This window comes from Cotesia typhae, unplaced genomic scaffold, assembly GCF_013202065.1.
Source record: "Cotesia typhae breed Kobodo isofemale line unplaced genomic scaffold, CoteBio_Ctyphae contig_26, whole genome shotgun sequence".
NCBI lineage: Eukaryota > Metazoa > Arthropoda > Insecta > Hymenoptera > Braconidae > Cotesia > Cotesia typhae.
Window position 1 is genome coordinate 3,244,297 of NW_027423732.1, and position 288,358 is coordinate 3,532,654.

Genomic DNA, 288,358 nt, shown 5'->3' on the forward strand with positions numbered 1-288,358 from the left:
AATATATGGATGAGATAAGGGACAGGTAACTAACTAAGGAGACTGACTTGTTGTTTAAGATAAAGAATTGTATCGATAAGAATAAAAATGAGTCAGAGCATTACAGATGCTGCTTGATTAATTTATATTCAAAGATTGACTTAATTCAGTCGTAATAATTATAATTCTTGATGATGTGTTGACGCTGGATCTCGGGTTACTCATGAAAACTCACCATCGCCGGCTCTCAGGGTTTTTCATGTACTTTGGTTAAACGCCGCTGACGGTGAATTCTCCGAGTCTCTTATCTACAGAGATTTCGGTGACTCCATTGGAGGTGAAATAATTCATCCCCAGCAAAGTGCGGCTTCATCTCCCATAATTCTCAGAATCTTAGTATTTAAATAATTAAAAGTTTTCGACCCAAAAATTTACAAGGACATTACAAAAGATTTTGTTAGTAATAAAATGTGTCTAATCTACTCTATTTATTACGAACAATCATTTAGAAGATACAAATTTTTAACGCAAGAAATAGAAATAAAGAATTTAGTCCTGTTAAATTTTCGTTCGCACTAAATAATTTGGAAAGATCGCTACAACATTGAAAAGTTGTAAATTTATCGAATACTTTATTCATTTTCAATGACTCAAGATTATACTTTTAACTTAAAAAAAAAAAAAAAAATATCAAAGGATAAAGTTCAAACGTGAACCTAGGCCAAAGATTCACATGAAGGTAGTCATCCTCTACCATTGACACGAAGCAAAAATTTCTTGATTGCTAGTGTTCCTTCAATCTGAGCGGTCTTACTGAAGTCAGCAATGTATGATGAGATTCATTGAGTCAGAGGTCAATCCTGGTATATCATTACTACTTACACCTGGAACCGCTCTTTCACTTATTTTCGTTCCCTTCTATATCAGATCTTTTTTATTAGATCAAAGCAAAACCCGGCCGCTCATTTCTTCGATGTAGTCCACTTAACTGATACAAACTGACCTCGGGTAATTTTTTCCGTTGCCTAATGTTAGACGCACACTACAGATAACTGTTTAAAAAATTAGGAAAGCAGTTGACCCTAAAGGCCATCCCTGCAACTTTCCACCAATTCCATATCTACGCTTGAAATTGCACTTATGACGCTTTCGAGCTCAAAAATACAATTTGTGTGTATTTTTGAGCTCTCCGAGCTCAAAGAAATAGCTTTTGCATGCACGCATAAAAACGATTTTGTTGAAATAACAAAATACGGGATACTGAAAAATGTGTTGTAACAAATGAGTATAGTTATAGCCACAAATCCATTAGTTGCATTAACAAAATGTTTCAATTTGTACTAATAAACCAGTTTGTTAACTCACAAAATCAATTTATTTCTCTAACAAAATTATTTTGTTGCTGTCACAAAATGACTTTGTTGCGGTTACAAAGTGATTTTGTGGCTGTAACAAAGTGATTTTGTTGTAATAATAAAACTAATTTATTACCAAAATATTCTCCAAATTTTCAAAAGCTTATCACAAAAATGATTATGTAAAACAAAATTTATGTAAAACTCAATGGGTTATTCCAACAAATTATCATTGTTATTCTTACAAATTCTTTTTATTACTTCAACAAATTGTCTTTGTTACTCCAACAAATTCTCTTTGTTATTTTAATAGAATAATTTTGCTGTTTCAACCAAAGAATTTGTCACACTCACCAAGGTATTTTATCGAATCAACCAAAAGATTTTGTTATAGTAACAAAACCTTTGGTGTTAACAAATGAATTAACAAATTCATTTATTACCACAACATATCTTAGATTATCTTAACAAATTTTTTTTTCTGCGTGTGCTTTTGAGCTCGAAGTGAACCGATTTCTATGCGGTTGGCAGCATTCGACGCAGTTTTTTAAGCCTTACAAAGAATCTTTAAGTTTAATTTTATCAGACTAGGAATTTCGGAGTAATTCAGAAAAAAAACCTTTTTCAGTTTTCTTTAGTCAATGATGACTCACGAAAGAATTAACTGATTTTGACCGGACCAGCGGCGATCGAAGTGGTTTTTTGATGTTAAGAGCTGATGACTTTTTGGAATCGATCAGTAAAGCGGTTCAAAAGTTATTTCAAAAAATGTTGTATGAAATAGCTAAATTATCAGTACAAGATCTATTCTTCCTAAAATCATTTTGTGAGTTAGGTAATACTCCATAGTATTCCAACCACCACATGATTGTTGATCATTTTCTCCATAACTTTGATGAGACATGGTGCAAGTGAAATAGGTCTAAATTTAGTTCCATCCCCTTTTGGTATGGCAAAAATAAAATATCTTCTCCAATCTTCCGGGAAAAACATCGAGTCATAGATTTGGTTATATGTCTCCAATAAAAGTTCTCTACCTTTTCTTGGCAAATGTATAATTATATTGGAATCATTACCATCACAACCAGAACTAAAGTCTACCCTCAAACTTGAAATAGCAAAATGTAATTCATCTATAGTAAAAAGAAGGTCAAGAAAAGGATCATATTTAAGAGAATTAAAGTTCAGTATGGGACCGTTAACCCAAGCAGGACATAAATCGTTAATCAAACTTCTTACAGCATTAATCTTAATGTCACTATACTCATTAGCAGTTTTTTTTTGAAATTCCATCTATTTTTAAAGCTTTTAATTTTATTTCACAAAAACTAAGGGTTATTATCTTTGGTTAGATTCTCACAGAAATTTTTAAAACTCTCTTTCTTCATCCTGTTCAAACCTTTCAGTCTTAGCTTGCTGTTCCTTAAAATTAAGAACATTTTCAAACGACCTCTACGATTGAAATTTTTTTAAACTAGCTTTTTTAAGTCTAACAAGCCGATCACATTCATGATTCCACCATACCCTAAGAGGATCCTTATGCCTAAAATAAAACATTTTATTATCAACATTATTGTTATTGTTAATTTTTCGGAAACGAGACGAAGCTGAACTGACTCGATCTTCCATTGTAATAGCAAAAGTAGAATATTTAACCTGAATACCACTAACTATTGCCTTACCATCCCTACAATTAATTGAAGAATAGTTTCATAAGGAATGATGAGCATTAAAGTCCCCACACATCAAAAATGTATCGGATAACGGATCAAAAATTAAATGTCATTCATCTCTATCAATCGATCTCGAATATGGTTCATAACAAGAAACAATTGTAATAAAATAAAATTATCATCAAAACCAAGTTTAGTTGCACACAGTTCAATCTTACCTACACAATCATATAAATCTCCAACTACAGTATATTTCAATGGGTTTCTTACGAAACTGGCAACACCACCTCCATTATTATGTACTCGATCCTTCCTCACAACATCAAAACCTCTTAGAAATAAATTGTTCTTGTTATAGTGTCTTGTCTCTAAAATTATAAAAATATTAAAATTATTAGATAAACGTTCTAAATCATGCAACTTAAATTTAATACTTCTAGAGTTCCATTAAAAAATTCTAATCGAACTCTTAGATTTTTTAGCCATATTATTTAATAACTAAGTCACAATGGAATTTTACAGTCTTCATAATATTCCAGATTAGTACAAAAACATCTGGAGTCGACAAGAAGGCTTTTAACAACAACTTTAAAGCATCCACGATAATATCCATCCACTTGGCTTTACAATCTTCACTGATTTCCAAAGAAGTTGTAGAGGAATGATCAAAAGCTTTAACTGTTTCCTGAATTTTTTTCCAGACCGTAGACAAAGAAGGATTTAACTTGACAGATTCATCGTGTACATCTCTTGAACTTGTTTTTGGCAAGGGTGGAAAATCTTTCAGAGATTTCACCATACTTCCAGCTAATGTTCTTTTGTCTGAACTGATATTATTAAAATTTTTTGATAGAATTTTTCTTGCTTCCATAAAAGAAATGTTATTATGAATCATCAATATTTTTGTTTGTAATTCTTTGTCATGGGCAGGACATCTAGAGTTTAACGTAGTGTGATCGCCTTTACAATTGAAACATCTCTTAGCAATAACACATTTAACACATTGGATCTGCTCATACTTCTGACCACAAATCAAGCAGACCTTGTCAAAAGAACGTTTGCTACCAATATGGTCCATCTTTCCACAATTATAACAAATTCTTATTGGAGGTATATATTCTTTAACTAGCATATTTACACCCCAAATTATTACTTAATTAGGCAGTTGCGTAGAATCAAAAGTTTTACACATAGATGAAGAATCCACCCATTTAGAAGACTCATCAGTTGGATGTCTAATTCTTCTTTTCATTCTGTAAACATCAACCACACGTAGTCCTGGATTTTCTGAAATTAACAGTCATTTAATATTTTCATTGTCAATATCAAAAGGTATATCACGTATTACGCCCTTTCGAAAACGAACAAAGTTTGGTACAAAAGTTTTCAGACCAACCGCACTAAGATTTTCATTATTCAAACAATCATCAGCTTTCTCTCTCGTTTTAAAAACAACTCGCCACATATTACGGGAACATTAAACAATGTCATCAAAATAGACAGGCACTGTAGAAAGTTTTTGTGCAACAACCAGAATATTGTGTTTCTTGCCATCATTAGTTAAAAAACGAATAAAAACAGAAAAGGGACTTTTATCTGAAGAACTGAATTTAAACGTATTAGGCACTTTAAATTTTCTTTTACTATTCTCCATCTGATTATCTTCAATGTTTCCATCTGAATATTCCATGTTCACGTCATCATACTTAATCTCATTTAAATTATCATCATTTAATTTAGGTTTTTCATCTACATGATTAGTCATGTTCTTCTCAGATTTTGAATCGTGGTTCACAGAAGCAATCTTCTTCATCTCTAAGAAATTTAAGAAATTTCCTTTAACTAATCCAGATCATTTCCCTTTAATAAAATCTCTTAATGCAAGGTCTACGTCGCTGGTGACCTTGAGGGACAAATTGTCTTTCCGACGAATACTATTGCGCACCAAAATTTAGGTTATAAATTAAACTTAAAGAAAAATTCAATTCAGACGTAAAAATTAAATGCACACTAATAGTTAATGTTTAAGACTTATACATCGATATAGTTATATCAAATATCAATTAATAAAATATTTAATTTAGACAAAAGAAAACTTAAACGTAAATCAAACGTCCGTTCGCGTCCAGTCAATCTTATATAAAAAAATCTTTCATAAATGACGGACTGTCACAATTGTGGTGACATCTCCCGACTTTTGAGTAGAACGCTAACTACACCGCATTCAAGTCACTCGAACAGGTCTAAATCAAGCAATTTTAATAATTCTTATTTTTTATTCACAGAATTTTTATTTAACTGTCTAATTCAATAGTTAAACTTCTAAGTTGCAAAAGTTTTTTTTTTTTTTTTCAAAAAACCATCACGAATCATTTAGCTAGATGTGATCCTAACAAACAGAAACGGATTGGGACTCAATGCGATTTAATTCGATTCAATATGTTTTTTAAAACGGATTGAATCGTATTGGAAAGTATTGAATCGGATAGCGAAAATTAAAAGTAGAAGTTAAATTTATCATCAGAACTGAATTAGCTACCATTTGTAATCAAAGTAGAAATATATTAAAAAATACATCAAAATTAAAACTAATAATATAAAATTATAATTTTTTAAATTAGAATTGACTTAAAAGAACAAAAAATTTTAGTGCTTAAATATTGTGAAAAAATTGAAAATCGTTAGGATAATTTTATCTCGCTGAAATGACTGGATTAAAAATAAATGAAAGTGATAGAGGCGTAAAATTTTTTAACCAATTAACTTTTCTGAATAGTATAAGTATATCAAATAAAAGTACAAAGATGTAAAAATTAAAAAAGTTTTACTAATTAGCGTAAATTTAAGTTGCAAAAATTTTCTTTCTGAATTTCATACTATGGAACACTTCATGCTAAAGACTATGGACCTCTTCTTCTATTTAAACTTAAATAAAGTAGTGAAAGATAAAACATTAAAGTTATTGCAATTCAAATTATTTTCTTATTAAAAATAAAATAGAACAAAATGAATAAAACGGATTTAAAAATGGTTTATACATATAAAATAGAAAAAAAATTTTTATTTTTAGATCATTGATTTTTTTATTCGCCTTCTTTAAATATTTCATAATCGATTATAATCGATTATGTTATTGTGTTGATTATGATAATAATCATAGTGTCTTCTAACACAATTTTAGTGTTATCATTAGTGGAATCTTCTGCAATCGTAGTTGCATCGATATGGCCCGGTTGTTGAATCAGATCATTATTAGTGTCATTGGATTCTTCAACCGTGTCACGAATCCTTTTTTTCGCCAAATCATTTAATTTCCTAGTTTGTGCTAAAAAACAAATGAAATAAAAATTTTAATTAAAAATTATTGTTATTTGTACTGTACTATTTTTAAGTTTAAAATCCTTACCATATTTTATCTCTCCTATTTTTTCGCTGATTACTGCTGACACATCGCCTGCCGCAATTTCAGCTTCCAATTTTTCGTAATTCATAGTAATCATTAAGTATCGTCGTACGAATACTGAAACAAAAAACAATGCTATCAATTATTTATTTATTTAAATTAGTCGATAATATATTTGAACAAGGAGGACATAAATGTTAATTTCTAATAATTTTAATAAGACCCTATTATCCCTTATTAAACGACATGATTAAAAATGATGTCACAATGTTGAATGTCCATAAGAGATATGATTTAAAACAAGTTACATGATTTGACATGACATATCATTAGAAAATTAATCATATCAAATCATTTTGTTTAATTAGGAAGATTAGGTTAAGAATTGAAATTACAATTTGGAATTTGTAATAAAATTTTTAACTTCCCGCTAAGAAAATCGAAGATTTTCAAAAATCGGGAAGTTATTGTTTTCACCCCGTTTTGCCAAAATCGAGTTTTCATCAGATCTCGACGTTTTAAGGTCTCAGGAAGCTTCCCTGACTACTCTCGCGATACTGCGTGCGTGCGTGCGCGCGCGCGCGCGCGCGCGCGTGTGTGTGTGTGTGTGTGTGTGTGTGTGTGTGTGAGCTCAGAGAGCTCAGAGAGCTCAAAACTACACGAAAATTAAATTTTTGTGCTCGAAGAGCTCAAAAACATAATAAGTGCAATTTTAAACGCTTAATTACGAAAGTAGCGGGAAGTTGCAGGGATGGCCTTCAGAGTCAACCGTTTTCCTAATTTTTTCAAATGTGGTTTATTTGGAATAACTTTCAAACGGCTGGATGGTTCAACTCCAAAAACTAATCAGCTTTTAACCTCAAGAAACCACGTCGATCACCACCAGTCCGGTCAAAATCGGTTAATTTGTTCGAGAGATGTCGTAAACGAAATAAAACAGAAAAAAATTTTTTTTCGGAATAACTCCGAAATTCCTCGCGCGATCAATTCTAAATTTAAGATTCTTTGTAAGGCTTGAAAAACTGCGTCGAATGCTGCTAACCGCATGAAAATCGGTTTATTCATTCAAAAGTTATCACGATTTGAAAATTAAAAAAATAGTGTCTTATCAAATCTCTATCAGACTTTTTAGCCCAAAGAGCTCAAAAGCATAGGGAAGCAATTCGGAGAGCTCAAAATAACTCTTGCATTGTATTTTTCAGCTCAAAGAAATCAAAAACATTGTAATATGTTGAATTGAGTGCTTAGGTACAGAATTGGCAGGAAGTTGCAGGGATGGTCTTTAGGGTCACCGTTTTCCACATTTTTTTTGTTATATTTTTTAAAAAATTGTAAATTTTTTGTTATATACTTTGAAAATTACGAGTAATTAAAAATTTTAATTGACTGTTTTAAAAATGATCAAATAAAATGACTGTTTTGTTTCTATTTTATATATTTACTAGCTGTTACTCGCCCGCTTCGCTGGGCGCTGTTGTAGAATTGCATTTTTAGATCTAGACTTGAAATTTAATCGGAGTATTGTTTCGATTTACACAGATTCCGAATAAGCATTGAAAGTTTTAGTTAAAGTCATCGTAAGTCTCATAAGTCAAGTTGAAATCTGTCTAGCTTCAAGTGCGAACAATTTTTCTGTTATTCAAAATTTTCTCAGTGACATTTTTTTCATTTTGACATTATGTCATTTTTCAAATTGACATAAAAAATCAATTTTTTATAGAAAATAAATTTACCATTTTTTTTACGAATTCTATTTAAATAAGTAGCCAAATTCATTTTTCACATATTTAGTGTTTGGAAAATCCATTCATTTTAATCTGTTACATTCCCGCGATCCCGCAAAAAGAACGATTTATAAGTTATGTAATCAGCAAAAATAACATGTATTTAAAATTGTAAGTCTATTGACTGAATTACTAGATGTAATGTTAAGTTTTGAAAACCTTAGAATGACTTTTTTCCCGCTGCTAATGAGACGTTTGTTGTAAGGAAATTTTTAGTAAATGTTATTGAAACTCAATAGACATGGCCTAAATTTCATCTTTCAAAAAGTCCTAGTTTATAAACAACAACATTTTTAGTAGATTTTATAGAAATCTAACTATTTTATTTCATGGAAGCAATTATCATAACCAAACACACGATCAGCATATAAATATAAATTTTCAACACTTAGTTTGCCAGAAATAATTAGCTTCTTTCTTAAACTTTTTTTAAATGACGTTAAATCTATCAAATATTAAGGTTATGTCATAAAAACAAAAGAAAATCGTAAAAAAATGAGAAAGGGTTGATAAATCCAAAAAATTAGTAGCCTATGACCATCTACGAAAAATTCTGCGTCGAATGGTAACAGTCCCATCCTTATACACTACTGGAAAAAATTAAGGGATCAAAAAAAAATTCCAAATTTTTCGGTAGTTTTCAACAAGCCGTAACTTTAAGAGAAATGGTCGTACAGGAAATAAAAAAAAAGGAAATTTTAGCTCCAAGTGTCTAGTTTTTCGATTAGAACTTCAAAATTTTGTAGCCTCCGCGGTTTCTGAGTAATCGTAGAAAAACCAGCAACAAAAAAATTCTCAAAATTTTTTTAGTTTTTTTTTTTGGTCTACGGGCGTGGAAAAAATTTTTTTAGCTTAACCACCATAAGGATCGGATACTTTGTTCATTTAGCTTTAATTTCTTTTTTTAAACACCCTGATACGTCCACTCCTCGCTGAGATATCGGTCTTCAAATGGAAAAGGATCTTTTTGTCTTTGATTATCGATATCTCAGCAACCAATGATCGCACAGAAAGTTAAAGGTGGGTTTCAAGAACTTGAATGAATTTCCCTTAACGACTGTCCATTGTTTTTTCGAAAAACAATTTTTTCTTTCCGTCACATGAGTTTGAAAATGCAACAAAAAAGGGCTTTTAGTGGTTTTTGGAAAATCAAGCGCTGGATCGAAAATATTGAGGAAACCACTAATGTTAAGTGTGCCTTTTACAGTTCAATATGTCCACAAAAACCCTACAAAGAATCAAATTAATCCAGCCAGCCGTTTTTTTGTTTCACTTGATCGAATTTTTGAAAAAATTAAAGGATCACGTTTTTGCTCTGAAAAGCTCATAATTTTTAAAAATGAGAAAAAAATGGTTTTTCGAGCTTTTTCCACATTTTTGTTCCAGAAAGTGCTTAAATTGAAAAAAAAAAATTAAAAAAATTTTTTTGAAATTTTTTCTCTTGAAAAGTTTAAGAAAACAATTACCGCCGGCATTAGCGTTATCCAAAGCGTACCACGTGGAGGTCGCGCGGTCGGATTTACGCGTGTGTGTGTGTGTAAGGTATTTCAGGAGAATTGAGACCCGGTGGCTCGTCAGTTCCACCGTATTTAATGACTCCAAACTCATTCTCTGAAGGTTTTTGTTGGTTCAATACCGGGTATTACCACCCCTGTTTTCAATAACGGCTCTCAAACGTTCAGCCATGTTTATGCAGACGGTAATTTGAGGCTGCGGAATGGTATTCCAAATGTGCTGAAGCGCGCGCTCCAAAGCAGCTAAGTTCTGCAAATTTGGATACTCTCTGCGCAACCGACGGCCCATTATGTCCCAAACGTGCGCTATGGGGTTGAGATCTGGATTCATTGCTGGGTGTCGCAACAATGTGATGTCATGCCGCTCAAAGAAGTGCCGGGTAATGTTGGCTGTGTGTGGACGTGCATTATCTTGCATCAATATGAACGACCTCAGATGTTGTCGTCTGCGCAGAACAATGGGCCTTAAAATTTGGTCGATGTCACGTCTAGCTGTCAAATTTTCGCGTACAATTACCAAAGGTGTTCTCCAATTTCGTGAAACGCCGCCCCACACCATAACTGATCCACCGCCGTAGGCAACGACTAGACGGACAAAGTTCTGGCGAAAACGTTCTCCACGAAGGCAACGATCGACGTCCTCTCGTTTGGCGCCGTCGTGGAGAACGTTTTCGCCAGAACTTTGTCCGTCTAGTCGTTGCCTACGGCGGTGGATCAGTTATGGTGTGGGGCGGCGTTTCACGAAATTGGAGAACACCTTTGGTAATTGTACGCGAAAATTTGACAGCTAGACGTGACATCGACCAAATTTTAAGGCCCATTGTTCTGCGCAGACGACAACATCTGAGGTCGTTCATATTGATGCAAGATAATGCACGTCCACACACAGCCAACATTACCCGGCACTTCTTTGAGCGGCATGACATCACATTGTTGCGACACCCAGCAATGAATCCAGATCTCAACCCCATAGCGCACGTTTGGGACATAATGGGCCGTCGGTTGCGCAGAGAGTATCCAAATTTGCAGAACTTAGCTGCTTTGGAGCGCGCGCTTCAGCACATTTGGAATACCATTCCGCAGCCTCAAATTACCGTCTGCATAAACATGGCTGAACGTTTGAGAGCCGTTATTGAAAACAGGGGTGGTAATACCCGGTATTGAACCAACAAAAACCTTCAGAGAATGAGTTTGGAGTCATTAAATACGGTGGAACTGACGAGCCACCGGGTCTCAATTCTCCTGAAATACCTTACACACACACACACGCGTAAATCCGACCGCGCGACCTCCACGTGGTACGCTTTGGATAACGCTAATGCCGGCGGTAATTGTTTTCTTAAACTTTTCAAGAGAAAAAATTTCAAAAAAAATTTTTTTTTTTTTTTTTTTTCAATTTAAGCACTTTCTGGAACAAAAATGTGGAAAAAGCTCGAAAAAACCATTTTTTTTCTCATTTTTAAAAATTATGAGCTTTTCAGAGCAAAAACGTGATCCTTTAATTTTTTCAAAAATTCGATCAAGTGAAACAAAAAAACGGCTGGCTGGATTAATTTGATTCTTTGTAGGGTTTTTGTGGACATATTGAACTGTAAAAGGCACACTTAACATTAGTGGTTTCCTCAATATTTTCGATCCAGCGCTTGATTTTCCAAAACCACTAAAAGCCTTTTTTTTTGTTGCATTTTCAAACTCATGTGACGGAAAGAAAAAATTGTTTTTCGAAAAACAATGGACAGTCGTTAAGGGAAATTCATTCAAGTTCTTGAAACCCACCTTTAACTTTCTGTGCGATCATTGTTGCTGAGATATCGATAATCAAAGACAAAAAGATCCTTTTCCATTTGAAGACCGATATCTCAGCGAGGAGTGGACGTATCAGGGTGTTTAAAAAAGAAATTAAAGCTAAATGAACAAAGTATCCGATCCTTATGGTGGTTAAGCTAAAAAAAATTTTTTCCACGCCCGTAGACCAAAAAAAAAAACTAAAAAAATTTTGAGAATTTTTTTGTTGCTGGTTTTTCTACGATTACTCAGAAACCGCGGAGGCTACAAAATTTTGAAGTTCTAATCGAAAAACTAGACACTTGGAGCTAAAATTTCCTTTTTTTTTATTTCCTGTACGACCATTTCTCTTAAAGTTACGGCTTGTTGAAAACTACCGAAAAATTTGGAATTTTTTTTTGATCCCTTAATTTTTTCCAGTAGTGTAGCTTCAGTAGTTTTGCTGTCAACTTTAGTCAAAAGAACCCTATTTTGCTTATATATATATATATATATATATATATATATATATATATATATATGTAAAAAAAAATTTTTTTCGTTTTTTGATTTTTATTTTTTAAAATTATATTAGTCGATGATCTAAGGGGATATGCTCCTACCCTGTTAATAGCGAATCCTTGAATACCGAACAAGTTGCTCAACCTGGCTTACCGATTGTTCTGCCGACTAATGCCAATCTCTGTGGTTGGCTTGTTGTGGTTTAATGTATATAGAATAAACGAAAGTAAAATTTAGTATAGACCGGATAGCTCAAATGGTAAAGTAGCCGACATGTCATCGGAAGGTTTTGGGTTCGAATCCCAGTCCGAGCTATTTGAATTTTTTCTCGCATATTCTATACACTCACATTAAGAAGTTCCTCTCCCTAATCCTTTCTCAAACCTTTCCCACCAAAATATCCGTGAATGTTGGAACGCTTCACGTAATAATTATCCGTAACTCCTATTCTTTCCCGCTTCACAGAATTATTTTCGAATTTGAAAAATGTATCTTCTGTGATTCATGCAGAAGGATATCAATTTTTTAATGGTATTTGCTGTGTGTTGGGCATAAAATAGTTAGCATGCAATCTAATTATGTTATTGATGACTACAGTTGGTTTATGTTGTTAATCTGTTTAACCTACTTTTTTACTGACTGTAGTTCATATCCCTGGGAACATGAGTAGGTAAGGAAGATTAAGAACATTGTATTAAAATTAATATGGTATTAAAATTAAGATAGAGCTGAAATTATCATGTAATTATAATGTACATCACGAATGATGTAATTATCATCAACGGTAGCTAAAAAATTATTCTGCATTGCCGGCATACAAAAACTACAGTCGGTACATGAGTAGATAAAGGAGATTGAGAATATGGTAATAAGATTAAGATAAGGCTAAAATTATTGTTTAATGATGTAGTTGTTATCAATGTTAGATAAAAAGTACCCTGCATTACCAACACCAATTATCATTGAATTGGGTACTTATTATCAACGGTAGAAAAAAATCCCACATTACTGACAGATATAGACTACAATCGGTTAATCAGTAGGTAAAACAGATTTACATAATAATCCGCATAAATTGACATCAGTCGGCACAGCAGTAGATAGGGTACATCGCGCAACTCGCTCGGTATTGCAGGATGCGAAATTTTCGGCCGTCATCTCCCCTTAGATTATCTACTAACATCATATATCAATTTTGAAACTAAACAATTAAGATTAAAAAATTTACATAAATTTTTCAAACATAAAAAAGGTAGTGTAAACATGAACAAATGACTATAGCTGTTTTTAGAATAGAGATTATGTTAAATCATGTTCCTCTTTTATGAGCTAGAAAACAAATGAACCAAGGATAAATGCCTGTCTTTTGTTTTATGGGAGCAGATAAATTAATAAACAAACAAATTGAGAGAACATGGCAAAGGGCTTATCGAATTTGAAAAATATATAGCCTATAACCATCTACGATTAATTCCGCGCCGAATGGTTGTGGTTTCATGCTGATCGGCCCAGTAGTTTTCGAGTTTACCTCGGACAAAGAAAACAAACGTTGCTTACATATGTGTGTATATATATATATAGATTATTACGTTTAAGATTATGATATCTATTTTTTAGGGAAAAAATTCAGAAAACGCTTGGATTTGTATAATAAATAGAAAGTTTTTGACCAAACTAAAATTTAATATAGCTGAAACAAGCTCCATAATTATGGTACTTTATATTTTTACTCGAAAAAGATTAAAATATCCAAAAAATTTTATTATTAATGTATGAAATACTTCAGCTTACTAAAATTTCTGTCTAAATCGCTTGATTCAGGGGAAAAAAGAAAAATGGAAAAATTACATTGTACAATGTCAACGTCCCATGCAGGAAACCCCCAGAATTGACAAAGAGGCCAGGCTTGGGCCAATACTGGGCAACCTAGCTTCGGCGTACCTGTATTGGTCTCGGCCATGCCAATGATTACCCAGCCTTGGACCAAGATTGGCTAACCTAGCCTTGGCCATTTATTGGTGACCGAAGTGTCGGCCAAGACTGGTTAACCCAGCCTCAGCGATGCCAATGATTATCCAAGCTTGCGTAAAGACTGGCTAACACCGAGCTTTGGCTATTCATTGGCGACTCAAGCTTGTGCCAAGACTCGGCAACCAAGCCTTAGCCGACTCAATGGTAACACGAGCCTGGGCTAAAATTGGATCCCCCAGCCACGGCTATTCAATAGCGGCCCAGACTTGGGCCAGGACTGGGTAACCTAGCTTTGGCCACTCAATGGAAAATCCAAAGTTAATTAATCATCAAGTAATTGAATTTGGAACAAAAAGTATTCATTGCTAAATGAATATTTGATAGCAAATGTTAAAATTGAAAGTTTATTTTTTAAATAAAACAATTATATATCGTCAAAATTGACATAGTCTTAAATAAAATTCCAATATAATAATTTACAGTTGAATTTTGAATATTGATAATTTTAAACATTAAAATTTATAATAAGATATTCAAAATATATAGAACGATTTATAAATTTTAAGTTAATATAAGAACTTGACTTTTTCTTTTTTCTTTAAATAATAAACATTTGTAAGAAATAGATCATTTCTATCAAGACACAATGTTAAACAACATAAATCATATAAATAATAAACTGTCACACTCCGTCACCATATAGATTCAACTTATAAGAATGATGAGATGTGCGTTAACCTATTGTAACAGTTTTTCTTGCTGCACAGTTGGCCTCTAATTAATTGATTAATAAAGTAAAAAAATGAACAGTAACCAAATTAAATAAAAGAGCGCCACCAGGTTTATTATCACGGTTCCTGGAACCGGTCCAGAGCAAAGAGCTTATCTTAGGGTTAATGAGAGTAGATAAAGGTGCTGTTAAAACAAATAAATAATCAATTAACAACGGATCCAAATTTATTAACAATAAAAATAATACTCTTAACTTCAGACTACATAAATTACTGAATACATCATTGTATTCATAATTGTTTTATATGGATATTGTTGACATGTGAATGATGGTTTGTTGTTGATTTACAGACGCCTGATGAAGTTGAGATTATCAACGAAACGTTGCAGAATTTGATATAATTTAGACATCAAATAAATTACGGATCTTAAATAACCTGAGCATTTATTTATTTATTGGCTGAGATCTGAATATTACCTTCATTATAGAAATTAACGAATACCGAAGAGGATTTTAGTTCAGCGAACCAAACAAAAATTTTAAAAAACCAAAAAACACTTTTTTTATAGATAACTGAAATAAAAAATAGAAAATAAATTTTAATAAATATAAATTAATAATAGTGTAAATAAGAAAAAATTGTATTTGATTTTAAAAAAAGCATGGGGTTAATAGTATAAATAGTTACTACAAAAAACAGTTTCGGTGTAAACCTTCGCACCAGGTACACGTCTAACTATTGTTACAAACTATGATAATTCGATTTTTGCAAAAACTATTAAATCGAAAAAAAAAAAAACCAAGTACAAAAAATTTTTTAGATTGAAAAAACGCTAAAGACAGTAAATATTAAAGAAAAAATTTAATGTACTTGGTGTGTATCATTCGAATACTTTCATTATCTACAGTTTTTCAAATTGATACTAGTAGTGTGAATTATAATGTTTTTAGTTCTTAAGTATTGAGAAGTTATCAAAACAAATTGATTCGGTTATATTTGGGATTTAAAAATGAAGAAAATTAGTTTTTTTTTTAATCTTTACGACCATTTATTGCTGAGTTACTAATTATTGAAGCACAAAAAACAAGATAAGGCAAAATTTCGGCCGCATGCGGACAAACAAAACGCTGTAACTTGAGAGAAAATATTTATGTTTTTAAAAAGTTTGCTAGATATCGGAAAATAACAATTTTGTAGAAAAGTTCTCTAGATATCTATTTAAAATTGTTTTTTTTTTCCGAATCTATAAAACCTTTTTTTAATAACTAAGTTATTGTAAGAAAAACTTTGATTTCTTCAGCTAAAAAATGAAATTGTTGAAAACTTCCAATAGATTAATTTCTTTTAACAAAAATGTTCATATTTTTCAAAAAAAATTTTTCTTTGCCCTCCGGGCGGAAAGTGGCAACTTTCGTCCCGCGGCGCTAAACAAAGTTGCCACTTTCCGCCTTCGTCGGACAAAAAAATAGTATACAGCCCTTAGGAAGTAAAAAAGAAAACCTCAGTTCACATGTTTGTTGATCTCGGCTTCGCCTCGGCCAATAATTACATGTGATCTGAGGCTTTTCTTATTTTCCTTCCCAAGGGGTGTAATATACTATTCTATCAGTGTATTCATGGTATCACATTTACAATGTATAGCATGTTTTTTAGTAACTGCTAACAAAATTGTGAAGATAAATGACTAAAGAATTATTACTACTGTGTTATTTGTATTTGAATTCAATAAAACGAATGGTTTGTGTCTTGTAGTTGGAACCTTTAAGGGTCATTTCATTTTAACCATTCCGTTAATCAATCTTGGATGCAGTCACTTGAAAAAAAGGGTTAAGATAAGTAGCTAAGAAATACTCGACATCTCTAAAAGAGTATTTTGATTAAATTTTTTATTGCTTCTATGTTAAGATGAGGGTTGATTTAACGACCAACCGTTTATTTTTCTTCTATTTCCCATCTTTTAGTTTTTTTTTTTTTTTTTTTTTTTAATTAAAAATAGTCATTTTTAATTTATTTAGTTCGAAGCTAAATAATATGGAATGATAAGTATTATTCCTTAGTGATAAATAAGACTAAGGATTTAATGAAAAATACCTTCCAATGAAAATCATGTTTATAAATTAGCACAAAAAGAACAAATGCTACTGACAAATTTCTAGAAAATTATGTGATGTAAATTGTATGTTCATAAAACTTAATGGTTCGAAATGCAAAAATAGTAATCAAATAATTTTTTATAGTGTATATTCACTTAACATATGTCATCTTCTGAAGTATACTCTAAACTCCAAGTTTATTTCCATCCCTCCTGGACCGAAAGAGAGGCCGTCCTCAGTAGGCGGTCATGACGCTGAGAGGTGATACTCATTTTTCTCGTTCTTCCATTCCAGCCACGTGAACACTTCGAAACTAGAAGCTCCGCCTTCTACTGGTTCTTGCCACGATGTTGACAGATAGAGTATCAACCTCTCAACCCTACTCTTGAATTTTCTTCCAATATTCTCTGGAGACCAGCCTTCCGTTATAGTCCCCACTTTTGTCTATTGCCCTTCCAGACTTCTACCCGAAAATCTAAAGATCATACGAGGCTTGTGTTTTGCCATCCATTTCAGTCATCTCGGACTGTTGTTGCATCCGTCGTGATGAAACCGTTTCGAATATCTAGGTGATGGTGAAAAAGTTATAAATAAGCAAAAAATTTTGTGGATATTGACCTAGACAGTGAGTTGAATCAGTAAAAAAAAGTGTTATTTGAAATAGCACATAGTGTTTCTACAATTTATAGAAAGTGAGGGAAGTGTAAAATTCGTTTTTAGGATTACGTTGAAAATTTATGAATACCTTGTGATAGTGAAGTGATTGATGCACAGAGGTAGTGGGATTGGTGGTGGCGGTGGTCCAGGGACCACCGCCGGACGTGGCCTTGAGCTTGAGCATCCACCGACTATTCCAACGGCTCCCACGAGTTTTCATTGGGGTGCTATGATCGCAGGACACCACGCGGTGGCAGCCGCTAGCATGATGCAACCGTCTTTAAGTGGTACAGTTGACTATAGTCTTGCTACAACCCATAGTACTGCTCATGCTACTATTCCTATGGATTTACATATGTCTCAGGGATTCCCTTGTTACAGGTTAGTCCGATTCAATTTTCGTAAAATTATCTTCAATCGAATTAGTGAAACATTATCAATAAAAAGCAAAAAAATATGATTCTAATTAAAACTGATGTTATAGATTTTACAAAAAACTGACTAATTTTGACTCATTTAACTAATTCAATTCAAGAGTAGACTCTCGAAAAATTTACATAGTTAAAAATTCTATCTATTAGAAAATAAATCCATGATTAAACTGAACAAGAACAAGAATGATTATGATTACTATACTGTACTGTCACTAAAAGATAGAGAAAAAAGTAGATATTTATTAATTAAAAAAAAAATGAAAATTGAAAGAATTCAAATAGAAGTGTGAGTTGACCAGTTCTATATTCAGCAATTTGAGATTATCTAGAAACTACCTAAAAAACTCTGTAAACATAAGATATAGAAAAAAACATATTATAATTCATAGCTCGAACAGGTTATTAGCATTCCGCTATCAATTATACACAAGTCGCGTGCTGTACGTCTTCTCTCTGAGGCACGCGAGTCCACAATCTTTTTTTTTTATTCAGTAGTCCCGTTCTCTTTCTGATCAATCTCTCATTCGCCGTCATCCATCTCTCTTTTCTGTATGGATGGATCATTGGTTTCATCAAAATCTCTGCAGGCAACTTTTTCATCAAAGTGAATGATAATTACATTTTAAACCTATTCTGATGTATTCGATGAAAACACGCTACCAAAACAAATTTTTTTGATTGGTCGTTTAGGATATTACTAATTATTTACATTTGTATAGTTACTATGCATCAGAAGTTTTCCTCATTTAACTATCAGTAATAATTTGGATCAAAATACATACGTCAATTGCCACACCCTAAGTGATGTGTTGCACGTAAACAACAACCTATTGAGGACCACTTGTTGCCGCCCTACAATTCTAAGGCTCCTCGTTATTTATTCTCTTAGTCGGAAAAAATTTCTCTAGCAAACCTGGAATCGTTGTTTTACCGAATTCTTTATTAACGACGAAAAAAAATACGAAAAAGGGAATTTAATGTAAGTAAATGCAACAAAATTGAATCAAGTAATTTACATCCAGAAGGTGTTTAATTATTAATTATTATATATTCAATTATGAATGTATTAGTAAGATAAGAATGATGAAAATATCGATTCGAGAAAAGCCATTATTGTTTATTTAATCATAATACTATAAAGATGATAATTGCACTCTTTTCAGACGAGCTATCGTAGATGCATCATTATCGACTTATAGTTTCTTATTGATCTATTCATATTCAATATATTAGTGATAGTTTAATTATTAAAAAGAAAATTAGTAAAACGATTGACCACCCTATAGGCCAACCCTGCAACTTCCCGCTAATTTTGAATGGAATTTCAAACTTCAAATTTCACCTGTTACGACGATTTTGAGCTCTTAGAGCTCAAAAACATGAGTTAACAGCTATTTTAAGATTTTCAAGCTTCAAAATAGGATTATTATACGTTTTGAGCTCTTCGAGCTTAAAAGTCTAGTTTGCATTTAATAAAACACTTTTTTTTTAAATATTTCATCTGCAATTACTTTTGGACAAATCATTTGATTTTAAAATACTTGGTGGCATTTAGCATGGTTAAGAGAGCGTGATCAAAATTCTTAGAAAGAATTTCGATCTGACAGAAAATTGAAATATTATATAAAAAAATCATATTTTGTTGATTTTTTAAAAATTAGATATATCTTAAAAAATCAACCAATTTTGATGCAGTTAGCGGCAGTCGACGCAATCTTTAAGCTTAATAAAAGCTTAATAAAAGCTAATAAAAACAAGCGTGTCGAAGTAATTCTAAAAAAAAGGCCATTCGGCAGCCGAAATGGAAGTAGATTTCATGAAAATGAATGTAAAAATCTAAAGTTTTGGATGACGTTTGGTAAAACGAGTGCAACAGCAAATTTCATATTTGGTATAGCGGAATAGGATCTACTTTTGAGATAAAACATATAGTATGGTACTCAAATTGAAGCTTATTTAAAGAACTTTTAGATGCATTTTACAGAATTTCAATAAGTTATCCCATTCAAAAGTTATTCGAGTAAGAAAGTAAAAAAATGTAAATTTTTATAATTTTGAAAATTTTATAATCCTAGCATTTCTGAATAATTTTAAGTCTACACATATGAAATGGTACTCAAATTAAAGCTTATTTGAAGAGCTTTCAGATGCAATTAACAGAATTTCGACAAGTTATTCCATTCAAGAGTTATTCGAGCAAGAAAGTGAAGAAATATAAATTTTTATGATTTTGAAAATTTCAAAATCTTGGCATTTCTAAATTACTTGACCGATTAAGCTCATCTACGAACTTGACTTCGGTATCTATCTGTAGAATAATTATGTTGAGTTTGGTAAAGATCCGACGTAAATTGGCGACGCTATCGTCGTGACAAGCCGCGTTATATCTGATATATATATATATATATATATATATATATATATATATATATATATATATATATATATATATATATATATATATATATAAACTTTTGAACCATATGCATTTTCCGACTCAGCTCGACAAGTATAGTCGAAATATAGCAAAATTTTTCAAAAGTTCCGTCATGAGGGCCAATGCAATAGTTAGATTTCTATGAAATCTACTAAAAAACCATTTCTTGAGAATTCCAAATGAGTAGTGAGTTTATGCCAGTAATATTCATAAATGAATAAAAAATGACCACCCGTGAAAAAAGACTGATCAGACCTGATATGGATCATTAATATCAGGCCTGATATGGAAATTGGCCATACCAGACCTGATATGGTCTGATCAGGGCTGATATGGCCATATCAAGATGTAGACAAACCTGCAGTATGTATAAAATTTATCACTTCTGATTGTATTTTGTTGTTTAGAAAATATTAATGGCACTAATTCATAGTTAATACGAAATTTCTTTTAGTTATTTGTACAACTTTATTCAAAAACAGATACACTCTGCAATAGAGTACAAAAATCCTACTCTTTTTGGAACTTAACACTTCAAAGTTAAGTATCTGGAAAAGGAACAATTCCGCGGCCATGCGCCATCTATCGAAAACTTTTAATACTAGTTTTGATAGTGCGGAACATGGGATCGCTCTATGGTGATGTCTTTGAAATTAACCAATATATTGTCAGATTTATAAATATTTCATTGATTATGGCATTTTTTCCAAAATTTTCGAATAATTTTAATGAAACATGAATAAATAGCTGAAAATTACATTTCATGATAAATATATAAATCATACACAAAAGATTTCTCCATTTGACATAATACTACATGAAAAATAATATTATTAATTTCATATTATAATTAAAAAAATAAAATTTTACTTTTTGTAGATTTTAAACCGGATAAAAAATGGTAACCGTTTTTTTAAGTTTCTTGAAAATATTAAGTAATTCGAGAAATATGTAAAATTTATTTATTTTTACCAAATAAATAAAAACATTTATATTATAAATAAAAAATTTTAAAAATCAATTTTTGAATTGAAAAAAATTTTTTTAAAAAATTGAACAGTACAAAATTAATTAAAGAGTTTTAAGATCAATTAAAAAAATTTTTTTTTAATTTATACATTTTACCATTTTATAATTTATACCGTAAATCTGCCGTAAAATATATATTATATTATATTATATTACGTAAAAGGAATTAAAAATGTAAATTTGCCGATTCTTAGATTCAAAAAATCTATTGACCGTATAACAATAATCCCTCAGATTTGGCTTTATTTGATACTATCAAGTAAGATCTGGCCTGATAAAATCATATCAGAACATATCAAAAAGTTTTAGACGGGCATATCAAATTATATCAGGCAATATCAAGCCATATCAGAATATATCAACACAATCCTGATCGAGCTATGTCAGGCCTGATATGGCCAATTTGCATATCAGGTCAAATCAGGACCTATCACAAATTATACATGGACATATCAGATCATATCAGGCCTGATATGATTATATCAAAAATTTTGGTATGGCCATATCAGGACATATCAAGTCTGATCAGAATATTTTTTCACGGGCATAGGCCAACGATGTTTTTCTTGGGCAACAGAATACTTAGCTTTTAATTGATCCACTACGTCAATACCCACTTTTGCCTGATTATAAAATGTTTATATTTCCCGTTTTAACTTGAATCTAGACCTGATATCAATTTTATCTGAAGAATAATGAGTTGACTGTAAAAAAAAAAACGTTCTTTTTTTCTTGGGGACGTAAGAAACAATCGTGCAGTTATCATTAAATAAGAACTTGCTACTACAAATCTTACGATTTTTACTCTCAATAAATTCTTGAGGCATTGCAACTAGTATCCAAAATTGGTGCACAAAGTCGATTCATGACATCAAAAACAGCATTAGATTTTTGCTAAGGTCCAACAGGCTGTGCACTACAATACACTTTTAAGTTAAGGGTGTAGAATGTCTTGGAGTCAGTCAATGCGTAAATTTTTATGCCATATTTTGCTGGTTTGTTGGCAATATGCTAGCGGAACCTACAACGGCCTCTAAATGATTCTAACATTTCGTCTACGGTTGTATACGCACCAACTGTATAGTTTTTGTTGCATTGTTAGATAAATTGATCAGAAAAATCTTTAATGGGGGCTAAATTAACTGTCTTCTTACGATCATCCCAACTAATCGTATCGTCGAATCTTAGAGCGATTAAAAGAAAGTAAAATCTTTTTAGTTGACCGAGAAAAATCTGGTGCAGAGCCGTTTATGGTCTAAAATTCTTTTAAGTTCACATGTGAAATATCACATAATCGGAGATAATAATGTAATCCGAAAAAAGTTTACATTTCTTTTATATCAGTTGAAAGAACTTCCAAGGGATTTTTATATGATACCCTCGACTTATTGAGTTCAACATTCATGTCACCATGATTTTTGTCACCATATCATGAGAAAAAAATAACTTCTAGCAGTCGACAGCAGTAGTTCCATGCTTAGCATATTTTTCGACACCAGAAATCCTCAAAACGATATTGTATTTAGTAGTCTTCTTGTGTTGTGAAGAAACATTGCTAGTTCACTTAGTACGTATGTCTCTTTCTAAAATGTTTATCTTAGGATTTAGTTCCGGATTATTATTAACTTCCCGCAAAGAAAATTGAAAATTTTCAAAAATCGGGAAGTTATTGGTTTTACCCGGTTTGCAAAAATCGAGTTTTCATCAGATCTCGATGTTTAAAGGTCACAGGAAGCTTTCCTGACTATCCCCACGGGGGTGTCACTTTTTTTTTTTTTTTTAATATAGAAAAGCGAAAAAAATCTTCTAAAGACAACACTATCATGGAAAGATGACGGCAGGTAGTGTGGGATTCTTACCCACTAAAAAAAACTTCTCACTCTTTCCCCGTAGATAGTACGGAGATGACTGAATCGGAACCGCGTTAGCATTACTTGAATCCAGTCACTATGTCTGTATTAATATACGTGTGTGTGTGTGTGTGTGTGTGTGTGTGTGTGTGTGTGTGTGTGTGTGTGTGTGTGTGTGTGTGTGTGTGTGTGTGTGTGTGTGTGTGTGTGTGTGTGTGTGTGTGTGTGTGTGTGTGTGTGTGTGTGTGTGTGTGTGTGTGTGTGTGTGTGTGTGTGTGTGTGTGTGTGTGTGTGTGTGTGTGTGTGTGTGTGCTTGACCGATCAAAATGCGGTTCAGTGTATTGAAGAGTTTTCTATTTTCATTAGATTTCATGTGAATAAAATAACATGTTTTTAAAAATGTTCGAGCTAAAATTTAGATAAAATTGAAATCATCTTAGAATTATTTTTAAATATGTTAGAGAATATTTTCCATAAAAGTGAAATAAGAGATATTAAAATTTTTCAAACATTCATAGTAGTTGAATAAAAATTGGTACTCAGTATTTTAATGCAAAAAATAAAGATAAACTCCTTAATGTATAACTCAGTTATCTGTTGAAAATAAACAATGTTTATTCAGTTAACGTACAAACGAATTGTCTTAATAATATTTCGAATGTTAAAAGGAATCATTCTTTTGTTGAGACAAATTAAACCTGTATCCATAAGAGTCAATGATGTGTTTTATATAGCGCCAACTATTTTTTAAATACACCAAACCATGTATATTTCCGATATAAAAGTAACTACTGCGCAAAATAGTGACCGTGTGTATCTGATTTTTTTTTGTAACGCATAGCATAATAGTTAATTATAAGATTAAATTCTTTAAGTTTCTACATTTAAGTACTTCGTGAAGCGATATCGCGGTATAAATGTTTTCTTCTTTACAAATTCAATTTCTTTAAAAGTTTTCAAAACATTAACACATGTTTTAAAGCTTGGCTTAGCCTCCAAAATCATAAAACCGACCACAAGTATATGACTTTCAAATTTTAATTTGGATAATTTATGCTTAGAATATCAGCATGCTGATTTATAATCGGTATCATACAGTTGTATTATCTTACAACAGATTTTTCAATACCATTGTCATGAGAAACTGAAACTGTGAGAAAGAAAGATTCATTAAGTACACCCGGTATAAGTACAGAAGAGAAAGAGCCTCGAATTCAGAACGGCTTATCGAGAGCATTATTGAATGATGGTCCAGCCGACTACTAATGGGGCCGAATGTGAGGACGTAAAGAACGCAAAAAGTAACTGAAAGAGAGAAAGATGAAACTGTATATATATATACCAATGACAGCGGCGGATCAAGGCCTTCAGAATGCATCAGTTGAACGCGCGACTAATACGAGTTAAGAGACACGAGATACATTCTTCCATGGTTCTGGCTAACTTTAATCAACAACTACTTTAATTTAGTTCTTATTATTTTGCTTTCAAACTGATCTTTATTATATTTGAGAACTAAATTATTTGTTGACTAAATATTTAATAACTATTTGTTGATAAAAATAGATAAGAAGATATTTTTTACAATATCTAACTTCAAAAACTACTGAACCAGTAAACATTAGAATATAAGGATAAAATTAGTATAGGTACATATAGTATGAATATATGAGCTGTTATTAATTCGTTTTCGTTATAATACTATGACTTGGAATATAAGCTCAAATGAAAGTCAATTCTACATCATATTTTTTTTATAAATCAATTCGAATTCATATTCACTGGAATTGAAAAAATCTGAAATCCGTTGAACCTACTGGCTATTCCTGAAACTTGCTGTTATTTTCAAGCTTCGAATGCTTGAAAAAATATCTATTCGAAAATAATTGTATTCTTTGAGCTCAACACTATGGTCCTTTCTGTTTGTCAAGGTTTTTGAGCTCGAAAGTATCACGCTTGTGCACTCTTACCCGTATAAAAAATTTGCAAGATTCTACCGGGATTGCTCCGGATTTTTTCAAAAAACCTCGAAAATTCTTTAACGAATTAATCAACATGTCATTATTTTGCGAATCCATATTACTACTTTACTAATTTTCTATCGATGGTCATGTTTTAAGATTCTATCCGGAGTACCTCTGGAATTCATAACTGAGCCCAAACATGAATCCCTCCGGTTTTTATTACGGAATCACCGGAAAAATTCCGCAACTTTTTACACTGGTAACATTAAAAATCTTAAAGTAACTTTGGAACACTTAGATAGGTATTCTTCTGATAAGTCAATGAATTTGGATATTAATTGTAGTAAATGAATCGATTTTTTAAAGAAAGAACACATTACTAGCTATTGCGAAGGGGTGATAACTGGTAATGTTGACTAGCTTGACTCAAAAAAAAATTGCATAGATCGCCCGAGTCGAAATATCAAGCGTGACTCCAACTTCTCGAGCGTTTCAAGCGTAACTCCAGCGTCTCGAGCGTTACAAACGTAACTCCAACGTCTCGGACGTTGCAAATGTAAATATATAAATATATTGTAACGACCGGGGTCTATTTAAAATGAACGTCACTAGCGCCAACGAATTTTTTGTAATTTTAAGCCGATATTTCAAGGCCAAATATCATAGAAAGTAATTTTTGAAGATTAAAGATCACTGTTTTGTGAGATAAGTGAGTGTTGATGCCGAGTAACGAAGTGCTATAGTTTTAGAGTGAATTGAGCGAATTAATGTTACAGTTGAAATTTTGGAATTTTTAAGAGAAGAGTCAGTTTTTAGAGTCAAGTTTTGAAAAATATTAAGGTCAAGTTATTTAAGGGTTTTATTGAGTTATTTTGAGTTTTAAGTTTTGGGTTTCGAATTTTGAGTTTTGAGTTCTGAATTTTAAGGTTTGGGTTTTTAGGTTGCAGAGGACGCGGGTAATAAGTCAGCGTTACCGTGGAGCGGGACTATAAGTCACCCGGTTTCGTTTGACGTTAGACGCCAGTCTAACCCTTTGAGACTTCCAGGTGGAATGCCTAAGTCTGGTTGATATGCCAGCGCTCCGACGTAGAGGAACATGACGAAAGCATATGGGATCAATTTAAGTTTTCGGTTAAGTTTACGTTTTGGCTAGTTTTGATAATTTCTAGCGAATAAAAAATTATCTACCTTTGTTTATAATGTTACGTTTACGTTTTGAGTTTTTGGTTACGATCCCAGCCGTAGTCAGTTCCTGGAAAGCATCCACCAAAGGAATATCCGTACTCAGAGCCTCAATTGTTTGATTAACGATTAAAATATTTTGGAATTAATTGATTATAGAGATTTTAGTTTGTGAGTGAGCCACGTTTAAGAGTTGAGTTTTAGATTTCATAGAGTTCAGTCGCAACAGTCGTGATTGAGAGTTGCCGCTGGTCAATTCAGGTGATCGGACGTGCGTATCATTTCAGTTCCAGGTTAAGATTTTTAGCCTTTTGCGTTTTATTTTGGGCTCCAGATAAAAATACAGAGTTATGACGTTGTTAAAATAAAATAAAAAGTTACTCAGCGTCGACATTGTTACTATCAGGTATGAGACTGCTTTATTTATTGTAATTTGAGCGTTAATAATTGAGTTCTTGGTCTTGAGACATTAGATAGCCATTCTATAGAATACTTTTGTGTTGTAAATATTTTAGAGTCCGTTGACAGATTTATTTGAGAATATTATTCAAGTTGTTTAGACCTATTTACTTATTTGAGATTATTATGTTAAGATTTATTTATTTATTTGTATTATTTTATAAGAGTAAGTGTCTGTAGCATGACTATAGCGTTACCCTTGCGACTTTCAAATCATTCTGAAATCAGTCTGAAAAAATTCTGGAAACGTTATGGAATCATGATGGTTCCAGAGTGGTTTTGTGCCTATTTTCCAGCATGAAACCAGAGTGAACCCAGACTAAAGCCAGAGTGGAATCAAAGTGAACTCAGAATTAAATTAAAGTGGAACCAGAGTGAACCCAGACTAAAGTCAGAGTGGAATCAAATAAAAAACAACCGTTACGCTCGGGAATCGAATCTGGGACCTGACGCTTGAAAGACTAATTCTTTACCAGTTTACCGATGAGAATTACTTGAATATCAAGGTTTTTAACAACTACAAGTAATGCAAATCGTATACATAATCAATGCGTAATGAACAAAATTTTTTATTTCGTTTGTAAATTATTAATTATCAATATACACTGATAGAAAGATTTATTAACTATTAATAAATTAATTTATTCGAAGACAATTATTTAATTGGTTAAATTTTAATAATTTAAAATTAAAATAATTTAAAATTTAGCTCGATCAAATATTAAAAACAAATACATGTAATGACATATAGTTATATATAAATTATATGTAATTATATGTAGTTATATAAAAATTATATATAATCTTAAAAACGAATGTATGTAGTGACGTACAGTAGTTATATATAAATTATTTGCAATTATATATAGCTTTATATAATTACATATAATCTTAAAAACAAACATATGTAAAGACATATAGTTATATATAAATTATATGAAATTATATATAGATTATATATGGTTCTATAGAATTATATATAATTTTTTTCCCGGGATCAAACGGATCCCTATGTGAATTTCTAGTATTTTCAAAATAAAATCTTTTTAAGTCTCATACAAAAATTCATAACATTTAAAAATTTTTAAATAGGGAACCAATTAATAATGTATAATACTAAATTCACCTGTTGACTTCATAATTTAATATAATAAAGATAAAAATAGACCTTTAACTAATTGAAAGTATTTTCAAATTACAAAATTTGTTATCTCTTATTTTGTAGAATGAAATGATTGTTAATTATGTAGTTGAAAAATGCTATATGATTATCAATTTATTAACCATTTGTCGTCTAACTGTTAATATAATTAGGTAAATTATGAAAACTCAATGCACTACACTCGTGTTAAAGTTATCATAAATATACTAAGGACAAAATTGAGAATTATTCGAATTTACTCTGAAAAGCGCTAAACCCACGTTGAAAACATTTTCAAGACATTCTGAAAACACTCTAGTTTCATTTTGAATTCACTCTGAGATTACTCTGAATTCACTCTGGGATCACTCTGGATTCACTGTGATTTGACTCTGGAAAAAAGGCACAAAACCACTCTGGATCCACACTGGTTTCAATATGATTTCACTCTGACTCTGAATACAGAGTGATTCCAGAGTGAGGTGAAGGTTGCAAGGGTACCTATTGTTAGCTGTACCGTTCCGATAATTTTGTCGTGAGTTATGATCTAGTTTGTTATTTAAGATAAAGTTTTGTTGAATAAATAAGGATTTTGTTGAGCATAAATTTTTGGTGTTGCGAATAAAATCATTGCAATCATAGATCCACTCTCTACTCGAATCACGCCCTCTCTCCACAAACCAGCACACTGAGCAACCCCGAAGTATCTCGTTGTCTTTCCGGTCTTTGGTTCTTTGGTCTATCTTTCGTTAAGTTTTTGTGTTTCCGATAAAGTTTATGTTTTGTTTAGTTTTGATAATTTCTAGCGAATAAAAATGATCTCATTTCGTTTAAGTTCAGGTTACGTTTACGTATTCGTTTAAGTTTTGATTTGAGTTTGGCTAGTTCGATAATTCCTAGCGAATAAAAATTATCTGATTACGTTTCACTGGTTTGGTAATTCCAGTGATTAAAAATTACCTGGCGCCTTATTTTATTGAGACCCGAGACTGAAAATCGGAAAGATACCGAAGTGTAATTCAGAATTTTATTTAGAATTAAGTTCCTGTGCACCTCCCGTGCAAATTTCGATTATAAATTGGCGTCTAACGTCAAGGTCTGACAGCGCGGAACACTGTAACGATCGAACACCTGCATCGACTTTGAAAAATCTGATTATAAATTGGCGCCCAACGTGGGACCGGTATTGAAAATTTCGGTTATGAGTTGAAAATTCGGATTATAAATCAGCGCCCAACGTGGGGCCGGTCAAAATTTCGGTTATAAGTTGAAAATTCGGATTATGATATATATGATTTATTATCCCTGGTTAAAAATATTGATTGAAAAGGATTGAAAATGATGAAATTAGAATACTTTTGAATAATTTCAATTCTTTTTCATGTATATATAGATATACAGTTCACATAGGGTGACTGATTCCCAATACTTTTCAATCAATATTTTTAATCAGGGATTTAGAATTCATGAAATAGAAATAATCATCGAAACAACATTAAGTATCCATAAAATAGATGGTGATTTAAAGATGGTGATTTAAATCACCATCTATCTCAATTCACGTCTGGGATAGCATTACAGGAAAAACTCTTGACTCTCGATCAGATGATCCGAATTCGATCCCCGGTCTAGGCGATGTGATTTTACACTGATTTATTTTTTGTTTTTATATTATCATATACGAGCTTAATACCGATTATTCTGGGTGAATGCGCCTACTTTGTTACATCAGATTCCTATAATGAGACAGTGAATCGACCGTAATGAGCTAGTTTTATGCTAGTTCTATGCGGGTGAATTGATGATCAAATGTCGGTCGTATCACCGTGAGTTCATTTACAGAAAAAGGTATTTCTCGGATCTTCAGTCGGTAAATTAACAGTCAAAATTTTTCAAAATGTCACCTGACATAGACCGTCAAATTACTTTGTATAGACTAATGTTTGACTGATGTTTGACCGTGAATTGACCATATTATAAACATGGTGGTAAAACCGCTAAGGAACCATTGTTAATTGTGGTTCTCTTCTGAAATATTTACTGGAATATAAAACAACTCATACATACTCTAATAATGCTGTTAATAGTGAAAGTAATTTATATACTGGTAGACTTTTGCTCAATAATTAATGCCATCTGCAATAGTATATTACACACCGAGGGAAGTAAAGTAAGAAATGTCTCAGATCACATGTAATTGTTGGCCGAGGCGAAGCCGAGGTCAACAAACATGTGATCTGAGGCTTTCTTATTTACTTCCCGAGGAGTGTATGTTATTTTTTTGCTCGACAAAGGCAGAAAGTGGCAACTTCGTTTAGCGTAGCGGGCCGAAAGGTGACGCTTTCTGCCCGTCGAGCAAAAAAGATATTTAGCTATTAGTCAAAATAATGTATAAACAATTGACGTTAAAAAATTTCATCCATCATTGTTACCTGTCTTTATTACAGCAATAAACATTGATAATATAATAAATACGATAAAAAATTGTGATGTTTTATAATGTATTTTTTATAAATTGTTTTACCAACCAACAACAAATTTATAATTTCTAATTTTTCATAACCTAAAAAAATCATAGTAAAGAAAATAACGAATTTGACAAAAATTGTTTTTCATAATCTTGACAAATAAATATATAAAAAGAGCTCGAAGAAAAAAAAAATTTATAGAGCAATTGTTTAAACATTTTTTGTGGTCTCGAAAGCTAACAGAGGTCCCAGAAAATTAAGTTAATTTACAATTGGCTAACTTTGTAAAAATTAAATTTTTTCCAAGGGGAGCTCATTAATTTAAGTATCAAGAATACATTATAATTTATTAAGATTTTTCGATTAATACATCACTTTTCACAAAAATTAAGGGGGTATTGTAGTCTAGAGGCCCCAATTTTAGGTAATATTTAAAGTGCCGTAAAAAGGAGGCAATCAATATTTTTAGTATACATTTTTTATGAGTTATTTATTAACATCACAAGAAAATAGAAAAAAATTGAAAAATCAAGAAAGTTGAAAATTCAAAAAATTAGCAGCTGATGAAGTGGGGGGCCTAAAAAAATTAGCTCTTGATCATGCCCATGATTCCAACCCTTCTAGCAATCAGAATCAAAAAAATAAAAAAAGATTATTAGTCTAAAGTAATTTCGCTATGTCCGTAACTAGGGAAAAGTTGAAAAAAATTTTTTGCATGAAATGGCCGCTGCTTGAATAAAAAAGCAACTTTTGTACCACTTTTTTCTACTTTTTCGAATTTTTTAAAAATAGTAAAAATTGAAATTTAGGGATGCAGCTAGTTCCGGACATAGACAAATCTATAAAAAAGACTCTCCAAAAATTTCAAGTAAATCGGCTTAGTAGAACTTGAAAAATCGTGGGCATCGTCTTGAAAACATGATATTCGAAAAATCAATAACTTCTCAATTTTTGAAAATTTTTAATTTTCTTAACGGAAAGTTAAAAAATTAATTATTTCACGAATTCATACTTTGCACGAGACTTAATTTTTATTAATTGTACTCACAATATAATCACTTGATTAATATTTTATCAATTATATTGTTCTGCCTAGCACTTTTTTCATTATCCGAACAAAAACAGTTTCACTGTAAAAAAAAATTGCGCCAAGTCCACGTTCATAAAACTCATCTCAATAACGTTTGCACTTTACAAAAAAAATAAGACTCGATATAATAATTGTCATTCTCTACAAAAAAAAGTGAAATACAAAAAAATACCAAGAAACTGTCATAATGTTAAAAAAATTGATAGAAAATTTGTTGAAAATTTAAAAATTAAAAAAAAAATTTTTTTATCGTACTTGGCGCGCGTCATTGAGTACCCCAAATTTTTTCGGAAGAATTTCAACCCGAGAAAAACTATTTTGCTCGAATTTATGTAATTATGTATAGTTATACATATTTGGGCTGATCAGTTCTAATTACACAATATATGATTTCATACATTCTTATACTTATAAATTTACATTAGTCAAGCATACTCAACTCATTAAAAACACTGCTTACTCGATTAATTATCAGTTTCAGTGAAAAAATCCGTTATTAAATTTTTTTTTTAATTTTTTATTGGAAATAACTGTCAATATGATGGTGTGGTGAAATCATCTGAAATTATATAAAATTTTTGGATTCAATTTTTTCAGCTCTATCATTAAGCTTCAATGAAGAAACTTGATATTGCTTAGTTTAATTGTAATTAACACATTTTGATTGGCAATCACACCGCATTTTCTCAATTTAGTCGGCCATATGTTTTCTTTTCTAGAGCACTCAATAGTATCCACTTTGAAGTAGTTTTCATAACCAAACACGAGAGGGCGTTTTAATAAAATCATAAATGATGTCTGGATGATTAAAAAATTTCAAATAACATACGTATGACATGTCGATTTTACCTAAATTTTGTAAAACTTATTATTAAATAATAATAGTTGATTAATTAAATTCATGCATTTTATAGGTTGACTAACTTATAAATTTTTAATCATTAAAAGGATGTTTATTTATCCTGAAAAAATTTGGGGTACTCAATGACGCGCGCCAAGTACGATAAAAAAATTTTTTTTTTAATTTTTAAATTTTCAACAAATTTTCTATCAATTTTTTTAACATTATGACAGTTTCTTGGTATTTTTTTGTATTTCACTTTTTTTTGTAGAGAATGACAATTATTATATCGAGTCTTATTTTTTTTGTAAAGTGCAAACGTTATTGAGATGAGTTTTATGAACGTGGACTTGGCGCAATTTTTTTTTACAGTGAAACTGTTTTTGTTCGGATTTCACATCTTTTTGTAAAGAATGAAAATTTTTGAAACGAGTCTTATTTTTTTTTGTAAAGTGCTAATGTTATTGAGATGAGTTTTATGAACGTGGACTTGGCGCAATTTTTTACAGTGAAGCTGTTTTTGTTCGGATTTATTAATAACAACAATCATTTTAGTAATAATAATGATAATGATAAACATTATTATTGCTTTCATTTTTAACATCAATTTATTATTACCGATATTAATACTTTTAGTATTATAATTACTATTATTGTTATTTTTATTATGGTTACCAATATTATTTATTGTTATTATGACATCGTTGTTAGTAAATGACGCAATATATCAAACGCATAGTTATGTTTCGTATTATCAAGAAATTAAGATTATTTGAAACCCGCTCAATTGGATGACAGTGTCATCTACAGGCAATAACCATAAGATCATAGAATGTACACACTTTTCAATGAGAATTCCCCAGACACTGAACATCTGGTTTATCCGAAGAAAGTATAACTCATACAATGTTTGTGTGTTTAAACTGGTTAACAAATAAAATTTAATTAAAAAAATATGTTTCAAACATAAACTTGGAAGGTTGTATGATAATTTGTTCTATAAAATTTTTTGTTTCATAAGATACTTTTACATTTTTAATTTCAAACGTAAACTTTTCCCGCGCAATATTAAAAATTCATAAATAAATGAATTTTTTCAGGCAAAGCTATAATCATATGAAAAGTCGTTCGTTCTTTGATTTTACAGCTCAAATTCTGATAAAAAAATTAAAGTTTTCTTTTCTCATATTAGCTAGTGGTATTAAAATATTTAAACTGACTAATCCGCGTAAACGCCTCCGGTTTAAATCGATATCCTAAATTATCGATGGAAATTATACATTTCTTATATATAGAAAGAGAATTTTGACATTTTCTTAATAAGAAAAAATTTTAATTTAGATTTAATACTGCAATACACATTTGTTAAATTACATGTTATCAAGAAATTAAGATTATTTGAAACCCGCTCAATTGGATGACAGTGTCATCTACAGGCAATAACCATAAGATCATAGAATGTACACACTTTTCAATGAGAATTCCCCAGACACTGAACATCTGGTTTATCCGAAGAAAGTATAACTCATACAATGTTTATGTGTTTAAACTGGTTAACAAATAAAATTTAATTAAAAAAATATTTTTCAAACATAAACTTGGAAGGTTGTATGATAATTTGTTCTATAAAATTTTTTGTTTCATAAGATACTTTTACATTTTTAATTTCAAACGTAAACTTTTCCCGCGCAATATTAAAAATTCATAAATAAATGAATTTTTTCAGGCAAAGCTATAATCATATGAAAAGTCGTTCGTTCTTTGATTTTACAGCTCAAATTCTGATAAAAAATTAAAGTTTTCTTTTCTCATATTAGCTAGTGGTATTAAAATATTTAAACTGACTAATCCGCGTAAACGCCTCCGGTTTAAATCGATATCCTAAATTATCGATGGAAATTATACATTTCTTATATATAGAAAGAGAATTTTGACATTTTCTTAATAAGAAAAAATTTTAATTTAGATTTAATACTGCAATACACATTAATTCAATGAAAATAACAAACAATTATTTTAGTAATAATAATCTGTAGAAAATTTGAAAACCTACACGTGCTATTTTTTAAAAATATTTTGTAGTACTAATTACATGATTAAAAAAAATCAAAAAATTAAAAATGTTGGATAACTCTTGTGTCATCGACATATGATGAATTTTTCGAACAAATGTTACTTACAGTGTTTTATTTTATTTTTAAATAAAAATACAGAAAGTCACATCATATTTTATTATTTATATAATTATTTACTGAAAATGGTGTGGATTTAATTGCTATAAGTTTCGTACTAAATTATTTTTATAAACTTATTTGGATATTTGCATAAAAATTAAATTATGCAACCACTATTTTTCTGGCTAAATATTATAACGGATCAATGAAAGATTAAATATAAAAATTAGAATTACAGTGAAAATAAAAACGAAATTATAATAATTCATGAACGCATAAAAATATAAAATGTACGGCCCTGGTTTAAACCAAGGCTCTCCAGTGAATGATTTGATAACGTAGGTAGTGACATCTGAAAGCGACTAAAAATATCACACTGATTCTTAAAACTCACTAAAGTTAGCGACCCAGAGTTTTTTTTTTTTTAATTTTTAAACTTTTTTTATTACATCATTAGTTCGTCGTTTATTCTTTATTGTTCACGATTCACATTTGTTTGTTCTCCATTTATTTATTTAAAAAAATTTATGAATAATATGCCTTTAAGTTAGCCCCCTTTCGCATTTTTTAATATTTTGGTAGTAATACGGGTCATTAAACCTGTGTTTTTAATTGCTCATGTGTATAGAACATTTTTTCCTACTTCACATTGTTTATTTGTTGTTTAAGTAACATTTTTAATTAGCTGAATATTTGTATTCAAAATATTTGCACTGCACATGCGTCAACTATAGGTTTAGACTTTTAGCGCGGTCTTTTGAAAATTATAATGACAGTGATTAGAGTAAGTGTATTATTGTTGTATTTCATTATAGAAATTACAGGACGAAAAGGCAACGTGTAGTTTTTAATAATTTTATAAAAAGTTTTATTTTAATAAAGTATTAAAAATTTTTGTTATTTGTTATTTCTTTTTTATTTTGATACTAGTTCGTATAATTCATGGAAATGGAACAGATGAGTATAAAAAAATATACATGCATTGATTCAAAGTTGATTCTATATTTTTAAGAAATTCAAAATGAAATAGATATTTATTAGTTATTTATTTATTTACTTAATAATATTGAAATTGGCTGACGTCTAACAATTTTTTTATAATTATTTAAATTAATTGAAAATTGATTCCTAAAAGATTACACTTGTAGATTTTTTAATTTTTTACACATAAGATGTGCTTGTCACTATAATTTTCAAAAGACCGCGCTAAAAGTCTATATACGTAAAGTTGACGCATGCGCAGTGCGAATATTTAGAATACATACATTCAGCTAATTACAAATGTTAATTAAACAACAAATAAACAATGTGAAGTAGAAACAAATGTTGAATATATATGAACAATCAAAAATAGAGGTTTAATGACCCAAATTGCGACCAAAATATTAAAAATGCGATAGGGGGCTAACTTAAAAGTACATTATTAATAAATTTTCTTTAAAATGAATAAATGGAGAACTAAAAATGTTGATATTAAACAATAAAGAACAAACGACGAGCTAACGACGTGATAAAAAAATCAAAAATTAATAAAAAAACTCTGGGGTGCTAACTTTAGTGAGCTATCCCGTTGAATCTACAGTTTATGTAGAAAGAATTCCAGTGCACCCTGGCGAGTGTAGATCCAAGCTGCGAAATATCTTTTTTTAACTGTAGTTTCCCATCTATCGGAGGATTACTATGCATTCTCGAATTATTTAGTCTGTGGCAGATCACTTTGCCCATCGAAAAAAAGTCAGGATCGAAATTTTTGCGTTGCTATAGTTTGTGCTGATTAAATTTAATAATATTAAGCAGATTAATTGTTATAATTGGATATAATCAATTAATATCAGGAAAATAAGGTATGAACTACCGTTATAATACAAATTTAAGGAAAAAAAGGACCGTAGAATTAAAAATAAATTTGCAACCTCTAAAAAACGTGATGCTTACAGTAAACACATTCGGTAGTCTGGCGCTCCGTTTACAACGGAATTTTTGAACGGAACTTGGCGCCAGATTCTACCGAATCTGTAGATGTAGTGAGATGGATGCGCTGGAGTCCTATGGGTACAGTGTACCCACAAGACGGCGGCACAGTCACTGAGCGACGGCTGCCATCTACTCGGCCTTGTAAAAGTATGCCCAATATATACAAATAAAATGAGAATTATTATTATTAATTATTTATTGAAATGAGATTCTTTAATAACTCGTAAATTTATAAATTTTTATCGATAGTAATGTTCATTTTTCCATTAATACTTTTGAAATTGAAATCAAATAAACACATTATTAGTTGTACGTATTTTTAAAAATAGGGAATTTTATTTATTCAGTTGGTCATGTGTACAAGTGTAAAATTGCGCAGGCAATCTAGTTTATATAGAATCATCTGTATTTGTATACTATCCTACGTAAATTTTTCTGCGCTTTTATTGATTTCGATTCATCAGCATTTTTACAAACTTTCATATTGATTTGGACAAATTTTCATAAATCCAAACTCTCATCGATACCAAAGCAGCACAAGCCGGGATAAATTATTGTCCTTCATTGTATAAGATTGACAGTAGATTGTTGTAATCCGTTTAACGAGCCGCACGTAAGTGACTAATACGATGTACTTTATATTTACCTATGTACTTTAGATTTACTTCATATGTATAACGTCTAAATCGAATTGATTAAGTCAGTGGCACCATTGTTTAATATCAATTTTTAATAACTAATTATTTAAAATTTGTAGGTATTAAAATAAATAAAGACTTACGAAAATTTTCCGATGAAATTCGTTGGAAAGTTCCTAATGCAGATGAAACTTCAATGTTATGTGTACGTTGTAGATTTCGTATCAGAGAATATATTTCACCAGCACAAGAGAAGAGGATATCGTTGCAAGTTAAGTGAGTGTCGAAAATCTGAGTATATCAGCTGAAATGAATAATCTAGAAAGCAGTCTTCCTAGAACTATCAGTAATTTTAGCAACAATCTTCACGATTATAATGATCATTTTTTAGAGCGGTTTTTGACAATTTCTTTTATTGAAAAAGACAGATGAAAATTTTGCCATTGATTCGATCTTTTCCTTACTGAATTAAAAGCTATTCAATTATCTTCCAATTTATTTAATTCTAAATTATATTCTGAACAAAATTGAATATAAAATGTGGACATCAACCCATCGGTGCATCATTGTAAACGTTATTTCAGATTCCGAAGACTTTATTGATACCTTAGTGACGCAACTTGATGAACTTTTAAAACATGATTTTATAGCGAAACTACTAAATTGGTTTTTTTCTAATGCGAAATCAAATTTGAAGAGTGGCGAATTTGCGGTAGTTTCTGACTTTGCAAAAAACTATGCATTAAGCATTTTAGCTTAGTTGGTATCTCAGATTGCCTTAAACATGATACAGTTTTGATTTATTTATTTCAAGAACAATTGATTTATTTTTTAAGAAAACAATTTGCTGTAATTGATAGAATTTTTTAATTCTCAGATGGAGCACCTTAGCAATTTAAAAATAACAAAGCATTTACTCATTTATGTTATCATTATACTGACTTTAAAATCATTCGCTGAGTGACATTTTTTTGCGACTGCACATGGCAAAAGGCAATGCGACGGGCTTGCAGGTTCAATAAAAATGGAAAATAAAAAACATATTCTGACACCACAAGATTTGCATTCCTGGGCAGTCAAGAATTCTACAAGCCTAGGATTTTACTTTCATACACTGTAACAAAAGCGATGTTAAACATGGACTTATTTTAACACCGCGCGGTGTTAAAATAAAATAACACCAGCGTCACGGTGTACTTTACCGGTGTCAAAACACCGGTATTAAACCGGTATAAAAACGGAGTAATACCAGTATAAAAGCGGAGTAAACAGTCTATTTAAAATATCAAGATTCTAAAATCCGAACAAAAACAGTTCCACTGTAAAAAATTACGCCAAGTACACGTTCACAACTTATGATTTACAAAAATGCCAAGGAGAAATTATCATTTTACAAAAAGATGTAAAATCAAAAAAAAAAAACAGACCAAGTTGCCGTTATGATCTTTCATAATTGAAAAAATTTTGTGATAAATTTAACGAATAAAAACAAGTTTTTAGACGTACTTGGCGTGCGTCATTGAGTACCCAAAATTTTTTTATTTCTGATAACTGAGCCAGAGAACTGATATGAAAAGCGATTTTACGGACAATTCTTTCAGCCCTTCCTCACCAAGTCATTAACCCTACTGATGATCATTTTGATGCAACCATATGAATCGATAACAATTGAAATTCATGCTTGTTTTCATTATTTCACGGATAAGATTGATATTTGTACAACTAAATAGCTTCCGAGCATTTCGTTCAGATCGAAAAAAAATGAATAAGTTTATTAATTGAATGAACTGTTAATTAAATTGACTTCATTAGAAAATATAGCATTAATAAATGTTCAAGAAACACCGGAGCCCTATTTTAAAGTATGATTTATTTCTACTATAAAATTAAAAAAAAACAGGATTTTATCACGAAATTTGATCATTAATTTACTAAGCAGTTTTTATAATTAATTCAGTAATCATTTTTCTTGCCACCAGTATATTTTTAACTTCTCGCTAAGAAAATTGAAAATTTTTTGAAGGTCACAAAAGCTTACATGAGTATCCCCACGAGGGTGTCACTGTGTGTATGTGTGTGTGTGTGTGTGTGTGTGTGTGTGTGTGTGTGTGTGTGTGTGTGTGTGTGTGTGTGTGTGTGTGTGTGTGTAAACCTCTCATAACTTATGAACGACTTTACCGATTTCACCGTGGTTGGCCCATTTGAAAAAACATCGAGTATACTCGATCACTCACCAATTGTTTATGGATGATCTAAAGATATACAGTGCCAACAAAGATCATCTACAAACGGCCCTCAACATCGTAGCAGAGTACACACGGGATGTCGAAATGTCTTTTGGGTTGGACAAGTGTGCGGTCGTACACTTGGCGAAGGGTAAGTGCTCTGATACGGGTGGAGATGTCGAATTAGTGGATGGGAGCATCTTAAGAGAATTAGACGCCGGAGAGTTGTACAGATATCTAGGGATTGAAGAGCGGCGAATGCATGCCGTCTCTGAAGTCCGAACAACTCTTCGCAGCGAGTATGTTAGGAGACTCCGGAAGATCTGGTCATCAGAACTTTCCGGCAAGAACAAAGTCTCAGCTACTAACATGCTCTCTGTCCCGGTCCTACTTTACTCTTTTGGGGTCCTGAAATGGCCTCGAAATGAGTTGAAAGATCTCGACATCAAAACCCGTAAAGTCATCAATATGAATCAGAGCATGCACCCTAACTCATCAGTCGCCAGGATGTACCTCTCCCGGAACATCGGAGGGAGAGGATTGCAGAGCTTGGAGCAGCTTCACGATCGTTTGGTTCTGGGTTTAACATACGAGGTTGCCAATTTCACAGCAGACGAGGACGACTACCTGATGCAATTTGTTCATAGTCATGAAAATGCGCGGAAGGGATCGTTCTTGTATAAGGCAGCAATCTACGCGGCAAATACCTTAGGTCTCGGAGAAATAAACGCTCTCATTGAACTCCCGAAAAAGGAGTTCAAGAGGGTCGTCAGGACAGCCGAGGAGAAAAAACTCCTCGGTGAACACATGGACAAGTCCATGCACAGCGTGTATTTCAAACACGTCCGTGACCATGGCTTGTCCACCCAGCTGACATTCTCCTTCTTGAAGTCAGCTGGCCTGATGTCCGAGACCGAAGGGTTTATATTTGCCTACCAAGATGGTGTTATCAACACTCTCGAATACCGTAGCAAGGTGCTCCAGGCGCAGCTTCCGGACACGTCCTGTCGGACGTGTAAACAACATCCAGAGACGCTGATGCACCTTTTGTCGGCATGTCCTGTACTGGCAAGAGGTGCCTACATACAGCGTCACAATGTTGCCCTGCGAGTACTCTATTATCATCTCAGATATATCTACGGTATCGATGAGACACCAGTGCTGCCTTATCTGCCAGGAGATATTCCGCAGGTTGTTGAGAATGACAGTTCCAAAATTTATTGGAACACACCATTCGCAACAACCCGGCGGATTGACCACAACAAACCTGATATTGTGCTCTTCGACAAGGCTACTCGTGACATTTATGTCATTGAGTTTTCGGCCCCAGCCGAATACAATATCTCGGCCAAAGAAGAGCACAAACACCAGATATATCAGGATCTCCTGTTTGAAATTGGCAAACTCTACCCAGGTTACCGTGTCAAGCTCGTCGTTTTGGTTGTCGGCGTCCTTGGAGGGATGAAACAGTCTTTTGTGTCTTCACTTGCGAAGATACCGGCTTGCAGTTCAGCAGCCGTGTCTCTAGCAGTGCGGATGCAAAAGGCTGTCATTTTGGGATCCCTGCGTCTACTTAGGCAAATGAATTTGGCCTGCTGCACTCACTAACCGCCTTGTTGTGCGGAGTGGTGCAGCAGTAATGGATGGCGCTCAGGCTGGGCCCTCGGAGAGTCGGACTCCGGGGAAAACCCCCCTGAGCAATTAATAACAAATAATAATAATAATAATAATAATAATAATAATAATAATAATAATAATAATAATAATAATTTGTCGGCATGTCCTGTGCTGACGAGAGTTGCATATATCCAGCGTCACAATGCTGCCCTGAGAGTACTGTACTACTATCTTCGTCATTGCTACGGTATTGACGTGACACCAGTGCTGCCTTATTTGCCAGGAGATATTCCCCAGGTTGTTGAGAATGACAGTTGCAAAATTTAATGGAACGTGCCATTTGCAACAACCCGGCGGATAGATCACAACAAACCTGATATTGCGCTCTTCGACAAGGCCACTCGTGACATGTATGTCATTGAGTTCTCGGCCCCAGCTGAATACAACATCTCAGCCAAAGAAGAGCACAAAAGACAAATATATCAGGATCTCCTGTTTGAAATTGGCAAACTTTACCCAGGTTACCGTGTCAAGCTTGTCGTCCTGATTGTTGGCGTCCTAGGAGGGATGAAACAGTCTTTTGTATCCTCACTTGCCAAAGTTCCAGTTTGCTCATCAAAAGCTGAATTCTTGGCAGTTAGGATGCAGAAGGCTGTTTTACTTGGTTCTCTCCGTCTCTTAAGGGAAATGACTTTGGCCTGCTGTGATCACTAACCGCCTTGTTGTGCGGAGTGGTCCAGCAGTAACGGATGGAGCTCAGGCTGGGCCCTCGGAGAATCGGACTCCGGGGATAACCCCCCTGAGCATTTAATAACAAAATAATAACAATAATAATATCTCTATAACAATAATTATGATAAAGACAGAAATATACAAGTATTAAAAAAATAAAATAATAAAAAGTTTTCTAAAATAAAGTTGTGTTAATTATTTTACAAATATATGTAAAGAAATAGTCAATGAATTTAAATTCAAAATAACAGCTTAATTTTTCAGACATGCCAGGTGCATCTAGAAGCAATACAGCTTACAGCTGGGCATATATTAGGATTATGTATGAGTACAATAAATGTGAATTAATTTTAATATAATATTTAAAATGAATTCAAATTCGCGCCTTTCTGGCACATAGTGACACCTGCTGGATACATTTCAAAGCTGAGAAAGTAATGAAAACAATTCACACTATACATTTACATCAAATATCTACAACAAATATTCATTATTATAACAACTTTAAATAATGATAACAATAATATTAATAATAACAATAAAAAGAGTCATGAAAATCAAACGTTAAATAGAATAAAATTACAATTTTAAATAGACTAGATTTGAATTAACCGCCTATTTTATCAAACTTTCAATGGGAATGGAACAACTCTGATACTATACAGTAGTATACTATTCTAATAAAATGGAATGTACCAACTTGAAAATAAAAAATCTGGAGCAGAGTAACTATCCAGAAAGGATTTCAGGCGTCAAATGAAAACGGACTAACTCTCATACTCGAAGTGGTATACTATTCGCAGAAAATTGAACAGTACCAACTTCGAAATAAAAAATTCGACCGAAATTAGTAAAATCTCTCGTAGTATCGAAAAACGGGGGAGCGAAAATTTTATAAATTAAGATAACGCTAAAAAATGAAAAAAACTATATAATTATTGCTGTTTTATAGAAAGAACTAATAATTAAACTATTCAAAGCGCGTGACAAGTGTTGACATGTATATAGTAATAAAATAAATCAAGTTGAAAATAGAGTGAGGTTATGTTGACATCTGACTCGAGAATAGAGGCACTGTAGCTTTACGCCTACACATTCACACACATTTTATGTGTGATGTTGAACGTGTACTTGGCTTGAGGCACGACAGTGCCTCCGGATATATAAAACATAAAACTTAATTTTTAAAACAAGAAAATAAATAGAAAATATTCCAAAGTAGTATTCATTATATCGGCCCACAAAGAAAACTTTAGATTCAAATTCAGTAGAACAAAGTACATAAAAATCATATTCAATCTGAATCCAAAAATTTTTATTCATCTCAATAATTTCGATTTTTAATGATTTCTTGTAATTTTTTTGGGTTTTTTGCAATTTTTTTTTATTTTAACGGCTCAGGGAGCCACCGAACGTTTAGATTCAGATTCAGTGAATCGACATACGTAAAAATCATACATGATCCGGGTCCACAAAATTTATTCATCGCTATGAATAGTTTTTCGCAATTTTTTCCATTTTATTTAAAATTTTGAGGGTGTACGGACAAAACTGACTTCAGATTCGAATTCAGCGCGTAAAAATACTTAAAGATAGGTAGGTTCGGTCAAAAGTACAGACCACTTTTTTTGTGGGATAGTGTAATTTTTATGGTTTTTAATGAAAATTGTGCCTATAAAAGTCAAGAAAAAAATGTATGACACAAAAAAATATAAAAAGTCTATGAGTATCATCCAAAACAAATTTTAATTTTGGTTTGTCGTTATTTAAATTGTAACCTATGTAATACGAACTTTATTTAAAAATTATACAATTTTATACCTACCATTTCAATAATCAATAGTTTTATGAATTAATGAATATACTGTCCAATAGTAGTAATTTAGTGAATAAAAATATTCACAAAGTAAAATATCTTCAAGATTAAAAAATGTTTCAACACCGAAAAATTTAACACCGGAAAAAGATATTTACACCGGCAGCAGTGTTATTTTAACACTGCTTTCGGTGTTGGAATTTAACATCGCAAATTGTAACACCTACACCGCTTGGACTTACCCTGGTTTTTTTTTACAGTGTAATGAATGATGATTATTTAGACAAAAAAAAAATGTGTTAGACGCACGACATTCTTCATCAAAAACGGTCAAGGCTACACAGACATTGCACACTTTTTTAACGATAAATGATGAAATTGGATATGCTTTTATTAAAACTGTATCAACATCTGGAAAAAGTTTAAAAATAGAAGTATTTTAATTATAAAGATTTTTCGTTTAATTTAATTGCGATTGAACAAAAAATATGCACATCGTGAAAGCCAGATAGTTTGTGAAAAAAAACTCTGATCTTTCTGAAAAAAAAAAAAAACTCAAATCAGAAGTACCTTGCGCCGCACATCGAAAAAAATCAATTTTTCCACTTTAATTGGATTTCAAAGGGTCTTCTGATGTGTTTATGATAAAAATGAATATTTTCATTCAAAAGCTGAGAATTTTCGCCACAAAATACGATTTTTGGTGGGTCTTAATAAAAAAGTTTTCATCAGAAAAATTACTAAAAAAGTCGTATTTCAAAATTTCAAAAAATCATAACTTCAGAACCGCTGTATATTGAGGGCTCAAACTTATAGGAAATTTCTCTCTTCCTATAGAAAACACCTCCACAAATTTTAAACAAGAGATATTTTGCAGAAGAATAATAATGAGTAAAGATATTTTCAAGTCGAGGCTCTTGCAGAGTGAAAAAAAAAAAGAAATAGAGTTGTCATAAACCTATGATCTCGACAAACTTAAAAAACAATCGTAGAACGTGAAAACTGAAACATGCTTTTTTTTTCTTTCGTAAAAAAAGCATGCACTCGAGTTATCACTGGAATTACATGTTTTAATTGTTTCATATTAAACTAAAGAGGAAAAAAGGATCTTACACAAGTATGTTGGCCTGGAGTTGGTTCAACCATCACAAATGTATCTTTTTCTATCATTCTTTGCTTTTTTATTTATCCTTCTCTTTTATATTCTTCATCGCTATTATTTTATCATCATCATCATCATCATCATCATCATCATTATTATTGGGTCTTAGGGGATCTTCTCTTCTCTTCTACTATTTCGTTCCTTACTTTTTGCTCTTCTCTTTATTTATCTTTTTGTTTTTTTGAGTAAAGTTTAGATGGCTCGCGATCGAATCTTCTTTTAAAACTCCTAACCGCACTCAGGGCCCGGTAGTTGGATAACTGACTTTTTTCTTGACTATCGGTGAGTGGATCGCACCACCATACGGGATTGCAATCAGAATTGATTATAGCCTGCCGAAAGTCAGCCAAAGCCACTCCAAATATAATATAACTTGCCTCAAGCTTGATGGTAGCAAATTTCTATGTGATTTTCAAACTTATATTCGATCAATATTTTTTTTTTTTTTTTAATTGATTTTATCGGGAAATAGTTGTGAATTTCATCAAATAAATTAAATTATAGTACCTTTCACTATTTATGAAATAAATACAATTGACGTTATTGGAATGTTTCATACCTTCTGGTTCATTTTTTTTTATAGAAAACAACATCTATAACTTTCTGAGAAATTAATTAAGAAAGTTTTCCTCTAACTTCATTTTCCAGATATTAAAATGACATCATAAGTTTTATAAATGTTTCAATTGATGTTGAAGAAAATAAAAATTTGAAAAGCGGTTCTCCTGCAGAAATTCCTGGAACATCAGCTACATTTAAACTTTAAATTCGTTCAATTGGTTGATTTTTTAGCTCTCTGAGCTCAAAAATTTAAAAGTCACATCAACAAAATGATTATTTAGAAATTTTTAAATGAGTATAACTTTTGAACGTCTAATTTGATTTCGATTTATTCAAGGACGCTATTTTCTAAGAGCAAGAAATTATTTCTGAGGTCTTGAGTCGATGGATCGAAAAATTTGAAAATTATTTAAAAAAAAAAAACGATTATTTAGAAATTGTTGTATGACTATTATTTTTGAACGGATCTATATTTAAAAGAATTTAGAAAAGCTTAAATAAATGTTGTTTTGGGTTTTATTTCTTAAATATCTTTGATACAGCTTGGCCGATTGAATTCAAAATCAGTTCAGATAAGAGTTTCGATAAAAAATTTTGAGTACCACGTTGCTTATCTTGATCGCGGTGGATTCGTTGTAAAGATATCACTCGAAGAAAAGTTTAAGTCCTATTAGTATACACTTTTTTAATGAATTGATATTGCGAATATAATATAAAAAAAATTTAAGTACTAGCGCATACGCTGCTTAAGTGAGTGACATATTTTCTTTTGATACTATTGCAAGTCCAAAGAGTACAGTAAAAAAAGTTGCCGCATAAGACCCAGCGCGTATTCTGCTTCTTCTTTTCCGAGTTTATATTGTATGATACCTTTAACCTATACATAATTCTTGAGAGTATTAAGAAAATTATTTACATTATTGGCATTAAAAACACTTCTATTATTTATTGATTTCTGGGTAAAAAATAAATTAAACGAAGTGGAATTTATAATCCTGTCATCAAGTCTTTGAAGGTATGTAATTTTATAATATTGTAACATTTGAACACATTACCCGCGTAAAAAGTGAGATACTTGTGGAATTTCAGAAATGAAAACTTAATTTTTGGAGTGAATAGCAATTTTCAACCGAGATGCAGCTCCAACTTTTTTTGGGCTAAAGATACAGTGAAATGATTTTAATACTTTTTTGTAGAGAATAATTTTTCCTATAATTCCTACCTATTCATTTAATAAAAGTGAGATACTTGTGGAATTTCATAAATGAAAACTTAATTTTTGGAGTGAATAGCAATTTTCAACCGAGACGCAGCTCCAACTTTTTTTTGGGCTAATGATACGGTAAAATGATGTTATCACTTTTTTGTAGAGAATAATTTTTCCCATAAATCCCACCGATTTACTAGATGAAATTAAGATACTTGTTGAACGTCAGAACACTTAGTAAGATTTTCTACATAACACTCCGTAGGACAATCATCAAGACAACTTGCATGACAATAGGCAGGAGAACCAGCAATACTAATTTTAAGACCATAATTGTATTACTCGAGTAAGCCCGAGGAAATGCGCGAAATAATTTTATTTTCTCTAATAAAAATATTAAAGTTTTTATTTATTCGAAACAAAAGAAATAACATCTTATATTATTTTTAAAATAAATAAGTCAATAATATCATTCGTTATGAAGTTCGCTTGGTAAATTTTATTGTACTTTTTTTCTTTCTTTAAATCTGTAACGAGCTCTCTGATTGGTCTATTTCAATCCTCAATAACTCCCAAAATATTGAGAATTTCGAAAACATTTATTCTTGCAATTGTGCTTAAAATCGCCTCTTCTATCCAAGTTTTCTTGGTCGGACACTAATTCTGAATCACCCTGTATATATATATATATATATATATATATATATATATATATATATATATATATATATATATATATATATATATATATATATAAGCGAAATACCACTGACTCATCACCAGATCTCCGAAACTATTGGACCGATTCATTTAAAATTTAGCGTAGGTACTCCTTTTTCACTGTAGGCGAAAGATAAGAAGGCATTTTGCGCAATTCCTAGCCAAAATGAATTTTTCGATAACCATCACGTATGCTACTCCCTCACCTCCTTCTCATTTTTCCCATCCCCTCCCGTGCCTTCTTTCCTATTCCCTATCTCTCTCTCTTTTTTTTTTTTTTTAGAAAAGGTCTTTTTGATTGGCCAATCTAAGGAACCTATCAAATGGCACCCATCAATTATAGAACTCACTCCCCACCCCGCAAACACCCACACTAATCAACCGTTCCAATGATAACTGTTGCCATGGTTACCGTTGATATGGATACCATTGCCATGGCTACCGTTACCATGGTTACCGTTACCATGGTTACCGTTGCCATGGTTACCGTTGCAATGGTTACTGTTGCTAAAACAACTGTTAAAATGAATAAATTGTAATAATAAATTCGGTTGTAAACTAAATTCAGAGGAATGATTAGAATACAAGTAGAAAGTTAATAAATATTATTATTCTATACAATCATTATTCAACAGTATTATTCTACACAATGTTAGACAAATACATGGATTTTCATCGATTGATTGTTGGAACAGTAGGAATTCATAATCATACTTTTTTTAAGAAAGAATAGCTAAATCATTAATAACTGAAATAGCTAATATGTATTGAAATGATCATAAAGGATGAACTCCATTATATCATAAAACAGATAAATATAACATAAATATTAATGTTGATATTGTTAAATAATTATACTGATTTAAATGATTAAAAATAAAATGGTAAATTGTGTGTGATATATATAGGAGCTGTTCTATAGATAGATTAACTTATCACGATATCTCGGAAACCATCGGACCTAGAAACTTTAAATTTAGTAGGAATATTACTTTTGCCATGTAGAGGTCAGCTAAGAACGGATTTTAAGAAATTACACCCCCAAAGGCGTTCGTGGAGGCATTAACAATGAAAAATTTCCATTTTAAAACTATAGCTACTATCGACTCCAAACGTAGTAGGAATCTTCTTTAATTGATGTAAAAATAATTTATGAACAAATTTTACGATAGCTCACGCCACAGGGAGTTGCGAAGGTGAGTGTTAACACAGAAAATTTTTAATTTCTAAAGTGTAGCTCTTATATGCTCCAAATTTGGTAAGAATCTGCTATCTATGAGGTAGAAATGATCTATGAACGGATTTTATGACAGCCTACTTCCAATCTGAATTCCGGGGGTGAGTGCTAACAAAAAAAATTTTTAATTTCTAAGCTATAGGTGCTACATACTCCCAATTTGGTAGCTATCTTTTATATGTGATTTGATGTAGAAATAATTCATAAACGAATTTTACGATATCTTACCCCAAAAAAGATTGCGGGGGCGTTAACAATGGAAAATTTACGATTTTAAACTGTAGCTCTATTGGCTCCAAATAGGGTAGGAATTTTTTATGAGAGATGTAGAAGTAATATACAAACGAATTTAACGATAGCTCACCTTACAGCGGGGTTCGCGTGGGTAGGTGTTAACTATTAAAATTTTTAATTTTCAAACTATAGTTCTTATTGTGACCAAATTTAGTGAAAGTTTTCTTCTTTCTGTATGTGACATAGAAATGATCTAAGAGCGGATTTTACGACGAACCACCACTAATAAGGATCGTGGGGGTGGGTTAACAATAAAAAATCATAATTTCTAATATTTTGTCGAAAGCTCGTCAAAGCGCCGAGATTTCGTGCTTCAGGTTTTTCAAAATTTAATTTGAATAATATTTTGGATGGATAGGAAATTTAAATAAATTACACTCAATGTTTGGGACAAAAGGAAGAAGTTTATTGGCCAGAGGAGGAAAAATCTGGTGAAGCCAGATAAAAAAACCTCCTCGATGATAAGTACAAGAAAAATCGTGTATGAATGTATAATTGTTATTTAGTCAGGGCGGGACCGTAACTATTGCTGTTTAGTTAGGGCAGGACCGAAACTATGATAATATTGAACTATTCTCGTTGGATAGTCAATGTGTATTGCCAATTAATTTGCCGTCGTTATAATCTTTCTGCATTAATATCATACCATACCCGAAACGAGATGCATCTGTGTGTAGCTCGGTCTCTGCACCATGACGATACAATTTTAAAACGGGCTCACACACTAATGCAGCTTTTAATTTCTCAAAAGCTTCTATCTCTCTCATATCAAATACAAATTTAATGTCTTTTTTCAGTAAATCAGTCAATGGTCGGGAAATGAGTGAATATCCAGGTATAAATTTACGAAAATACCCTGTCAGACCCAAGAAACTTTGAACCGATTTTACTATAGTAGGTCGGGGAAAATCTCGTACGGCTAATGTCTTTGCCTCTGACGGGCGAAGAGTACCCCGGCATATTACATACCCAAGATAATCAACAGTCGTCTTAAAAAATTGACATTTCTCCCACTTTATGACTAACCCATACTTAGCCGCGACTTCAATCACTAATTTTACTCTTTTCAAATGCTCTTCCGAAGTTTTAGCTTTAATAATGATATCATCCATATACACTACTACAATTCCTTCGCGTATTAAATCTTTAAAAATGTAATTTATATAACTTTGGAATACCGTTGGACCAATGCATAAAACAAACGGTAATCTAACAAACTCATACTGACCGTCAGGTGTTACGAAGGCTGTATACTTGATACTACCTTCGTCCATCCAGACATGGAAAAATCCGTTTTTTAAATCTATTAATGTAAACCAAACGTCTTCGGCTAAAGCATCTATTGAGTCTTCAATAAGTGGTAATGGAGAAAGAGGTCTTAACATGATAGCATTTATCTTCCGATAATCTACACAAATTCTAAGCGTACCGTCCTTCTTTTTAATCAAAACAATCGGACTTGCATATTCCGAAGTAGAGGGACGAATAATACCCTCTTCCAACCATGAATTCATCAAATAATTTACTTCTTTTCGCTCTGAAGGAGCCAATCGGCGCGGTCGTGATACTACTGGCTTATCTGACGTCAAGATTATTTTCGCCCGTATACCAATATCACGCGTAACTTCCGGCTTATAATTTAAAACGATCTTTTTAATTTCTTCCCGATAATGCTCCTCCTTAATGTGTGATAATTCAAGTTCTTTCGTCTCGTCTATAGCGTTTATTTTATAAATGTGCGGCTTTGTCTCATCGTCTGTCATTTCATCAGTGTCTAATTTAAAAAAGGTAACTGTGCCACGTCTAACTCTAAGTTCTACCTGGTCTAAAAAGTCAGTGCCCAGTATAACCGAACATCTAAGTATTGAGTCGGGTACAACATGGAAATTTACATTAAAATTATAATTTTCTGCGGTTCATGCTGATAGTAAACATACCTAAGGTCTCAGTCACCTCAGCTCCCAAACCTTCAAAACATACCTGTTTGTCACACAAAGGTGGTGATCCTAGATTTTTATACTCTCTCATACTCATTAACGTTAGATCGCTACCAGTGTCTACTAATGCTAAAATCTTACTGTCTTTAATCTTGATTTCCTTCTGGTATTTTTCCTTAGCAGGACGCGACACTAAATACACTTCCTTTGACTTCGATGGACACTCGGAGGCTATATGTCCGAATTCTCCGCACTTAAAACACTTTTTACCCTTTTCTTTAACAGGACACGCCGCATTCATATGATCTTCAGCGCCGCAATTATAGCAACGCTTCGTAGTTTTGGCCGCTGGTCCTCCGAACTTCTTCTTGTCGTACACTGGTTTGTCATCTCTCTTGTCTGAAGAACGTATCTTCGACTTCGGCATCGCGTCCTTCATCTTCTCGTAATACTCCAGCTTTTCTTTTAGTTGCCGCATACTTCTCGCACCGTACAACATCTGTTTGTTCGATGCGTCATTAGGAATACCCTCTATAATATACCGAATACTGGTTCGCACATCGAAACTTGCTTGATCGGCTATCTTCATCATTTTATATGCGTATTCCTGATATGTTTCGTCGGGTTTTTTTGTTCCTTCTAGTTAGTTCTCGGTGGACTTTTAAAGTATTCAACCTAGCTGAGCCATCCAACAGTCGTTTGACATATGCAATTTTTTGGATCTCGTTCCACTGGCACAATGAGGCCATCTCCTCAAAGTCTTCCAGCCATCGTCGAACGGTTTCCTATTTGTCTCCGTTGAATTTTCTTAATGAACCCTCCACGTCTTTAAAAGTTAAAAGCACACGTGATACGTTTTCTCATCTACGAATCACGGGTGTCGCGTCACGAATACTCTCATTATCAGCATCGTCGTCGTTAACGTCGTAATAATTTCTTCGGCGGCCAACGGCAGGATTTCGGTGACGTCCATCGTTGTGTCTGCCTCCTGCACGCTCATCTCTACGTCGAATAGCGTTGGCCTCTTCAGCGTCGTCCTCTTCATGACCTCCGTCAGCTTCAGCGTCGATCTCGTCTTCCTCATCTGCTTCATCCTCCTCTTCTGCATCGGCTATTTGTTCTCTTTCGACCAGCAACGCTGCTCTTAACTTAGCTATCAACTCAGCTTTGCGACCCGTCATCCGGAGACGCCACTGCCTGAGCTCCTCTTTGGGCTCAAACGACCGTCATTTGCGCCAGTTGATTCTCATCCAACTGTATTGCGCCTACATCTCTTACGACCTGATCAATCACTTCTTTCATTGCCTCACTAAGTTTATGCACTTCATTGAATCGAAATAAACTTCACTAACTGATTTGCACACACACACACACACACACACACACACACACACACACACACACACACACACACACACACACACACACACACACACACACACACACACACACACACACACACACACACACACACACACACACACACACACACACACACACACACACACACACACACACACACACACACACACACACACACACACACACACACACACACACACACACACACACACACACACACACACACACACACACACTGATAATGTTCCTGATCGCTGTGATCCCGGATGAGCCCCCAAATGTAGTATCAGAAATACTGGATAGGATATTGATGTTGTTAATATCTAAAAAGAATATCACAGGTCAGGTAATTTAAGTGTTGTGTTTATTAGGAAATAATACAGAGGTCTGTCTACAATGAATAGTTCTTCAGGACTGTCTTCTCAAGTCCTTTTTCTTAATTACTCTACCTACTACTTGGGCCTCTCATCCCACTCAGTCATACTTTTACAATGCGCAAAACTAACTTAAACTTATAGTTCCCACGCATTTCCAAAATACTTTTAAAATTCACTCTCACAATTTTACTTACAACAATCTTACCTATCTATCAAAACATCTGCAAACAGCATGTTCGACGTACTTACTTAAATCTTATAATTTACGATACCCTAAACCCTTGGTTACAAAAGTGAAAACTCTACACTGACCATAAAACTAAAAAAAATAAGTAACAGTCTAATTTTACAACTCCACATAGGCGAATATTAGCAACTCGTTGAGAGTCGTGTTAACTTGTATGTGTGTGTGAGGGAAACGATCAAAGCCAAGGCGGCGTCAACGATAACTCACGAACGAATCAACCGATTTTGACCAACTTGGTGGCAATTGACGTGGTCTTTTGATGTTACGAGCTGATTGGTTTTTGGAATTGATCGATCGAGCTGTTTAAAAGTCATTTGTAACAGTTTTACCTGCTCAGGTTGGCCCCTAATCAATTTTATAAATAAACTAACTGAATGAACAAACAATATAATTATTAGGGCGCTACCAGGATTTTTAATTACGGTTCCTGGAACCGGTCCAGAGCTGAGAAATCTTATCTTAGGGTAGAGAGAGTGGAGGAAGGTGCTGCTGAATAATAAATAATTAAATAACAAGATTGATCAATATTTATTAACAATAAAATAACAAATTTAACAATTTAAGCGCTCACTCACACACACTATAATTAACTTATTATCTAACGAAGCGGAGAATAACTGCGAAATAAACGATATTTACAAACCAACCTTCCCAACGACGATACGATGACTAGACGGGCTTTTTCTAACAAATGGTCTCCCACACCTGTCCTTAACCTAATGGGCTTTTTCTAACAAACAGTCTCCCACACCTGTCCTAAAACTAAGCTTAAAATTACAAGTCCACCGGACTACTAAAACGAACTAACTTTCCACACTTTTATACTTAAAACTAAGTCCACCGGACTACCAAACTTAACACTATTAACACTCTCTATCACACATTACCCGTACAATTCTTCACACACATAACCCACACTTTGCTTAATTGAATTTTATTTTAAAAATTTTATTTTGAAGAAAATGATTTTAATTTAATTACAATATTATTAACTTAAATTATTCAATCATTAGTATTTAATAATAGGATAACTTTCAATTAACAACCAATTTCAATTAACTTTGAACTAATATCCAACTTTCAATTTCCGATCGCTAATTTTACCTTGGTTTGAAATATTAACTTAAAATAAAATAGCTTAAAATTCCTAATAAGTAACCTATTGTCATGGTCTTAATAATATAACAATAATTATTTAAAACAAAAAGTCTTAATACCTTGAATTAACTTTTGGTAATTAAATTAATCGTGACATAAATTTTTCCAATCAAGTTCAAAATTATTAACATAAAATTATTGTTGTAAATTAATTAATTGTAACTAACTTTTCCTGTGAATTTTTCTACCCAAAATAACTAATTTCTTGGACTTAATATCCACGCCGATAATTATTAATTTTCAGTAAATTTTAATTTAACTAATTCACGGACTTAATCCTAAAAATTACTTAATTCACACGTGATAAAATAATTTTATAATGTAAAATATTTTCAATAATTAATTCTTAATAAATTATCCGATAATTTTCCAATAGTTTTATAAATTATAAAAAATAATCGATACAAATCGAAATATTCAAATTTTAGTTGCCAGAACATTCGCTAGCTTAGTTGTATTTGACCTTGGGTATTGGAATTTACTGAGACACCAAATGTACTGACGCTCGACCAAAATTCCACGAATAAAGTTTGTCGATTATTTTCAAGTAACACAAATTAATCAATTTTACTTAAGTTAATTGTTATAAAAATTATAACAATAAATTTAACGAATTTTCCGGATGTTAATTAATTAATTGATAAATCTTTAGTTGTTAAAATTTTCTCGCAAGGTCGATTGAGTGATTCTCGGGTATAAGCCCCCATGAAAATCACGCAATCCAAACTAGCAAATGTTCAACTATTATTTATTGAAATAATCGTCGATTAAACGATCCACTTGATAAATAATGAGGAGAAGTAACTGGGTATTAGGTAAACCGCGGTCCACTTCTTTCCCACAGAGTAATAATTAATACCTTGACGAATAAAATGATGATCTAACTCTATTATTGGGGATGACGTCCTGGTTGTAGTTGGCTTCCTTCGTCTCGTCACTACTCCGGGGATCAGTCCTTCTTGATTTCCGTGGCACTCAGTCTGGCAGTCACACTACTTCTCCCTTTTCCACTGCACGGCTCACCTATTTTAACTCAAAACTACCCCCTCCTATTCTCCCCTTAGGCCCGAAGATCGAGACGCGCCAGTACTATGTCGAATAATTATCGATATCCGGTGACTTATCGATTTAGGGTAATTTTACCCTGTTACACATAAAAAAAAAACTTGATTTGAAAAAATTTTTTTTCGTAGTTATTTTAAGACTTCTCACAATCTACCGGTCGGAATCAGTCTAAAATATATCCAAAATCTAAATTTGGTCAAGCCCTTTCAAATTACACCAATCGCGATCAAATCGGCTAAGTCGTTCAAAAGTTATGAGAGGCTCACACACACACACACACACACACACGCGCGCGCGCGCGCCATGGCGAGAATAGTCAGGAAAGCTTTCTAGGACCTTAAAACGTCCAGATCTGATAACAACTCGATTTTCGGAAAATGGAGTAAAAACGATAACTTCCCGATTTTTGGAAATTTTCAATTTTCTTAGCGGGGAGTAAAAAAAAGGCACGCGCGGGAACCGAATGTGGGACCTGACGCTTGTAAGACTAATTCTTCACCTGTTTACCTATGAGATTTACTTGAAAAGTAGAGTTTGTAACAACTACAAATAATGCAAATCGTATGCATGATCGATGCGTAATGAACAAAATTTTTTATTAAATTTGTAAATTATTAATTATCAATATAAATTGATAGAAAGATTGATTAACTATTAATAAATAAATTCATTTAAAAACAAATATTTAATTTGTTAAATTTTAATGAATATTTTTTAAGATCTAATAAATATTTATTTTCGACGAAAGTATATTTATTATTACCTTGTAAGTATTTATTAATAGTTAACAAATATTTATTAACAGTTAATAATTATTTCGGTGATTGAATTTGTTTTTCTTGCAATGTCATATGATATGAAGATTACTTACATACAAAAATCATCTTTAAAAATCATTTTAATTAATTATATTACATTATAATAACGTGTAACCGTGGGGTTTAGCCCAGGTCCAGTTAGCTACCCCTTTTCTCTTTAGAAAGGGCGTCACTGGGATTTTAGACACGGTGTCCCAGAAACCGGAGGAGCATGAGAGGGAAAAGACAGGGTCGTGAGAAGTCCGAGAAAGGCTGTAAATAAAACTGAGAAAATTTATTTATGAAAATTAAACTGATTTATTAACCAACTCCACAAACTTAACAATCTCCTTAAAACTAACTTAATTGTGAGAACCTCTCACCTACGCTAAATGGCCCTTGCCAATTTTTCCTATTACTAATTAACCAATTTATTCAACCTCGTCACTCCGACGGAATATCTCAATATCTTAATTTCCTCGTCAACCTGACGGAATACCATAAAATACCAACTAATTACCTCGTCAACCTGACGGAATACCAATTAACATAATTTACCTCGTCAACCTGACGGAATACCAGTTAAAACCTATTCCCGACTGCGCCCCCGACTCGGGCGTCTACGCAGCGGTTTCCTAACTTAATCCGTTGTACCCCCGACTCGGGCGTCTATACAATATTTCTAAATACTCACTAAATTCCATACAAAAATCGTCCACCGGACGCTAACTTAATACACACTTTCTCTAATTACTCAAATTTCTTCGAATTACTAATTATCTAAATTCCTTGAATTTTACGCTTAACATTTCTTTAATACCAATTACCAAATTCACTAATTTAATTCATTACCAAATTTTATCAATCAAAATTATTCAATTAAAGTCATTAACTATTTTGTCAATAAACTAATTTACTAGATTTACTAAATTAATTAAATTCAGCCCAACGGCCTAGAATTAATTTTACAAAATTTCAAATTTCAAATTCTACAAATTTAACAAGCCTCATTAAATATTCAAACTGCATATATTCCAAAGTGACCTTGACTATCTAAATTACACAAATGCTTCTACTATTTAAACTTAATCAAATAATTTTAACTAAATAATTTCCCATAACTAAAAGGCTTGTAACAACTAATTAATTGACATTTATGAATAATTTACTTATAAAAGAATCTACTAAATTAAAAGTGACATCTGAGACAATAGCGATCATTAATTGACAAATTTTATTACAGTTAATTCGGCCTCTCAATTTTCAAATTCAAGCTTGGCCTGAAATAATTGTAATAATAATACCTGACTTAACTTTTACAACTCTCCAAACGTTAAGTGAAGTCCCGGTGGAAACGGGCGAAATCAGCGGCTGGTTGGTCTCTCTCTCTCGTCTCCAATAAACTTTCCGGCTCCAAGTAATGGGTTCCCAATTCCGGATCGTAGATTGACTTCCTTCTTGATGGTCCTGAATCTCGATGACAGAATTTATTACACAGCACTATACTGACTCACTGTTGTGCCAAAAGCCTCACTGTCTCAAAGCGTCACTGGCTCAAAAGCCTGGCTCAAAAGGTGTTACTTGTTCCAAGGGCTGGCTCAACAAAAGCGTTACTTGTTCCAGGGCCTGGCTCAAAAAGCATTGATGTTTCTTTTGTCGGATCTTTTATAACCCTTGACTCCGAGTTCTCGAACTTTCCTATTGTCAACCCCGCTTCGTTTTTTGGGGACAGCAGTGGGGACTTTCGATTTGCACGCCCGGTGACAAGTCTGAACTACTTGTCAAAATCGAACGGTAAGGGAAAACCCTCATTTATCGTGGCGTCAATAAAGTGGTCGATAACGACCATGGGAAGTTCAGTTTTCCCTGTCACAAACGTTAATTGTAAAATACCGAATTCTATCACAGCTTACAATTATTTTTATATTTTTAAATATTGAAAACGTTATTTATTTAGTGAATTGAATTATTATCATGCATTTCCGCTATAGGGTTATAAAATGTATCAAAAGAAAACAGCTATTTTTGCTTTTTATGTTAAATAAATATTTGTAAGTAGTTAATAAATATTTGTTAAATCATGTGATGTTGAAAAATTATTTGTTAACAGTTAATAAAGCTTATTGAATGTAAACGAATTCTTTTATCAGTATATATATATATATATATATATATATATATATATATATATATATATATATATATATATATAATAATGATATCTATTATAACTAGATTTTTGAAGGCAATCCAGATGTTCGATCGTTACAGTATTCCCCGCTTACAGACCTTGACGTTAGACGCTAATTTATAACCCGAACTTCCAAAATATAGCCGAAATTTGCTTGGGGGTTATACGGGAACTTACTTCTTCCTAAAATCCTACATTATACTTCGGTATCTTTCCCACTTTCGGTTTCTGGTCTCAATAAAATCAGGGCGCCAGGTAATTTTTAATCACTAGAATTACCAAACCAGTGAAAACGTAATCAGATAATTTTTATTCGCTAGGAATTATCAAACTAGCCAAACTCAAACCAAAACTTAAACGAATACGTAAACGTAACCAGAACTTAAACGAAATGAGATAATTTTTGATCGCTAGAAATCATCAAACTAGCCAATAAACGTAAACGTAATCGGAAACACAAAAACTTAACAAAATATAGACCAGATAACCAAAGACCGGAAAGACAACGGGATACCTCGGGGTTGATCAGTGTGCTGGTTTATGGAGAGAGGGCGTGATTCGAGTAGAGAGTGGATCCATGATTGCAATGATCTTATTCGCAACACCAAAATTTATGCTCAACAAAAATCTTTATTTATTTAACCAAAAACTTCATCTCAAATAACAAACTAGAACATAACCACGACAAAATTATCGGAACGATACAGTTAACAAGAGGTAACGCTATAGTCATGTTACAGACTCTTACTCTTATAAAATTAAACAAATAAAATAAATAAATCTTAAAATAATAATAAATAAATGAATCTAAACAACTTGTCTAACAACAATATTCCCAAATAAATCTGTCAACGTATTCTGAATTATTTACAACATAAAAGTATTCTGTAGAATCGACTATCTAATATCCTATGACCAAGAACTCAATTATTAACTGTCAAATTACAGTAAATAAAGCGATATCATACCTTATAGAAACAATGTCGATGCTGAGTAACCTTGATTTTATTTTTAACAACTTTATAACTCTGTATTTTTATCTGGAGCCAAAAATAAAACGCAAAAGACTGAAACCTGAACCTGGAACTGAAACGGTACGCACGTCCGATCACCTGAAGTGACCAGCGGCAACTCTCAAACATGACTGTTCTCTACGGAATCCAAAACTTGACTGATTAACGTGACTCACTCACAACTAAAAATCTCTATAATCAAATAATTCCCAAATATTCTAATCTTTAATCAAACGGTTAAAGGTTTGAGGTTCTGAGTACGGATATTTCTTTGGCGGATGCTCTCCAGGAACTGACTACGGCTGAGGTCGTAACTCAATAAATCAAAACGTAAACGTAACATTAAACAAAAGTGGATAATTTTTTATTCACTAGAAATTATCAAAACTAGCTAAAACGTAACCGAAAACTTAAATTGATCTCAAATGTTTTTGTCATATTCCTTTACGTCGGAGCGCTGGCATCTCAACCAGACTTAGGCATTCCACTTGGAAGTCTCAAAGGGTTAGACTGGTGTCTAACGTCAAACGAAAGCGGGTGACTTATTGTCCCGCTCCACGGTAACGCTGACTTACCCACGTCCTCTGCAACCTCAAAACCCTAAACTAAAAATCCAGAACTTAAAACTCAAAACTCAAAATTAGAAACTCAAAACTCAAAACTTAAAATAACTCAATAAAACCCTTAAATGACTTGACCTTAATATTTTTCACAACTTGACTCAAGAAACTGACTTTACTCTTAAAAATTCTAAAATCTCAACTGTAACATTAATTTTCTAAATTCACTCTAAAACTATAAACTTCGTTACTCGGCATCAACACTCACTTAATTCACAAAACATTTTTCTTCAATCATTAAAATTATATTTTCTATGATATTTAGCCTTGAAATATCGGCTTAAGTTAACAAAAATACGTTGGCGCTAGTGACGTTCATTTTAAATAGACCCCGGTCGTTAAAATAACGTCACACTATATGTAGATTTATAAAAGTTTGGAAAATCCAAAAGTGCACGACTCATAATGCTCATTTAATTATGAAATATAAAATAAAAATAAAAAAAAAAATTTTTAAAATAACAGCTGTACTAGGAAAGTGATGTACAGGCGCCCCTGGTGGAATAAAATGTACATAATATCTATAGATATAGATATATCACCATCCATCTTAATTTTACATGGATATATATAGATATACAGTCTTGTAGTTTTCGTTTTTTATTAATTGTAATTAAACGACACTGAATTAATTAATCATTCGCATTCAGTGACCTACAATCGTCGATTAGAATTAAAAAAAAAAAATTAACTCAAATAATGGATTTTTTCACAAGTTACAGTGTTTCCGGGTTTCACACATGACAGACAGGAAAATTTTTTGACCTATTTTGGTGTTTTTTTCAAATTTTATTGCAGTAAATCAATTTTTAAAAAGTATGGAATGAATCTCCATTAAATTATCTCGACAATAGTATGCAAAATATCTTGATTCCGTGAACTAACAAGGCTATAATAATAAAAATAGCCGCCAAAATGAGGCGAAAAAAATTTTTCGATCGTAAAGCACTCTCTGATGCTTCGCATCATGAGTCGTGCAAAATTATCTATGTATACATATAATCGCAAAAATTATTATACGAAATTTTAAAGGTGCTCCGTTGCTTCAGAATTTATAATTATTTCAAAATTAAGAAAATGATAGCGGTAGAATCAGAATTCAGAGACAAAATTTTAATGGGATTATTTATTTAGTATATGGAACTAACTATATATCGCTGAAGGGCCTGAGTAACAATTTTTAAACTTAACAAAACTATTAATTATTTTTTTTTTCACAATCGAATTATATAAGTATAAATTAATGTTTTTACATCTATCGATCAAGTGACTAGTAAATCTAATTCAAACCAATGGATGGAAATTCGATCTTCCCTATTGGTCGAGAGACATTCTCTCTTCACATAAGTTCGATGGGGATCTATCGAACTTGAATACTAGTGAAGCTGAAAGCTTAAGGTATCTGTTCGAGTTGTAAAGATGTTCATTGAAATGAAAGAAACTAAATGAGAGCAAAGACAAACTTTGAAAAAATAAATGGGGTTGGTTACTAAGCCAGGAATCGAATCTGGATCTCCCTGATAACATGTCAGGAGCTCTGCCAGTTAAGCTACTGGGCCCCTTCCACCATCATTTCTCTCAGTCTATTCTTATACTCTCGATACTTACTTACTTTTCCTTCTTTTTCACCGCCCAAACTAAATTTGGGTCGAGCCTTGGATAACCAGTGGGCCAAGCCTTGATCCAAGCTTTGAATATTAACCATGTCCCAAGCCTTGGAAAACCAAAAAACAAGGCTCGGGCCAAGTTTAGGGGAATTAAAATGCAAAGTTTGGGTTGAGTCTTGAGAAACAAATGGTCCAGGGCTCAGACCAAGCCTTGGGAAACTAATTTGCCAAGATTAAAATAATTGCGAATGTAATCAAAAAATTTAAAGTCGTTCGTGATTTTACGGTTTATTATCAGCCTTACGTTATCGCAGCTCGCGATTACTCTAGATTACATTGAAAAAATTTTTGCCCACGATGGGAATCGAATCTGGTTCTCTGGTGTGAAAGTCTCATACTGTAGTGACTCTCTGCACGTGATAGTAACCACGATAGATTAATTTTAGTGACTTAACCATCAGTCAGTCATTTTGCTTTATTACATGATGTTCCATAATTAAAATTAGACTTATAAGCTGTTAAAAATTTTGTTTAGTTCAAATAATATAAATTATTGACAGAATAAAGTTATAAAATGTATTTTTTTTATTTCGCTCGATCTTAACGAAGTAATTAAATTTTCTATTACCAAAAATAAATACATGATCATAGTGAAATACATCTAATTTAAGAAATTGTAACTTTTCATTTATAGAAAAGTAACTACTTATTATAATTTAATTTAGTAATTTTTTTTTAGGAAATGTTCTTATTGTTATTTAAGATAATGTTACTATAAATAATGAATAATCGAAGAATTTTTTAGCGTAAGATTTTCTTCATGAAAAATAAATATTTTTATCATAAAAAAAATTTTTTTCTATGACTCAATTAAAGCACTAAGCTAGTTCTGAACTTATATTTGATCCAATAGTAACTTCCCAAAGCTCAATTTGGAAATATCGAACCATTGGACCAAATCTCGAGCTAGACCTGGGATAAGACTTGGGTGTCAGTAACTTCCCAAAATTATAGTTTCACTGATAGAAGTATTTCGGAGGAGTAATTTGTATTTGTATAGGAGAGTGATGAATAAACTTACTTGTTAACAATTTTTTTTTTCAAATTTTTGTTGGGAAGAAACAAACATTTTAAACTATTCTCAATATTTATCAGTATTAAATTTATCATTTTTTAGTCGCATGAAAAATATTTTTGAACATTTTTTTGAGCAGTTTTGAAGGTTTTAAATATTTTTCAGCCACAAATAAATGATATTTAAAAACAATTTCTTAACGGTTAATAAATATATCTATTAAAAATTTTTCGGTAACAAACCATTTATTAAATTCTTCTATCAGTGTTCGAAGCATTGGGTTAAGTATCGAACAGGGCTTAAGTCCGTAGTGATTTTTCAAGGCTTGGTTATATGGATCGAGACATTGGGCCAAGCATCAGACCAGGCCTCGGCGAGTCGTGATATTTCAAGGCTTGGTTCAAAAATATCGAACGGTTGGGACAAGCCTCGGGCCAGGCCTGGGCCTCTGGTAACTTACCAAGGCTTGGCGAAGTTACAAATGGTCCAAGGCTAGGCCATCTGTTAGCATTGGCAAACCCTACCTGGAGAGTTACGGTAATTATCACGTGACGCGTTTCACATTAACGTAATAGGATAATTAAGAGGAAAGGATTGAGAAAAGAATTGAAAAGGATCTTTTTAATGGAAGCTTATAGAATATGCGAGAAAAAATTCCGCGCTACTAGAAATTTTTTGTATTTGCATGTAATTTTGGAAAAAAATAAGTAGTATATTACGCACCTAGAGAGGAAAGTAGGACATTCCAACCAACATGGTATCGTCACCCGAATCGAAGGCGAGGGTGATAAAAGCGCAGGTTGAGATGTCCTACTATCCTCCCGTGATGCGAATACGATTTTTTATCAAACCAAGATCGAAAGTTCGATTAAAATCTAAATAATAAAGTTAGATTTTGAATCAGGTTAGTTATCATTAGTGCGCATGCTTCGATTTCTTAAATTTGATATTCAGTTTTCTTGACTACATAACTAAGCATTAAGTTGTTTATTTATTTATTTGTGAAAATTAGCAAACATATTAGCGTATCGCAATAATATAAACTTACGTTTGCAATTAAAATCAGAATCTAAATTCGTAAAATTTAATAAATCACTCAAATAAAATGAGTTCTGTTGAATCGGGAGCTGAATCGAGTGAAGAAGAAATAATAAAAAATTTGGATGAAGCGACAAAACAAATTAGCAATAATTTGTTGCCCGAAAAATCAAAAGCTCGGTATAACTTGTGTTATCAAGAATTTTTATTGTGGCAAAGAAAAAAGAAAACCGGTTCTTTCAATGGAAACGTGTTGTTAGTTTATTTTCACGAACTATCGAAGACTATGAATTCGCCAACGTTATGGAGCCGATGGTCCATGCTGAGAACTACTTTAAATCTAAGAAATGGGATTGATATCAATAACTATCATAATTTAAAAGTTTTCATTAAAAATTGTGCCAAAGACTACCACTCTAAAAAGGCTCATGTTCTGACATTAAGTCAAGTGAACAAATTTCTGAATGAGTCTGATGATTTGAATAATCTAGCGAATAAACTAAGTTTAATATGTTCAATTAACTATAATAAATGAAATATATACAATTTTTTAAATTGATATTTACAATTATTATTTATAGGTCATCTTGACATTTGGAGTCTTTGGCGCACTCAGAACCAGTGAAATATGTAATCTGAGTATTCAGGATGTTGAAGACACTGGAAATCAAATGATAGTCACAATCAACGACAGCAAAAATTAATACCCTTGTAATTTTGTTTTCGGAAAAGAGTACTACGATCATGTAAAGAAATATATTTCTTTGCGGCCAGATGATTTTGACAGTAGACATTTTTTCTTTGCTTATCATTCGGGAAACAGTGAGCGCCAAATTATCGGGAAAAATAAAATAAGCGAAGTGCCGAGGAAAGTTGCTGAGTACTTGGAGCTAGAACATTCGGAAGCTTAGACCGGTCATTGATTTCGGCGTACAGCGGCAACGTTACTGGTGAATTCTGGTGTAAATTTAACAGCAGTAAAACAGTTGGGTAGATGGCGATCCAGTACCGTAGCAGAAGGTTATATTGAAAATTCTTTAGCAAACCGACGACAAATCTACCAACAAATAATTTCTTAGTACCAAGAAATTTCATCTGATTCCGCTTCAAATTGTCTGCAAGTTCCATCAGCTAGTATCACCAACAAAGCTCCATCTACCTCCACTGCCAATCAAAAAAACCCAGAAACAAACTTGAATGATGATAGTATGCCCGAAGAACATTTCTTACAGCCTGAATTCGATGATGATCTTTTTTTTGAAGCTGAATTGGATAATGATTTTGATAGTAATAAAAATTTAAACCCATTTGCGATTACTGAAACTGATGATCCTGTTCCAAAATCTACAGAAACTTCTAATACATTAGAGAATAAATTAGTTCCAACGGTGGATTCAACTCAGAGAAGAAAGTTGAATGAAATTCGCGAAGCAGCTTGTGCTGAACGCTTAAAAAAACTTAAAAAATTTCAGGCTAACTCTAAACCACCTATGACAAAAAAATTAAAAAGGATGAAGTAGACTCCATGACAGTAAATTTTTCATTCGTGAAATTCGAAAATTGTACAATTATACACTTGACGATTCATAAGAATCAATGCAACTGCGACAATTAAATAATCTTTAATTTTTATATCTATCTAAGTTTGTTTATCGTTAACTATCCCTGATTAAGAAAAAGCATTGAGACGAAGAAAAAAAAAAGAGCGTGTGTACAGAGTACACATGTTAGAAGTGAAACTTCTTTGGCAAACTCAATTTATAATTCATTAATTAATAGTTAATAGATATCAAAGACAGATACATAAAGGATTTATGCATATATAGTATTGAAAGAATTTAACTGATATATAGTATTAAAAGGATAAAATGAGAAAAATTTTCACTATTTATGTCACATATTCTTTCAATTTATTTCTACAATATGTACATCATCTGATGGTATTTGTAATGATATGGTTGTCACTAAAGCTTTATGGTAACTAAAATATGAAACATAAGTTCTTGTTTCAATATTTTCTAAATATCGTGTAAAAATGGCATCTATTGTGGTTCCGTATTTAGTTGTCGACATGTTAGGATTATTATTTAACTGCAGACTACATTTTTTATATAAAAAGTTAATTAATGGTGTCGAATATTAAAATATCTGAATAAAAACGTTAATAAAACAGTATAAACAACACACGAGGTTATAAAATACATAATAATAATAACATTTAAGAGCAGTGTACCTACAATCTAAAATACAACGCAAGTGCACAAGAAAATAACATTTCTATAGTGTAAAGTATAGAATTCCTTTGTATCTTTATCTTTTTCTCTCCGACTACGTACATATATGTGTCTTTTAATGTGACGCTCATATTATTATTATTGTGACGCGACCTTGAAATTTTACCCTCAACGCGCGCAAAGAAGTTTCACTTCAAAAATATTAAAAATTATAAGTTTTTTTAGTCAATCCAATACTTTTCAATACTTTTTTCTTTGTCGAAATATTTTTTTAATTTCCCGCTAAGAAAATTAAAAATTTTCAAAAATCGGGAATTTATTGGTTTTACCCCGTTTTGCGAAAAATCGAGTTTTCAACAGATCTCGATGTTTTAAGGTCTCAGGAAGCTTCCTTGACTACTCCCGCGATCTTGTCTACATGTATGTATGTATGTATATATTAGGGTGTGCCAAAATTCAATTTTCATGAAGAACCTTTTAAAATTAAAATTTTGAGTTTCGCTTTTGGCAGGAATTGTGTTTGGGCATTTCCTAAGATATTTTGGGGTGAGACGATTTATTTGATTTTCATAGAATTTTTTAACAGAAGTTTAGTTTGGCTATTTCCGCTGAAATTTCAAATTTTGGCCGGAAGTGCCCAATTAAATCTCCTGTTAAAAATTCTATGAAAATCAGATAAATCGTCTCACCCCAAAATATCTTGGGAAATGCCTAAACACAGCTCCTGCTAAAAGCGGAACTCAAAATTCCAATTTTAAAAGGTTCTTCACGGAAATTGAATTTTGGTACACCCTATATATATATATATATATATATATATATATATATATATATATATATATATATATATATATATATATATATATATATATATGTGTGTGTGTGTGTGTGTATATGTGTGTGTGTAAACCTCTCATAACTTTTGAACGGCTTGACCGATTCTATCGCGGTTGACGCCAATCGAAAGGGCTTGACTGAACTTAGATTTTTAATATGGTTTGGACCGATTCGGACCGGTAGATTTTCTGAAATCTCAAAAAAGCTACGAAAAAAAATTTTTTTTAAATGTGGTTTTTTTTAATAATTTTTAAACGGCTTGACCGATCAATTCCAAGAACTAACCAGCTCCTAACATCAAAAAACCACGTCGATCGCCTCCAAGATTCGTTCATGAGTTATCGTTAACGAAAAAAATCGACAAAAAGTGTTTTTTCCGGATTATATCGAAAGTTCTGGTCTAATCAATTTGTGTTTGAAATTATATCATAGAATTTAAAAAACTACGTTGAATGCCGCTAACCGCGTGAAAATCGGTTCATTCATTCAAAAGTTATTGCGGTTTGAAAATTAAAAAAATAGTGATTTATTAAACTCCTATCAAACTTTTGAGCTCGGAGAGCTCAAAAACATAATTAGTGCAATTTCGAGCGCTTAATTACGTAAGTAGCGGGAAGTTGCAGGGATGGCCTTGAGGGTCAACCGTTTTCCTAATTTTTTTTATTAAAACTACCAGCTGAATTACCTAAATGCGTTATTAGAGATATCACATTAACGTCAATTAACGGTTATCATTTTAATACAAATAGTTTAAGTAATGAAATATGTTTTTTTGTATGAAAACCGAAAATAATATTTTATATCGTTATCAAAATTGATCGATGAATTCTATCATTACTAATGTAAGCGATATAAAATAATCAGTCTGATGACTGTCTAAATCTATATACACAAGTGAATCTTTTGAGGTGTAAATTTTAAGTTTGATAAATGATAACAACTTTTATCAGTCTTAGTGCAATGTAGTATGTTTTTCGATTATTTTTTCTCCACTATAAATAAACGATTATCTCGTTAGGTTCTTCAGTATAGTTTTTTCACGTTCTTATATAGTACCTTAAAGTAACTCTTAAAAATGAAGATTCTAACATTATTTACTATAATATATTCAATACCTTTTATACATTCATGGGGAGCCTGTCCACGGTATCATTACAAAAAACATCAATCCCGTGCCAATTTTTTATCAAAATTACCAGATTCACATCAATTGAACAATACAGCATTAGTCGGGACTGTTTCTTCTCTCGCAATCGTCCAAAATGGTCAGTGGAATTTGGGACAAACTCAAGAATTAAGTCTCGCAGATCAAATGAAATTCGGTATCCGACTTATTGAAATAAGTGTTCGTGCATCACCATCTAGTGACGATCTATTCCTCTATTCCCGTTCAGGGTATTTAAATACAATATTTAACTACGTATTAGAAAAAATTAATCGTTTTTTGACTACCAATCCGGGTGAATTCATTATATTGTATATACATGAAGAGATTGATTATTATGGTACAAGTAAAAACAATTGTCGATTAATTGATCAGTTTAACTCATCAAGCGCAGGACAACGTTTGACATCAAATTGGAAACTAAATGACACGATTGGACTACTTCGAGGTAAAATTTTACTAGCAACGAGCTCAACAACTTTTAATCAGTGTGCTGTCAATCTATATAAATATTGTGAGATTCAAGAAACAAAGGTATCAAACTACATTAGTTTCTCACCACAACAAGCCAAATGGTGCGCAGTCCAAAAATTACAAACAGAAAGTTTTTCACTAAAAAGAATGTGTTTTGTCAACTATGTCATTGATCACGATGATGTATTTGGTCCACTCTACGCAAAAGAATCATTTCCTAATAGAGAAGATAAGTGTGAAGAACCGTTGAATTATAGGATGGCAAAGTTTTTTCAAAATCCTCATCGGGCTTTGATGATTATTATGGCTGCTGACATTACTCAAGAGTTAATTGATCGTGTAATAATCACTAATTTTTTTAATTAATTTGCTAACAGCTGGATAATCCAACTGATAATCCAACCGTACACTGATAGAAAATTTATGTTGACTCAAGAGATATTTTCTTGATCTAAGAATTTATTTTAGAAGACAAATGATTATTTTGCTTTAAAAATTTCTTGTCTTCATTTAGATTTTCTTGGCTTAAGAGCTGTATTATCTTCAATCGATACATTTAGTTTTTCAACCAAAATAACATTATCGTTCAAAAAACTTAAAATAATTCATCAAAATATGTTTCAAAAACTAAGTAGTCTTTAATTGTTATACCCAAAAAAAATTATTTCTTGGAAATAAGTAAATTAATTACTCAAAAAAAAAAAAAAAAAGCCATTCTAAACACAAGTCGGTAACATCTTGAATCAATGTTATCGCCTATCTTGAACCAAGAGACAAAAATTCTTGAAAGAAATATATCTATATCTAGTTTCAAGAGTTCAAATTTTGAAGAAAAAAAGTTTCTTGAATCAAGATTGTTTTCCTATCAGTGTATGAATATTGATTGGTTATTAATGATATAAAGATACAGAAGACTCAAATAAATATCACTCATCATGTTGGTGTAACAGCTCCAAATATCATTGTAATTATTAAACAGCAGGCATTGTTACTTGAACGATTCAAATAATTGCACAAATAAATTTTGAAAATATGGAAATCTTTATTTTTTTAACTTTTCGCTAACAAAATTGAAAATTTTCAAAAATTCGAAAGTTATTGGTTTCACTCTGTTTTACAAAAATCGAATTCTCATAAGATATCGATGTTCTAAGGATCTAAGAAGCTTCGCTGACTACTCTCACAAGGCTGTTACTGTGTGTGTGTGTGTGTGTGTGTGTGTGTGTGTGTGTGTGTGTGTGTGTGTGTGTGTGTGTGTGTGTCATAGCTTTCAAACAGCTTGATTATTGCGGTTGATAACATTTGAAAGGGCTTGACCAAACTCAAATCTTAAACACAATTTAAACTGAATCTAACTAGTAGATTTTAAGAAATCTCAAAAAAAGTACAAAAAGATTTTTTTCAAATGTGGTTTTTTTTTTAATAACTTTCAAACGGCTTTACTGATCGATTCCAAAAACTAATCAGATTTTAATATCAAAAAACCACGTCAATCGTCACCAGCCTGGCTGAAATCAGTTGATTCGTTCGTGAGTTATCGTTGTCGAAAGAAAACTGAAAAAATCAAAAAATTGTGTTTTATTAAACTTGTATCAGACTTTTAAGCTAAGGGGAAAGAAATAAAATGCTACTCTGATAATTTCAGGAAACACTGATGTTTCTTGTGAATAAAGAAATCAAAAATGACAATCATTCCGAAATTTTCATTTTTTCCGAAAGTTTAAAAAAAAAACGTTGAATATGATTCCAAATTATGATTTTTATTTTTTTTTCTAAAAACTAATAGAAATATTATTACACAATGATTACCTAAGCTTGAACCAAGACTAGTTAACCTAGCTTTGACCAATCATTGGTGGCCCAAATGGGCCAAGACTGGCTAACTTAGCCTTGGACATTCACTAGCGAACCAAGCTTAGGCCAATACTGGGCAACTAAGCCTTTACTGGCCCAATGATTACTCGAGCCTGAGCCACAATTGGATCCTCCAGCCACGGCTATTCAATAGCGGCCCAGACTTGGGCCAGAACTAGATAACCTAGCCTTGGCCATTCAATGGAAAATCCCAAGTTTTTTAGTTATCAAGTTGTAGAATTTTAAGTAGTAAATATTTATTTTTTAACGAATATTTGTTAGCAAATGCTAAAATTAATAAAAGTAAGCTTTAATAAAAATACGTGTAAAAATAATTAATTTTCCTTTTTTTTTCACTTATATACTTTTAGTTCAAAATTTTTAAATTTTAAATAGATAAGAGTAATTTTAAAAATAAATTTGAAGTGTACTATATGTTCTTCGAGTTTGGTATGAAATTGAGGTATCCGTAATAAATACAGAAAAATTAATTGTTTATAGAGATTATAGATATAAAAATGTTTTGACATTTCAATATTAAATCTTTTTACGTCAAATGTTTTATATGAAATTGGCGATTATATCTTTGGTTCGATTCATAAGCCCGAATACAGTATATTCGAGCATCCGAATGAAGTGTACGTCAGTCTCCCTTACTAAAATTATAATTGATTTATGAATGTGTAGATTATTTTACAGCACGGCTGTAAAAAATTGAATATAATTATTGATTGAATTACTTACGCCAAGATACATAATGTTAAATGATGATTAATAATTGTAGAAATAAAGTTTAATTAAATTAACTTAATATAATTAAAATAAGCTACTTGTTAAATTTTAAGTTATATTAATTCATAAAATAAAAATTATGTTTTTTAATTGATAAAAAAAAAATCAATTTTTTTGAGTTAGCAATTAAAACCATAATGAGTAAAATCTCATGTCAGAAAGATTAAAAATAACCCTTGAATAAAACAAAATATCATCGTTATCAGAATTTTTTTCATGATTCTATAACTGTCAGCTATAATTTGAGAAAATAAAATTTCGTATTTTGCGGCTGACTTTGTCAAGCAATTATTCGCTTAATTTTACTCACTATTATTTTTAATTTACTATTTAAAAAAAAATTTTATTCACATTGTGTATTCATTATAAGCTATTACAAAATTAGAGAATAATAAATTATTAAATATTTATTAGTTAAAGTTTGAGTCGGAATAAATAGTTATTAATTAATTTTTATAAAAGAAGCTGGCAACTGTTTCCAAAAAAAGGAACTAACCTTCATTTTTTAAAAAAGCAACTAATGATCCAACATTTGATATCTTCTCAATAGTTTTCAAATTACTCGATTCACCAATACAAATGTCATTCTCAACCGGTATTGGTGATTCGAAAGTTAATTCTTCATTAGCTGATCTCAAACTTCTAGTCGTAGTAGAAATAGCGTTGGTAACCGCTAATGAATCCCAAGGTCGGAATAGAGCAACATTTTGTTTTCCTCTTTCAGTTTCTCGCGTAAAATCTGATGGAAATGGCATTATTGAAGTATCACATACTTCATTATGTAAACTTCCCAATTCTAATAAGTTTCATGACATAAACTCAGCTGTTTGACTACATGCTGAATTCTGAGAGTTTGAAATATCTACGGTTTCATTAATTTGGTTTGTCCAATTGATAAGATAATCATCATTCCAAAACGAGGATAAAAAATCACTCCTTTAAGAAGATTGATCATGATTCTGACCAATATTCAAATTGGTTAAATCATTTGAATGAGGATATTGAATTTGATCAAGATAATTTTGTTCAAAAATGTGTCCTTTATGCTGACCAGCAGCATGTCTGGCTTCATTAATATCAACGTACAAGTACTTTCTTCATGAGGCAATTTTGCTGGTATTTTCTCAAAAAATTTATGACTTTTAATCAGATTTTATATTTACACTTGTTACTTTAAATTTGTTAATTTTTTTTTATAATTCTCAGACAACGGCAGATTGTCAGTAGCAAAAATAGGTTTTTGATGACTGATCACTTTTTCTAGGTTATTATTGCTTTTTTTTCGAATTCCTCGGTTATTTTTTTAGATGTATCCAGTACCTTTTTTTGCTGAAGTATGCTTTCTAAAAACATTTTAACCGTATCATCGCATATATATCTGTTATTATCGAACCTTTTTCTTTCCAGTTCCTCAATCGTTGCTGCAAAGTAAAAAATAAATTAATAATTTATTCATTATTAGTAATAATTTATTACTAATGCAACTTTTAAATTATGATGATTAGATTTTTTAAAATTTTATCAATTAAACAAGTAGTACTTACCTCCAAATGCAATTATTTTTGCAAAGTATAATTTTTTACTTCCGTATTTTTCATCCAATTTTAACTTTACTGGTTCATTTATGACCCGTTTCGCTTTTGGTATTTTAGACAGCTCAGTAATTGTTCTCTGGCAATCAACAATCCACCAAATCAATGTTATTATCTATTTTCTTTGTATATATAAGCGGCATTGTAATTAAGAACGAAAATTCCGTCTATTGAACAATCTCAATGTTGACATAAATACTCAGCAATTAACAGATCAAGATGGCTACCACATAAAACCTCTCAGTAACTTCTCTAGGAGAAACAGTAGACATTATAGGTCATCAGCAGCTTGGTCGGTAATATAACAAATTGACTTACCGTACTCTTTAAAACGCTTGCGCACTAATTTTCTTTACATATGATACATTATATCACATTATATTATAATGTTTACATGTGTAATAAAATAATATTTGATGTAATACGTTTTATTGGAACAATAAAGAGAAATAATATAAAAATTATGAAGAGAAATTCAAGAAAAAGTCATCACGATTATTCCAAAAAACGGCAACTTCATAATTTAAGAAATCTTGCCGTTAATAATGGACTAAGTGACGATGACAGTGATGATGGGTTTAACCAACAATTAGATGACCACATTGCCAACGTAGGCAGATTAAATGAGCAGTTGGATGATCATCAGGTAAAATATACATATTTATCTCTGAATTTATAATAAAATAATAGAAGCATAGTCAGTTAAATTTCAATGCCAAATAAACTCACATGAAAATCAATCTATAAAATATTAATAAATTTAATGTAAGCTCTATTCATCTATTTCAGAACTTAATGATTTAAAAAAAAATAAAATAAATTTTTTTTTTTCTAGGTTCAAGGGGAAGAAAATATACAAGAAGTTAGGTGTATACATGAAAGGCCAGAGGAATTTAATAGAGATCAAATTGATGAAGCTAATGAGAATGAACTAGAAGATGGTCGTGAAAACGAACTAGAAGATGGTAGTGAGAGTGAACCAAAAGGTGGTCGTGAAAACGAACCAGAAGATGGTAGTGAGAGGGAATCAGAAGGTGGTCGTGAAAATGCAAATTAATTTGAATCGGCAGACGATAGTGAAACCGTATCAGATGACACTGTTGAGGAAGACGTTCAAAATGTGAGAAATTTTGATTATAAGCAACTTTTATATCCTGGTGCGCCATTGACCATTAGCCAAAGTATGACGTTAATATTGTCTTTACTTGTTCGACATAATGTCACTCAAGCTTGCTTGAGTGATATCATAAATGTTATTAGTTTACATTGCATTCAGAATAATGTCAATAGTTTCAGAAATAGCCTACACAAGCTTCGTAAATTTTTTTCTCTTTCAAAAAAGGCAAAGTAAAAAAAACCAAGCATTTTTATTGCGTAAATTGCCAAAAAAATTTAAATAATGAAAATGACATGTGTGAAAACTGTGACTACAATAATAGTACATTACGATACAAGGGACTTAATTACCCGATTATTGAACCGTGGGAAGTTAGCGCACGAGCGAAGCGAGTCTCTCTCTCTCTCTCTCTCTCTCTCTCTCTCTCTAGTAAGTACATAAACACGTCAAATTTTTCGCTCTGTCTTTAAAACATTTTTCTGCTGTAAATTGCCCCCGGGCATTTTTTGTTCCAGATTTATTGCAAGCAACAAATTGCAATCTGCAGATTAACATATAAATTTTACTTATTTGTTCGTTGTGGATTGCAAAATAATTAAATATATATTTCTCATCATTGAAGAGGTTAAGTCGACAGTGGTTATTGTGTGCAGTGGGCTGTTAGCCAAATTAGCGTCAGTTGATGTCAACTTACACTTGAAGTTTACCAGATTTGAAAGATATCATCAATTTGATATCTACTCCGTCGGTAAATTGTTATCAACTTGTTTCTGGGCATCAAATTGCTACTACTCGACAACTTATAAGATCTACAGTGTGTACCACAAGAAAGTTTAAGAGACAATACTTATCACTGGTTATTTACTTGGACATTTACCTTTTAATTTACCTTATGTATATCGAGAAGGTTTAAGTGACACTATAAATAACTGGTTATTTATCTTGTTTCTGATTGAAAACAATTCAACTATCTCCTGGGAAATTTAGATGCAAAAACGAGACTTGCTTCACTAAAATCTACCAGCTCCAACACCTCTTCAGTTTCAAGTTTTAAATCCGCGAGATCTACATCTGAGCGTGTGTCTACAGGTCGATTATCGGTCTCATCTCTGAAGTCTCCAACGACACCAATCTCACCACTATCACCTACTTCTGACTCAGCATTCGTATCACCTGTTGTATCTCCAGAAATGGCGCAGTTACCAGTAGGTTGGGCAGATAAGTCTCTCGATCAAAAATTAACAGCAATGATGGAGAGATTCTGTAGTCTGGAAGTCTCAACGAATGAAAGATTTGAAAAGCTACATGCTAAGTTACTTGAAGTTCAACAGTCCCAAGACTCTATTGCTGCAAATCAGGAAAGGCAAACTGCGAATATTAAGGCAAATGCTGCATCAATCATCAAGCTCAGTTCAGATCTTGAAAATTTTAGAGATCAAACAAAAAATGAAATGGCTGCGGTAACTGAGAAATTGTTGCTCGTTGGAAATTCAACTTCTGTTGCATCTTCTTCCTCTCAGGTACCAGAGAGCTCTGCCGAATTAGTCATTTCGGGTATTCCCGATTCGGTAGCGAATAACCTAACACCAGATGATATTTGTACAGCCGTCCTAACGAATTTGAGTTTGCCAAATCTAACTGGCTGCATCTTAAATGCTCGTAAATTTGAGAAGAAAAACAAGCAAGTGCGAGATCAAACTAGGCCTGCCTCTCACTCTTATATAATTTCAATGATGTCGATTCAAGCTCGTAACTTTGTTGTCAACAAGAAGCGTCAATCTGGCAATCTTCTGGTAAAGAAGGTTTTTCCTACTCAAGTCGATGCTGCATTCTAGGGATCTATTTATGTTAATGAATTTTTTCTACCAGAAACCCATCGACTTTTACTCAAAACTAAGGAGAAGGCTAAAACTGCTAAATTCAAGTTTGTTTGAGCGAGAAATGGGCAAATTTTTTGCAAAGAAAGATGAGAACTCTGAAAGACTTGTTATAAATTATGAATCTGATCTTATGAAACTTGATTAACGCTTAGACGATTCAACAAATAATTCTCCTAATAACTTAGCTCCAACATTAAATATACTCAGTTTAAACATAAATAGTATTATTGGTCACTTAGCTCAGTTTTTAACTTTAGTTAGTGATACAAAACCTGACATTATTGTACTTGTTGAGACCTGGCTCAAACCTTCACTTGATAACAGCATTTTTTACACTTGATGATTATTTCATTATCCGAAGGGATCGAGTCCTAAAACATGCTGATTCTGGTCGGTACATTCAGGGAGGTGGTGTTGCATGCCTAGTACATAAATCCTTAAAAACCAAAGTGCTTCACATCTCAACTTCTGACTACTTAAATCAACCGGAGTTTCTTATTGTTGACCTAACTTTGAATACAGGATCGCATCTTTTACTATCTTATATCTATCGAAGACCTAAAGGATTACTTCTCAACGAATTCTTTGAAATATTTTCAAGACTCTCTCCAAGTTTTAATATCATTATAGCTGGTGATTTGAATTGCAACCTGATAGAGAATAGTTATATTGCAAATCACTTGAAGGATTTCATTGTGGAGTCATCACTGTATTGTGTACCTTATGGTGCTACTTTCCATAAAAGTGACTGTGATTCATGGCTAGATGTGATTCTGTTAGACAATGAAAGTAAGTTAATTTCTCTCTACCTGAGAGAGAAGAACTACCTGATGAGTTAGTAAATTCAAGTAGCTTAGAAGTGTTTAAGAACAGAGTTTTTGATCATTTATTAACTTTAGATAACTAAATAAAAAACTAAACTAATTAACTAAACTAAATAAAAAAAAAAAAAAAAAAGATTAATTAAGGACTATGAAAGACTTTGAAGAACTTTGTAGTTAAAAGGTTATCTGAAGCTATTGTAACAGAGTTATTGGTGGAATCATTTATATTATTTTACATCTCAAATTTTTCAGTAGACTAAGTTTTGTACTTACTGTTACTTATATTGCAATATCTTATGTAATATTTTTGTATTTAATATTGCCATTTGGCTTGTGCCTTGGCATTAATAAATTATTAATCTCTCTCTCTCTCTCTCTCTCTCTCTCTCTCTCTCTCTCTCTCTCTCTCTTCTTCTTCTTCTTCTACCAGAAACCCATCGACTTTTACTCAAAACTAAGGAGAAGGCTAAAACTGCTAAATACAAGTTTGTTTGGGCGAGAAATGGGCAAATCTTTGCAAAGAAAGATGAGAACTCTGAAAGACTAGTTATAAATTGTGAATCTGATCTTATGAAACTTGATTAACGCTTAGATAATTCAACAAATAATTCTCCTAATAACTTAGCTCCACCATTAAATATACTCAGTTTAAACATAAATAGTGTTATTGGTCACTTAACTCAGTTTTTAACTTTAGTTAGTGATAACCCTTATCCGCTAATGGGAAGATCTATCTGAAGATATTGTAAACTCGAGTAGTAGTGAAGTGTTTAAAAATAAATTGTTTGATTATTTGCTAAATTTAGATAATTAAGTTAGAAGTCAAAAACTGGCAATCAAAAACTTTAATAAGACTTTAAAAATTGAGTAGTTAAAGCTTTAATATAAAATTATTGTTGAATCTATTACATTATTTTTATTTTTATCTATTATATTATTTTTATTTTGATATATTTCTAATTAGATTAGATTAAGTTTTTGTACTTACATATACATACTTTACTATATTTTATATTTTATGTAAATATTTTGTATTTAATATTGCCATCTGGCCTGTGCCTTGGCATGAATAAATCATTAATCAATCAATCAATCAATCTCTCTCTCTCTCTCTCTCTCTCTCTCTCTCTCTCTCTCTCTCTCTCTCTACCCTTTCTGTCTATTGTCAAACAAAATCCGTCGATCGTGTGGTTTATTTGGACAGTCACGATTATGCGTTTTTATTTTGTTTTTGGGGTGGTTATATGTGTTATTCACATCGTACTAAAATATTTATGAAAATTATATGTTAAAAGTATTTTGTATGTACAATGAGTAGCTCAGAGAGTGAATTTAGTGATAGTGGCGATATCGTTTCTAATGAAATTAGAGAGACTGCAAAAAATGTCACATTGGATTTATTGCCTGACAAATCTAAAAGATTGTATGTAGCACGTTATAATTTGTTTAAGAAGTGGTGCAAAGTCAAGACAAATTCGTTTTGTGAGGATGTTTTATTGGCTTATTTTGCCCATCTTGAGAAAAGTTATGCACCATCTAGCTTATGGGCTACTTATTCGATGTTAAAATGCACGATTAATACAATAAATAAAATAGATATTGGCAAGTATAAACGGTTAACGATGTTTTTGAAGAAAAAGTCTACAGGATACAAATCTAAAAAATCTGAAATATTTTCTAAAGAAGATATTAGTAAATTTTTAAATGAAGCGCCGAATGATGTTTACTTAGGCTATAAGGTACGTAAAATTGAGTATTTTTGAGTCATCGATTCAGTGATTAATTTAAATTATTTATTGTAGACTGTCCTTATTTTGGAATAGCCGGTGCGCTTAGACGAGCAGAGTTTATTAATTTAACAGTAGACGATGTTACAAATTTGAATCAATCTGTGCTTTTAATTAAAATTAATGACACTAAAAATAATGTGCCTCGATCGTTCACTATAACAGGTGAATTTTATAAGGTGTGTATCAAGTACATAGAATGCAGGCCAAAAATTAGTAAGACGAGCAGATTTTTTTTGAAATATTCCAATGGAAGATGCGTCAACCAACCAATTGGTGTTAATATGATTCCTAAAATTGCAAAAGATATAGCAGCTTATTTAAATTTTCCTAATTTTGAAGGATTTACTGGCCACGCCTTTCGTAGAACTTCCGCAACATTATTAGTTGATGCTGGTGGTGATTTAACTACGCTTCAAAGGCATGGTGGATGGAAATCCAGTGGGGTTGCTTTTGGTTATGTTGCTGACTCTTTGAATAATAAAAAAAAAAATTTGTGAACAAATTAGCAGTGGAATCGAACTAAATAATCAAGTTAAATACCCAATCTCTGCTTCCAAGATAACAATTAACCCAGCAATTGTAGTAGCACCAGTTCAAACTCCATCTATGTTATCTACCGGTTTAAGTTCGTCTTCTCCAGTTCCAGAAAAACGGGTTTCAAAATAAAAAACAAAAAATAATATTTTTTCTCAAAATTCGAGTTCTGAAATCTCAACATTACATCAGAGCGAAGAAGATTTTTTAGTTAATGAAGAAAATCAAGAAAGTTTTTCAATTCCGAAATTAAAACCGCAATCCAAAAATTTAATTTACCCGGACCAAATTCGCAACAAGACTCAATACACAGAAGTTTTATAGGATCGAGACGTTGGTTTATTCGTATACGATCCACTAAGTATCTATTCAAATGTATCTTATGTTTTTGGCAATTGCAATGTTACCGTAAATAGTAATGGCAATTGTGTTTTTAATAATTGTACCGTAGAAAATGCAACTCAAGCTAAAAACATACAAAAAAACTAAATTATTTTATGTTAGTATTTTCTTATGTATTTCTTGGTTAATTACTTTAAAATTTTATTTATAATTTATTATAAATTATTTTAATAATGTTCATAACATAATCTAATGTTTTGTTTATAATTTAAGATATTCTAATAGATATTACTAATTAAAACTTTCATGTTTTTGTATTAATTATTGATGTAATTTTATCGTGTTTCAATAAATATTAGTTTCCAAATATTAAAAAAATTTTCAAATTTCCACAAATAAAATTACAAAGTTAATATACTACTCTAAAATTATCAAAACAAAAAAAAGTACTGAACTGATTTATTGAATGCTTATTTCAGTCGGTATGTATGTTTATATATGTTTGACAGTTTAAATTAACCATAAATATGATGATATATTATTAGTATTATAATATTTTCTAGTGCTCCTTTGAATAATTACATGAAATTTCTCTTTTTTCTGCTTATTTGTATGTTTAAAAAAATTATTTTGTAGTTTATTATCTTTGTATAGGATTCCGTGAAGTAAGTAAGAGCATGGTTTAAGCAAAGGATAGACCCTTGTGGAAATATTCCTCTGAAAAAAGTCTTCAAAACTCTTTAAAACTCTTTACAAGACTTTCTGAAAGTCAACATAACCTTAAATAAGGAAAAGGAAGAGTTTAAAAGTCTTCATAACTCTACAAAAACCTACAAAAGTCAAATATTCCCATAAATTTCGGAATTTTCGCAAGAGTTATGAAGAGTTAAAAAGACTTTCTCTGATTTTTTCAAAAAAAAAATATTAGCAAAAAATATGACTTCTAGGTAAAAGGAAAACTTTTTAAATAAAAGTATGAAATATATAAATCATGAATTTGGTTGGTATGAAGTGAAATATTTTATTAATTTTTTTTTTTTTTTCATAGCTGTAGTGGATAACAATATCCGAACAAAAACAGTTTCACTGTAAAAAAATCGTGCCAAGTCCACGTTCATAAGACTATTAAGAAAAAAAAATTTTATTTCTTTACAAAAAGATATAAAATAAAAAATTAAAAAATCCAAGTAACCGATATGGTTGTATATGATTTTCGAAAATTAAAAAAAAATTTTTGTAAATTTAAAAATTAAAAGAAACAATTTTGGAACGTACTTAGTGTGTGTAGTTACGAAATATTTCACTTTTTATGAAATTCCTAAATTGTATCTGCTAGGACACTTAAAAAAAATTGAAGTACACAATAACGCACACCAAGTACGTTCCAAAATTGTTTCTTTTAATTGTTAAATTTACAAAAATTTTTTTTTAATTTTCGAAAATCATATACAACCATATCGGTTACTTGGATTTTTTAATTTTTTATTTTATATCTTTTTGTAAAGAAATAAAATTTTTTTTTCTTAATAGTCTTATGAACGTGGACTTGGCACGATTTTTTTACAGTGAAACTGTTTTTGTTCGGATTTCAGTTTTTTTTGTAATTATAATAAAAATTGACAATTTTAATTTAATACATTTCCGGTGGCAAACTATTCCCTTTAAGCTATAGTTCATGTAAAAGTTATTCTTGCGCTGCCTGGCGTGTGTAATTGCATGCTGTCAAATATCTTTTTTTCACTGTAGTTTCCCATCTATTATAAGATTAGCATGCATCATTATATTATTTAGTCTCTGGCCGTCCGCTTTTTACATAAGAAAAAAGTTAAAATCTAAAAATCAGGGTCGCTATAGTTTGTGCTGATTATTTTTAATAATTTTAAATAGAAATTATAAAGATAATTGATAATAATCAAGTAATACGCGTAATAAAAAGCATGAACTACTATTATAAAATATCATATAAAAAAAAATCAAATTAAATTTGAAAAAAAACTTGTAACCTCAAAAAACGATTCTGCTTACGGTATATACACACTCGGTAGTCTGGCTTGAGAACGGAACTTGGCGCCAGATTCTACCGAATCTGTTGATCATAAATATAAATTCTTACATATTCAAATGTAATTTTAGGCTTATCAAAGTGCCTTTTACAGTAAGTAGTAACATTTTTTATTTTCGCGTACAATTTTTACAGTTTTCTGTCTGGACCATATATATCAGTACATTTTATACTGTTATTTTTGAAATGTTCTTTTTTCTGACTATAGAAAAAATGTGATTATTGAATTTTTTTCCATGAGCGCATTAATAAGTACACGACAATTTGTTCATACTTCCACTAGCATAACGTATTAATTTTCGAATTTAAAACTTTTATTTTTTCTCTCATTTTTTTTCTTAAAATTTTATTTTTTCATTTTTATCTTAATTGAGTTTGGCAAATCTTGTAACTTTGATATTTTGAACAGTTGAAATTTCAAAAATTCATATTTTTGTACTGATACGGTCCAGACAGAAAACTGTAAAAATTGTACGCAAAAATAAAAAATGTTACTACTTACTGTAAAAGGAACTTTGATAAGCCTAAAATTACATTTGAATATGTAAGAATTTATATTTATGATATTGTTATCCACTACAGCTATGAAAAAAAAAAAAAAAAAAAATATTTCACTTCATACCAACCAAATTCATGATTTATATATTTCGTACTTTTATTTAAAAAGTTTTCCTTTTACCTAAAAGTCATATTTTTTGCTAATATTTTTTTTTTGAAAAAATCAGAGAAAGTCTTTTTAACTCTTCATAACTCTTGCGAAAATTCCGAAATTTATGGGAATATTTGACTTTTGTAGGTTTTTGTAGAGTTATGAAGACTTTTAAACTCTTCCTTTTCCTTATTTAAGGTTATGTTGACTTTCAGAAAGTCTTATAAAGAGTTTTAAAGAGTTTTGAAGACTTTTTTCAGAGGAATATTTCCACAAGGGGAGTGCAATAATCGGCTAGTTTAGGTCCGCGCAAGCGTGATTTAAAAATAATTTTAAGTCACTGAGTACTATAAAATTTTATTTCATCCAAGTTCCTGTAAAAAATCAATTAAAAGAACTATACAGAAGACCAGGATTCTATGAATGTTTGCAGGATCGTTTTCATGCTCGTTCAAGAAACAATAGCCATGATATAACTGATGTGTACAAAGGAAGTTTATATCGGAGATTCATCGATAGCGGTTTTTTAGCAGACAGAAATAATATTTCTCTCACATGGTACACCGATGACATACCAGTTTATAAGTCATCAAAAGTCAGCATGTGGCCAGTTTACCTAAGTATTAACGAATTACCTTTTGAAGAACGGACAAAGCGAGAAAATTTATTGATGATTGGATTATGGTTTGGACCACAAAAACCAAATGCTAATAACTATTTTCACAAATTCTATCACCAATTCAAAAAATTATCTACTGGTATTGATATTATTTTAGCTAATGATCAGACTATAAAAATAAAAGCTGTATTACTAATGGGATCATGTGACCTTCCAGCGAAAAGCCAATTTTTTAATTTTGCGTATTACATGGGTGCTTATGGTTGTCCATCATGTTTATAGTCAGGTGAAACTTATCGCTTAGCAGACGATAGAGGTTCTCATACTCATGTTTACCCCTACACGCCTGATCCTGAGATGCGAACTTCAAATGCATGTCTTATCTTTGCAGAAATTGCTCTAAATAGTGATTCTCCACACATGGGTGTCGAAGGACCCTGTGAATTGTTTAAATTAATGCCTGATTTAATTGCTGGAACTGCTATCGATCAGATGCATTGTATTTTTGGTGGTGTAGTAAAAAAACTATTATCATTATTGTTTGATGTTAACAATGGAAATGAACCATACTCATTGGTTGACACATCAGAAATAATAAATAGACGGTTAACTGCTATTAAACCGCCCAGTTTTGTTCACCGTATGCCTCGGACAATTGATGATCTCCTACATTGGAAAGCATATGAGCTCAAAAATTGGTTTTTTTACTACTCTTTGCCAGTTATGATGGGAATTATGCAACGAGAGTACTTGGAACATTTTTCATTGTTAGTTGCTGGAATTTCAGTTTTAAATTTCGATTCAATAACCAATGTTGACGTGGATATAGCATCTAATGTTTTGAACAAATTTGTACGAGAATTTGAGCTCATATATGGCTTAAAAAATTGTTCTATCAACATTCATCAGACTGTGCATTTACCCCAGAAGTACTTACTCTTGGACCTTTGTGGACAAATGACTGTTTCGGATATGAAAATTTCAATGGACAATATTTGAATGCAATCAACAGAACTCGTCACATCGATTCACAAGTAATAAGATCTCACAACCAACAGCTAAAACTTCACAGATTTTTTGATTAGTTACCTGAAGGTAAAATGAAAGATTTTTATTTGAAACAGAAGCAAAATAGTAAAATTTGTGAGAAGTTGCAAGAAGGTTGTTATACTATTTTGGGACATATAAGACATATGATGATGATTATAAAATTCCTAATTATATTAAGCAAGCTTTAAGGCATTTACTGCCAGCTCAAAAAATTGAGGAGTACTCACGGCTATTGAAAAATACCAAGCTCTACATTTCTGAACGATATATTCGAGCAATCCAGACTTCATCATCATACATTTTATACAGAGATCATACAGGGTATCATTGAGGTTCGATTTTGTGCTTCACAAAATTAAATTATTGTCAATGTAGGAATCAACATGATTGTCCAAGTCATCGAGTGTCTTTTCATCAAGCTATTATTGAAACACTTTCGAGTAAAAGAGTATTGAAGATGGAAGGTGATCAAAATGTACAATATACAATTTCTTACCTGTAAAAACATTATTATTATCATTATTTTACTTTTATTATTGTCATTTTTAGTTTTATTATATTATTATATTGGTATTTCAATTATTATTGTAGCTGTTTTTTTTTTTTTTGAGCGAGAAGAGGGAAATCTTCAAAAGACACCGGCCAGATGTTGTTGATGTTGATGATGTTGGTGGTCAGTAGTGTGAGATTTTTACTCACTAAAACCCTCCCCTCTCGTGTACCTGATACTGCGGGACCGCGTTAGCATTACTTCGCAGTACCAGGTCCCCTCCACGCTGCTCCTGCAGCAATTCCTCCGCTTCTTCTTCCTTCTCCTCCTTCTTCTTCTCCTGCAGGACCTCCCTCACGAAACCAGTCATTGCTGCCCAGTTTGTCGCCGACGCCAGCATCCAAGGAGCGACGTTTTCAAGCTTTTGAGGCACTACCTTCTCCTCTTGCCAACGCAGTCATATTTTAGACCAACGCTGACAGTCAAAAAAGGTGTGCTCGGCGGAGTCAGCAATTCCCGGACAGTACACACAGCAGGGATCGTTTCGATTCCCCATACGATGAAGGTAGGCATTGAACTGTCCATGACCAGTAAGGAACTGTGTAAGATAGTAGTCTATCTCTCCACAGTCCCTCATTACCCAGTCACGGATCTGTCCAATGAGCCTATAAGTCCAACGCCCTGTCTCCCCAGTTTCCCAACGTTCTTGCCAGAACGCAAAGGTCTCCTCACGTTCACGGGTTCTTACGTCTTTTAAAAGTCCTTCGTCAGCCCGCCGGGCATCCCAGATCCGTTTCCTTTCGAAACCCAGTAGGTCGATTAGAATTGCACCCGAGATGACCAACACGGCTGCCTCTGAGAACGTTCGATAGGCGCAGGCTATTCTCAGCGCACCTCATCGTTGTACCGATCCCAGTCGCTTTCGATATGTCTCTACTTTGAGTGCCTCTCCCTATATCTCTACTCCGTAAAGCATGATCGAGTTAGCGACACCCATGAGAGCTCGTCGGTGGCTGCTCCTTGGGCCCCCGACGTTCGGCATAAACCGGGAAAGATTTGCCACCGTCGCTGATGCTTTGGTGGCCGCACTGACAATCTGTTCTCGAAATGTTAATTTCGAGTCGATCGTCACTCCAAGGTATTTCAGAGCCCCACGGCCCTCGATGTGTTGCTCCACGACAAGAGGCTGGAAAGGACACGGAAACCACCTTTGAGCTATGAGTACCACCACCTCCGTCTTTGCAGTGGCCAGCATTAAACCATGCTCTTTAAGCCACGCATTAATTGATGCTGCAACAAGCCGCACCAATCCTTGTGCTTCGCCTTCGTTCCACGCAAGTATTAGCGCTACCACGTCGTCAGCAAATCCCTCCAACTTAATCTCACTCGGTAGGTCTAGGCGCAGATGTGCATCATAGAGGATAACCCAGAGTTCTGGTCCGAGGCCGAACCCTGAGCTGCTCCTCCACTCAGCTCCTTCATGACCTGTCCTGCAGTATTCTCATACATCAAGTAACGATCACTCAAGTAATCATCAATGATGCGAATGAGATACTCCGATAGACCTATTTTACGGAGCGCTTCCATTATATCCGACCATCTGGCCGAATTAAATGCATTCGTGACATCAAACATCATCATAATGTATACTGGTCGGGAACGATGATTTCCCGACCACGCTTGTTGTGCAAATAAAAGCGGTTCCGAAATGGTACCAATTGTACTGCGACCCGGCCGAAAGCCATGTTGATTATCAGCTGGGCCACCAGACTAAAACGGAACTTGAATTTCGACTCGTAGATTATGGATGCTAATAGACGTCATAAGTTATTAGTAAATTTAGTAGAAATCAAGAATGTAAATTAGCTAGTAAGATCCGTAAAAGAGATTGATTTAAGATTTAAGAAACATGACCGATGAGGTTATATAAGCGGCGAAATACCGTATCCGATTGGGAGCAACGCCATGGAAAGAGAGATCGCAAAGTGGAAAAACGGCGATGAGAAGGCCAAAGGGGACATTATCTTGTTGATTGGCAACGCCGAATTGAAGACGAACACAAAGTGTAAAACGTCGAGAGAAATATGGGAAAAACTGCAGTCAATTCACGCGTCGAAAGGACCAGTGAGAAAAATTGAGTGGCTGATAGAGACAATATCTTTCGAAATCGACGGAGAGAATGATTTTCGGGAACGACTGGACAGTAAAATGCTCCGAGCGAAAACAAAATTCTGCAAGGAACGTCGAATCCTCGGCAGAGACCCACTACGTCGTGAATCAACTTGAGGAGGCCCACAACGTGACTTCAAGGACGAGGTGGTGCTTGGACAGCAGATGTACCACGCACATGTGTGTCAGCGACGAATTTCTAACTGATATTCAGGAGTGTGAGATGACGTTGAACATGGCAACATCGGCGAAGGCGAGAGCAAAAGGGCTTGCTCACATCAAGGCGAAGACAGACACAGGTAATATTGATCTACATCTTCGTAATACCTTACTTGTTAAAGATCTAAGGACTAATTTAATTACCGTATCGCAAAATCACTCGGAACGACCAAGAGACTTTATTCAGGAAGGACGACATTATCGTCAGGGACCTGCATGGAGAGGTGAAGTTAGTCGCTGATCGCATAGGAGACCTGTATTACCTACGGGAGCAGGTGGAATAAGTCAAAGCAGTGGAAAAGGTGTCGGAAAGAACCAGTACGTCAGATCTAGACCTATGGCACGCAAGATTAGGAAACTTGCATATGGATGCCGTAGTTTATCGGTTAAAAGGCCAAGCGTCAAGGATAAAACCTTTGAAAAAGGACACGACGTCATGCGACGTGTGTCATAGTGAGAATATTTGGCGCAAAAGTGTTTGTGCTTTGAAAGGAAACAGGATGTCAAAAACTTGATAAAAGATCACTCGAAGGAAGATTAGTCGGCTATTGCGAAACCGAAAAGGCCTACAGAGTACGACGAAACGACGATGGCAAGGTAGTCATTACCAGAGATGTACAAATTGTAGAAGAAAATGTGATGCGATATATACACCCTCAGGAAGAGGATACAGAGCCAGGGAGAGCCCAGAGAGACAGGAGGTCATGCAGGGAAATGGTAAGAGAACCTTCACCAGATCGAGCACGAGGAAGATCCAAGAAACAAAAATCTGGGAAGCCAAAATGACCTCGTAAACTTTACAGATACGTAAAGGCGTCGAGTATCACTTCAAGTCGAGCATCAAGTCATGAAAATTTATCACAAGAAGAAGAGCAAGTATCGGAACGAGATGACGCAGAAGCATCAAACGATGTATTTATTCCAAGCGCTGAAGATGAGGTTCAAAGAACGAAAAGACCGCTGGAAACGTCGTTGTATCAGGAAGAGAAGCGACCTCGAACTGATAAAAGCTTGAGTGATTCAGAGAAGTCACCTCAAAAGGTTGAATCTAATACCGACGAGGAAGAGGAGTTCATGGATGCAAAGTTTATCGAAGAACTAGCATTCATGGCTGATGTCGAGTTCAAAAAAGCAATCCGAGGAACGGAATGGACAGAGTGGAAGTGTGCCCTAGCAGCAGAAGTACGCTCATATCTGGAGCACGGGACATGGGACTTGGTGAAATGTCCAAAAAATGGAAAAATTATTGGATCCAAAGTAATCTTGAAAAACAAGTTAAAGGCTGACTGGAAAACAGAGCGCAGAAAAGCTCGAATAGTAGCTAGGGGTTTTTAGCAGAGACCAGGGTTCGATTTCGATGAACCCTTTGCACCAGTGTCAAGACTGGAATCAATCAGGCTACTAGCGGCATTATCGACAAAGATAGATGCCAAGATTCATCAAATGGACGTAGAAACGGCGTACTTCGACGCAAAGGTCGACGAAGATTTATATGGAAGTTCCAGGTGGCTTAAAAAAAGCACTAGAGGAAATTACGGGTAACGAAAGAAGAGACTCCGAAGTTCAAATAAAAGCATCAAAAATGTTGGAGGAGCTTACCAAGGGTGAACAAGTCTGCAAGTTACGAAAATCAATATATGGACTAAAATAGTCTGGCAAGAAATGGTATTACTAGTTGAGTGGAATTCTGAAAAACGTAGGCCTAAAACCGATGGTATCAGACCCATGTTTGTTCGCATACAGGACGACAAAGGAAATGTTGCTCGTAGCAGTTTACGTTGATGACTTGTTAATCACGTCGAATAATCTTGAGTGAATTGAAGGACTGAAAAAGGGAACAACAAATGAAATCCGAATAAAAGACTTAGGAGAAGCCAAATATTGCTTAGGCATAAAGTTCAAGCAAGAAAACGGCGAAATAAATCTGTGCCAGTGTCGATACGTCGAAAAATTATTGGAGAAATTTGGGATGAAGAATTGTACTCCACATCAGGCACCAGCGAGCCCAACATCGATGTTGAAAGCCTCAACTGATCCGAACAAGTCGACGAAAAATCCAAAGTACAGAGAGCTAGTAGGATCTCTGATGTATTTGGCAGTAGCGGCGAGACCTGATATCGCGCACACAGTAAGCGTATTGAGCCCATTCAACGAACGCCCTACAGAATAGCACTGGGGGCCGCAAAACGGGAACAAGATACTTGAAGGGAATACCCGGACTTGAACTCACATACAGAAATACACCTGAGAAAATCATCGGATACAGCGATGCTGACTGGGGAAACTAGATAAATTAGATTCAAAATAGTACACAGGGTACGTATTTATATTTGGAGCAGCTGCAGTCAGTTAAAAGTCCAGGAAACAGCGAACCGTGGCTCTTTCGACGACAGAGGCCGAATACAAAGCGCTTACAGAAGTAACGAAAGAATCAATGTACCTTCGGGGACTTAACGCCGAAATAGGCATTGAAAAATATTCAGAAGGCCTTATTCATTGCTATAACCAGGGTGCAATACACACGTCGACGGGATTCTTAGATCGAACCAAGCATGTTCGAATCCAATTTAATTTCGTCAAGGAAGCTGTTAAAAATCAAGAGATACAGCTAGCACACATCCACTGATAAGATGACTACCGACATTTTGACGAAATCATTGCCAAGCAATGATACACACACACGCCGACCCGTCGATCTACTGCTCATGCAGTCATGCCGAATTCTTGTATACTCAAGTCATTATCGAATAGCAAGTTGTCGAGTAGAGTCACAAGTATTTATCAGTAGTTATAATTAGTCATTGAAAAAACTTACACGTCGTTTATATTAAATCTTATCTCTTATAATTTATGTCAACTCGATCCCTGCCTAATTCCCACACCTACAAAAAAAAAAAAAAAAAACTGGTAAGATACAAAACCACAAGTCAATAAGATTTTAAATCCTTACCACGTAAATTCTTCGATGTAATCAAATTTTTAGGCCATGAATTATTATCTGCAGTAGTTTCAACCGTCACAAATTTCTATAACGACGATGAGATGAGTAGTATGATGCCAGGAAAAAAGGATTTTTTTTCAGTACATAACGATAATGGTACTAAAGTTCACTGTCAAAAACGTCTCGTACTTTGTGATTTAAAAGAGTTGCACAAATCTTTCAACTCAAAACATTCGGAAATCAAAATTGGATTTTCATCTTTTGCATCACTTTGTCCGTAGCATTGTATTTTAGCTGGTGGGTGTGGCACTCATACAATTTGTGTTTGCTTGATTCATCAAAATATAAAACTGATGATCTTAGGTAAGTTAAAAAGTAGAGAAATAAATTTGACGTCAATGATTTGAATTGTTCATCTTATATAAATCAGTATTTAGAACATTTGTGATTAATTTAATTAACATAACATTTTTTTATTTTCATCTGGATCACTTCCTTATATCTTTAACAGGTGGCAACTTTACACATTTAACTGAAGGCTTGGATTAATAAATGCTTAAAAGAAGACGAATTCATAGTCATAGTTGACTCTGCAGAAAACTATTCGTTCGTTGTTCCAGATGCTGCGCTAGGATTTCACTGGAATAACGACCAAGCGACGGTTTATACTGTAGTTATTTATTATAAAAAAAATAATGAACTTACTCATCGGAGTATGGCAATCATTTCTGATCGCTTGAATTATGATGCAATTGTTGTTCATCTCTACTCTGGTATCATTATCGATTTCATTAAATCTTTGTCATCTGGAGTTCGTAAAATTTTTTTCTTCTCGGATGGCGTGCCACAACAATATAAAAATTATATACATCTTGTTAATATATCTCATTATAATGGAAAATTCGGAATAACAGCAGAGTGGAATTTTTTTGCTGCGGCACACGGTAAAGAACCTTGTGATGGAATAGGTGGTACTTTGAAACGAATGGCCGCACGCGCCACCTCATCTACAAATCTTAACACAATTACAATGATTTGAGTGGGCTTTAAAAAACTTACCAAATATTAATGTTAGGTTTTTGAAAAATCAAGAGTATAAGTTACTGAAAAAGACGTTAAAGGAACGTTATTTTCAATCGAAAAAAAAAAAAAAATAAAATGGAGAGTTGGGATAAAATGAGAATAGCAGGGTTAAATACTGTCTTAGTTGATGTTTTTTTTTCGAGACATAAAAATTGAGAATCGAAGGGGTCAGAGTTCCAAAAAATGAATGTTTCATTGAAAAAACTGAAATGTTTCATACATCGTGACTTCCGAAAAATTTTTTGTATTTTTTGCTGAAACCTACATTTAAAAACAAAAATAAAAAAAAAAAAAGAGCCGAAAGGTCAATTTGTGAAAAAGTTATTGCCATTGAAAACAAAAAAAAACGGTTTTTTTAAAAAATTCGTAATTTTTTTTGGGTTGGGTAGAAAAATCTGAAAAAATTCAGAAAAATGTCTTTGGTAGGATAGAAAATGGTAAAAAAATTTCAGCGAAATCGAAGGGGGTCGGGTCAAAACCTCGGTGATTTGGCATGGAATGCCACTTATATAGCTTAAACAATTGCATACCGTCAAAATTTCGAAGGTCTTAAAAAATTTAAAATATAATAATCTACAGTTGAATGTTTAATATTGATAATTTTAAACATTAAAATTTATAATAACATATCAAAAACATACAGAACGATTTACAAAGTCTAGAGTAATATGAAAACTTGAATTGCGCATTTATTAACAAATAAATATTTCTAAAAAATAGTTTATTTCGATCAAAATACAATATTAAATAACATAAATTATATAAGAGAGGGTGGGGCACAACGGCCCACTTAAGTTGGTTATTTCTGTTTGTGGTTTCTAACCAATTATTTACCATAAGATGAAGGGTGGGGTTTAGTACTCTATCGGTCTTATTAGGTGACTGAATAGTAGTGTAATGTTTGTCGGGGTCATATCGTGCCCAAATTTTGCAAATTTTTGTTTTCTCTGTTATAAAATTTTCATTTATTAATTTTTTCCTCTTCCTTTACTTTGTATTACTAAATTTTAATATTTCTTAATTTTAAGATACTTATTTATTCAAGTGTTAGACATATTTATTAAATATTATAATTATCATAGCTGTTTACTTAATGCTACCTTCTGACGCAAGTAATTTAAACATTTTTATATTTTCTTGAAAAATAGTTAGACTTGTAGTTTCCGCTGATGAATCGCGTTGCTCTCAACACCTGTATTTGCCTCTGACCTGATTCTAGTGGATGTTCACTACTTACTTAACATCACGTGAAACTCACATGAAACTGATTCATATTATCGAAACTAGAATTTGCTCGACAAAATAAGTAAATCTACAAATAACTACATCATAGATCATTCAGTAAATTTATTTAGTCGAAAACGTGAACAGATTATAATTTGAATAAGTTTTCATTTCTTTGTATGTATTATTTTTCATACGAAAAGCGTTGATACATTTATTAATTTTTCGCGAATAAGCGTTGATTTATTATAAATTTTTCGCCAAAAAAGGGCGCATATTAATTGTCGCGAAACGCTAAGTCTACTTTGAGGGGATATTCTAGTGTAGAAGCATGAATTCGAAGTGTTTTTTTCGGGTGCGACAATTAAAAAACAAAAAATATTCTCACTATTGTTACGTTCTCGTAAAAATTAATTAATAAAATTATTTTTTAAAACAATGGCTGACAATTAAAAGATTGTACCATTTTTAAGCAGTAAAAATAGTCAGTTGATCCAGAATCTTTATAGCTCTGCTCTGTACTCTCCTGACCCTGGTGCAGTTATCATTATGATTATCAAATATCATTAGTTTTAACTCATTGGCTGTTCATTTCTATTGGAAACGAGCGCTCATACCCGTTTCCTCTTCATGAAAAATCATATATCCTCTCTGGCGCTCATACCCTTTCCCTCTTCCGGAAAAATCATATATCCTCTCTGGCCCCAATTATGTTTAAGTCGCCTAAATTCTGCCTTATGAGTGGTCGAAAGGTCAAACAATTGTCCAATTCAGCAAGGGTTCCAGCAAGTTTGAATCGTGCATTCAAAATTATCAGTGACGACACACTTGAGGTCTATTGATTTTCTAACGATGTTAACCTGAATATTGCAAAAATAAAATTAGCCTATAAAAACTTTCTCAAAAAGACTGGAGACAAACTCCTTTCGGATCCTAAATCTTTTTGGAGTCATATTAAGTCGAAAAAAGGAAATAATTAATTTCCGAGTAGCTTCTTAATCTCCGGCATATACATTGATTCCCCGCAAATAATTGCTAACTCCTTTGCTAAATACTTTAGCAATGTCTTTGAGCAACTTGATAACATTGTATTCTCTCATCTTACAGTCTGTAATGCTGAGCACCTGGGGGGTATTGAGTCACCTACTGACTTAGATATTTTGAGATGTATTAAGAAATTAGCTAACAAAATGTTAGCTCGTATTGATGGTATTCTCTGTAAAATAATTGAAGAATGCTCGGGTCCACTAATATTACCGTTAAAAATAATTTTCCACAAATGCTTAATTAAAGGTGTCTTCCCTACCCTTTGGAAGACTGCCAAAGTCTGTCCTATACATAAGTCTGGTGAAAATACAGTCATTGAAAATTATAGACTCATCTCTATTATTCCTGCTTTTGCAAGAATATTTGAGATGATAATCTATGATCAATTGCCACTCTAATTTGTCCCTAACATTACATCATCTCAACATGGCTTTTTAAAGAAGAGATCGGTTGTAACAAACCTGCTTCCATATACTCAATATATTGCTGATAATATTTCCTGTGGGAAGCAGGTTGATGTCATACATACTGACTTCTCTAAAGCCTTTGACAAAGTAGACATAGCAATACTAGTTAATAAAATAATAAGCCTAGGTATACCGGAATCATTAGCTAACCTGATGATATCTCACTTAACAAATAGGAAAAACATTGTACTCTACAATGGCGTCCTATCTCCAGTCTTTTACCCAACATTAGGTGTTCCACAAGGATCTAATCTTGGTCCTTTACTATTTATTATTTTCATCAACAATGTAGGATTACTATTGTCAGTGCATTTAGACCTATTTGCTGATAATGCAAAACTATATCTCGCTATAAATAGTGCATACGACTGTTCCTTCCTGCAGGATAACTTGGATATCTTCGCCGGATGGTGCAGTGATAATAAACTATTTTTAAACCGGACTAAATGTAAGATTATATCATTTTTCATATTGAAAAACCCGGTCCTATACAACTATACCATTGATGGGACGATCTTAGACAGGGTCTGCTAAGTGAATGATCTTGGAATAACATATGATTCACAACTTACTTTTACAGATCACTATACAAACATGATAAGGTCGTCTCTGAAAACCCTGGGATTCATCATACGAACTACAAAAAATTTTAAGAACTATAATGTTGTCAAAGCCCTGTATGTCGCACTTGTCAGGCCTAAACTTGAATATGCATCTATAGTATGGTCACCAACTTATAGAAACCATGTTAACTATATTGAGAAAATACAACGTAAATTCCTCAAATACTTTTCATTTAAAAAGTTTGGCATATATCCCGCCAGAGGATTCGACTATCTTACCATGTGTGTAGATGCAAACCTATTAACGGTTGAAGAGCGAACGATCTGTGCATCAGTGTTATTGATAATTGGTCTATTGTCTAATGACATTGAATGTCCTAGATTTCTCGAAAACATTCCGATACTAGTTCCGCTAAGAAACTTACGATCTGATCAGCCTTTTTATCCGCCTCGGCAAAAGAGCAATTTTTCCCTCTCATCGTCTATCAATAGACTGATTAATGCTTGTAATTTTATAGTCCAACATGACAATAATATTGACCTCCTGGACTACTCTTCACGTTGCAATGCCAATGCTCTCGCATCTATTATAACTAACTCTAAATAATTTAATCAATGCAGAATATCATTCTCCGGCACCAACATAATCTCACAAATTATATCGAATAATTAAGATTACTATACTTTTTTATTACACTGTGCAATGTGTTTCAATATTAAACACCCTAAACTGATAACTTAAAAATTTCTTCCTTTCTTTTTTTTTTATTTTTGTTTTGTTTTTCTTTTATATTGTTTTTACATGCAACATGTGTTAATACATATCAGCATACATCTTTGTATATTTTTGTAACCTCATAACTGGCCGTGCAGGCTGTCAGGTTTCGTTAAATAAAGAAATAAATAATAAATAAATGTAGTATCGGGAATGTCGTGGTATGCATGTGTATAAGTGTTTTTCTCTTTTTTTTTTCTTCTTCTCTCAGCCTTATATTTTTTTTAGTTAAAGTATTTTATTTTATTTTAGACTTAGAGTTTTGAAAATAAGACCCTGCGATGCTAGAGTAATAAAACCCAGGTCATGTTTTTGACGCTCAAGATTTTTGTAAATTGTTTAATCCTTCACCATCTGTCGTTTTATTACTCTTGCAATTAGTGTGTAAGTTAGATAAGGATGGGCGATGGTCCCAGAAGGGACAAGTTTGGGTCTCGACCTTTGAAAAAAGGAAAAATAAGATAGTTCCTAAGTCCTAACTTACGCGGATAGTTGTATGAAGAAAATCATCTCTTGTAACAATTATATTTTAAATAAAACTTAATATTACCGAATTACTGTTAACCTTACTATATATACCCGATATTACATAAATAAATAAATTTTCTGGATATTTCTGAGTTTTGTAAAAATTGTTAAAATTTCTATTTTGACATAAAAATAGTTACTACAATAGAGACATGTATTGAAAAGATTCACACCAAATTTCAAATAAATCGGTTCAGTAGATCTTGAGAAATCATGCCAAATGTTTTGAAAAATGTAGTTTCGAGAAAAACGCGTTTAAAGTTTTGGGTAAAATTACGCTCGATGTCAACCCTAAAATGACATTTTGTATTTACATTTCTTCAATCCGCGATTCCTGCTCCATACATGGGGTCTTCCTCTTATTCAGAAAAAGCACTTTCCGTGTTTCTTTCTTCTTCAAACAAGCAGTTCGGGCTTCCTTTGAGGCGTTAGAAGTTCGGATTTCTGAACGATTAATCCGGGCATTATCTCGTTTCGTGGCGAACGCGTGAGCTTGTGGACCAATGTCCATCTCCATAAGAGACATCATTTTCAAAATAGAAATAAAGCCTTCATTAAATATAGAAGCTGCAATAAAAGTTGCATTGTACTACAATTTTAAATCCCAGTTCACGATGAACTGTCCGAGAAAATTTAATTTCTTTCTTGCACGCAGCACACAAAACGAACCATGAAATAGCTGTGAAAACCGAGAAAAACTTTAAAATACAATATTCATAATTGTTGGAAATGATCACTTCTTCATGACCAGATTTGCTTAATTCAGCTGCTGATGCACCTGTAAAATTAGTATCTTTTTCTGCAGTAAATCTATTGCCATGGAATTTCCTTTTTCATGATCGATCATTACGAAAAGCACTTCCTTTTATAGGTTTTCGATCCATTTTAAAATTGTTGAGATTAATTTAGCTGAATTTATTTTCAAACCAAAATGATTTATATGAATTTTATATTTAACTAAAATATATTGCTTTTGCTTAGAGCACGTGCATCTGTGTTGCTAGAAAGTTAAAATTTAACTGTTGGAAACTGGCTGTAACTAAACACTAAGTATAGAAAACTCAAAAATCATTAGGTTGACCTTGAGTTATTACATTTATATTATTGTACAACTACAATAAAAGATTATAATTCAAAAGTATAAGACTGTATAGGCATTTACGATCGAAGGGCACCGCAGGTAGACAGATGATCCCTAACGCCTTTTGTTCAATATCTCTGGAAATAATTGAAATTTTGACTAATCCTATTGAGGATATATCCTTGAAAGGATAAACTTTCAAGAATATAAAAAAAATCGATTTTTTGAAATTTCTACACTAGAATACCCCCTTAAAGTAAAATAGTTAGTATAAGTGTATCCAAATCGTTATCGTAATACGTCCTACATTGTCTCAGCAGGTAGCAACTAGTAAAGAAAAGGTAACCTATTCATCTAACTAATGTTTAGATTTTCTATTGTAATACATATTAGTCGTTAGTATATGATTTATATCCTGTTTTTCTTAAATGTACAAGTTTGGCTCAGAATAAACTTAAATAACTAAAACTTTAAAATGTTTTTTTTTTTTTTGATTTACTTAGAGTTAATTTTGCACAAATTTATAAACAGTAAAATAAGATTCTCGAGGCCAAAGTCAGCGAGAACCTAACATCCTTTCGAATTTCTGAATCATTATCTGTAATCATCGTCAGATTTGGAAATGATACAGTGTATAAACCGTTCAATACTCGTACGAAAAATAAAAATTAATTTAGTTATCTTACGGGAACTTGTGGTTGGGTTTTGAGATTATTTTATAGCCTTTACGCCCCACCACAAAATCCGTTCATTACAGGAGTTACAGACAGTGTCTCGGATAGCTTAACTGGGAGAGCCTTTAGCGCGTAACCAAAAGATCCAGGATCAAGTCCCGGTCGGACTGTCCGAATTAGTTTTTCGGTTACTGAACCGATCGGAACGAACTAAACAGTGTTCTCAAGAGTTCCCTCGAATTTAGATTTCCTGAGAATTTGAACCGATTCGGACCGATAGATTTTAATAAATCTTGAAAAATCTCAAAAAAAAATAAGAAAAAAATCATTTTTGAAAGTGGTTTTTTTGAAATATCTTTTAAACGGCTCTATCGATCAACTTCAAAAACTAATCCGCCCTTAAGCTTGAAAAACCACGTCGATCGTCGTGAATCCGGTCGAAATCGGTTGATTCGTTCGGGGGGTGTCATGAACGATAGAAAACTGAAAAAACTGTTTATTTTGACATAACTTCGACATTCTAACGTCGTTTTTGATGAAATAGAACAATCATTAGAGCCTAAAAAACCGCGTTGATTACTGCCACGAACGTGAAAATCGGTTGATTGGTTCGCGAGATATCGCCGACGAAATATTTGGCTACAAGTGTTTTTTTTTTTTCAACATCACTCCATTTTCTGGAATTACTGTTAAACAGTTATACCGTTCGATTTGAAAAAATAATCAGCTTCCAACATCAAAAAACCACGTTGATCGCGGCGAAGCCGGTCAAAATCAGTTGATTCGTTCGACAGATTCTTTGTTTAATCAATTTAAACTTTCAAATTTGTTGTAAGACTGTAACAACTGCATCGAATTCTGCCAACTGCGTGAAAATCAATTGATTTATTCAAAAGTTATTGCGGTTTGAAAATTGAAAAAAAAACTGTTCTATGAAACTTCTGTTAGACTTTTGAGCTCGAAAAGTAAAGTCTTGCAGCTCTTGGCAATATTCGATGGCATTTTTTTGGCGGAGAATTTTTTGATATTGATGGAAGGAGAGAACTAAAAACATTTTTGACGTAAAAAACAACTTTGCCATAAAAAAAAATTTTTTTTTCTATAATATTTTGGAGGAGACCATTTTGCCCAAAAAAAAAAAACAAATTTTTTTTGGAACTTTGGAAAAATCTCGGTGAATTGAGTCAAAGTTGGACCAGAGTAAATCCACTTAATAGTAGAAAGCCACAAAAAATAAAAACTGGCTTAGGTGGGCCGTCTTGCCCCACCCTCTACTAATAATGAAAATTTTCAATTTCCAAGATATAGATTTTTCAGACCCTAAATTCAGTAGGAATGTTTTTTGCGCTATTTAAGGATCAGATTCGAACGAATATACCTTCTCTTACTCGAAAAATGATTGTGCGTGGCAACAATAAAAAATTTACATTTTGGAATTATAGTTTCAAAATTAGATTTTTTTTAAATAAATAAAATCATTTAGTGTATGCGAATACATAACCATTAAGATTTTTTAACATTAATGAATTAAATCTATATAAGTTACTAGCTGACCCGGCAAACGTTGTTTTGCCATATAAATAATTTCCTAGTAATTTCTAGTGTAGACAAAAAATAGCTTACTTATTGTAAGTATGTATGTATGTTAGAATGTGTATATTGTATGTATGTAAGAATGTGGTATATGCGTAAAATAAGCATGGAGCGCTGTGAACGATGAGGGAATATAAAAATAACAAAAGGCAAACATTATTTTTAAGTTATTATAATTTATTCCTTAAAATTATATATCATTAATTAAACAATTACGACAGTAACACTATTAAACAATATCAATCTCTTAATGCTATAGCGTGAACAATATTTTTTGTTAGTCCATCTTTAGCTAACACAAACAAACTGGATGGTTTACCCACTCGAGAGCATGCCACGTATAATTGTCCGTGTGAAAAACATGGTGTTCTCAAATCTAATACACAAACAGACATCGTTTGACCTTGGGATTTGTTGATAGTCATTGCAAATACCAATCTAATCGGAAACTGAATACGTTTGAATTGAATTGGCACATCTGTAGGTATAATAGGAATCCGTGGTATGAGTATATTTTCACCTCTGAACTTGCCATTTAAAATCCTGGCTTCGATCACGTTTTTCATTAATTTTTGAATGACTAATCATGTACCGTTGCACAGCCGGGGCGGGTTCAAATTACGAAGCAAGATAATTGGAGATCCAACCTTTAATTGTAAATTATGCGGTGGCATGCCTAGCAAATCCAGTGAGTTCAAAAACTCTGTGAGAAAATTTACTGCTTCGCTGTCGTCGCAAACTGTATCAATAGATTTATATGATACCAAGTTCCCTGGCAACAACATTTGTATCTTCAGATTTAAATTGTCAACGTCTACATTTTTTGCCGCTAAAATCGCTCTTTCTGCAAGCCACTCATGACTTATGTACTGTGTGTGTACATCGGGAAATATTTGTTCAATGAGAGTATCTTGCGAATCAGCGATTGTGCAGAAATCGGTCGGTAATTTTACGTATCCAGTTTCATCTATAGCAACTTTTCCATCACCGATATCTAAGAGTTGTTTTGAAAATGTTTCAGCGGATAGATCTTGAAGCATTTGAACGCGCATATTTATTTTTAACTGTAATTTTTCAACATTACGCCACAGTGGAGATGATTTTAAGCAAGCGTTGATCTCATCAGCGTATGTTGAACGTGGAATGACTGGAAGTGTTTGTCTGAAATCACTTGAAAGGACCAACAGAGTTCCGCCAAATAATTTGTCACTGTTTTTAATATCTTTCAATGTCCCGTTCAACGCCCCAAGTGAATGTTTGTGTGCCATAGTACATTCATCCCAAATAATAATTTTACACCGTTTCAGAACAGTGGCCATGGACGATTATTTCTTAATGTTGCATACTGCGTCAGGGTTATTCTGAATATTTAGTGGCAGCTTAAATACTGAATGAGCTGTTCTACCTCCATACAATAAAGTTTCTGCAATGTCCGATGATGCAACGGCCAATGCGATGCCATTATTTGATTGTATTTCAGCAAGAATTAGCGAAATAACGAATGTTTTGCCAGTTCCACCCGGTGCATCCAAAAAGAAGAACCCACCTTGTCCAGCTGAAACTGCGAGCATAATGCGATCATAAATGGTTCTTTGTTCCTCATTCATTAGTGGGACATTGCGGGCAACAATCGCTGCCATTTCTACAGTACTGTACTGCAGTTCACGATTCATTTCAGTATTCATTAAATCAGATGCAGTTCGATTTGGCGAATTCATACCGAAATTACTAAGTGGTAAGTTGGCAATGGCAATGCAAAGATCCTCAATAGCAATCAATGCTTCATTGTACATTTCGTCGCTGAATGTTATGGTTAGATCGTGGCACCGTATACGATGTTGATGCAATATATCATCAGTCATTGAATCTTTGTGATTTTCCCATAATATCTGTGCTCGGGCTGGGAAACATGTAGTTAACACTATAGCGAATAGTAGACGAATTTGTATTGCTGTACAGTTCAATGCAGCTTCAGCAAGCATGCATTCCCATTGGTTGTCGTCTTCCAGCAAGCCGAGTGCAAGGCATGCATCTTTATACGTTGGATATTGTTGCCCATTCACTTTACGTATATCTTGAAATGATAATGGGCCAGTAACATTAACCAACAACAGTCGAAGATAAAAGCACTCCGTGTGTCTTGGATTGACTGTAAATAATCGCCCCAAGGCGTTTGATTTAAATAAAGAGACATGCAGCAACTGGTGAGCCTTGCTTGTGGGGCGTCCATATTTTTGTTTGAGTCCATGTGAAATAGCGTGGTACTTGTGAATAGAGTAATGTTCGTGCAAAGGCACCAAAATCATCCACACGATTACACAATTCAAAAAATGCAGTGAGTGTAGTTTAAGGTGGATTTATTGCACGATCAATCGCTGTCTCGTTCGTGAAAAATACACGCTGACCGTTTTCAAGATGGATGGCTAACTGAACAACTGCTGGATCCCGTTCATGAATTGGAAAACCAAAGATACGCCAAGCAGCTTCATTGGAGCTGATGTACCGACCAATTTGGTAGAGCGTTATTTTATCGTTTTTATTCACTGGAGGAGCATTCACATTAGTATTTTCCACTCTAAACACAGCCATATCACTGCCTTTATGGACATACTTGCAAATGTACTTGATGCTCTTCACAGAACTGCAGAACTCAACATTAATATGAGCATTATATGTCTTGTTCAGCAGAGGCGAATATGGCACCACCCAACGATTGTCAATATCAATCTCTGTGTTGATGATATTTTTAATAGATGACTGTCCGCCATTTTCAGGATTTCTTCGACGATACATTGGGTATCCGTCGACATTTGTGACCGTATCATTGGTAAAATCTTTAGGGAAATTTTTAGTACATTTTCCATCAGCCATGCAAGGTGATGAACTATTAAGAGTACCACATGGACGCTGTAATGTCATGGCGATGTATTGCATTTTGGCCAGGCAGTAGCAAAGATGTAATCTCTGGCCATTTTGGATTACATGTGAACGTGATAAATAAACATGGTCGTCCATATTCGCGCACGAAAGTCAGAGCATCCTGTATATATTCTTGCATATGACGTGGACTGCCTACGTACGATGATGGTAAAATGACATGGTTACCAATTTCGGCGATGTCGGCGTTGTTGTTGATAGCGTCTCGCAAATGAATGTACTCTTCCGCGTGCAGCTTTTGTTGATTATATCGTAAGTATCGTAGTCGTTCGCTCTCAATCTTCACGTACATGTCGACCATGAATTGTTGACAAAGCTCACAACATCATAAAATGACGTTGTCCAGGCCACGTCTAATCATTAATCGGTACGCATAATAATCCTTTGAGCTAACATTCTTGTTTATTTCAGCTCCTGTAATATTTGTTCATAAAAATTAATTTAAATTTATTACGTTCAATAATTTAATTGTATTGTTAAATGATTAATGATCAAATTAATAATCAATGAAGTACCTGATACGGGATCTCGTTGTTTTATGTTTATGCAATATCCGTCTTGTCCCTTCCAGAATATTAGCGTATATTGGAGAGCGTCATATGAACGATGTGTGTCAGCAATGAACTGAAGATTATTATTTCTTTTACGAATCACAATTTCTCGTGCAGCTGTACAATCGCCAACCGTGATTCCAGCAACATCATCAACAACGGGTGCATTGAATCTACGAATATGCTCTCTAGCTGGTGTTTTATCAGGATTAATGACGATAGCGTGATTATCGCTTTGTAATTGGTGCATATGTGATTTGAATATTTTCAACAACTCGTTGTGCTCGTTCAAACGAGCATCTAGCTCGCTGACGATGCGCCTGGCATAAAGTGAATCAAGGTTATTATAATCACAACGTGCATTCACGCGATTAGCAAGTGCGCTTCCGGAATCTTCGCCGCCCATAAAGTAGATTTGTAAGAATTTATGTGGTTCGTTTGGCATTGGCAGCAGTGAGCCCATTTTATGATAAACTTGGTCTCTGATTTTTAATGTAGAATTGAATTGTTGACCATTTGCATTAGTATTTCGAACTATTTCTGTTGCTCCGAACGATGTCATTTGAAAGCATGAATTGAATCTTCGAATTGACTTCAGGAACACGTTAGAATCTGGATCCGTGCCGATAAGTAAGCCGTTCAATGGTTCAGGTGGTGTTTCAATTTCAGGTAGTTGCACTTTTCCTGACGCGCAACACATCCCAGCTGGCTCATTTTGGAATTTCAGAGCATGACAATGCGGACATTCCTTGTCCATAGCACCAATTACCACTTTTGAATGAGCATAATATTCAATATCAGGCTCATACTGGAATGCTAGACGCAGGAATAAATCAGATATAAATGCTCGATGTACCTGTTGTCGTTGTTGGTCATTTGTTCTTCGTCTATTGACTGTGAAACGGCATGATTGTCGTTGTTCTTATCTTCTGACTTCATTGCGTTCAGCTCGTGTATCTTCTGGCTCTTCGTGATGCAATTGCGCCATTCTGACACGTGTATCAGTATTTTGTTGCTGGATTTGTTCTTCTGTTCTTTCGGATCTGCTATTTCGCAAGTTTCGAGCTTTACTTGTACTGCGGCTCAAATCAGCCCCTTTGCATTTTCTTGGCATTGCTCACTGTACAAAACATACATAAATAGAATTAATGAAATTATTTAATGATGAAAAATGTTAAAAGTATAATTAGGGCCAGGATTTTTGCCGCAGTTTTGAAATGATTTATAACAAAAATATAAGTTTTATGGAAAAATTTTTCAAACAAAAGTAAAAAATTAAATTTTATGAAAACATTGTCTCTTATAATTTTTTCATACAACCAATAGTTCCATTGACATTTAAAAATAAAGATTCATAATGATTGATTTTTTGGAAACTATGAAAATTTTAATTGTTCAATTACATTTTTTTAATAAAATTAAATTAAAATTACATTTTTATAAGATCAACAACATTTTCGATATAAATAAAAAAAAAGTATACTTACAACACAAAATCCGTTGTTATTGGAAGCTGGTGTCACGTGTTGAGTACTTTTGAGGTTATAAAATCATTTGATTAACTAATCGTGCAAAATACAATCAAAATTGATAATTTAATTATTATTGATAAAATAGGAATGATTAAAAGTTAATATGAGAGTTACACTGAGATAGCAAAATAATAATTGTCAACGTTACTACTACATTTGATGCATAAACAATAATGATGGCCGACAACTGTGTAGGGAGTGAGAAAGAAAGGAGACCGGCTTCGTTCTCATCCCTACTCCGTGCTGTTTACTGGGTCAGAAGTGACACCTGTAGACGTCTGGCGGAGATAACTAATTAAATGACGATTGATCAGTTTTCGACCGGAGAGGAAAAATGATTAAATTACTAAAATGGCTATTAAAAAATAAGGGTTGATCGTAGAAGGGTGAAAATTGAGGATTGTATGTATTTTTGTATGTTGTATCATAAAAAAATAGAAATTAAAAATTTTGTCTTAAAAATAAAAAAAAATTTAGGGGTGGACTACCCCTAACATTTAGGGGGATGAAAAATAGATGTTGGCCGATTTTCATAGATACCGGATAAGCACAAAAAATTTCATCAAAAGGGGATTGCGGGGGCGTTAAAAATGAAAAATTCTCGTTTTTAAACTGTTGTAGATTCCAAATTTGGTAGGAATCGTCCGTAAGAGATTTAGAAATATTATATGAACGAATTCTACGACAGCACCTCATAGGGGTTGCGGGGGCATTAACAATGAAAAGTGTACAATTTCAAATTATAGCTCTTTTAGGTATAAAACTTAGCCAAGATATTCTTTTTAGCATGTTTGAATTTACTAATAACTAATTTCATGATATTCCACTCCCAGCTGGAACAATTTCTTAGATAAAAGGTATATGTTTATTCGATGAAATTTGGAATTTGTGAAAGTCAAAACAATACTATAATTAAATTTTAAGTTTAGATCGAAAAATACAATTCTATAACATGCCCAGAGAAGTGGACGGGTAACAGCTAGTATATATACATGAGGCTTTCTATAGATAGAGTCACTCATCACGGAATTTCTGAAACTATAAGACCTAGAGACTTGAAATTTGGTAGAAATATTCCTTTCGCCAAGTAGAGGTCAGATAAGAACGGATTTTAAGAAATTCCACCCACAAGGGGGGTTGCGGAAGCGTTAAGAATGGAAAATTTCTGTTGTTAAACTGTAGCTCCTATCGACTCTAAATTGAGTAGGAATTTCCTGTAAGAAATGTAGAAATGATATACAAACGAATTTTACGATATCTCACCCCACAGAGGGTTGCGGGGGTAGGTATTAACAATGAAAATTTTTAATTTCCAACCTATAGCTCCTATAGACTTCAAATTTAATAGAAGTCGTCTATATATGATACAAAAATGATCTAAGAATGGATTTTACACCGAATCACCTCTAATAAAGATCGCGGGGGTGGGTGTTATCAATAAAGAATCTTAATTTTCAAAATATAGCTTTAAGAAGCTGCAAATTCGGTAGGGATCTTTTATTTGTCATATAGAGATGATCTCAATACGTATTTCAGTAAATTCTACTTCCGATAGGGATTGCAGGGGTGAGTGTTGAAATCTAAAATTTTAATTTTTAAACTGTAACTTCTGCAGACTCTAAACTTGGAAGGAATCTTTTTGTTTGATGTCAAGTCCAATAATGGTTTCTATTGGATTTGAAGTTTTGTTAGAACCTTTTATTTATAAGGTAGAAATCATCTCGAATATGATCTTACGAAACTCCTCTTCTACATAGGAGTGCGGGAGTGATAATTGTCAAACTATTCATATTCTTCAAATGCACTTTCTATAGATATTGAATTCGATAGAATCTTAAGAGAACCAGGAAATTACAGGGATGGCCTCCAAAAGGTCAACGGATTTAAATATTTTTCTTTCTCAATAATCATATTTTCTTACAACAATTGTCTCTTTAGTAGCGGCATTACAAAGTCTTCATAAGGTTTACAAAATATAACCGTACATGAAATTATTTAGTCTGCGGACTACGGATTGTGGAATGGTCATTTTTAGATTTAAGTTTTCGATTTTACTGTTTTATTGCACCTTTGTACTTAGCAGTAAGTATTTTTTTGAAAAGATTGTAAATAAAGGGATTAAGAAACATTCCCAAATAACAGATGTGTAGTTAGGATATTTTAGAAAATAGTTTCATGCGTGAGAACGAAAGTGTACAGATGCCATCGCAGGAATATTCAGGGAAGCTTCCTTGGACCTCGAAACGTCGAGATCCTAAGTTTATATTAATTGATTGAGAAATCTCGAAGATATCTTAAAAAAATATCGAAAAAAGAAATTTTGTGAATTTTTAAACAACTATAGCTTTTGATTGCATCGTTCAATTTTCATTTTCAAAAAAGCTTACTTTTACTCTGTTAGTAACTTTTTTTAAGAAACTAAATTGTTGACTAGCTAACTTCAGAGTGTCAGTTTTTTTGTAGCCGTGTACGCGCACATCGTAAAAATTTAGTCTCATAATTTTTCTTTAACGCGCCCAAAGAAGTATAACTTCAAAAATTTAAAACACTGTTTTTTAATTTTTAATGGCTTTACCGATCAATCCCAAAAACTAATTAGATCTTAACCTTCAAAAATCACGTCTATCGCCACCAGCCTGGTCAAAATCGGTTGATTCGTTCGTGAGATATCGTTGTCAAAAAAAAAAAAAAAATTGAAAAAAATGTTATTTTAAGAATTTTTATGAAATTTCTAGCTTGAGCAGTTCACGCTTTTAAATTTATAAAAGAGCTTATAAAACTGTGTTGATTGCCGTCAGCCGCGAGAAAATCGGTTAATTCATCCAAAAGTTATTGCAGTTTAAAACTTTCAAAAATAGTATTCTATGAAACTTCTATCAGAGTTTTGAGCTCGAATAGCTCAAAAACATAGAAAAGCCAAATGACAAAAAAATCACATTTTTGAGCTCAAACAGCTCAAAAACGAAATAAGCAGGATTTTTAGGTGCTTAGGTACGAAGTTAGCGGGAAGTTGCAGGGATGGTTTTAAGGGTCAACCGTTTTCCTAATTTTTTTTTTTTTACTCTTATTCGAGAAACTTTTCAGGAGTATAATTTAACATTCTTTATTGGATTTTTTTTTGTATTTAATAATAGTTTCAGGTAATCATGTTGGAGGGTTACAATAAGAAGTAGCACGTACAAATTTCCATGCCTTCTGTAGCATAGTCGTTTTTTTTATTCTGTTGTTTCCCCTCTTTAGCATCTTTTTTCGCACCCTTAGCTCGACTCTACAACTGCTCGCATTAACAAATTTACATTTTTTAAATGAAGAGGGTAGCCACGTGTACTCACAGGGTGATAACTCGCGAGTCATTTATTTCATAAAGAAATGAAACTCTCGTCTTGCTTTTACTCCTTCATCTCAATAAAGAATCAAAACACTCAAAACTGTACAGTCTTTAAAATGGATTTTTCCCTTGGTAGCAATATTTTTACTATATAGGCCCGCGAACAATTAATACACATTCCAAGAATAATTTACAACTTTACGACACAGAATTTGTAATGAAACTTGAGTAAAGTCACAAATAAAATAGTTACATTTATATAATTCATTTAAATTTAATTCTTCTTTTGCCGTGTTTGAAGATATAATAAATATTTATTACATTCTATGGGATGTTTTATTCGCAATGAGATGAAATAATTTATATAGTGAAGAGTTGTCAATTAGTTTTCATGACTAAATAAATTACTTGAACGTATAAGGATCTGAAAAACGATTAATTATTATCCATCATCGATCCTATCTACGAAATATATATCAATTTAGACTGTCAAAATTTAGCTAAGTTTTGCATGAAAAATTGATAATTTTTGATCGAAAAATTCTTTTTGCCATTATTTCTCCCGATTTCGGCGAAAGCACGGGAGCACGGGTTGGTCAGATTTCAGAGCATTTGGTAATTTACCCGTGCGCATGCGCCGAAATCGGGTAAAATGACCATTTTCCCCGTGTTCCGTGCCAGCACGGGTAAGTGCAAATAGCCACACTCCTGTTTTTATTGTTGCACTTTTGTAAGTTCATGGAACTTCATGGAAATTTGGGAATCGAATTTTTTTTTATTTTATTGAGGGTACATAAAAGATTATTGCCCTAAATTTTTATTAAAAAATATTCAATTATTACCAAGTTATTAACAATCTTGTAGAGCACTAGAAAAAATTTCCCCCTCCATGGTCGGTTCAATAACTCAAAAACGGATTATCTAAACATGAAAACCCAAATTGCTTTTTATTCACTAAGGATGTAGTTATCGTCGCACGTGGGGAATTTTGAAAATTTTTATTTGAAAAATCTGGAAACTCGGTTGGCCCTAAAGATCATCCCTGCAACTTTCCGTTAATTCCATATTTAAGCGGTTAAAAGTGCACTAATATGACGCTTTTGAGCTCTTCGAGCTCAAAAATATAATTTATGTATTATTATAAGCTCTGAGCTCACAGAGATAGCTTTTCTATGCTTTTGAGCTCTTCGAAGGGGAACTACAGGATGCGGTGAAGAATCTCAAGACAGGAAAGGCACCTGGCCCTGATGGTTTCCCGGTATCGGTGATCAAGATCGTAACCCTGGAATACCCAGATATACTTCTGAACGCTTACAACGCATGCCTGGCAACCGGCACATTTCCAACGACCTGGAAGAGGCAGAGATTGGTTCTGTTAGACAAAGGCAAAGGTAGCCCGGTAACACCCTCGTCGTTCAAATCATTCTGCATGCTGGACATCGCTGAGAAACTGCTTGAGAAGCTTATACAGGGAAGAATACACAACGACATCGAACGTGCTGGATGTTTTGCCACTAACCAACATGGCTTACGGAAAGCACGATCGACAGTCGGCGCGATCCAGACAGTCGTAGAGACAGTGAGAAAAGCATGGGCTGGTAGCCTCAAAGCCCGCAAGGGGTGTCACATCCTCACACTAGACATTAAAAACGCCTTCAAAAGCGCAAACTGGAGTGACATTGTAGATGCCTTGGAGCACAAATTTGACGAAAAGCCGGAAAATTTGGCAGTAGTCGATAACTATCTTAACGAAAGAACGCTGATAGCAGAAACGACGGAAGGCCTACAAGAATATGACATTACGTCTGGCGAGGTTCAATCATGGAGCCTGACCTATGGAACGCGAACTATGACGAACTCCTAGTAATCCCGTTGCCAAAACAAGTGGAACTCACGGGCTTCGCGGACGACGTCGTAGCTATGATAGTAGTAGACAGTGTCGAGGAGGCAGAACTACTTGTTCGAAAAACCATTGACGCCATCGAAAATTGGCTTGAAAAACACCACCTGAAACTCGCCAAGCAAAAAACTGAGGTCGTCGTCTTGACTCGACAAAAGTGGTTCCCAAAACCTTTCGTCGTCGACATGGGTGGGATAACATTGACATCTACAAGGGCACTACATTATTAAGGGGTTATGATCGACAAGAAGCTGTCTTTTCGAGAACACCTCGAAAACGCTTGCACGAAAGCTAACAAGGCAGTATCCAACCTGTCGAGAATCATGACCAACACAGTGAGGCCATGAACCAGAAAAAGGAGGGTGCTTCTAGAAGTAGTCCACTCGATATTACTCTACGGAGCGGAGATATGGGCGGATATCCTCAAACAGAAGACGTACCGACGAAAGATTGCGGCAGTGCAACGACGAGGAGCGCTCAGAGTCACCTCTGCCTACCGCATGGTTTCAGAAGCAGCCGTATTGGTCATAGCAGGTGCCGTGCCAATTGATTTATTAGCATTTGAGAGGGCGAAAATCTACAACGCCAAAACAAATGGTGACAACTTTAAGGAGAAAAAAGCCAAGATAAAGACGGAAACACTACATGAGTGGCAGGACCGATAGACATCTAGGGAAACAGGCAGATGGATGGCATGCCTGATCCCAGACATAAACGTCTGGGATCAGGCATGCCATCTGGGATCAGGCAAAAAAAGGGAATAGTAATATCGATAATAGTTATAGCCGATGCGCCAATGTCACTATGGGCGTCAGACCCATAGTGACTGGCGACATTTACGATGCTCATGGCAGAAAAGTCTATCCGTTATTGTTATATCTCTGATGCTGATATCGCAGTAGTAACAAATTTAGTTTAATTAATTGAATAAGTTATGGCACTGATAGAAGGATTTATTAACGATTAATAAATTAATTTATTTGAAGACAATTATTTAATTTATTAAATTTTAATAAATATGTTTTAAAATTAAATAAATATTCATTTGGGAGGAAATTACGTTTATTAATAGTTAATAAGTATTTATTAACAGTCACATGACATACAGTCGTTAATAAATATTTTGCAGAGTGAATTTGTTTCGTCTGCAAATTGCAATGTCATGTAATATAAAAATTGCTTATATTTAAAGAATTTAATTATTATCATGTCTTCCAGCTACAAGGTTATAAAAATTGCTATTTTTACTTTTATTTTAGAGAAACATTTGTTAACAGTTAACAAATATCCATTAACCATTAATAAATATTTATTAACTGTTAATAAATATTTATTAAATTCTATGATGTTCAAAAATCATTCATTAACAGTTAATAAAGCTTATTAAATATAAACAAATCCTTCTATCGGTGTGTTTGATGAAAAATATTTAAAAATTTTGTGTTAAACTAGTTTAATGTAACAATTAATTTCAAATTAATTAAACATAATTTAGTAAAAGGAGAAAAATGAATAACAGCGTATGCAATTACAATGAATATTGTTTTTAACTTATTTTCATTTCTAATTACTATACAGCACATATATATTACAATATTTTTTTTTTAAATAATGGATTAATATTAAATCCAACGTTTTGGAATGTAAGTTTTACCATTCCCAGCTATTACTGGTCGAGTCAAACTACAAAATTTTAAATCTGCATAAAATAAACAATACCATCCCTTATTATCGATAGAAATTTCATGTGATTGGTAGCTACTAGTGCTCATTAAAAAAATATTCATCAATACAGGTAGTAATTAAAATTAATTTTCGATTAGGTTCCAAAAGTATGTTGTGTATGTAGTAAAATAATGGTCCATTTTTAGAAGGCATCATTAAGATTGTACTTGCCATCAATTCTTTGCCCATATATTTAATAAATGACGTAGATGAAACGTTATTTATACCAGGAGTAAGATGTGGAGCGAATAAATGAAAATTTGGAATAGCTTCAAGATTTAAAATTTTAGACACTGGACCAGTTGTGAAAGAATCAATTTGTTTCTTTGAAATCCGCAGAAAACTATTAAATCTTAGTTGATTTTTAACAGCGATTGTGTAACTGATATTAATCCGACAAATCATACTGTGAGATGTTACTTTTTCATGTTTATGTAATCGTTCAAAGATAGAGCATTCCATGTTTCCAATAGGTCCAAATTTCAAAAATAAATAAGAGTAATGAATAAGTACATGATGCTTAAATTTCAGGCAGTTTGGAAACAGTATCAATAATTTCTTTAAATACTCCGAAACAAGTTCTTTAAAATATAGGCTAGTATTTTTAAGGAGAGCTTTAGCTGTTGTGATATCGACAATTTTTTTTAACAAGATGATCAATGACCAGTACTCATCATGTTCAGGGATTAAATCTCATAATATAAGGTGTATATTCCGAATTAGACATAACATTTCAGCTGATGATGTAATAATGCATTCATTTTTCAGATGATTTTGAGTAATATCAGGTGGTTTATTGTGTTTTTCAATTGGACCATAATCAAACCCTCGCACTCTATTATTGAGTACTTCTTAGGTGAAATACTTTTTTTTGTAAATATAATCATTTAATAATCTTACCCAAATCGTATTGACATACACCCTCCAGTACATCGTGCATCATGTCAACACACAGAGTCGATTACATTATATCCTGGCAAGTCATTAAAACAAATTCGACTTTTAATACCAGCTGAATCAAAGTCTTTCGCCTCTACTTGAAGATCATACTGAGTTTGCGTCCTTAACAAAGAGTCTTTAACCTCATAAGAATCTTTTATTTGACTACGATCAATTAAACAAAATCTACAACAATAATTTCCCGAAAAACTACAAATGAAACCATGAATAGCATTCACTGCAAGATTATCACCAACCACAGACAATAATGCAAAGTGTATTGTTTGTTGTGACGGAGTATCTTTGAATATAGTTATCCCAGTAGTTTGAAGCTCTTTTAATTCTTGTAAGAATGGATTTAAAATCGTTCCAAAACTAAAATCTTTTTCATCCAAAGAATTAAAAAGTAATACGACGAAAATATTTTCCAACATTGATTGAAGATTTGGAGGTAAACATGGAATGCTTGCATGCACTGCACCTGTCTTTGTTAAACCTCTATGACTTCCTAAAGGATTGTTGTTTTCATAATCATCATAATATACTATTAACGGTAACACGAATTTGTCACCAAATGATTTTTTTTTATCTTTCCATAAGGTTTCTTGAACGACATTCTGAAGTAGTGGAGATTCATTTGGCAAACTATTTAAATATTCTGTGATACAGCCCAAAATATTTGGAAGTTCTAAAAAATTTTTCAACGTCTTCTCAAGTGAAATATATTCAACGGTAACTGGAATTTTGACAAGAGTTGTTGTGGCTTCACTATTTCGGAAGTCTTCTCTTTTTCCGATCATTATTGTTTCCGGAGGAATATATGTACCATCACGTTCAAAAGTTGCCAGCCGTTTAAATTCAGTTGATGAGTTCTTAAAGGAATCAAATAAAGTATCTTGAATTTTTTTTAAATTATATAAATTTTCTCTTCGTTCACCAAAATCTTCTAAGCGCTATATCAATCCTGTAATAAATGTATTGATAGGAGAATTCTTAAAAATATCAGAACTATCGACGATATTTTGTACACGAGTGTGAGATAAATCATTATAACTATAAAGATTCGAAATAAATGATAATGACTGTTCCGTCACACAATCGCTTAAAAACGGTAAGTTAAAAAAGTTATCGTATTTTATATTTGAAGTCATAATTAAATTATTAAAAATTACAGTTTTTTAAAAACAGAATCGAGTTAAAACTTGCAACTTTTTATGTGACTAAAGCTTAAAAGTATATTATAAGACTGATTTGTAATAAATAATAAATATAAAAACGTAACCCGACAAGAGCAAAAAAGTAAATATTATCAACGATGATCAATTTTTGTCTTCAACTGTGCGCTTCACATGAGTAAACATTTTATTAACTTTAGCCGGATATTTATTCCCAATTGTCGAAATCTCATATATTGATTTTTGAATAAATACCCAAGTGTTGTTACACGACTTAGGAAACTGTAAATTTCAAACATAGCAAATTTGGAAATTTAGTTTTAAAGCTGTGAACGCATCAATAACTTTATATTTATAATTATCAACGACGACGTAAAAACTAGTACACTCTTCAAGTGTCCCAACAAATAACATGTACGGTTGTACTGTCTTCTTTTCCGCTAATGCTGTACTCTTTTTCTTCTCTATAATTTCTTGAACTTGCGTTTCAATCTTAAAATAAAAAGAATGAGATTAAAAATAAATTGATGCTAATATATAAAAGTGTAATCATAATATTTACCTTAACGATTGACAAAAAATTATTTCTTTAGTCAACTTGCGATAAATCCTCACTATCTTTAGTTATTTTTTAAGGAGGAGATTTACCACACAGATTTTTTCTTTTTTTACCAGTTTTTTTTTAAAGTAGCGGAATTTGCTGATGTATTGTCAAGTATGCAAATTAATAATAAAAGAAGAATAATTTTATCCTTATCTAGAACAAAAAATAAATGCGTAATTAATATTAACTATTATAAGTAAATAAGTCAAAATCAATACAATGTATTTAAATGTATGTTACCTTCAGATATATTTGAATGTAAGCCAAGCAACTTTTTAGCTGTCGCGGTTGGTACAAGTTGCTCATTTACACTGTAATATTTTCGGATAGATTTGGCTACTTTTGGCCAGTTGCTATCAATACAGTCATCCTTAACCTTTTGCTGGATTCTTTTAAAATCAATATCAATCTAGATTTTTACAAAATTGAAAATTGATGAATCCTTATGCTTCATAATTGTTTGACTAGAAATAGTATTATTAAAATATTAATTACCAAATCAACTCCTAAATCTGTCTTTAAGCACACGTATATAAAAGGGCTTGACTCTGCCTTATTTCCATTCTTCCAGTTGCTTTGCCGCACGTGGAAAGCCTCACGCCAATAATTTTTTACTTGGTCTACTGGTTAAACGTTTTTTTTGAGCCACTCAATTTTTTCAATAGTGTTTGCTTTAATGAAAAATAAAAATAAATGAAAAGTCATTTTTATCTACTTATGTAAAGTGTACATTAATTAACAAATCATGATAAATACCATCAGCTACAAATACAGATTTTTAATTTTTTACAGGTTTAGGATTTGATTGTAATATTCCAGCATCGCGCATTTTTTTTTTTTTTTTTCACCTCATTGAATCTTTTCCATAGCTTTCCGCTGGGATTAGCACTAACATCACCTTCTTGATAATATGGTGTGTAATAGAGCCCAGATTCTTCGTTAAATACGGTAGCTATTGCATTGGCTAATTGTAGGAAACGGGAACGATCAATTCTGCAAAAAATAAATTATGTTAGTCTTACTTTTTCGATTATGATAAGCAAATTTATTTAGAAAAATATGAAAAAAATTAAAACGCTCGTGCATTACATTAGGATTAGTATGCAATAAGATTAGTCAGATGATGAGTCATAAAAAAGTTGTTCTTTAAGCTTTAAATAAAAACTCTACAGGCAAAATATTAGTATTAGTCCAATATAAAATATCACAGGATTAATTAAAAATAATATCAGTGAAGATTAGTTAGCAAAGATATATAGTCCAAGTGTAGTATTGTTTAGTTGAAAAGAAACAAAAGTTACACACGAATTTTCTTCTTAATATTTATTCATTGTTCAACTACTCTTCTGACGAGAAAAATTGATAGAAAATGATTAACACAAATCGTAAAAATAATAAAGAAAATAATGGAGAATTCGACTACTTTTTATACCATTGTTTCAGTTTTATGTTAATGATTCCCTACCAATTTTTTTAAAAGTCTAATGATAAATAATATTTTTTTAAACCTACACAAATTGTTTTAATGGCTCTTTTCCAACTTGAAAATTTGCATCCCGTAGTGCAACATTTGTTTCACAGTCAATTACTTGTTTAACAAGTACCGTTCTCATATCATCCGATAAAATTTTACTAGGGCTTTTTTCGAAATTGCATAATACAATGAGCTTATCAATATCATGGCTTAAATAATCTTTTAATGGTTCGTTAGGGTCGATAAATGTTATTGGTGATAAATTGACGAAAGAAGCATTGAAAATATCAGGTGCGATGGTGTCTGATGTCGCAGGAATAATTGCGACTGCTGTGTAGAAGAAAAAAAAATGTAAAAGTACTATAGTTTAACATGAGACACAACTATAAAAAAATACTTGAAAGATCGTATTGTTAATGATAATAAATTCAAGAGATGTCATGAAAATTAATTTTTAGTTTTTTTTACCGATATTTAAAATAAAAGAAGTGACAATGATAATTTTTTGACAATTAGCTGTCCATTTAATTTTCAGATGCAGAAGCTTTCAATTCAATCAATAAATTTATTATCATTATTGCCTTAATGGACAAGAGAACAATCAAACCCATTCAATAACATTCACAATTACAATTAATAACGTTAAATAAAAAAGAAACACAACAGGATCAAACTTACAATTCTCTGGAGAACTGGGTTCTGTCATTACAAAACAAATAGCCTAGAAAAAATATTATATGAATTTAGGTTAGTTTACTTATTTCCATAATTTTTTTATTATATTAATTATTCGATGTATTTAATTTAATGATAGTACTTACAATTTCAACAAAATCAAAACAAAATATTATATTTTGTACGTTTATTTATTGAGTTATATTTATGCTTGTGATATATATATATATATATATATATATATATATATATATATATATATATATATATATATATATATATATATATATATATACTCGATGCACTTGTAAACACACGTTTATTTTCTTTTTACTAATTAATGAATTTTTATGTCGGTATGGTAGTTGTACCCATAGAATATTGGCGCTGAGCAAACCATTAAAAAGGCTATTCGATAGAGTTATTGATTGTTGCGCCAAGTAATATCGCGGGAAAAACTAGTAGCATTGCGACATCTGCGATGCACTATGGGGCTCGCGGCGATGCTGTCACGTCAAGCCTACGATGCGCCAGTATAATAGACGCAAAGATTTTGGTACCATACAGTATAGTAGATAATCCTATACTCATAGGACTTATAGCAATGCTATACAATGACATAGGAATATTCGCAATGTATTTCTTTCCGTGTAGGTATGTAATAAATCATTTTTTTGAGCTCGAAAAGCTCAAAAGTAATGTATTATTTTGAGCGCTGGCACATAATGAGCGGCAAGTTACAGGGATAGCTTCTAAGATCAACCGTCGTCCTAATTTTTTTGTAGTAAATTTTATAAATTAGATTATACTTGCTTTAATCAATTTGTTAAATAATTATTACGAAAGAGTTTAAAAATGTTAAAACAGAATTTATAAGTAAATTTAACATTTTCTCAAACAATTTCTACCGAATTTGAGTCAGTATTTCCCTCAGATTTTTATTTTTACATTAAAATAGATAAATAATGTGCATAAAAAAAATTGAAAAAGTTCAATTACAAAATCGGAAAATTTTTAATCGAAACAATCACAGTTAGAACGGATTTTTTTTTTTTTTTTTTTTTTTAATTTAAAGTCGCATAAACTACCAAGGTTATGAGCGACTTACTAGAGTGGGACTTTTAAGATTGGAACTCGTTTTAAACTTTTTTAGGCTCAGCAGAATAATACACTTAAATATTGAAAATATTCATTGGTGTACGCCGGACTCGAACCCGGTCCAATGCATTTTGAAAAGCAAGGGCCGGAACCGATAGGCTACTGCGCGCCAGAACGGAATTACCCATACAGATAAATGAAAAGCTTACTACAAGTATTATGACATTTGATATACGGACATGTATCATAGGACTAGTTATTCTGGTGAAGATTACAGCTAATTTTTTCGAGCACTCAACGTTTTCTCACGAAAATTAAATTGGTTTGTTATTTGAAATAATCAAGAAATGAAGTTAAAATTGAGAGTGTGAATTTTTCTCTGTAAGATTGGAAGCAATTTATCTATATAAGACTTCAAAATATTTAAGTCGGACATATTTATAAATTAAATTTGTAAAAAACATAATAAAGAACTCCTTGTAACATAATTTAAGATGGAAGCAATCGTTCAAAATGATTTAGGATGGGTTGACATTTATTTGCAATATGTATAAAGTCAAGATTATATTTATGTATGCGGTAAAGGCACTTACAGTATTTTCCTTTGATATGTCATTCCCCTCATCTTAAAAGTTATATAAAGAAAAAAGTACCAGTATAGATACTTCGTTGTGGATAAGATTTGAATAAAAGTATCCGTGGCCGATAGACTGAGCAGGGGAATTTTGTTGCTGCTCACGACTGCTTGCAGCCTTATTAAATATGCATAGATTCGCACCCCTATAACACCTACTACCTCCTTCCATATTATAGGGGGTAATGCAAAGCTCTCAATGAATGATTACGCGAAACATATGTTTTGTGAATTGCGCTTGAATTTCTTTTTAGACGATGGATATATTTTTCTGCCTTAAGCTATTGGTGATAATATTTATATACAAATATAAAAAGATGCGAACATATTTAAATATTTTTAAACTATTTTCATAAATTATTAATACAAATATCGTTTATAAGTTCTACAATTTGACTTAAAATTTCTGCAATTTTTCAGATAGGTTGCTCATCGATAGTTGGAGCAATAAATACTAGAAAGAATATCATAACTACTCATTATTATCACTAAATATAATCGCAGGAATATGAATAAATCCTGCTGTAGAAGAACAAAAACACTTTTCGGCTTTATGGTAGAGCAGGATTCAAATTTTTACTGTCACTCCGGCGTTTAAAATCATACAAAATACTTTCTTGGTACTGGTTAGTGTGCTTGTCGTCAACTCTATGTGTACATCAATGTAGTTTTAAGAATCCCCATAAAGACGAAATTCAAATATATTAATTATCGAATTTAGAAATTATCATTCGGTCTTGATTATAATTAAATATTTTATTTTTATATTTTTACTGTGCTTCAGAGACATTTTCTAGTCAACATGTTCATGTCAACGTGACGTCAAAATGATATTGGGTTATGTCAGGATTTACGTAGGATATAAGTCACGAATAAATCATATGTGACTCATTATTTTACACTTTCTTACGTAAGATTCTGATGTAAAAATATGACGTCATGACGCTAGTGTATTATGTCTCAATGACATTTATGACGTATAAGTAAAGTCTATATCATGATAATAATGTTATTATGACGTAAGAATAATGTAAAAATTGTAACTCAGAAAAAAAATGTTTTTGAAAAAAAAATTTCACAAAAATAAAAAGATTGCAATTTCGAAATCAATTATAGCATTAAGAACTACTTCTTAAAGACTCTGGAACTCTATTTCATATGTAAATTTCTGATGACAAAATCCTAGCGTATGCCTCTCGTGTCGAAGCCTGGAACGCTGCTCACTCGTCCAAGTCACAGTTCATGTCACCTAGGAACTATCTCATATGTTGAAACAAAATTTTATTTATACCTAAAATTTTTCTTAAGCCAATGAACGTTGCAGATAAGAATTTACTCGCCTAAGCCTCTGAATAGAATGATCTCCAGCTCTGGAAATATTCCGCTTTCTAGGCGAGTGAATTCGTCGTGGTTTGCTCTCTATAGATATATGATTGTAGTAAACATGACATAAAATCCGAGGTCATTATATCCACGACACTATATCCGCGTCATTATATCTGCGCGACATAAAACCCTGGGCGTTATCCTTGGTGGGGGTTGGGGGGAGGGCGGGGGGCAAAGCCTCTCAGTTGGAAAATTAATGACGTTATATATGAATGTAATGTGGCATAATTATACATTGATGATGATGATTATGATGATGATAATGATATATATCCGCGACATTATATCTTGGCTAGATCTTGGTCCAAGAGTAGCGAACCAAGACTTGTCAGTTGAATGTTGGCTGGGTCAGATTTAAAACTTGTTAGGTAGATATAGGGTGGATCTTGGCTCAAGGCTGATTAACCAAGACTTGTCAGTTGAGTAGTGGTCCAGCCATGGGCCAGTATTGTTCGGCCAAGTCCGGATAACCCAGTGTTGTGTCGAGACAGGCCTCGTTGTATATAATTTTTTACCGACAAGGGGTGGTGAACCCAATAGCTTACTGATTTTTGAAAATCATCGATTTTCTTAGCGGAAAGTTAAAAAAAAAGTTCTTCAAGTAAAAATTTAAATATTTTTTAAGTAACAATTTTTGAAAAATAATATCATGGAAATGTAATTTACTTGAAAAAACAAAAAAAAACAAATTGCTTTAAAACAGGTTATAAATAACTTTACATACACTCACAAAAATTATCCGTTTTTCTTAATTACACAATATAAGCACATAATATGTCACAATATAAGTCATTCGACGCAGAAGCCTTGGTATTAGTATCCCCACAAAATAATCTAGCATTCAATGGACAAAATTTATACCGTAGTCAAAATAATCAAGTTTTCACTAGATATAAACCAGTAGCTGGCCAGTGATATCGAGTAGAAACTCGAAATCGCGCCTTCTAAAACTAAATCATAAACATTGGTCACACTGATTCTGTACCTTTACGAGTCGGTCTGTTTATTTTTCTCAATTAAACTGTAAGGATTATCATTGTAAAAAATGTTAGAAAACAGTCTAAATCAATAAGAATTTGTGCATATTCACGTGTAAATAATTTTCGAAATATATTACAAAATAGATGCAGTAAAAAAAGTTGACACAATAAATGAACTACGAATGTGGCCAATAAAAACAAATATTACTGATTGTTATTCAGACGGGTTGTTGCTAAAAATTTTACAAGCTGAAATTTTTCAAGAGTTACCAATAACTGCAAAAAAATTTTTAAATAAATGTCGTGTATCTCTTAAAATTGAAAAAATTCCAAATGCTGATAAACTTATAATGAGTGAATTTGTTTACTTCGGTATTGATATAAGATCATTTTACAGCAATTATTAATCCAATTGTTCATAAACAAAACTTAATATTTTTACAATTTAATATGGATGGAATAAATTTATTTAAATCGAAAAACTAAATTAATATTTTTTCAATTATGTCCAATTAAAAATAATTATTTCATTATTTCATTGTTAGATTTATTATCATTAGTTTATTAATCCAATGATGTGATCTATTATATAATATATATATATATATATAGATGAAACATTTAAATCATTTCGTTTATTTAACATCATTTTCATTTTATCTGACAATTTTAATAACACCTGATAACCTCAAAATTCTAAATTGCCAGTTTCACTGCCTAGGGAACACACGACTGTAATATGACGTAATTTATAAATCATAGAAATGTCACAATATTTTTCGTAAATAAAACATAAAATTGACCTGTCTTGTGATCCAATTGTGATATGAAAATTTGTGATATAATCTTGACATCATATTGATGTAAGTCTATTACTTCTCTATGATATCACGGAAATGATTTAAATTTAACGTACAACTGACATAATATATAAACTAAAATATTACGTAACATTAACGCCATTATTGTATCTCATAACGACGTAAGTTTAACATCATGCGTTTACATCAGTGACAAGTCACTACTGACGTAATCTTGATGTAAGCTTAACATCATGCGTTTACATCATTGACAAGTCACGGTTGTACGTAATCTTAACGTAAGATTAACATCATGTATTTACATCAGTAACAAGTCACGTTCGTACATGATACCGATTCAATTTGAGAGTCATTATTTAACATCAATAATTAGTCACAATTGTACATAAATACTGACGTAATTTGCAAGTCATTTTCAAAATCAGTGACAAACGATTATTTTCTACAATATTGATATAATTTGGGGGGTGAATTTTTTTAATATTAGAGATTGATCGAAATTTATCAAGTATAAAACTTTTTTGATAAGATATATGCATATGTTTCTTACTTATATTTCTTCTATGAATTTAGGTACTATAACACATAGTAATAGTATATTACACACCGAGGGAAGAAAAGTAAGAAATGTCTTAGATCCACAGATTCGGTAGAATCTGGCGCCAAGTTCCGTTCAAAAATTCCGTTGTAAACGGAGCGCCAGACTACCGACTGTGTTTACTGTAAGCATCACGTTTTTTAGAGGTTGCAAATTTATTTTTAATTCGACGGTCCTTTTTTTCCTTAAATTAGTATTATAACGGTAGTTCATACCTTATTTTCCTGATATTAATTGATTATATGCAATTATAACAATTAATCTGCTTAATATTATTAAATTTAATCAGCACAAACTATAACAATGCAAAAATTTCGATCCTAACTTTTTTTCAATGGGCAAAGTGATCTGCCACAGACTAAATAATTCGAGAATGCATAGTAATCCTTCGATAGATGGGAAACTACAGTTAAAAAAAGATATTTCGCAGCTTGGATCTACACTCGCCAGGATGCACTGGAATTCTTTCTACATATACTGTAGCTTCAAGTAAACTCCAATCTTGAAGGGACTCACACACATATGTTCTAATGAACTACGGTGATTCGCTTACAATTACCTTCTTATTTAATTGCTTTGATTTACTTTAAACTTTTAGCGAGAAAGTATTAATAAATTCAAATTGAATGTGCCTAAAGGTACGGCTAATGAACGATATGGCTCCGGATGTGTACGGAGCAATATAAATTCCCGGGAAATTCAAATTTTACTCGAAAAACTTCGCATGTATACGGAGCCGTATAATAATAATAATAATAGTAACGATAATATTGAAAATAATAATAATGGTAATACTAAATTAATGACAAAAATAATAGGAATAAAAATATTTATCTCTATTCTTATCATGATTGTTATTAAATCATTAATCATTGAATTATTAAATTCAAATTTACAATTTTCTTAGTTATAAAAAATTTCAAAGTTACTTAATTTTCTTTTAAAATTTATCTGAAATGGAAAGCTTCTAATTGATAATTTAGTTCATCAATATAAACTATTCTTCATTTCATACTTATATTTTTTCGTGAAATAAGTTTATATTTTATTTTGAATGATAAGTATTCTTGTTATCACAGAAATAAAAAATGAAAAATAAAAAATTATCTTTTTATTACAAAAATATAAAAATTAAAAAATTAAATTCATCTTTTCATTTTTCAATAGCAAAAGTGCTAGGGAGAAATTTTTTTATGAAAAAATGATTTATTTTTAGAAATCAGAATTATTTCGATTCAGACAACGTTGAATATAACTGTTTAAATTAAATTTTTTATTCAAAAATCTCTGCATAGAAACACTTCTTAACTAAAAATCTAATTTCCAATGTTTCATATTTTTAGACTACACTTAAAAATCAGTGTGATATTTTTAGTCGCTTTCAGATGTCACTACCTACGTTGTCATCCACAGATTCGGTAGAATCTGGCGCCAAGTTCCGTTCAAAAATTCCGTTGTAAACGGAGCACCAGACTACCGACTGTGTTTACTGTAAGCAGAATGGTATTTCGAGGTTGCAAAATTTTATTTAATTATATGGTACTCCTTTTTCCAAAATGATATATCATAAAAATAAGTCATACTCTATTTTACTGATATTAATTAATTATAATCAATTATAACATTTAATTCACTTAAAATTATTAAATTTTATCAGCACAAACTATAGTAAGCCCAGAAATTTCGATCCTGACTTTTTTTTCATGGAGAAAAGTCACCGCCACAGACTAGATAAAATAAAAATGTGTAGTAATCTTACTATAGATACGCAACTACACTGAAAAAGTTAATTCACAGCTTGCATCTACAACCACCAGTGTGCACTGGAATTATTTCTACATAAACTGTAGATTCAACGGGATAGCTCACTGAAGTTAGAACCCCAAATTTTTTTCTTTTAATTTTTGATTTTTTTTTCTACCACGTTTTCAGCTTTTCGTTTGTTCTTTATTATTCACTCTCAACATTTGATCGTTCTCCATTTATTTATTTTAAAAAGAATTTATTAATAATGTACCTTTAAGTTAGCCCCCCTGTCGCATTTTTTAATATTTTGGTAGCAATTTGGGTCATCAAGCCTCTATTTTTGATTGTTCATGTATATTTAACATTTGTTCCTAATTCACATTTTTTATTTGTTGTTTAATTAACATTTTTAATTAGCTGTATGTATGCATTCTAAATATTTGCACTGCGCATGCGTCAACTTTACGTATATAGACTTTTAGCGCGGTCTTTTGAAAATTATAGTGACAAGCACATCTCATGTGTAAAAATTAAAAAATTTACGAGTGTAATTTTTTAGGAATTACTATTTAATTAATTTAAATAATTAAAAAAAAATTGTTAGACGTCAGCCAATATCAATATCATTAAGTAAATAAATAAATAACTAATAAATATTCATTTCATTCTAAATTTTTTAAAAATATCGAGAGAATTGTAAATTAATGCATGTACATTTTTTTTTATTTTCATCAATTCTATTTTCATGAATACTACGAACTATTAAAAAAAAAAAAAAAAAAAAATCCATAACAATTAACAAAAAATTTCAATACTTTATTAAAATAAAACTTATTATAAAATTATTAAAAACTACACGTTGCCCTTTTGTCCTGTGACCTCTATAATTGAAATTACAAGAAAAATACACTTACTCTAATCACTGTGCTGGTCAATATAATTTTCAAAAGTCCGCGCTGAAAGTCTAAACGTAAAGTTGACGCATGCGCAGTGCAAATATTTAGAATACAAATATTCAGCTTATTAAAAATATTAATTAAACAAGAAATAAACAATTTGAAGTTGGAACAAAGGTTTTTTGTACATGAACAATCATAATCAGAGGTTATTCCCATTGGATAGTGTACCATTCTATGATTTTGTGGTCGTTGCCGATAGGTTGCATTGTTATCCAATCAAGTGGATTTCAAATAATTGTAATCTTTAGGTGAAAAGTCTTACAATTATGCGCATGGTGTATTGTGTCATTTACTTACAACAATGTCATAATAACAATAACACTAATAATAAAAATTATGAGACTGAAATTAATTATATCGGTAATACCAAATTGAGGTTAAAAATATCATTATCATTATTATTACTGAATAAATTATTGTTATTATTAAATTAATGTGTATTAGAGTATTAAATCCAAATCAACAACTTTTTTAATTAAAAAAATGTTAAAATTTTTACTGTATATAAATAAAAATGTAAAATCCCTATTAATAAGATAGTTAATCGCTTTTAACCGCGGAGTTTACGCGAATCAGTCACGTTAAGTTTTTTAATGCTACTAGCTACTATGAGAGAAACAGAATTTCAATTTTTTTATTAGGATTTGATTATCAAAATTAACGAATAAACAACCTATCATATTAGAATAGCTTTGCCTGCATTAATTTATTCATTTATGAATTTTCAATTTTGCGCGGGAAAAATTTAATTTTGAAATTAAGAATGTTTAAATACTTTATAAATACAAAATTTCTAGAACAAACTATCGAACAACTTCATATGTGGATGGTTTTCAAACCTATTCTTTCTATTGAATTTCATTTATTAACTAGACTAAATACACAACAGGCTAAAGATTGTTTGAGTTTTACTTTCTTCCTTCAGGCCAGCAGATCAAGATTTAGGTAATTCTCATTGGATAGTGTATACATTCTACGACTTTGTAGTCATTGCCTGTAGGTGGCATTGTTATTCAATCGAGCGGATTTCAAATAATTATAATTTTTAGGCCATAGGTATTACAATTATGCGTATGATGCATTGTCCCCTTTATTAACAATAATGTCATTGTAACAATAACAATAATAATCATTATAAAAATGAAATTTATTATATCGGTAATGATAAATTGATGTTAAAAGTATCATTATTATTGTTTATCATTACCAAAATAATTATTGTTATTGTTAAATTAATGTGTAGTAGAGCGTTAAATCTAGATTAACAACATTTTTAATTCAAAAAAATGTTAAACTTTAACTATATATACATAAAAAATTTAAAATCCCCATTGATAAGCTAGTTAATTGATTGAAACCGAAGAGATTACACGGGTCAGTCACGTTAAGTTTTTTAATGCTACTAGCTACTATGAGAGAAACAGAATTTTAATTTTTTTGTTAGGATTTGATTTTCAAAATTAACGAACAAATAACCTTTTATATGATAATAGCTTTACCTGCATTAATTCATTTATTTACATATTTATAATTTTGCGCGGGAAAAGTTCAATTTTAAAATTAAGAATGTATTAAAAGGCGAGCAAAAATTACACTTAACAAAAAGATATGAAATCGAACAAAAACAGTTTCACTGTTAAAAATTGCGCCAAGTCCACGTTCATAAAACTCATCTCAATAACATCTGCACTTTGCAAAAAAAATAAGACTCGTTACAATAATTTTCATTCTATACAAAAAAAGTTAAATACAAAAAAATACCAAGAAACCGTCATAATGTTGAAAAAATTGAAAAAAATTTGTTGAAAATTTAAAAATTAAGAAAAAATTTTTTTATCGTTCTTGGCGCGCGTCATTGAGTACCCCAAATTTTTTCGGACGAATTTCAACCCGAGAAAAAACGATTTCGCTTGAATTTATGTAATGTAAATATGTATAATTGTGTATATATATATATATATATATATATATATATATATATATATATATATATATATATATATATATATATATATATATATTATATCTTATCAGCTCTAATTATATAATATATGATTTCATACATTGTTATGTTTATAGATTCACATCATTGAAGTATACTCAATTTTATAGGTTGACTTACTTATAAATGTTGAAACATTAAAAGGATGTTCATGTATCCTGAAAAAATTTGGGGTACTCAATGACGCGCGCCAAGTACGATAAAAAAATTTTTTCTTAATTTTTAAATTTTCAACAAATTTTTTTCAATTTTTTCAACATTATGACGGTTTCTTGGTATTTTTTTGTATTTAATTTTTTTTTGTATAGAATGAAAATTATTGTAACGAGTCTTATTTTTTTTGCAAAGTGCAGATGTTATTTAGATGAGTTTTATGAACGTGGACTTGGCGCAATTTTTAACAGTGAAACTGTTTTTGTTCGGATCACATGTAATCGTTGGCCAAGGCGAAGCCGAAAAAATATTTTCGACTTCATTCAGTATAAATGACAGTGTAAAAATGATAACAATATATCGTCTTGAATTTATGTGGCATGAACTCAAAATTATTAAACCGCCAAGCGAGTAAAAGTATAATTTCCTGTGATTTTACGTCAAGAAATTAAATTTCAGTCATTTAAATATTGCGCTATTATTTGAATAGTATATTGTGTGACTAGGGATGAAACAAAACGATTTCAGACACCAGAGTGAAGTTGCCTGCCCGAGAGAAGCAACTCTCACTCGGTTTGAACAAGGTATCAATAATTACTCTATGGGAAAGAAGTGCACCGCGGTTTACCTAATACTCTATTTTGAACGCTTGAATTTGGAATTCGCGGGAGGTTGCAGGGATAGCCTTTAGGGTTAACCATTTTCCTAATTTTTAATCCTAAAATAATGTCTTTATTCGATTATCTTTCTTGAATAAAATATGATTTTTATAGTATTCAAATTTTCAATTCTGTAGAATCCTTTCGAATCCTAAAATAATGTCTAAATTTGAAAATTTGTTGAGAACATTGAAGAATTGAACTAGAATGTAAGTTTTTTATTCTGTAGAATACTATTAAATTCTAACATATCGTCTCAATTTAATTTTTTTCATAAGATATAAAATGATTCGATTATGCTTGAAAATTTTTAACTCTGTTAAATTCTCACGAATTTTGAAACCACATCTAAATTTCATTATGTTCTGCTGATTGTGTAATGATTTGAATAGACATTAAAATTGCTAATTTTGTTGATTGTAGACTAAAATAATTTTTAAATTCAATTATTTCAAGTCAAGTTTTACGAATATCGTATTTAATTTGTTGACAAACCATTCAAACAATTGTCAATAACAATTTAATTGTTTAAATAGTGATAACTCGAGAACCGTAAGTTTAACAGGAATTTCTACTTTGAAAAAAATGTTTAAAGTTGAAAAACCAATAAAAAATGTTCTTATCAATTTTTTGATAAAATGAATATTTTCAGAGATAAAAATAAAAAATTCTCGAGATCCGTAAACGATTGATCCATCCGATGGACACCGAGTAACAGCTCTATAAGTGGCTTTTTTTGATTGATTTGACAGAAATTTGACTTTTGAAATTCATTTCTCGGTGTCCATCGATAGTAACGAAGAAAACTCATGGAAATCATAGAATAGACCTTACAGGAGATTTCCAGACCCACAATCGATCTACCATATTGACACGGAGAAATAGCCCCATAAGTAGCGATTGATGACTTCCTTCACCAGAATTTGTCATTTAAATGAATCGTTTATTTTATAAGCCGATGAAGAATTCATTGACAAATTAAATTTCTGTCGATAACAGACTAATGAAAAATTTATAAAATCAATAATCCTTTAACTTTAATTCGGTGTCCATGCGGCTGTATGTGTGTGTTTATATGTTTCAACCTCTTATAACTTTTGAACGGCTTGACTGAATTTATTCAGAAGTTTTGCGGTTTGAAAATTCAAAAAATACTGTTGTATCAAACTCTCAGTTCAAAACAGCTAACTCTTTAAGCTCGAAATAAAATATGAATTATATTTTTGAGCTCGAAAAGCTCAAAAATTCATAAAAGTGCAATTTAAAGAGCTTAAATATGGAATTAGCGGGAAGTTGCAGGGATGGCCTTCAGAATCAACCGTTTTCGAGTTTTTTTTTTAATTTTGAACGTATGACATATTTTTTCAAATCTTAGCAAAATATTTCGTTTTTCTAAACAAATTTTTCATATTTATTTCAAGTTTGACACTAAGGAATGAATTTCTTGAAAGTCAAATTCCAGTGAAATAAGCCATAAATCGCTGCTTATTGAGCTGTTCCTCTATATCTATGAGGTGGATCTATCAATTATGGGTCTCGAGATCTTCCATCAAGTCTACTCTGTGATTTTTATGAGTTTTCTTTCTTAATATCCTGTGAACACCGAGAAATGCATTTTTAAATTTGAAAATTAAGTCAAATTAGCTGAAAATAATCAGTTATGGGGCTGAATAGTATTCTACAGAATGAAAAGCTTAAATTCTAGTTTAATTCTGCAATATTCTCAACAAATTTTTAAATTTAGACATTGTTTTAGGATTGGAAAGTATTTTACACAATTGAAAATTTGAATACTATAAAATCATATTCTATTCAAGAAAGATAATCAAATAAAGACATTAATTCAGAATTAAAAAGTATTCAATAGAATCAGACATTTCGTATGCTAGTTAAATCTTTTTATATTCTAAAAAGATTATCAAATGAAGACATTATTTCAGAATTAAAAATTAGAAAAACGGCTGACCCTGAAGGCTATCTCTGCAAACTCCCTCTAACTCCAAGCTTAAGCGTTTAAAATTGCCCTTATTATGTTTTTAAACTCTTCGAGCTCAAAAATATAATTTTCGTTTCATTTTGAGCCCCGAAGCTCGAAAGTCTGACAGAAGTATGTGACCTAAGTTGTTTAATTAGTTTATTAAGAGGTTATTGTTATTTTTATTAATCACTTAAAATTTAATAGAAATAATTAGTCTGATTATTATGACGATTATTCATTAATTTTTGTTATTGTATTGTTTAGTTAATATTATTATATTATTATTACTGATGGTTTGATTAAATTAGAAATTTGAAGAGTGTGAGAAATTATTTTGAGTTTGTGCCAGTTTAGCGAGCAGAAAAAAATAATTTTGAACTAAATTCAAAAGAATAGAAAATAATTCTTGGAAGAAATTATTTCAAAAAGTAAATACTAAGGATTTGTCTGACGGAATGGATAGATAACGGAAGAATGACAATTAAAATAGAAAATAATTATGAGTGTTTCGACTAAATTATTCTATTGAAATCAAAAACTTAGAAATTGTCGACTTCGTTTTGAAAATAAATTTTACCAGCAATTCTTTCTCGGGAGTATTACTCAGCTGAATACTCTTCACCAAGTAATTCAAGACGATGATACTCTACCTGGAGTCTGACCAAGACACAGGTAAGTATCGTAGACCGATCGGATGAAAGTGCGAGGCAACTGGTCAGCCTTCTGCAAGATAGACGAGGCTAGCGCAATCAAGATCCTTGACAAGGCCCGTATAATGATCGGATCGGTTAACTGTCGCATACGTCCAGTTGCGAAAGTAACCCGATGCTTTAAATGCCTTGGTTATGGGCACCAAACAAGAAACTGTACGGGACCGGACAGAATCAAGTGTTGCTACAAATGTGGCGAAGAAAACCACAAATCTGCAGACTGCACGGAGAAGCCAAAATGATTCCTCTGTGCACCGGATAAAGAAGCTCGAGATGGCTTATGTCATATTTCTGGCTCCGCGGTTTGTAAGGCAATTTGACAGAAACTGGCAAATATAGAAGATGCGATCACTAAGTTCGACAGCGAAGTCATCGTAGCTGGTGACTTCAACGCTAAATCGGCTAAATGGAGCGCTGCTTTCTCCGACACCAGAGGTAATGAGGTCGCTAAATCGCGGCTAGACTCGACTTCATAGTGCTGAATACTGGGAGCATCAGGACTTTTATAAGACCAGGGTACCAGGAATCCATCCTCGACATATCGTTGGCGACTCTAAGGTTTGCCAACATGATCGAAGACTGGACTGTATCTGAAGAATACAGTGGCAGTGATTACCGATTTGTGACATTCAACGTTGGACTGGCATTAGCCCCGGTTTCACAACGCGACCTTTCTAAGCGAAAGTGGAACGCCAGGAAGCTTGATGTAGAGGCACTGCGAAAGTCACGTAAACAAAGCTGGTCTACTCTGCAAAACAACTCGATCCCAAACACTCTCAGCGGGACTGAAAAAACAGTACTAAATACGATGAAAGTAATTGCTGCCTCGTGCGACGCCTGTATGCGGCGGCTAAAAAAACCGGGGTTTTCACAGGCTTGCGTACTGGTGGTCACTAGACATAGCAGAATTCCGAAAAAAATGCGACAAGCTACGTCGGCTAGTAACGAGAGCTGGAAAACGCTCCCCCAATCAAGATCTACATTCGAGCGAGTACAAGCAGACTAAAAAGAACCTAAACCAGGCTATCAAAGCAAAATTGTGGGAAGAGATCTGAAACGACCTCGATAAAGACATCTGGGGTAAAGCCTCCGAAATTGTCGTCAAACGACTTGGAAAGGCTTTACCAGAAGACCACCTGCTTTAATGAGCAGCATCGTAGTAGAGCTGTTTCCCAAACATTCACCACCGGAAAGAAGACATCCGTAAAATAGCGGAACACCTTTCACAACCAGGGAACTACAGGATACGGTGAAGACTCTAAAGACAGGAAAAACATCTAGCCCTGATGGTATCCCGGCATCGGTAATAAAGATTGTAGCCCTGGAATACCCAGATATACTGAACGCTTACAATGCATGCCTAGCAACCAGCACGTTTCCAACGGCTTGGAAACGGCAAAGATTGGTTCTGTTGGACAGAGGTAAAGGTAGTCGTATAACACCTTCGTCGTTCAGACCACTCTTCATGCTTGACATTGCAGGAAAACTGCTCTAAAAGCTCATACAGGGAAGAGTAGGCAAAGATATTGATCGTGCTGGAGGCTTTGCTACAAACCAACATGGCTTTCGGAAAGGACGATCGACAGTCGGCGTGATCCAGAAAGTCGTAGGGACAGCGAGAGAAGCATGGTCTGGTAGCCTCAAAGCCCGCAAGGTGTGTCTTGTCCTCACACTAGACATCAAAAACGCCTTCAACAACGTAAATTAGGGTGACATTCTAGATGCTTTGTAGCACAAATTTAACGTGAAGCCAGAAAATCTGGCAATAGTTTATGACTATCTTGACAAAAGAACGCTAATAGCAGAAACGACGGAAGGCCCACAAGAACATGACATAACGGCTGGCGTGCCGCAAAGTTTAAGCATGGAGCCCGACCTATGGAACGCGGATTATGACGAACTCCTGGAAATCTCGTCGCCAGAACAAGTGCAACTCACGGGCTTCGCGGACGACGTCGCAGCTATGATAGTAGTAGACAGTGTCGAGGAGGCAGAACTACTTGTTCGAAAAACCATTGACGCCATCGAAAATTGGCTTGAAAAACACCACCTGAAACTCGCCAAGCAAAAAACTGAGGTCGTCGTCTTGACTCGACAAAAGTGGTTCCCAAAACCTTTCATTATCGACATGGGTGGGACAACACTGCCATCTACGAGGGCATTGTGTTATTTAGAAGTAGTGATCGAGTATAAGCTGTCTTTTCGAGAACACCTCGAAAACGCTGGCGCGAAAGCAAACAAGACAGAATCAAACCTGTCGAGAATCATGACCAACACGGTAGGACGACAAACCAGAAAAAGGAGGCTGCTTCTAGAAGCAGTCCACTCGATATTACTCTACGGAGCGGAGATATGGGCAGATATTCTTAAACAAAAGACCTACCGGCGCACGATAGCAACGACGAGGAGCGCTCAGAGACACCTGTGTCTACTGCACGGTCTCAGAAGCGGCCGTATTGGTCATAGCAGGAGCCACGCCAATCGACTTACTAGCATTCGAGAGGGTGAAAATCTACGACGCCGAATTAAATGGTGACAACTCTAAGGAGGCAAGAGCCACAATAAAAATGGAAACGCTACATGAGTAGCAGGACCGATGGACAACCATGGAAACAGGCAGATGGACAGCACGCCCGCTTTCGAACATAAAGGCCTGGCTTTCTCGGAAGCACGGAGTAACAGACTTCTTCCTGACCCAGCTATTGACGGGACATAGGCAGTTCAATGCCTATCTTTTCAAAATGGATCTGCACAGCACACCAACGTGCAAATACTGCTCAGACAAAATTGACAACGCCGAGCACACCTTCTTTGAGTGTGATCGGTGGAAGGACTACGGATACAGCACCGAAGAAACTATTGGCACCACGCTCTCCCCCGAGAGCTTGATAGCCTGCGTGCTTAGAAAAGAAGATAATTGGTCAGCTGTTGCATCCTACGCGCAGTGCCTTCGCAAAGCAAGAATCGCTGAAAGGGGCCAGTAACCAGGAGTAGGCGTCGTGAGACGCAACATGGACTGGATTGAAGTAATGTTTATGCGGTTTCGATTCAGTCATATCCGTACCATCCACGGAGGAAGAGAGAGGAGTTTTTTTTAATGAGTAAAAATCCCACACTACCGAGCATCATCTTTCAATGATAGCGATGTCTTTGGAAGATTTTTTTCGCTTTTCTATAAAAAAAAAAAAAAAAAAACATAGAATTTCTTGACAATTAAAAGAAGTTTAAATTATTTTTCTTACTACGCCAGTCGAACGTACGGGTATTCTGCTGCGACTTCACGGCAGGAAGCCTATCTTTCATGCATCGGTGTAGCTATACGTGCGCCCTCTATACAGGCAGGAATAAAAAAATTTTCGCGTGCACTAGTACTCAATACATGAGACTCCGATCATACTACCGTTCACGACACACTCGGTTACTTTCGTAGAGCTCTCGTGAATATCCCCACCTCTATGCCCTTTCATGCAAGTCTCGAAAAAAATACGATCCACGCAGTTGGGAGCTCTGCCACATTCTCGCTCAGATAACCTCAAAGTTTATTTATTGAAAGTTAATCCTAGCGTTTTAATAAACACTAGTGGATATTATTAAAAAAATAGCAGTTGCTAAAGTGTAAAAAATCAAAATAATAAAATGAATAACATAACACCTTTATCATCTGATGACTCAACTGATGAAGAAGATGTTAGTAAAAATTTTGAAGCTGAAGCACAATTAATTGTGGAAACTGACACTTTACCGAAGAAGTCTGCTGAGAGACACATGCTAGTCTATAATACCTACCAAAAGTGGAAACACGAAAATGAAAATGCATTATCACAGGCTGAGGAAAGCAATCTAATCGTGTATTTCAAAAATCTAAGTGCAAAATTAAATCCATCTACTATCTGGAGTGTCTGTTCGATGCTAAAGTCGACATTGAGGGCCAGAGACAATATTGATATTAACCAATTTCACAAGTTGAAAAACCTAGTTAAAAATAATTCTAAGGGTTATAAGCCCAAGAAACTTTCTGTTTTAACATGGGACCAGGTCATGAAATTTTTAAATGATGCACCGGACTATGACTATTTAGCTCATAAAGTATGTATTTCTCATTAATTCTATTAATTAATTAATTAATTTATGTATTTACGTTAATTTTTAAATTTAAAGGTTGTGCTAATCTTTGGTGTTTCTGGGGCTACGAGATGTGATGAGCTGAAAGAGCTCCAAGTCGCTGATGTTGAAGACCTTGGTGGAAAATACTTAGTTTCCATTAATGATTCTAAGAATGGTCTGCCGTGTAAATATGTAATTGGAGACCTTTTTTATAAAACAGTCAAAAAATATATAGCATTCAAGCTCACTGATTTTAAAACAGAAAGATTTTTTATACAATTTCAGAAGGGCAAATGTCAGCGACAAGTAATAGGCCGCAATAAAATTGGTCAAATTCCTAAAATTATCGTCGAATATTTGGAATTGAATGAGCCACAACGTTACACGGGACACTGCTTACGCAGAACTTCAGCTACACTGTTATCTAACTCTGGGGCAAACACCACAATGCTTAAGCAATTGGGAGGGTGGAAGTCAGCAGGTATAGCAGAAGGTAATTCTTTTATTTATTAAAAGAAATAACTATTATATTTTCTATAGTATGAAAATTTAATATATATTTACACACAGAAAAAAATCTTCTTAAATCAAGTATAAAATTCTGAAAAACTTAATATTCTTGATTTGAGTAAAAAAATTCTTGATTTAAGAAAATTTTACTTGATTCAAGAATTTTTCTCTTGAATCAAGTTAATTTTTTTTTTCTGTGCAGGATATATTGAAAACTCGTTGATGAACAAACAAAAAATATTTGATGGTATTACTATTGCGGCTAAAGCCAATGCCCAATCAAATTCTCAACCATTTACGAGTCGAATTATTACAACTAAACCGCTAAGCACTGATCCAAAGAAAAAGTCTACACAAATAGAAGCCGATTGTAATAGTTTTTCTGAAGATTTAGACTTTGATAATGATACTCTGACAGCAATCGAAAATTCATTTATATCAGAGAAATCAAAATCACTGCGACCTTTGTTTACTACAGGAAACAATCAAGACATCATAATAACTGATCCTCAAATAGCACAACCTACTCATTTTATGAAAAAGAAGCCAATCTCAGTTTTTTCTCATCAAAAAGAGAATGAACCCCCATAGAAAAAACATAAGCCCCAAGAAACAAGTATTTCATCAAATAATGAAGAATCGGTATCTCCATCTACTGATAGTGTGAAATTCGAAAATTGTGTATTTCACGGCAATATAACCAATTATTTTTATTATTCAAATAGTGAAACTACTAAAAGAGATGAATAATATGCCAAAAATGGTTACTGCAACTCATATTAAGTTCTATTTTAAGTTTATATTTAATAATAATACATGCAATTTATTTAAAACTTCTTATTATTAAAAAAAAAAATGACTGAATATTAGTAAGTTAAATGTGATGAATAAATAAAGATGGCTGTTATAAAATAATTTTCAAATTATGATTTAAAAATATAGTCATGTTTATTAGATAATGACTATTATTTTCATAAGGGTGGATTACTAAGATTAAGATTGATATCTTTATTGACAGGTGTATTTGATGCCTGCCCCCGACCAGCAGCACGCTCTTCGCTCGTGCCGCAAATGTCGGGGGCAGGCATCAATTTTTTTTCTAAGCAATTTTTTGCGTACTTTCGACGGGATAGCAAGAAAACTAGTATACACTACACGGACAGAAATTTGAGAGCCCTGAACTTTCTGCCCCTGTAATGTAATATACTATTTTTTTTTATTTTCAAAGGAAAAATTTTGATAAAATCTGACTATGCAATTCTGATCAGATCTAATTATATATAGACTCATCTATAATCAGATCTGATCATATATAGAATTATATATGATTATGTGTAGAGTTATTTCAGCCAAGTATGATCATATCTAATTGTAGATAGACTCATATATAATCAGATCTGATCATATATCGACTTATATATGATTACATATGAAGTTATAACAGCCAAATATGATCAGATCTAATTATGTATAGACTTACACGGAAAAAAAACATCGTGATAAACACGAAACTTTGTATCGTCATTATCACAATCATATGTATAGCGACTGTTAACAAACATTTGTATTATATCACTATACGTATAGTGATAAGAGCGATATTTTTTCCTCCATGTATGTGTAAATGTATATAATCCTATGTATAATCATGCATGATTATAGATAATTATGTATGATTGTAGACATGATTATATATAATCATATATAATTAGACAAAAACTTTTTTCATCGGGTTACTTGTACTTACAACAAACTTTGCTCGTCAAGTAAGTCTCGTATGTAAACAGGTAGATAATTAGTCTTTCAAGCGTGAGGTTCACGGTTCGGTTCCCATACGTGCCGATTTTTTTTATTTTTTATTCCAATGGAAATTTTTGAACGTCACAAAAATGATCGTCGGTATGTTACCTATCTGTGCTTAAAATAACGAGTTTCTCTGAGTCTGTTACATTGACATACTTTCTCATCAACTTTCCGGAAAGTTATGGTCAAGTCTTACATTCAAGGTATTTCCATCAAGTTGTTGACTAGTTGCAACTGTACATTGTATCAAAGTTAACGATCATATTAGCGTCACCTTTCGTTCAGCATGGCTATTAGGGTAAATACATTAAAGAATTCTACTATTACGCCATCAACTAACAATTCTGTTGAGTCAGTATAAATTATGTTCCGCATGGAAAAAAAATAAGGACTGCGACATGATACATTCCTGTGACAGTAATTTGATTTTTTCATTATAAGAATACTGTTGTAGCAACATAAATAGTTAGGAAAAACGTTGACCCTAAAGGCAATCCCTGCGACTTTCCGTTAACTCCATACGTAGGCGCTCAACATTTCACTTATTTTGTTTTTGAGCTATTCGAGCTCAAAAATATGATTCTCGTATTATTTTGAGCTCTCTAAACTCAAATAGATATCTGTTCTATGCTTTTGAGCTCTTCGGGCTCAAAAGTCTGACAAAAGTTTCATAGAATACAATTTTTGGAATTTTCAAACCACAATAACTTTTGAATGAATCTATCGATTTTCTCGTGGTTTGCGCAATTTTATGCAATTTGGTCTGACTAAAAATTTTATAGAAATTAAAAAAAAAAACATGTTTTTCAATTTTTCTTGATAGCAATATCTCACAAACTAATCAACCGATTTTGACCGGACCGGTGGCAATCGATGTGGTTTTTTAAGGCTAAGAGCTAATTAATTTTTAGAATCGATCGGTAAAGCCATTATAAAGTTATTCCAAATAAACAGTTTTTCAAATTTTTTACTTTTGGAATTTCTTAAAATGTACTAGTCCAAATCAGTTCAAATTTTTAGAAAATCTAAGTTTGGTGGAACTCTTTGGAATCCCGTTTAGCTCACTCTAATCAATCAAGTTGCTCAAAAGTTAAATTTTTTTTTAACAAGAAGTTAATAATAATTTATGAAAATTTCATTCTGTTAACGATTTGAACAATCTCATCACGATCTAACAGCATTTGACAGGAGGATCGTCAATTTAGATACCACAAAATTTTTAAAGGACTAAAACACACATTTATTTAAGAATTGTCAGACTACCCATTCAGATAGTCAATATCTGTTAAAGAATTCTTTTATGTTTTTTAATTAAATAAGACGTAAACCCTCCAAAATTAAAAAAATTAAAAATTTTCTGAATTCTGTTCAGAGAGAATAAAATAATCAATAATTAATTTATACATTATAAAAAGCTCATTATCCAATCAATTGTAATAATTTCATATAAAGATATTTAAAATGACCAATTAATTTTGCATTAAATCAATGTTGAACGACCCTCGTTTAGCCGTTTCGGTATCTTTGTGGTAATAAACTCCACTCTGGTCGTCGTTTTACGTTTCCTCTTACACCCTCAGACTTAACTTCTATATCTCCCCTTTTCAGAAAGATCCATAACACTTAAGAATGAGATCTTTATCGCAATATTTAGCTCTAAATCATGGACCGATGACAGATCGAAAAAAATTAGAGACTGCAGCTAAGAATTCTACATTTTATCACGTATTCTAATAATATAAGAATGATGATTTATTACCATACTAAAACGATAATTAATAAGCTTTTTTCAAAACCAGTTGAATAAAATGCGAATAACAACAATTCATTATTCAAAAATAGTTTCAGCAACATAAATTTCTTAGATTTAGAACAATAAATTAAAATCAATCATTTTATGATCATACGACAGAAAATAATAAACATGATAAATTTAAGAGGGTCGAAATCGCAGAAAAGCACTTATTCAAGCGCAAGATTAGCCATGGCGCACAATTTACGACGATGATCTTATTCAGTAGGTAAAGCTTTTACGGGAAAGCTTTTTCCTGTAAGTCGCGACACGGATTTTGATTCCGGTGAAATCCTGATCAAAAGACTTCCGTTTTTTTTTTTTTATATATTCTCACTTGCTATCAAGCTTACATACATATGTAGACATTCATATATATATATATATATATATATATATATATATATATATATATATATATATATATACTAGCTGACCCGGTGAACTTCGTATCACCTACAAAAATTTTTTTTTTTACAAATTTTGATTTGTGATTTTTAACCTGTAAACTCTAATTTATTTTTGTCAACAATTAACACTGGTCGTATTGTAGACGGTTAAGTTGGTATAAAGTTATTAAATGAAACTTGTTGGTCATTTTCACATGTTTTATGTGTTTTATTAATATAATAAATGTATAACAAATTATAGAGCCTTTGGCGCGTAACCAAACGATCCGGGTTCGATTCCCGGTCTGGGCTGTCCGAATTACTTTTTCAGTTACCAAAAATTCCTACTGAGTAAAGGTCCTCCCCTTCCCCCTTTATCCTTTATTTCCCTCAGTTCCCAAAAATTTGTCTTTAATGACAAATTTAGCTATTATATATGGCTTATATATATATATATATATATATATATATATATATATATATATATATATATATATATATATTTAATTTATATATATATATATATATATATATATATATATATATATATATATATATATATATATATATATATATTAGGGTGGTCCTTATGTTGGGTTTTTTGAAATTTTTTTTCACGATAGTTCAAAATCGGTTCAAAATCTATAAAAAAAAATCATGCCAAGTTATAGCTCTTAATTTTAATATTAACCCGCGCCCCCCGACGGTCAAAGTTTTAAAGGAAAATAACATGGGAAAAGTTATATTTTTACTTTGGAATTTTTACGTCATAAACTAACCAACAAATCACATCATCAAAAATATTTTTTCTAATGCAAAATTTAACGGTCTACAAAAAGGTCTCTTATCATTTTTTGATAATTCTAACGGTTTTGAAGTTATTCGAGGTCTAAATTGAAACTATAATCTTTTTCATAGTTTTTTCTGGTCATTTAATAATTCAACAATCATAGACGGGTTATTATTCATATTAGATTACTTTTTTTACTTATGCATATAATTTTGAACTATAATTTTCGTGAAAAGTATTAATCAATTAAAGAAGTGTATTATTAATATTTTAATGAATCGAAAATGTACAAAGATTACCATTTTTATTTTTAATTACAGATACTTTCTTGAAGTTTTTACATTAGTTTTTTTAAGTGCGTCAGGAAACATTTGACGATGATCTTTAACCAATTGTAACACGTATTGCATTTGTTTTTCATCCTTAGTATAACGATTACAAAAATCTTGCACTAGTTTAACTCCTCTTTCAGCACAGTCATTCACAACCGATAGTTTTTTAGCGAATCGTAATGCAGTTTTATAGTGTTCATTATGAGCCCATTCAGACGGATGAATCTTTAAAAATTCTGTTTGTAACTCGAATCTATTGAAAAAATTGATCAATTCTGCAGTTACGAAAAAGTCAATATCATTATATAATAATTCAGTTATGCTCTTAGTTTGAAAGCGTTTAACACTACATTTTTCACTAGTATAATCCAAGTCTTCTTCCGGAATATCATCAATCACAATTGTTTCTTCTTCTTTACGCAGCTTAGCGACAATTTTTAATTTTGTTTCTTGTGAAACTTCCTCATCAAAAATAGCCATGATTGCTAATTCTGGTGATAAATACCACAAGTGATTCATAAATCTACTAATTGCCACAGTAGCAAGATTACTGTTGATTGCCTTAAAGTTGTTGAGTTCTTTTATAAACTGTAGATCATGGTACGGAGCTTTGACACTATTTGACGACGAAAATCAAGCTTTAACATAAACCATTGTCACAAAAACACATATTTGCCGTAGTTTATTATCTTCACCTTTTTTCAATGACAATTGCTCCCGAAGCATGTACATTTTCAATATATAAATAGCTTTTGCCATCCATCGTGCATGGTGACAAGCTCCTGGCTTACGAAAACTAAATTTTTCGGGGATGACACCGATAAAAACTAAAGTAAGCTCTAATAACTCGTTGTAATCATCACGAGACAGTTGTGATGCAAGAGTTTCAGTCGCAAAAGTTCTAATAGATTCAATTTTTTCATTTGTCAAGATATTATCATTTTTCGGATCATCTAAACCTGTTTTGTAACTGAGTTTATTTAAATCTCCCCATTGCTTTTGGAATCGGATAAAAAGTGGAACATTAGGACCAACAGTATTTGGAAAAACAGCTTCGAAGACATATCTTAGGACTATTTCAAATATATGATGCCTACATGGAAGATACAACAAATCTCTTTCTAACAATTTTTCCAGTAATGCAGCAGCACCTTTACGAAGGCCTAAATTTGAAGGAGTAGTGTCACAGCATATTGCTTTTACAGATATGTCGAATCCCCAGTCACATAATGTCTTATGAACTACAGAAGCTTGTGCCATTCCAGTTCCATCTTCACTCGTTGGTACACCTAACATAATTTCTTTACTTTCTGAAGTAATTATTACAGGCAATCGATGAACAGTTTCTGTATTTAACAAATTAGGTAATAATTTTCCATCCCAATGTACAACAATAGATGATAACTTTAAGTCTTGGAAATATTTTTTTATTTCTATTGATTTTGACTCTCGCATAGTAAGCCGACATCGGCGAATAGATGATCGATTGACAATAATGGAATTAATATCCACTTCTAATAATTTTAAATCGATAAGCGACTGACAAATAGCTGTAGTTATAAACACAGCATCTCTGTCGCTTACTTTACAACGGTCAAAAGTAGCTACAACTCTTTCGTTGAGAATATTGTGAGTTCCTCTTATATTTCTTGATTTAAATTGGCCGGCAGTAGTTGGAATGTATACTTCTCCACTAGAGACTGATTGAGCACTTCCTTGGCTTGATAAGAGTTCAACGTTTTTGTCTACAAAAAAGGATAATGATAAGACAAAAAATATCTTCACTATAAAATAATAATCAATGAGTAAGTTGATTATTATAATTTACCAAATAATGATTTTTCTTTTTCACTTTCCAATTTTCGTTTTTCGAAATCCAATTGTTTCTCTAATTTTTTAACACCAATTTCATCGTCATCGTATTTCGTCTTAATATTTGCAATACAACCAATTCGTTCATCTGATCTCTGATTATTCAAGAATTCTTTGGAATTTTCATCAACCATTTCAAATACATTTGACGGTGTGATGTCAAATAATTTTTTTAATGAACAGGAAAATTCATTTTGTTCTTTCACAGCAACTTCACTCCGATTTCTATGTTTAAGAAGTATGCGCCACTCATCATACAGTTTTTTCAACTTATCTCGACATCTTTGCATATCTTGAACGGGAATTCGAGCTTTCTTCCAAAACACAATAATTTCATCAATCACTGCAGCAACACTATCTGTGATAGTATTATTTAAAATACGTGTATAAAAAAATAACACTTTCAAAGCTTGCAATTTCGATGGTAATTTGGTACCTACGATTTGAACGTCAACATCACCAATCAAAAAAATGTTTTGACGTAAACGTGATAACTCCATATGTAACTGATTACTTAAATATCGGAAAAATGAACTCAAAAATTTATTTATATATCAAAAAGGCATCAGTACTAGTAATTGAACGATTTTGATCAAGCTGAGAAATAAATGTAGGTTATGAGTAATCTGAGAATTAATTTTAGTGTTAGAGATTGAAGTAAAATCTAATAGATGGCGGCATGATCGGTTTCTAAAATGTTTTTAACCAGAAATCAAAATTTGAAATTGGAGTTTGTTGATATTTGTACCAATAACAATAAAAATCGAGACAATAGGTCCCGAATTTCTTTTGTATCCACAAAAAGTTAAAAATCTTTAAAATGTTCGACAGTTCAGGCTAAAAAAATGAATTGGTGTTACTATTATTCCAAAGTTACAGTTACTTTGAAAATTTTCTAAACAAAAAAATCCAATGAGATTATAAAGAATAACTGGTTCATGATTTATGAACTATTAAATGACCAAAAAAACAGAAAAAACGATGAAAAAGATTATAGTTTTAATTTAGACCTCGAATAACTTCAAAACCGTTAGAATTATCAAAAAATGATAAGAGATCTTTTTTGTAGACCGTTAAATTTTGTATTAGAAAAAATTTTTTTTAATGTGATTTGTTGGTTAGTTTATGACGTAAAAAATTCCAAAGTAAAAATATAACTTTTCCCATGTTATTTTCCTTTAAAACTTTGACCGTCGGGGGGCGCGGGTTAATATTAACATTAAGAGCTATAACTTGGCATGATTTTTTTTTTATAGATTTTGAACCGATTTTGAACTATCGTGAAAAAAAATTTCAAAAAACCCAACATAAGGACCACCTTATATATATATATATATATATATATATATATATATATATATATATATATATATATATATATATATACATTAGACCGGGCCAAAAAAAACGACTATTTTTTTTTAACGGTACCGTGAAAATATCGTTCATGATGATAAAAAAAAAATTATCGTGAAAGTTTGAGCCCTCAATAATCATATTAAGGGGTGTATCGTTACGACTACAAGTTTTTTAATAACTACTGCATTCTTTACACAACAGTCGTTTATCATCACTCTTAAATTTTTTATTATTCCTTTTCCTTGTAGGGAATTGAATTCCCTACAAAAAAGCTTTCTTAGTAAATTGACGTAGGAATAGTCGTTTCCTTGTAATCAAGCCTTAGACTTCGATTTATTTTTTCAATTTTGCTAATTTGATTCCGGATTTTGGTAACCACCATAAATATCAATATTTTTACAGAGCAAACAATTATTCTGTAGTAAAATTTCACGCTCTACAAAAAAAGGTCTCTTATCATTTTTCATCAAATTCACTCCTTTCAAAGTTATTCGTCTTTAAAATCAAATTCAAAAGTATTTAACCGTTTATTTTGCGTTAGACATAATTGCGGTTTCTCTTGTTTGACAAATTTGAAACTTAAATGGTAAAAATACCTTTTTTTTCTGCAGATCATTAAATTTTTTTCAAAGAATCAAAATTTATCTGGGTATTATCTTCATAAAACCATTGCTTATCACCGTAAATTTATTTTCACTATATTTAATTAACTACAACAATAAAAAAAATTTGACTTTTTAATCTCTATATATAAAAATCAATTGCTGTTTGTTTGTCTCGCAGGAGGTGTCAACGATGAGAAACATAAATCATAATTAACAGAAAATACTGAAAACGACAATTTAGTTTTTCACTTCAAAATATTTCTACACAGAAATAGATATTTATGTCATAAGGCCGTGAAGTAGCGGTTTTCTAACAGCGACGATATTTCGATATGAGCTTAAGGTTTGTGGCGGTAAGGTTCGAAACGAGCGTATTTTTAACGTCCGAGGCGTAGCCGAAGATGGAAATTTACGCTCGTTTTCGAATATTCGCGTCACAAACATTAAAGCGAATAACGAAAACAACACAATATTTTTTGTTATTATCGCTCCATAAGTTTAACTTTTGAGGGATAGGAGGCAAACAATGACATATTTAAATTTTATGAAGTTTCACAAAGGCAAAAAAACTTAATTTTATATTAATTATCTCTTTATTAATATTTATTCATGGCATGGTTGTTATTTTATTAACATCAAGTCCGCTTCATAATAAACTGCCAGCAGATAAATAATTAGCGCCACTCAATAGTAACTGTTTAAAATTTACTTAAAATCATTGATCGGTACACTAGAATGTGACTTTTTTTTTACAATCTCTCTTAATTTCGTCTGGGTGTACTCAAAAAGTTCGTAAAAAAAAGAAGGGGTAAAACTTCACGGCCTAGGCCCTGAAAAAAAGACGGTATGGTAGAGTCTCTAGAAAAGAGTCCCTTTACGGACGCCATCCAGCGCTCAAAAGTTGAATTTTTGGAGCGAGTAAAAAAAACGGTTCACTTGAACCAAGAAAAAATTTTTATTCCTAATTATTTTTTGAATGAAACAAAACCAATAAGTTCCCGAATTTTGAAAATTTTCAATTTTCTTAGCGGGAAGTTAAAAAAAATTTTTTTTTGACACAAGAAATTTCACTTATTCCAACAAAATTAACTCTCTTGCTTTAAGAAATACGTATCTAGATACAAGAAAATTTATTTAAGTCAAGAAAATTTTCTTGTTTTGAGAAAATTCAACCTCTTGCTCCAAAATATTTAGTTCTTGATAGAAGTAAATTTTATTGTCCTGAGAAAATTTCTCTCTTGCTCCAAGAAATTAAATATCTCAGAAGTAAATTTTCTTACCTTGATTAATATGTTAAATGAAATAATTAAATAATATTGAATCATATTTTCCGATTTAATATGTATAATCGCGCGCTAAAATAATCTAACATATATATCAAATATTCAAGAAAAAAATTTTCTCAAGGTCAGAAAATTTTTTTCTCAGCTGATGTAGGTGACAATGCTTCCCTGAAATATCTAAAAATCTTGATCTAATGTAAAAATTTATGTAGGAGCAGGAAAAATATTTTGTTGTGAATATTTCTATGCTTCTACTTTCGTAAAAGTATTCGTTTTAAGTAGTTTTAAGTTGTAAAGATGAGTGGTTGCAAATTTAAGGATTAGATGAGTAACTAGTATTTCTAACAGGCTGTCACCAGATGTCAAAATATATATAGTTACTCTGCAAGATAGTTAAGAATATTGTAGCATGAGTGCGAGTGAGAGAATGAGCAAGTGTGTATGAAGTATGCAAGTATGCTGTTTAGAAATGGGGCTAAGAAGGAACCGAGAGGTCCAAGTAATTTTAAGGGATAGTTTGTAAGTTAGTCTAATACCACCCAGCCTAGTGAGCAGTCGTGTATTATTTCCCTTATGAATAAATCCATTATTATACTTTTGAAAAATATCGTCTCGTGTTGTAATTTCTTTTAATTAATATAATCTAAAAATCTATGTTCTACATTTATTGTGTCGAGTACGTATGATAATTTGAATTATGAAAAAATTACTTCCACCAAGAATAGAATTTCAAGAAAAATTTTTACTTAGGCCAACACAACTTCAGTCTTCTTTTGTGCACCCGAAAATTTTCTTGAGCCAAGAATTTTGTTTTTTAGCCAAGGAATTATTCTTTCTGTGTAGCTGTGAAATGAGGTCCGATTTCTTTAGTCTTTTCCTAGTTGTAAAGTAAGATCCGATTTCTTTGGCCTATTTTATTTCAGAAATAAAAAAAAGTGTCAGTTGTCAGAGTTATTTGTCAGAAAAAGAAAATAAATACACTTTGAGACGTTTAACAAAATCTGCCATCAATTGATGAGCAATGGTTTTATTAAGATAATACCCAGATAAATTTTGATTCTTTGAAAAAAATTCAATGATCTGCAGAAAAAAATGATATTTTTACTATTTAAGTCTCAAATTTGTCAAGCTAGAGAAACCAATTATGTCAAACACAAAATAAACAGTTAATTACTTTTGAATTTGATTTTAAAGACGAATAACTGTGATAGGATTGAATTTGATAAAAAATGATAAGAGACCTTTGTTGTAGAGCGTGAAATTTTACTACAGAGTAATTGTTTGCTCTGTAAAAATATTGATATTTATGGTGGTTACCTAAATCCGGAATTAAAATAAAACAATTGAAAAAATGAATCGAAGTTTAAGGCTTGATTACAAGGAAACGACTTATCCTACGTCAATTTACTAAGAAAGATTTTTTGTAGAGAATTTAATTTCCTACAAGGCTAAGGAGTAAAAAAAAATTTTTAAGTGATGATGGACGATTTTTGTGTAAAGAATGCAATAGCTGTTAAAAAACGTATAGTTGTAACGATACACCTTTTAAAATGATTGTTAAGGGCTCAAACTTTGACGATAATTTTTTTTCATCATCATGAACGATATTTCTACAGTACCATTGAAAAAAAAAATAGTCTTTTTTTTGGGCCAGTCCAATACATATATATATATATATATATATATACAGGGTGTCTCTGAAGTGGCGGGAGTAATTGTTGGGGTCGATAGAGAAAAAAATACTGAATCGAAAGTTCCTGAGCCAAAAATTTTTTTGGGCCATAGAATTTGAGTTATGAATTAAAAACGATAGCCAATCAGAAGCGCGCTATTCGAGAAATGAAAATGAGCGGGGAAGTAGAGGAGACGCGAGAGTGAGATGCTGCAATAGCAGCTTACTCGCTCACACAAAGCCGAGCATGAGAGGGGATTGTGACGCTATGAGCCGAGTACGTAAGTGTGAATGAGTGGATGTATGAGGTCGCAAGCGGACGGCTTAATGTATGAGTGTGTGTCCGTGTATCGCAGCATTATTGGAGGCGTTGTAACGCTGAATTAAAGCTAACCGGGTACTCTAAGACAGAGGAAAAAATTTTAATTTTTATTTTTATTCGAAAAAATTTAATAAAAAAATAAAAAGGCCCAAGATTTAACCAGACCCACAGAAACGGAGAGTAAATTTTTAATTCTCATTTATTTTGCTGGGGATTATTTTCAAATACAAAAAAAAAAAAAAGGCTAAGATTCAACTGGAATCCAAAAAGAGATGGATGAAAAAATTTTATTTTTTATTTTTAATCAGCAAAATTATTTTTCTTTAAAAAAGAGCCCAATCTCGACTGGAGCAAGAAAAAATGATTGAAAAATTTTATTATTAATTTTCAATCAACAAAATTATTATAAAAAAATAAATGGGCCCAAGTCTCAACCGGACCCAAACAAACGGATAAAAATTTTTATTACTTACTTAATTTGCTGGAAATTATCTTTAAAAACGAAAAAATTCCCAAGACTCGATCGGATCCAAAAATAACAGTACAAAAATTTTTTCCTTATTTTCAATCAGCAAAATTGTTTCTTTTAAAAAAGGCCCAATCTCGACTGGAGCAAAAAATGATTAAAAAATTTTATTATTAATTTTCAATCAACAAAATTATTTAAAAAAAAATAGTCCGCAGACTCAACCGGACCCAAACAAACAGATAGATAGTTTTAATTACTTATTTATTTTGATGGGAATTATTTTAAAAACGAAGAAAATCGCCCAAGACTCGACCGGACCCAAAAAAAAAAAAATAAATTGAAAAATTTTGTTTTCATTTTCAATCAGCCAAATTAATTTCTTTTCGAAACAAGGCCCAATCTCAAACAGACTAAGAGAAACTAATTAAAAAATTTTATTTTTATTATTAATCAAATATTATTTAAAAAAAAGAAAATAAGCCACAGACTTAACCGGACTTAAACAAACGGATAGAAAATTTTTATTACTTACTTAATTTGCTGGAAATTATCTTTAAAAACGAAAAAATGCCCAAGACTCCATCAGACCGAAAGGGAGATGAATAAAAAAATTTTACTATTCATTTTTAATCATCATAATTAACTTTTTTATAATAAAAGGCTCAATTTCGACCGGACCCAGAAAAAATGATCCAAAAATTTTATTTTTTATTGTTGATCATCAAAACTAATTAAAAAAACAAATGAGGCCCTAGACTCAACTGGACCCAAACAAACGGATAAATAATTTTTATTACTTATTTATTTTGCAGGAAATTATTTTTGAAAACGATAAAAATGCCCTAGACTCGACCAGACCCGAAATAAAATAAATTGAAAATCTTTGTTTTTCTATTTTTAATCAGCAAAATTATTTTCCTTTGAAAAAGGGCCTGATCTCGACTGGAGCAAGAAAAAATAATTGAAAAGTTTTATAATGAATTTTTAATCAACAAAATTTTTTAAAAAAGAAAATAGGCCCCAGACTTAACTGGACCCAAACAAACGGAAAGAAAACTTTTATTCCTGTTTTTTTGTTGGGAATTATTTTTCGAAACAAAAAAATTGCCCAAGACTCGACCGGACCCGAAAAAGATAAATCGAAAAATTTTATTTCTAAATATTAATTAACTAAATTATTAAGAAAAAAAAATAGACCCAAGACGCAGCAGGACCCAAATAAACGGATAGAAATTTTTTATTACTTGATCACCAAGATTAATTTTCCTTGAAAAGAAAGGCCCAATCTCAAACAGACTTCGAATAACTGATTGAAAAATTTTATTATCAATTATTAATTAACAACATTATTCTTAAAAAAAAATTAATAGGCCCCAGACTCAATCGGACCCAAACAAACGGATCGAAAACTTTTATTTCCCATTCATTTTGCTAGGAATTATTTTTAAAAACGAAAAAATGCCCAAGACTCGACCAGAGCCAAGAATAGAAGAATGCAAAAAAATTTATTTTCTCTTTTCAATAACAAACAAAAATTTATTGAACAAAAATCAGCCTAATCTTGACAAGACGATAAAAAACTGATTGAAAAAATTTATTATCAATTATTAATTGACAAAATTATTATTTCAAAAAAGAAAATAGGCCCCAGACTCAACCGGACCAAAACGAACAGATAGAAAATTTTTATTACTTATTTCTTATGCTCGGAATAATTTTTGAAAACAGAAGGAATTGCCCAAGACTCAACCGGACCCAACCAAACGGATGGAAAACTTTCATTTCTCATTTATTTTGCTGGGAATTATTCTGTAAAATAATTTTTCAATTAATCGTCAGGTAAAATGTCAAAAAATAAATTAAAACAAACATTGAACTCAAGTCCCAATAATTTTGATATTTTAATTAAAATTATTTTTTTAATTAATTGACAGGTAAAATGTCAAATAAGGAATTGAAAAAAAAATCGCTCTCGAGTCCTGATAATTTTGATATTTTTATTTAAATTATTTATCAGTTAATTAACAGGTAAAATGTCAACTAATAAATTAAAAAAAAATTGAACTCAAGTCCGAATAATTTTGATATTTTAATTGAAATTATTTATCAGTTAATTGACAGGTAAAATGTAAAAAAATATACTAAAAAAATCGCTCTCGAGTCCTGATAATTTTGATATTATTATTAAAATTATTAATCACTTAATCAACAAGCGAAATGTCAAATGATAAATTAAAAAAAAATTGAACTCAAGTCCGAATAATTTTGATATTTTTAATAGAATTATCTATCAGTGAATTAACAGGTAGAATGTCAAATTATAAATTAAGAAAAAAATTGAACTCAAGTCCGAATAATTTTGATATTTTTATTAGAATTATCTATCAGTGAATTAACAGGTAGAGTGTCAAATTATAAATTAAGAAAAAAATTGAACTCAAGTCCGAATAATTTTGATATTTTTATTAGAATTATCTATCGGTGAATTAACAGGTAGAATGTCAAATTATAAATTAAGAAAAAAATTGAACTCAAGTCCATTGTTTGTCCGGTTGATTCTGGGCCCTATTTTTTTCAAAATAATTTTCTCGATTAATAATAAAAATAAAATTTTTCAATCAGTTTCTTCTAGTCCGGTTGAGATTGGGCCTTTTTTGAAGAAACATGATTTTGGTGATTGAAAATAAGGAAAAAATTCTTTTAATTATTTTTTTTTGGGTCCGATCGAGTCTTGGGAATTTTCTTCGTTTTTAAAAATAATTTCCACCAAATTAAGTAAGTAATAAAAATTTTTATCCGTTTGTTTGGGTCCGGTTGAGACTTGGGCCCATTTTTTTTTTATAATAATTTTGTTGATTGAAAATTAATAATAAAATTTTTCAATCATTTTTTCTTGCTCCAGTCGAGATTGGGCTCTTTTTTAAAGAAAAATAATTTTGCTGATTAAAAATAAAAAATAAATTTTTTCATCCATCTCTTTTTGGATTCCAGTTGAATCTTAGCCTTTTTTTTTTTTGTATTTGAAAATAATCCCCAGCAAAATAAATGAGAATTAAAAATTTACTCTCCGTTTCTGTGGGTCTGGTTAAATCTTGGGCCTTTTTATTTTTTTTTATTAAATTTTTTCGAATAAAAATAAAAATTAAAATTTTTCCTCTGTCTTAGAGTACCCGGTTAGCTTTAATTCAGCGTTACAACGCCTCCAATAATGCTGCGATACACGGACACACACTCATACATTAAGCCGTCCGCTTGCGACCTCATACATCCACTCATTCACACTTACGTACTCGGCTCATAGCGTCACAATCCCCTCTCATGCTCGGCTTTGTGTGAGCGAGTAAGCTGCTATTGCAGCATCTCACTCTCGCGTCTCCTCTACTTCCCCGCTCATTTTCATTTCTCGAATAGCGCGCTTCTGATTGGCTATCGTTTTTAATTCATAACTCAAATTCTATGGCCCAAAAAAATTTTTGGCTCAGGAACTTTCGATTCAGTATTTTTTTCTCTATCGACCCCAACAATTACTCCCGCCACTTCAGAGACACCCTGTATATATATATATATATATATATATATATATATATATATATATATATATATATATATTAGGGTGTGCCAAAATGTAACTTCCTTGGAGCAGATTTAATTGGGCACTTCCGGCCAGATTTTGAATTTTCAACGGAAATGCCCAAACTAAGCTTCTGCTAAAAAATTTTATTAATATATGTATAAATTAGAGTGTCCGTTATTAACCAAGTTGATTTTATTTTTCGCTATCGCCCTCCTGGATTTTTAGTTCTTGACCTAAAAAAATAATTGACATAAATAAGCTCTTAATTACCAAATTAAACCGTGTCCAAATCAAGTTACATTTCCCATTTAAATAACAACCCTTTAAAAATTATTTGTGGTTTAAGTTGTGTTGATGGTTATTATCACAGTTTTTCAGTCTTGCTATGAAGTCTCATGTGTAAAAGTCATTTATTTCATCTAAACATGTTCTAAAAATTTTATTAAAAAGATTAACAGTTACAATAACGTTAACAATGCGATGTATCGAATACATTCTTAATAATATCGCCGCTTGTTTGTATTTTTTCTGTCTCCCCGGGAAAAAATGATCAGACCTGACCATGCCTGTTCATGTATGATCAGGCCTGAAATTAGACCTGATCATGCCTGTTCATGTATGACCAGGCCTGATCAGTTCTGTTCATGCCTGCTCATATCTGGAGTACTAAATACGCTCAGGCCTGATCAGGCCTGTCCATGCCTGACCAGACCTATCCATGCCTGCTCATGTCTGTTCATGTCTAAAGTGTTAAATACGTTCAGGCCTGTCCATGCCTGATCAGACCTCTCCATGCCTGATCAGACCTGTCCATGCCTGTTCATGTCTGAAGTGTTAAATACGCTCAGGCCTGTTCATACCTGTTCATGTCTATTCATGTCTGACCATGCCTGTTTATGACTGTTCCTCTCTGACTATAGTCAGAGATATGATAAAAATTTTTTCTTTGACGAAAAAAATTTTTGGTCATCTAAAAAGTGCAAAATTATTTTTAACATTACGTTTATTTAAATAATTTTGAAATAAAAAATTTATTACATTTTCTATGGGATGTTATGGTCTGCTCTGCTCCTGCCTAATATGAAAATCATTACTTATTATATTATTTAAATAAATGTGATATTATAATGAGATTCGGTTACATAAATAAATTAGGACTATCAAAATATATTATAAAACCAATTTTAACATTATATTTATCATAAACTTATTCGATACTCTATGTACTTCATAGAATTGTTACATCTAATATAGCAGCACAGCAGGCGGGAAATTCAAGGCAAACGGATAACACCAGAGTTAAACAGCATTGAGCATGGTTGGTAGTTGGATGGTTGACCGCTGGTGTTACATCCTTACAATAATATGTAATTATTTTTTTTTTTATTTTATTTTATTATAGAGAATTGCGTACGACTCTATCAAGTACTACAACCATAAAATTAAGCAAAATAATTAATTAAAAATAGTAATGGGTTTTCAGACCTGACCATGTCTGATCAGGCCTGATCAGGTCAATTCATGCCTGATCAGGCATGGTCATTTTTCATGTCTGATCAGGGCTGAAGACTCATGCCTGTTCATGTCTGATCAGGTCTGATCATTTTTTCCCGGGTAGCGTTTGGGAGGAAATAAAATTGAAATTGTCATTACATTTTAATGCTTCAAGGTTGTTTAATCTTGCAAGTAGTGTGAAAAAATTTCCCATTTAAAATATACGAGAACGTTGATTTTTAAAAAAATTTTTTTTTTTAATTTCTCTAACACAACGGCATTTTATGGTATAATATTGTCTAAAAACGAAATTTTCTCAGAATTAAATGCTCTACAAAAGTATCCATTGTCGCGAAGTCGTAACTCATACTGTTAAGGTAGTACAGACAACTAAACCGACTTTTTTCATAGGATTCTTGTTTTTTCTCTCATTATCTCATAAACAACAAGACCTATAGAAAAAATGTATAAAATGATTTTATAGGAAATTCAATTTTCTACCAAAAACGTCTTCAGCATGAAATCACTAAGATTGATATTTTCTGAGATATTAGTCATTGAAGTTAACGTAGCATTTAATTCCCCAAAATGTCGAATCAAATATTAAAGTATATTGATTTCTTTATTTTTATGATAATTTTAATTACTAATTACTTATTCATCAAGTTGCAAATTTAACGAAAATACTTTTTTGATTGTATTTTTCTGAAGTTTTTTTATTTTTAAACAAATTACTAAAATATCAGGTCTATGTTAAGTCGAACTAAACTACATATATGATTGAATACCATAAATAAAATATTTTAGAACTTTTTATTTACACTGTAAGCTGATTTGGTACATAGTTTATGTTGCGAACGGTGATGCTATACTATTTGAAAAACTTTTTGTCGTTTATCTTCATTGTTGGAGAGAGCTTTATTGAATTTTTGAGTCAGAGCTACTCCTCGCTCAGCAGTATCATTCACAACTTTTAATTTTTTGAACGTTTCAGAACAGTTTTGGTACTCAGGATTTGATTCCCATGTAGGGTAGAATTGTAGAGCCCATTTTTGGCTACTTGATATTTTAATGAATTTGTAAATCATTTAACTATTCAAGTAGAATTTTTACTAGGATTTATGAATTAGTACATTTGTACGAATTGAATTCATATAGTCTTGCGCTTGTAAAAGTATTTATACAATAATTTAAAAATAAAGTAACTAAAAAAAGTACACTAGCCACAAGCGGTATTTCTACCTCATATAATTCAGACTTTAAAAATTCATAAGGAAGGTTAAATTGTTTAAAGATGTAAACTGAGTTTGAAGTCACAAAATCGCTGAGGTTTTTTTTTTCACTCAGTAAAATAACTGTTTTGTAAGGAACTATGTGATTTTCATTTGATTTCTCAACAGCTACAATACTATTAATTTTTTTCGCAATTTTCAATTTTTCTTCTGGTAATTCCGTATATTGTCAAAGAGCGCCAAGCTCTTTTTTAGATAGATTTTTAGATAATTTGTCAAGTGCTGCATTAGCGATTTCCGGATGAAATTTTCGATGATCGAGATCTTTTACCAATTGTAAGTCTAAGTTCGGGGCTTTTATCGCGTTTGGAGCAGTAAACAATATAATAAAAACACAAATTCTACGTAAAGTATTTATTTATTGATTTATTTACGATAAATACTAAGGCACAGGCCGAATGGCAAGGTATTTAAATTACATTTTAAATATCTATGAATATAAGTATACATTTGATTATCACGAAAGTTACTTAAAATTATATAAAATACAAAATATAGATTAGAGACTACATTAATATATTCAGTCGAATAATTAATTGTGATAATTGGGTATAAATTTTGGTTAATAAGTATGAATTTTTAAACATAGATATTTTTGAAATATTTGGTATAATAAATCTCAGATTTATTAATATAATTTAGATAATAGAATTAGTTAAAAAATTGTAAACATTGAGATTTAAATAACGCCAATTATAATAAGAATACGCTTTTAAGCCCTTTAGTTAGAATGATTTAAAGTAAACTATATCATAAATTTATAAATTAAGATTAAAAATTTCATAGATTCAATTTAACTACATATAATGCACAGATAAGGTAGAGACATCAAATTAACAATTATGTTAGAAATCATTAGATAATAAGTACTCAAACATGTTCTTTTTAAATATCTCTAAGGAACTCGCGTTTAATACTTCTAGTGGTAGTTTTTGCCAGAGACGAATTGCTGAGATCAAAAACGAATGTTCCAGATTAGATCTTGAGAATTTTGGAATTAAAAAATTAAAATTATTGTTTTTGATCGCTAATCTCTCAGACCTTCTTGAATCATCTTCTCTAAATAATTCTCTTAAATAACTAGGCTTACCAATAGATAACAATTTATAGAAATAAGTAGCTAGAAAATAAAGTCTTCTAGATTTAACTGATAACCATTTTAATTCTTGCCTATACGGTGTAATATGTTCTTCTCGGCGAAGATTAAAGATGAATCTTATAGCATTATTTAAAGAACGCTGTAATTTTGAATCATTTTCTGCATTATAGAATCTATGAGTACTATAGAACAATAATCAATTAATGGTCAAACTGAAGCTGCTCCTAATAGTTTCCTTATTTCAGGAGTGAAAATATTTTTTCGAGTCTTTAAACAATACAATGTGGCATTAATCTTCTTAATCGTATTTGAAATATGATTTTTCCAGTATCTGTATCTTTCGCTGATACTTTAAGCTGCTTGCGAAATAAATATATTTTCAAACAATCAAGAGCTTCTAAAAGCCATCTTGCATAGTGACAAACGCTAGGAGCTTCAAATTGAACTTAATTACCTCACTAATAAATAATTTTGGTTCTTTTGTTTAGCGGTTTGAGCAATTAAATTGTTGCTAACAATTAAATTTACCATTGGCGAGCAAAATAACCTAATTTTTCGTAATTCTAGGCAAAAAATACGTGAATATCAATTATCAGAACCCGGGGACATAAAAGTGCATATGGGCTTTCTTGTTCAGCCGAGGAACTACTAGCCGAAATTAGCATTAACAACGATTTGAAATGATGAATGATCAATTTCAAAAATGATGTACACTAGTCTACAACATTGAAAATAATTATAATGTTAACCATTGGTGATTTTATCAAACCATTTCGTTTAATCGAAGTTTTACCAATAGAAATAATTTACCATTATTGGAAACTTCTTTATACTAACCGAATCATTTCCACTCTTAACTGATAATAAAAATTCGAGCATTATTTCACGATGTCGAATTATTTTATATAATTACACATTTTTAATACTAATCGAATAATTTCCAATTATAACTGGTTACAAAAATTCTAGCATTATTTCATGATTAAAAATTATTTGTAATGATTCAACATTTTTTATTACTAACCAAATCATTTTCAATGATAATTAGTGACAACAATGTATAAAACGTTTTAGGATTAGTAACGATTAAATATGATACAAAATTTATAATACTAATCAAATCATATTCAATCATAACCTTTGAAAAAAAATTCGAGCATTATCTCACAATTCAAAATGATTTAAAATTTTTAATACTAACCGAATCATTTTAAATGATAACTTGTAACAAATATTCGTTCATTTTTTCACGATTAAAAATGATTTGGAATGATAAAAATTTTTAATACTGACTGAATCATTTTCAATCATTGCTGGTAACAAAAATTTGAACAATATTTCAGAATTAGAAATGATTTTAAATTATTAAAAATTTTAAATCATTTCATATCCTGCCTATTTTCGATTATTGAAAATGATTCATAATGATTAATTGTAAAATTTCGTAAATGATTTACATGATTTGAAATGATTAAGAATGATTAATTTTTTAATCATTCTTTATCATATCAAATCATTCTGTTTTATCAGGGATGGTCAGAACATTAGCTTTTTCTTCAACTAACTCAGTGATTTTCTGTAATCTGATGGTGACTCAGTAATCTGATGGTGAGGACAAATTGTAGTTAACATAATAACATTCTAAAGCCCTGTTTCTCAGTAGCCATGTACGGTAAATCATCTGTAACAATTATAAATACTAATGTATTTGTGATTTTTTCATGCTGACTGCCGCCATCTACGTAAGGACATTATTGATTTAATTTAAAACTTGTGAATAAAATTAACATCTTATAACTAAATGAAAATTCCCATTACTTACTTTTAAATGACAACATTCGATTAAAACTCACATCAATTTTCTGCTGCTCTGATTTGAATGTTTTTGATTTAGTATTTAAATCTTTTCTATTGCTGTTGATTTCAACTACATCCTGAAAAGTTTTTTTTGTCTCAATTTCAATTTCGATAAAAGTTAAACAATAACATTGGAATTGAAATAGCAAAAAAAAAAATACCTCAGAACAATCGTTTACGCTAAGATCAACAAAGACACTAGTGTGGCTTTCATAATGTGACCTTTTTAAATGATTTTTTAAATTAGTCGTGTTATTAGGAGGGTTAAAACCACTAATTTCCCGATTTCTCGAAAATCATTGATTTTTTTAGCAGGAAGTTAAAAAAAAACACACATACATACAGGCGTACGGATACCATCACCGGAATAGTCAGGGAAGCCTCCTAGGGCCTCAAAACGACAGAATCCATTGGAAACTCAATTTTCGAAAAACGGGGTAAAACCAATTAAAAAGCAATACTTTCCCAACTCTTGAAAATTTTCTTAGCGGGAAGTTGAAAAAATTAATGAATAAATTTTACGGAATCCTAATAAACATTGAAATTCGAACAAATATTTCCAAGAACAAAAAAAAATAAATTTTTAAAAATATCTATTTAAAATACTTGAAAATAGTTTATCTCAATCTGTTTATGAATATTAAAATAAACAAACTAAGTTAATGATAAACAATAGATGGAAACTAAAAAATATTTATGCTATCAATTACTGGGAAGTATCTGATAGTGCATGAAATGAATTTAAGAAAAAAAACAGGTAATATCATGTTATATCAGATTATTAATAACAAAAAAATGTAGCAAATGAAATTACGAACAATTTTTGTAAATTTCAAAAACCTATTATTAAAAATTAATCAATGACTTAATAAAATAACAAATCAAGCGAGTACTTATTTTTTTTGTTCGACGGGCAGAAAGCGTTATTTTTCGGTCCGCTGCACTAAACGAAGTTGCCCCTTTCTGCATTCGTCGAGCAAAAAAATAGTATACATCCACGGGAAGTAAATAAGAAAGCCTCAGATCACATGTTTGTTGACCTCGGCTTCGCCTCGGTCAACAATTACATGTGATCTGAGACATTTCTTATTTTCCTTCCCAAGGGGTGAAATATACTATGTCAATAACTGACCTACGATTTGATACAATTACAATACGTGTAGACTAATTACATGAAGTTTGTAAAATCACAATACATCTCAGTAGGTTTATTCATGTGTTTTGGTATATTACTCGAATTGTATAGTATATTGTATTAGCCACACCCTGATTTGTAATTTTCTAAGATATTGTTCTATAAAATATTTGTAATCTTACAATTTTTAACAATGCAGCTAACCGGAAGACTTGGCCATAAGTGATTTGGGGAAACAAGAAGAAACAAGTACGTCAGGACACAGTGGCTATACGAAGTAAAATTCGAAAAGCAACCGACGATTGATGGCTCTAACCCAAATAACAGCTACCCAAAAAATCAAAAGAAAGAGCCAAAAACAAAAAACATTAAATATATGAGACAAACTAAAAACGGGGGTGTGCTATGATAAGTGGGACGAAAAAATGACGACATCACTACCTTCATCAATGTGGTTAGGTCATCTACCACGAATATCGGTACGGTTAATGGACTCACGCCGACTACGACGATTGAAATCGTATGTGTAACGCTCAAACGCGAAGTTACCACTAGTAGCCCGAAGATTAAATGTGTCAACTTGACTAAAGTAGCGGCAACTGACAATAGCCGCAAGACGCACTCTAGTAGAAGGTTCATACTCTATTAAGTACAAAGATGCCAAAAAAGACTTAATCGTACCATCAAGGTGAGCAAAACGACACTGTGGAAAGAAATCTGCAATGATCTTAATCAGGATATTTAGGCAAATCCTATCAGATTGTTGTCAAAAGACTTTGGAAAGATTTACCATAAGTTCCAAAAACAGCAGTTGAAATGGATAACATCGAAGCGAAGCTGTTTTCCTAACAACAGACATGAGAGAGAAGGCACTTCGCAAATAGTAGTGATGTCTCACCCTTTTAAGTCAAGGAATTGCTAGATGCAGCTAGGTTCCTAAAACTAGAAAAGGTACTGAGCCTAGGAATTTCGGGATCTACTGCTGAATGCACATCATGCATGCCTTGCAACAGGCACGTTTGCAACCATCTTGAAACGCAAGAAACTGATCCTCCTATGTAATAGGAAAAAAACTCCCGTGACACTACTGTCTTTTAGGCAACTCTGCATGTCTAAATATTATTTAATATTAAGAAACCATCTTGGATAGAAAATTTTACGAGTTCCAAGAGTATTGAAATCTCACAATTTGTCGAACAATACTTCTATTTTAACTATTTCATCACCTAGAAAATTAATTATGAATCAACAACATTTTTGTTTCAGGTATCGGGATGAAGCACTTTGCTGGACGGACAGGTAAATAAATTTAAAATAAGTTAGTTTTTAAGCATGAACTTTTTAAATTATAAAAAATATTCAATTTGATCGTGAGAGGTTGAAAATTCAATAATGGATTACGTATTCTCATTAAATAGCTAGATGCTTCCTGATAACCAATAAAAAAAAATTTATTGACGCCAGATTTTATTTATTGTTAACTATTACTATATAGTATATATATAACTATATATAACTACTATATATATAGTAGGGATTAACAATAGATTGTACATTCTAAAAGCGCCGTTCGGCCACACCCGACATGGATAGGTAGATTTTTTTGTTTGAAAATAAAAAAAAATACGTTATTAGAAGGCAATAACGTCTCAAAATTTATTTTTTACTATATTTTTGCAAGTCACGATTAGAGATCGACTACAACAATTAGATATATAAAGACATCTACCTAAAAAATAGAATTTGTAGAAGATTTTAAAACAATGTATGAAATTAAGTATTTTTTTAAAATGAAAAAAATTTTCAACCACTCACGTCTCGTAAACTAACCGACCGATTTCGCTCATCTTCCAACTTGATCTTGGTATTGATCCACAGAATGAGCCTACAAAATTTCATGACGATCGGCTTAGAACTGTGGGTTCAATCCTACTGACACAGTGCGTTGTATCACATACACCCCCCCACACATATATATATATATATATATATATATATATATATATATATATATATATATATATATATATATATATACAGCTACACCCCCCCACACAGACACACACACAAGTGTAAAAATCGATGTAGAAAGATGAGCCCTAAATATTAACACTAAGATTGTCCTTATCGCATTTTTAGTAGATTTCATAGAAATCTAACTATTGCATTTGTCCTCATGGTGGAACTTTTGAAAAATTCTACTATTTCCTGACTCAGTTCATCGAGCTGGTACAGAAAATACATACAGTTCAAAACTGTATATATGTAAGCATGTGTGTATATTGGGAAATTATTTCATCACAAAATTATGAGAGAACTTTTTTGTAAAGCATTTAATTTTCCATCAAAATATGCATCGATCATAGTTGAAGTGACATTTTTTTCAAAGAAATTTGCAAAAAGTTCCAAATTTTTAGGTTATTTAAATAGGAAATGTAACTTGATTTAGGCACGGTTTAATTTGTTAATTAAGAGCTCATTTGAGTTAGATATTTTTTTTAGGTCAATAACTAAAAATCCAGGGGGCGGCAGTGAAAAAAAAATCAGCTTGGCAAATAACGGACACCTTAATATTTATGTGTGTGTGTGTGTGTGTCACACACGGACATATACACAGACAGCATCGCAAGAATAGTCAGGGAAGCTTTCTAGGACCTTGAAACGTTGCGATCCGATGAAAACTCGATTTTCGAAAAACGTGGTGAGATCAATAACTTCACAGTTTTTGAAAATTTTTAATTTTCTTAGAGGAAAGTTAAAAAAAGTAGCTATTTTGTGCTTTTGAGCTCTCCCAGCTCAAAAGTCTGATCGATATTCGATGAAACATGATTTTTTTTATTTTTAAACTGCAATAACTTTTGAATGAATCAACCGATTTTCACGCGGCTGGCAGCGATCGATGTAGTTTTTTCCGAATAAAGTTTAAACGGCTTTACTGATCGATTCCAAAAACTAATGAGCTCTTAACCTTGAAAAACCACGTCGATCACCGTTGGACCAGTCAAAATCGGTTGATTCGTTCGGGAGTTATCGAAAACAAAATATAAAAAGTGTATTTTCTTTACATGACTTCGACATTTCTTTCTGGATTATTTTTGATAAGACAAATTAATTATTAGAGCCTAAAAAATCACGTCAATCGCCGCCGACAGCGTGAAAATCGGTTAATTGATTCGTGAGTTATCGTTGTCGAAAAAATTTGAAACGAGTAAATTTTTTCAATTTCTTTAAAATTTTCGGTTTGATCAGTTTGTGTTCAAAAGTATATCATTGAATTTAAACTACTGCGTGGAATGATGTCAATCGTGCGAAAATTGGTTCATTCATTTAGAAGTTATTGCGATTTGGAAATTTAAAAACGACTGTTTTATTAAACTCTTATTGGACTTTTGAGCTCGAAGACCTCATAAGCTCAGAGCAACTAACTCTTTGAGCTCAGAGATCTTGAAATAGTATATTAATTTCATTGTTAAGCTCAAAAACGTCCTCAAAGTGCAATTTGTAAGCGCTTAGTTATAGAATTAGCGGGAAGTTGCAGGGGTGGCCTTCAGGGTCAACCGTTTTCCAGATTTTTTTTTTTAAAACGCCATAATATATATGTGGGGATTCCATGCCAAATCGACCGCTTTTGAACCTGACCCCTCTAGATTTCGCTGAAACTTTTCTATTCTTTTCTAACGTTGGGCTGACATTTTTGAGAATTTTTTTATCCAACCCAAAGAAGTTATGCATTTTTCAAATAAATGGCTCTTTTGTTTTCACGTAGCAATAACTTCTTTAGTTAACATTGACCTTTGGGTACTTTTTTTTTTATTTTTGTTTTTGAATGAACTTTTCGAAAAAATACACAAAAAAAATTAAGTATGATCAATTCTATAAAATAATCAATTTTCTTGAGCAAAATCGTAATATTTTTTTAAGTTCGCCATTTTTTTTTTCTCAAAAATACTTCAATCAATTTGACAACTATTCCTGCTCATTCCGGAGTGGACCTTTTTTTTATAATTTTTTTTTTTTGTGTAATTGAAAGAAAAATTGTCAAATTCTCTAAAATACAAAACAATTTTTTTTTTTCGCAACCTTTATTTCTATCATAAAATAAACGTAATTCAACTATTTTATGGTATTATATTGTAACTGAGTGATCGTTACCCGTTAAAGGCCCTTTTACCCACACTAAGTAAGTTATCGACGGATCACAGTGCGTTGTGATCTTAAGTCCTCGTAACTATAGCTTGAAGCTATTATCCGGGGCCTCAAGGTGAAGTCAGCGTAGTAGTAGTGGGGAGAGCAGAGAAAGCAAGAAGCGAAGATGAAAATTTGGTAAGACTCGATGTGACTGAGTGGTTCAACTGAACGACACGCAAATTTTTCCAAAACATCCAGCGAAGGTAATTATTTTATTTCGCTTGACCAACGTGGAACGAAGTGATACCACTTTATTAATTCAATGCTTGCTAGGCCAAATGTCAGCTTGCATAAATTAATCTTAAAAAGTGATAATTTTTAATGCTGATTTGCGATTACAGGCTATATAAATATCCAGGGAGCGAGTGATGGTGACCAAAGTTTTGCCGCCAAATTGAGAATACCTCACCAAGGGAAAACTCACACCAGTACCCGAAGACGAGAAGTTGCAGCTCGCCGTGGGAATGCCGATGAAATTAAAAAAACTGAAGGTATAAATATCGAGTCAATTATTCTTCGGGGCTGCGGCATCAGCTAGACGTTATGTTGACTAAAGGTCACCGCCATTTCGTGCTCGGTCACAATCGTTAGTTTTATAAATTAAATTTAGAATAAATTATAAAACAATTGATTAATAATACCAGGACCCATTTCGGATTATAAATTAATTTGTTCAAAAAATTTAACTAGCTCATGTCAGGTTGTTAATTTTACACATAAGCCTGCCTGAGTTAATACTACCAGCAGCGTATTTCGGTTTATTAATCTCAGATTTTCACGTTATGTGTAGAATTTATTTATTGGTAATCGTGTAGTTAATAATTTGGCTTAAGCCAGTAAAAATGAAATTAAGTAAATCGTCAAATTAAATTATTTAAGTTAGAAATTTACTTAACATTAGAAAATCACGTGATAAATTACTTAGCGCATTATTTAGTAATTTATTACAATTTAAATAAAACTAGGACCAGGAAATAATTATGAAAATCTTTTTAAGAAATAATTAGTTTAAATTTGTAAATTTATGCACTTGTAAAATTTTGTCAGAAAATTAAATAAGACACAAATTTATCATAAAAACTCACGACCTTGAGAGAGTCGGCCATTTGGTTACGCACTAAAATTCAGTATAAAACCTTTTCAAGGTCAAAACTAAAATCTCTCGGCTTACACTGGACATATCTTTTGTCAAGATATCACGTTTGCGAAGAACATAAATCTAGTAAAATTTACCGCTGATAAACAGATTAAATGAAATGATTTAAATAATTTGGATTTGTAAATTATCTTATCATTAAATATTTATTTATGCCCGATCGGGATGTTGGAAAGAAGAAAAATGCTCACAATAATTCGTGTTTTGTCATTTATTCTATAAAATATCACAGTTTAATGTATTAAACACATGAACTCTTAAAACTGTTAATAACACTTTATTTAATTAACTGATTATTTTGAATCGAGTATTATTATTATTTGATTAACATCATTGAACTAGAATTATGATTAATGGTTATTAATATACGTGGCATCAAACACCGATATTAATATTGAGATTGTTCAGAGCGATAAAAGTTATTTAAGTTAATGAAATTAACATTGAAATTATAAAAGGTTGATTGCATGAATTAATTAAGTTAATTATAACATTAATCACTATTAATTTCGCGACAATATTATTACGAGCGATGATGCGAGTGATGAGCACTGATCGAAGTCTTTATGCGAACTTGAGACAACAATCTACAGTCACCAGAGAGAACCAGGGTATCGAAGCATTAAGTGAGTGCCTGGTGTTTGGTGACATCACCTCAGCCAGGTATAATAATGATTTTGGTTGATTACTGAATTATTGTATGATGAATCATATCTTATTAACATATTAAAGAAGGATAAGAGTAATCCCTGGTGACTGGAGATTAGTACTTAAGTACAAGGCAACATTGAAGTGCCAAAAATTCCAATGGTTTACCGGCATATGAGGTTACAATGGCAGCATTTTTCAATACTAATTATTTAACGAGTTTAAGATAAAAATTATTATGATTTACAAATAAGAATAATACCTGAGTTGCTAATGGTGTTTAACTTCTTAGTAAAAACACATTGGTAATTGAGTTGAGCACAAATAGAATATAAATTTGGAACGTAAAGTTGATGATACACAATGCACGTGATGTTAACTGCAGCGTGTAGGTTTGGTGTGTGATGCCGGTTGGCGCGCCGGTAGATGTTGAATTCGGGAAATGAATTGCAGAGTGCGCGTGAGTCGCTGCACCTCTGGTGAGGCGATTGCGGACTTACCACACGTTCTGGCGCGAACATGTGGTATTTACGCAACAGAATTGAATAAAGTTGATTTATACCAAGCGAAATTTACTCAGTTAGCAGGAATTAATTAATAAACTTGGACTAAAATAAATGAATTGAGAGTTATTCGTAAATTCTCAGACATAACAATTAAGATTAATTCAAGATCCGAAAAACTCTTGTATTAAATATTTATTGTTGTAATATTAAGAAAACAGCAGTAAATTAGTAGTAAGGAAAATGATAATTAGAAATTAAGAATGTTAATTAGGAAATAATATTGGAAAATTAATTTATGTCGGAAATTTATTGTTAATATTGTTAATGGAAAATAGTGTGGGTGCATGTGCGTAAAGGGGGCTACCTCGGTTTCATGATATACTCCTCTGGCTTTGAGGTAGATCTCTTAGAGTAACGTAAAGATCCGGTGGACAGCGCGAGGGTTTAACTGGACAGCGCGAAATATAACTGTATGAGAGTTGTGTGAGTGAGATTATCCTATGAATTTCTATTAATTGTTGTAAGGCCTTATATCAATTGTAAAAAGGATTGGATAAATATATAATTTTGTAAAACGAATTTCTGTGTTTAAATTTTGGTTCCTTTCAGTAATCTCTCACGACCCTTATATATATCACTCCATGTTCTGGTCCAGCTCTGGATATTGAGTCTAAAAATCCAGTGGCGCCCTTAATAAATAAAAGGGGAGACTAAAGAGGAAATGACATTCCGTTTCAATATTCTTAATTTATAGACTTAATTTACGAATTTAAGGACTAAGTTTAATGATTAATACAGTTAATATCCAATGATTTTATAAAAATAATACAAAAAATAATTTTTTAATTTTCTCTCTGGCGTTTCAATATTTAACAAATTCTGTGTTCATTAAAGTTTGAAAATTTTTTAACATACCAACAACCATTTTTGTCCGGAATTATACAATGTAGTAGTTGAGTTCCTGCAATTGGTTTCGTTTTCAAAAATCTGTCATTTAAATCAGCTAATGCTGTATTATAATCTTCTTCTGGAGAAAACTTGACTATGATATTTGGTGAGTTATTCGGATTAGAAGCCCATTCAAAAAATTCTATCGATGTTGTTATTTGTTTATCAACTGCAAGTTGGAGACTTGCTCTTGATGCGTGTCATTTGATGATGCCACCAATTCCATCGCACGGACCTTTGCCTTGGACAGTCACGAAAAAATGCCATTCAACAGGAATATCAAAACCATCTTCAGGATAATATGAATTTACAAAATTTTTTTAATTTTTGAACTGTTGAAGAGTCCCATTAGAAAAATATTGAGTCTTATTACCGCGTTTAGGAAGACTTTTTACATAATCAGTTGTTAATTTGATGAAAACCTAAACTGCTGCTGCATCTTGACTATTACAGTCTGAATTTGATAAACTGGTGCTGTATCTAATTTAATTATGGCTGAATCTATTCATATTCAAAATTGTTCGATTAGAAACTATTAAATTTGATAGTCATGTTAGATCTAATCTAGATTTACCAGTTCTAATCGATTAAACAGACTTAGCTAAGTCTGGTCATCTGAAATTGCATTTTCCAATGCTATTTGAAAATGCTTCCCGACAATCAATCATTGAAGCAGATTTTGCTCAATTTGTGTCAAGACATAAAGCTTTTCAAACAAGTCCAACTTAACATACTGAGAAACCAAAATCAACCCGCTCAACAAAAAAGTCCACCTGATGGACAAGTATGAAAATCTCAATACTTTTCGTAATTATCATCAAGGCGTGTAAATAATTTCTTCTCGAGATTAGACGTTATAATCATAATTATTATAATTTCGTTGAAATCCAAGAAAGAATGTAATGTGTGAATTGATAAGCTACACCTTTACAATTTATTTACACCTGAAGTTAATGATTTCTCTGTAACTCTATTATTTACAATCTTAGATTAAAATAGGTCATCCAGATTCTAACGTTTTTGTTAATCAGCAGCAGAGGAATATAGCTACATTCTAAAATTACTATATATCCCTATGGGAATGTCTCTGGTGCGAGCATTATTCGAGGAAGATGTACTGTTGGCCAGTAATTTAAGAGGCGGTCCTAGTAGAACTGGTAAGAATGCAGCTCGTAGACCGGGATTGGACCCAGTTATAAGAATATATTCTGGCAGCAATCGAAGATTGATTAAAAATAAAAACTTTTGAATTTAGAGGTGTTTATCACTGATGAACACCTCTAAATTAATAAATCATTAGCAATTCTGATCTTTGTGCTTTACAATAGAACTTATCGTACATTTTTGGGGTTATTAACGATCAAATTCGAATCAATAATTTTCTTATTTTTTTTTTTTTTAATAAATCTTTAATTTTCTTAGCTAGTTAATAAAAATTCAGAAAATGGTTGACTCAAACAACTTCCGCTGAGCGCTCAAATTTCATCTGACTTGTCGTTATCGAGATCTCTAAGCTCAAAGAGAGAGCTATGATGCACATTGCTTGATGCTGGAGCAGATACTGATTTGTTTATTTATCAAATAATTAATGCATCTGATTAGATATATTCAGATCTAATCCAATAGTAGTTCATCTGATTAGATTTTTAAACGTGCAATCTATATATATCAGCAAAGTCTGTTTTCTTTGTCCGAGGTAAACTCGAAAACTACTGGACCGATCAGCATGAAACCACAACCATTCAACGCGGAATTAATCGTAGATGGTTATAGGCTATATTTTTTTCGAATTCTATGAGCACTTTGCCATGTTTTCTCAATTTATTTGTTTATTAAATTATTTGCTCCTATAAAACAAATGACAGGCAAATGCTTTTATCCCTGGTTCATTTGTTTTCCAGCTCATAAAACAGGAACATGATTTAACATAACCTAGTGTACATAACCTAGTTAACATAACAGCTAGTGTAATATATTTCAAAAAATATTTATGGTGTAATATATTTTGTTAAAAGTCTAGGTCGATGTAACGTTAACAATATTTGATTACATAAGAATAATATACGATAGAAGAACACTATATGCAACGTATTCGAACTACATATATTTTACAAAATATATGTTATTATAAAAAATCGGTTAAAATATCACTATGGCACCATATACTAATGAATTGATTCTTTCATATATTATTTTGTTGCAAAAATATACTTTGCAATATATTTTCGACATACATGTTATTTTCATCCGGACTGTTCAATCAATTCCATACTTTCCTGATTTTATTATCAAAAGTTTAATACACGGAAAAAAAAATTGTATCAAAAAATACTTTGGTAACATCGTAATTTTTGGTACAGTACATTACAGCGCTGGACCAGAGCGAAAAAACTTGAATTTATACGATGCAACAACGTAAATATTTTTAGACAAAAAGTACGATGTTAAAAAAGTAAAATATGTCAAATAGAAACACAATATCTGGGATCGGTAAAGTAGAAATTTTAAAAGACACTCTAGGAAATTTTAAAGTATCACTCTAGTCAATAAAGTTAAAATATGGAAAAATCTTTTATTAAATAAATATATTTTAATAATAATAATAATAATAATAATAATAATAATAATAATAATAATAATAATAATAACCGCATGCATGCGGTCTCTGAAGTCCAAACAGCTCTCCGGAGCGAGTATGTTAGGAGACTCCGGAAAATTTGGTCCTCCGAACTTTCCGGCAAAAATAAAGTCTCAGCTACTAATATGCTCGCTGTCCCAGTCTTACTATACTCTTTCGGTGTCCTGAAATAGGCCCGAAAGGATTTACGAGATCTGGACATTAAAACCCGTAAGATCATTAATATGAATCGGAGCATGCACCCCAATTCATCTGTCGCCAGATTATACCTCTCCCGGTCCATCGGTGGGAGAGGTTTGCAGAGTTTGGAGCGGCTTCACGACCGTTTGGTCCTGGGTTTAACACACGAAGTTGTCAATTTCACTGCAGACGAGGATGACTTTCTTATGCAAATTGTACATAAACATGAAAATGCGCAGAAGGGGTCATTCTTGTATAAGGCAGCAATATATGCGGCAAGAACCCTTGGTCTTGGAGAAATAAACGCTTTTATGGAACTCCGAAAGGAGGAATTTAAGAGCGTCATCAGGAACGCCGAGGAAAAACTACTCCTTGGCGAACTGATGGACAAGTCCATGCACAGCGTGTTCTTTAAACACGTGCGTGATCATGGCTTGTCCACCCAGCTGACGTTTTCCTTCTTAAAGTCAGCTGGCCTGATGTCCGAGACTGAAGGGTTCATATTTGCCTGCCAAGATGGTGTCATTAACACTCTTGAGTACCGTAGCAAGGTGCTCCAGGTGCAGCTTCCGGACACTTCCTGTAGGAGATGTAGACAACATCCGGAGACGCTTATGCACCTTTTGTCGGCATGTCCTGTGCTGGCGAGAGGTGCTTATATCCAGCGTCACAATGCTGCCCTGAGAGTACTGTACTACTATCTTTGTCATTGCTACGGTATTGACGTGACACCAGTGCTGCCTTATTTGCCAGAAGATATCCCCCAGGTTGTTGAGAATGACAGTTGCAAAATTTATTGGAACATGCCATTTGCAACAACCCGGCGGATAGATCACAATAAACCTAATATTGTGCTCTTCGACAAGGCCACTCGTGACATTTATGTCATTGAGTTCTCGGCTCCGGCTGAATATAACATCTCAGCCAAAAAAGAGCACAAAAGACAAATATATCAGGATCTCCTGTTTGAAATTGGCAAACTTTACCCAGGTCACCGTGTCAAGCTTGTCGTCCTGATTGTTAGCGTCCTAGGAGGGATGAAACAGTCTTTTGTATCCTCACTTGCCAAAGTTCCAGCTTGCTCATCAAAAGCTGAGTTCTTGGCAGTTAGAATGCAGAAGGCTGTTATACTTGGTTCTCTTCGTCTCTTAAGGGAAATGACTTTGGCCTGCTGTGATCACTAACCGCCTTGTTGTGCGGAGTGGTCCAGCAGTAACGGATGGAGCTCAGGCTGGGCCCTCGGAGAATCGGACTCCGGGGATAACCCTCCTGAGCATTTAATAACAAAATAATAATAATAATAATAATAAGAAATTCGATTAAAATTTTATTTATAGTTTCATTTAATTCGCACAATTTTAACAACAATATAATTACATTTACGAGTATTGATTTCATTTTATATGTTTTATTAAATATATCGTTTTGGAATATAAAAATAATCGTTATTTAACTTTACTTGATAAGTTATTGTTGCTAACCCTGTACGTAAATCTGGGTCTTTTACTTTATAGAGAATTTTTTTTTTTTGGTTATGCTTTAAACACGTTAGCGCGTGTCGAGATGAAAATCAATCAATACACAAAAACATCACCCTAACATTTCTAATATTGTTTTTCACTGAAAAAATAAAATAATATAAAAATATACTTACACATATTACTAAATGATGGAATTTAACTAATTAAAGATGTATGCGTGATTCACTTAATAATTGTTAACGGCTTTCTTTGCTCGCCAACACGCTCATCGATATTATGATAAATAATTGATCACTTTTCCGCAGTGGGTCGTGGTTGCATTCCATCTCTCTTACATGCACAAAGTATACATGCTTATTCACTTGCTCTGACAGAAATCGTTCGTTCAAATTTACGATGTTAAAGTTGTAAAAACTCATGGATACAGAGTAATTTTTAAAACTTCTAAACATAAAAATCGTGGTACTGAAAGTCTGGTCCTGGATTAGGATGTTACGGTAGCAATTTCTACTATTTTTTTTCCGTGTAGCTTTCACTGGAAAGTGAAATACTTAAAAAGAAAATTTTGGTATTATGAAAGTGTGGAAATTTCACAAACATACCCAAAATGGATGCTTTGTTTGAGATGGTTTGGATATTTTTTTAGAATTTTACCGAAAAAAGATCGAAAATGTACTCCAATTCAGCGAATACTATGAGCATTTCTTGAGTATTACCTCATTCGCTAGGGCGACCCCTCAGTTCGCTCAAATCGGTTAAGCCATTTAAGTGTTATGAGAAGTTTACAATACAAATATCACACACACACACACACACACACACACACACACACACACACACACACACACACACACACACACACACACACACACACACACACACACACACACACACACACACACACACACAGAGAGATTGATTGATAGTTTATTAATGCCAAGGCACAAGCCAAATGGCAATTTTAAATACAATATGAATTACAAATACAATAATAATAGAAAAATTATATAAGTACATAAACTATAATAAAGATCTAATATAAAAATTTATATTTATTTTATCTGATTCAACTAACATACTCAATAAATTATTCAATTAATAACAGCTGATAAAAGAACAAAGTTGGAGAATTTAACACTTAGAATCTAACAGTAATTATCAGAGAACTTATCACTTTACAATAACAAAATTAATAATCCAAATTCAACAAATGGTCAAAAATTTTATTTTTGAACACTTCAAGACTAGATGAGTTTACAATCTCTTCAGGCAGTTCTTCCCACAATCGTATTACACTCACTTGGAATGACCGCTCCATGAAGGTCGTAGCAAAATGCGGAAACGTGAAAAGAGAGTGTTTTTTGGCTGCTAACCTATCTGAACGTCTGACTTCGGTCTCCTCAACAAAAGCATCTCGTAGGTACTTGGGTTTACCAACTTGAAGTAGCTTAAAGAAGTAACAACTCATGAAGTACATTCTACGATATTTCACAGTAAGCCATCCCAATTCTCGTTGATAAGGTGTTATATGCTCATCTTTTCTAAGATTAAAAATGAACCTAATTGAGCAATTTATTGCACGTTGAAGTTTCAAGTCATTTTCAGATGTTGAATCTACTAATACGATGGAACAGTAATCAAGAAGTGGTAAGATGGTGGATGATACTAACAATTTCCTGATGTCAGTTGAGAAAATGTTCTTCCGAACCTTGAGAGAATGCAAGGCTGAATTAACTTTGCTAACCACTAGCTTGACATGATGATTCCAACTTAGGTTCCTACTGATGTGTAATCCCAAGCACTTGGTAGTATCAACATATGGAATTATGACACCATCTATAATAATAGGTGGCAGATCAAAGTTACTCAGTTGTTTCAGCTTGCTATTTGAACCCAAGATCATTGCTTTGGTCTTGGACAAGTTTATCTCCAAGCCATGCTTCCTTGCCCAATCCGCAACTGATTGTGCATCAATGTTGACCTGTCTGACTGCCTCTTGTAGTTGATACATAAAGAAGTGTAGATAAATATATTTGTCATCAGCAAACAGACCATGGTTAAAATACACTAACCATCTGACAACAGAATTCATGACAATTAAAAACAGGATTGGACCGAGCACAGAACCTTGAGGAACACCAGATGAAGTTCTAAGGAGCTGAATTGGAGTCCCAAGATTATTCAGTATTGACTGAGAGCGATTTGATAAGTAGGAGAAAAACCAGATAATTGTTTCCATTGAAAAACCAAGCTCAAATAACGCAATCAGTATGATCTTGGGGTCAACATAGTCAAAAGCCTTACTCAAATCAAATAAGACTATTATGGTAAGTTTATTTTTGTCCATCGCCTGCCTAATATCATCAGTGAGCCTCAGTAAAGCTGATTGTGTGCTGTGATGTTTCCTAAATCCGGATTGCAAAGGATCGAGTAACTCGTTATCCTCCAGATAGGTTATCACTTGATTTGCAATGATTCTTTCAAACACTTTGGCCAGATGGGATAGATTTGCAACAGGTCGGGTATCTGACGGAGATCTAGGTGGTGAAGTTTTATTCAAAGGTATAATAAAAATAATTTTCCAAATGTCAGGGAATATTCCAGTATCAAGAGATCTATTAAATAAAGCAGTAATAAACAGTGAAATTTGTGGAAGGTGATCCCGTAGCCATCTTAAATCCAATCCATCAGGACTTTTTCCTTTAGACTTTGAAAGAGTAATATGCAATGCCTTAGTAACATCTACAATGTCAATCATGGTCCACTTGAATAAACAATTGACTTGTCTTGAATAGTCCATCGGCAGCAGATCAACAAAATTTTTACTGCAAGGTGGATGTTTTCTTACTATGTTTGCGTAATACTCATTCAATTCAAGAGCATCAAAAAGTTTAGCGGTGATGAAGGGTTAGACTTAATTAGTCCAAGATGTTTAAGCTTACTCCAAATAGATGAACCATATGAAAGATTTGAAAGAATAATTTTTAAGTATTCTTCACGAGCATGATTTAACTCAGCTTTTAAGTTTTTTCTCTTAATTCTAAAAAGAGCAAGCAAATTTAGGTCCCGAGTTCTCCTAGCTTTCTTATAAATTTCATCGCGTTCTTTGCACTTCACTTTTAATTCTTTTGTAAACCAAGGATTACTATGACGGACTATCTTCTTAGTAATTTCTGGTGCAAACAAATCCAGAGAAGATAGAACACCAGATTTGAAGATAGTCAGCAACTCATTTGGATCCGAATTCTCTAGTATAGCATTATCAATTCTTAAAGTGTTCATCAAAGTTCTTGAAAGAGCTTGATGATCACAATTCTTTAAGTTTCTAAAGGTAACTTTCTTTGGTGCTGGTTTTGAACAATTTAATTTATATTTACAAAATAAATAGTCATGGCCATCAATGAACGAAGAATCGGATTTAGCAAACGAAACTAATTTACTATCACTGTCAAGCAGGATGACATCCAACCAAGAATCATAATTGTTTTTATGAAAAGTAGCTCCGTAAGGTACGCAGAACAGTGATGATTCAAGAATAAAGTCTTTCAGGTGCCTTGCAGTGTAACTATCTTCTAACAAGTTACAATTTAAATCACCAGCTATGATTATATTGTTGAAATTTGGAGCAAATCTTGAAAAAATGTCAAAGAATTCGTTAAGAAATAGCCCTTTCGGTCTTCTGTAAATGCAGGATAATAAGAGGTGAGATCCAGAGGATAAAGTGACATCGGTAATTAAATATTCTGGTTGGTTTAAATAGTCAGAAGTTGAAATATATAAAATCTTGACTTTTAAGGACTCGTGGACAAGACAGGCCACTCCACCTCCCTGGATGTAACAACCAGTATCTGCATGTTTTAAGGTTCGATCTCTTCGAACAATATTGTAGCCATTCAATGAAAATATACTGTTGTCGTGTGAGGGTTTTAACCACGTTTCAACAAGGATAATAATGTCAGGTTGAGTATCATTAATCAAATTCAAGAATTGAGCAGTATGGCCAACAAGGCTATTTATATTTAGACTAAGTACATTTAGCGATGAAGATATATTTTTAGTTGAGCTATTAGTTGAATCAGTTGACTGTTAATCTAGTTTAGTGAGATCAGAAACACATTTAATTTTAATTATTTCAGAGCCATTTTCTCTTTTAGCAAAAATTTGTCCACTTGTCACCCAGACATACTTGATCTTTTTTAACTTAGCCTTTTCTTTAGTTTGTAAAAGTAATTTATGTGTCTCTGGTAATAAAAATTCATTGACGTATATAGCAAATGTGGAATTTTGATCAACATAGTCCGAAACACAATTTTAGCCAAAAGATTTTTTGACTTGCGTTTCGAACTTATAATGAAATCACGTACTCGAGAAGACTTCAAATCAATAATGTAGGAATGATAGGTAGTCTTATGTTGTTTAGATCTATCTTTATTTACAAATTTACGAACACTCAAAACATCGCTGACCAAATGTGGTAACTCTAGAGCATTTAAAACAGCGGACGGAATTTCAGAAGGTGATAGTTTATCAGCCACTAAATCAGGAATACCTGAGATTACCAACTCAGTAGTACTTCCTAATAGAGATGAAGTAGATGAAGCTACACTGTTTTCAAGAGTAACTAGTTTGCTCAGATCAGCTAGTTTATTATGCATTATATTCATGTTAGTTTTACTGTCTTCTTTTAATTTTTTGATGTCTAAGTTTAATTTCGAAATTGAATCAGCATTTATTTTAACATTTTCCTTAACTTCCGAAAGGTCAGACACAGTAGCAGCTTGCGAATCTTTGAGGTCAGCGATTTGCGTACTAAGTTCCTCAAGTTTCTTATTTACCAACATGTTAGATGATAAAAACTGTTCCATCATAGCTGTCATCTTATCGTCAAGCGACTTTTCAGACCAATTTGAAGGTAGCTGGGCCATTGTTGGAGGTGTGATAGGTGAATGAAACACTGAGTCTGGACCAATCGATATCGGCGTATTTGGTGTGACAGGTGATTTCAATGAGGTTGATACACGAGCTGTTGATAAACGAACAAGTGAGGTAGATCCGCGAGCTTTAAATGTATGATCAAGAGGAGAAGAGCTGGCAGATTTTAAACTGGAAACTGAAGAGGTATTAGAGCTAGTAGATTTTATCGAGGCAAGTCTTGTTTTTGTTTCTAAATTTCCCAGGAGATAGTTAAATTGTTTTCTGCAACAATCAGTCAGCGGCCTGTTTTTTACATAATCTCGTGCACAACCAGGATGAAAATGCTGTTGACAAGTGTTACAAATAACAGATGATTTAACAGGTCTCTTGCATTTAATACATGTGTCAGGCACCAATGGCATAACCAGAAGATTGAAAGTAAAATTACTGTAAGGTGATCAGACAATTTAATATCAAGTTTCAAGTTATTAGTTAGAACAAGATAGATAACCAGTTATTTATAGTGTAACTTACACCTTCTCAGTACACACACTATTGGTGCTTTGTAAATTCTCAAGTCATAACAATTAAATGGTCAGAAAGAATTTGATAGAACTTTACTGACAAGTTATCACTGATAGAAGGTAAAGTAAATGGTAAATCACTAGGTAATTAGCCAGTCATGAATAGTGTCACTTAAACCTCCAGAGAGAGAGAGAGAGAGAGAGAGAGAGAGAGAGAGAGAGAGAGAGAGAGAGAGAGAGAGAGAGAGAGAGAGAGAGAGAGAGAGAGAGAGAGAGAGAGAGAGAGAGAGAGAGAGAGAGAGAGAGAGAGAGAGAGAGAGAGAGAGAGAGAGAGAGAGAGAGAGAGAGAGAGAGAGAGAGAGAGAGAGAGAGAGAGAGAGAGAGAGAGAGAGAGAGAGAGAGAGAGAGAGAGAGAGAGAGAGAGAGAGAGAGAGAGAGAGAGAGAGAGAGAGAGAGAGAGAGAGAGAGAGAGAGAGAGAGAGAGAGAGAGAGAGAGAGAGAGAGAGAGAGAGAGAGAGAGAGAGAGAGAGAGAGAGAGAGAGAGAGAGAGAGAGAGAGAGAGAGAGAGAGAGAGAGAGAGAGAGAGAGAGAGAGAGAGAGAGAGAGAGAGAGAGAGAGAGAGAGAGAGAGAGAGAGAGAGAGAGAGAGAGAGAGAGAGAGAGAGAGAGAGAGAGAGAGAGAGAGAGAGAGAGAGAGAGAGAGAGAGAGAGAGAGAGAGAGAGAGAGAGAGAGAGAGAGAGAGAGAGAGAGAGAGAGAGAGAGAGAGAGAGAGAGAGAGAGAGAGAGAGAGAGAGAGAGAGAGAGAGAGAGAGAGAGAGAGAGAGAGAGAGAGAGAGAGAGAGAGAGAGAGAGAGAGAGAGAGAGAGAGAGAGAGAGAGAGAGAGAGAGAGAGAGAGAGAGAGAGAGAGAGAGAGAGAGAGAGAGAGAGAGAGAGAGAGAGAGAGAGAGAGAGAGAGAGAGAGAGAGAGAGAGAGAGAGAGAGAGAGAGAGAGAGAGAGAGAGAGAGAGAGAGAGAGAGAGAGAGAGAGAGAGAGAGAGAGAGAGAGAGAGAGAGAGAGAGAGAGAGAGAGAGAGAGAGAGAGAGAGAGAGAGAGAGAGAGAGAGAGAGAGAGAGAGAGAGAGAGAGAGAGAGAGAGAGAGAGAGAGAGAGAGAGAGAGAGAGAGAGAGAGAGAGAGAGAGAGAGAGAGAGAGAGAGAGAGAGAGAGAGAGAGAGAGAGAGAGAGAGAGAGAGAGAGAGAGAGAGAGAGAGAGAGAGAGAGAGAGAGAGAGAGAGAGAGAGAGAGAGAGAGAGAGAGAGAGAGAGAGAGAGAGAGAGAGAGAGAGAGAGAGAGAGAGAGAGAGAGAGAGAGAGAGAGAGAGAGAGAGAGAGAGAGAGAGAGAGAGAGAGAGAGAGAGAGAGAGAGAGAGAGAGAGAGAGAGAGAGAGAGAGAGAGAGAGAGAGAGAGAGAGAGAGAGAGAGAGAGAGAGAGAGAGAGAGAGAGAGAGAGAGAGAGAGAGAGAGAGAGAGAGAGAGAGAGAGAGAGAGAGAGAGAGAGAGAGAGAGAGAGAGAGAGAGAGAGAGAGAGAGAGAGAGAGAGAGAGAGAGAGAGAGAGAGAGAGAGAGAGAGAGAGAGAGAGAGAGAGAGAGAGAGAGAGAGAGAGAGAGAGAGAGAGAGAGAGAGAGAGAGAGAGAGAGAGAGAGAGAGAGAGAGAGAGAGACACAATCGTAAAATTCGTCAAAGAACCATCTTAGGACCTCAAAATAACGAGATCTGATGAAAATTCGATTTTCGAAAAACGAGGTATAACCAATAATTTCCTGATTTTCGAACATTTTCAACTATCTTAACGGGAAGTTAAAATTGTATTTACCGTTGTTAAACATTTATTAGCAATCAATATATTAATATTTACGAATAGTTAACATACATTTATCAGATGTTGAAAAAATGTTTCTTCAAATTGAATAAATAGATAGATTGTTCCCAAGCAAATGAATTAATAGCTAGTTACGTCTTCTATCAATGTGCATTATTAAACAGTGATAGATATTATTACATACGATTTAACCACATTTTAAGGGAAAAATATTTTATACGTGATTTAACTAATTTTTCCACAATTTTACACTATAGTTTGCAGAAAATAATTATGCGATATACGCCGACACCAACCTCTCCCCCATGTAAGATTCGGTGAGTTTGGGATCGAGCCCCTCACTCCCTTCGAAATCTCACGTAGTTAATGGATGCCCACTGAGTAATGACTCCTCTTAGCTAACTGATATATCACGACTTGAATGACAGAAAGTACTGACTTTATAAGTTATTCTGGATTTTCATTGAATTTGAGCGCTGGAATTTTGTAATAATTACAGCAATTTCACGGAAATCCACAGTACTGAAAAAGATGATTATTAATTTCTTGATGTTAGTACGATAAAAATAGATTGTTACAATTTTTGGATTGATAAAACTTTTCTTCCAGACTATTTATAAAGTAAAATATTTTATAACAGACAAATATATTATAAACAATACTGAATATTTTTGTTCAATAAAAAAAATAAATACGATGAAAATAAAAGTGGCTTGGTCAGACACGAACTAGCATGATCATGCATGATTATGTTTGATTCAATTTATAACATGATGAATAAGACATGAACCAACGTATTAATCTCGATATACGGTTCTGATTACAGCTTGGATTAGACGTGAACAAACATGGCCATTCATGATCAAGCCTTCAAACAACACCATGTCTAGTTATGTTGTCAGGCATGAACAAGCATATCTATGCATGCTCAGGCCTGAATGCATTTAATTCTTCAGGTTCGATCATGTATGAACAGAGATGATTATATGTCAATAGGCATGTTCATGTCTGCACATTTTTTTCCAGGTGAAAACACCAATAAAATTCCGGGTAAATCCCGCGGTAATACCGAAAAAACTCCGCGAAGACCTCGCTCAAAAATTTGAACTTATATTGATAGTTGATAAAGTAATTAAATTGAAAGTAACAATAAAAATAGATCTTAAAATTAATACCCACATTGTATTTATCTTCAACTTTTTTGTCAGATTAGATCACCACTTAATAAAACATAGAATTTCATAATTTCATAAAATCCATCTATACATCGATGTTATATTGATAGGTAGATATATGAAATTATCTTTTTTTTTTTTTTTTACAGGTTTCAAGATAGGTAAATACGCCAAGAGTGCCTTTATACTTGCCTGAAGAGATTCATTAACGATTGAACTTTTTGCATTTTAGAGAAAGTGAAAGATATTTCATCTACCTCTCAATGATACAATTTTAAATAAAAAGAACAACAAAATTATTGCCTGGACTATACATCAGAGACGTTTGGATAAGCAAGAAAATCTCAATAGAAAATCTATCAGAATCAATGGAAATCTGTAAATTTTACAATATATTCATATTAATGCTCTACTAAATATTCATTGTGACACTATTTTGTAAACTCGAATTGGAAATAAATATGTTCATTCGTAAATATATGATACAATACATTTTTAATAAACATTACTCTTGGTTTTATACATAATTTATTTTAATTCTATCAAACGTCTGCCTTTGGAATAGTTGTGAATCTTGTTTGAGTTTTGAATAAGAAAAAACCTTCTGAGACAGTTGCGATTGCAATTCATAAGAAAAAGCAATTATTTTTTATTTAAACATTCTTGGATATTTTTTAACTTCCCGCTGAGAAAATTGAAAAAAAACAACCAAAAATATTTTTTCAAATATGGTTTCCACGGAATAACTTTTAATCGGCTTAACCGATCAATTCCTAAAACTACTAAGCTTTTGCTATAACAAAAAACTATGTTGATCGCTGCCAGACTGGTCAAAATTGATTGATTCGTCCGTGAATTACCGTTGACGGAAAAAATCAATTAAAAAGTGATTTTCGTTAATAATTCCAAAATTTTTGGTCTGATCAATTTGTGATTAAATCGAAGTTATAGGATTAAAAAAACTACGCCAAAAGCTGCCAACTGTGTAACAATTGGTTTATTCATTTCAAAGTAATTGCAGTTTGAAAATTTAAAGAAAGTTTTTTATCAAACTATTGAGTTCGAATTCCATACCTACGCTTAGGTATGAAATTAGCTGCAAGTTGCAGGAATGGTCCTTAGGGTCATCTGTTTTTCTAATTCTTAACTTTTCGCTAAGGAAATTAAAAATTGCGAAAAAAATAGGAAAGTTATTGATTTTACCTCGATTTTCGAAAATCGAGTTTTCATCAGATCTCGACGTTTTAAGATCCTAGGAAGCTATTCTGACTAATTTCACGATGACGTCAGTATGTCTGTATGTGTGTGGGAGGGTTAACAGGGAGAGGGAGGTAATCTTTCAAAGGCACCGAAAGATTATAGTCGGTAATGTCGAATTTCCACTCATTAAAATCTTCCTTTCCTTCAAAAACACAAAATACCCAGTGCTTAAGGCAGGAAAGACCAGGTCGGAATCGCGTTGGCACTATTTCAATCCAGTCCATTCTGCGTCTTATAACGTTCGCTCTTGTTTTACTGATTTTTCTGTGGAATTGTATCCGTCAAAAGGCACCGCGTTTAGGCAGCGATCTAATTCCAGGCTTTTTTTCTCCGTATCATGAAGTTCACTCAGCTCGTAGGGTTGAAAGTCTTTCCTACAATTGCTTCGATGTTTTTTCTGTAATTTCTCTACCATTCGCACTCGAAAAATGAGTGCTTGGCATCATCAGCTTTGTCCGGACAGTATTTGCACATCGGAGTATTGTGAAGTCTTAATTTATGTAGGTACTTGTTGAAAGAGCCACGGCTCGTCAGCAACTGGGTTAGAAAAAAACTCCGCGCGCGCGCGCGCGCGTGTGTGTGTGTGTGTGTGTGTGTGTGTGTGTGTGTGTAATATTTGTAGTGTAAACCTCTAATAACACTTAAATGGCTTGGCCGATTTGAACGAACTCAGGGATGTTCGAAAATTTTTCAGCAAATTTAGAATCTCAATATGGTTTAAGCCGGTTCGGACTAGTAGATTTTAAGAAATCTCAAAAAAGCAATTTTTAAAAAAATATTTGTTTTTAATAACTTTCCAAAAGATGTAACGATTAATACCGAAATTTAATGGGCTCTTATACTCAAAAAACGACATCGATTGCTGCATTTTTCATCGAAATTAGTTGATGCATTAAAAGTAACCATTAACAAAAAATTTCAAAAAAAATGTTTTTTTTTCCCATAACTTTAAAATTTATTCTCGAGTAGTTTTTAATTTGATAAAGTAACTACCAGTACTGTAGTAAAAATTTCTGTGGATCATTCAATTTTTTACACTGTAAAAAAATGTATTTTTGACGTAACTTCAAAATTTTACGTTATATCGTTTGGTAGGTGATGAATAATCCTTTTCTATTTCGTTGACTATGTCAGGTTGATCAAATTCGGATGATTTGTTCATGAAATATTTAATTTAAAAATATTTACAAGAAAATTTTACAAGAATATTTAAGTAAATTTTACAGTTCTTCATTGGATCGGATTTTTTTGTGACAATTTAAGTTGAGCACTTATAGTAGTTCACTAGCGACAAAGTGTATGTGCTATTTCTATTCTTTTTATTCGCTTTAGTGCTGCTTTTCCTATAGACTATTCCTTATTTGTTTTTATTAATCGTTATTTTTGTTTTACTCGCAAGTTATTTGATAATTTATAGAAAACTACAATTTCAGAAGCTTCATAAAATTTTTTTTTCAGTTAAAAATAGTTACTATTTTAGATTAAATAAGCTTCGTTAACTTATTTTCGAACCACGGTAAAATAAGTACTAAAATAGTCTGTGTGTCACACTTTATCAAAATCCCTTCCCAAATGTGCTATCGTAAAAACTTTTTGTATCTAGTTTTAATAATTTTCTTTGTCCTGTATAGTGTTTGGTAGTATTTTTAGAGTTAGTTATGTTCTACACATTTACTGGATTTAAATACGCGGCCATCTTATGCAAAAGAAATAAGTTTTGTTATGCTGGAACGAATTCAAACTTATAATCACAAAAGAATAGAGAAATCTTCACGAAAAATAGTTTGACTGTGAAATATCACACTTAGTACACGTTCGGCATTTGTTACAAATAAAAAAAAAAGTCTCTGCCATACAAAATGTAAGACAAAAAAACAAGTGATTGACATGTTTTTTAGGCTTAGAAAAATTACAGTGAGATTATAAAATTAAAAAAAAAAACCTCTCTTTGTTAATGTGGGTAGCGTCATTCTTATTTGGCTACGCGTAATAACTGACTCTAAAATACAAAAATTACGACATAATAACTAAAAGCTAAAGTACCTATGAAAAAATGGTAAATGCTTACAGAAATAGTTCATTTACCACAATAGTCACTGATTGAATAATAGAATAGAGCGAGGAATGTCGAAATATTTCCTTTAAGTACAACCATGTTGTTCTTCAAGTATATTGAATTATCGGTATTTTGTCTTCAATCAATCGCTGTAATGCTGTTTCATCTTCACAATATCGTAACACGAGAAGAGAGATAGAAGACATTTTGTGTAGTCATTTACAGGATATCATGCCAGTATATTATTAAAATCTCAATATGTATAACTGATTACGATTATTGAAATAAGATTTCTTCTTTATTTCGTACTTTTAATCAAATAATCTAGTTAATGTTCTTTATGAAATAAAATATGAAAATTGATTATCAAAATTTAATGATAAACTTTTAGAGCTCAACAGTTACTGTAAGGTCTTTTCAGATAATCACAAATTAAGATGAATTATAAACTCTCAAGGAATTCAAAAGTTATCGCTTCCAGTGCAATTTTTGGAAATTGTATTTATATCAATTGCTATTAAAAGAAGAGTAAAATTAGTCTTACTGAAAAGACAAGATATTCCATTGATAGTACAATCTTTTTTTAATGTTATTTATTCAAATTAATGTGTTGTAGTTACTGTTGAGAGACATAATTGCGACCGCGACGATTTTATAATCGATGAAAAAATAACGAAGAAACAATTTATTGCTCTGTCTGACGTAAATTTTACATAATATATGATTTAAAAATTTTTGTCACTTCATTTCTGTTCTTATCTTCGCATTAGCTCCCTTGTAGAAATTTGTTGAGACTCTACTCACTAAGTATGGGAACTCCCCTAAAGGCAAGTCAACTTTAATAACAAGTTCGACTTCCGACACGACGAGGCCTAACTAAGCTTGTTCGGGTCTTTTACCATCCAACATTGCGCTGATGCTGTTTATGGCTCTTCATAACGCTTCATAAATCAGTCCCCTTTCATCGCAACTGACAAACTTTAAGGATATGTTATTGACTTATTATTTTTAATTTGTGTTAACATATCCGTTATATATCAATAAATTAAAAAAAAAAAAAAAAAAAAAATTGCGAGTTGCAGATTTTTTATTAACCTTTGAATGCGTCGTTCGATTTTCTTTTTTAAAAAAGCATTCGACGCAGTTTTTAAAGCACAAACAGAAAATGCATAGGTTTATATTGATTAGTTGATAAAAATTCAATTTTTTTTTGGTTTTACATTTAATTTTTTCGGAATGGTTCAATGGATTAACTGTAAAATTCAATCAAATCGAAGTTTTGATAAACCCTTTCTAATGACTTGTCGTAGAATTCAATTAGTTGAATCGTTTTTAAGAAACCGTACGACAAAAATGTATTCACACACACACACACACACACACACACACACACACACACACACACACACACAAGTTCGGAAGGTTAAAAGTTCGGAAATGAGTCTTCTATTGACAGATTTTAGTCCCGAAAAAATAGGAACAATTAAAAGATCGGGTGTACGGTCGCGTTGATATCATATACGTCAACCAGAAAAACATAGTTCTGAGACAAATGCATTCATAGTTTTTTTAATTAAAAAAAAAAAAAAAATGAATTGTACCTAAAGTCAATCCGCAATGTCGACACCATACAAAGTCTCCTCAGCTTTTTTAAAAAATTGACTATCTTCCACCCAAAAATCCATATAATCATTGTAAAATATAGTTACAGCGGTCCGATTACTTGAATATTTTAACACAATATTTGTCGATATATTTATTCATTAATTTATTTATTAGTAATATATGGCAAGGCACAAGCCAAATGACTAGGTATTTTAATGCAATATCATTTGTAATGACTGTATAAAATAAAAATAGTATAACATAAAAATAATACAAAGATTCAATCTAAATTTTTACAAATTATAATATCGTAGATTGGTATAGATATATGATTTAAAATTAATTTCAGATTTAGATATACAATTTTAAATATAATTATTAATTTTACAATTTTTCGAAGTCAGTAGAAAATAGATAATCATACATTTTCTTTTTTAAATATTTCCAAAATGGTTGCACCTACTATATCAGCTGGTAACGTTTTGTCATAGACGTATTCCCAAAATCAAAAATGAATGCTCGCGATGTAAAGTAGAAAAGCTAGGAATCAAGAAATTTACATCATTGTTTTTACTCGCTTACCTATCTGAGCGCCTAGCATCGTCTTCTATGAATAATTTCCTTAAATAAATAGGTTTTTTAGTATCTAACAACTTATAGAAATATGTAGCCAGGGAATATATTCCTCTAGATTTGACGGAAAGCCATTTCATTTTGTATCTGTAAGAGTTTATATGTTCATCTCATTTCATTCATCTCAATAAACCTTATTGCACAATTTACTATGTGATGCAATTTTAAATCATTATGAGCATTTGAATCAATTAGCACGACCGAACGATAATCAATGAAGGGAAGAATAGTAACCGAAACCAATAATTTTCTAATAGGTGAATAGTATATTACACTACAAGGGCAGAAAGTTTGAGATTCCTGCACTGCGCGCCATGATGTCAGAGGCGAAGCCGCGGGCATCATGGCACACAGTTCAGGGCTCTTAAACTTTTTACCCGTGTAGAGTATACTATTTTTCTTTATTTTCGGCCGAAATTACGCTGATTTACAAATTAATTAACGTTACAATTAAATGTTACTAGTATGTTGTCGATGCCCGCCCGACATTTGCGGCACAAGCGAAGCGAGCTGCTTTTTCGCGGCCTCGTACATCAATTCAGTGCACAAATAGTTTCTTTCAGCGCACTGGAGCAGTGCGCATGCACGTTCCTACCAAAGCATAAATGTCGGGCTTTCTGCCGCCCAACAGCAGCATCAAGTGCGTACTTTCGACCGTGGATAAAGAAAAATTTTTTTCCCACCTTTAAGCTATATAGCGCAGAATTTATTTTTTTTTATAGTATGAGAAGTATGCGTTTTCCAAGATAGATCATTATTTAAATATAAACCAAGGCATTTGGTAGAATTAGTGTAAGGTAGTTTTACATTATCAATAATAATGAATGGAAGAGTAGCCCAGTCAATTAATTTAAGTTTACCATTAGTTTCAAGAATCATCGCTTTAGTTTTACTATTACTTACCACTAGGCCATGTTCACAAGCCTAATAAGAGAAAGCCTGTGGATCAATAGTAACTCGAGTTATGGCATCAATTAAATTAATAGGCATAAAATGATAACAGATATATGTCATCTGCAAATAGACCGTATTTACAATAAGTTATCTTTTTCATTACAAGATTTACTAGTATTAACAATAAATAAAAATAAATAAATAAATAAATAAATAAATATATATATATATATATATATATATTAGGGTGGGTCAAAAAAATCGAATAATTTATTTTTGACTTTATACTCTGAAAAATAGGTTCGTAGACACCTAAAAAGAATTCTCTCCAAGTATAAGCTCTTAATTATAACGGGAAGGTCCTCCGCTTTGCGGGTTTCTATTTTTTTCGAATAATCAGATAAAAAAATTTATATCTCGCTTCCATCTGCTTGGAAAAATATTCCGTGGCATAGATTTTGTGAGAAATTGAATGCTTTACAAAAAAGGTCTCTTATGACTTTTTCAAAAACTCAACCGATTAAAAGATATTCATAGTTGAAGTTTGGCTATTTTAAGGAAAATATTCGTTTTTATTATGAATTTTATAAGTCGATGAAAAAAATTATTTCGGATTGCGGAACTCATGATTTTGTAGGAAATTTACTGCTCTACAAAAATGGTCTCTTATGATTTTTTGATTAAGTGAAGCCGTTACGAGATATTCATCGTCAAACATTAACGAATATCAATATTTCCAGTTTTTGATCAATAATTCGATAAATTTTAATTTAAACTATGAGTTTCAGGAAAATTTACATAAATTTAAATTTCTATCATAAAAGTCACTCCTACAGGAGTTATTTGTTCAAAATTCATTCACTAAGAAGTTTTTGTTCTAATGATATTTTTTGTAAGCTTTATTTGTAATAATTTAAAATGTCAATTGCATTGGCATTTCATATTATTACGGTTGTTTAGTATGTATTTTCAAATTTTATTCTACCAATTATACATAAATTTTTTTGTGAGAGAGGCTTTTTGTTCTGAATTACATTACTTCTTCTGTTGGTACTCTAACGCTAGCGCCACCTATGTTGTTTTTCTTAACTATCTTCGTTGTCTACTTTTTATCAGTACATTTTCAGTGCTCCAAAAACTCATCATTTCGTATACATGATAATAACAATTTTTCGAAATAAGTCATTTTTCATTATATAAATTCATTTATTATCAATAATTCTACAATGAATAAAGAAATACGTTTAATCGGTATACCTGTGCAAAAACTCACTGACCGTAAGTTACCAAAAGTGAAAGAGGTTATGAGAGTGTTTTTCTATCAACTTAAAGTTTTAAAGTTTTCAATCAAACAAAGTGCAAAAATTCAGCTGACAAGGTTATTGAATTGTGGAAAATAAATCAGATCCCTACGAGTGAAGCTCCTAATGTAGTCAAAAAATTCTCCGTTTTCATAGTGAGTGGTTGAAATTACAAAAAGATTTTAATAAGAAAAGTGATAAGGTAAAGGAAAAGGAGTTTCAGACTGATCTTGAACAATTATTCGACATTGTAAGTAAAAATTTCCTAAAAGGGGTGGATGATAACATTAGGAAGTTGTATTTGGATCAAAAATTCTGTACACACAAAGAGATTCTTTCGAATATTGTACCTGCGTCAAACTCAACTACAGATATGATGGAAATCGATGAAAGCAGTAAGTATCTGAGATAAATAATTGTTATAAATTCAGGTAGGAGTGTAAAACTTCCTTTATATTTATTATAAACAATGAGAATATCATTTTTCTACTTTACTTGCATTATAAATATCAGTATTCCTACGTATGACATTTGACTCGACGGTTTCTGGTACTCATGTTTAATTGCTTCTCATCATAATGAATAAGTGTTGGAAATTTTGTCTGTTTAATTTAAAAATGAACTCTTATTACAGACTTGAATCAGCCGTCTACCAGTCATGGGATTGTTTTAAGTGGAAAATCAGAATCATTCTCGACGCATACATTAAGTGGAACTACAAATTCTGGATCTGATTTGGAGTATGAACCCCCAATTCCGACAAAACGAGCAAAAATAAATGTCTTAACTCCTGAAGTCGTTTCTGCACTTGACAGAGCTAATGTCAGCAGTAGAAACGCGATGTTCATTATTGCTCCGGTTTTATCAGCTGTTGGTATAAAAATTGAAGATACAACGCTCAGCTATAGGTCCATCCAACGAGCTCGTATGGTTCAAAGAAAAGACATTGCTCAAGGATTAAAAGACAATTTTAAAACACACGATAAATACGTAGTGCATTGGGATGGTAAAATGCTAAATGATCTAATTGAATCCAAATCTGTGGAACGACTACCGGTTCTTTTAACTGCGTATGGTACTGAACAATTACTTGGAGTTCCAATAATGAATTCTGGGACGGCAGTTAATCAAACATCCGCCATTTTATCAACATTGAGTGAATGGGGTATTATTAAGTATGTCAAGGCGATGTGTTTTGACACTACGGCTGTTAATACAGGTAATCAATCAATTACAAAAATATTTTATTGTTGTCATTCTAGTTTAATTTCTATTTCTTACTGAATTTTACTATCAAAATGTATTAATCGTTTACTCGTTTGGATTTGAAATATAACCATTGATTTTTCTTAAATACTAAATTTAACGATAGTCATTTATTATTGTTCTACAGGAATTCACAACGGTACATGTAAGGAAATTGAAAAGATTTTGGGAAGAGAGTTGATCTGGTTATCATGTCGTCATCACATTTTTGAGATCGTATTAAGGGGCGCATTTGAAGTATTTTGGCCTGTGTCATCTGGGCCAAATGTACAGATGTTTGGAAGGTTTAAAAAATTTTGGGATGATATAGATATAACTAATTATAAATCTGGTGTTGAAGATGCTGTTGTTGCTGATATCATTTCGAATAAAAAGATGAAATCTCTAGTTTTATTACGAAATCTTTACAGGTATGATTTAACTGTGATTTAAATTATAAAAATTTCGTTATTTTTGACAAATTTTTTATTTTTGATAGTTACTACAACCCCGAGATGATTATAAAGAATTATTGAATTATCATTGATTTTCCTTGAGAAATGCCTCAAGAAAAGATTTCTTTCAAACGTCCTGGTGCTGTTCATCATGCTAGATGGATGGCTAAGGCCATTTATAGTTTGAAAATGTATCTATTCAGAGATGAATTCAAACTCTCTCAGAAAGAATTGCATGGTCTTCGTCATTTCTGTATTTTTATAGTCACATTGTATTTAAAAGCTTGGTTTTCATCAACTTCTGCAACAACTGCTGCTTATCATGACTTGCAGTTTATGAAAAATTTATTGGAGTACAAACATATCAATCCTTTGATTTCTTCAGCTACGTGTGAAAAAATGATTTCGCACTTATGGTATTTGAGCGATGAACTTGCCATTTTATCACTGTTTGACGATGGCGTTCCATTAGAAGTAAAAAAGTATTGTTGAAGCTGTTAATACTCGTGAAGGTACAGATTCTAAAGCTAAAAGATTTGTAATTGCTAAAAAAGATTTGAATTCATTAGCGCAGAGAACTCTGAGTGACTTTGTGTCTAAAAAGTCATTAAATCTTTTCAAAATCTTCGATCTACCGTATGACTTTCTTGATGTTCTTTGACAACTTGCAATAAGTACTGGAATTGTTCTTCATTTTTTGTCAAGCATTGATTATATTCACTGACTAATGCAACAGCTCGCTCTGCTGAATCATTGACAACTTTTAGTTGTTGAAAGTATTCTTTATTTTCGAGATAACTCTCATTAGTAGGCCATAATTCAACATCGACATCAAGAAAGTCATACGGTAGATCGAAGATTTTGAAAAGATTTAATGACTTTTTAGACACAAAGTCACTCAGAGTTCTCTGCGCCAATGAATTCAAATCTTTTTTAGCAATTACAAATCTTTTAGCTTTAGAATCTGTACCTTCACGAGTATTAACAGCTTCAACAATACTTTTTTTTACTTCTAATGGAACGCCATCGTCAAACAGTGATAAAATGGCAAGTTCATCGCTCAAATACCATAAGTGCGAAATCATTTTTTCACACGTAGCTGAAGAAATCAAAGGATTGATATGTTTGTACTCCAATAAATTTTTCATAAACTGCAAGTCATGATAAGCAGCAGTTGTTGCAGAAGTTGATGAAAACCAAGCTTTTAAATACAATGTGACTATAAAAATACAGAAATGACGAAGACCATGCAATTCTTTCTGAGAGAGTTTGAATTCATCTCTGAATAGATACATTTTCAAACTATAAATGGCCTTAGCCATCCATCTAGCATGATGAACAGCACCAGGACGTTTGAAAGAAATCTTTTCTTGAGGCATTTCTCCAAGGAAAATCAATGATAATTCCAATAATTCTTTATCTAACTTATTATAACATTTCTTTATCGATCGAAACTCAAATTTATGTAAATTTTCCTGAAACTCATAGTTTAAATTAAAATTTATCGAATTATTGATCAAAAACTGGAAATATTGATATTCGTTAATGTTTGACGATGAATATCTCGTAACGGCTTCACTTAATCAAAAATCATAAGAGACCATTTTTGTAGAGCAGTAAATTTCCTACAAAATCATGAGTTCCGCAATCCGAAATAATTTTTTTCATCGACTTATAAAATTCATAATAAAAACGAATATTTTCCTTAAAATAGCCAAACTTCAACTATGAATATCTTTTAATCGGTTGAGTTTTTGAAAAAGTCATAAGAGACCTTTTGTAAAGCATTCAATTTCTCACAAAATCTATGCCACGGAATATTTTTCCAAGCAGTTGGAAGCGAGATATAAATTTTTTTATCTGATTATTCGAAAAAAATAGAAACTTGCAAAGCGGAGGACCTTCCCGTTATAATTAAGAGCTTATACTTGGAGAGAATTCTTTTTAGGTGTCTACGAACCTATTTTTCAGAGTATAAAATCAAAAATAAATTATTCGATTTTTTTGACCCACCCTAATATATATATAGATATATACATTGAATATTGGAAAATATTTATTAAAATTTAATAAATCAAACAATTGTCTTCAAACAAATTAAATTTCTGATAGTTAATAAATCGTTATATCATTACATATAATGATTAAAAAATGCCGCATCTAATTATATATTATTATATATCAATAAATGTAAGCTTATAGTTTATATTTGATTAGACATAATTATGTTCATAGCTTTACATTTAATTATATATATGGTCCTATATCAATTAGATCTGATCAGATATAATTATATAAAGATTTAAATTTAATCATATATAGCCCTAGATAACTAAGGTCTAATCAGATCTAATTATATGTAGATTTATTTATAATCATATATAGCCCTAGGTAACTCAGGTCTTATCAGATCTAATCATATATAGGCTTATATAGAATATACATGTAATATATATCTATTTATGATTATATATATTTTGTCTAAAAACTTATATATAGTCATATATAAATATATATGACTAGGCAAATTCATTTTTTCTCGGGACACTTTTTTTTTGAGTTCTTAAGTTATAGCAGTTCATGCAATTAAATTGTTATTAACAATCAAATTTATCATCTATGAGCAAAACAGCCTAATTTTTCATAATCTTCAGCAAAAAATACGAAAATATCAGTTATCAAAACCCGGAGACCTAAAAATGCATACGGACTTTTCTCTTTAGTCGAGAGATTCCAAATTTCCAATTATCATAAATCTTTCTGCATCTTATTTTCAGAATGAAAAATTACTGAATAGTTATTTAAATTTGAGTCGCCTTATATCATTATGAATCTTATTTTTAGAATTTAAAAGTATTTAGTAGTACTCAAAGGTTTCAATCATTTTAAATCCTAATTAATCATATTTTTAAGATTTACAAGCATTTGACAGTATTTAACAGTTTGAATCATTTCAAATCCTGTTCAATTGTATTTTTAGAATTAAATAGTATTTAACAGAACTACAAAATTTGAATCATATTGAATCCTTATGAATCACAATTTCAGGATTGGATATAATTCATGAGGATATACATTTTTTTAATTCTATTAATTTTTTTTAATCAGGGATCATTATTATAATATTATATTATATATTATATATTTAGTTTAGGAGCATATATGGTGGACCCTAGTAACTCTGCCGTCCATCTTACGGGTTATATATATATCAAGATTCATGCATACTCATCAGACATGCAGTTATGCTTACGCACCCAACACAGAACTGATCCACAAAACATTCCAAGTGATAATTTCGCTTACAATGTGTGTGAGTATTCGGACCTATATTCAAATTATTCCTGTAAAAAAAAAAATAAGTGGATATGATAAGAGTCAGTAATAAAGTAACTGAACGAGCTGAGTCAAAAAATACATATAATACAAAAGTTTATGTATATATATATATATATATATATATATATATATATATATATATATATATATATATATATATATATATATATATATATATATATATATATATATGTTGGGATGTGCCAAAAAACGACGATATTTTTTTTAACTCTCAGTCCAAAATATTTCAGAAGATGCCCTAACAAAGCTCCTGTTAGAAATAGAGCTCAAAATTTCAATTCTAAGATGTCATCCATCGAACTCAAAGTTTTTCCGTTTAAATAACATGAAAGACATGATTTTTAATAAGTTTTTTGTTCTGCAAACTGGTATGAAATTATTTAATGAAAAAGCGAATAAATAGACCTAATTTATTATTGAATTGGGTACAAAAATTCTATGGAGTCAAATTTTTATCTTCAATATTTGATTAGCTATACAGCTTTGAAATTCAAATTTCTGGTTTTTTACATTTTTTAGCTAAACTGTAATAGTTCGACAAAAATGTAAAAGGCAAGTTTGTAGTACTTTTATTATTCTATAAACAAGTATCTGTCAATTTTTTTATATCATCAATAACAACAAAGTTACAGGCTCATGTATATTTATTCTTCCAAACTTTTGATTTTACAAACTTAAATATCGATAATTAAACAAAAAATTTGTTAACACATCAAACTTGCAACAGAATTAGGTGATCAAAACATAAAATTTATAGACTGAGTCAGTCATATTTTCATGATTTTTTAACTATATTGAAAAATATATTGATGATGATATGAAATATAATTAATACGTAAAAATCTTAGTCAATTTACGGTAAAATTTATCTTTTCAAATTTTCTATTTAACCTGTAGCTAAAAAGTGTTAACAATATTATAGTTAATCTTATGATTTCTTATTGCACAATTGTTTAATAGATGTAAATGAAAACATTATTGAAATAAATTTCGAAATTACAGAATAAAAACGTATCAATTTATGACAACCTATCAGGAATTAATCTAAAAATCGCTCACTTGCTTCAGAAGTAAGAGTAGAAATTTTAAAAAGGAAAATGTCTTAAAATTTTTACAATCAGTCACATGATAATTATATAGTTTTAAGTGCATGAAAAGTAAGTACACGTCCAACATATGGCATGAGACGACGTATCTCTATTTTGTATTTTCATATGTCAACATAACCTCCTCACATATTTGGCTCTATATTTTTTTATTATTGTCAAGACACTATCGCATTACACCATTGTTAATAAGTTCCTTTTTACCAACTATGAATATATTACAAAAAATTATTAAGCCCTAACAATTATTTAATATATCGCAAGTTTGAAAATTTTTGCTTGCGCCTGTTTTCGATTCTACGAGAAATTTCACAAACTTACAGTGAATTTCCTTACTTCGAAGTTGTCACCAATTAACCATGTTATTCTACCACATAAGTAGTTAGTCTACTAAATACTCAATTTAGCGCTCATAAGTAGTTGGTCTTTAGTTTAGAATTTCAATAGGGTAGAAGAACCGTTTGTGGCCACTGTACCGTTTATGACCATTTATTGTTCAAATAAACGATAGAAATAAATTTATATTAATAAACCATTACAAACTCTAATAAACCACTACAAAAAAAAAAAAAATTATATTATTTTTAGAAATGAAACTTTATTGTTGCTGTTGTGAAGTTAGCAACCTGCTACCTTAAGAAACACAGTGCTACTCCCGTATATATCTCGCACGGTTTTTTTTTTTAGAGAAGAATATCTCAGAGTAACGGACAATAAGGGATAATAGCGCATAGTAACCCAAACTTCACATTATAAAGTTTACAAGCATGAACAATGTCCTGACGCCTTACCAACTTGGCTACTGCGGCACTTCCCCTTATTCGTGTTAATATTAATTTTTTAAAACTCAACAAAAACATGGTTATGATATTATAATTTTTTATAAATTAATTCAAATGTAGGTGGAACCACAAAACCCTTATTACCGTATTTTAGATGCCAAATTGGTCAGTCACGCGTGTCATTTAAAGTAAAAGTATTATAGTACTTTCGTTTGTTATTCAATTATTACAAAAATTCATGAATAAAGAAGTAGCTGAATTACTTAAGAAGTACATACTTGGAATTTCAAAACGATTATGAAATATTTGATTATGTCACTCAATTTACCTGGGAACAAACGATCAGACCTGATCAGACATGAACAGGCCTGATCAGACACGCTCAACAAAAACTCGAAACACGCTTTACGGAAAGCCAGAAAAGTCGATTGTGAGGTGCAGTATAAAGGTAACCGATTCCATACTCTAATCGCACCCACTAAGAACGATTTGTCATACTTGGTGCTGTGGCAACCCGGTACAACAAGCAAATCATTCCTTTCATCCCCCTGCGCGGCCTAGATTCACAAATTTGTAAATTATTGCCAATAAGTGGCTTTTGCTGTAGATAAAGCGCTTTATAAATTAAACAAGACATGAAAAAACTTCTCTTACTTCTTAGAGTTAACCGACACAGTTCTTTGTAGTACTTCGTAAGAGTATCTTCGACCAGGTAAGAGTATCTTCGAGCACGACGCCCAAGTATCTAACCGATTTACTGTAGCCAATGATAGTATAATTTATAACAATGTTTGACACAGGAACGTGTTGAAGGTCCGCAAGCTTAAAAACTGTACCAAAGATCATCGCCTTCATCTTACCAAGATTCATCTTACCAAGATTCATCTTTACCCCATTCTTAACACACCATTCAGTTATAATAGCTATCTCCTCATTAAAAACATTTACGCATCCTGATAAATCACATAATCTACAGTTTAAATAAATGACTAGATCATCTGCATAAAAAAGATGCTGACACCGTTTGAGGAGACGCCCTAAATCTGTTGCATAAATAGTATATAATAATGGGCCAAGGACACTACCCTGTGGCACACTGCATAAAACGTCCTTCCACACAAATGTTATTCCACCACTATCTCGTACATCCTGCAGTCTACCTTTTAAATAAGATAAAATCCAGTCGATTACATTACCGCTGAATCCCATAGCTTTAAACTTAAAAATGAGAACATCAAAAATTACAGAGTCAAACGCTTTACTAAAATCAAAGAATACCGCAACAGTTATGTTTGACTCATCCATACCTAACCCGATGTCATCACAAAATTTTAAGAGGGCATCTTGCGTATTGAACCCCACACGGAAAGTTGTTTGAAATTCATCAACGATACCATTAATTAACAAGTATTCTAGAATCTGATCATGAAAGCATCGCTCTAAAGCCTTCGATAATGTATAAAGTAACGGAATAGGTCTATAATCTGCATAGCCAGCAGGGCTACGCACTTTTGGCAAAGGCAGCACATAAGACTTCTTCTAGGCCGATGGAAAAAAGCCCGAAGACAACGAGAAGTTAAAGAGGCCAGTTATATGTGACAGAAAAAAAGGTAACAAAACTTTGTAAATCTTAATCTCAAAGGGATCTGGGCCCATCGACCCAGAGGTCAGCCTCATGCATGCCTGCCTTACATTTGCTGAAGTCAGTTCCTTAAATTCGAATAAATTGCTATGCTTTAATACACAAGTTTCTAAATAATCAAAATCTATGTTCTGCAAAGGCGGACCAGCCGCAGTAACAAAATAATCATTCATTCCATTTAAGTTAAGATCCGAAGCTGTACACACGTCATGTCGTTTAGCTAAACCTAACTTACGAAAATTATTCCACAAAGATTTCGCACACTTACAATTTTGAAATCGACTATCAAAATATTTCTTCTTCACATCTGAAATTTTACACTTAATTACTTTACGCATTCCAGAGTACTCCTTGTGAAAAATCCCAACCTTTTGAATATCCTATAGAGTTTCAACCGACGACGCTGAAGAATCTTAATTTGTTGAGTCACCCATGGTGCAGGTTGATCACGAACTTCAATTTCTCTTGGAGGCGCTACTGCTTCAATAACTTGACGAATGTGTTGATGGAGTAAATTATTCATTTGATCAACTGACTTAGCATGCTCAACATGCGACAAATCTAAGTTGTCACAGGTATTTCGAAGACGAGTGTCATCAATGTACTTCCAACTCCTGCACCAGATCTTTTTACGACCACGCACTGGAACAGAGTAATCATATATAATCGAGATGAGATAATGATCCGCTAAAAACGGTTCTGATGACTGTCTGGAAGAGATAACTAAGTCCTCATGGCTGACCAAGCAATGATCAATCCAAGAGTGACTACTTGCTGAATGATGAATAGTTTCGAAGTTGACCAGATGCATACCGAGACTTCCACAGAATTCTAGAAGAAGGTCCGTTCTTGAGTTAGTAGCTTGCATGTTAATCTTAAAGTCCCCGAGAAAAATAACATGATTGTAGTGTGACATTAGGCCATCCATATCCGCCTCCAATAGATTTAATGATGAAGAAGTAAGCGGATTATATACTACTCCCACTAAGATTTTTTGTCTCGTCGAGTGCCACACTTCAATAAGCAAATACTCCGGGTGACCCGGAATATAGTCTGAACTTATAATAAATTTCGACGAAAGTGAATCTCTGACATACAATGCAACACCTCCCCCACTCCTTTGACATCGATCATTCCTGTGAAATGCAAATGACGGCATATAAAATTGTGTATCTGACATATTTGGGTTAAACCATGTTTCACTAACAGCAATAATATCAAAAGTGTGCGTACTAAAGAATTCCTTAAACAAATTGAAATTGCAGTTTAATGAGCGAATATTAACGTGACAAACACGGAAGTTGACAGACTGATTTGATCTTGAGCAAGCGATAGTGATGATGGAGTGGATGAAAGTTATTGACGCGAGCGAATGTATTTTTTGAGCACCTCTATCCCATTAGACGGCCATAACTTCAGCGGCGGTTTCTCCGAATCGATTTTAACGATCACTGAGGCTGCAGCAATCCACACATTTTTTGGAAGTAGCTTCGGAAAATCCTTTAATACCTGCAAACAAAATTTGTATTAATTAATGATTTTGCTTAATTTCATGAATATAGTTCTTGATAAAGTCATACGCAATTCTCGGTGATGGATTAAAATAAAAAATTAGGACAACGGTTGACCCTGAAGGCCATCCCTGCCACTTCCCGCTACTTTCGTAATCAAGCGCTCGAAATTGCACTTATTATGTTTTTGAGCTCTTCGAGCTCAAAAATCAAATTTTCGTGTAGTTTTGAGCTCTCCGAGCTCAAAAGTTTGATAGGAGTTTAATAAATCACTATTTTTTTAATTTTCAAACCGCAATAACTTTTGAATGAATGAACCGATTTCCACACGGTTAGCGGCATTCGACGCAGTTTTTCAAACTTTATGATATACTTTCAAATACAAATTGATAGGACCGAAAATTTCGGTGTAATCCGAAAAAACACTTCTTGTCGATTTTTTTCGTCAACGATAACTCACGAACGAATCAACCAATTTTGACCAGACTGGCGGCAATTGACGTGGTTTTTTGATGTCAAGAGCTGATTAGTTTTTGGGATCGATCGATAGATTCGTTCAAGAGTTATTCCATAAAACCACTTATGAAAAAAACCTTTTTCGTGGTTCTTTTCAGATTCCTCAATATCAACAAAGTTTGATGACCTCAAGGTAAGATAGATAATTTGCAGTTTGCCAGCTGAACGTTGCAGTACTGTAGCGATCCCGTCGACTCGACGAATGTGCCTGGAATGATATCGGCGTTATATGATGTCGATCCATCTCCAGACGGCGCCAATCGCCGTAGGTTGGCGGTGTACAACCTGCCGACGATCGAAGTATGTCGCACAAACGTGCGTACGAGAAGCTGAAGCGATTCTGGCGACTCACTTATCGCCGGCAGAACGCGTGCGTCGCGCAGAAGCAACGTTGGTTGAGTTGCTGTCCTTGTCGGAGCGTTCGGGTCTCTCACTAGAATTGGTACTGAGCCATCCATCAAGGAAGCTGCTTTCGAAAATCTCCCAAGACCGAACATTGGCCAATGCCCGAGTTCTCGCGACGAAGCTCAGTGCTAAACCGACGATGCTAGTCTAGCACGCTGTCAGCAGGGTTGCTGGAACTGCGGTCTGCCGCATAAAATGACGTTGTGCCCTCATCCTCGAGGCACCTTCTGTTAATGCTGTGGAGAGATCAGAGTGTACTTCGAGGAATGTCGACGCTGCCAACCTGGGTGTGTTCTCGTAGGTTCCTGACGTCATTAGACGACACGAAGAAGTCAACGACGTCTACTTTTGGTTATTGAATTTTTTTTTGATATTATTATTTTTTCTAACGTTTTTCTAATGTTGACTTTTGTATTTTTGAAGTTATACTTCTTTTGGCGCGTTTGGATGAGAGTGAATTCATGACCTGCGCGCGCACGATGTCCCAAAAAAACGACATGATGAAGTTGGCTACATAATATAATTAATAATATATATTTCTTTAAATGACTAACTTAACTTATAAGTAAGGAAACTGAATATACAGTACTTAGTACAGTATATTTTGTTTTAGTTACCACAAACCTCTTGTCACTCACATACCTATTCAATTGTTACCAGAAGAACCTATGGATATAGCTTAGTTAATTCGAAATATTTAAAACATACATTTATGCCGTTCACATGACAATTTATGATTGTATATTTTTACTGTATAGCTATTTTACTGAAATAAAATCTTGTTGATTGATTTTAACATTTTTCTTCGATATTTACTGCAGTTTTGTTTTTAAAAATTTTTCTTCAGACGCCAAAGAAGTATAACTTCTAACGCATGTATATAAGTACACACACCCCTTTTTTTTGTTTAATCGTCGTTACGACGAATGCGATGCGTCGAAGGCGCCGACTAATACGCTAGATGGCGATAGTGCTGAACGTGCCGCTGAGCAGAGTATTAATTAATAAATAAAACTTGTTTAATTCCTAACTGGACTTCAAAATTATTTTTGTTTGGTTATGTTGCTGGTGATGGGTAGTTTAGGTTCCTGTTGGTTATGGATTGTGCTGGTCCAAAGGTACCTAGACGGAACCATGGGCTCCTGGTCGACGGCTGGGGGGAGGTGTGGTAACAAGCCACCTGTTAAGGTTCAATTTTTGATTCAATCGAGATAATTTTTGAGGTAAATTACCGTTTAAATGTCCTTAGGTTGAATTCGCCGCGACCGAGTCGCCCTTGCGCAGTATGAAACCGTACGAAGCTCGATTAAAACCCTAAATCGAATTGCGATGTTAGTCCGTAAGTTCGTACTTTAAGTTAATTTAAGCTAGTTTAAGCATTATGTAAAATATAATTGGTACGAAACGATGAGAGCCACTTTACCCGCGAAGTGTAGATCAACGAGGGTAATCGACAGAAGTAGCTGTACAAAACAACGAGACGACAGACCAATTGGGACTTGGGTTTAAGTAAGCGGCGCAGGCTTGGAGAACTTGGAAACTGCTGTCGAGTACGCCAATGCTCCAGCCAATAAATCAATTGGACGTCGATATCGACTAATTGGACAAGTGCTGCCATTTCGTGGATCTCGACGGTAACGTAAGGAGAAAGACAGAAAAAAATGACAACATCAAAAATTTATCTTTCTTCCACGTTTTTCACCGGGCCGATACGGAAGTGTTTCGCTGCCATTTTCTTGTACTGTTTTTCTTTGAAATTAAAAATTAAAGAAGTTGATAAATATTTGAGTACTATTTAAATCACCAAATCGCTGATTGCTGCGACGGTAGTAATTGCTGTTTTTTTTTATTATTGTTCATTTCGAAATTGTTAACAAATCGATGGAATATTAACTGTTGCCAGTATTTCTGTGTCAAAATTACGACGTGGTGTGACAAAATACAGAAGTCACACAAAATCGACGGGGCCAGTACCAAGTCAACTCTTTCACCTAGAAGCCGAGGGCTACTTGAACGATAAATCAACCCTACTTTTTTTTTGTTAAAATAAATTTTTGATTTATTTTGTTTTAACCGCGACGAGTCTCGAGAATCTTTCCTCGTTCCCTTCTTTAACCGAATTCGTACCCTTAATACCCGCCGCCCGACGAGGAGTCCCGGATTACAGCAGCCGGAAACGACGTGGTTGGAGCCTAGCTCCTGGCGCCCAACCGAAGGTAAGGTAGGTAGGCCAAATTCATTTATTTCGGGCCTCAACCTCGACAACGCACGAGTTCAAATTACCCGTTATAATATATAGATCATTATTTATTTATTTATTTATTTTTAAATGTTATCTTTTCATGAAACTTTGTTATTAACTCAAATTTTCACGTCCAACAACTACAAGATGGCAAGAAAAGTAATAATAATCAACAAGATAACACATATAGCAATAATATGTATTATGATAATATTATACTTCTGGAAATTTTTACGGTCGAAACAGACCTGCGTACGCTTGGTTGAACCTTACGTATTCTCCGATACCGTCTTGTACGGTCAAAACAGGCTCGATTTTCTGCGGCATATAAGATTTCAAAAAGTTGGGACATTTTTACAGTTAAAACGGGACTCGAATTTTGACTCAGGCGTAAACCGCGAGAAAATCTGTTGATTCATTCAAAAGTTATTGCGTTTTGAAAATTCAAAAAAATAGTGTTCTGTGAAACTTCTATCAGACTTTTGAGTTCAACAGCATAGAACAGCTATTTATTTGAGCTCGGAGAGCTCAAGATAACACAAAAACTATTTCGAAACTAGCTCGAAGAGCTCAAAAATAAAATGACTGATATGTTGGGCTCTTAGGTGTGAAGTTAGCGGGAAGTTGTAGAAATGGCCTTTAGGGTCAACCGGTTTTGTAATTTTTTTTATTATGATTATGTTGGCTCAGCTGATGGAATTTTTAAGTACTGCATTGAAAAATTACAATTTTCGATTTGGTGTGGTCGCAATAGGTCAATTTTCGAAAAAGTTCCAGCGATTGAAAAAAAAAGAGTGGCTTTTTTTTTTTAAATTCGTAACTTTATTTGGGTTGGGTAAAAAAATCTAAAATAATTTGTAAAAATGTCATTTAGGAGAGTAGAAAGAAATACAATACTTCGAGCGAAATCGAAGAGGGCCAGGTAGAAAATTTGTCGATTTGGCATCAAATGACCTACATATGGGGCATTCCATAGTGACTGGTGGGACATTTGACTCTGGAGTTCCATCAATTATAAGCTACAATTATGTGACTGAAATTTGTACTATAGTAAAATCTTATAATATAAAAGAATAACTAATTACCAACATCATTTTGTCAAAAACCTCGATTACTTTTTAAGTTCTTCGTAATTATCGTTAGACTGAGTGTGACTGGTGGGACATCGAAAAATTCTTCTCTCTTACCGCGGTATAATTTAAGTCGAATTCCAGTTCGATCACTAAACTTTTAAAAGATACTTCCCTCTCAACACAAAATTTATCAACAATTAAAAAAAATTATTTATTTTGACTGGTGAGACACGCATTTGTGACTGGTGGGACAAGTACAGGAGCGTACATGAAGTTGTTTATTAAGAAGCTTTTAGATTTTTCCAACCTTAGAAACATTATTGTTGATCTATTAAACTATTAATTATTTAGAATAAATAAAATATGGAATAAAAGAACACAAATAATGGATTAAACATACTGACAACACGATCTTGATAAACTTAGGTGTTAATTAATAGAGAACATAAAATAAATTTGTTCTTAAAACTTATCCGTTTTTTTAGTCTGTTTTCATCGGATTATAAATCTTAGGAGAATAGGAAATATATATGTACTCCGAAAAATATACGAGATATAAAGTGAGAATAGGAGAAGGTTCATAAATAAGGATGACATGTAAAATCGTGAAGCGTTCCACATTTTTAAAATTAAATAATGTTGTGAAGTGGGAAAGAATAGGAGTTACGGCAATGATTACGTGAAGCGTTCAATATTTACGAAATAGGATAATTAAGAGGATAACGCACGAGAAAATTCGGCAAGAAAAATCGCCCAATTAGTGATTATTTAGGTTAAAAAAAAAAAAAAAAACTAGAAAACAGTTGTCTCTAAAGGCCATTCCTGCAACATCCCGTTAATTCCATATCTAAGCGTTTAAAATTGAACTTATGACGTTTTTGAGTTCTTCGAACTCGAAAATATAATTGATATGTTACTTCAAGCTCTCCGAGCTCAAAGAGTTAGCTGTTCTAAGCTTTTGAACTCTTCGAGCTCAAAAGTCTGATAGAAGTTTAATAAAACAGTATTTTTGAATTTTCAAACTGCAATAACTTCTGAATAAATGAAACGATTTTCACGCAGTTAATAGCATTCCACACAGTTTTTAAAATTTTACAATATACTTTTAAAACACAAACTGATCAAACCGAAAATCTTGAAAAATTCACTTTTTTCTAACTTGTTCGACAACGATAACTCACGAACCAATCAACCGATTTTCACGTTCTTTGCGGCGATCGACGTGGTTTTGTAGGCTCTAATAATAATAATTATTATTATTATGATTATTATTATTATGAGTTTTACTTGTATACCATTTCTGGCTTTTACAAGGCTGATTGTCTCAGCGTCTCCACATATAGTCTTTTTTCTAAACTCTATTATCAACGTATGCTTCCCGCTTTTATATTATCAACACAATCTTTCAACTCTTATTATCAATATATTCTCCACTTTTTTATTATCAACATATTCACTACATTCAACGTCTTTTTCTTTATAATCACATATCTGCTCTCACTTTTAAATTCCTGCACATATCTTTCATTATTCTCCATGCGGCTGTGGACTGACTTGGTGCTTTCTGTACTGCATTTATCCTATTCCTCACCCCTTTCGATCGGTTATTGGAATAGTGGCGATGGGGAAACCACAGAGAAAACCCATGCCAGTACAGTTCGGCTACCGGAGCGATCCTCGACGGTTGGAGTTGGAACTATTCTAACAACCGTCGGGGCTCGAACCCTCGCCTCACGGCATGATGTGCGACCGAACTAACGGGATAATGACTGAGTCCGCTCGACCATCATACCGCTTCTCTAATAATTATTATATTTCATCAAAAACGATCCAAAAAGAAATCTCGAAGTTATGTAAAAGGAACACTTTTTTCATAATTTTTCGTTTTTAATAACTCTGGAACAAATCAGCGGATTTTGATGAGACTGGTGGCAATCGACATGGTTTTTCAAGCTTAAGAGCAGATTAGTTTTTGGAATTGATTAGTCAAGCTATTAGAAGTTATTCTAAAAATACAATTTTTTGAAAATTGTTTTTGAGATTTCTCAACATTTAGAGAACTGAATCAATTCAACTTTTTACGAAATTTAATAGCAATGATACTCTTTGGATTGCCACCTATTTTGATCCGATCGGTTGAGCCGTTCAAAAGTTATAATAGGTTTACACACACACACACACACACACACACACACACACACACACACACACACACAACGTCGAGATCCGATGAAAAGTTGATTTTCGAAAAACGGGGTGAAAACAATAACTTCCCGATTTTTGAAAATCTTCGATTTTCTTAGCGGAAGTTAAAAATAATTTAACTGAAGATCACTTAGAGAAACAAAGCTGCGAATTTCAGTACTTTGACTAAATTCTATGATACATTGACTCTAAGCCAGAGTCCCACCAGTCATATGTAACTGGTGGGACATATTTTAAATAATCCTAAAAACTATATTTTTGATTTTTTGGCAGTTATAAGAAGTTTATTTCATTTTTAACATGTTTATTGTTACTTTTACAAAGAAAAAAAAATTAAACAAGCCAGATTTGAGGTCAGGAAAACAATTTTTTTATCTTTTTGCGTGACTGGTGGGACATGTGATAAGCTTATTTTCAAATATGAAATATACAAAAACTAACGTATCTTTTCGTTTGAATCAGACGTAATTCTTTTCTTTACTTAATTTTTCATCTTAAATAAAATGAATCACTATCTGGAACTGATAAAATGATTTGAAAAACGTGTTTCTGACTTAAACAACATTTGGCTCAGATACAAGTTAGCACGACTGAAAAGTTACTAGGAGAGAAAAATCGATTTTCTTATTGATTAAAAATAATTTTCTTTACAAATTAGGAAAATATAGACTTTTAATAATAAATTAGAATTAACTAAAGAAATTTAAAAATTTTAGTCATTTTCTTATTTTGCATGGAATGCCCCTTATATTAACTTTACTTTACATTAGCTGTATGTTTCTTCTTATGTTTATTTGTAACCGACTCTTTTGGCCTTGATTTTGACATACTTTAAATGGTCAGATTTTATCCAAACTTCGTAGACTTATCGAGAACCCATCACAATCCACTAATTTAATGAGTTTATTTTATTATCCTCATTAGGATCATCAGGATTAAATGTTTTTTTCATGCATTCTTTGCGTGAGAGCCAGAGAGATAGGACAAGTGCGTGGTCTTGCACATACGTACCTTTCTGATTCGAGCACTCTGCTTGGCACAATAGTCAAAGTAATAGTCATAATTGCAGTTAGTAATAGTAATCACGGAATTAATAGTAGATTGAAACAAATAATAGTTTATAAAATTTAAAAACAAGCTTTCATGAATAAACTAAACTAAAAAGTAGAAACTAATAATAGGTTAAAAAACAAAAACACACGCCTCGTATAGAAAACCAAACTAAAAAATAAAGAATATATTTTAATAAATTTGAATTGAGAATAGTGTGAAAAATTTTAATAAACATAAATTAATGATAGGAGAATTAAGAAAAAAATGTTTTTTATTAAAAAAAGAAAGAGTGAGGTGCCTTTTGAGATATTGTCGGAATGACAATTCGTTTACTCATATCTGTTAATAAAATATTTATAACTATTGACCTATGTACCTTACGTTTTTCTTTAAATAAAATACATTTTGTTCTTATTTACACTATTATAAATTAATATTTATCAAAAATTTTGATAATATTATTAATTAAAATCTATTTTCTACTTTAGATCAATATCATTGATCATCACATTCCAATAGAACAAAATCAATGTGATTCTGATTTTTTCACTGACAATTTTTTTGTCCTTCATAAAAATAATTTTTTTTTTTCATTAAAAGTATCTTATGTTACTTCTATTACCTCTAAGAATATGTGGACAAAGTTTCATGATGATCAGTTAAGTAGTTTACCCGTGAAAACGTAACAAATAAACTTACATTCACATTTATAATATGAGTACGGATTTTTTAATTTAGGTTTTTGTATAAATCATGTTTTTTAGTTTTTTTTTTAAATACTTTTTTTTCACTTTTCAAAGATTTTTAATACACTTTCGATTTGAAAAAATCACCCTGAGTTAGATTTTTTGAGAAATTTTATGCTCTACAAGAATCCGCGTTTTACAGAATTTCATCTTAAACGGTTCAAAAGTTATGGTATTTTTTATGAAAACAGATTTTTTCACGTGTTATTTAAATAGTAAACTTTAATTCCTCACTGACACCTATTAAAATTAAGCTAAAAATCCTACCTTGCCGGGAAATTTTTCTCTCGGTGTTTAAATTCATTTCAACCCATAAATTCAATAGGTTAATTTTTTTTGACTCCCGTAGGGGAGATCTTAAAGGGATAAATACTTTTTCAATGAAGTAAAAAAAAAAAACTTGCAGAGTTAAAATTTGTTCAGATCTTTCAAACTTTCCATCTAAGGCACATCGACTACCGACGTATGCGGATATTTGACATCATGAGTTCCAAAATTTTTGTCAGAAAAATAAAAAAAAAAACGATAAATAATTATAAAAGATCAAAGTGTTCGCGTGATACAGCACACTGTAGCTTTTATTGTCACCATGGGCTTTCTTTCTTTTTATAGTAAGAAGTTAGTGTCCCTTGCTTACTTCATCCTACCACGCAAATGAAGATAGAGTATTCCCTATGGCACGTTCCATGACGCGTTCATACTTTCGCTGGAGCATGAATCCACGAGAGCAAGAAGGAAAAAGGAAAACCCGCGCAGTTCAAGATCAACCCCTGAGTGACTAAGAAGTGGGGAAATAATCACGAGGGTTCAGATACCACGAGGCTAGCACGCGACAATACTCAATGACACTACGTTTTTGTATTCGAAACTGTGAGCATGGTTTAGACAGGGAAAAAAACAAAAACAATGGGTTTTTTTGTTACTCAATAAAGTTTATATAACCGTTTAAACGTGTTTAAGAGACAGTTATGGAGAAAATATTAGTTATAGATTAATAGTTATTTGTGAATGTCAAAAGTTATAAAAAATGTGGCGAACAGCTGCTCAATTTTACAATTCTTACCCTACACTGATGCAATCGCCAGAAAGCAATAACAAATTACATTCGTGGTTTAATTTTAGGAAGCCATCCATGGACAATCTAAGCAATGCATCTTCATTCAACACTCGGTAAGTCTAAATATTGTTCAGCTTTACTAACAATAAACGATAGTTTGAAAAGCAACAAAACACGCTAAAATGAAAAATGAAACTAAAAAGTGGAAAATAACTTTCAATAAATTTAGAAAAAAGAACCATTTTATCATTGACAAAAAAAACTTCAATATATTTAGCATTTCAAGCTCAGAAATATTACTTTGGTACATTTCGAGCCTTAAATCTATTAGTTGTTAACGAAATACATTTTCGAAAATTTCTAAGATGGATATCTCTCAATTAAATTAACCATTTTTTATACAGTTTAAGACATTCGATGCAGCTTTAGTTAAGATTCTTTTCTACTTGGAGGATAATTTGTCGTTATCATATTGTTGTCCAAAATAAACCAATTCTCTAACTTCCCGCTTTAAAAATTAATAATTTTCAAAAGTAGAAAGTCATAGATTTTGATCCGATTTTAAAAATGCAAGTTCTCAACACGTTGTAAGGTGTTAGAAAGTCGTTTCGACTATTTTCGGCTTACGTCCGGCCATGTGTTGGTGTGTGTATGTATATATAGATGGAAATAAAATTTTGTCATGCGGTATCTTTAGAACTAATCAACTGCGCTAGATGAGTGACGAAGCATTCAAAAGTGTTATTAACACATCGAACTGTTCAGAATTTGAAGTCAATCACTTGAATCGTTTCAAAGATATTCCAAAATTGAAAACAAAAAAAAATTTGTTCAGCAAAAAAAATGATCAGATCTCAACGTTTTAAGGCCACAGGAAGTTTTCCTGACTACCCTCGTATTATTGTGACTATGTCTGTATGTATGTACTCAAAACGATTAGAACCCACCAGGTTCTAAAAACGGAACGACATTCCGAAGAGTTTATTTAAACTTTCCTGTGAATTTAAACCCATTCAGACCGATCGATTTCAAGAAATCTCACAAAAACTGAAAAAAGAGTTTTCGTAAATGTGGCTTTTTGGAATAACTTTCGAATGGCTACATCGATCAATTCTGAAACTTATTTATCTTTTATCCCTGAAACACTATGTCGATCGCCGCTAATCCGGTCAACAAGGGTTGATTCGTTCAAGAGATATCATGAATGGAAAATTCTATAAAAAGTGCTTTTTTTACATAACTTCGACATTTTTTTCCGGATGGCTTTTAATAAAAAAAAAAATAATTATTAGAGCTTCAAGCACTACGTCTATCGCTACCATGTTCGTTAAAATCGATTGATTAGTTCGTGAGTTATCGTTGTCGAAAAAATTTGGGAAAAGTGAATTGTTGAAATTTCTTTGAAATTTTTGATCTGATCAATTTGCGTTTGAAAGGAAATCATAGGATTTGAAGAATTGTGTCGAATAATGCCATCCACGTAAAAGTCGGTTTATTCATTCATACCCGCATGAAAAAGCTGTATATCCCTAATCATAAACAAAAAATTATATCTTACATATATTAAAATATATGTGATTATATAAGGACCCATATGCAAAATTTCGTCGCTAAATGTATGTATTGTACATATGGGGCATTTCATGCCAAATCGACGACTTTTGAACCCGACATTTTTCGATTTTTTCTGAAATTTTGGTATTTTTCTCTAGCCTATTGAAAACAATTTTAAAAATTTTTTCAAATTGTTTACTCAATCAAAAAAAAGTTAAGAGTTATTTAAAAACGATAGCTTTTTTTTTGTTAAATAACCATAACTTTTTTTGCATATTAACTTATTGAGATGTTTTGTTCTTTGGAATTTTTGTTCTTAAATATACTTTTTAGGAAAAATAAAATACAAATGATAGCTGATTGGCAATTTTTTTTTTTTTTTATAGAAAAATTCAGTATCTTCTAAAATTTTCAGAGTGGGATTTTTTTTCTTTCGGTGTTTTTTTAGAAATGGAAAAAAAATTTCTTTTTAGTTTTTGTTTTTTGTAATACTACTCTGAAAATTTTTCAGCAGATTTAGAAAACTTTAAAATCCAAGAAAAAAAATTTGGAAAACGGTTGACCCTAAAGTCTAATAAAAGTTTGATGAAAAACGATTTTTTTCATTTTCAAACTGCTATAACTTTTAATTTAGTAAATCGATTTTCACGCGGTTTGCAGCAATCGATGCAGTTTTTTAAGTACTATAAACAGTATGTTAAAATAAATTGATCAGATGTAAAATTTTAGAGTTTTTTGTTAAAAAATTCAATTTTTTCGATTTTTTTGATTTCTTTCGTTCACGATATCTCACGAACGAATAAACCGATTTCGTCGCGGTTGGCGGCGGTCGACGTCGTTTTCGAAGGCTAAGAGCTGAATAGTTTTTGAAATCGATCGGTAAAGCCGTTTGAATGTTATTCCAAAAAAACTACTCTGAAAAAAATTTTTTTTTGCAGTTTTTTTTAGATTTCTTGGAATCTACCGATCCGAATCAGTTTAAATTTTCAGGAAATCTAAGTTTGGAGAAACTTAATCGAACGCCACCAACCGCGTTTCGATCGGTCGAGCCGTTCAAAAGTTATGAGGGTCACACACACACACACACACACACACACACACACACACACACACACACACACACACACACACACACACACACACACACACACACACACACACACACACACACACACACACACACACACACACACACACACAGTGACACCCTCTCGGGATCCCTTGAAATGCCTTCCTAGGACCTTAAAACGTCGAGATCTGTTGAAAACTCGATTTTTTCAAAACGGAGTAAAACCAATAACTTTTTTTTTTAACTTTGATTAACTTTGTTTGAACTTTAAAACCAATAACTTCTTGATTAGCCAAACTTAGATTTTGGTTACAATTCGGACCGATTTGATTTGATAGATTGTAACGGGTGATTTTTCACGTTTTCTAATTTTAATACAACTAATTTATTTGAATCCCCAACTCGATGTTTACTCGCCGGAGTCCAGGGTCATAAATGGGGATTTTATCGAGAATAACAAATTATGTACAAAACACTTCATTTTAATTAATAAATCAAAGAAAGAAAATCTATTTATTGACCTGATCATGTTAATCAAGAATGTAAACAATATAATCAAATTAAACAATATAAATAATACATAAGAACACTCTTTACACACATATTCGCGGTTCAAAATCAATAGCGCAGTTCCAAAATCAATAAACAATATAACCAAAATAAGCAATATAAACTAAATACAATAGAACATTATTTTTCGAACATACACGATAGTATTCCCGATTCAAAACTCAAAAACGCGGTCTATACACACACACTAGTTCCTACATAACACCCTCCCAGGCAGCGGGTTGCCACTCAGTGTTAAAAGATAAGGAGCTTATTTGACGCATCAATTCTGAAATAGTACCAACTCAAATGACTTTAGCACCAAAATCTTTACATGTGTATAGATAGTGTTTGTTTTTACCATATTTAATGGAAACCGTGTTTGGTTGTCAGTGCTCTCTAGTGACAAATAAACCGACTCCATGAGCTGTTCTCACTTCAAATATAATTAAATGCACATCAATACTATAGTATTCTATAGCCAAATTCTTAGTGCATCGGTTTGTAAACGGTGAAGCACAAAGTTCATGTCCCAGACAAATCAATTTTTTTTTTCCTGATTTATCTGTTATAGGAAATAAAATTTTAATTTTAAGATAATAATAACAATGATAAATGATACTGAAATTTGTCGACTTTTCATAATTTTTAGATTTTTTTTAAAACAATAAATTAAAGAAAAAAAAATTTTTTTTTAATTGCACTTGTAATTTTTTCTAACTTCTAGAAGTGAATATTTCTATTATTTTTTTTATTAAATTAATTTATTTATTTTAAAAAATCTAAAAATTACTATGAGTCTGCTAATTTCAAGATTATAATGATAAGAGGATAAATAATTCTAATTGTTTTTATTGAAGTATTAAAATGAACACAACTATCAGCCTTAAGGTAAAAATAAATTTTTATTTAATAAATAAATAAATATCTTTGTAAATAAATTTGTAACGGAGCACACGGGACCTTCTTTATCCGGTGAAGGTCTTCGATCCGAGCTAAAATTATCGACCAATTCCCCAGGGCGCTGTGCTCCGAAGTACTCGCGCCAATAGTCTTAAGCTAGTGAGTAAGTCCCCGAGAGGGTAGCGCCGGCGCTGAGAGAGAGAGAGAGAGAGAGTAGGGACGACAGAGCCTAGAAGAAACGAACCAACAAATTTTGGTAAGTTTTATTGTGTTCGAACGATCGAAGAATCGACATCACAAACATCTCACTCAGGTAATTATTTCTATTTTATTGTTTCTTGTGGAACGAGGCGATAAATTTTAGTTAAATTTAATGCTTGCTAGGCCCAATGCCAGCTCACTTAAGTTTAATTAATCTAAGAAATATTCTAATACCAATTTCGTGTTCCAGAATAAAATATTCCCTGAGAATTAAGTTACGAAGTGGCGATTCAGGACCGTGCTGCCAATAAGACCTCATCGAGGAAAACATCAAGGAAAGACGAGAAACCCGGGAGTAAAAGCGTCGAGGGATTTTTGAAAATAAAACCTAAGGAAACTCCACCCTTGTGGAAATAATTCTCTGAAAAAACTCTTGAAAAGTCTTTATAACTCTGAATAAGACTTTTCGAAAGTCTTCACATCCCTAACTAAGTAAAGGAAAGACTTAATAAGTCTTCAAAACTCTGCGATACTCTTCAAAAATCAAATTTTCCCTGCAATTTCGGAATTTCTCAAAGAGTTATTAAGACTTGATAAGACTTGTTCAGTTTTACAGGAAAAGAAGAAAATATTTCTTTTCAAAAAAATTACTTATCAGAATTAAATAAAACTATAAAAAAGAATTAATGCATGTTTTAAAAAAATTTTTTTTAAATAATATTTTCATCACGAAAATACTTTGATGGGCATCGAATCACTCATAGTTGAGCAAGTCAAAACATCAACAGCAAATGAAGTGCACTTGCTATTGGAAACAGATATTACTCAAAGAGTAAATCCAATCGGTATTTAATTTGGACTATCAAATATTAAAGTCAACTTTCTAGATAGGAGAGAATTTTCTATCCACACGCCATCTGCTGGAATTAATTGATACCTAACATATTTTAGTTTACGAATTTACAGTTAGAATCTTTGAGTGTTCTTAGTTTCTAATAGGTGGCATGTGGTTAGAAAATTCTTTCCTACCTAGAAAGTTGACTTTAATATTTGATAGTCCAAATTAAATACCGATTGGATTTACTCTTTGAGTAATATCTGTTTCCAACAGCAAGTGCACTTCATTTGCTGTTGATGTTTTGACTTGCTCAACTATGAGTGATTCGATGCCCATCAAAGTATTTTCGTGATGAAAATATTATTTAAAAAAATTTTTTTGAAACATGCATTAATTCTTTTTATAGTTTTATTTAATTCTGATAAGTAATTTTTTTGAAAAGAAATATTTTCTTCTTTTCCTGTAAAACTGAACAAGTCTTATCAAGTCTTAATAACTCTTTGAGAAATTCCGAAATTGCAGGGAAAATTTGATTTTTGAAGAGTATCGCAGAGTTTTGAAGACTTATTAAGTCTTTCCTTTACTTAGTTAGGGATGTGAAGACTTTCGAAAAGTCTTATTCAGAGTTATAAAGACTTTTCAAGAGTTTTTTCAGAGAATTATTTCCACAAGGGCAGGTACAATAAATATGTCTAAATAGATTCTCGGTGAAGCGGCATCAGCCAGGTCTTAAGTCGGCTGAAGGTTATCGCCATTTCGCGTTCGATCAAAATCATTAGTTTTAATAAAAATTTAATTAATTAATCTTGCCAAAATGTAAGCAATTGGTTTAGTCAATAATTAAGCACTCGTTACTTGAACTAAAGTCTGAATAAAAGTTCGAATAAAGTTAAGAATAAATTTAAGAACAAGTCAGAAATAAAATAACTAAATATTTAATTAATAATACCAGGAATTATTTCGGGTTATTAATTAAACACGTAGGCAGAGTCTGGATTAATCTTACTAGGAATTAATTCAGTTTGTTAATTCATGATTTTGGTGTCACGTGAAAGTTTGATATCTGAAAATTGAGTTTAAGTAAAATCAGTTAATTTTGTGTCAATTAAAATCATTAAAATAGTTCAGTAAAATATTTTAGTAAAATCATCAGAAGTTAAAATTAATTAAAATCAACATAAATAATTTGGAACAATTTTAGGTTGTGTGAAATAAAATAGAAGTCAAATTAGAATCATAAAATAATCGTTAAAATTAATTGTTAAAATCATTTAGATAAAAGTAGAAAATAAATCAGTTGTAAATTTCACTTGAAGAAAAATTCAACAAAAATTGGGAGAGGGTCCGCCATCTTGTTTCGAGCTAAAACGCTGAGTAAAGGACGTACAAGGTTGAGACTAAAAATCTCAAGGCGTTGTAAGGTGAAATATAATCCTCAAAATTAAAATAAAATAAATTTCAAGTTTCAAACAACACAAAAGTAAAATAACGTAATTTAGCAAAAATAAAATAAACTCAGTTATTCAGAGACAAGTAAAATAATTTAGTTAAAATTGAGTGAAATAAAACCAATTATCAATTTCTTAATTCAGAGATTAAAATTAAATAAATTAATTAATTAACTCTGACAAATAATTTGGACAAGATTAAAACAATTCAAGTAAATAAAATAAATTACAAAATTCGGCAAAATGCAAATCGAAGAAAACAATTAATAAAATGAAGCTAAATTAATTTTAAGGAAATTAATGAAAGTAATTAAGTAGAATTTTATAACAAAATTTGGCGAAAATAAAATCGACAAAAGTAAAATAAATTCGTAGAATACTAGGACGTAGCGAATATTTTGTCGGCAGATTATTAAGACCTCTGTCATCAAATTTTAATCTATTAATACGAGATACGAAGATCTCTTAGTATTAAATATTTATTGTTGTATTATTAAGACGACGGCAGTAAATTAGTTAAGAATTTTAAAAAGAAAATTAACCTCGTTAGGAATTTGGATTAGGAAGGAATGGAAAATTTGTTCAAGAGAAAATTTAATAATTGAAATTTAATTTGGATTTAGAAAATTTAATAATCAGATTTAATTTGGAAAATAAAAGTAAATAATAGTCTTAGAAAATAATTAATAAAGTATGGAAATTTTAATTAGTGTGTTTGAAAGATAATAATTACATTGTGGGTGCGTGTGTAGGATTATGGAATTATGAAACTATTAGAATTTTGGAAATATGGAAAATTGGGAAATATGGAAAATGGTTAGAAACCGCGGTATGGTCGCTCCATAAGAGGGTACCGTCGAGACTAGGAGCTTTGATAGGAAACCGTCTTATAAACGGGAATAGGACTTAGGATTAAGTGTTAATTAATTGTAAGGAGAATATCATTGTAATGGGTGGGTTAAATAAAATTTCTTGAAAAATGAATTTTTTTGATGGTTTCTGTTTCTTCCCAGCAATCTCTCACGACCCTGTAGAACTTACTCCATGCTCTGGTCCAGTTTCTGGATACTGTGTCTAAAAATCCAGTGGCGCCCTAAATAAATTTAGGGGTGACCAAAGAGAACGAGTGGGCTTTATCAAAAGAGTCGCATTCCGTTTCAAATTAAACAAACTTCATTAGCTTAACAGTTATAAATAAAACATTTTTTCTAAAAAACACAATATTATTTTAAAACACTATTCAGTTGCGCAATTTTTGACACGCTAGCAGCGCATAATTCCGCAGACTTCAATGTTTCATTAAGTTGTTGACATTCAATTTGAAATAATACTGTAACTAAACGATTAATAACGCAATCTTTAATCATTTCTCGGTGACTATTTTCTTCGCATAATATATCACAATACAAATCAAGAGATATGGTTAAAAATATCACAGCGTTTGTGTAAACATTAAGCTCATGGAAAATTGGAATAGCTTCCACTGAAACTAATTGATTCTTTCCACGGGTATTATTTGATATTGATTTGGTGGATTCAATGGGCCCTTCAGTTTTTAATCGGTTTAACATATTGTCAAATGAAAACTGGTTTGTCTGAATAATTTTTCGTACTGGTACTTGTAATGCTAAAAAAAATATAATGTTAAATTTACCATCTTAGTAATTATTATTTATAAATTAAAATTTTTCTTATAGCATGTAGGAATGACGGACAATGCGTTTGGTGAAAACTCTTCAAGATCTTCTTCAATGATTGAAATTGTATTTTACTGAAGATAGATGGGATGCAATCGTTTTCCATTTTTTATCAATTTGTAGTCATCTGATTGAAAATAACAACTACAAATAAATCGAAGGGTTGAAAGTCTATTATCGGAAGACATACAAAATCTTTCACTCCCATAACTTTCAGCCATTGCTTACACCTGCAAATTTAATAAATAGTATATTATACTACTAGGGCCGAAAGTTGAATTTTCGGCCCTGCGCGTCATGATGCCCGAGGCGAAGCCGAGGGCACCATGACGCGCAGGACCGAGATTTCAACTTTTGGCCTGTGTAGTGTATACGATTTTTCTTCATAGCCGGTCGAAAGTACGTTATCAATTTTACTTTTTTTAACTTCATGTGCAGATAAGTATGTCTTGATGCCTGCTCCGACATTTGCGGCACGAGCGAAGCGAGTGCTGCTGGTCGTGGGGGCAGGCATCAAATACATTCGAAGAGTCAAGTCTGGTCATATTTTTTAAAAATAAATTAATTTCATTTTTTCAAAGATGTATTTATTTTCATTAGTTTAACAAACTATATTATTTATTATAAAATTTCTCAAACAAAACATATTATAAGCGAAAAACTCTTATTGCATTTTTTTTAATCGTTTCAATTTTCTCTTGAATGATCGCAATTATTAATAATCCTTCCATAAAATACACAGTTTTCAAACTTGATATTGGAGCAGTTAAAAATTATATCTCCACTGAGTATACAGTTTTGATAATTCATAACTTGATTATTCAAATTAAAATTTTTAGATGAGTATTCTGATGATAGTTTACTGGTAGGAACATTATTTTCAGAAATTTTTCGTATTTTTAACGGAGGTTCATTTTCTTGATTTTTAGCAAAGACTGAAATTGGTGGTTTTGTTGTAAAATGAGTTGGAGCTGATTGTTTATTATATTCTGTTAGTACTTTTTTTTTGTCCGTGTTGTAATCGATGTTATTGGAGGTTTCGGTGTTGTTAAATTATCTAAGTTATCAATTGTTAGTAGATCATCTTCACTTATCATAAAATCATCAAAAAAATCATCGGAATTAACATCTTGTCCAGTAGATTCCGAATTTTTATTTGCAGTTGCTATATCACTAGAATAATTTTTACTGGTCGAGGGTTGTGGATTCAGATGATGATTAAAATGTATAGTATCTAAATATTTAACAAAGTATTAAATTTTTATGCATTTACACAATTAGTGAATGATACGAAATATCTACAATCTAATTAAATAAATAAAAAAGTTACCTTGTGCTACTGTAATTGACTTCCATCCACCCAGTTGTTTAAGCATGGTAGTGCTTGCTCCTGAGTTAGACAGAAGCGTTGCAGCCGTCCTACGAAAACAATGACCAGTGTACTGTTTTGGATTTTCTAAATTTAGGTATGCAGCTATAATTTGAGGTGTCTCTGAGTAACTCTCTCATAAAAAAGGTCTCCGATGATGAATTGTCGAGGCATGCCATTCTTCGAGTCACGAATAGAGACAAGATACTTATTACCGTTGTTTTCTACATCTTGAATTTTTAGTTTTGTAAACTCATCACATCTAAGAGCTCCACATATGCCAAAGATTAAAATAACCTGTAATTATTATAGAAGTAGATTTACATGTCATGATGAGTTGATTATCATTAATTAACGTATACATTAAAAAGATTGTAACAGTTTTACCTGTTCAGGTTAGCCCCTAATCAATTTTAAAATTAACTAACAAAACTAATAACAATAAAAATTATCAGGGCGCCACCAGGATTATTAATCACGGTTCCTGGAACCGGTCCAGAGCTGAGAAAACTTACCTTAGGGTAGAGAGAGTGGAGGAAGGTGCTGTTAAATAATAAAAATTTAATTAGCAATCTGATCAGTTTTATTAACAATAAAAATTTAACAAACTTAACAATTTTAAGCGCTCACACACACACTTATAATCTAACGAAGCGGAGAATAACTGCGAAATAAACGATATTTACAAACGAACCTTCCCATGACGATACGATGACTAGACGGGCTTTTTCGAACAAACGGTCTCCCACACCTGTCTTAAAACTAATTGGGCTTTTTCGAACAAACGGTCTCCCACATCTGTCTTAGAACTAAACTTAAAATTAAACGTCCACCGGACGACCAAAACTAACTCCACACTTTACAACTTAAAATTAAGTCCACAGGACTACCGAACTTAACACTATTAACACTCTCTATCACGCATAACCCGTTCAATTCTTCACACACATAACCCACACTTCGCTTAAATAATTTATTTTTAATTTTAAAAATGATTTTAAATTAATTACAATTTTTTTCCAAATTATTCAATCATTAGTATTCGGCAAAAACAATAATTCCAATTTAACAATTAACTTCAATTAACCTTGAACTAATCTCTATAGAACCAGAGGCTTAATGCCTTGAATTAACTTAATCACAATATAAACCTTTACAATCACTTCAAAATTTTTAACACAAGTTTAATTAACTAATTCTGATTAAATTTTTACTGTGACGATTTTTGACTCGATTAACTGATTACTTGGACTTAATATCCACGCCGACAATTATCAAGTGTCATTAATTTGAATTTAATTCCTCCACGGACCTAATCCCCTTAATTTACTTAATTTATGCTTGTTAAAAATAATTTTATAGTATAATAATTTCAATAAAAATTCCTAATATAATTTTCTTAATAACTTTCCGATCGGTATTGTTTTTCAATAATAAATTCCTAATATAAAATTCTGAATAAGCAATTCTTAATAAAATAATCTTAATAATTTTCCAATCTATCTTGTTTACAACAATAACTTCTTCATAAAATTGTCTTAATATAAAATATTATCACTAGCGTTCTACTCGTCTTATAAATTATAATAATTCGACACGAGTCGAAATAGTCAAATTTATTTGCTAGAACATTCGCTAGTCAAGTCTTGCTTGACCTTGGGTATTGGAATTTATGCGACACAAAACTGACGCTTGACGAAAATTTCACGAATAAAAATCTTTCTATTTTTCTCAATGACAAAAGTTAATCAATTTTACTCAGTTAATTATTGAAAAATTAATTAAATAAATTTTCTTAGATGTTAGTTAATTGATTGAAAACTTTTAGATATTAAAACTTCCCCCGCAAGGTCGATCGAGCGATCCCCGGGTATAAACCCCCATGAAAATCACTAATCCAAAAACTAGCAAATGTTCTACGATTTAATTATTGAATAAAATTTTCATCGATTAACGATCCAATTGATAAATAATTAGGAGAAGTAACTGGGTATTGGATAAACCGCGGTCCACTTCCTTCCCACAGAGCAATAATTGACACCTTGACGAACAAAACGATGATCTAACTCACTCGTTGAGGATGAAGTCCTAGTTGTAGTTGGCTTCCTTCGTCTCGTCACTACTCTCGGGAACGGTCCTTTTTGATTTCCGTGGCACTCAGTCTGGCGGTCACACTACTTCTCCCTGTTCCACTGCACGGCTCACCTATTTTAACCCAAACTCACCCCCTCCTATTCTCCCTTTAGGCCCGAAGATCGAGACGCGCCAGTGCTATGTCGAATAATTATCGATATTCGGTGACTTATCGATTAAGGCTAATTTTACCCTGTTACAAGATAAAACACTAAGCAATAAATAAAAATTAATATAAATATACTAACCTTTGAAGCTAAGTAAATACAGTCTGGTGCATTGTTAATAAATTTTAAAATTTCATCCCACTTCAATATCGAAGACTTTTTCGGCTTGTAACCTTTAGAGTTATTTTTGACTAATGCTTTCAAGTTAAGAAAATTACTTATGTTTACATTGTCTCTTGAGTTCAATGTTTTTTTTTAAATTGACCAAATACTCCATATACTTGACGGCTTTAATTTTTTAATTAGGTCCTTAAAATACACAATCAAATTACTTTCTTTAGAGTCTGACAACGAAGTTTTGTGTTCTCTCTGTCACTTTTTGTACGTGTCATACACAAGATTGTATCGATCAATAGACTTCTTTGGCAACGTATCTGTATTTATTATCAATCGCGCTTCTGCATCGAAATCTCGCATAACATTATCCTCGTCGATGGATTCATCCGATGACACCGTATTGTTCATTTTTACTGGGTTATTGCACTGACTTTAATAATACTTTAATATTAAATTAACAGATGACAAAACAACATTGATCAATATTTTTAAGGTTAGAGGTAGCAATAGAAATTACAGCGGTTAAGAATTTGCTATAGTGACGGAATAAACAGTCCCTAGTTACAAGTGTAATTACGCATGAGAAATTCTTTCCTCCCGCCGTTACAGAGGGCGCGCGTGTACTTCTCACAGGGAGTTAATGTTAAACTTTCTTTCCTGCCATTAGAGAGGAAAGTACGTACTTTCGACCGAGGTATGAAGAAAAAATGTTTTAATATTTCCAATAATTATATGTTGAATAATTTGTTAAGTTATATTTTCGAATTTTACTTAACTCCCAGGGTCTTTAGGGGACGCTGAAAATACACAATTATGTGTATCTTGCCGATGCCCACAGTCTTTTATCCAGCATTTCTTGTGCGTGGGGATTTTCAATTTTATTGCATTTTTATTGATTTTTTATTTCATTTTGTTATTCAAAACCGCAAATCTCAAGCTCAATTTCGTTTTTGTGTAGTTTTTTAAGGTTAAGGAAAATTCACTAGTATTTTGGTTTATTATTATTAAAAGCAGTTATACCACTCTTACCGCTGCACTCAAATTTCAGAAATATTTTTTGTTGTAGGGGTATTACCAAAGAATTGATGGTCAAATAAGAAAAAGGAAGGGGCAGAAAGTGGCAAGCCGCTGCCCCCGGGTCTAAACTCTACTCCGAGAGCAAGTGAAGAGTATCCTCCTCACCCTCAACTACACGGCTTTTGGTTACCTACCGTACCTTAGCGGAAGGCCTCGGCACGGGGACTCGCACTTTCAGTAGGTCGGTCTATGATACTTACCTGGGTCTTGGATAGACTCCAGGTAGAGTATCATCCTCTTGAATTACTTGGTGAAGAGTATTTAGCCAAGTAATTCTCCCGAGAAAGAATTGCTTATCAAAATTATTTTCAGAACCGAACTTAACAAATTTTTGAACTATCTCTACGAACGAGAAATCTTCGCCCTCTGTCGAGGCTCGCGCAAGCTCATCGATCGTCGGAAATTTCTGAATTTTCATTTTCAATAACTAAAAAAGTAAAAAAAGTAAAAGTAAAAGGTAAAAAAAAAAATAATCGAAAATCGAAAATGTCAATTGTGACATTCCAGCTAAAGTCATTATTAAATATTGTAACCAGGGTGTTTTGCCCAGGTCCAGTTGGTCACCCCTTTCTTCCTTAGAAAAGGCGCCGCTAGGATTTTAGACACGGTGTCCCAAAAACCGGGGTAGCATGAGAGGGGAAAGACAGGGTCGTGAGAAGTCTGAGAGGGCTGTAAATAATACTGAGAAAAATTATTTATAACAATTAAAATGGTTTATTCAATTATATTACAAAACTTAACAACTTAACTTATAAACTAACTTAATTGTGAGAACCTCTCACCTACGCTGGCCCTTGCCAATTATTCTTACGACTATCTAAATATCAATTTCCTCTATACCTTGTCACTCCGACGGAATACCTTAAAATACTATAAATTTCCTCATCAACCTGACGGAATACCATAAAATACCAAAATTACCTCGTCAACCTGACCGAATACCAATCTACCTCGTTAACCTGATGGAATACCAATTAAAACCTATTCCCGACTGTGCCCCCGACTCGGGCGTCTACGCAGCGGTTTCCTAACTTAATCCGTTGTACCCCCGACTCGGGCGTCTATACAACGTTTCTAAATAACTCCCTAACTTCCATATAACCAATCTCCACCGGACGCTAACTTAATTCACACTTTTCTCTAATTACTCAATTTTCTCCGAATTACTAATTACATAATTTCCTGGAATTTTACTCTTAACAATTCTTTAATACAAAATATCAAATTCACTAATCTAATTCATTAACAAAATTTGTCAACCAAAATTTCTCAACTAAATTTATTATTCAAATTTCATTTATTCTACTAAACTCACTAATCAATTGAATTCATTAAACAATTTTTCCAATAAATTAATTCACTACATTTACTAAATTAATTAAATTCAGCCCAACGGCCTAGAATTAATTTTACAAAATTTCAAATTCTACAAATTTAACAAACCTCATTAAATATTCAACTACATATATTCCAGAATGACCTTGACTATCTAAATTACACAATTGCTTCTACTATTTCAAACTTGATCAAAATAATTTTAACTAAATAACTTCCCATAACTAAAAGGCTTGTAACAAACTAAATGATTGACATTCATGAATAATTTACGTACAAAAGAATCTACAAATTGAAAAGTGACATCTGAGACAATGGCGATCATTAATTGACAAAATTTTATTAAAGTTAATTCGGCCTCTCAATTTACAAATTCAAGCTTGGCCTGAAATAATTGTAATAATAATACCTGACTTAACTTTTCCAATTCTCCAACCGTTGAGTGATGTCCTGGTGGAAACTGGCGAAATCAGCGGCTGGTTGGTCTCTCTCTCATCTCGAATAAACTATCTGGCTCCAAGTAAAGGGTTCCCAAATTCCGAGTTATACATTGACTTTCTTCTTGATGGTTCTAAATCTCGACGACAGAATTCACTACACAGCACTATACTGACTTAACTGTTTTGTCAAAAGCCTCACTGTCTCAAAACGTCACTGGTTCAAAAGCCTGGCTCAAAAAGCCTCGATGTTTCTTTTGCCGGCTCTTTTATAACCCTTAACTCCAAGTTCTCGAACTTTCCTATAGTCAACCCCGCTTCGTTTTCGAGGACAGCAGTGGGGACTTTCGATTTGCACGCCCGGTGACAAGTCTGAACTACTTGTCAAAAATCGAACGGTAAGGGAAAACCCTTATTTATCGTGGCGTCAATAAGGTGGTCGATAACGAACATGGGAAGTTCAGTTTTCCCTGTCACAATATAAGTGATTCGCGATTAGTAAAATTCGCGGAATCACGCATGAAGAGATTCCTTGCTTCGCTAGTGGCGAAGCAACGGCAATCTCAGCTGATAAGATATCGTTGCGACCCGGAGTTAGCCTAAACAGCTGCGTCAGCGTGTAACCCGGGTCTCGATGACGCTTCTGGATGTAACTGGAGATCAAACAATGGCTGATAAATTATTGTATCATTAATACAGACTGAAGAAGACAGTTTTGGGCGGGATTTTGTAGGACACGGTACTCTGCTCTGTTGTCTTGGCTTCAAAAATTCAATTAAAATTTCTAAATTAAACGTTGACAAAAATTCCATGTAAAAATGATCATTCACAAAAGTCGAGACACTCGATTTTGATTCTAAAACATTCACTAGTCAGTAGTTATTGACCTTGGGTATTTGGAATTTCTGCGACGCAACAATATATCGACGCTTGACCAAAATTCCACGAAAAAACACTTGCTGATTATTTTTCAAGCATCAAAATTAATCACTCGGTTTTTGAATTAATTGTCTATACAATTATAACAATTAAATAAACGAATTTTCAGATTTTAGTTTATTTTATGGATGAATTGTAGTTAGTAAAAAATTCTCGCGAAGTATATTGAAAGAATTTATCCCTCAAGGTCGGCTAAGTGACTCTCGGGTATAAACCCCCATGAAAATCGCTCAGTCCAAACTAGCGAACATTATTAATTTCTGATTAGTTACATAATTATCGATTGAACGATCCAATTAGTAAATGAAAAAGAAGTAACCGAGTATTAGGTAAACTGCGGTCCACTTCTTTCCCACAGAGTGGTTATTGATACCTTGACGAATAAAACGACAATCTAACTCACTCGTTGAGGATAAAGTCCTAGTTGTAGTTGGCTTCCTTCGTCTTGTCACTACTTTGGGGATCGGTTCTTCGTGATTTTCCGTGGCATTCGCTTTGGCGGTCACACTACTTCTCCTTTTTTTACTGCACGGCTCACCTATAATATCCCCAAAACTACCCCCTCCTATTCTCTCTTTGGGCCCGAAGATCGAGACGCGCCAGTGCTATGTCGAATAATTATCGATATCCGGCGACTTATCAATTTAGCGTAATTTTACCCTGTTACGAGTGTTATTTGACGTTTATCAAGAAGTAGATGGAATATAATTCATTTTTGTAAAATCGACCTTAGATACTCATCAGTTAGTTTTGTTATAACCTTGTGTACCTGACTAACAATGACCTTCAACAGTGCAGTAATTCTCAATTTAATTTTGTTTAAACTTTCAATAAAAACTTTCGATAAATTTCTTTTGATTGTTTTATTTTAGAAAAATTAATTAATTATAAGTCTTACTTGAACTTAATCAATCATGAAAATAACTTTAGATGTTAAACAAAATAAAATTGACTAACTAAACTTTTCAACTCTCATTAAAAATAATTGTTTACCGCAAGGTCAGCTGAATAAATATTATTAATTATAATAAAATTTCAAATAGAAGAGAAAGAGTAGACAGAGTATCAACCACTTTCCACCCATGGAGTAAAACTTGGTACCTTATGCAATTAAATTTTCAATAAATTTCTGGAGTCGAAGTACTGCTTATTTTTTCTCTCCCTCGTCGCTTACTGGTTAACTCCGGGTACCATTTCGTTGGTAAAATTACTTGTTATCTAGTTGTTACCTGTGTAATCATTGCGTATCACTAATAACCCCTTTTTCTTGAATACAATAGAAAAAATTAGGAAAACGGTTGACCGATAAGTTGACTTGCAACTTCCCGTTTATTCCATACTTTATTATCAATAAAATTATAAAATATATTGATAAAATTATCAAAAAAAAAATATATTGATAAAATTATCAAAAAAAAAAATATATATTTCTAATGTATTTGATCTCAAACTTGTGATAAATTACAAGAAATTACAACAAGCAAGTAGCAAATCACAACATGAGCAAGTAGCAAATCACAACAAGCAAGGAGCAAATCGCAACAAGCAAGTAGCAAATCGCAACAAGCACGTAGCAACGAGCAAGTAGCAAATCGCAACAAGCAAGTAGAAAAACGCGACCAGCAAGTAGGAAAACGCGACCAGCAGGTAGCAAATTGCAACAAGCAAGTAGCAAATCGCAACATGCAAGTAGTAAATCGCAACAAGCAAGTAGCAGCTTATTTCCAAGCTTTTAATATTTTACTTCTTACGTTGTTGAGCCCTTCGAGTTTTAAAATATAATTTTCGAGCCATTTTGAGCTTTCCAAGCTCAAAAATCTAATAAAAGCTTGATGAAACACTATATTTTGAATTTTCAAACCGCAACAACTTTTGAATAAATGAACCGATTTTCACACGGTTGGCGGCATTCGAAGCAACTTTTTAAGCTCCATTAAAAATTTTTAAGTTTGAATTAATCGAACTAGAAATTTCGGAGTAATTCCGAAAAAACATTTCTTCCGGTTTTCTTTCAACAACGATAACTCACGAACGAATCAACTGATTTTGATCGGGCTAGCAGCGATCGACGTGGTTTTTTTATGTTGAGAGCTAATTAGTTTTTAGAATTGATCGGTAAAGCCGTTTAAAAGTTATTCCAAAAAAACCACATTTGAAAATTTTATTTTGTAGTTTTTTTAAGACTCAAAACCTACCGATCCGAATCGATTCAAACTGTATTTAAAATCTAAATTTGGTCAAGCCCTTTCGAACGGCGCTAACCGCGATGGAATCGGTCAAGCCGTTCAAAAGTTATAAGAGGGTCACATACATGCGTACACACATACATACATACACACACACATACATACCCCGTGTCGGGCTTGCTGGGTCCCGCATCGGGCGCCTCTCCAGGTGGCGGATAGGGGAATGCCCGACATGTTTGCGCGCCAGATACGTCAGGTATCGCGGAAATAAAATACTCGGGGTGGACCAAAACCTAGCAAAAGATGATATTGAAATGTCAGAACAATTTCAAACATCGTTTATAGTACAGGGGATGGATACCCCAGTGCCGGCGAGGGAAGGCATGCAAACGGGCCTGAACTCATCGTTCTCAAGCGACCGTTATTCGAACCGCGGGGTGGACCCCATGGCTCCGCTATCTAAGAATGCTACAGGGAGCACGAAAACAGCCCAGATAGAAGAAGATGGATAGCGAATGAAAGTTCCTCCAACAAGTGGAGGACCTTTTGCTCCCGTCACTATTCAAACCTGCCGAGGAAGGATTAACTCTGCATCAACCGCCAGCGGCCAACAGTCGCCAATGGAGAGCCCCGGAAGCAAGATCAAAGAGTTAACCGACTTTATCAAAGACAAGAAGAATCTCCATCATGAGATCAGAAAATTGGTTACGTCAATTGGTGCGGCATAAGGCTGGCCAAAAAGTCACCAACGATGTCGGCAACAACCACTGAAACATATCCGTGGATGACCACAAAACCACAGCAACTTTTGGTTACTCCGGAGAAACTGCCACCGTAAAGAAAAGATAACAACAAGAAGAGGCAGCTTTCCACGCCCAGCCCTTCCTCAGCAAGTGACAAGCCAGCACAGAAAAAGACTTCCGATAGGACACATGGATTAAAGTGACTTGGCAAAAAAAAAGGAAGAAAGGGAACAGGAGCCAACGGCACAATCTACTCAAGCCCAAAACCTGCCAAGTAAGGGTAACTCTAAGAAACCGAGGATGAAGAAGAAAAAAACAAAAGCCGTGCTTGTCCAACCAGCTGAAGGGTGAACATACGCCGATCTCCTCGAAGAAATCAAGGCAAAGGTTAACGCGACAGAGACTGGACTAGACATAAAGGCTATCAAGCGAACGAAGCGCGGGGGCGGTCTCCTAGAAATGGATCGCAAGACTGAAGACACTTCTGCGATAAAAACAGCAACCGCTGACATCGGTACAGTCAGAACGCCCACACCAAAAACGACGATCGAGATCCTTGACTTGGATGGAATCTCTACCGAGAACGACGTCGATGAAGCACTTAAACGTGACCTTACCGACACCCTGGAGATAAAACGTGTGAATTTGACAAAACCTACACCACAAGGCAATCGGGCAGCCTTCTGCGAGATAGACGAGGCTAGCGCGATCAAGATCCTTGACAAGGCCCGTATAATGATCGGATGGGTTAACTGTCGCATCCGCCCAGTTGCGAAAGTAACCCGATACTATAAATGCCTTGGTTTTGGGCACCAAACAAGAAACTGTACGGGACCGAACAGAAGCAAGTGTTGTTATCATCGCAAAAACATTCAGTTCAGACAGTTCAGTTCAGACAGAGACCGTCATAAATACCGTTTTGTGAGGTCAAAAATTTGTTTTCAACACGTTTGTTCTGTAAATGACGGTCACAAGCCCGGTCACAATTGTTACTGTCAAATTCAACTACCCCGACTAGAAAAAAAATTGTAAAACCAATTGGAACCCAATTGGGTGCCCAATCGGGAACCCAACATTGGGATGTAACGCAGCACCCAAGATGGTCCCGATCGGGTAATCCCTATTGGGTCCCATAGGGGTGTACCCAACTATATTCCAATTGGGCATACTCTACAGGGTTCCAATTGGGTCAGCCCTGCAGAAACCCTAAGATAACCCAATAAAATCCCAACATACAAAAGATTTGCTAGAATTAATTTTTTATTGAAATAAAATAAATAATAAGAATAATTTCATTCTACTACACTATTATTTTTTTTCTTCATACTGTTTATTTTTCGAAGAAGACCATGGCCGTCCCAATCCCGAGCTCCTCGTAAAACCGATTTTAGACCATTTAAAATTGCCGGTTTGTCTACAGCATAAGCTGTATTTGATCCCAATTTTTTAATAAAATATCTAAAATATTAAAAAAAAATTTGTTTTCAATAGTTAAAGATATACATTCAACAAAATTAATAAATATTATAGTAAAATAACTCACCTTCAATAGAAGTGTAAAAATTTAATGTCTTGAAAACTTTTTTATTTTTATCAACATGTGACACGTTTGATGGCACATAGTTTAAAGCAATATCACGGGAAATATATGCTCGAATAAGACGACTCATATTTTTTACGAGAGTCTCGTTTTTGTTGACATGCTGCATCATCTGACATTTCTGCAAACAATTTGACACTTATAACTTATAATTTTTAACTAGTATATTCTATATTTCAGTAGATTAAAGAATCCTTTTCTAAATAATTAATCAATCCTTATTTATCATAGAACCAATTGATCCCTGCAATTTTCTTAAAAACGATTAACTATTTGCAGAAAATGATAATATCATTAATATTTAAATTTTCAGTAGGTTATTACACTCATTAATACAGATATTGTAGTGAACAATTAAATGTTAAATCGATAATTTCGAATTTGAAAGTTAAATCGATAATTTATTTTCCAATAAATGATTTAAAGCAATATAAAAAATCAATAAATTGAAAATTGTTTGTTCGATAATTTATTTTTAAATTGATAAACGTAAGGAATATAATCAATCAATTTTTTATCAAAAAAATTTTTCATCAAAAAAATTTACAATATTTTGATTGAACATTTTCATTAAATAAAAAATGAGTATGTTTATAACTTTTAACCTTTTTTAATTTAATTATAATAATTAATTAAGCTGTTAAATTTTTAGTTTAATTCATAATTAAACTTTTGACAATTGATTGTTTAAAAAATTCTTAGTATTAAATTGGTTTTCGATTGAATAAATTTATTTCTATTTATTTATAAAAATAAGAATAATACTTTACCAAAGACTCATTAAACTTAGAATCAGTGTCAATTTTATCATTAAATTTAATGAAAATTTCTTCTTCTTGAATAGGGAAGTTAAATTCTGCCTCTTGCTTGTCATCATTTGTACTTTCACTAATATCTTCGTTATTATTGCTATCGCATGAACAATTTTTTAATTTTTTCATCTCGATTTGTAGAAGTTTTAACTCTGACGTATTGTTGACAAGTTGCGAATTTATACATGCAATTTGCTTACACAAACTTTGGAAATATTTGATTACAGTTGATTTCTCTGTAGAATGGAAAATAATAATTAATACAATAATTACGCATTAAATTTCTAAGATATTTTCTAATTAAAATACGCTAAAAAACTTACCATCTACTGCTAAAGTTTCATTTTGTCTTTGAAGAGCGTTTTCATTATGATCTGTCATAATTTTTTTTGTATTTTCATCACCCTGCCCTATATCATGCCCTATAGAGTCCAATAGACAAGCAGATGTACTTTTATCTGTTAAACAGTTAATCGTATCAAGCTTGGATTTTTTAATATTCATATTTTGTTCCTGAATTTTTCTTTTTTTGTTGGAACTTAACATTAATTTTGTTGAACATAATGATCGCTTCTTATACGGTGAAGTAGCACCAGATTTGGCTGGAGTCTCATTGGATGATGATAATGATGATGAAAATGAAAGAGATGTGTCGACATTTTGGTCAGATTGCTTCAAATCTCTTTTCTTCATATTATTGAATCGTTTTTTTTTTGATGACGTGATAGACTGAGTTTCAAATGAAGACTCATTTGAAGATGGTAACGGTGATAACGGAGATAAATTGTTTTTCTTGCCAGATCGCTGTAATTTTATTTTCTTAGGAAATTTCATGGTTTCTCCTTCCTCATCTGAGTCACTTGGTTCATCAGAATCTATACAAAAAAATATAGAATAATTAATAAAAGAATTAATTAATTCATTTAAATTGTACATACCAGTTTTTGTTGGCGATTCATTAAATTTCAGACTGCTTTTGTTTAATAGATCTTTTATTTCATCTGCATTATCAGCATGTGATTTTATTTTTAATTTTTTTGTCACTTGTTGCTGTTAGTTCAGCAGATTTTTCATTATCAGTAGTATACGCGTATGCATTTTTTCTAGAGTTTCCAGTCTTTTTCCGCTTCTTTGTATGTATCTGTAATATTAATTGATTAATGATTAATATAATTGTAAAGATAACACGTTACGTTTTAATAAAAAAATAGTTAAGCTTACAAAAGTTAACCCACATAATTTAAGATCACTGAACTTAGCAGACTTTTAAAAATTTTCTGATTTTTTTCATTAATAAAAATTAGAATTAAAAAAGTTTAAGAAATTGTACTTTTAGTATTTCAAGTTTTTACACATGAAATTTTTTAAAAAGATTGTTTTGTGATAATTTATTTAATAATAAAAATTTTTAGATGTCGACTAATTTCAGTGTCATAATTAAAAAATGATAAAAATAAAATATAAATATGTAAATAAATGAAAGGCATAACATACTTGCTCTGCCTCGAATGTCCACGAGGTATTCGAACCATAAAGACAAAGGCTCAGCACACTTCATAACCATATTTTGCAATAATTTAAATTTCTGTAAATCATATGGTGCTGGCATAAATTTACAGTAAGTACTGTCCGTAATTTTGTCATATGACAACCAAGAACTGGGAACAATATCAATACTTTTCTTCGAACTGTCGTCCAAAAAAACAATCAACTGATATTTATGATTTTTTCTAAAATAAATAGAAATATTAATGCCAATATAAAATTAAAATCAGTGTAAGATAACCAAAAAAAATTAATTATTTCACAAATTCTTACTTTGAATTAGACATAATTTTTATCAATTGTATTATTCACTATACTAGCACTTGATTAATATTTTATCAATTATATTGCACTGCGTAGCACTTTTTTTATTATTATTATTTTTATAAATTATCTTGCACAGTAATATAACCATAAATTATTTCAGAAACTCAGCGTCTTGATTAGATGCGTTATTCAAACGTTCTTTGATGCAGGAGTCACGAGTGTATAAGTATTTATCTGATAGTTCTTTGTTTTAGGCGCGGACCTGTCTGAACTTATATATGGGGTATTCCATGCCAAATCGACCACTTTTGACCCCGACCCTTTTCGATTTGGCCGAAAGTTTTCCATCCTTTTCTACCCTATAAAAAACGGTTCTCAGAATTTTTTTGAATTTTTTTACCTAACTCCAAAAAAGTTATGAATTTTTCAAAAAAATGGCTTTTTTATTTTCAAATAGCCATAACTTTTTCAAAACTAAACATTTAGGTACCTTTTTTTTTTTTAAATTTTTGTTTTTAGATGTACTTTCCGATAAAAAATATTAAAAAATTTTTGTAAGTCAATACATATGGAATTTTTCAGTTTTTTGACAAAAATCAATGATTTTTCGAAGTTCGACATTTTTTTTTTTAATTTTTTTTTCTAAAATAAACTTTAATCAATTCCACAGTTATCCCTGTAGAACCCAGATTGGGCCGATTTCTCTTTCTATTTTTTTTTATTCAATTGAAAAAATATTGTTAAATTTTCAAAAATGGAAAAAAAATTTTTTTTCATAAATTTTATTTATATAATGAGATAAATACAATTCAACGATTTCACGGCATTATATTTACAATTTAGAGGCTTCATCGATGACTGTATTTAGTAAGATTCAAATTTTAATATATCAATTAGATCGATAAACTAGGGATAACAATTATCGACTTACCTATAGCCAGTAAACTAGATGCTATAAGCTAGTATGTTTTGATTAAAAGTGTGGCTTTTTCATTTTGAGATCTAAAACATAACCTATAAATCTTTTGTGCAATCTAGTGTTTTATAAAAGATTGTCATTACATTTGTTGTATAAATAAATAATTTCTCTAGTTTATAAGCGCTTTTTTAATTTGTCTTTATGGCGTCAAAAAGGTATTTGATCGGTGTTGTAATCCTTTTGAGTTGGAATCTCATTTTAAAAAAATTGGTTTACGTCCGGCGACTGATATTATGAAAGTAACGTTAGGATTAGATGATAATTATTTATTATGCAGTTCATGTCGAAAAAAGCTTCAGAGTTAGTGAAACAACAAACAAATGCTCGTAATGATCCTAGTGCTGATGTAAGTGACCGTGAAGACAACTATAGTGACAATAATGACAACAATGATCAGGCTGATAATGATAGTAATACAACTGCCATGGATCTCCCATTATCCTTATCATTCCGTAAGTTTTTTTAATTATTTATACGTTACTTGAATACATTTCTAGTAGCTATATGTTTCACTATTATTTTTAAGGTTCCATGTCATTTGATAGCGAACCCAAAGCATCACAATCAAGCTCAGGATCCCAAGTTAGCGCTGCAACTCAATTACCCGTAATAAACCATGCATTAGAATTGTTAAATCAATCACCGATTCCATCGAAGAAATTGAATGATAATCAATTTTTGAACAATAAAATAAATCGGGTATCCGACAGCTTGAAAAAGTTTTGCTTTCTTCTTCAGATGAAGAATCGATTGATGACGATGGTGAAAATTTTCGCTCTCTAATTAAAATGTTGTATGATAAATTCAACGATAAAGAAACTGATAAGTTTTTGAAAATACAAATTTTAACATTATTACCTGTAAAATGGAGTGAGAGACGTATTTGTGAAACTATGAATACATCAAGACATTTGTCAAGAGTAGCAAAAAATTTGGTTGAAGAAACGGGTTTACTTTCTACACCTGAATCGAAATTAGGTATGGGTAGCGTAAAATCGATGTTTTAAATACACTTGAAAACTAAATTACTCAACATTTTTGTATAGGAAGGACAATTACTGATCAGGTAAAATTAAAAGTTGAAAATTTTTACAACGATGATGAATATAGTGCTCAAATGCCCGGTATGAAAGACTTTGTATCAATTCGAAGTGATGATGGTAATCGGATACACGTCCAAAAAAGACTTATCCTGTCTAACTTAAAAGAATTATACCAATGTTTCTGTGAAATAAATCCTACTGAGAGAATTGGATTTTCAAAATTCGTTTCTTTGCGACCAAAACATTGTGTGTTAGCAGGGGCAAGTGGAACACACACCATCTGCGTGTGTACGATTCATCAAAACGTGAAGTTAATGATGCTTGGTAATTATTAAATTAATTAATAATTATAAATGCGTGAATTTTACGTTTACTAAATTACTGTTATTTTAGGTGCAAATATTTATTCTTTGACAAGAAACACAGAAAAGCCCATTAAACACTACAGCGATTACTTGAGCATGATTATATGTGAAAATCCATCTTTTCAGTGTTATTTAGGTGGATTTAAAAACTGTCCTGGGGTCGATGAGTTGAGTAAAATTTTACTAAAATGTTTTGAGGACCGGGAAATCGAGAATATTACATATAAATATTGGATATCAAAACCGAGAAGTAGTTTAGAAACTATTATTAAGCCTACAGAAGAATTTGTGGAAAAATTTTGTAGTGAGTTAGAAATTCTTCTACCTCATTCGTTCATTGCTAAGGAGCAAGCCCAATTCTTGAAGACATTGAAAGAAACATTGAAACCAAACGAATACGTTATTATTTGTGATTTTGCAGAAAATTATGCCTTCGTAGTACAAAATGCGGCAGCTGGTTTTCACTGGAATAATAATCAGGCAACAGTTTTTCCAGACGTTATTTATTATACAGTAAATAACAAACTTGAACACAAAAGTTTAGTAATTATCTCAGATTCTAACAAACATGATGCCGTTGCTGTTCATGTTTTCATCGAAATAATAACTGATTACATGAAAAGTCTTCCTGAACGTTGTAACAAGATTTATTATTTTTCTGATGGAGCTCCTCAACAATTTAAAAACTTTAAAAACTTTGTAAATTTATATTACCACGAAGATGATTTTGATATTCCTGCTGAATGGCATTTTTTTGCGACTGCCCATGGGAAAGGTCCGTGTGATGGAATCCGTGGTATTCTCAAACGACTTGCAGCGAGAGCAAGTCTCCAACTCGCGGTAGACAAACAAATAACGACACCAGAAGAACTTTTTGAATGGGCTTCTGCACCGGATAACTTGCCAAATATTATAGTAAAGTTTTCCCCAGAAGAAGATTATGACACAGCAGTAAATGATTGAAATGATCGATTTTTGAAAACGAAACCGATTACAGGAACTCAACAACTACATTGTATAATTCCGGACAAAAATGGTTGTTTACTAGTTAAAAACTTTTCGAATTCGAATGAACACAGAATTTGTAAAATATTTAAACGACAGAGAGAAAAGTAATTAATTTTAGCTGCATCAATTATTGATCTTACTAATTACAGTCATCGATGAAGCCTCTAAATTGTGAATGTAATGCCGTAAAATCGTTGAATTGTATTTATCTCATTATATAAATAAAATTTATGAAAAAAATTTTTTTCCATTTTTGAAAATTTAACAATATTTTTTCAATTGAATAAAAAAAATAGAAAGAGAAATCGGCCCAATCTGGGTTCTACAGGGATAACTGTGGAATTGATTAAAGTTTATTTTAGAAAAAAAAAAAAAAAAAATGTCGAACTTCGAAAAATCATTGATTTTTGTCAAAAAACTGAAAAATTCCATATGTATTGACTTACAAAAATTTTTTAATATTTTTTATCGGAAAGTACATCTAAAAACAAAAATTTAAAAAAAAAAAAGGTACCTAAATGTTTAGTTTTGAAAAAGTTATGGCTATTTGAAAATAAAAAAGCCATTTTTTTGAAAAATTCATAACTTTTTTGGAGTTAGGTAAAAAAATTCAAAAAAATTCTGAGAACCGTTTTTTATAGGGTAGAAAAGGATGGAAAACTTTCGGCCAAATCGAAAAGGGTCGGGGTCAAAAGTGGTCGATTTGGCATGGAATACCCCATATATTATAGTCACAGATTCGCCACCACGTGCACTGCTGGTCTTACACAAACAACTATTAGATTTTACCGCCATATACAGTAATAACAATAATAATAATAATAATAATAATAATAATAATAATAATAATAATAATAATAATAATAATAATAATAATAATAATAATAATAATAATAATAATAATAATAATAATAATAAAACCTCGACATCAAAACCCGTAAGATCATTAATATGAATCGGAGCATGCACCCCAATTCATCAGTCGCCAGATTATACCTCTCCCGGTCCATCGGTGGGAGAGGTTTGCAGAGTTTGGAGCGGCTTCACGACCGTTTGGTCCTGGGTTTAACTCACGAAGTTGTCAATTTCACTGCAGACGAGGATGACTTTCTTATGCAAATTGTACATAAACATGAAAATGCGCATAAGGGGTCATTCTTGTATAAGGCAGCAATATATGCGGCAAGAACCCTTGGTCTTGGAGAAATAAACGCTCTTATGGAACTCCGAAAGGAGGAATTTAAGAGCGTCATCAGGAACGCCGAGGAAAAACTACTCCTTGGCGAACTGATGGACAAGTCCATGCACAGCGTGTTCTTTAAACACGTGCGTGATCATGGCTTGTCCATCCAGCTGACGTTTTCCTTCTTAAAGTCAGCGGGCCTGATGTCCGAGACTGAAGGGTTCATATTTGCCTGCCAAGATGGTGTCATTAACACTCTTGAGTACCGTAGCAAGGTGCTCCAGGTGCAGCTTCCGGACACGTCCTGTAGGAGGTGTAGACAACATCCGGAGACGCTTATGCACCTTTTGTCGGCATGTCCAGTGCTGGCGAGAGGTGCATATATCCAGCGTCACAATGCTGCCCTGAGAGTACTGTACTACTATCTTCGTCATTGCTACGGTATTGACGTGACACCAGTGCTGCCTTATTTGCCAGGAGATATTCCCCAGGTTGTTGAGAATGACAGTTGCAAAATTTATTGGAACATGCCATTTGCAACAACCCGGCGGATAGATCACAACAAACCTGATATTGTGCTCTTCGACAAGGCCACTCGTGACATTTATGTCATTGAGTTCTCGGCCCCGGCTGAATACAACATCTCAGCCAAAGAAGAGCACAAAAGACAAATATATCAGGATCTCCTGTTTGAAATTGGCAAACTTTACCCAGGTTACCGTGTCAAGCTTGTCGTCCTGATTGTTGGCGTCCTAGGAGGGATGAAACAGTCTTTTGTATCCTCACTTGCCAAAGTTCCAGCTTGCTCATCAAAAGCTGAGTTCTTGGCAGTTAGGATGCAGAAGGCTGTTTTACTTGGTTCTCTCCGTCTCTTAAGGGAAATGACTTTGGCCTGCTGTGATCACTAACCGCCTTGTTGTGCGGAGTGGTCCAGCAGTAACGGATGGAGCTCAGGCTGGGCCCTCGGAGAATCGGACTCCGGGGATAACCCCCTGAGCATTTAATAACAAAATAATAATAATAATAATAATAATATAGGTTGATGAAAATTGAAAGTAGTAAATATTTTATAATAAATAATTATAATAAATAAATCCCCTATAGGGATTATTTTGATGTTATAGTTTGAAATAAATTTATTTCTTTTTAATTAAATAAGTAATAAGACGTTAATATTTGAAAGTTTTTAATTTTTTTTTTTTTTTTAAATAAAAATGTTTTATTTGAGAAATTTTATTTTTTTTTTTACAATTATTATGAATTTTGAAAACAGTTTAGAATTAGTTTTTGTAAGTATTTCACAAACATTAGGATAATTTCTGATATTTAATTATATTATTGATAAAAAAATCTTTAAAATATAATTATTATTTTATCAATTTTTTCAATTTTATTTAATAAAATTACCTTTTTGTAGTAATTTCTATAATACTATAAGAGTATAATAGATTTAACAGAGTACAATAGATTATAATACATTTCCATAACATTACATATGTAATAAAGGTATGGCGTACATTTTTTCTGTATTGTTTATATTTATTAAAAAGGGTACCATTTTTTTATCTATGCTAATTAATGGAACTGTTACTCTTTGACAGTTTCTTTTACTAACAGTCCATTCATCAAGGTATTCTGAATTAAATGGATATTGAAAAATAGGACCTTTTTTTTTTAATTTTAAGCCGGATATTTTAATCGAATTTTCACCTACTGGTATAAATATTTTCTCAATTAACACTATATTTTTATTTAACAGCATTACTACATTGTTTGGATGTTTTGATGTAATAATTGACTGTTCAAACTCAACACATTTAATCGGTATATCATTCATTTCATCCGGAGGTAATTGTTTTAGAATTTTTATACGAGCCGGAATTGTAGGTTTGTCTGTATTAGCTAAAAATAACTCGCTTAATCGCCGACATACTTGAGCAAGTGGGCGATTTCCAGTTCGAATGTATTTTTTAATTTTCCAAGATAATTCTCGAATGAATAGCCAGATACTTCTGGGATCGTGCAGTTCATATGTTGAACGTTATCAGAAAGATGGTATAGACTATGCATATTACTAACGAGGCATTGTTTCCCATATAAAACTATTGACGTTTGAATAAATAATTTTAAACAGTACTTTGCATGATTTACTTTTTGAATAGCTAAATTTTTAGAACATAGTAATCTAATCCCCACGTGCAACAGTAAAAATGTTTGTAAACATCTTCAGACAGGACTTTTTTAAAATTACTGGACCAGCATACAATAATAAAAATGAGTACTCAGTAGCTTTAAATTTTGAAATATTATCTAGAGACCTAGTTGTTCTCTGAAAATCTTGAGGGACTTGCGACTTCAGTCGGAGTAATAAACTTGATAATAAATCTTTCATATTCTTACTTAATTTTACTGATTTGATATTACTACTGAGCCAATAGTCAAATATTTTTTTAACGATTCCTAAATATACTAAATGCATTGAATCTAATGAAAAATCATTTATCATATCAATTTGAGGATTAATATTAAGTAGAGGTGATATACCAATGTGATGTTGAGGATTACTTTGGTTCCGAAATGAATTATCAGTTCTTGGTGTACACATAGCTGCATTTATAGGATAAATCGTGCGTCCTGCTACTCGTTCACCTTCAACTTCACACCGTTCACAAGCCCAATAACCTCCATGACCTTTCATACACTTAACGAATGATCGAGCTGGTCTATCACAAATAAATGCCTTTACTGTTACTTGAAATAATAAATTATCTATTTGCACTCCAGATTCCAAAAGTTGATTTACTTCAATGACAAATTTTCTTAAGTAACTTTCCACACAGCTGGGTTTGTGATTTCCACAATAAATGGCTACTGTAAAAGGCTTATAAATATCGGGTTGGTGAAATACTTTGCACAAAATAGGCCAGAATTGCATGGAGCTAGATTTATAAAGAGGTAAACCATCAATATTAAAAAGTAATTGAAGATGACGGACTTCATGTAACTCTGGATTTACACATTTTTTTAAATTCTCTGTTATTCCAAAATAAACAAATTCTCCTGAATCGTTGTCGATTAATTTTTCTATGGTATATGAAAAATTATTTGTCCCTAGAAATGTTTTAGAACATTTAGGTAGTTCAGGATAACGTGTTCTTCGTAAAAATTTTTAAGAGATCATCTAATCTGCTGTGTGGAAGTGGAGGTTCCTTCAATGCCCATTGACGAAGTTCCTCAACTTCATCTATATCATTTTCTTCGTCAACACCAATCATGTCATCTTCACTATCTTCTAACAACTCTCTAAGATCATTTAATTCTTCTTGATCTGCAACATCAATTTCTTCATGATTATCCACGTCATCAATTTGTTCACCATTGTCACTTGATACATAGCCATCGAGATCATTATTCAGGAAAAAGTTTCTATTATTATCATTAATTGCTTCGGGTGCATCTTCGATATCACTAGAACTAGATGATAAGTTGTGATCACGATCAACCATTTGACCATCATCTTGAAGCTGAAACGTTCCTCGATGTCTTCTGGCTCTTAATCGTCCAAGCTCACGTTTAATGTACTCACGATCACCAATAGACATTTTTAATAGTTACTATTACTATGCTACTAACTACACAGTTGATATATTTTGATTTAAATGAAAAACCAATTACTAATAATAAATTATTATCACTTTTCAATAACTATGAATAAAATTTTTGGTTAATTTTACACAACACAAGTTAATTAAGAACACAAAAAGTTTTTGATAAAGTATGTCAACACTTACAAAACGTGATTTAACATTATTTTTAGGTTATTGATAAATGATATTTGTAAGATGCCACCTTGTAGTCGAAGACTACACTAACACTATTCAAAACGAATAAATAATCTAGAAAATTATTTATTCGTTTTGAAATTAAAATTATTTTTTTTTAAGTTGACATTTCTATTGTAAAAACATTAGTAGGTAACTATACTGTATCATTATGCGTCGATTTTTAAGTTCGGATAACCTAATGTATTCCTAAAAATATTCAAAAAGAAAAAAACCGACAGCGAGTTACTGATAAGAAGGTTTAGTTTTCCCAACGTGTTACCAATTAGTTCCCAATCGGGTAAACCTCACAGCAAGTTATTTATTTTGACGTTGGGTTACCCCAAAAAAATCCCAACAGTAACCCAACTGGGCAAACCAATCACGAGTCATTAATTTTTACATTGGGTTTTCCCAACATGTTCCGAAGTATATCCCAATTGGGTAAACCCATTCGCAATTTTTTTATTTTAACGTTGGGTTTACCCAACATGGCCCCAATCATATCCCAATAGGGATAACCCTATTGGGCTTGCCCCATCAATAGCCAATTGGGTCCCCATGTATGCTTGGGAATAATTTCTAGTCGGGACGTAGACGTCCCGTGACGGTTTTTTTTTTTTTTTTACAACAGTTACTTAATTATTTTGGAAATATTTCACTGAAAGATAAGTGGTTTGATAAAAAATAAAATGTCAAGTTAGAATGAGTATAATTTTTTAAGGGATAAATACCGAAATTTAAATAATTTTATTGATAATCGTTTTATGATTTGAAATGGCTGACAATTGCTTGTGGGCTCGGTACTTGCTTACCAAAGCGTAGGACCGGGTTTGATCCCGGCTTGCACCAATGAATATTATTGTCACAATAACATTTACGTACATATCATTGTCAGCTACATGGAAGTGATCTGTGTACTGTTTTCGAACAAGTTAGAGTTGGCGCTCACTTCATTATAAAATGAAAAGAGACCCCACACGACCTTCGAATCAGATTCAGAGCCCTACGGGCACGTTAGCTAGGCCAGAAATAGAGAATCTCTCTATTTTCAACCAGTGAGGACCACTGCAAGGCTCAGGAATGTGACCGTATGGATCAAATAATACCTGAAAAACACTTTGATGGAATCCAACGTATCAAAGCAAGAGGGTCCTGCATTGTAACGTGCCTTATCCTATATAGTGGACTTTATATGATGGACCGTAATGCACCCATAGTAATTTCCTGGAACATGATTTCGGATAAATTTAAAATTAAAATTTATAATTGAAAACTTTGCTTGAATTGAACAAATAATAAAATTATTTTCTTCGATTAATTTTTTTGTCATAACATCTTGGTTGTTAGATTCATTAAAAAAATAATTTCAATTATTTGTTTACTTATGATGTTTAAATAAATATTAATTTCATTTCATAAATCTCTAATCTTTTGGAATCACTTAATGACTATAACAATAACTACTTGAGTTTTTGATTTTCTTCGAGCTTACAAACTGTTTTATATCTCATCATTTTTATTTTCATATTCCTATTCATCAGACACTTCATCATGAGACGTGTCAACATTGGCATTATTTTAACCTTTCTTTAATTTTTTATTATCTAAAAGTTTTACGTTATAAGGAATATTAGTAACTTTGCCAGCTCGCTCGACTGTCAGGCAATTACTTTTAGATGGATCCATCCATGAGTGCTAAAAGAACGTTCGGTGGCTGATGATGCAGGTGGCAATCCCAGAATAGTAACACTTGTTTTGCCACCCCGAACTTGCCACGATTTCAGATGAGATAATATAGTAACAGCTTGCTGAACATGATTCTTACTCCAAATACCATTATTTCCAATGTACTCTGAATATTCTGTCATTATGCAATTACACGAAAAGAAAAATATGGAAACTATTCCCATAATTTTATGAGAACAGTTCTCAGGCAATTGTAGGAAATTTTCCTAGAATTATGGGAACATTTCCCATAACGATGGGAATGGTTCCCATAATGGTATAGAAATGGTTTATATAATTATAGAAATGATTCGTATACAATTATAGGAACCATTCCCACACTATTATGGTAACTATACCCATATTATTATGGGAAATATTCCCATAATGATATAGCCATGGTTTCTATATCATTTTGGGAAATATTCTCATTACGATATAGTAATAGTTTCTGTATCATTATGGGAACTATTCCTATACCATTATGGGAATTATTCTTAAAATAAAAAAAAAATAAAATCTTCATGCGGAGTGAGTTCGAAATAATTCCTACAATTTATGAGATTTAAATCTATATGTTGTGGGAATCATTCCCATAAATTGAATGAATAGTTTTCAGTGAACATACTCACGTGCATGTGCATAGATGTACTGTTCTCTGGTTCAATCAGTGATTTTCACTGATTCAACTAGTGAAGTTTTTGTTCTCTGTTTAAATCAGTGAAATTCCACTGATATATTTTAAGAGAGTACTTTTCAGATCTTTCTATTTTACTACACTAATAAGAAAACTTTTTAGTTCAAAGTTAGATGAAAAAACATTTCTTTTTAATTTCTCTCATTTTCTTATACACACAAATTGTCATCGTAGCTTCTTTAAAAAAAAATTTGAATTTAAAATTCCTTTGCAGTCCATTTTGCATGATTGTAAGTGCTGCAACCAATCAAAATAAAGTATTGTTTAAACGTACTTTATTTCCGATACTGGTCAACAGATGGTAGATCACTCGACGTACACAATAACCAACGTATTGTTTTGATTTAAAGGACGCCCTAATTGTTTATTGTCTATCGAGTTGAAAAATTGATATTCAATATTATATGAGTTATTAATTTAATATGAGTTATTAATAAATAGAAAAAAAAAAAGAAGTAAATCAATTTTTGAAAATGAGTGAGGTAACGCCAATGGATGTATCTGCAAGTTGTTCGAATACTGAAGGTAATGTATTATGTTTTTTTTTTAATTTTTTAAATTAATTGTTATTTAGAGTCGTTTTTAACTGCTGTGGTTATATCGCCGACTTTAATTGTTGGGAGTGGTACGTTGGGATCTTTTTGGGTTGTGAAAGTCTTAATCTACGCGGCAAGGGTCGAATATCAACTAAGATGGTTTCTAAGACCAGCTTATACATAAATAATTTTACGAAGATCCAGCAATTTATTTCAATCCAAGTACTAAAACTAAAAATGGTAGCGCTATCCAATGTGGAAAACTTTGGGAAAAATAGAACTCTGAAAAAAAAACTTTTAAGAACAGCCAAAATTCTTTGTGAAAAAAAAAAATTTTCGCTTCAACATTAACTCTTACTATAGATAGTAAGTCACGTGGGTAATTTATTTGTACAATTTTGTATTTTCAATTTTTTTAGCTTCTTAAATGATTTTTTGCATGAATTTATTTGTTAAAAGGTAAAAATCAAGATTGCTGAGCTTGGCTCAGCACAAAAATTCATCCATGGAAGCAGGTGATATACAATTGGGAAGCCACTAACGATGCTTGTAAGGATACGCTTACACAAGACAAATCATCCTTAAATTGTTTTAGGTATCCTTGTGTTAGATGTCAGCGTGGAGTACAATTGGTTTGTAATTGAATTATTTTAATAATTTACAGTAGAAAATGAAATTTTAATTATTCTGGATTTAAAATTTTTTTTATAGATTCAAGTTGATTTTCAAAAATATTATCCAGATCAGGCTTCATTATTTAATGAAAAGTGGCCTAAATTGAAATTGAAGGAGGTGATGCATTCATTTTATCATTACCGATACACAAAAATAAAAGTTTACTTAGCTTTCGTTTTTTATCCAAAAATTATTTTTTTATGTTTATTATATACATAAAATTTTACATTACGTTTACTATTCATGTTCTATTCAGATCATGAAGATGCTGCAGTGCTGAAAATTTTGACCTATTGCTTAGCAATTACCGGTTTAAAGACTACATCATTTAAAAGCGGTAATAATAAAAAAAGAAAATTTAATAAAGACTCATCAGATGACGAGAGTGGCGAAGAGGTAAAAACGGCATCAGCAACTTTTACTCCAAAAGATGTCGAAGAAAGTTTAAAAGTGCACGTAGATGTAAGTGTTTTTTTTTTTTAATTTTTTTTTACTTAGATTATTCAATTCAATTGATTATTTAGATTCAAATACTTTATAGTGTGCAGATATAATCAATCGAGAACTTCAAAGAAAGATAAACGAAGCATTGAAAAAAAAAATCACATTACAGCTATATATTTTGATTGTGGGTACACCGACTGTCAAATTATCTTCGTACGTTATCGTTTACGACATCAAGTACGCAACTAAGAGTGTTATTGATGCTGTAGATTTAACTTTTAAAATATTTTTCGTATCTGACTCTGAGTATTCTCGAGTCAAAAAACAAGTTCCATTTTTGACCTCAAATGCTTCAATTCCTTTGATCTTTTATTTGCCGCACAGAAAGTAATTCTACTTTAACACTCAAAACCCTCATTGAAGGCTATGAGGTTTAAATATGGATTACCCATAGATTTGAAGTCTTATCTTTAACCTCAAAACACTCATTCATCGGAAAGTTGTAATTGGGACTTAGAATATTTATCGTTCAGAAAAAAAATTAAAGTTTTAGTTATAAGTTACCATAGGAGAGAGATAATTAAAATTTTTTTAGTTATAAAATTAACAATAATGTTAATAAAATCACATTTATTAATATGTATACACCATGCTCATTAATTATATATTTTTGCGTGATTACGCAATCAATTTAATTATAAATATCTCATCATTGAAAAACGTATTTAATTTTTAAATAAAAAAAATGAGGAAAAGATAATGCACCGATAAAAATTTTATTTAAATTATTCGTTTTCTCTTGAATTTATTGGTATTCCAACGTACGTAGAATCTGAAATTATCATTTCTATACATACTGTTATCAACGAAGCTACTGGTATTAATATGAAACTATCTCGTTTTGAACATTTGTACAAGTGAAAAATATCATAAGCTGTGTTATTATTATCTACAGCATCGAAGATCCTTTCACTTGAAAATTCTTGGATAACAGCATAATGAGTTTCTCTACATTGGCATCTATCGTCACATTGACATTTCAAAATTTTTAGGAAACAATATACAGATCCAAAATTATAGTTTCCTTCATGCTTATATAAGACAGTTGAAGATTGAGTTTGCAATGCACGTGTGTATTGCTGAGAAATATACAGCTTACTACTTTTTAATAATCTCAAATAATATTGAACTGTCTTTATCGGTAGAAAATTATTAATTGCTTGTTGCACAATGTCTGGTAGTATATAATTCTGGAAATTTTTGTAGGTACCAACGCTATAACAACTACTACTTAATTTCTCACATATTTTTACTCCATATTTTCTAGTCGAACAAAAGGTTCATATTGGTCCTTCTGGCAATTCTTCTAAATATTTTTGCATTGTTAAAGATTGCAGGTGTGATGTTGTAACTTGAGAATCTATATGGCGTGTTCCATGTACATCTCTTAATATTTTACTATTTAAATCTTCGTAATAATAACATACGTAAACCCATAAAGGCCCAAGGTTTCTGACACACTGTGGTAAATGTATAACAATATGATTATTTGCTGAGCAATATTGTGATCCATATAATATTTCAAACTCACGGACAAATTTAAATAGAAGATCAGAAGCTGTATCAATGTTTTCATTGGTTACAGTGTTTGTATTCAATAAAGTTATTCCTAACACAAGTAGACAGTAGTGATTAAAAAACACAGGATCCATTATCCCACTCAAAATTGGTAAAGAATAATAGAATAACCAGGGTTTGAATTCAGATGCTTTTCCATGTGAAATAAGTTCATCAACAGACCGAGGCATTCTGTGAACAAATCTCGGTGGTTTTATTGAAATTAAGCGCTCATTGATTGCATCTTTTACTTGAACCAAGGAAAACCGTTCAGCACTATACTGCGATTGAAACCACAGTGACAGTAGTTTTTTTACTACTCCTCCATCTATGTTATGCATTCTATCAATTGCAGACCCTGTAATAAAATCAGGCATAATTGAAGAGAATGCACATGGGCCTTTTACACCCATATATGGTTCATTTGTCTGTAATGCTAGTTCAGCATGACGAAGAGAGTCTTGAAAAGTTCGCAACTGAAAATCTTCTACATAACGATAGATATGAGTATGAGCTGTTCTTTGCGAATTTAAAAAAAAAGTTTTTCCAGAGCATAAACAAATAGGACAACCATATTGTTGCGGAATCATTCAAACCTTCCCGCAACAAACTGGTAGCACCGAGGCGCCGCTACACAAGCGCCCTCGGGTGTTCTACCTCAACTCAACTGGCTCACCGGCAAGCAGCCATACTCCTCATAACACGTGCTAATTGTACAGTGTACACACGCATTTACCGTGACCGGTGCATTCCTCTGTGTATTAAGAAAATCATCAAGCTCATCCACTCAACTTCACTGAAGCCAATTACAGCATCGCTACTCATCTTTATTCACCCGCAATCATTGGCAACTCAGGTACAATTAAGTATTTATTATAAATCATCTGAGATCACTTTATCACAACCTATACTCTCAGGTTCCCTCTCTCTCTCTCTCTTACTCATTGTCACATGGCTTACCCATGTGTCGCTCTTTCTCATACATATGTATGGCAGCCACCTACACTTTCCACCCAGCAACAATCACGTGTTACAAGTGTTAATAGAAATTCGTCATCATGCGGAAAAATCAAATGTCGCATTGCAGATGTTGCTTGGTGGGGATTGGGGGTGACTGCCACCAGCACTTGGGCCTGTCGGCCATTCCGTGTTCAACGTTGTGTGTTCTATCTCGCATCCCGAGACTCACGTAATCAATTAAGCTCACTAGTTTAAGGCTCATTTCGCTCACACTGTGAAAGTTAATTATATTGTTAATTGATTAATAATCCAGTGACTCTAATTTATACAGCTCATTCAATTAATCATTACTGTGAACTCCACAGATTCAGCTCAAGCTCTCTCTACACTTGCACTCACTCACTCTATTAATCATTGCATTCAGTCAATCCAATTCATACGCTCATACTATGACTATTAATTAAGTGTAATTAATTAATCGTCTGGTGAACCTAATTCTACACCATTACTCATATTTATCGCTCATAATTGCTAGTGTTAATTACATTGTAAATTAATTAACAGTTCAATTGAAGATCAAATTTCTACAACTCATACTCAGTATAATTAATATACATTAATTGATACAACTCAATCAAACTCAACCAACACGTACTCATGAATCAATGTAATAATTCAAGATCATAATAAGTGTTCAAAGTGCTCAATATTTGTAAACTACTCAAACTCTGTACAATCAAACCTACGCCTGTGATTAATTTTAGAATAAATATCATTATAACCACGAATGTGTCTCCTCCATCTTTTAACACCTGGTCCCGGCAAATAAATATTTAATGTTAAGACAATTATCTTACACATATTCTCCATTGAATTGTTTGAAATTGATAGTTCATCTGCGCAGATGTATATCCTTCGCAATGCCCTAAGGCTGTCATCATTTTCGTCTTTTTCTACAATCTCTGACGGGGGAGGAGGATAAAATTGAGCTTTCGCTGGAAGATCACTTGTACCAATAATTAAAACTGCTTGGACAAAAATTGATTCATTATTGTATAATTTAAACGTATAACCACGTTTGAGTTTTTTAAATTGGATATAAAATTTTGAAACATAACTGTTTGCTTCAGGTTTTTTGTTACCGAACCAAAGTCCTAGCAGAATTATATTTTGTTGCTTAATTCTTTCATCAAAAGGAAGTTCATTGATTACTAGATAAATTGGCCACATAGATACACTCGATGATTTAAATACTGGCACTCCATCTGTATACTAAAGAAAAGAAAGTTGATTGTAGCCTCCGACTATATTTCGGTTAGTTAAGTTTTTGTATAATAATCCATCGTAAACATCTTTCATAGAATTTTCTGGACAGTTTCTTTCGAAACGATGACGCAGGGACTGATGGAAATTTTGTCTCTTATATAATTCTTTTAATTGACTTTTCACAGAAATTTCGATAAAATATGGATTTTTCTTTTCATTATTCACAGCTGCACAAATATTACAAATATCTTCTTCAGAACTTAAGTTTTGTAAACACGATGGGCAATAGTAATGTTTTTTGTATTGTTTTGATGCATTTTTTTTCAAAGAAAAATGCTTTTTAAATTTGTATACGCTATTTTTTTTCAATCCTTCACTTGGACAATGCAAATTTATAATATTTATAACATCTCAGAGACACGTTTGAGTGATATTATGATCTACTAACAACGTAAGAATTAATGCATTGCTCTGTGACACAGTTAATGGAGCATCGGGGTATAAAAGTTCATTAGGATTATAATTTTCATTCTCATCATTCTCATCATCATCACTAGAATTCTCTGACTCTGATTCGTCATCAGAATTTTCACTTTCACTTTCATCTTCACTTTGATGTTCATTCATATCATTTTCATTATCAGTAACAGGTTCAACTATATCTTCCATCATGTCATTTACATTCTGATTCTGTGAATTCCCTTGATCATTTGAAACCATAGGATCACCTACTCTGTCTTCATTGTCATCAATTTCAGGAATTGGTGGTATATTATTTTCATGCTGTATATTTAAAATTGGATCTTGAATATTTTGCTGAATTTCAATATTTTCCATATTTAATAGATCATCATTTATTTCACTACCGGGAGCACGTGCTCCAATTTCAACATGTACCTAATAATAAACAAAATAATTAATTGTAGTTGAATTTTTTTTCCTAAATTATTTTATTAACCAAAAAACTTATAAAATACAATTTTAAATAATTAGAATAAATAAATTAATATAATATTAATACTCACTGGGTTTTGATGTTGGCGTGGACGTAACCTCTGGCGATACTCATTATTATTATTATTATTATTTGTAACAGTTTTACCTGCTCAGGTTGGCCCCTAATCAATTTTTAATTTAACTAAACAAAACTAACAACAATAAAAATTATCAGGGCGCCACCAGGATTATTAATCACGGTTCCTGGAACCGGTCCAGAGCTGAGAAAACTTATCTTAGGGTAGAGAGAGTGGAGGAAGGTGCTGTTAAATAATAAAAATTTAATTAACAATCTGATCAGTTTTATTAACAATAAAAATTTACCAAACTTAACAATTTTTAGCGCTCACACACACACTTATAATCTAACGAAGCGGAGAACAACTGCGAAATAAACGATATTTACAAACGAACCTCCAATTTGACGATACGATGACTAGACGGGCTTTTTCGAACAAACGGTCTCCCACACCTGTCTTAGAACTAATTGGGCTTTTTCGAACAAACGGTCTCCCACACCTGTCTTAGAACTAATTGGGCTTTTTCGAACAAACGGTCTCCCACACCTGTTTTAGAGCTAAACTTAAAACTATAAGTCCACCGGACTAACAACAAACTAACTCCACACTTAAAATTAAGTCCACCGGACTACCGAACTTAACACTATTAACACTCTCTATCACGCATAACCCGTTCAATTCTTCACACACATAACCCACACTTCGCTTAAATAATTTATTTTTTTATTTTAAAAATGATTTTAAATTAATTACAATTTACTTTTATTTTACTCAATCATTGGCTATCGGTGAAACGAAAATTCCTATATAATGACCAATTTCTTACTAAACTTTTTTTCGTGTTGACCTTGACTCAATACCACTGATTACTTAGACTTAATATCCACGCTGACAATTATCAAGTGTCATTCATTTTAATTTAATTACTTTATGGACTTAATCCCCTAATTATTAAATTCACACTTGATGGAATAATCTTATAATATAATATTCTCCATAATTTTCCACTCTATATTATCCTCGATAATTAATTCTCAAATTAGAATTCTTAATAATTAATTCTTGATATAAAACATTATCACTAGCGTTCTACTCGTCTAGGAGAAGTAACTGGGTATTGGATAAATCGCGGTCCACTTCCTTCCCACAGAGCAATAATTGACACCTTGACGAACAAAACGATGATCTAGCTCACTCGTTGAGGATGAAGTCCTAGTTGTAGTTGGCTTCCTTCGTCTCGTCACTACTCTCGGGAACGGTCCTTTTTGATTTCCGTGGCACTCAGTCTGGCGGTCACACTACTTCTCCCTGTTCCACTGCACGGCTCACCTATTTTAACCCAAACTCACCCCCTCCTATTTTCCCTTTAAGCCCGAAGATCGAGACGCGCCAGTGCTATGTCGAATAATTATCGATATTCGGTGACTTATCGATTAAGGGTAATTTTACCCTGTTACATATTTATATTTACACTATTATTTTCAGCTGGAATATTTTTAATATTTTGTAAGTATACTTTTCGACGTTGTCTGCTCAACTCTACATAACTTTTCCTTCGATTCATCTTAATTATTATAATAACACGCTGCTATCATTAATTGAAATAACTTAGAATGTTTACATTCATGCTGGAATACCAACTGAAGTTAACGCTCATGAGAGCGCCCCCTGAACTCTCCGCTATGTTGAAAATCGATTTGGGTTATATTCTATCTTCACAGTGTTTAATTTGTTTATGTGTAGAACGTTTTTATTGATGAGAAATTATTCAATATAATTTGTTGTTCATATAATAATTGGAGAATAAATAATTAAGTATGGCAGCAAAAAATAAACCGTGTCGTAATCGTAAAATGTATGTTTTGATTTGGTATATAAATTCTCCTTACAAAGATGTAATAAGGATGAGTGATTTACCTAAAAAAGCATTACGTGAAGAAGGAGAGATTGTTAAAGTACTTTGGCAAGACCATAAAACATATAAAAAAACCAAAGTAGATGCGAATGTTATGTCCAAGGGCGTTTTTAGAGCGGTAGCGTAAACGGTGGAGGTTTGGACTAACAGTTTAAAGAATACGCAACGGAGGTTTTAATTCCGTTGTTTTAATTATTTATGTGGGACGTTTTCGAGATACGAACTTACCACGCCTTCGTTTGAGACTGACGGATTTTTATGAGACTAGATGTACTTACTCTCTGCAGGAACTTTATTGATGGTCAGATCCGTGGTTTTAGGGCAGCCGTTAGCGCCTGTTCCTTGATTGGGCCTTTTGGTTGATTCTCGCAGCGGATGGAGTAGGGTGGATTTGGGCTGCTTATATTACGGGCTTCTTATTTTATGAAATGACTTGTTGAAAACTGATTTCACTTTTATTGAGATTTATTTTTATAAACATTAAAACTTACACTTTCACAAATTGATTTTCAAGTAATTTAATTTAATGAATTTTAGTAATTTAATTGAGCTAACGTCCTCCAGTCCCCCATAGGGTAAAGTGCGCAAATTTAGCTTTTTGAGATGTTTTATTTAAACTTACTGCCCGGATTCTCGCCTAAGTGCAGGGCAAATTAGAACTGAGATTCCGGTTCTCTAGATTTTTAATTAATAACTAATACGTGGCCTGCCGGTTGAACCGAGTCTGAACTCGTCTTAAGGGCAGCGCAAATTAAGATAAGGGACTTTTACAAGGCACGGGTCCGTCAATTAAACGCGGAAGTCGAATTAATTGCTCAAAGACCAATACGTGGCCTGTCGGTTGAACCGAGTCTGAACTCGTCTTAAGTGCAGCGCAAATTAAGATGAGGGACTTTTACAAGGCACGGGCCCGTCAAGTAAACGCGGAAGTCAAATTACTTGATCAAAGACAAGGCGTTGGCTGTTGATCGCCTTTTTAAATACTCGCGGTGCTAAGATTGCAGAAGTCCCCGTTAGTCAACCAGCAGTCGCGTAGCTTTTATTTTATTGTGGCTTTCGCGCATGGAGTCTTCCATCTGCGCGGGTGATTTAAATTTAAAGAAAAATTTTGGGGTGGACATAACATGAAAATAATTAAAATACACTGTAAGTATTATTTTTTTTACTCACTAATAATTAAAATATTTGGAACTTAAATATTATATATAATAATTTATTAAATATGTAATTTTTATAAATATAATTTATTTACCATAGCTATTAAAAATTTTTTTTTCATTTCAGCTGATAAAAATTATCTTTTGAACATACGGCTTGACACTGATGGGAACATACAGGACGATTCAACTAAAATGTTTTATCAATCAGTACTCGATAAAAAAAAAGAACTTGCACAAAGTAAAAAAAATATTAAAGGATCATCAAAAGAACACTCAAAACTTATTGAAACAAAAATACTCAAAAGAAAGCCATTAATTACTTTGGGGGACGATATTGAAACCACTAAGAAAATAAAAATCGATCGTGATGTAGAAAAAAAAAACTGAGTGGAATAACAGGAAAGAAAATGACAAGGCTAACTCTGATATAGAAAAATGTCAAGAAACAGTTACATCGACACATTGCAATAAATCTGATATTAATAATTGTCCTTTAAATTTATCAAAAAATGAAACTAGAAGACAATCGGATTACAACCATAAAATTTTACAATCAAATACACCTGAAATAGAGAGTGTTCCTGGCTGTTCTAAGTGGATTCAACCAAGCTCAAATGAAAATACGCCGTATGCTCAATGTGGATCACCAATTACTACAAATAACTCAAATTGCGTGGCTAATCATCCCAATTGTCTTGATAATGATTTATTTAATCCTTTACAGTATCTAACTGATACGGAAAGTTTTGATCGTAGACCTGTAGCAACACCGGTACTATCAGAAGTAGAGATGTCGATTGTTGACGATTCTCAATACTCTGTTTTGGAAATAGGTTCTTTGCCACAAAGGAGTGATCTAGAAGATCCCAAAGACTATCCTATATACGAGTATGACACCAGTGAAACTGTTCGTAATGTAAGCGAGGTTGAAACAAATCAACCAATGGAGCAAAGTCACCAACTAGAGCAAAATATCCAGGAGGAAGCAACACACAATACTGAAAATTACTCTGGAGCATTACATACTTTTTTTCAGTTTGAAGGTAAATTCAGCTTACAATTTTTATGGTCTTTATATTTTAGTACTAGCTTTTAAAAATTAATGAAATTACTCTCATTAATAACCGTGATTATTATTATTATTATTTTATTTACTAACAATATTTATTATACTATTACATCAATAGTTAGTGACCAAAATGTAAAGTTCCTATGAAAGAAGATGTGTGACGCTGGATTAAAGAATGCTTTGGAAGCACAAGAAAAAAATCTCCCTACATTACACAGTGCGGCTTATCAAGTAAATATGTTTCAAATCTACTTTAATCTTTAATTTTTAGTTACTAACTTTCATTCAAATGGATTCAATTTTCGGTCAAAGTTCTTTGCATTGAGATTTCGAATGGTTTTTACAGAATTTCTTTGATACTTAATAATTTATGTGTTCATAAATCATGATTTAAACTATTTATGAAGTATAAATACTATTTTTTGCTGAGTGAATGTGCATATCTGATTTTTAATTGATTCTTTAACTTTACTTTTATTATTAGATGTCACAAGATTATACAAAACAGGATGAAAACAAGGTATAAATGATAAATACGTAACGTATTATAATTTAGATGTTGATATATAAATGATTATATTTTTTGTTTTATTTTGCGTATTTATCAGTCGTTAAGAGAATTAATAAGTTTAAAATTTGTCTTTACATTTCTAGAGAGAGATTATCCCAGGTAGTGGAATCTTTTTTCCATTCATTCGAGTTGAAGAAATTGAAAAGATAACTGAACTTGACCCAGGATATTCAGAATGGCAAGAACTTGTGAAACTTGCTCTATTAGAAGTATATGGAAATAGTATTTGTCGATATTCAGCAAAAGGGAGGGAAAAAGATGTTAAACCAGCAATTGATAAGAAAATTTATCAGGAAGTTTTGTGTAAAATTTATTATTATAAAATTTTAATTTTTTATGTAATTACGCTTACCCATTACCTTTGATTCATTGTTCATTTATTTATATTTTAGCGTGGGCCAGAAGCAGATCAAAAATTGAAATCACAGATGCGAATTATAATAAGTGTATTAATCTTCTTTCATCGCAAAAAAAACCTGGTAATAGTAATTCAGCATCTGTGACTGACTGTAATGAAGGAAATAATTTAAATAATCCTGATAAAAATAATATTACTATAAGATTTTCATTTACAAAGGTTGTTATTTACGATGTATTTATCTGTTTCTTGTTCATTTTTAGTTACGGCAGAAAATCTGAGATTCTTTCAAAAATTCATCAGTATTGCTGATGCAGCAAACAAGTTACATAAAAACTCAAAATTACCATTAGGAGAGATTAATAAGGTAAAATCTTCTGAGAAATATGAATTACTAAATTATTAAGTTTATTCAATAATAAAAAAAAAATAATATTTCTATTTAACTAATTTAGCTTCCAGACGAGTATAGCGAACCACCAAGTGAAGAATATATCAAAATTCATCAGAGTCATAAGGTATATTTGCCTAAATCAACTATTGCATGCATTGTCCGAACAGCCCAAGTATTAGCAACTAAATATGATGAAATGCTTAGTTAAAGAAATACTTCTTGAAGTATACGGCAAAAATATTGCTCAATTATCTGTAAAAGGGAAAAAAGGCACAACAAAACCTGCCATGAATTGTGAATTGTTAGCTGCAGTGCATGGTATGTTTAAATTTAATACAGCTTTATTCCAAGCTTGTAAAATATGATATATACAACTGATTATCACTATCTTTATCCTAATTACGTAGTTATTTTTGTAGTTAACTAATTATTATTATTACAATTATCAAAGTTAGAGTTTTTTGATATCAGGTTCTTAATGTGATTTAGTGTAGATTTTGAAAATTAAATTATTATTTTTTTTTTGCTAAAAATTAAAATTCATTTATCAAGTCAGTTAAAGTTGTTTATATATATCGATTGTATTTGTCTTCATTTATTAATTTTACAACATTGAAATAATTGACTATACGAAGTATTTCAGTGAAATAATTATTTTTTTTATTTGACTCTAGATTGGGCTAATAAAATTTCAAGAGAACAGATTTCGGACCAAGACTTTAACAAATATATAAGCAAAATTATTTCAAATAAAAGCAGACCACCTGTTTGTAAACTGAAAATTCCGGAAAAGTCAACAGCTACAGAGACTTCATCATCAACAAACATCAAATAGTATTTATAAATAAACAAAATATTTCAATTTTTCTATTCAATAAGTAATTACAAATAATTTATTGTCATGTTCATTATAGAATTACAAATAAAGAATATTCCATCTAACATTATCTGACTTTAATTCCAAGTGATCAAATTTGAAAAAGCAGGAAGGAATAAAAATTTGTTATTTTGCATAACAAAGAACGCACTATTTTTTTTTTTTTTTTTATTAGTGTACATATTAATTAGAGAAGTTCCAACTAAAAAACTATAAATAATGAATATACATTTTTTTAACTCAACATTGAATTGAATTTTTCCAATGTATTATAAAAAAAAACTTCCCGTTAATGAAAGATCTTTTCTTTTGCTACTCGTTCTTTTCTTTGGATTTAAGTTGTATCTGTGTATACTAATAATAATTCACATTATACACATTAAAATATATTTATTATAATGAGTATTATATACGATATTGTTATTATTATACAGTATAATTTTTATTTCATTTGTTACACTATATCTAATACCATTAAAAAATTTAGCAACAATTTCATATAAGGAATATTCTACGCAAAATTGGATATTAAAAATTTTTATTTAAGACTTTTTTTCTGGTGCGACATTTTTTAGTACTTTTACCGATTTATTATGAGATTTTTATGACAATAATTCGGAAGACTTTAAGTTTAAAAAAAATGTTTTTTTCTAAAAATTTAAAATTTTCTAAATTAATAATCGAAACAATTTCAAAATTTACCAAAAAGCTGTTTTTGAGAAGTACTAAAAAATATCAAAAGAGAAAAAGTAAAAAATAAAAATTTTTTAAACTATCCGATTTGGTATGGAATACTCCTATAAAGGAGTGGGGGTAAATTTAATGGGAGGGTACATCATATGAGGTTTTTGAGGTTCAAAGCCGTATAGGATAATTTTTAAATGGTTTGAGATTTTTGAGGGTCAAATGTTGATTCTAGAGTTCTGATTTTATCCTCAAAGTTGTAAAACCGTCCGTAAGTAGGATTTTGAGGTAAAAACTGAGACTACTTTCTATGTTGAATCCAATCTAAAAAAAAATCAAACTGACCCTCGAAAACCTCATTGAAGATTTTGAGGGTTAAATATAAATTTACTTTTTGACGCGGGTTTAACTCTTAGCCATCATATTTGGCTTTTTTTACAAATTGCAATCTATGGAATTGGTGAAGAAAGAAATGGAGGAACTGTTATAAGGAATATCATTCAATCTTTTAACCATCATAAAGTTTAATCTTTCTATTTAATCAAATCTTGCTTAATTATTTTGAAAAACTATGTGAATTTATACATATTATTCTTAGTACGTTACTAATCTTTCAATGTTATTATTATTTATCCTTCCCGTGTAAAAAAAAAATTGTCCCAAAAATGACCCAAGCTTGGGACATCCAAACGTGACACAATTTGGGACAATTTTGGGACATCTTAGAAATAAACAGAAATTTTAAAGTAGTGCATTTAAGTAATTTTTCATCAATTTTACGTATTTTTTTTAAATCCATGACTGTGCAATAATAAATTGTCTTTCTTTAAATCATTTTAAAAACGTTAAAAATTGTTCCGAAAATGTCTTAAAATTGTCCCAAAAATGTCCTAAAATTGTCCCAAAATTGTCCTAAAAATTTTCATCCATTAATCTTACGATAGATCTATAACCGTGCAAAAATAAATTGTCTTTTTTAAAATCATTTAAAAAACGTTCAAAATTGTCTTAAAAATATTTTTGAAAAATTCTAAAAATATTTTTGAAATGTCCCAAAAATGTCCTAAAATTGTCCTTAAATTGTCCCAAAAATGGTCAATAAATGTGTTATCCATCAATTCCTAGACAAATTTACAGCTGTGCAAAAATAAATTTTTTTTTATTAAATCATTTAATAAACGTTTAAAATTGTAGTACAATTGAAGAATCATTCTGAAAATTTTCAAAAAAATACGTAAAATTGACAAAAAATTACTTAAATGCACTACTTTAAAATTTCTGTTTATTTCTAAGATGTCCCAAAATTGTCCCAAATTGTGTCACGTTTGGATGTCCCAAGCTTGGGACATTTTTGGGACAATTTTTTTTTACACGGGTTGCTATAATCATTTACATTATTTAAAGACATAAGTCTATCTAATTTGATTACTCTTTTGTAGTATTGTAATATACTTAGTAACTTGTTGAATAATAATTTAATCCATAGTGAAAAAAAATGGAATTTCAATTCGATTTATTGTACCATAATATTTTTGTTCAATTCAATTCTAGAATTTGTAAATTTTTCTCAATATTATACAATTATGATGATATGCCTAGATATAGAGTGGACGAAATTGTAAAGGGAGTAAATGAAATATTTCAATATGAGCTCATAAAAGTCTTTGTTTCGAGTCTCATTAATAAATTGAAGTTATTAAATGATTCTTATGAGTTTATAATTAGTATGCAAACAACATCAAACTTAATTACAAACCCTTTTGTGAATGTAGAATCTGAATATCAAAAATTAAATTTCTTATCACAATTCGGATCATATATTCTATCACAAACTATTGAGTTCATCCCGTTGCGATTAGTTTTGAAAAAGAAAATAGATTAGAAGTCATTAAACATTATTTGGAAAGCATAAATGAAACTGATGCACTTTATCAAAATTTAATACAAGGTACGTTATGGCAAACAAAAATCTTGCCACTTTTCAAAAATAAATTTGTATTACCAATAGTACTGTTTTACGATGATCACGGTACAAATAATCCGATAGATAGCCATCGCAAAAATTCCAAAGTTGGATTTATTTATGTACAAATTGCTTGTCTGCCTTCAGCTTTGCTGGTTTTGTAAAATTCACTACAACGACTTAAATAACATTTATCACGAAAGATTTTGTTCATTAAGGTCTCATGAGTCATATAATCGCGATGTTGAGTTAAATAACGTGAGTGAAACGGGAATAAATGAACCTTGTTTCTTTAATAAACTGAAGAGCGTTCATATCATTAATAATGTAGCTTGTGATACTATGCACGACCTTCTCGAAGGCGTGTGTCAGTATATGATGGGCCTTTTAATTCATAAATATATTGAAAAAAAGTATTTTGATCGACAAACTTTAAATAATCGTATAGGAGTATTTAATTACATTTATCATGATTTACAAGATAGACCACCCGAAATCTCAGAAACTCAAATTAAAAACCAGAAAATTATTATATCATCGGCAGAAATGTTATGTTTGGATAGAAATTTTAATCTTATAATTGGTCTTTATATTCCTGTAGAAGACTGGAAATTATTTACAATATTAAAAAGAATTATTGACATCACAACATCTAAGAATTGTACACGTGGTACTGAATATTATATGGAAAATATAATTTCAGAATTTTTAATATTATATTCTACTCTATTCCAGAATAAAATGATCATTAAATATCATTTACTGCTTCATTACCGTAAAGTATTCGTTTCTATGGGTCCATTATCAAATATAAATTTCATGAATTTTGAAAATAAACACCAACGTACCAGGAAATATTCTTGTGTTTGCGGAAGTAGAATAAATATTCATCGTAGTATTGCTATAAAAAACTAACTTCAGCTGAATCACCAATTATTGTATGAAAAGGATGCAACATCATTTTTTAAATGCGGCTCTATTGATAACTGTTCTCTCAAAACTCATAGTAAATTTAATTTCTTTCATTCATCTCTTCCGTCACATGAAAATAATTTCAATATCGTCAAATACTTAGAATGGATAGGCAATCACAGGATTTTAACAAATTTTATTCTAATAATGCCTTCAGAAAATGATCCGGAATTCCAAAAAGTCGAGTTATAAAAAATAAAGACATTGATAATGAAATATTTATCATCACAACTCAACTTATTTGTGAATTCGAAGATCATTTTCAGACATTTTGAATCGTTGAAAATTTGATAAATGTCACTTGTGTTTCAATTGAAACATATCAAATATGTAAAATAAGTAATATTGTAAATATAGATAACAAGCAATACGTATCAAAAAGATGGATTTGATTTTTTATTTAAGATTTTTTTATCTATTGTAAAAAAGAAATTGACGAATTTGTGTAAGCAATAAAAATTTTTATGTCTCGTTAAAATCTATTTTTTTATTTTTATGCATGAATAATCCTTGTTTTGTTTCACTACTTTGAAATGAATATTTTTGTTATGTAATAGGAGTGATTCCTATGTTATTATAGGAAAATTTCCTATAATATTATAGTAACTATTCCTAGATTATTATAGCTATTCCCATAATGGCATGAAAATAATTCCCATGCTATTATGGGAACAATTCTTATACTGTTATGGGAATGGTTCTTACAAATTATGGAAATCATTCCTATAATAGTATAGGAATGATTCCTATGTCATTATGGGAACAATTCCGATAACATTATAGGAATAGTTCCAACAATGATATAAGAATAGTTCCTATATTAGTACAGGAATAGTTCCTATAATATTATGGGAATAGTTCCCATAATATTATGAGATTAGTTCCCATGATGATATAGAAATAGTTTCTATAATAGTATAGGAATTATTCCTATAACATTATGAGAACCATTCCCATAATGGTATAGGAATAGTTTCCATAATTTTCTTTGCGTGTATTATCTAAATTTAATTTTTTAGATACTTTCGAGATCGCATCATAACCTTCAGCGTCTTGCTCAGTGGTTAAGGTAGCCCTCTTATATTTAAGATCCAATAAATTAGCAGCATAATGAATTGAATTTAAAGCTATGGTTTGTCTCTTACAAAAATTAGTGAAAAATGTCTTCATTTTTGTGGAATTGAAGACTCGCAAATTAGAATGTTCTAATTCAGTTATACAGTGTTGATTTAATTTATAAAATGCTACTACTGTTACTTGACCTAATCGAGAATATTATCACCTCCTAAGCAGAAAATCTACTTTTTAACGGGTTTAATCAATTTGTTCATTTTTGTCACCCGGACCCAGTATTCGCTGTTTAGACTAGTAGTTCTCGTTGTAGAGTTCGAATATTTTGGAGCATCTGGCATGATAGATAGCTTCAATTACTTCCATTATTTTCGTAGAACAATTTTAAAGAATTCGGGTCTTGGTGTTGTCACTATAAAATTCATGATGCATTCATTTCGAACATTAGACCAAGAATCACATTGCATGCCAACCTTTTCAGCAGATATTATTTTTTCATCAATTTCAGATTTAATTTCTTCATAAGTAGAATGAAGAAATTCATGAGAGATTTTAAGTTTGGTTGGCTCTTTGTAAGAAAGAAGAACAGCATTAAAAAACTTTTGACGACAAAAGATTGATATGTTGACCCATGATCAGGCGAATGATTCGATTCTTCCGTTGCATTTGGATTCATCGATTTTAGCTACCAATAACTTTATTTGGACAGCTTCTGCACTCTGTACGTAAATGTTTACCCGTTCTTGTCACATTTATTGAATATTTTTCATTGCAATGGTTGCATTTGTACTGTTTCATCTTTTTGTTTGAATGATAAGGAATCAGAGAGAAGTTTTGATTGATAATTGATTTCAATCTTGCTTATGTCATGGTTCTGAAATAATAAATATATTAATATTGATGTTAATTATTCAAAATAGCCTAACTTATTCAAGAATAAAATCGAAACGAGATGATTTCATTTACCATGAGTAGCAGATATAATGAATAGGAGATAATAGATATATTAAAATATGATGATAATTACACATTGAAATAAATAATAAATAAAATATAAATATATATTCCAATTAGTTGAGTTACATAGCGGCGTGCATAAATTTTGAGCTGACAAGGACAAAATAAACTCTACATAACCGCCAAAATACATGATTTTTTATAACTTAAGTTAATTCCACTAGATGACGATAGTTTGTGACGGTCTCGTCATATCACTATCGATCACAAAACCGTTCTGTGTCGGTAAAAATTCTGTAAAATTACTCGTTACGTGACCAGTGTGCATCTCTATTTGTAAAATTCGACCCAATCAATGTAATCAATAAACCCCGTCGTCAGCCCAGAGGTCTTTAAAAATTTAATCTGAGTAAATTTATTAATTCATTCAGACACCTCGTTCCTCGTAAGCCTTCAAGGAAGTGTACACTTAACATTTTTTTAGATGAAACAATAAACACTTTCTCCGTCGACTTTGGCTCACTGTCCACTCCACTGACTTCAATAGCCCGTCGTTTCTTCTACCGGCTTTTCATAAGCTTCCGCCTGCACACTTCTCGAATCTTTTTGTTATCTACTACGTTTCATTTTCCGGAGAACATTCCGGCAGTGAGGAACATTATGATTTATGCAACCCGGTGATGATTCGAATAACTACTCAATAAAATCGAAAGGAAAAGAAAAGCCCTTACCCACCGTGGCGACAATTACTGTCAATGATGGTCTTGCGGGAAATTCGTTTTTCCCTGTAATAGGGTTAACTGTTTTCCTTATTTTTTTTTATTTTTGTCCAAAATCCCAGTTTCGATTTCTTTTTCAAGGTCCAAATTCTAGTTTCAGGTTTTGAATAAAAGATCCTATTTAATTTTTACACGCTTTTTATTAGCTTCACCTATATGTCTGTATGTTTGTGTGTTTGTTTGCAACCAACTCATTTGGGCGCGATTTTGACCGACTTTAAACGGCCAGATTTCGTTCAAACTTTGTAGATTTATCGAGGACCGATGACGATACTCTAGTTTGATAAAATTATTCCATTTGTCAATTTGCAAAATAAGATTATTGATAATTTGATTCATTTTTATCTATAATCGATAAGGCAGAAATTTTAATTTCCAACCATTGTCTTTAGCCAATTTATCTAATGTAGACAAATTTTCGAACACCAAAGAGAATTTTTAATTCAACAAAGCATATAATAGTTCAAAAAAACTAAAAAAAAAAAAATTAGGAATACGGTAGACTCTGAAGGCCATCCGTGCAACTTCCCGCTAATTCCATGCCTAGGTGCATAAAACTGTACTAATGATGTTTTTGAGCTCTTCGAGCTCAAAAATACAATTTATGTGTTATTTTGAGTTCTTCGAGCTTAAAAGTCTGATAGAAGTATCATAGAACAATATTCTTTAAATTTTCAAACCGCACTAACTTTTCAATAAATCAACCAATTTTCACGCAGTTGGCAAATTTGACGCAATTTTTTCAGTTTCATGACGAATCTTCAAGTTTGAATTGATAAAACTAGGAAATTTGGAGTAATTCCAAAAAAACACTTTTTTCGGTTTTCTTTCGTTCACGATATCTCTCGAACGAATGAACCGATTTCGACCGGATTGGCGACGATCGGCGTGGTTTTTCAAGCTTCAGGGCGGATTAGTTTTTGGAGTTGATCGATAGAGCCGTTTAAAAGATATTCCAAAAAAACCACTTTCACAAATGATTTTTTTCTTATTTTTTTTTGCGATTTTTCAAGATTTCTTAAAATCTATCGGTCTGAATCGGTTCAAATTCTCAGGAAATCTAAGTTCGAGGGAACTCTTTAGAACGCCGTTTAGTTCGTTCCGATCGGTTCAGTCGTTCAAAAGGTATAAGCGAGTCACATAGTCACAAACACACACACACACACACACACACACACACACACACACACACACACACACACACACACACAGTGACAATATCGTGGGGGTAGTCAGGGAAGCTTTCTGTGACCTCAGAACGTTGAGATCTGATGAAAATTCGCAATTTATACTTTTTATCTCGGAGCTAACTCATATAATCTCTCAAAAAGTATAATAACAAAACGCTTAACTATTGAACGGACAAATTTCAGAGGATATGGTTATCTTGAGAAAAAAGTTTAGTTGTTGCTTTCGCAATGATTTTTGAATGAGATAACGTGATATTAAAACAACTACAGTGAGAGATTCAGTTTGATCTCTTAATTTATTTTATTTATGATGTTTATACTTTTTTAACTCCAAAAGTGTGTTGTAAGATATTTGTGTATGTGTTGTAAAGTCTGATTGACTGAAACGTTTTTACCATTCCTTCAAATGTAATGTTTAAGTTTCCTGTAGAAAAATATTAGTAGTGAATTTGTAGAATAACTGAGACTTTAACGTTACAGGTTTGAGGAGAGGCACTATGCATTTGAAAGGTAAGCAATAAAATAGATTTTCGAATATGTTATTATTTCATATCCATAATATAAAATATAGGTCGTTAGGCCCAGCTCAACGGCCTAACGACGGAAAATTTTTCATAAAATCTCAAGACTATTAAATTAATTGCTCCGTTCCTCTTACGTGAAGACTCACAAAATAATAACTTACTTCTTAAAAATTGACGACGATTCCCATGTTGGAGACAATACACACTCGACTCCAAAATTACAAGGTCCTTTTTTCACATCAACCGGCGTTTTTATAACCTCAGTCCCAGGCTCTCGAACTTTCCTTATTGTTTCTCCCACGCTTTATTTTCTGAGGAACAGCGTTGGGGACTCTTGAGATTTATGCGACCCGGTGATGAGTCGCAAAACTACTCAGCAAAAATCAGAAGGTAGGGAAGGCTTTTACCCACCGCGTCATTACAGATTATCAATTGAGATCCCCGCGGAAAAAATCGAATTCCCTGTCACATGTTTATGCGTGAGATATATTATGAATGAATTAAAATGCTAAAGAACAATTGTAACAAAAAACAAAATATTATATAGACACAAATATTCTACAAACATTCATTAATTCACTGTAGAAAAAGATGAAATATATGAGCCCTTTGAGGCTAGAGTTTTAGAATCAACTTATGTGAAAGCATTTGCCTTATTACTCCCCGAGTGGTCGCAAAACTAAGTTTGATCAAATTCAACTGTGCCGAGCATAAAACTGACCGGTCTATCCAGAGCCATTTCTTCCCAGTGTAGACTTACTTTTATGTCTAAGTGCCTTACTAGCCTCTTGCTACCGCTATATTAGGGATAAAAACGGATAAGGGAATTGAAGGTAGTGGTCAGGTTATGGGATCGATAAAAGATTCATTCGTAATCGCAAAATGTCGATCGAACTGGGTTATTATCCCTTTAATATCAATATAAATATTCATATGAAAATTTAAATTTTCTACAAATGTTCCCGTAAGTCACTTCTAAAATATATTAGGTAAAATTTTACATCAATACGACATGTCTACAGAATATGATTATTCTCTTTCTCAGCACATTTAAAATTCTCATAGCTGTATTGAATGACATGATATAAATTTTAACAGAAAATAAATGTTTTAACGAGATATCTATACACAGGAAAATTATGATTGTCGATGAAAGTTTCAAATAAGATTATCAATAAAAGGAAAGCAAAGCGTTGAGGTAGTGCTTTACTTTCAACATGTCAAAGAAAGAAGTGTGTGTTCATGTATATATAGAATAGATTATAGATTATGAATGTATTATGTATAATTATATTGTTATGTCGGACTCAACGTCCGACATTTTCATTTTATAACAAATAGAATTTAATTATTCATAAATAATTTTATGTTCTTACAACTAATTACATACATTTATTTTATTTTTAAAATTTTGTTATCTTCAAATTTATCAATAGTATTTTCAAAAGAAACTTATTTGAAAAATTTAGTTTTAGTTGGGCCTGACCATACTAAGGGATTTGAGCCTGAACAAATACCCTAATGGAATTTTAAACTTTGTCGAGATCCGAAATAGAAGTTTTCGATAACAAAATAGATGTATATATAAACAATAGTTTAAATAAAATAAAAGTAAATAATGATAAAAGAAAAAATAAAAAGGAATGTTATGATAATTCTAGTATCAATAGAAAAAAAAATATATGTTGATAATTTAAGGAACAAAATTTAATAACTATAATTTAAGTTTAAACAAAAAAAAAATAAATAAATGTTTTCTTTTATTTTCGAATAAAATAACGACTTAAATAAAAAGAAAAATTTAGATCTAAGAAACTAATGATAATTTGTAATCTATGCACAAATTAATTTTTATCTAACTAATTTAATATAAAAATTTGGTCACAGTAAATAATTTAATGTAAAATAGTACACATGTATGCCTTTGTCTATGCATAAATGCGCTTACGTATACACAAACACATAGATGTATAATAGAGCATAAGAGTAAAGGAGAAGCGATATTGTACTCTGACCCAAGTAGAGGGGACTCATGCAACATTATAGAAAAATCTAAGAGAGAGGGCAAGGGCTCAAGGAAATAGAAAAATAATTGGACATTATTTCTCCCATCTAGTAAAAATAAGTAACGCCTTAAAATTCGACGCTTTACGATTTTTCAACAAAAATATCTCTCGTGGTCCTGACGTCCTAGTGTTAACATCGAAAAGGTTTTTATAAGTTTCAATGAAACCACGCGTCAGATTAAAAAAAAAAAAAAACAATTGTTAGTAAAGTAAATTTCAATTATGTAAAGAAACTTACCATTTCTTTACATAAGTGTTCATTTAAGTAAGTTCTTAATTGAGATTTTTATGTTTGTTTTAATAATTCAAATCTTTGTATGATAATTTTATAATATATTTATTAAATTGAATTCATTTTCTTATATTATAACTTCAACCCCTTCCCATAAAGCTTCAGATCCTTATCTATTAGCCTAACGGCTAGGATAAAAATAATTAAATTTTAGTTGCGTTTTCGACGTAACAATATAAAAAAAAATGATCCGATTGAATTGGATAGAAATGATATATAATTATATAGAACTGTATATAATTTTATGAAATTCTTCCGTAAAAATAAAAAAAGTCCGGCGTGGGCAGGAAACGAACTTGGGACTGACGCTTGGAAGACTGATTCGCTACTTTTTTTTGTTTTTTAAAAGAGTTTATTTGCATTATAAAGATACATTATGTATATATATATATATATATATATATATATATACTTACAGTGGCTGCAAACTTAACTTAAAAACATTGCCATTTTTAACTTCCCGCTAAGAAAATTGAAAATTTTCAAAAATCGGGAAGTTATTGGTTTTACCTCGTTTTTCGAAAATCGAGTTTTCATCGGATCTCGACGTTTTGAGGTCCTAGGAAGCTTCCCTGACTATTCCCGCGAGGGTGTCACTATGATATATATATATATATATATATATATATATATATATATATATATATATATATATATATATATATCAGAGAGGCAAGAGTTATTGTTGGGGATTCGGTATTTTGTGATTCACTCATTTTTATTATTACAATTAATTAATATTCACAATTACAAAAAGATCAATTATTACGAATGAGTAGATAAACTCGTACAAGGTTAAGTTAATTCAGGCCGCAAACAATATTAATAATATCTTGCGATAGACCGAGACTTAGGAAATAACGAATTCGCAATCACCAGGACGTCCGTTCGATCTCGATCTCAAAGCAAGACTGTCTTTTCAAAAACTATTCTCAAATAGTCTGCCTGCTTCACATTTCTCTTTTCCTTATTAATTTTATGATACCCCTATCGTCCTGGGATCCCGACTACGTTGACAACCATGTGCCTACCTAGGCCTAAGCCTACCGCAATAAAACATTTTAGTTATATCTTATTTTACAAAAATATTAAAGTAACAGTACATTTCTTAAAATAACTAGAAAATAGAAATATTCTAAAGAATATTCTCATCGCTTCGTCAGAAAATACTCCACTGTACTTTACTCTCCGACATATATATATATATATATATATATATATATATATATATATATATATATATATATATGCGCGCGCGCGCGCGCGCGTGTGTGTGTGTGTGTGTGTGAGCATGTAAACCTCTTATAACTTTTGAACGGTTGAACCGATTTCATCGCGGTTGGTGCCATTCGAAAGAGCTTCACTAAACTTAGATTTCCTAAAAAATTTAAACCGATTCGGACCGATAGATTTTGAGAAATTTAGAGAAATCTCAAAAAAAGTAGGAAAAATATTTTTTTAAGAAGTGGTTTTTTTGGAATAACTTTTAAACAGCTCGACCGATCGATTTCAAAAAACTGATCGACTCTTAACTTCAAAAAATCACGTCGATCACCGTCGGTCCGATCAAAATCGGTTCATTCATTCGTGAGTTATCGTTGACGAAAGAAAACCGAAAAAAGTGTTTTTCCAGAATTACTCTGAAGTTATTGGCTTGATCAAACTAAACTTACAGATTCTTTATAGAGCTTAAAAAATTGCGCCGAATGCTATCAAACGCGTAAAAATCAATTCATTTATTCAAAAGTTACTGCAGTTTGAAAATTTGAAAAATTGTGTTTTATTGAAGTTTTATCATACTTTTGAGCTCGGAGAGCTCAAAAACGTCATTAGTGCAGTTTTAAGCACTTGATATAAAATTAGCGGGAAGTTGCACGGATGGCCTTCAGGGTCTACCGTTTTTCTAATTTTCTTCTCTTATAATAATAATGTTGGTTCACGTACTGATTCATTACCTGCTTACCTACTCAACTTACTTAAAGTACAAAGTTTGTAATAACTACAAGTAATGAAAATCGTATACATGATCGATTATTAATGAACAAAATTTTTTATTAAATTTATAAATTATTCATTATTTATATATTTAAATAACACCGGCACACAAAAAAAAAAAAGTTGTCTGTACTTGGGACGCGCCACATATATTCCCATGTAATTTGACCCGCTGAACCCGAATTTGAGGTCCGTTTGGCCCCTACACCCTAGGATTTTGAGAAAACTGTAAAAAACCGAAAAAAAACGGGAAAATTGGGGGTTTTGGTGATTGAAAAATTTTTTTAGATTCTAACTATGCATGATTTTCATGTATTTCGATCTGCTTTATACTTATCTGAAGTGTACTCAGACCAGCAGCCATTAAAAGTCTAAGTAAATCCCGAAAAACCCATGAAAATTGCGAAAAAAAACAAAAAATTCCCAATATTGTGATAAAAAAAAATGTATTGAGCTAAATATATGATGATTTTCATGTAGGTTTATCGACGACATATAAATCTCCAACTTTTATAACTCAGACGTCTCGAAAACATCAAACAAATGTGCAAAAAACCCCGAAAATTGGAAAAAAATCAAATGTAATATAATAAAAATCGAGTTATTATTCAAAATAAATAAAAAAAATCATATCATTCGATCTGTGGTGCATAAAAAAGTATTTCGTCCTAAGACTTAAAAAAATTAATTTTTTCGGAAAATATCATCAAAACCCTTTGGATTTGAATTTTAATTCGTTCTCCGCTTATATCTCACCCTTTTATCTTCAAACGTCCTGCATAAAGGGTTTCTCTTTCGTTTCCTCTCTTCTTCGGGTAAATCTCTCTTCAGAGTCCAACAATGATCTACCATCATATTGACATCCACTCATGTTTTGATGGAATGTTTCTTCTCTTTCTTCACTGAAATTACCAAGATTTTCAGGAAAGTGTGAAAGATGAGATTGTAAATAGTGCAATTTTGTATTCACATTCCCTAAAAAATTTCGAGATACTTCCTTAAAACTTCCCCAAGCTGCTCTCTCAATCTTGTGCATCTCATACTCAAGATTAGCATCCTGGAATTGAGTCCGAATTTGGGGTACATAAAAATTCCTTCTTTCAATTTATTGTCACTTATAGCTGGAAATTTTTCGTCCAAGTACTTAACACAGTTGCCATTTTTATCGAGAGCTTTGACAAAATGCTTCATAAGGTCAAGCTTGATATAAAGTGGTGGCAGCAAGTACTTGTAAGGATTAATGAGAGATTCTCGCATAACGTTGTGAGAACCATGATTCAAATTCTTTCTTGTTGGCCGTTCTTTTCTACTGTAGGGAATTTTCCAATCGTGACTATCCTACAAACATACAAGAAGGGATATATTGTGAACCAGATTGTTGGCTTAACTAGTGTAGCAATTTTCAGATCACCACAAACTTTTCAATGATTTTTGGTCAAATGAGCTACTGGAGTCGGTGCTTTGAGACTTCGCTTAGACAAAGCAATGAAAAACTTTCACTCCTCGTCCTGAAAGTGTTCGGCTTTAACTCATCAATCAAACTTCTTACATCTGAACAGTCCACTAATGAATTTTCGCCGTTTTTAAAAATGTTATCAGATTTTTTTTCCCTATCACGATAAAAATAAGCTGTTGTATTTTTAGTTAATAAATTTTTTTTTCTTTAAGCTGATGTTTCAGGGTTTTCACTTCTAGGAACTTTTTGGGCTCAGAATCGATTTCTTGCTTAAATGCTTGTGCCTGTAACCAGGGCACCTCCACGTGGTGACGGCGGGCAACAGGACCGTCTGGCATAGTCCCTGGGTTAACGGCTTGAATGCCGTCATGGCAGGCACAAGTAATAAGTGTTTTACGATGCAGGGACCCTTGTATTAGATAAAATAAACTATTCAGAACATCAATGGAAGGTTTGTGGTGATCTGAAAATTGCAACAATATTGCTAGGCCAACAATCAGGGTTCACAAAGTACCCCTGCTTCTTATGTTTGTGGGATAGCCGAGACCGAAAGAATCATTACATTCAAAAAGAATGGCCAACAAGAACAAATTTGAATCCTGGTTCTCACAATGTTACGCGACAATCTCTAATTGATCCTTCCAAGTACTTGCTGCCCCACTTCATATCAAGCTTGGCCTTATGAAGCAATTTGTCAAAGCTCTGGATAAAGATGGAAACTGTTTTAAGTACTTGGGCGAAAAATTTCCAGCTATAAGTGACGCTAAATTAAAAGAAGGAATTTTTGATGGACCCCAAATTCGGACTCTATTCCAGGATGCTAATCTTGAATATGAGATGAACGAGATTGAGAGAGCAGCTTGGGGAAGTTTTAAGGAAGTATCACAGCAATTTTTAGGGAATACGAAAAGTGATAACTACGCAACTTTAGTTGACGAGTTGTTATACAACTATAATACTTTAGGTTGCTTAATGAATACAAAATTGCACTATTTACATTCTCATCTTTCACACTTTCCTGAAAATCTTGGTGATTTTAGTGAAGAGCAAGGTGAGAGATTCCATCAAGACATTAGTGTGATGGAAAAACGATATCAAGGAACGTGGGATGTAAATATGATGGCAGATCATTGTTGGACTCTGAAGAGAGATTTACCCGAAGAAGAGAGGAAACGAAAGAGAAACCCTTTATGCAGGACGTTTGAAGATAAAAGGGTGAGATATAAGCGGAGAACGAATTAAAATTCAAATCCAAAGGGTTTTGATGATATTTTCCGAAAAAATTAATTTTTTTAAGTCTTAGGACGAAATACTTTTTTTTATGCACCACAGATCGAATGATATGATTTTTTTATTTATTTTGAATAATAACTCGATTTTTATTATATTACATTTGATTTTTTTCCAATTTTCGGGGTTTTTTGCACATTTGTTTGATGTTTTCGAGACGTCTGAGTTATAAAAGTTGGAGATTTATATGTCGTCGATAAACCTACATGAAAATCATCATATATTTAGCTCAATACATTTTTTTTTATCACAATATTGGGAATTTTTGTTTTTTTCGCAATTTTCATGGGTTTTTCGGGATTTACTTAGACTTTTAATGGCTGCTGGTCTGAGTACACTTCAGATAAGTATAAAGCAGATCGAAATACATGAAAATCATGCATAGTTAGAATCTAAAAAAATTTTTCAATCACCAAAACCCCCAATTTTCCCGTTTTTTTTCGGTTTTTTACAGTTTTCTCAAAATCCTAGGGTGTAGGGGCCAAACGGACCTCAAATTCGGGTTCAGCGGGTCAAATTACATGGGAATATATGTGGCGCGTCCCAAGTACAGACAACTTTTTTTTTTTTGTGTGCCGGTGTAATGATATCTATATGTAGATATATAAAATTATCTATGTATACATAAATTCGCAAAAATAATTCTAGGGGAAGGACGGGCAAAAAGTATATGTTACTCTCTAAACATGAATTAGTGAAAATTTACTGGAATAAGTGAATATTTACTTATTCCAGTGAATTTTCACTAATTCATGTTTAGAGAGTAATTTGAAAATAAAATTAAAAATTTATATTATAATCATATTTATTCTTAGCTTTTGCTAATAATTCTTATGGCAATTGACGTTTGTAATTAAAGTTAAATGGAAATAAAAATAAAGAAATTCTTCTTTAAAATTGAAAAAAAAAGTCAACATTATCTGTTTTACCCTACCAGGGCGGGCAAAACGAATACTGATTAGAAAATGCATTTTAATCAAAATAATCGTCGCAAAAATATGAACCACGTCCCGAATACGAAGAACAGGCTTCATGTGTCTACTCTTGGCCGGTCTCACATTGTATCCAATCTTCTCTCGGCGGGTCAACATATTTTTCTTTGCACATGGTGCATAGGTAAGATTTCATAGATTTTCCCAAGGCTTTCTTTGTTTGTCGTTGTCTTTTGACACTAGATGGACCTGGAGCATCGATTAGAGCTTTTCTTTTTGCAGCTGCAGTATCTTTTTTTTGTTTTTAGCTGGTGATTATAGAAGAGCTAGTTAAGATTTCTGTCTGTTGAGATTTACTTCCTCGTGTACTCTTTCGAACTGTTCCAATAGGTATGGGCCGGATGTTTTGTAATAAATCCATGTTGGAAATATTCGCTGGTTGTGCTATCGTCTCATTATTTGGCTCCCTCTTATCTTCAGAAGTACTTTGTGGACTTTCTTCGTTTTCATATTCAATTCTTTGCTGATTTTCGTTTACATTTTTATTTTCATAAATTTCAGAAGGTGCAAAATGTTTGTCCCCAAAAATATGCCCATTAAATGGATGTATACCGCTTGCTCGGAACCCACTAATTGCATTAGTTGGTACAGCTCCTTTAAAATATGCTCCTGTAAAAAGTTTCGCAATGTCATACTGCTTAATGATCCAACCAGGATGTTGCTTTTGAAAATTATTCACTTCAATTTCGAAAAATTTTTTTATAGGCCCATAAACTGCCACATCTAAAGGTTGCAACTTATGAGATGTATGAGGAGAAATACATAAAAATATCACATGGTTTTTTTTTTTGCAAATTCAAGAGCTTCATAACTTTTATGCGATTCGTGATTATCCAATATTAAAAGTGCTTTGTTATTTTCAGTAGGGCGCACTTTTTGTACAAACATTTTCAACCAATCCAAAAATTTTTCAGAGTTTATCCATCCACTATTAGTGACTGTTGCTTCTGAACTAGGGACAGCACCATCCAGCAATCTTGAATAAAACATCTTTCTTTTAAATATGAAATAGGGTGGATTAAATGGCCCAGACGCGCTGCAGCAACAAACTACGGTCGTCAAAACTCCTTTTTCATTGCTTGAAACAATTTCAACTTGTTTTTTACCGCAGGTAGACAGGACTTTAGGTGGCTTAGTTAATGAAGTTCTCACCCCAGTTTCATGAATATTAAAGATCACATCTGGAGGGATAGCATATTTTTCTATGACTTCTTCCAAAAGAGAATAAGATCTGTTGACAGCTTCTCAATTAAACCCTTTGACTCTAGCTAAAGATGTCGGTTCAGGTGATCTCGATGTCAATGTCAGATGACGAAGTTTAAAATTTTTGAACCATCCATTTCCAGCTATATTGCCAGAAAAAACTCCAGATTTCTCCTTAACTTAATTCCATATAGACAATCGTCCACCGGACGCTAACTTAATTCACAATTTTCTCTAATTACTCAAATTCTCCGAATTACTAATCAACTAAATTCCCGAAATTCCATAATTATCATCATCCACAAAATTCTAGGCTTACAACTTATTCAATACAAATACCGATTCACTAATTAATTTAATTATAATTGCTAAATTTATTAACCAAAATTTCTTAACTAAATTCATCAATCAAATTTTCATTACTGAATTCATTAATAAAATCTTCTTACTAAATTTCTTTAATAAAATTAACAATCAATTCTTCTACGAAACTTAGTAATTAATTTCAATTCTTCATTTCTACTAAATAATCCTTTAACAAAATTTATTAACTAATTTTCTTAACAAAGTTCCTTGACTAAATTAAACCATTAAATTCACTAACTAAATTAATTAAATTCAGTCCAACGGCCCAAAGTTAATTTTACAAAATTCCAAATTTCAAAGACTACAAATTTAACAAGCCTCAATAAATTTTCGAACTACGTAGAATTCTAGAATGATCTTGACTATCTAAATTATACAATTACTTCTACTATTTCAAATTTTATCAAGATAATTTTAACTAAATAATTTATCATAACTAAAAAGGCATGTAACAAACTAACCAAATGACCTTGACGAATAATTTTACGCACACGGAAAAAAAACTACATGAAAAATTACAATAGTAATATCGTAATCCAGGACTAGACTTTTAGTATTTCGATTTTTACGATGCTGCCGTCTACAGAATACAATTTGAATTATTGAAAATTACGATGTCATTTAGTAAATTTTTTTTCTGTAAGAGCAAGTGAATAAGGACGCATACTATATGTTTTAATAAAAGAAAGACAGAGTCCAGTAGTTTGCGGCGCCATCACCAAAAGATAACCAACTACTGCACGGAGAAAAAAATATCGCTCTCATCACTGTACGTATCGTAACTATCACGATCCAGACGAAAAGTAGTGAGAAAGTAGTGGCGTTGCAAGCGGTGTATCATGATTATCACGATACGTATAGTCCTTAACACTATATGTTTTGAGGTAATCACAATACGTATAGTGATAGAATACAAACGTTTGTTAACAGTCGCTATACATATGATTGTGACAATGACAATACAAAGTTTCGTGTTTATCACGATGTTTTTTCTCCGTGTGTATGGAGGGTCTTATTATGTGACTGAACGGTAAGTTTAGATATTTTCTCCGATAGTGTGAGGGGATAAACCTTGGACATGTGGCGGAGAGGACTCCGGGTTCGATTCCTCGGTGATGCAGAATTGTTTTTTTCGGTGACCTAAGCTTCTTTTTAATTTGTGATAGAAATTTACGATGCTGCATCGTAAAAATTACGATGTTTGAGTTTAGGTCTGGCACTACAATATTCTATACTAAAAATGGCAATGTTTTCACCGTAATTTTTCATACAGTTTTCTTTCCGTGTATAAAAGAAATAACTAATCTAAAAGTGGCATCTGAGACAGCAGCGATCATTAATTTACAAAAATTAATTACTATTATTCCAGCCTCTCAATTTACCAAATTAAGGTTTGGCCTAAAATAATTGAGAAATACCTGAGACTTATTTTTTCCAATTCTCCAAACGGTGACTGGTGTTCTGGTCAAAACTGGAGAAATCAGCGGCTGGTTGATCTCTCTAGTCTCCAATGAATTATCAAATAAAGGCTCCAAATAAAGGGTTTCCAAATTCCAGTTTATGCATTGGTTTCCTTCCTGATGGGTAATGAATCTCGATGACAAAAGTATTACACAGCACTACACTGACTCAACTGTTTTTCCGAAAAGGGACTACTCTCTCAAAAGCGTCACTGGCTCGAAAAGCCTTGATGCCTCTTAGAGGCTCTTTTATAACCCCCAACTCCAGGTTCTAGAACTTTCTTATTGTCATCCCCGCTTCATTTCCGGGGACAAAAGTGAAGACTTTCGATTTGCACGCCCGGTGACAAGTCGAAACTACTTGTCAAAATCGAAAAATAAGCGAAAGCCCTTATTTACCGTGGCGTCAATAAGGTGGTCAATAACGACCATGGGAAGTTCGATTTTCCCTGTTACAAATGTATCCCATTATATATAATTTTATACAATTTCATAAAATTACATAAAGTTGTGAAGGTGAATTACATGAAATTTAATATAATTTTATGCAATTTATGTATATCTAGATACAATTCTATAAAATTGTATCTAATTGAACATAATTGTGTAAAATTATATAAAGTTGTGTAGGCAAATCATATCTTATATATATAAAAATCTTGTGTCACGATGTATGTTGCCAATAAACTCCAAAACTACTGAACCGATTTCAATCAAATTTCATGTGCACCCGTATTTTGGTCTAACTTACTGAAAAGGATAGTTATCATCTCAATTATTCGCTTATATCGTGAATGTAAACGAATAAAATGGATCAATTAATTGTTTCTTAAGCATGTGTTTATTTACTGTTTAGTTTTATGAAGTTCTCATAGATGGCTGTGTACATGGCCTGTTTGTGGCCTGTTCAAGGGTGGGAAAACCATCAAATTTGTTTGTATTAGCAAAAGACAGGTTAACCAAGAATATTGTCCACCAAATAGTGTTGAGATAATTGTCAATTTTATTAAATTAAAAAAAAAGTTTTAAATGGAAACAATTGGTCAAAATAAATGTTATGTACCTCTCTTATAAATTTCAGTTTTTAAATATTATCAATTAATTTTTTGTATATATTTTGTAAAGAAGTCATTGTTTATAAAGAATAGTTAAAGATAACGAAAATAGAATCTACACTTACTAAATTATAGTTTGAAAAAACTAACAAAACATGCCTTTGAAACTAATTGAACTTAAAGTTTAAAAATAAAACTGGAGTACTCAATTGAAAAATTCATATTGTTGTACAAAAAGCATGGGGGGCTTGATTTTCATTGCTGTAAATACTTTAACGATAGTTTAGTACACCTGTAGTAATCATTATAAGCACCCCACGCATTTTGTACAACAATATGAATTTTTCAATTGACTACTCTAGTTTTATTTTCAATTTAGTTAATTCGATTTTACTGGGAGGGTTTTATGTCCTCAGTTGCGATTGGAGAAATAAAATACGGCGGTACGAAGTTCGCCGGGTCAGCTAGTAAAATTTTATATAATTTCAAACAATTGTATCTGATTACAACGGATTTAATCGTGTAAACTTTCAGTTTGACTCTGTTTGTTGAGCTCGTCATACGACAGTTAGTCAGTGGTATTTTGCTTTTATACAATTATGCTATAATAGTTATTGAACTTAAATAACAAAGTTTTCAAAATTTTTAACAAAAAACTTATCCAATTCATCAATCTTTTTGTTATTAGTATAACTGAATTTTATTTACAAGATTACTTTTTTATATATCAATGGGTCAAAATGTTTGTCGTTCAAGTGTTAGCCTTAAGATAGGATTAAATGCCTGTTTTCATGCCTGCAGCATTAATTTTCATCCCCTTCGAAAGCTGTAATCTTATTAAAGCTTTTAACTGTTTATTTAAAAAAAATACAAACACGTTCAAGTTAGAACAAATTTTAAGAGATCAAAATGAATTTGGAACAAAAAAATAAGACAGTATAAAAAGGTGAAAAATAGTGAATCGTATAAAAAAAGAATAAGTAATATAAGGGTTGGTAACGTGTATGGGTTACAACCCCGGAGTCAACCGCGAATTCAAGATCCGATAAGCTGACTATATTCGAATCTTCTGTAGATATTGCTCTTCCTTCGGTTTGCGTAGTTCAATACCTAAGCCAGTTTCTTTCACTATGAATACACAAATATATTTATACTATAATGAAGATTGAAACCATAATAACTAATCATCATAAATTAAATAATATTGTTCTTATCTAGTCAGATAGTAAGATCAATAATTAGTAATAATTATTTGAAGTAAATAGAAGTAAGAGTTCGGTTAGTCCCAAAATAGACTTAAGCATTCACCTGATAATATTAAAAATTAGTTAGACGATGAAAAAACATGTCGAAGATTGAAAAATAAAGCTCGTTTGATGATTAAAAAATTAAAATTTAGTGTCAAATATATATATACATACTAGGGTGTGCCAAAAAAAGACGATATTTTTTTTTTCACTCTTAGCCCAAAATATGATAGGATATGTCTAAACAAAAATTCTGTCACAAGGCCAGCTCTTAATTTCAATTTTAAGAGCTCCTTCATCGAACTTTAAGTTTTTCCATATAAATAACATGGAAAGTACGGGTTTAAACAGTATTTTACCCTGCAAGCTGTGAAGAAAATTTTTTTTGATAAAATGAATGATTGGACCTTTTTAAGCATTAAATTTCTGAGAAAAAATTTCATTGAGTCAAAAATCAATCGTCATTATTTAAGTTTTTACGGATCTTTGAAATTTGAATTTTTTGAAAATTTTACGTTTTTTGCATTTAACAGTCAAACTATTGGAGATAGAAAAAAAAATTAAATGGCAATTTTGTAGTTCGTTTGTTGCTCTATAACAAAGTTCTTAACAATTTTTTTGTATAATCAATAACAAAAAAGCTACAGACCTACAAAGTTTTGTTTTTATTATTTTTCACTTTTTTCAATTGAACTATCGATGATAGAACAAAAAATTTAGTATAAATTTTTCAATACACCGAATTTGCAACAAAATTGTATAGGTGAGATTTTTCGTATTATTGATGGTTGAAAGTTACAGGCTCAACAAATTCTATTTTGATGATTTTTCATCTATATCATGTAGTATATCAACAATATATATAAAAAATTAATAATAAATATAAAGTACATTCAATTTTTTACAAATTTATGCTTGGTAAACTTTATATACTGTCTGCAGTTCAATATCGTTACAATATTATTGTTACTTCAGTAATGTTTTGCGTTAAAGAAATATTCAATGAATACAAATTGAGTGTTTATCGAGACAAATGGTTAATTTTTATAATCAGCAAGATTGTGATTCCTAGATCAAAAATTGTTTACTAAATTCCAGTAAGAATCAGATGAACTACAATAAGAATTTGTGAAATAGAACCCTCCTTCAAGTTGATTACTATGACTAGATTATTATAATTTTGGTTCATGATGAAATTTACACGATTAGATTAAATAATGATGATAATAAATTTATAATCACTTAATAAAAATAACAGACAAAAACGATTATCATAGTTTCAATCATGTAGTTAAATTTTTTTTTATTTCTTTGAATAGATAGCTACAATTTTATTTTTGGTAACGTAAGGAAATTTTTTTCTGTGTTCTTCGACAACTTGTAATAAATATTGTTTTTGTTCTTTATTTCTCATTAAGCAGTTGTTGTAGTCCTGGATTAATGTAACACCTCTTTCAGCGAGATCGTTGACAACTTTTAAGTCGGACAACACAGATTTGCAATGTAGATAATCTTGATCAAATGCCCAGAGCTCTGGATCCTTGTCCATAAATTGATACGGTAATTGATACTGCTCAAACAAAAATAGAGATTGCTTGCTAGCAAAATCTTCGATGTTTTTCGATAATAATAAGCTTACGTCTTTGACGATAAATTTTTTTGAATTCGAAGCATTAATTTCTCGCGTTTTTATTGCAGTTACGGTTTGTCTCTTAGCATGTAAGGAAACTCTGTCATCAAACAAAGCTAACCCGACCAACTCTTCTGACAAGTACCATAAGTGTCTTGAAAATGTCACCGTTGCTGCTTCAGACATTTTTTTATGAACAGAACGGAATTCATAAAGATTTTTGATCAGATTCAAATCTTGATAGGATGACTATCGCAGAAGGTGCATTAAATCATGAAACCGTGTAGAAATTAACTAGAAATAAGCAGACATAGCTCAGTCCATTTACTTCAGTTGCATTGACTTTAAACTGTTTTTTAAAAATGAAGATTTTTAAAGCATATAGAGACTTAGCCATCCATCTTGCATGATGATTTGGTCCTGGAGCTCTAAATTTGATCCCGTTTTTCGGAGTACCACCTAAGAATATTAACACCAATTCCAAAAGCTCTTTATAATCATCTCTGTCATGCTTTTTCTGGAATATAAAAATTTTCATTGTTTTAGAAAATTATTTCAAAAATTACGATCAAATTATACATTACAACGAATAGTCATTTGTTATCTGAAAAAACCACTATGATCTAGTATTAAATCTTATGTCAGTTTTCAGTATTAGTTAAATTCGACTACTAGTCAAAAGTCTAAAGGAGCAAATGAATTTAAAAAATTTTTTAATGATATCTGAAAGGCGGTACTTTCATCAATAACTGCTTGAACGAGAGACAAAAAATAGTATTTTAAAATGTTGAGTTTTTAAACGGAGATTCTAAAATTTTTTAGGAGGAAAAACGATTGGGAAATTCATTAATAATGGTCTGAGCTGCATTCTGACCGAAAAAATATCATTTTTTTTTTTTAGTTTTATTTCGATCCGCACGACGTTTGGTGGTCAAATCGTTGATAATTAAATTAAAATCAATACACTGATAAGAAAATTGACTTGAATCGAGAATAAAATCTTTAACTATTAAAACTATTTTGAAGAAAATGATTTTTTTTTATTCAAGAGAAAAAATTATTGACCAAAGAAAATTTCTTGGCTTAAGAATTTTTTCTCTAGACTCAAGAAAATCAGTTTTTTCAAAATAGTTTTCATGGTTCAAGATTTTTTCTATTGAGTGAAAAGTTCACTTTTTTATCAGTATAGTTTTGTATTCTATTACAAGTATCTTAACAATAAATTATTGAGAAAAAAAAATTAAAAGTTAAAAATATCCGTATGAGGAACTGGAAACTTGAAAATATCTTATTGATTCTTATGGGTAAAACTATTTTTTATTCAAATATACTCGTTCAAATTCAATTGAAATATTCAAAAAATTCATATATTTCTTAAATTTTCTTATTTGAATAGTGCTCTCAAACTATGACTTAAGAGTATACTTTTTAAAGTGAATGTGCGAACATTAATTAATAGAAATGATCATTATAATTTAAATTAACTACCTGCAGTTCAGTAACGATGAAACTAATTATTTCGTCTTTTTTACCGTGAACTTCTTTATTTATAATGGAATCTTGAATACCAGTCTCATACTTTGTTTGGTCTATGTTCTTCCAAGAGTTTTGGAATCGTACAAAAATCGGTACATTAGGAGAATTTGATCCTGGCCAAACAACTTCAACAACACTTCTCAAAATCAACTCATATATGTGATGTCGACATGCCAAATAGTAATGGCTTTTTTAGCATTTGTTCTAAGCGACTGCATGTTCCTTTATCAGATCCTGCAATAAAAATGATTAGAAAATTAAATAAAATTCGATACCAATTGATACTTTCAAGAATATCAAAAAAATTTAAGAATTTCGTACACTAAAGTATTGAAAATAAGTCATACACCGTGTACGTGAAAGACATGGACCGGAAAATTTTTTCTTAGTATAATAAATAGGGTGTGCCAAAATTCAATCCCCATGAGAAACCTTTTAAAATTGGAATTTTGAGTTCTGCTTTTAACAGGAGCTGTGTTTGGGCATTTCCTAAGATATTCTGGATTGAGACAATTTACATGATTATCATAGAACTTTTAACAGGAGCTTTGTTTGCTCATTTCCGCTGAAATTTCCGCATTTGAGCCGGAAATGCCCCAACAAAGCTCCTGTTAAGAATTCTATGAAATTCAAATAAATTGTCTCAACTCAAAATATCTCAGAAAATTCCCAAACTCAGCTCCTGCTAAAAGCAGAACTCAAAATTCCAATTTTAAAAGGTTTCTCACAGAAATTGAACTTTGGCACACCCTAATAATAAAGTAATAAACTAATTAATTCAATTTCTAGTTTTAATCAAAGTGTATAGAGTAGAAAATCATCGCAAAAAAATTTTCCAAATATTTGCTCATCTTTGAGACGGTCTATAGACTTCGATCATTTTTTTTAAAACGTCATCATAAGACTCTTCTAGAGAATTTCTTTCTCGTCTTTTTGACTTTATTTCAAACTCTGTTCGATAATTTGGTGCTAAGTTATCGTCGGTGAGAGTAAAAAAGTCTTTTTTGAGTTTAACAATCGATTTCTCAGAAAATAATGATCTCCGTAAGAGTAAAAAGAGGGTCTTGAAAACTACAAAATATTCTGTACAAAGCGGTCAACGGATGTTAATAAAAGAATTTTTTCGAAATCAAAATTTCGTCTAAAAAAATTTGGATGCGTATGTATATTCAGATTACTTAGTATCAATTAAGATGTAATGAATAATTGGAGGATATTTTCTGTAGTTTTTGAATTTTAAAATGCCCTAAAAAAACTTTGAACGTTTTAAAAAGCTGGGATTTTTTCTCATAAGTACCCGTCAAAAATCAATTAGATCTTTTTAAATTATAAATATATCTTTCTCAATTTGTATGCTCTTTTGAAGATTAAGTTGTCCTTACGAAGCAACATTTTCTCTTTCAACAAATATCAATTGTTGTAGAGAACACAAAAGGTACAAATTTTTCGAAAAAGAAAACTTGAGAAAAGAAATTTTCTTTAATTTTAACAGAATATGAGCAAATTCTTAGAAGTTTTTTTTGTCATTTTCTTATGATTTATATTATCTCAACACTGTTCACGCTCAAAAATTTTAAAGTTCAGATTTAAAAACAATACTGTATGATTAATTTCCTTCAAATTAGAGGCTTTTTAAAATCACCAAAAAATTTTAAATTTTTGTTTATTTACCTTAATTTTTGTAATAAGTATATTTATCTGTGTTTGTAGGACAAGTATCAAAACACATAGCTTTAATACGGTCCAAGATGTTCCATTCATTTATAATTTCCTTGATAGCGATAGCTTCATTTAACCCAGTCCCACGATCAAGCTTAGGTACTCCTAATAACTGCTGAGTATTAACACCTGATAAGATTATTGGAAGTCTTTCAACTTTGTCCCGGCCAGTTATATCAGACAGTAACTTCCCATCCCAATGGATAACAACGCATTGAGCAATTCTCAAGTCAGTTTTTAAATCTTTGGCAATTTCCTTTCTTAATTCTATCCGATTTCGATGAACCGTATACGATTAACTTTTTGTTTTGGATTGTTGGGGAAAGACGGGACAAAAAAATTAACCTCCAAAACCGTAAAGAGTACGGCCTTGACGTTTCAGTGCGTAGACAACATCCATGGCGGTGACAGTCTTACGCTTGGCGTGCTCGGTTCATCGTATAAGTCACGTACGGTGACTTATAGAGACATCATTTAAATTATGTCCCAAAGCCGATGCAATAGCGAAAATAAGATGTGTCGCTTGTCTACTGGTAACGTTAGCTCTATCCATTGCTGAAACAACTTCCGGTGTCATTAATTTGATTTTTTTTAGTTTTGGTTCTGGAGGTAGTTCATTAGAAAAGTCAGAAGTAGTAGAAATATTTGATTGAGTTGATGCAGTAGAAGCAGCAGAATGTTGTGAAAGAGGCATCATAGAGTCTATAAATGAAAATTTTTAAGAGTACAAATTAAGGAAAATTGAGAAAAGAGTTCAATTTCATCAGCTCATGAAAGAGATCACTAAGAAAAAAAAATTGATTTTGAAAGGAATAGGCATTGTTGTGACAAAAATAGACTTATTGAAAATTTTCATAACTTTATTTCTTAGCTGAAGAAATCCCAATTCTTATCATAGCAACTTTCTCGTTGAAATAGATTTTATTTGATTCGGAAAAAAAAAACAATCTTAGAAAGACAACTTGCGAATTCACATCCAAAATTGTTTTTTCCCAAATCTAGAAAACTTTTTTGAACAAGAAAGTTACTGTTAAAAAAATTTTAATTTCTTCAGCTAAGAAATGAAATTGATGAAAAGTTTTATCAAATTAACTTTTTATTGCAACATTGCTAATTAAAATAATTTTTTTCTCTCAGTGTAGATTATAAAAAATAGAACAAAAAAAAACACCTATCTAATATACCTGCTAGATCAATCTCGTTAATGTCTGAGTTTGTTTCTGTACTTGCCACTTGAACAACATTCAAGTTATTATCTAGGCAAATAGTTGCTGTACTTAGCACTTCTTGAACATCGGTAGCGTTTTTTAACAACTGGCTAATTTTACAGATGTGCCGACTATCAATCAAAATTCTTTTTTAAAGAGAATTCAGAATCTGTAAAGCATTCTGCGGTGCAATATCAAATAACCGATCAAGAGAATCGCTGAAATTTTTTTCAACTAATAGTTGAGCTGATCTTTTTCGAGCTTTATTCACTTGAGTTTTTTGCCAATCTTTGTACAATTTTTCAATTTTTACGATTGTATTATGTGAGTTGTTTGCAGGCAATGAAAAATTATTCCACACCTTACTAACCTCAAAAAGAACAAGTTTAGCACTTTTGCGGATAATTCGTTTTTCTGTTCTATGTTTGTAGAAAAACAAACATAAAACGTCACGATTCATCGGTAATTTTAAATTATTTAAATTTTTCGATTCGAAGCCAACTAAGTTGATGTATTTTCTTTGATTAGTTTAACTAGACATTGTTTTTTTTTTCCAAAAAGTATAATTGTTGTTATTACATAAATAACTCTTAAAAAACCAACCTCAATTGAAGACTAATTAAAACGAAAGACAATAGAGTTCAATAATTGGCGTTCTCCCGCGGAAAATTTATTAATTAAGCGATAATACAATAAATGCTTACAGGGCGTTAAATGCGAATTCCTTAGGATAATTTGAATTTAAATTTGAATATTGGCAGCAATAACAACTTAATTTTTATAAAATACACATAGTTCAATGCAAATATTAATATTTATAGAAACATAAACATAAAATATTGAGAATTGATTTTTGTGTAATAATTTTTCTGGGTTAAATTGCGATTAATTGATATTGAAAAGGAAACATATTTCTTTAGAGTCTAAATATATAATCAAAACTATAAAAAACTTTTTTATCTGTTTTATTTGCAAAGTAATTATAAATTTATTATCATCATTATTTAATCTAATCGTGTATATTTCATCATAAACCATAATTATAATAATCTAGTCATAGTAAACAACTTGAAGGAGGGTTCTATTTCACAAATTCTTATTGTAGTTCTTCTGATTCTTACTGGATTTTAGTGAACAATTTTTGATCTAGGAACTGCAGACAGTATATAAAGTTTACCAAGCATAAATTTGTAAAAAATTGAATGTATTTTATATTTATTATTAATTTTTTTATATATATTATTGATATACTACATGATAAAGATGAAAAATCATAAAAATAGAATTTGTTGAGCCTGTAACTTTTAACCATCAATAATACGAAAAATCTCACCTATACAATTTTGTTGCAAATTCGATATACTAAAAAATTTACACTAAATTTTTTGTTCTATCATCGATAGTTCAATTGAAAAAAGTGAAAAATAAAAACAAAACTTTGTAGGTCTGTAGCTTTTTTGTTATTGATTATACAAAAAAATTGTTAAGAACTTTGTTATAGAGCAACAAACGAACTACAAAATTGCCATTTAATTTTTTTTTATCTCCAATAGTTTGACTGTTAAATGCAAAAAACGTAAAATTTTCAAAAAATTCAAATTTCAAAGATCCGTAAAAACTTAAATAATGACGATTGATTTTTGACTCAATGAAATTTTTTCTCAGAAATTTAATGCTTAAAAAGGTCCAATCATTCATTTTATCAAAAAAAATTTTCTTCACAGCTTGCAGGGTAAAATATTGTTTAAACCCGTACTTTCCATGTTATTTATATGGGAAAACTTAAAGTTTGATGGAGGAGCTCTTAAAATTGAAATTAAGAGCTGGCCTTTTGACAGAATTTTTGTTTAGACATATCCTATCATATTTTGGGCTAAGAGTGAAAAAAAAAATATCGTCTTTTTTTGGCACACCCTAATACATACACACACACATATATACATACAGACATGCAGACATAGTGACACCCTCGCGGAAATAATCAGGGAAACTTCCTAGGACCTCAAAACGTCGAGATCTGATGAAAACTCGATTTTCGAAAAACGGGGTAAAACCAATAACTTCCCGATTTTTGAAAATTTTCAATTTTTTTAGCGGCAAGTTAATAAGTTCTAGAACATTATTGTCTCTTAAAAACGTGTTTTTTTCAATATTGAAACAAGAAATCTACCGATCCATGTCGGTCGTGGCCAAATGGCGCTTTTTTTAATTCTTCCTCTTAAATTAAATAAATCACTAGCTGAAATTGATGAGATTTTCTTATTGATTAAAAAAAATCTCCTTCACAAATTACTGAAATATAGATTATAAATAATAAATTCAGACCAAATTAAAATAAACTGAAGAAATCCTCAAATTTTAGTCATGTTCCCACTTCGCATGGAATCCATCCTATGTTGAATTGAACAAGAAATTTGATCGAATTCAAATTAGTAAAAATTAATTTATTTAAGATAAAAATCAGTATCTTTTATTTGTAAGTAAATAATTTCATTATCTAAATCAACTATGCATCGTTCAGAGGAGAGTCAAAATCGCAATTTTCATTTTGATGATCGCTACGTAAGCAATATACCAACTTATGAAGAAGCTTCGTTCACTCGTTATTTATTGATAAAATAAAAGCTATTCGATGGCTCAAATGGAAGTTAATTTTATTAATAGATGTAACAAACTGCAAGAAAAAATATACTGACAAGAATTTCTTTTCAGAATAAATACATCTAGTTTTTATAAATTATGATTATTTTTTAATTATTTATTTACAATATGATGTAACTCTTGAGCGATAATCACCTTTTTTTAGATTCAACTGTATAGTCCAGGATTTTGTGTTGAATTTTTGTAACAGAATGTTTAATGAGATACTAATGTATCCATCAAAATGAACGCAATAGTAAAATTTTTTTAGGAGTATGAGAAATTTTCATCTGAAAATTTTACGTCTGTATGCAAATTCAGCCTAATGAAATATGCCTTTACAGGCTTTTTACAAAAATTCATTTATAAATTTGATATTGACTTTTCATATATTGTTTTTTTATGCAAAAAGTTACGATAGCATGAAATATTATATGATTATTATAATAGCATTTTTTTTTGCTTTCATAATTGAAGTCATGTAGATATTATTTTCAATAACCTGATCCATCAATCAGTCTTTGCCAATCGTTAAGAAATATTTGTATCTGAATGAAGGGAACTAGGGAGTCTAAATGGCCATACAAGATGTCTTAAATGTGGGTGACCGCTGGCTATCAAAAAGCTGGAATTATTGAATTGACTATCTTGTTTGCATAACGACAAGCAAGACTGGTTTCATCCCTTAATAAAGCGACATTTATCAATGGTTGACCCTATGGTGATCTTTAGCTTACCCTTTTTTTACGAAACTACTGGTCTATATTATTGTTGCTGAGCAGCATGAGGTAATAAAAATTGACCTTTCATGAAATAAATTGATTTCTTGGATTACACAATTAATTCGTCAAGACAGTTTACTCTATTAACTTGTTAATATTTTAAAATCACAAATTAATATCGATAAATAAAAATAAAAAGTTATGTGTAAAATCCGATAAATTCCAGAAATTGGTTTGAGGAACAATTTTTCTTTTAAAAATCAGTATTTGTATCGAAGATTGAAATTCCATGAATAAATTTTCAATTATCTTATGAACAACGCATTTGTTTATGATAATTTTTTAAACAATAAGAGATACAAATTTTAAAAAATTATTCTTATGTAGCTTCGGACAACATAAAAACGGATCATCAACATTTTTTCGACGGGGATCTATTCTAAAGCCTTTTAAAAATCGTTTCAAGAGAGGAAAAAAACCTCCAATTTATAGTTTAACAATTATCACACTTGCAATGTAAATGTTGAAGCAGAAAAAATTATTAATTAACTATTGCATCATTAATTGAAAAATTGGGAAAAAAATGTTTTTCAAGCAGATGGCTGTTCATTTATTCATCCAGTCAGTCTCTGATTTTTTTAATTTCTTAAATTTTATATTCAATAGGTTAAAGTAACTTTTATTAATAAAGTGTCCAAAGTAGGCGCGGCTTACGCAAGCCAGAGCACTCGTTTTCGGCTGTATTTTCATCCTTCTGGAAAAATTATAAATATGGATCTTACAGTTCCGAAATTCGGGCCTTTTTTAAGAGAATTTTCTCCTCTTTTCTAATCTTTTGGGAAATTTTTGAATTCTTCGTTAATTTTTAAGATATTTGCAGAAAACTAAACCCTTTTTTTTTAGTTAATTGTTAACAACTTTAGCAACTCTTGCAAGCGGAACTTTACTTTTTTTAAAAATCATCTAGATGCAATTTCAAATCGAATAACACCTCAATTATTAGATAATTTCGAGGAGTGCTGAAAAAAGTTCACCAAAAACACACTTGTTGACTAGACTACATACCCTATGTTACGTCTTAATACCCACGCCTAAAAAGTGAAAGGTGCGCAGAATAGGTTGTACACAAAAACGTAACGACGTAATTCGTTTAGTAGATTTTACTCTTCATATTTTTTTCATACTGGAGGGCCTTATGTGAAAATCGATTCTTAAGGAGTTAAATCCAAAAATTTATTTTGATTTTTTTAGATTTTTCAAAATCTGCCGGTCCGAATCGGTCCTAATCGTGTTTAAAATCTAAGTTTTGCTGAGCCCTTTCAAATGGCACCAATCTCGATGAAATCGGTCGAACTGTTTCAAAATTATAGGAGGTCTACATACTTACACACACATGCACACACACACACACACACACACATACGTCGAGTCGAGTTTGCTGTGTCCCGCATCGGGCGCCTCCTTAGGTGGCGGGTAGGAAAAAGCCCGACACATCTGCCTGCCAGATATATATTAGGTACTGAGGAAATAAAAATACTCGGGGTGGACCAAAATCTAGCAACAAAACGATATGGAAACGTCACAAGACTTTCAAACATCGTTTACAGTACAGAGGATGGATACATCAGTGCCAGCGAGGTAAGGTGTTCAAACGGGCCTGAACTCGTCGTTATCAAGCGACCGTTTGGACAGCGGGGTGTACTTCATGGCTCCGCTGTCTAGAAATGCTACACGGGGCACGAAAACAGCCGAGATGGAAGAGAACGGATAACCGAGCAACGTTTCTATAAAGAGGGTAGGACCTATTGCTCCCGTCAATATTCATGCTTACCGAGAAAGGATCAACTGTTTATCGACCGTCACCGGCCAACAATTGCCGATGGAACGACTCGGTAGCAAGATCGAAGAGTAAGTTGATTTGGCGACTCCAAGGACTGCCAACATGATCGAAGACTGGACTGTATCCGAAGAATACAGTGGCATTGATCATCAGTTTGTGACATATACCGTTGGACTGGCATCTGCTTCAGCTTTACAACGCGACCTTTCTAAGCGGAAGTGGAATGCCAGGAAGCTTGATATGGAGGCACTGCAAGAGTCACTCACACGAAGCTGGTCTACTCTGCAAAACAACCCGATCCCAAACACCCGCAGTGAGACTGAAAAAACAGTGCTAAATACGATGAAAGAAATTGCTAGCTTATGTGACACCTGTATGCCGTGGCTAAAAAACCGGGGTTTGTACAGGCTAGCATACTGGTCGTCACCAGACATAGCAGAACTTCGAAAATAATGCCACAAACTACATCGGCTAGCAACGAGAGCTGCGAAACGTTTCCCTAATGAAGATCGACATTCGAGCGAGTACAAGCCAGCCAAAAAGGACTTAAACCGGGCCATCAAAGCAAGCAAAGCGAAATTGTGGCAAGAGATCTGTAACGACCTTGACAAAGACATCTGGGGTAAAGCCTACGAAATTGTCGTCAGACAATTTGGAAAGGCTTCACCAGAAGCGCCGAAATCACCTGCTTTAATGAGCAGCATCGTAGTAGAGCTGTTTCCCAAACTTTTACCACGGGAAAGAAGATATCATACGTAAAACAGTGTAACACTTTTCACAACCAGGGAACTACAGAATGCGGCGAAGACTCTCAAGACAAGAAAAGCACCTGGCTCTCATGGTGTCCCGGCATCGGTGATCAAGATTGTAGCTCTGGAATACTCAGATATACTACTGAACACTTACAACGCATGCCTAGCCACCGGCACGTTTCCAACGGCTTGGAAGCGGCAGAGATTGGTTCTGTTAGACAAAGGTAAAGTAGCCCTGTAAGACCTTCGTCGTTCAGACCACTCTTCATGCTTGACATTGCAGGAAAACTGATCTAAAAGCTCATACAGGGAAGAGTAGGCAACGATATTGATCGTACTGGAGGCTTTGCTACAAACCAACATGGCTTTCGAAAAGGACGATCGACAAACGGCGCGATTTAGAAAGTCGTAGGAGCAGCGAGAGATGAATGGTCTGGTAGCCTCAAAGCTCGCAAGGTGTTTTGTCCTCATACCAGACATCCAAAACGCCTTCAACAGCGCAAATTAGGGTTACATCCTAGATGCCTTGGAGCACAAATTTGACGCGAAGCCAGTTAATGTGCCAATAGTAGATGACTATCTCGACAATAGAACGCCGATAGCGGAAACGACGAAAGGTTCACAAGAACATGACATAGCGGCTGGCGTGCCGCAAGATTCAATCATGGGGCCCGACCTATGAAACACGAATTATGATGAACTCCTGAAAATCCAGTTGCCAAAACAAGTGCAACTCACGAGCTTCGCGGACGACGTCGTAGCTACGATAGTAGTAAACAGCGCCGAGGAGGCAGAACTACTGGTTCGACAAACCATTGACGCCGAAATTGGCTTGAGAAACATCACCTGAAACTCGCCAAGCAGAAAACCGAGATCGTCGTCTTGGCTCGACAAAAGTGGTCCCCAAAACCTTTCGTCGTCAACATGGGTAGGACAACATTGATATCTACAAGGGCACTGCGTTATTTAGAAGTAGTGATCGACGAAAAGCTGTCTTTCCGAGAACACTTCGAAAACGCGTGCGCGAAAGCTAACAAGACAGTATCGAATCTGTCGGAAATCATGACCAACACGGTGAGATCACAAACCAGAAAAAGTAAGGTTCTTCTAGAAGTATTCCACTCGTTATTATTTCACGGAGCGGAGATATGGGCAGAAGACCTTAAACAGAAGGTCTATTAGCGCAAGATAGCGGGAGTGCAACGACGAGGAGCGCTCAGAGTCAGCTGTGCCTACCGCACGGTCTCAGAAGCAGTCGTATTGGTCATAGCAGAAGCCGCACCAATCGACTTACTAGCATTCGAGAGGGTGAAAATCTACGATGTCAAAAAAAAATGGCGACAACTCTAAGGAGGTAAAAGCAAAGAAAGACGGAAACGCTGCACGAGTGACAGGACCGATGGGCAACCGGGAAAACAGGCAGATGGACGGCATGCCTGATTCTGAACATAAACGTCTGGCTTTCTCGGAAGCACGGAGAAACGGACATGTCCTGACCCAGCTATTGACAGGACATGGTCATTTCAATGCCTATCTTTTCAAGATGGTTTTGCACAGTACACCAACGTGCAAATACTGCCCAGACAAAATTGACAGTGCCGAACACAAGTTTTTCGAATGTGATCGATGGAAGGACTACAGAAGCAGCACTGAAGAAAGTATTGGCACAACGCTCTCTCCTGAGAGTTTGGTAACCTGCATAATCAAAAAGGAAGATAACTAGTCAGCTGTCGCAGCCTATGCCCAGCGCCTTTTAAAGGACAAAACCGCAGAAAGAACTTATAACCAGGAGTAAGCGTCGTGAGACGAAACACGGAAAGGATTGGAGCAATGCTAACGCGGTTTCGATCCAGTCTTCCTTAAAACATTTATGGGGAAAGAAAAGAAGAGTTTTTAGTAGTTGGTAAAAATCACACACTACCGACTATCATCTTTCAATGATTGCGGTGTCTTTGGAAGATTTTTTTCGCTTCTCTATGGAAAAAAAAAAAAAAAAAAAAAAAAAAAGAACACACACAGGTAATATACTACTACTTTTGGTATTTGTGTTTTATATGAGCCGTTATCAAGTTATCTATTTACGTCAACGAAAGACCAATTTTTTGGAAGAGCTCCGTTCATCTATTGCTTATCCATATAAAAAATAAAACAAATAAAGTTAGATAGTTTTTGTGTTATTCGAGAGTGTATATATTGAGCTGAATAAAGTTTTCATCAATATCTATAAAAATTTATGTGTGAAACAATAATAAGTACTTGCTTACTTTAAGCGCCAGAACCAGAATGATTCTTGAAGTATATTAAAAATTATCTTATGGGACTAGAATAATCTTGAAAGTTTATCAATTCATTCCATTATAGAAAAGCACGGTGGGCTTTGACATCAATTATTTTAGATGATTGCAATTGTAGAGCTATGATGATTTATTCCAATCGATTTATTATTAATTTAATCGAAAACAATTTGAAACTATTTTACACTTTTCAGATCGATTTAGAATGGAAACATGTTCTTTAGTTTTCTAAAATTTTCAGTTTGATGGAAAATTAGAAGGATTTGATTGTAATATTTTACTTAATTCAAAGGAAGGATAATTCTTTTTGATATTCTATGAATAATGTAATATATTAAAACTGTAAAATAAGTCACTTTCCGTAGTTTGACGACCCTGATCAGCATTTTAAGTTTAAATTACAAAATTATTGTGTTGTCGTTGATCCTTAATCCGTGTACAAATTTTTAAATCAATCAGAATTCTTATATTCAACAAAAATGACCTTGAAAAATTCTATTACACATATCTAAAAGTACATAAATATATATATGTCGAGTTCACAAATTTATGTTAATAGAAATTAAATCAAAACCTATTTTGATTTGTTTTTCTATGATTAGTCATCCTGTTAGTATTCAAACTATTAGATTTCTCCTTTTGTAGCAATTTTCAACCTATCGGATCTCATTACAGGGCAAGTAAAACACTATAAGAAACTAGTGGGTGCCAATAGGTTGAATTCATAATATTTTGCAAACTCAATAAAAAGGCCAGCAAAGCGGGTTATCATGGCTAAGTGCATATAATTTTTTTATCTAAAGTAAGGAACTTAAAATTTATGAATTGCATTTTTTGTTAAGTACGTACTAAACGGAATAAATTAACGAGAATAATAGTTCAATTATTGCATGTCTTCACTTGTTAGTATGTTTAAGACGTACTTCAACACAAAAATTAATTTAAAATTCAGATTAAAAAGAAAACGGTAAAAACATTTGAAACCCTCTCTTCATAAATCAATTGAGGAGCTGATTTTCAAATGGGTACCTTTTCATATTTTAAGAGAACAGTTTTTTGATCGTTTAAATATTAAGTACTTCGATAATTATAAAGATTTCTAAATGAAAATCGAAATGTAGCTTTATAACCGATGAAAATTTGTTGCTAAATTAATAAAGTTCAATAAAAATATTTGTAGTTGAAGATAGCCAGTTTTTTGTCTCGATTAATCAAAAATGAAAAGATACCCTTTTGAAACTCAACTCCTCAATTCTTTATTGATTAAAGTTGTCAATACATAATTCATTAATTATTTGTATGGCTATGCATGTGTTGAAACCTATAAAAATTTGCTATATTTGCATAAATTTACATATTCTTATATTGCGCATTTACTTGTGAATGGAATTTTTATCCCTATTGTCGAGAAAGAATGAGTGGAGAAACCAGAAAAGAATTCTTCACACTCCTCAAACAGCAGAAAAAAAAAACTTCGCGGATTATTATTTCACACAGTAGTCAGTAACATGTTAAATATTCAATCATTTGCTGTAATTATATCGCGGCAGAATTTGAATTTCAGACTGAAGATAGGATTCTGCCGAAAACCGTAGTATTGATTTGAAAGTTGAGATTACTGCAAAATTTTTTTTTAAATTAAAAATAATATTGGATATATATATATATATAAACTATCGAACCAATATTATTTTTGAGCTATACTCGATTAGTTAGATAATATTGTAGCAACATTCCGACTTAATTTTAATGTGAGGACCAATGCAATGGATACATTTCGATGAAATCGACCTAAAAATTCGATACATACTAACGATCGTTTGAAATTCGAAAATATGGTTTCGTACCTTCTCCTGACAAGCTATTTTTAAAAGACTTAAAAATTTTTTCTCATAATTAAAACTGTAATTTTCTCGATTTTTTTGGGTTTTTGAGATTTTTTTTTTAATTTTAAAACGTCATTGGGAGAAAATTTCAGATTCAAACTCAATGAAACAAAGTACATAAAAATCATACTCAATCTAAATCTAAAAAAAGCGCCATTCGGCCACACCTGATATGGATGGGTAGATTTCCTAGATGAATGTTGAAAAAAATACGTAATTAAAAAGCAAAATACTCCAATAATTTTCTTTTATTTTGAGGGCGAATCTGTGTTTTAAAATATATTTTTAAATGCTCTAAAAAGTTTCATGAATTTAATATTATTTTATTAATATTATTTTATTCAGCAAAAGATGACATATTTTA

General features: G+C 32.2%; 5 protein-coding genes and 1 long non-coding RNA gene across 7 annotated transcripts; 4 read left to right on the forward strand and 2 right to left on the reverse strand.

Annotated features, from left to right (window-relative positions):
• Window positions 1–17,346: 17,346 nt before the first annotated feature.
• On the forward strand, window positions 17,347–176,834 carry LOC141525304 (uncharacterized). Of its 2 annotated transcripts, XM_074239735.1 has the most exons (4): window positions 17,347–17,830; window positions 157,441–157,473; window positions 176,540–176,551; window positions 176,623–176,834. In XM_074239735.1, exons 1-4 carry the CDS (start codon window positions 17,559–17,561, stop codon window positions 176,666–176,668), a joined length of 363 nt encoding a protein of 120 aa, XP_074095836.1. In that variant the 5' UTR covers window positions 17,347–17,558; the 3' UTR covers window positions 176,669–176,834. The 2 variants fall into 2 exon arrangements, with proteins under 2 accessions (XP_074095836.1, XP_074095837.1); XM_074239736.1 differs by lacking the exon at window positions 157,441–157,473.
• LOC141525425 (uncharacterized) lies at window positions 72,599–73,718 on the forward strand. The gene is made up of 2 exons (XM_074239927.1): window positions 72,599–72,782; window positions 72,972–73,718. The coding sequence occupies exons 1-2, from the start codon at window positions 72,600–72,602 to the stop codon at window positions 73,191–73,193; spliced, it is 405 nt and encodes a 134-aa protein (XP_074096028.1). The 5' UTR covers window position 72,599; the 3' UTR covers window positions 73,194–73,718.
• Window positions 136,345–143,847, reverse strand: LOC141525458 (uncharacterized). Its single transcript, XM_074239972.1, has 4 exons — window positions 143,797–143,847; window positions 139,970–140,108; window positions 138,989–139,886; window positions 136,345–136,438 (listed from the first exon to the last, which is right to left on the reverse strand). The coding sequence occupies exons 1-4, from the start codon at window positions 143,845–143,847 to the stop codon at window positions 136,345–136,347; spliced, it is 1,182 nt and encodes a 393-aa protein (XP_074096073.1).
• On the forward strand, window positions 144,973–150,905 carry LOC141525435 (uncharacterized). Its single transcript, XR_012478849.1, has 3 exons — window positions 144,973–145,209; window positions 150,532–150,664; window positions 150,767–150,905. It is a non-coding gene; the product is annotated as an uncharacterized LOC141525435 (long non-coding RNA).
• A 7,433-nt stretch (window positions 176,835–184,267) lies between the features above and the next one.
• Window positions 184,268–185,837, forward strand: LOC141525488 (uncharacterized). The gene is made up of 3 exons (XM_074240004.1): window positions 184,268–184,534; window positions 184,774–185,358; window positions 185,533–185,837. The coding sequence occupies exons 1-3, from the start codon at window positions 184,513–184,515 to the stop codon at window positions 185,835–185,837; spliced, it is 912 nt and encodes a 303-aa protein (XP_074096105.1). The 5' UTR covers window positions 184,268–184,512.
• A 37,674-nt stretch (window positions 185,838–223,511) lies between these two features.
• LOC141525424 (uncharacterized) lies at window positions 223,512–225,744 on the reverse strand. Its single transcript, XM_074239926.1, has 5 exons — window positions 225,650–225,744; window positions 225,035–225,586; window positions 224,670–224,947; window positions 223,843–224,020; window positions 223,512–223,757 (listed from the first exon to the last, which is right to left on the reverse strand). Exons 2-5 carry the CDS (start codon window positions 225,543–225,545, stop codon window positions 223,714–223,716), a joined length of 1,011 nt encoding a protein of 336 aa, XP_074096027.1. The 5' UTR covers window positions 225,546–225,586; window positions 225,650–225,744; the 3' UTR covers window positions 223,512–223,713.
• Window positions 225,745–288,358: the final 62,614 nt, after the last annotated feature.

Excerpts from the sequence above, each read along its gene's own strand:
- LOC141525458 (XM_074239972.1), bottom strand. The coding sequence starts at position 143,847 with ATGGATTTATTCATAAGGGAAATAATACACGACTGCTCACTAGGCTGG. Across the intron at positions 140,109-143,796 it reads ACTGCTCACTAGGCTGGGTG|AGATCAGATGAACGAATTGG; the intron begins GTATTAGACTAA and ends TTGAATAATCAG. Across the intron at positions 139,887-139,969 it reads AAAAGAAAAATCATTATTTG|ACAAAAACGTTGAACTCTTA; the intron begins GTAAATTATAAT and ends CCTTTTTTGTAG.
- LOC141525425 (XM_074239927.1), top strand. The coding sequence starts at position 72,600 with ATGAAGAGAAATTCAAGAAAAAGTCATCACGATTATTCCAAAAAACGG. Across the intron at positions 72,783-72,971 it reads AGCAGTTGGATGATCATCAG|GTTCAAGGGGAAGAAAATAT; the intron begins GTAAAATATACA and ends TTTTTTTTCTAG.
- LOC141525488 (XM_074240004.1), top strand. The coding sequence starts at position 184,513 with ATGATGGAAATCGATGAAAGCA. Across the intron at positions 184,535-184,773 it reads GATGGAAATCGATGAAAGCA|ACTTGAATCAGCCGTCTACC; the intron begins GTAAGTATCTGA and ends CTCTTATTACAG. Across the intron at positions 185,359-185,532 it reads CACTACGGCTGTTAATACAG|GAATTCACAACGGTACATGT; the intron begins GTAATCAATCAA and ends ATTGTTCTACAG.
- LOC141525424 (XM_074239926.1), bottom strand. The coding sequence starts at position 225,545 with ATGAAATTTCCTAAGAAAATAAAATTACAGCGATCTGGCAAGAAAAAC. Across the intron at positions 224,021-224,669 it reads CTAAGTTTAATGAGTCTTTG|AAATGTCAGATGATGCAGCA; the intron begins GTAAAGTATTAT and ends AATTGTTTGCAG. Across the intron at positions 223,758-223,842 it reads TTTTTACACTTCTATTGAAG|ATATTTTATTAAAAAATTGG; the intron begins GTGAGTTATTTT and ends TTAATATTTTAG.
- LOC141525304 (XM_074239735.1), top strand. The coding sequence starts at position 17,559 with ATGCACAGAGGTAGTGGGATTGGTGGTGGCGGTGGTCCAGGGACCACC. Across the intron at positions 17,831-157,440 it reads CAGGGATTCCCTTGTTACAG|GTATCGGGATGAAGCACTTT; the intron begins GTTAGTCCGATT and ends TTTTTGTTTCAG.